Genomic DNA, 278,113 nt, shown 5'->3' with positions numbered 1-278,113 from the left:
CTCTCGGGGCGGGGGCGCGCGGGGCTGCGCTGGGCCGTGCGCGCCGCCTGCTCGCGGGGTGCGCGGCGCCCGGGCCGCAGGTGAGCGGGGCGCGCGGGGCCACGTGCGCGCAGGTGCCGGGACGCGCACCCCGGCGGCGGGCAGGGACGGGAGGAGGCCGGGAGCGCGTGCCGTCTGTGCGCGCCCCGCCCGCGTCGGCGCCAGTCTGAGGACCCCTGGGGCCAGGGCCTCGGTGGGCCTGCGGAGGCTGCGGTGCGGGAAAGGCCGGGACGCCCTGACTGGGCCGCTCCGGGTCCGGCCCCCTCCTCGCTGCCTCGTCCTCAGGCCAGGCCTCCACCACCTGGCTCTTGGACGCCTGCCCCACAGCCCCTTCCCCTCCAGCCAGCTCCCCACTTGGGCCCCAGAGGAGCCTGAACCTCTGTGCTCCGGAACCGACCATAGCTCCTCATTGCCCTCGGGATCTTGTCTAAAGGCGGCGCGTGTTCCTGGCTCTGCCGCATCCCCCTGCCTCCCATCCTCCCCCTCACTTCCCCAGGGAGGGCCCCGGGCTCTTCCTCCAGCGCGCGGTGCTGCCGTTGGCCTCAGGGCCTCTGCGTTTGCTATTCCCTCTGCCCGGGATGCCTTTGCCTTCATCCTTCCTTGGCCAGTTTGTAATCACTTGTGTTTGTTTGAGTAACTGGGCTTTCCCACCTTTGCGCCCTCAGCTGGTGGCAGCAAGCGGCGTGCTCGGTGACTGTTTGGGGGAAGAATGAGCCTTCTACTTTTACATACTGTGACTAGTTTGGGGACTTGTGGGTGTCCCTCTGCTTGGGAAGCTCAAGTTGGAAGGGGGGCCTCCTCATCTGAGAATCACGGAATGGCCCCGTTGCAGGGTCCCTACTTCTAAGCCCCAGGCTGGGAAACGGTGGTTCCTGCATGGAAGCTAGACAGGGCAGACATGGGACTAGGAGTGGGGTGTTCTAACCTCCAGGACAGGGCCTGCCCCGCACTGGCCAGGGGTGAGTATGGCCGCATTAAGGGGGCGCACACCGTGGAGTCTAGCAGGGCAGGTGGAGGTTACTACAGTTGGGGGCCACGGGGGCAGAGGACGGGGGTGGGGGCGCCCTCTCCCCCATCGTGCTAATAACACCAGTGCTCAGCTCCTTTTAAACACGGGCCCTTGGCTGCTTGCTGCACTCACGGCCCCACTCCCATTTCACAGATGAGCAAACTGAGGCTGGGAGATGACATTGTCCCCAGGGAGGGGCACGCGGAGGGCCCAGCTGCCTCAGCCCTGGCGTGTAACCCTGTACTCTCCCCCCCACCCGTCTTCCCTGCCCGCTGCATCTTCCTGGCTGCTTCGATGGCAGCTTGGCGTCCGCTCAGCCACCTGTGACTCAAGCAGGCTCTGTTCCCAGACTGTCGCATTGGCTGGAGGCCCAGAAACTGCATCTCAGGAGGCCGTAGGCCAGGCCCCCCACAGGCCGGGGGTGGGGGGCGGCTCCCTTCCTGGCCGCAGAGAGGTCCACAAGGATGATGTGGGCAGCCCTCCCTCATGGCTCCCCACCCCCGTGACCAGCCTAGAACACTGCACAGAGAAGTGGTCGCGACGGACCTGCTGTGTGACCTCGGGGTGGTCACTTCCCTTCTCTGAGCTTCTGTGTCTCCCTTTTGAAACCGGCCTCTCCTGATACCTGCTCCTCAGGGCCCTTGGAGGAAAGCATTATTGAGCATCTATTATGTACCAGGCCACGCGCTGGAGGGAGGAGACTCTCAGGGAAATGAGGGGGTTCACCACGGCTGGCGGGGGAAACAGAGTCATGAAATAATCATGAAGCGGGGTGGAGAGCTCAGCAGAGACACCCAGTGCCTAACTGGGCGGGGGGCAGGGACGCTTCCCCGAGGAGGGGCGCTGGAGGCGAGTCCCGCAGGCTGAGAGGCAGCCTGGAGCCATGGCCAGGGTTCAAATCCAGATGCTGCCACGGGTTCCTGGCTGTAGGGCCGCGGGACACTCCCTGCAGCCTCAGTTTACGCACCTGCAATGTGGGGGTCCGATTGCTGCCCATCTTCTGGGCCTGCACAGACTCCCAGTGACGGAGGGGACACCAGGGGACTGGCCGCTCTGCCCAGCTCGTGGTCGTGGCTCCACAGCCCGGCTGAAGGGCAGGGGGAGGCCTCGCACCCATGCAGCTCGGGACCTGTGCGGGCCTGCTCCCTCTGCCCACAACGCCCTTCCCCAGCCTTCCCCCGGCTCGCCTCCCTCCTGACTCCCGCCTCCACCCCTTCCCTCCTCCTGGTTGTCTCCCCAGTTGAGATACTCTGTAATTTACTGATTTATCTTCTTTATCATGTGCTCTTCCTTCTTTATTGCTCTGGCTCGGGGACGCATGCAGTGGGCGTCCAGTAGATCCTGCGTGAATGACTGAGCGACCCAGTGATGCTGAGGGCGGTGGTGTTTGCTCCCAGGGGTGGGGGTTCTGAGTGGAGAAGCAGTACCCTCATGTTCCTCTCGGCATCTGCCCCTCCCCGAAACCACTGCTTCTCCTCTTTCTGTCCTTGGCCAGCATCTTCCACTCCCTGTCTCACGGGAGCACCTGCAGGGAGCAGGGTCTCGCCTGTCCCACGTGCCGCCGTGTCCCCGGGGCACAGAGTGGGTGCTCAGCAGACGGCTGGAGTGTGCACCTCGGCGGCACTGCTCCTTTGCGTCCAGCAGGGTGAGGGAGGTGGGCCCAGCATCCCCAGCGGGGGGGGGGGGGGGCGCGGTGTGAGGGGATCGTGGAAAGGGGGTGCAGCTGGGTTGGGTCGAGCCTCCCTGGGTGGTGGGGCGGTAGTACCTGGTTGCCAAGGTTACGACCACCTGTGCTGGGGATGTTGCCATAGAGATGGACCACCCAGGAGGAGAGCACAGCTCCAGATGGGGAAGCCGCGGGAGGGGGTGGGGGCGGGGAGGTGGCCTCCTGCCCAGGGGGCTCCGGAGCCCTGGTGCGCCCCTCTGGGTGGGGCTGTCCTGGGTCACAGCTCTGCCGTCTTGCACCTGGGAAAGCCAGCAGGAGCCCTTAGGTGGCAGTAATCCTTTCTAAAATTAAAAGCCCGTCTCCTCTTGCCCTCTCTCCAGCGTGCCACGCGGTCGTGGCCAGCGGAGGGGGGCTGTGGGGGGTAGGTGGCCCGGTAGCCGCAGGTGTGGCCCCAAACGGCTGCGCTCTAGGGCCATCGGTTCCTGGGGGGCAAATGTGCAGTGATTGAGGCCTTGGGCTCCAGAGCCCTATGCCTGGGGTCCCTGCTGTGTGACCTTAAGCTGGTGACCTAACCTCTCTGGGCCCCAGGAGCCTTGTCTGCCCATGGGGATAATAACAGTGAGTCCCTCTAGACTCTGTCTGAGGGTGGAACGGGCAGGTCATAGCCGCACGGCAGCCGATCCACACTAAACAACCGTGAACGATCATCAGCCACGGTTTACTGGGTCCACATTTCCTCACCCCGTGTGCAGTGCACTTGGGATACTGAGTCCCCCACACACAGCCCCGTCGTCCGACTGGGGAGACAGAGGGGCCGAAAACCCAGGCTGCGAGGCAGGTGTCACGGGAGGGGTGTCCAGAGTTTAGCCAAGCTGCCCCGTGAGGCGTTGCTGCCTCGGTGTCCACCTCGTTTGGCCACGTGGCCTGTGGGGGCCTGGAACCGGCTCCGAGGAGCGCGCTCCCTGGACAACAGCATCTGGGGCACAGCAAGTGTAAGCGGGTACTATGACGCCCATGACAGCCCTGGGATCGGCCCTCTCCCCGCCTCGGGGGGCCTCCCCTTAGCTATGCCCCCCAAGGAGCTGACCAACCCTCCACCAAACACTCCACCCAGGGACCCTACTAAGGCCAGTGCCCGGTCCTGCTGCTCTCTGCCTGCACCCTGCCCGGCTCCCCCCGGGGCCCCTCAGGCATGCCCTGTGCCTCCTACAGGTCCTGTGAGTAACAAACTTCTCTGCTTCAATTCCTCTGGGGTCCTGGGGCTCTATGTAAGAATTGTTGATTTAGGGCACCTGGGTGGCTCAGTTGGTTGGGTGACTGCCTTCGGCTCGGGTCATGATCCTGGAGTCCCGGGATCGAGTCCCGCATCGGGCTCCCTGCTCGGCGGGGAGCCTGCTTCTCCCTCTAACCCTCCCCGCCATGTACTCTCTCTCTCTCTCTCTCTCTGTCTCTCTCATTCTCACTCTCTCAAAATAAATAAATAAATCTTAAAAAAAAAAGGAATTGTTGATTTCACAAAGTCACAACAAGGGGACAGTTTGACTGCAACAGAAGGTGAGCATGAAAAGGCACTCAGGGGTTGCCTGGCTGGCTCGGTCGGTTGTGCGATTCTTAATCTCAGGGTTGTGAGTTTGAGCCCCATGTTGGGTGTGGCGATTACTTAAATCAATAAAATCTTAAAAAAAAAAAAAGAGGCATTATAGAGGGTTCTAGGCGGGGAGTGTGAGGTTTGGCTTTGTGTGGCCACATGGGAGGAGTCTTTGTACAGAAGCCACGAGCTTTAAGAAATGTCCCCTGAACATGTGACACCCCCCCACAGAGCAAGTTCTTCTTTCAGAGTGGAATTCACCCCCCACCATTAAAAAAACACACTCTGCTCTGATACACATAGAAATTAAGAGCCCCACGCAGATCCCAAGAGAACTGCTTGTTTATGTTAACTTTTCGTTATGGAAATTTTATTTATTTTTTCTTGTTTAAGTAGGCTCTACACCCAGCGTGGGGCTCGAACTCACGACCCTGAGATCAAAAGTCGCACGTTCCACGGACTGAGCCAGCCCGGAAATTTTCAAACACAAGCCAAAGCTGAGAGCGTCATACAGCGAACTCCCACGGACCCATCACCCATGGGCCCTCGGGCTTCACGAGGACCTCTCAGCTCTGCCAGACAGACGTCGCCGCAGATCCCCGACATGTGCAATTCTGTCCATGTCTAAAATATAAGGACTTAAAAAAAACAAACCAAATCCAACAATTCCATTATCATCCTTTAAAAAATTAACAGTCATTCCTGAATATTCTCCAATGTCCAGCCAGTGCCCAATTGCCCTGATTGTCTTGTAAGACACTTTCACTTTGTTCAAGTTGGGGTCCAAATTCAGTCCATTTGTCGCCGTCGGTCGATGCGTCTCTTGTAAGGAACAGGGTCTCCCCGCGTCTGACCCCCTCTGCTTCTGTCTCCCCTCCAGCAACGTATTTGTTGAGACCAGTCCCTTCAGATTCTGCTGACCGTTTGTCCAGCTCTCGCTCTTGCCCTGGAGTACTTGGCATCTTACCCGGATCACAGCGTTCACTGAGACAGATGCAGTCCCTGCCTCGCAGAGCCTCCAGGTGAGTGGGACCAACTATGTAGGGGCCAACGGCGGCTGAGGATCAAGGGGGCTGTTTTGGAAGGACAGTCAGAGAGGCTCCCATGGAGCAACAGCCTGAAGGAAGTGGGGGATGAGGTTTGTGAGCATGTGGGAGGAAACATGCTCAGGAGCTCGAACAGCACGTGCAAAGGTCCCGGGGCAGGAGCGAGAACAATGCACTGGAGCAGAGAGGCCACGGTGGCTAGGGTGCAGTGGAGTGAACATGGCCGAGGGGAGACGGGGAGTGTTCCCTACTCCTCTGTTTTCTGGGCGCTGGGGTTGGTGGTGTTGGTTCCTGAAATGCCTCAGGATAGATTCTGAATGGAGGTTTGTCAGCACTTGCTGATGGATGGGATGTTCAGGGAGGGGGGCATCAAAGGTGACCCCGAGGTGTGCAGCCCGACCTGCGCAAGTGGGAGGGTTGTGGGGGTAGACCCTGGGGCCCGGACAGCTGGGCAGGTGGCAGGGGAGAAAGGAGCGGGAGCCCCAGCTTGGGGTGTGTGCATTTGGGAGGCCACGCGGACCCCCGAGTGGGTGCGGCCCTGGTGTCGGGGGGAAGGCAGGGGACTCAGCTTCTCAGCGACAGGGTGGGGGCCTCCCAGCACGCCAGGAATGCTTTCTGCCTCCGGCTCTACCTGCCCGGGTGAGTCCTGGTCCCTGCCCCCCGGGGTGGGCAGTGGCCAGCCCAGGGCGGGCGGGCATCAGCGGGTGGCGGAAGGGGCCCCAGAGGGCTGAGCCGGTCCTGGCAGCGGGGGCAGGCGGGCGGAGGCTCCGGCTGCACGGCATCCCTTTCCTGAGAGCCGGCGCCGACCCCCAGAGGCCTGCAGGCCTGCGGTCGGGAACGTCGGAGGCCTGATCCGGAAACACTCCGGAACGAGCGCGGGAGCCCGCAGACAAGCCCGCGCCGGCAGGCAGGGAAGGCCGGAGACCCCGACCACGTGAGGAAGAAAAGACACAGAAACCCCTGCCCCGGGAAGGGCTCCTCCTCCCCCTCGTCAACGACCGGCCGCGAGCCCCGAGCCCGGGCACCGCTCTCCCCTGAGCCCTCGGGCTGCACGTGGCCACATCCTCTCGCCTTAATAAGCTTTCCTGCCCTCAGGGCTCCTCCTCCGTGTGGCGTCCCACCTCGAACCCCTCCTCGCGACGAGACTCCGAGCCTCGGGTGACATCCTGGGTCGGGTCAGGCATGGTCGGTCGAGGGCTCAGGGCTGGGACCGCCCAGCCCCCCGGACAGCATGTGCGTGGCACGCAGGCTGATGTCACCGCGTGTGGAGACACCCCGTCATCGGTGGGTCCCCCCGCCGCCTCCCTGGAGAGCGCGCCTCCTTTGCCTGCTCGCTCTCTCCTCTACCCAGGGAACCGGCCGGTCCGGGAGCATTTACAAGAGACCCGTTTCCAGGCCCAAGGAAGAGGGGGACGCTCGCCCCCTCCCGCCGGAAAGCACTCAGGGGGCCGGGGCGTTTTGAGCTGTGTCTGTGAGGGTCACCGCAGGGCTCCCTAGCGAGGGACCCCGCCCAGCGAGATCTTTCCTGTGGGTTTGCCTCCACCACCTCCTGACTGAGCTCGGCCCCAACATTTCAGGGGTCCAGGAGAAAACGGGAGATGGGGGCTAATTCCATGCGGCCTGGCTGCAAGATAGAAGCTTGTCAGACAAGAACCACGTGACTGATCCTGGGGCACCCCCACCCCTGACCCGGGGGGCCACTGCCTGTCCCCGACTGGTGGGAGGCATCCTAGCGCGATCTTGGAGTCATGAGGACATCCACCCCGGGAGTCATCTGACGTCGTTCCTGCGGGGTCTGCAGGGAGGCCGGTGGTCCCGGGCGCCGGGATGAGGTGCGTGCCCGGGGACGCAGGGCCGGCCAGGGTGGCGCGCAGCATGCCAGTCCCCGCCGCGAAGGCGCGGTGGGGAAGCTCCCGGCACAGAGTCGGCCCTCCTGAGGGTAAAAGGGACCCTCAGTGATCTGGAAGCCGCTCCGCTGCGCAGAGCTAGCCTTTCCCTGAAGACCGTGGGAGGCTCCACGCCTATCCCCGAAGACTCGCCCCTGGGTCGTACCTGGAAACACAGCGGCCAGCTCCTGCTGGGCAGCTTAAAATGGAGGATGCGTATCCACGTTTGTAACCCCGCTTGGCCCAGTGTAAGCTGGAGGGTGGGGAGGTCCGGCCAGAAGAGGGTAGTCTTCCCTGTAAGCCCACACTGCATACAGAGACCCCCTACGTCCTGGCCTTCATGACCCCCCGGGGCAATCCCACAGATGCAAGTCTCCAGAGAGGGATTGCTGTCTCGCCCCCTCGGGAGCAACCCAAGACCGAGGCGATGCCCCACGCCTCCAGCCCCACTAGAGCCACGGGTCCCCTGCCCCACCAACTCCCTGTCCTCGTCACCGGAGCCGAGTCAGAAGGAGCCCCCTGCCTGCTTCCCGATGTGGCAACATGGCAATGTGGCGGGGGGGCCTCCAGGAAGAACCAGAGTACACCCCCTCTTCTGAGCCAGAACAATGCCCCGAGCGTCTGGGTTGTTTCTTTGAGGACCCGGGCACATTCACGGAGGACTTCACGGGCCTGACCCAGACGTCTGATCTCACCCGCAGGGACCCCTGGGTCGTTGCCCTCACCCTCTCCTGGAACCCGGGGGGCTTCTGCATCTGGGCAGGAGCACAGACCTGTGCAGGCGCCCTCCGTGCTGTCCCGCCCCACGTGCACCCGCTGGGGTCGGGGGTGGGACCTCAGACGGACCCCGGGCGGGGCCGTCAGCCTGGGCAGCAGGGCCTGGCCCTTGGGGAGGACACAGAGGCGCATGTCACCTGCGACGCAGGTGGGAAATCCTGCCCCCTTCCCTGACTTCCCGCTCTGGACCCCTAACTCCCGACCCGCTGCATCGTCAGGGGAGAGGCAGAGCCAGATTCGAAATATCTCGCCCATCCTCTGTCTTGTTGGTGGAGAAACCACCTCGCGGCTCCCAAACTTGGGGTCGGCGCCGGAACGTCCAGGCCTGGTCTTGGGAAGAGATATTCTGTCCACCCTGGGAGCCCCTCTTAGCCCCCTGGGGGCTCGGGGCCTCCTCCCGGCCAGCCTATGAGCCGAGGAGCTCGGGCTTGGGCGCTTTCCTCGCGGGGACGGGTTGCGGTTGATCCCGTGTGCAACGAGGACCCCAGGACGGGCTCTAACTTTGTAAGGCCGGCCGAAACTGCTTTAAAGGACAAGAGTGGCTACCCTGGCAAACGCCAGCACCCTATTAAGCCTGAACCCCGGCGAGGCCTCCGGCCCGTAACAGACACGTTCCTAAAGCACGGCCTCCTGGTCCAGAGCCGGTGTCCCTGCAGGACCCCCACCCTGCCTGTTCTGGAAGGGGGCGGAGAGTACCGGGTGGCCCAGGCCCCCCGGGCAGCCAGCGGGGCTACCATCCCCTCCACCCCATCATGCCTCATCCCTGCCCTGTCAGTCCAGACGCCTGGAGGCGCAGCTTGGCTCCCAGCCCTCCATCTCCGACGCGTTCTTCTTCACGGCCGCACACCCAGAATCTCCATCCGGCTGCCGCTGGCTCAGGCGCTCCGCGTGGCGGTGTAACTCGGCAGTGACCCTGCACAGTCCTGCCACAGGGCTCCAGCCCCGCCCGCCTGGCGATGCTTTTGCCAGAGAACTCGGGGAGCCCCCCCCCCCCGCCCGGCCCCCGCCCCGGCAGCCTGTGGATGACCTGCTCCTCTGTCGCCCCTCCCAGGGAGAACCAGGGCAGTGAGCTGCCCTGACACAGGCCCAGATTTCCCAACAAGGTCGCGCCTGGGCCACGTCCTGACCCTGGGAAGGCGGGCACTTTCTGTGGCGCACAAGGAAGCCGCATCGGGCCCAGGCCCGCCGCGGACAAAACACAGCTCAGGAGGTTTCTAGGGCGGGGAGGCTTCTGCGGGGTCTGGATTCCGGGGTCCGGCTCACTAGCCAAAGCCCCATAGGAGGTTTTAAGAGGCCCAGACACCGACCTGCTTGAACAGAAGGGCAAACAATGGAGAGCCTGCCCGCCACAGCCCTGTGCTGGGGACGCCTGACCTTGAGAAGCCCTTCGCCTTATTTGGGGCTGAAGGGCAAGGGGTGGCTCAAGGGTACTTACTCGAGGACGGGGGCGGCGTGTGGCCGGCCCACGGAAGCAGGTTTATAGAAGAAGGACCTCCGCTAGCGGCAGGCGCCCCACACCAGGCCCTCTGCGCCCGAGGCCGGGCTCCCTCCCCGGACCTGGGCCTTGGGACTAGGGAGGTGCCGGAGAGCGGACATGTCCCGGACTTGAAGCAGGGGCCTCCTTGTCCTCCGGCGCTGCCATCTGCAAGGAAAGGGGACTTTACAGCCAAGAGCTCCCCCTGCCCCACCCCCCGGAGACCACGATCTCCTGCGAGCAGAGCCAACAGAAGTAGGGGACACGTCATTGTCCCGGCGCTGCGCATGGAGGAGGTGGAGGGAGGCCTCCAGGCCCTTGGGGCGGCCGCTAAACCCAGGCCCGCCGCCTCCCCCTGGGGGCGCCCACCGTGTTCTCCTGGCTCCCAGGCCTTTCACGCTGCACCCTCTCCCTGGCCCCTTCCTGGCCACACCCCCTGTTCTGATGTCTGCACCCCGTATCCTCAGGTTCCTGACAAAACACACCTCCTCTCGCCTCAGCCAGGTAAACCTCTGGCTGGTGGTGGACGGCAACCCCGAAGGACACCCCGAAACACGGCCCACACCCACGACGTCTGCCGCTCGCCACTGTCCCTCCAGGGCTCCGAAAACCTGGATGGCGGGGACCTCCGGACCCGCAGGCAGGCCAGTGTCCCACCTCGGCCGGAGGTCGTCACGGAAGACGGACCGTCGCCCGGTCCTTGAGGGGGAGCGTCAGAGGAGGTGGCCAGGTAGTTTCTAAGAGGACGCCCGGAGGCCAGCCAAGGGTCCTGCCACAGGGCTGGACCGTCCTGACAGCACCCCACAAACAAAGCCACAGGAAGCCGGGTCAAACCAGACAAGCCCAAGACCGAGGAGGCCCTGACCCAGTAAGAGAGAAAAGATGCAAAACCTGCCCCCAAAAGTCCCCTCCCCGAGTCACAAATATCCCCGCCTCGTTCGCGGTTCGGTCATAGACCCACACCCCCACTCTCCCTGGAGACCCCCGCTCTCACGTCTGCGGAGCACGCTCGCTTTCCTAAACTCCCACGGGCTTGGCTCGAACACTGTGTTTGTCCTTGAATATTTCTCTCAAGGAGACCAGGAGCCTCCAGCGACACCTTTTGGACGGGCCAGGTCGAGGCCTCAGGACCCGGGGTCTCCGCAGTGCACTGGGCCACGGTTCCTAGTCTAACGGGGGAGGCGGTGGGGGGCTGCTCCTGCAGGCGGCGTGGCTCTGGGTGGGTTCGGTGCTGGTAGCATCCGGTCCGGGGGGCCGACCCCAAGCTCAAACCGCAACCCCGAGGATGCGAGGACCGGCCCCCTCCGCCTGCAAACTCGCCCCACGTGCAAAAGTCCCTTACATCCGGGTCCTCGACTGAGCCCTCTCCGGGTTCACGGGCCGGGAGACCTGGACACGCACAAAGCCACATCGGACGCCCGGGGGGCTCCAGGCTCTGTAGCAGACGGCCCCACGCTACTCGGCAGCATCCAGGTCCTTTTGCTGGTGCTTGGGGGTTGAAGGGAGGTCTTCCCTTGGCTCTTAGCAGCAGGAAGGCACCTGCAGCATGAGAATGAGGGGACCAGCTCCCTCCGCACTCCTGCGGCCAGGGCGGGCGGGGCAGGTGGTTACCTTCTTTCCCTGTGCGCCACCCGCCCCCCCGGCCCCCGACATGAGCGTCACCCATCCCGCTTTGGGCCTCCGTGACAGGCCTCGGCGGTGTTAGAGCACAGAACGGGTCGGGGAGAGGGTGCTGGAGGCCTCCCACCACCGGGGCCTCAGCGTCCTCATCTGGAAGCGGGGTAACGACAGGGTTTGGGGGAGGCCTGCGCCAACCAGGAGGCGTGCGTTGGCCCATCCGCTACCAGAGCTGTTGCACCAGGCAGCTGGGGCCGGGCTGACCGTGAGCAACGTCAGGATCCTGTCCACCCTCGGAAGCCTCCAGAATCTGCCCTGGGGCGGTGTCCTGGGGATCTCTGGCTGCTCCGGGCTCCCGCTGGGGCCTGGCCCTCCCTCCGCGTGGGCTGGGGACGCCAACACTGTCCCCCAGAGCGGGGCCTCGGCCGACAACACCCGAGGCCTCTCGGCCAGCACCTGGAGGCCGTGGGCCGTGGTGACCGTGTGCACATGGAGCAGGACCAGCCCCTGGTCCGGCGGCTGCAGCGCCTGCCCCGTGTGCCGAGGCCGGTGCAGGCTGCCGCGGCCAGGGAGCTCAAAGGGCGGGATCCGGGCAGGGGTGAGGGGGAAAGCTCCCTGGGGCATGACCGCCGGCTGGCTGGCTGGCTGGCAGGCTGGCCGGGCAGGCGGCTGGGGATTTGTACCCGGGCCAGGAGGGCGGGAGGATGGGATCCAGTGTCGCCTGCCAGGCTGTCTTGCCCTCATTCCGTCCCCCACCCCGCTCTGCCTCTGCTGTCTCCCCATGTCTCCCCCTGCGTCTCCCCGTTCCTGGCTTTCTCTTTCTCAGTCTCCTCATGAAATATTAAACTTTCAATATAATATTAAATATGCAATCTCTCCTTGAGACGTTAAAACATTAACAAGAGGCTAACACCCCCCTCAAGCACCATCTTTGCTTCCAGGTCAGCACGATCCTTCCAGACCTTTCTCTACACATTTAAAAGCACAGAGACACGAGGCCTTCTTAACCACTATCATCTTGAGTAAATGGGGTCAGAGCACAGGAATCGGTGTGCCCAGCTCTGGTCACCGTCAGCGAGTCTCAGAAGCCTGTGGCCGCGTCACCAACACCCCCGAGCTCAGCGGTATCCAACTACTTTTCCCCGTGACTCTGGGGTTGGCTGCAAGTTCTGCTGCTGCTGTCACCTGGGCTGACTCGGGGGGCCTCCCACCCCCTCAGGAGCGCCTGGGCCGAGAGGGTGAGACCCTCACAGGGCCGCGGCGGGCGGTGCTGGCCGTCGGTCTGCGGTCATGGGCCCAGCTGCCTTCCACTGTGGTGCACATCGTGGGGAGAAGGTGGACGCTGCGAGCCTCCTTCCACCATATCCTGATCCTCAAAGCAAGTGCCCGGTATCTGAGGGGTGTGGACTCCCCCTCTTGCTGGGGACAGCTGCGGAAAACGTGTGGCTCCATTTCATCGACCCCCGTGTGGAGAGAGCTTCCCCTCTGTACAAAGTCCCTTCCCACTTGGTCGGAGGAAACGGAGTTTGTGTTGCAGATCTCCTGGTAATGGGCAGCTAGGTTATTTCCAGTCTTTTACAAACCAGGTGAAACGGACTCTCTAGGGCAGATGCGGTTAAGTGGGATAGGCCCATTTTATCCCCCTTTCTGGGGAGTTCTGCCTGAGCCCCCAGGGCCGAGGTCTCCCTCTTTTGAGGGCCCCAGAGCATTCTGTTCTCATTTTCAGACGTGAACATGAAGCTCTGGGCTCTTCACCCACTCGCCACACGGCTGTGACCCAGCGCCTGGCCTCAGAGTCACTATGTGATGCTTTTTCTTGAACTCGAGAAGGAGTGGGACCTCGGAGAGGTGGGGACACGTCCTCTAAGCCACGCAGCCACAGAGAGAGGAGACTTGAGCCCTGCACGTCGTGGCTGCAGAGGGCAGCCTTTGCCCTCACCCGCTTGCTGAAGGGGCGGGGAGGGCGGGGAGCAGTCCGGAGCTCAGGGGCGTACAGCGGTGGGGCAGGGGGCTACCAGGGCCAAGCCTCACTTGGTCTGCGAGAGAAGCTAGGGGCTGGAAGCCAGGCTGCCCTATTCTGGGCCCTGGCTGCCCCCGGGGTTCTGATGAGGTCTCATTGGCCTCTAAGGTCTTGCTGCACCCCCCCACCCACCTTGGGGTCAAGGCTTCTGGGCCGACTCAGTAGTGACCCCAAGGTCTCGGCATCAGGCTTTGTGCCTCGGCCTCAGACCAGGCAGGCTCCGTGTGTGAGAGAACAGACGCCCCAGTGCCCGGGGGCTCGGCCCCTCCCCCACGTGGCCTCCTTGGCCGAGTCCGGGCCCCCGACTGTCAGATGGGCACCAGGGACTAGATGCTGATTCTAGGTCACAGCCTTCCCGGAGGGCTGCCGCCTGCAGCTAGCCCCGCGGCCGTCCCCCCCCCCCCCCCCCCCCCCCCCCCCCCCCGCCCAGCTGCTGAGGATTTGGCTCCGGGATGAGGTCTCTGATAAGGGAGCTGGTGGAGGCAGGGCCGGGCGGCAGGGCTTAGGAGTGAGGGGCAGGCATAGGGGTTGGCCACGTGGCGGATGACGAATTCCCAGCCCCAGCAGCAAACGTCGCCCACAGCCACGAACCGGGATCCCCCCGATCAGCTGGAAGCCAGCGGCTTCAGGTTCTTTGGTGGCAATGCCCAGGAGACAGCATGTGCGCCCACCTGGCCCCCGTTCTGAGCCCGGGTCCCGCCTGCTGCCAGCCTCTGGCACGTCCCCCACCGGCAGTGAAGGGGTTAGGGGCCACAGGTCCTCTCCGCCCTCCCGGGTGACAAATCAGGCAGATAAGCCTGCTCCCCTGGGGACAGTCCCGTGGGGGTCCTAACAAGTACGTGGAGTTTAGAGAACAAAGGTCAGGGAACACCTTTTCTGACCAGTGAGGACAGGACACAGACAGGCGCCCCGAGGATGGTCTGCAGACGGCCAGGGAGGGCGGGGGTCTGCAGGACCCTCAGGGGGCCGCTGGGGTGGGGCTGAGGGGAGGAGAGAAGCCGCAGAGCCCAGCCCAGATGAGGACCTGGCCGCTCTGCTCTTGTGTGGATCCAGGAGGCCCTGGTTTTAGGGGAGCCTGCTGGCTAGCGTCGGGGGGCACCGAAAGGACAAAGCAGAAGCAGGGACGGGCCACTGGGGCCTTCCCGCTGATGCATGTGGCCCGTCTACCCTCCTGGAATCACAGGCTGGCCCGGGGGGGCCACACCTGCCACGGCGCTCCAGCCTCACCCTCCCTGTCCCCTGGCGCAGACGGCCCGGGCCCCAGCACACGCCGTGGTTGGCCCTTGACAAACTCTGGCGGGCCAAACCCAGTCCCTGGGAGCAGGTTCTGCCAGAAAACCAAGACTAAAAGCAAGATTCTGGGGCTCTAGGACACTTGAGGTTTGCAGTTTTATTAAGAAAACAAAAACAACCTATATAAAAAGGAGAGTTCCGTTCCTGCGGTGGCACGTGATGCGGGGGAGGGCAGCTCCGAGTCCTCAGGCGGCCGAGGCCCGAGCCTCCACGCCGCTAGGCATCCTGCTGCTGGATGAAGGGGTTGGGGATGGCCTCCATGCCGTCCTGCGGGCAGATGAGCACCACAGAGGTGCCCCTGCACACCACCAGGCCCAGCTGACGGGTGTCCTCCGTGAGCTTGTACTGGTCGTCGGGGTCTGTGGAGCAAGAGGGAAGGGCGGGAGTGAGACGGCCCCCAGGTGGCGTCCAGACCCGAGGGGACACGGCACGCCAGGCGTGGTGGGCAGGGGATGTGGCTCTAAGGACCCAAACCAAAGGGAACCTGCCGGCTTGGGTGACAGGCCAAGGGCCTCGCCCTACTCCCAAAGCCCAGACATGCTGCCCTTGTCTCTGAGGTGACCCACGGACCACGAGGGCCAGGAGGAGCTCTGGTGACAACAGTCCACGCGTGCCCTCCTTCCACAAGGAAAACACGGCGTGGGGGACCCTGGCACCTGAGCCAGCAGAGGTCCTGAGACCACGTTAGGATGAGCAGCTGCAAGAAAAATCAGTCGGGGACTCCCAGCTCCTGCAAAAATCTCAAAGCCCTATGGGGCAGGTCCACTGGCGGTTAAGGGTGGGATGAGAGGCCCCCATGGAGGTGACAGAGGCTGAAAACCTTGATCACTTTTGCAGTATGTTGGGGGGAGACCAGGTCTGGGGCACCAGATCATGCAGGAGTAACCACCAGATCGTGCAGAGTAACCACTGTCCTGGGCCTGGCCCCTCCCGGAACCCACGAGGGGGGCTGCTCTGGGGCTGAGACAAGACGGCACAGACCCCACCACAGGTGAGGCCGCCCTGGGAGGAGCAGGCTCCCGGGGCCACGTGGCCTGGCGTGCCCTGAAACGCCCAGCTTGCTTCCACTTCTGGGGTTTTCCCTACAGGCCCATGTGGTGGAGCTGTCCTTTCACAAAGGAAGAAATCATCTGGCCAGGGGGGCTGGGCCGGGATCCCAGCATGGGGGGCCAAGCAGGGCGTGTGGGCAGACCCAGACCCAGGGAGGAGAGAAGAAACTGAGGGCAAAGCAAGAGGCCTGGCGGCACCGGCCATTCAGCCGTGACCATGCTCCCCCCACAAAGAGGCCTCTTTGGTGGCCCTGTGAATTCGTCACCAGAGTAACACAGAGTCCCCGAGGGCCAGGACCCTGCCTCCCTCCCAGGTCTGGATGTCCCCTGAATGCCTCAGACGGACTGAGCTGCAGACTGTGTCGGCAGATGGGCAGGTGCCGGTCTGACCAGTGTATGTTGCTGCACAGGCTCTGGGGACTTGGGGTGACAGGAACCAGGACCCCCGTTAGCAGCAGAGGGTCCACGCGGGGGTAGCAGGAGACGAGGGAGACCAGCCATCTGCTTCACAAGCACCGTGTCCATCACACAGCGGCAGCTCGGTGGCTTTGGGGCAGTAAAAAAGGCCCAGCAAAGAGTTTCCGAGTCCCACAGCTCTGCTCACCTCTCATGTACTCCACGGTGCCGTCAAGCACGAGATTGAGCAGTGGGTCGAACCCTTTCAGGATGCCGCTGGCTTGTAGGAACCACCGAGGAGAGAAACAGAAAGGCGTTAGATAAGCGGTCGTTCTGGGGACAGGTGCACAGAGACGGGCTCACCCCCAGAAGGTGCAGATGTGGGGAGCAGCCTCTGCAGGGACGGGAGAGAAGAGGCACCCGGGGGAAAGTGAGGGAGGGGCTCCAGGAGGGGAGCCATGAGGATGACCCCAAACCACCCCTACCACAACGTGGTGGCAAATGTCTCCTGCAAAGGGCCAGCTGGTGCACATTTCAACCGTGCGGGCCCCGTGGTCTCCACAGCAACCACTCCGCGCTGCCTTCCTGGGGCGAGGCAGCCAGAGCACACGGAGACACTCGCGTGAGGCTGTGCCACGATAAAACTTCACTCACGGATACAAAAACGTGCAATAATCGTCTCATTTTTTCAAATATTTAGAATTGTTAAAAACTGTTCCCAGCTCACGAGCCATGGCATACGGCCACACGGAAAGGAGCGGAGCACCAACCGGCGCTGCCGTGTGATGCAGCCTGAAAGCACCCCCCCCCCCACCTGCTCAGGCCCCCCCGTCCCAGGCACAGTTGGCGGAAGCGGGCGTCCCCCCGAGTCACTGCAGCTGTAGAGTCTGCACCGAGAACGGGGCTGGACGTGACCGGCAGCCCCGCTGGTGTAGGGTGGGGTCTGCAAACTATGGACCGTGGGCCAAGTCCAGCCGCGGTGCTTCTCTGAGTGGCTTGGCCAGCTCACAGCCGCGGTCACTTGCTGACGCGCGGTCTGTGGCTGTGTTCCTGCTCCAGGGGCAGACGTGACAGCTGCAACAGAGACGGTCTGGCCCTTTGGGAAAACGTCTGCCAGCCTGACTTGCTGGGTTGGAGCCCCTGGCTCTGTGGCTTCCTCTCTCCCTGCTTGTGTCCCCCGCCCGCCGCAAAACAAAGGTCACGAGGACACCCGATGGGGTTACAAGCAGTGGGCACTGCGCCTGCACCTGTGGGTCTGTCCTCCTCAGTGGGGTGCGAGCCAGTGTCCCCCACCCCAGTGACCACCTGTGGGAGGGCACCTGTGAATATGATGGGACGTCACTCCTGTAAGTGGGTTATAGGACAAGGAAGATGAAGGAATCTGCAGATGTGATTAAGGTCCCAGAACCAGTGCACTTTCAGCTCCCCTAAAGAGAGGCTATGCTTGGTGGGCCTGACCTGATCAGATAAGCTGTTAAGGGAATAGGAATTTTGTAAAAGAAGAAACCGGAAGCGTGGGAAGGATTTTCCTGCTGGCCCCGAGGGAGCAGACTGCCATGGTGGGGACAGAGTGCTGTGGCAAGGGCTGGCAGGCAGCCTCTAAGAGCCACGAGTCCCTGGACACCTGCAGCAAGACACGGGGACCCCAGTCCTACAGCCACAGGGAATTGAATTCTGCCAACAACCAGCAGGGCGGGACGAAGGCCCTGGGCCTGAGATAACAGGCTCCTAGACACTCCTTTACTGCAACCTGTGAGACCTGGCGCCCCAGGCACCCAGACTCCTTCCTGACAGCCGCCACGAGACAGTAAATTTGTGTTGTTCAAGCTGCTAAAGTGGTGGCAACTTGCTATGCGGCATAGAAAGCCCATACAAGCACCCTGAGAAACGAGAGCTGCGTCTTGTTCACATGTCCGACGGCCAGCACGGTGCAGACAGAGCAAACACTCGTTCAGGTTTGACTTCTCACTGCTGCCAGCTACCTACACTTGCAGGCACCACGCTCTTAACCACACCGGTGCCAATCACCTGCAGCTCGGGATCGCCGTCTCAGGAAACACACTGAAGATCAAAGAGGCAGCTGAAGAAATGAAATGTTGCTCAAGGGCTTGCTGGTGTCAGGAACCATGCTAAGCGTGCCTCCAACCCTGTAACCCTCATGGCCCGGTGAGGCAGGCAGAGTGAAGAAATGAAGAAACAGAGCCCTACGGAAGGTAAGCTGCCCAAAGTCCCACAGGCAGTGTGCCAAAGAGCTGGGGCTCTGACCCCAGAGGCTAGGCTGCAGGGCAGCCGCCATGCCCAGGCCACACTGCCTGTAAGCATGAGCAACACTGGGCCTCGTTCCTGCCCTCTCCTCACCATGTGTCAGGGGAAGATGCAGAGTTCAGTGTCCCGTTTACCTGCATAAAACGGGGAACCATGGCAGACAGTACTAGGAGCTTACACCAAAGGGGCGTGGCCCACGGTGGCGGGTCAGGGAAGGCTTCCCAGAGCAAGAACCTCGAGCTGAGAGCAGGAAAAGGACTCTGGAGTTAACCCGGAGTTAAAAAAGAGACAAGTGACCCCAAACGGAGTCAACTGTGCCAAGCCCATGCTACCAAACCAACACTTAATACCTAACCTAACTGCAGCTTCAGCTCTCCCAGAAACGCAATCTCAACCAACCAACGTGGAATTTCCGGGCAGGCACCAGCGAGCTAATCCTCCTGACACACCTCCACCATCCCCCAGGGAGGGTGACCATGCCTGAAACAATCCACTCTTGCCTGTTCCCGCGGCCTCCTGCCTACAAACACCTCCCATCCCGTATAGCTCCGGGAGCTCCCTTCTGTCTGTATGGGATGCTGTATGACTCAGGATTAGCCGGAAAAGCCAACAAGATCTGTAAAATTCACGCAGTTTTCTACTTCAACACCGGTAACAAGTTAGAGCTGGCAGGAGCACTGCAGCAGAGATACTTCACAGCCCTGCGGTAGTTGAGGGCTCCACGTGCTCCTCAGAGACACACAAGGCTGTCCTTTCCCCTCTAGCACTGCGGGGAGCCTGGAGGGGCTGAACCGCGCACGAGAAGAGTCCATTTGTGTTTAACAGGTCCGTCTGCTCCACACTTAAGAGACTGACTGTAGGGCCAGTGGTCTCAACCGAGGACAGACCCGGTTGGGTTGTCAAAACTCAGCGATGCTCCCGGCATCTAGGGGCATCCAGGGTTTGCTGCTCAGCAGCCCGGAGCGCCCCGGACAGCCCTCACAACCGAGAACAATCCGGCCGCAAAGTCACGAGTGCGGAGCCCAAGGAGCCCGGGCGCAGGGGCATCAGCGACCAGCTGGGACAGCTGTCCGGGAAGGACTCGGAGAGAGGAGCGCGCAGCAGGCAAGCCAGGCAAGTCGGGACTCCCAGTCCCGGCGGCACCAACGTGGCTCTGGGCTGTTCGGACCCCTTCCCGTGCCTCGGTTTCCCCGCGTGCGGAACGCGAGGCACAGCTCCAAACCCCTCGGCGGAGTTAGGAGGCTGGCTCGAGTTTCCCGAGCAAAGCGCTCAAGGCGGTGCCCAGGCATCCGCCACCATCCTCTCCTCCGCCGTCGCTCACCCTAAATCGTTTACGGGGTGCGGGCAGCGGGGTCTCACCTTCGCGGCCTCCCTGAAACTTCACCCGAATCGTCTTGTCGATGTACTTAGACAAGTCCAAGATGCTCTCTTTTTTCTTCTTCTCTTTGTCCTGCAGGGGAAGCAGAGCGCGTGAGGCGTAGAGCGCGGCCGGGTCCCACGCCGCCCGCCCTGCCGGCCCTGCCGCGCGCTCACCGCCATCTTGCCGCACCGCGCCGCTCTGCGCAGGCGCCGCCGCGCGCCCTTTGACCCTTCCTCCGCGCGCAGGCGCAGAGCTCACAGGGCGCAGGCGCGCCCGGGCGCGCCGGGGCGTTGCTGGGAAACATCTGGCGACGCCTGCGGCTCCGACCTGCCGACATGGCGGCGGCGGCGGCGGCGGCGGCGGCGGCGGCGGCGGCGGCGGCGTTGGCGCGGCTCGCGGCGGCCTTCCTCCTCCTCGCGGCCCAGGTGAGGCTGCGTCGGCCCCGCCGGCTCCGCCGGCTCTGCCGGCTGCGGCCCCCGGCCCCCTCTGCCCCGGGCCCCGCGTAAGCCCCGCCCGACCTGGCCCGGGGGCCAGCCTCGGGTCTGCGCGCCCCCCGCGCGGGTGGCCCGCGGGGCCGGGAGCCGGGCCGTGACCTTGCGGGCCTGTCCCCGGCCACTCTCTCTTCCCCGCCTTGTAGCCCTCCCCACCTGCAACGTCACTCAGTTGCGTCTGGGTCTGGAGTTTGGGAGCCCCCCTGCCTCCCCAGGCCCTGCTCCGTTCCGAGGTGCCCAACCGCCGCCGGCGACACCCCTGCCTGGCTGCGTGGTCTTGGCCAGGCGGCTGCCCATCTGCGAGCCTCGGTTTCCCCTTTCGCGCGATGTTAGCGCCCCCGTGCGTGGTTGCGGTAAGCCGTCCAGCACGGCACCCAGTGCCTGGCAGTCTCGGGGAGCGGCCAGGAGCCCATCCCTGGAAGTGGGGTCGAATCGCCGCCCCATATTCTCTCCGGTGACCTTGGGCAAGGGAGGTCCCCCCTTTGGGTGGCAGTTGCTCATCTGCAGAAGATAGAGTACAGTGAGGACTGAGCGAGGTGATGCACATGGGGTGGTTTATGTGCAGCGTGCCCCTTCTTGGGCACTTAAAGTTAAGGGTCTCCGGGGCTAGCGGGGGGGCTTGCCACCAGCCGGCTGATGTACCTACCTTATCGTGAGCGCGTTTTTTATTTGCAGGTCCTCCCTCCCTCCCTCTCCCCTGGGTCATGCAGCTCTGGGAACGGTGTCCCTAACGTTAAGCCCTGCGAACGCAGCCATTCACCTTGACCTGTCCACCCCAGCCCACCACCTCTCTACTGTAGCCTCAGGTGGCTGGTGCTCTCCCACATCCCCAGTCTATTCCTGACACAGCAGGAGTGATGTCTTTGAAAGTGTGTCAGGTCTTGTTGCATCCAGATGAGAGCCTTCCTGTGGCATCCAGTGCATGTGGCAGGCCTCTGTGGTTTGGCTGCTTGGGAAGCTTCCCCTCCTTTTCTAGTTTGCTGAAGGCATTCTGGTCTCTGGTCTTCCCCGTGTCCCTGGAATGCCCCTGGTCATCTCTCTGGTCTCAACTCAGTTTTTCCCTCCCCCACCCCTGGAGAAGTTCCCTGGGCTGCCCCTCCCCCAGCTCTTGGCTGAGCCCCCATACCTCCCCCAACCCTACTCCCTCATTTTCCTCAGCAGTCTAAGCAAGTCAAGGGTAGGGACATTTTGAATGAGAGCAAAATGACAAGTGGACACAGGGTAACGGGCGCACCATGGAGGGAGTGACCTAGTTTGCCTGGGAAGGCTTTGTGGAAGCAGGGGCACCTAAGGGGTGTTCTGAAGGATGAACAGGAGTTTGCCAGGTCTCGGAGGCAGAGGGAGGGTGTTGCAGGTGATGAGCAGCTTGAACAGGGGTGAAGGTGTGAGAGCTGATGACTTATTTTGAGCAGGTGAGGAGTCCACTCTGGCTGGTAATGCAGGGTGGTATAATGCTTACACCCTGAGAAAGAGGACACCCCAAAGGAGGCCCTCAGGTGCACTTGAAGGGAGCTGGGGTTGCCCCTTCAGCTGAAGGGAACAGGGAGGGGGCAGCAGGAGTGGCTCCTCGGAAGAGGGTAAAGGGCAGGCCAATCTGTGGCCTCCCTGGGCTGGGCTGGGCACATCAAAGGCAGATGGTGGAAGGCTCGTGGTGCTCCCGGGCAGGCTGAGGGTTTTGAACTTTGTCCTGTGTGCAAGCAGAGGACGGTGTCGGAGCATGTGATGAGAGCACTTCAGCTGGTTCTTCCCAGAACAGAGCCCGGGCCTGTGTGTTTGTCTGCCCTGAGATAGGACAGGCGGCATTGTGGTGGGTGGGTGTGGTTCTTTGCGGAAGTTTGGGTCCCAGTGCCTGAGATTAAGACTAGTTTTCCACTGCCTGGGACGCTGCTAGTGGGCAGCCCTGAACTCATTTGCTACCATTTTGTGACCCTGGGAGAGGGATTGCCCAAATATACAGGTCTCCCCAGTGGCCCCAAGATGTGCACATAAAGACAGTGGTGGAGGCTGTCACTCAGCAGATCTGAAGTCACGTTACTGCCCTCCCACCCCTTTCCTCCCTTCTCCACTCCGTCACCTGTCTCCTCTGCCCCTCCTCCACCCTCCCCCTCCTCCACCTGTCCCTGCCCCTCATCTGCCTCAACATCTCTTTCCAAGCTTCCTGGGTTCTTATTTCTCCACTCTCTTCTAGAACTTACCAAGTCTTAGAAAGACGGCTGCTTCCAGCCTAGACTCATTAGCTTTTCTTAAACCGCCTGATGTGGAATGCCTGTATGGTCTCCCCGAAGCATGGTTTCCCTAGAAGTTCCTGAACCCGCTTGGTGATTGTGATGTGTCAGAAGGTGGCCTGTCTGGTAGTCCCAGTGATTTCTGGCTCTCCAGATTGGGATGGGCCATGCTAGACTGAGTAGCCCTGGGTCCTTTTGAAGAACTTCTGATCCCTTTAACTCCATGGGGGAGGAAACCATACTCTGGCATTTGACATAAACACAGGCTGATTTCCTAATGGGAAGCTGGTCGTGCAGACTGTGGGGAGAGGGGTCTGTGAGGTGGGCTTCTGTGCTCCCAAATGACCTTTTTAAAGAGAAGCAGCTTCTGTGCATTCCCCTTTTACACAAACGACACTTTTCCCCCACAACCTGGATCCCACAGAACAGGGGTCAGCAGTGTCCTGAACAGAGCCAGACAGTGAGTATTTCTGGCTTTGTGGGCCACATGGTCTCTGTCGCAACCACGCAGCCCTGCAGGAGTCCTGAGAGCGGCCAGAGGCCCTGCATACAGGAATGGGGCAGCTGTGTTCCAATAAAACTTTATTTAGAAGCACAGAAAGTGGGCTGCATGAGGCCTGTGGGTTGAGAGATCCTCTCTTCCCCACCATGGCCCATGGTAAGGAGGCGCCAGGGGTTCTGAGCTTGGGGTGACCCTTTGGAAGGGGGGTACAGCCAGGTAGAGCACTTAGGGCCAGGTTGAGGGGTGCCCTGGGGGGGCAGTCTGGTGGAGAGAACGGAAGAGAGGACTCCTAATGCCTCTGGTGGAGGGAGTGAGGGGCACGTGAGGTGCCTGGAGGTTGGCCAGAGCAGGTGGAGGAAGGGCGCGGCCTTCGTGAGGTGCTCTAAGACCCCTGGTTGGCCGCGGGCAGCATCCGGCCTTGCCCTCACGAACCTGCGTTCTGGGAGCTCAGTGCACAAGCATGGCTTCCCCGCACACCCCCAGCAGTGCACGAGGCGTTCGATGCCTCCCTCGAGGCAATGGGCCACGGCGTCAGATCGGAGGTGCCCGCTGGAGGAGCGGTGGCCGGGGACCCTGGAGAGGACCAGGGCGCGCCCCCCCCCCCCCCCCCGCGCCCCTGCCCGCCTGCCTGCCGCGGGGTTGGGATGCCCTGGGGCCTCCATGCTGCCGCCACAGCAGCGCGACCAGGGTGGGGTGAGAAGCTCCTGGAGTGGCTGGGGCCTTGCTGAGCTTCCACCGATGGTCTGGCCGGAAGCCAGTCACTGCCCCAGGCCTGGTGTCGGGGGCCGCGGTCCATCAGGAGCCTCGGCCCAGTCAGCTGCACGCTCTGCCCCCACGGCGAGGCGTGCGTCTTGCGCCCGGATCCCATCAGGCATCTGTGTCAGGCAAGCGGCTCTAGGTGTTTGGCTCCTTGGCAGATTCTTGGGGTTCCAAGGAGGGGGTTTTCCATCTTAGTCTTGAGCGTTTGCAGCCTAAGGAGAGCACAGGCTACAGAAGCGTGGGCCCCAGGAGCCCAAGGTGCGCAGAGCAGGCTTCCGGGCCAGGTGTGCAGGGCTCCCTGGGGGAGTGGTGGCTGGACTGGCCCCCTCGGCTCCTAGCACCGGGCTTCTCTCCTGAGACACCCCCCTCCCTCAGCAGGCCCCCGGGAGCTACTCAGACTTGGGGTGAGCCTGCCTAGGGGCAGAGCCACCAAGACCTGGGCCCCAAATGCTGTGTGACCTGCTGTTGACGAAATCCAAGGATAGAGGCTGTGCTTGTGGGGGGGCCCTTTGCCCCAGCCCGAGCCCAGGGTAGGGGAGGAGGTGGGAGAGGGCCCCCTGCACTCCGGTCCGCCAGCCAGCCAGGCAGCAGCTCTAGGGAGGGGTGCAGTGGTTCAGGCAGGAGATGTGGGGGAGCAGGGACTGGGGACACCTTTGTGTGAAACAATGGCTTTTCATGGAGATGAAGCTGGTGTTCAGCAGAAAAGGTGAGAGTCAGCCCCTCTGCCCCAGGCCCCCAGCCACCCCACTGTCCTTGAGGGTCGTCCCGTGTTCCGAGAACTGTGGGTCCTGCCCCTGTGCCTCGCTTTGAAGTCAGACAGAGCTTGCTGGGTCCTCCTGACCCTCTGGGTGTGGCCCTTCCCGAGCAGCCAGCTGCCCTGTGGGGGACCATGACGCTCTAGCTGCCCCTTCCTCCTTCCGGGAAGCTGGGGCTCGGTGGGGAGACAGGCTTCGCTGACTCGGGGTTGTGGGGAGCGAGCTGTCCATGCCCTGTTGGTGTCTGCATGGCTCTTCCTCCGTTGCAAAGCCTCAGAGTTCCCAGCCCCAGAGCCGCCCGCCCTGCAGACTGCCTACTTCCTGCCACGCCTCCGAACCTGGCGGTCGGTGCCCCCTGGGATCCCACTGGTCTGTGCCTGGCAGGGGCCAGTCATGTGACCCAGGCGCCGAGGTTCCCCTGGAAAGTGAGGTGTGGCATGAGGGCCCGGAGCCGGCTGGCCTCAGCAGTTAGTGCCCGGTAGGTAGGCTTTCCAGGAGCCTGTGGGTCAGGGGCAAGGAAGTTTGCAGGCCTGGCAGGCCTTGCCCTGTGTTCCTGGCCTCCAGCCACCACCCAGTCCTCGGGGTGGATCTGCGGGCTCACCGTGTCCTCCTTGTGACAGAGCCATGGGGTTTTCATTCTCCCTGTGCCGTCAATCCTGCGAGGGCCCTGTGAGGTGGTGCTGTCCCAGCCGTGGGAGCCACAGGGAGGGGACCTCACGGGGTGCAGTCAGCACCCGGGTCTCCCTGGGGAAGCCCGTTCCCGTGCTGGCTGCCCTGCCTGGTTTTCTCCACCATAAGATGTCTGTGCTGGTGTCCCATCTGTCCTGTAGGAGGGAGGAAACCAGCCTAAACCCTGGGCGGGGGGTGTCCTCGTTTGGCTCAGACCCTGCTGCTTCTGCCGAGCTCTCTGACCACTGCCTTGTCACTCCAGGTGGCCTGTGAGTATGGCATGGTGCACGTGGTCTCCGAGACAGGGGGCCCCAAAGGCAAAGACTACTGCATTCTCTACAACCCACAGTGGGCCCACCTGCCACATGACCTTGGCAAAGCGGTGAGTGCCCGCTGGGGCCCTTCCTCATGAGGGTCTTCCCCCTGGGGTCTTTCCTTGTGGGCCTGGCAGGCCTGGAGGTGCTCTGGGGCGCCCCCTCTGGACTTGGGGTTGGGTCTGTCCTGCTGACTGCCACCCCTCCGCTCCCCAGCCTGGTCCCTGGAGGGGCGGCTAGACATCTCCTCTTGCAGGGAGCCTGCTGGAGGACAGAGGAAGGGCCTCAGCTGCGAAACCAATGTGGGGGTCGCACTCCAGGGGCTGCCAGGGTCTCAGATGGCTTCTCTGGGCCTTGGCTTCCTTGGTCAGAAACAAAAGATGTCCAGGTGTTGTGGAGGAATGGCCCCCACCAGGGGCACTTGCCAAGCCCCCACACCCTGGACCAGGGCTGGCTGGCAGAGTGGTCCTGAGGAGTGAGGACCGGCCGCATGTGGCATGGCGTGTGGGTGATTCTCACCCTGAGGCCACCGCTCCCATCCGCCGTGGAGGCAGGGAGGGTCTCCCAATGGGCCTCCTCTGAGCACTCACCCGCCTCTGTCCCTCCTATTTGCCTTGCACTTGGGGTGTGTGTACGTATATGCTCGTACATGTGTGCGTGTGCGGGTGCAGGGGCGTGTGAGTGTGTGCGTGCGGGTGCCCCTCCCCCCCGTTGACTTTTCTAGATCAGCTGGTGTAAGTGCCACGTTCCCCAGTCTCTCCTGCAGGTGCGGGACTGGACGGCCTCCGTGCTCTGCTCTCCACCCGACCTCCCTGCCAAAGGCTTCAGCAACCAGATCCCGCTGGTGGCGCGGGGAAACTGCACCTTCTATGAGAAAGTGCGGCTGGCGCAGGGCGGCGGGGCCCGCGGGCTGCTCATTGTCAGCAAGGAGACGCTGGTATGGCCCCAGGAGTTGGCTGACTGTGGCGACGCATCGTCTCGGAGGGGCCGTGTCCCAGAGCAGCCCTGGGGGCTCTGTAGGGTTGTCTCCTATAAGGCCTTGGGGCAGAGCTCTGGGGGTGCCTCCTGAGGGGCAGGTGGCATCCCAGGGTAGATTGGCACCTAAGCGACCTGACCCCAAGGCTTAAAAGTGAAGAGAGAGCTTCTCCTCCCCCAGTGGGGAGAGACAGACAGACACACGCCGCACACACACCCCATCTCTGCCCCCCCCCACAAGTGGGCTGGCCCTGCGGGCCCTGCGGTTGGGGGGCAGCCTGTCTCTCACCCCAGGTGGGCCTTGGTAAACCGTGCCATCATTCCCGCACCCCCTCCTCTTGGCCCCCAGGTGCCCCCAGGAGGCAACAAGACACAGTATGACGAGATCGGGATTCCCGTGGCCCTGCTCAGCCACAAAGACATGCTGGACATCTTCAAGGTAGGGCCTCCTGCCCCCTCCAGTCTGCACCTGGTCTGGCGCCGTAAGTACCAGGTGGGCAGGGACCCAGGAGTGAGGCTGCCCACGGGGGGCTGGTGGGTGGGTGGTTCCTGCCACACTCGTCACCAGCTCCCCGGGAAAGCCTGGTGGTGCCACAGAGCAGCGGAACAGAGAACCGGCCCCAGAGGTCACAGCGCCCAGGGCCTCTCTGCCACGCAGCCACTGGGCACTGGCTCCCCGGCCGGCCGACCCTGCCCACGTCTGGCCCTGTCTGACCAGAGGCCCGTGTTCACCCACGGTTTGGGGAGTCGATTCAGGAGCCGGCAAGCTTCCAGACACAAGCAGAACGGGAACGTTCGGTCTTTGTGGGAGCGTCTGCCCGTTTCCATCCTGACTGCAGCTTCCACAGCTCTCCCCAGCCAGCCAGACGCTTCCCAGGCGACGTGCCCTGTTCTGTGTGTGCACACGCGTGTCCAGGTTTAGGGCTTGTGTCTCCACACGTGCACGGGCCCCTCACCTGGCCTCGTGGGAAGCTTGTTCTGCCAGAGTTGATTTCCTTGGGGTGGGCGTGGTGGGTGAAGGCATGGGCTTCGGGGGTCCCCCCGAGACAGGCTCTCCCTGGGCCTTGGCTCTCCGGGGTGGGCTTGGGGACAGGGGACGGCGGCTCCAACCTTGAGCCCTGGTGCGTTTTCTGAGGCAGAGTTTTGGCCGAGCAGTGAGGGCAGCGCTCTACGCCCCCAGCGAGCCCATGCTAGACTACAACATGGTCATCATCTTCATCATGGCCGTTGGCACTGTCGCCCTCGGGGGCTACTGGGCCGGGAGCCGGGACGTGAGGAAGTGAGTGCCCAGGGAAGCCTGTGGCGGGGCCCGTGCTGGACGGGGTCGGTGGGCGGCCCCGGCGCTCTCCATCGAAGTGGCTGTGGCTCTCGGGGGCCGGGGGCCCGCCTTGCGACCCCTCACTGCCCAGTCTCGTGAGGTCCCTGGGGTCGGCCTGGTGCTCTTGTGGCTGACAGGGCAAGGACACGCAGTGGGCGTGGGGGGGTGCCCCTTGGCCCTGCCGCTGCCTGCGTCGTGCCGTCCCTGCCTGTCCCCACCCTGTCCCGGGGCCCCTGGGCGCCGTGCCAGCCGGCAGGGTGTCCCCCAGCCTCGCCTGTGCCTCCCAGAAGGTACGTGAAACACAAGCGGGACGACGGGCCCGAAAAGCAGGAGGACGAGGCCGTGGACGTGAGCCCCGTCATGATCTGTGTCTTCGTGGTCATGTGCTGCTCCATGCTGGTGCTGCTGTACTACTTCTACGACCAGCTCGGTGCGTCCCCGGGGTGCCCGGTCCCCAGTCCACCCGGAGAAGCTGCTTGGTTATGGGGTGAATGGGGGCCGCCGTCCCTGGCCCAGAGGAGGAGGCCTTTGGGCCGGGAGCCGTCCCTCCTGTTCACCGGGTGCTGGCCACCCTGCCCAGGCGCACAGCCCCGCGGAGCCCTTCCCGGGTGCGGGGTGGGCGGGGCACCCCCGGCGACCCCTGCCCCTCAATAACCCGCCCCGCTCCGCAGTCTATGTGATCATCGCCATCTTCTGCCTGTCCTCCTCCACGGGCCTGTACAGCTGTCTGTCACCATTGGTCCAGAGGCTGCCATTTGGCAGATGCAGGTAGGCCCCCGTGGGCGGCCCCCGCCCGGCCCGGCACCCACGGCTCTGCTCGCCCCAACTCCGTTGGCCTCCCATCTCCTGGTTCCTGAAGCTCCAAGCTCTGCTTGGACGGTGCCGAGAACGCCCTGCCTGTCCCGTGGCCCCGGTCTGGCACGGCGTGGGCAGGCATCCCACGCTCTCTCAGCGCTGCCCGGGGCTCCCGGCTTCAGGAGCAGGGCAGAGCAGGGCAGAGCAGGGAAGTGGGCGGTGGTTCTCCGGCCTCCCTCTCCCTGCTTCCCATCCCGTTCCAGCTCAGGCCCAGTGGGGACAGCGTGGGTGCTTGTCGGTCCCAGGCAGGGGTGGCAGGGCAGGGCCATGTGGGCGCAGGCGCTGCTGGTCCAGGCCTGGGCGGGGGCGGGGGGCTCACCTGCCAGGGGCCTGGTCTGGTTCTGAACAGGCCGGCGGCCCACCGCCGAAAAGTTTAGACGAAGACAGATGGGTGCTCAGAAAGCTCGGCTTGTGGGGTGAGGCCTTTTCAGGCTGCTGTCCAGGGTCAGAGGTCAAGGGACTGCAGCAGGCGGGCAGTGGGCTCCTGTGGGCAGGGCGCTAGCTGAGGTCTGCCCACGCCTGAGTGCTCACCCCGGCTCTGCTCTGGTCTGCCCTGGGGGACCTCCCTTCTGGAGACGCCATAAGGCGGGAAGATGGATGTTAATAGGGAACGTGGAGCGGAGGAGGGGGCAAGGCAGGGTGGTGGGGCAAGGGGTGAGGTGACCCCCGGGTGCTGGCGGCAGCGAGGAGCCGGCTGCCCCTGATGGCCGCCCCGCTCCCAGGGTCCCCGACAACAGCCTGCCCTACTTCCGCAAGCGCCCTCGGGTCAGCATGCTGCTCCTCGCACTGCTCTGCCTGGCCGTCAGCGTGGTGTGGGGAATCTTCCGGAACGAGGACCAGTGAGTGCCACCCCCTCTGCGGGCTGTCCTCAGACGCACCCTGGGCTTCGGCCCCCCCCCCCCCCGAGGCTGCGAATGTGGGCCGTGTGGTGGCCCGGTGCTGCTGCCCGCATCCGGTGTCACTGTGTTTGTCTGGCTGCCACATGAGCGGCGGCGATCGGGATCTGGATACGAGATGCCGCCAGCCCTCCTGGCCCCGGGTGCCCCGAGCACGTGTCCTCCAGGGCGCTTCAGCGGGGCCCGGTGCCCCAGTGCAGGGAGGCCTGGAGGCTGCAGGCCCCCCCCCCCGCCCGCCGCCACCCAGCCCCTCTGACACCATCTGGCGCTCCCTCTGAGCTTCTTGTGAGGCAGTCAGCCGTTCTTGGCTGCGCTGCCGCTTGGAGCCCCGACAGATTTAATTGGCAGAAGGAAAACGTGAAAATATTTTGAGTCCTTTGTACACAAAGAGAACGGGAGCTCTCACAGTTAGACTCAAGCCAGAAGGCTTGCTCTGTTCTGTAAAATTAGAACAGGCCCCGTTCCCACCGCGTCTGGGCGCCCACTGGCCGCCTGCGAACCTTCTCTTTGTTCTTCACGGCCGCCCCGCCCGGGAGAGGCTTTCATCCTGGTTCCACAAGGGTGACCTGGGTGTGGGTAGGGGCGAGACTGCACACGGCGAATGTGGCCCTGCGGTGGTGGCTCCCTGGTGGTTCTGGGGTCACACGTTTGCCTCTGCGTCCCCTCTGCCTGTCTGTCCCTGAGCCCCTGTCTCCCGGGCCGAGAGGTGGGGTGTGGAACCTGGCTGGGCAAGAGTTTGACTTTTCTAAATCGTGTAAAAAATAGTTTTAAAGAGAGATTTGAGTCCAGTAGCTGCACGACGCCCCCGTGCCCGCCCCATGATGTGTGTGTGGTGTCGGGGTCGGCAGTCGCTGCCCCACCTGTGCCCAGCGCAGTGAGGGGCCCTGCCCGCCCTCCTCGGGGCCCGCACCCGGGGTGTCACAGCATGACGGGTTCAGCTGGGCAGGGACAGCTCGGGAAACTCTGGCAGCTGAGGTGGCTGAGGAAGGAGTGACTGCTGGAGCCTCTGCCCCGGCGGGTGACCACCACTCTGCCTTCCAGGTGGGCCTGGATCCTTCAGGATGCGCTGGGCGTCGCCTTCTGCCTCTACATGTTGAAAACCATCCGCCTCCCCACTTTTAAGGTGAGCGCCCCGAGGACGTGGGGCCGTGGGCGGCGGCGTCCTGAGGGCCTCCTCCATGTCCGTCACATGCCTCAAGGGGCTCAGGCCTGCCCTCACCTGCTTGTGCTTGGGCATCCCTGGCCCTCCGTGGGCAGCATGGTCTTTGTGCCTCGGTCTCTCCCGCCGCCTCCCCAGTGACAGGGCTTAAGGAGCCGCTGAGATCTGCCTCTCAGCATGGCAGCCACGCCAGTGACCACCAGGCCGTGAGGAGGCCCGGAACCCTGCCCGGGGGCGGCCACTCTGCAGGGGTGGGGGGGGATGTTGTTCATATGGGCAGGCGGGTGCGGTCGGCGGCCCCCAGCCAAGGCCCCAGGCCGTCATCCCCAAGGAGGAGCACGCGGGGAGCCGTGACGGGCTCAGCACCCCACGTCCACAGCGACCGGTCACACAGCGTGTCGCCCGAGCCCCACGCCTCCCAGCTTTTCCATCCCCCAGAAACCTCGCGAGCCTGACCTCGTGGTGCTGGGGACGGGACTGGGTTTGCACAGATGTCCCCTCGTGGCTTTGTCCCAGCGGCACATCTGAGCCTTGTGAGGGGGCGGGAGGGTTGGGACGCGTGCTGGGGTCCGTGCGCCTGCCGGCGCCTCGCACGGCCATCAGGACCTCGCCTCCCCAGGCCTGCACGCTGCTGCTGCTGGTGCTGTTCGTCTACGACGTCTTCTTTGTGTTCATCACGCCCTTCCTGACCAAGGTGGGCGCCCCCACCCGTGCCCCGCTGCCCCAGCCCCAGCCCCACGCTCCCTCCTCTCTGACGCGGCCCCCCCTTTGTTAGAGCGGGAACAGCATCATGGTGGAGGTGGCGACCGGGCCCTCGGACTCGGCCACCCACGAGAAGGTATGTAGCGGGCCCGCGGCCGGGGCACTGCCGGTGGGGGCGGGGGTTGGGGCGGTCCTGGAGCCTGCTGCCCCCTCGCCACCCCCCCAGCTCCCCATGGTCCTGAAGGTGCCCAGACTGAACGCTTCGCCGCTCGCCCTATGTGACCGGCCCTTCTCCCTGCTGGGCTTCGGGGACATCCTGGTGCCAGGTACTGGAGCACGCCGCGCCGGGGTGGGTCCCCGGGGAGTGTCAGGCCCGGGCGGCCGGCGGGTGCAGACGGAACGCAGCAGGCGGGGGCGGGCGGGCCCCGGGCTCCCGTGCTGCTCGCGGCTGCCCTTGGGGCGGGTCCCTCCTCCGCACTGCGGGGTCTGCGCCTGGCCGCCGGCTCGGTGGGCCGGCCGTGTGCAGGAGCAGGGACGGCGCAGGCTCTCACCCGCGCCCGGCCCACGCCCCTTCCCCCCACAGGGCTGCTCGTGGCATACTGCCACAGGTTCGACATCCAGGTGCAGTCGTCCAGGGTCTACTTCGTGGCCTGCACCGTGGGTAAGCACCCTCGAGCTCGGCCCCGGAAGCGGGCTCGCCTCGCACCCTTCTTGCGTCCCCATGACTCTCGAGGTCGCGTGTCCTTCCTTGTGTTCTTTTGTCTTTCTTGTATCCTTGTTTCCCGCTCGTTTCTCTGGTTACCAAAGCCATTCACGTAGAAGTGACCTTTTCTGTGGAGCCCTGATTGCTTTTAACGTTTTGCAAACTGATTGGATTGCCTGCCTCTGGTCAGCCCTCCAGGAGGAGCCGTGAGCTCACCCGGTGGCGCTTGTCGGTGTGCACGTGTGCTCCCCCCCCAACCAGGCGGGAGGCACTCTGACCCCCTCGTGCGTGGGGCGGGGGGGCAGCATGCCTGGGCCCGGCAGCCAAGCCCGGCAAAGGGGAGGCCCCAGGACGACCCAGGCTGACCTTCCGGGTGCACTTCGGGGTCGTCACCATCTGCCCCTTCCCGCCCTGGCTCCTGCAGGCGCGGGCATGCCCCCTCGTTCCACTCGCCGTCCCTGAACCTCCCCTTGGGCCTTGCATCCTCGCGATGGTCCTTGAAGCGCCGCTGCGGGGTTCTGTGTGAGACCCTGTTTGTCAGGTGGTTTCTGTAGTTCCTTGTCATTGAGACTGCACACCTTTTATCGGCAGCAAACACCTTTATTCCTTCGTAGTTGGCCTCTGTTGAACCACTTCTTTAGGACGCGGGGTAAGTGTCAATAGCGCTCTGCCCCCGGAGCGCCAGGTGAGGACCAGACAGGAGCCACGGGCGGAAGTGGGTGCTAGAGACCAGCCGTGAAGGTTTGTTTTCTCGTAGCTCCTTCCTGAGGTACCCCAGGTCGCGATCAGGACGGGGAGCCGCTGTGTTGTGTGTGAGTGAGCACGCCGTGTTCGTGCCGGACAGAGAGCCGGCCCCCTCACCCCTCACCGCCTCCCCGGCTGTTTCACGAGAGCGGAAATGCCCTTCTGTACCACCACAGGCCACTTACCGAAGTTTGGATTTCCTGATTTTGTGCATACGTTGCTTGCGTTCAGAATTGTCTTTCTACTTGAAGGCCTAGAGACCGGGACAGTCAGGCGCGGTCACAGGCCTTTCTCTAGCGGCCTCTCTGGGTCCGGAGCCTGGGCCGCGCCGCTGCCCCACTGTCGCCCCCGCCAGCCTCATGCCCGTCCCAGCGCTGCAGGGCGGGAGCGTGCGTCCAGAGGAAGCCGGCCGGTCCGTGCGCGTGCAGCCCTCCCTGTGTGCCCCCTGTCCGGCGCTCCACCTCCCTGGTCCCGGGTGCTCCTCGGTCCTGCTCCGGCGTGCCCGCGGCGGGGGTGCGGGGCCGTCAGCCGAGGTGACACGCGGCCCGTCTCTCTCCGCAGCCTACGGCATCGGCCTCCTGGTGACGTTCATGGCGCTGGCCCTGATGCAGCGTGGCCAGCCTGCTCTCCTCTACCTGGTGCCCTGCACGCTGATGACAAGCTGCGCCCTGGCGCTCTGGCGCAGGGAGCTGGGCATGTTCTGGACGGGCAGCGGCTTTGCGGTGAATACCAGTTTGCTATGACTGTCTGCGAGCAGTAATAACCCAATAAGCTCTAACTAGAATTACAGTTGAGTAAAACCTCCCGGTTTCACGACTAAACCCCACAGCCTGTGTCCCGTGGTCAGTGTTTCCCTGTCCCCACAAGGTTTGCTTTGCTGTCATGTCCCTGTGGCTCTGACCCTCCGGGTGTGGCTTGAGCACGGTGCCAGTCCCAAGGGGCGGTAATACCCCATCGGATTGGACCTTGGCTTCCGGCTGTTCCCACCATCAGGGACGCAGTGCTGAGCTTGAGGCCCCGGAGCTCCTCTCCAGTGTGGGCTCACGGCGCTCATCTTGGTGCTGCTGGTTTTTGCACCAGAAGAGGAGGGGACTGGAGGCTTCTCTTACCGTAGCATCATGCCTTCGATGTGAAAGCACGAGGTCTCGTGTGTCCGCGCCCCAGGCGGTGCTGACCTTCTCCTGCTGCATGTCAGTGAATCATGGGAGCTCCGAAGGGCCCTAGGCATTTCCCGAGTGTGACCCGGGGCCCCCAGGGTGGAGCCTGTTGAGCTTGTTGTGGAAGTTGAAACACGCGTCATCTCCATCCCGGCCTAGAGACGCTGAACGGAGCAGGGCTCCAGGGCACCCCATTAATTAACCAGACGATGTAACCCGGTAATGGGAATTTTCGCCCTCCCCCGGACCCTCGGGGAAGCACCCCAGCTTCACTGCCTACCGTCCTCAAAGGGTCTCAGTCCCAGTGAGCGCTGGTTTTGCCACAGAGCAGGTAGCTTAGTTCTGGAGGGTTCAGGAGGTGGGGAACGAGCCAGACACGTCAGAGTCAGGGTTTCTGCTGCAGCTGGCCATCCCGTGGCCCGCCTGCTGGTGGTCGTAGGTGGTCCCAAGGGAAGGTGGCTCCTGGGCCTGGAGCTGGACCCTCCGGGGATGCTGACTCCTCCGCCCTCCCACCCCAGGCTGTCCCCCGGGCTTTGCTGACCAGTCCCACGCCTGACTGCAGCCTCTCTTACAGAAGGACCTACCTCAGTCTCCTTGGGCGCCATCTGCAGCCGAGGACCCGCAACCTCGGAAGGACTCCGCCACCGGCCTCCCCCAGCCGCCTCCAGGCGAAGGACTGGCCAAGTGCCCCCCGCCCATGGAGCAGCCCCCAGAAGTGTCTGCGCCCGAGGAGACCGGGGCCGGAGCACCCCCCCAGGAGCCCGTGAGCCCTGCAGGCCCCACCCCCGAGCCCACGAGCCTGGTAGGCGCCTCGGCCTAGGAGGTGGCGTAGACTCTCGGGCCCTCGCTGCTGCCCCACCACGCTGAGAGACCCCGAGACTGGACCTGCCCGGCCCCCCCAACTTGGTGCTCCGGTCTGGCCGATGCCCCTGCTCTTCCTCCTCCTCGAGCCGAGCCCAGCTGCAGCCCAGACCCTCTCCAGCTCCGCTCCCAGCTCACGTGGCTGCCGCGAGCCCCTGCCCCACTCTGGCCCACGAGGTCACCATCAGCGTCATGCGAGCGCCCAGCTCCACGGTCTTGCCTGTCAACTCGGTGTTTCCTTGGCAAGGGCAGGAAGCTCCCCCTCCGACCGCCCACGGCTGCAGATCGCCCACATTTGGTGCTTACCACGCTGCCGCTTCCCTCAGGTTGTTGCCCGCACCGCGCTGGGCCAGACACTGGTCGGCAGAGCCCCGTAGTGCAGCCCGGCTGGTGTGCGTGCCGCTGGCTGGCCGGGGCCAGACCTGCCTCGGGGTCGGCGGGGGCCGCGCAGGAGCCTCTTCCGTCCGTCTGGGCCGCCCGCATCTGTGCTCCAGCTTCGCCGCCTGTTAATAAACGGCCACGACTTGTTGAACTCGGGTGGTGTCGCCTCTTGGGTCTGAGTCTCTGGGACGGCCCTCGTCAGGGCAGCCGGGCGCCCCGTCCATGGGGCTGCGTCCTTCCCGTCGGCTCCGTTCTTTCAACTTAGAGGGATTGGGGGGGTGCCCCCACCCTCCTCATGACATCTGCACGCTCCCAGCCCCACCCCAGCCCGGCCTCTAGGGACAACACTGGCCAGGCGAGTGCAATTTTTGCGCTCCACCCGGGAGCTTCTGGAATGTGGAGAATATTCTGGAACTGGCATTTTGTCTTCTACCTCACTGACAGGGTTCTCCGAACGTCACGACGGAAATGCCGCAGTAGGACTGGCCGCGGGGCGGCGGCCCCCACACCGTGGCACGCGCCGGTCCACGCAGCCTCCAGACTCAAGCCCAGAAAGCTGTTTCCACCGACGTGACGTGAGGGCACAGATCCCCCAGCCACGCGGTCCCAGCTCTGTCCCCTGTCTGCTGCTCAGTTGCAGACAGCAGGCACGGGATCAACCATGATCCATTCCAAAAAATACCAGCGCCAGACAGACTCACACACAGCCTTTGTTAGCCATGCTGCTCTAAGAAGAAATGATGTTTATTCCAAAAAAAAACCAAAAACATCTCCCACCTGTTTGTGTGTCTCTTAAAACAACAGGTGACCCGGGAGGGAGACCAGCCGGCCCCAGAGAGCCGCCCGACGGGGAGGCCAGACCGGGGTGCAGGGTCTGAGCGGACCGCCCCCACACCGACCTGCACGTCCCTCTAAGCCATTTTGTACGTTTTGGTGTAGGAGCCAGAATCTCTCCGTTCTCCGTGTTTGACAAGCGTCGGGGGATCCGAAGGCGGATGTTCGTTCCTGACGTTTCTGTGTTCCGTCTCTGCTCGCTTCTGTTTGAATCTTAAAATTAAACGCAGCTTTTGAGAGCCGCCGCTCGGCCCTCATCTTCTCCGCGGTGTGGCCCCGGCCTGCAGGGTCGGCTGTGCTGAGGTGCCGGAGCGAGTCCACAGCGGCCGTGTGGGGCTGGGGTCCTGATTCGCGGCATGTGAGAGTCAAAGGAAGCCTGGCAGCCTGTCGCAGGCCCGTGGACTTGGTGTGAAGAGCTAGCTGGCCGGCGGCTGGGGTCTTCCGGCCACAACTCGTTGGCCCTGCTGCTGCAGCCACGTGACACAGCATGTGGCACACTGGCGCGGCCATGGCCAGGACGCTGCCGGACACGGAGATATGGAGTCCTACGTGCTTTTCCCAGGTCATGAAATAGCCTCCCCTGGATAGTTTTCACCTAGTCAAAAAGGTGCAGCCCTTAGTGAGCATCTGTGAAGGTCGCCCGCCCCCCCCCCCCCCCCCCGCAGCCCTGCCAGCCCCGGTGGTGGCCACCAAGCTCTTTGCGGGAGAGAAGGCGTGTCTCCACGGCCACTCCACTAGGCTGCGTGGGGCCAACTCCTCCAAGATCATCCCGAGACCAGGTGCTCAGCACTGAGCACCGAGGGTCCCCAGCCAGGCCGCAGAGCCTGGGGGGCTCTGGTGGGCGCACCCCTTGGCCCACCAGCCCTGCTCGCCCTGGACTGGTGCTGGGCCGTGCCTTCGCGAGGGTGGCGAACGCAGCGGGTGCCCAGGAGGGGTGCCCCACACGCTCGTTCTCACGGGGAGGGGTAGCGCAAGTTGGCGCCGGGGAGACTGAGTTCCTGCTCTGCGGTGGGGCACAGCTCTGCGTGGGCGTGGGACCACAGAGTTGGAACGGTGCTGTGAGGGCAGCGGTTTTCTTTTACTGGGTTGCAGAGCTTACGTAGTTCTCATTAACTGTTAACTGTTCCTTCCCTCCGTCTCTACTGAGCGCCTGCTGTGTGCCCCCGATTCCCCCTGGGGGTGCACGTGTGAGGCTCAGACCCGCTCTGCCCCGGGTGGCTGAACCTGGGGAGCTGGGGAGGGACAGGACACAGGTCCACTCGTGCCTCTGTCCTCGGGCGCAGGCAGGTGTCAGGGAAGGTACATGGGGCGGGCAGGTGGGGCCTCCGGTGGGGAGGTGAGCATGGCTGGTGGGAGGGCGGGGGTCGCTGGCCACATGCGGAAGGCATGGCCCATGTCACCAGCGGGTTGGGAGGCAAGAGTCCTGGAAAGAGCCCAGCGGTGGCTGCCCTGTGGGGAGAGGAGGGTTCCCCCCCCCCCACAGTGCCCCAGCTCGGGGACAGGTGCAGCAGTGGGAAGAGCCCACTGGCTCTGGAGTCCTGGCTGCATGCTGGAGCTGAGTGACCTTGGTCGTGTCACTACCCTCCCTCTGGGGCTGAGCTGCCTCTTTTGCCAAAAGGCACGAGAGATGCTTCTGCAGGGCCTGCCTCGGGAGATGGGGCTACACGGCAGGCAGCTGGGGCCCGGAGGGATTGCTCCCTCTCCAGCACCGTGCTTGGCTCCCCGTGGCTTCTAGTGCTTCCCACAAGAGGACGTCCCCGCCTAGGCCTGAAGATGTTGCCACCGTTGGTGGTAAGACTGCTGGTCCCTGAAGGCAGTTCAGAAAATATCCCCAAAGTGTCTTGAGCGAAGATGATGGTTCTAATGAAGGGGGTGTTCTCCTGGGCCAGCGCGGAGGCAGTCAGTGGGGGGTGGGGAAGGCTGGGCTGCCGCGTGGCGGTGGCAGGTGCATCAAAACCGAGGCCAAGCCACTGCCCCAGCCGGGCCGTGAGAAACACACCAAACCCCAATAGAAGGGCATCGTGCGGACCCCTACTGGCCCTTCCCCGACGGCCCACGGCATCAAGATCGAGGGGCCCGAGAAACCCTCCCACCGGAGGGGCCACGAACACAGAACAAGTGCTAGGGAAACCGGGAATCCGAATAAAGTGTGGATGTTGGCTCATAATGTGTCGGTATTGGTTCATGGGTTGTGACAATGTTACGGCGCGAACGTAAGGTAGGAAACGGTGCAGAGGACCATCTTCACACCTTGACTGTAAACCGAAAGCTGTTCCACAAGTTTATTTTTTAAAGAATCGTAGTTATATTCACACACACCCCATCCCCAAGCTGTCTCCCCAGGGTCGGGACCCGGTCCGGGCTCACCTGCCCCGCGGGCTTACCTGCCGGGGCCTTGCCCTCCCACCCCCCACCCCCCCCAGCGGGTGCCGAGGCCGCAGCGGCCCCGCCCCCGGCCCCGCCCCCCGCTCGCTGGCGGTGCGCGCGGCTCCGGCTCCGGCTCCGGCTCCGGCGGCGGCGGCGGCGGCGGCGGCGGAGCGCGGTGAGTCGGGGTCTCGGGGAAAGGGCCGGGGCGGCCCCTCTCCGCGCCGCAGCTCCCGGGTCGGGCAAAGCCGCGGTGTAGCCGGTTGGACGGGCGGAGCGGACGCCCCGGGGTGCGCGGATGAGGCCGGGCTGTCGCGTTCCCGGTGACCGGCAGGCGCTCCCATCCGCGAGCGCGGTTTCCCGCCCTGTGCCCGCTAAGCCGGGCGGAGCCGGGCCGGGTGCGGCAGGCCCCGGGGGTCAGAGCCGCTCTGCGTCCCCTGCCTGGCCCTCAGCATCCGCGGGCCCAGGGGGCATCCGTCTCAAGGGTGCTGGGGGCCACCCGGGGAGGGTGCGGTCAGAAGGCCTGACACTGGCGCAGGATGTGTGGCAGGAAAGCCAGCCTGGCACCCATGGCAGGCTGTCATCGGGGCTCTGCGGTCTTGCTTTGCCCAAGAACGGGCTGAGGATGGTTGGGCAGGGCCCTCTTCCTCCATCCCGCATCTCAGGGCCCAACGCCAGGCTCCTTGGACCCCACGGGCAGGGCGTGGTCTCTGGCGGTGGTCGGAGCTTTGGGGGCCCTGTGTTCACATCAAACACAAGCCCTCCAGCCCCGTTTAGTGTCCACTTACTGGGATTTGGAGGGAAAGCCTCTGGGCACCTGGCAGGTAAGTGGACTCGTGTTGTGTGCGTCTGCACCCAGGACATGGCCATGAGGGTGTGGGCCCCGTGGACCCAGGGCCTACACAGCCTGCCTGCCCGTGGCCCCGGCCAGGGTGGTGTGTGTGACCCCATGTGTGAGGTGGGGTGGCTGTGTGTGTCGCTGAGTGTGGGGCCGCGTGTGTGAGATCGTATGATTTTGCACGTGGTTGTCAGCGGTCGTGTGCCTGAACTCACTGGTCTCGTCTGGAACGTGGGGTTCGCCGTCACTCACGCGGATCTGATAGCTCGACAGCGGCAGTCGCCCGAGAGACGCTGCCGCACGCAGCCCTCTTGTCCCACCAAACCAGAACTCGAGACTTGGGTGCCAGGCCGATGGCGGTGCGTAGTCGAAGCCGTGAGCCCCCGCCCGTTCCGGCTCTGCGCCCCGTGCCTGACGGGTGTGTGCGTTGTGCAAAGTTCTCTCGTCTGCAGAATCGTGAGTGTTCAGGGTGTGCAGTGTAGAGCGTGAGGGGCTTTGGGCGGTGTGCTGGGCAGCCTTTGGCTCAGGCTGGGGGCTCCTCTTGGGAACAACCTGCGTCAAGTGGCCTGAAGAGAGAAAACCCTAGTACTCCCTCGGTCACTGCTGTCCGTGGACAGCTTGACGCGGTGGCCGAGCCGAGGCCCTGGGGGGGACCCGGGAAAGGCAGAGTGGACTGGCCGTGGCCAGGTGTGTCCCGCGCATGCCAGAGAAGGACAACAGAGGCAGGGGAAGCGGATGCGCCCGTCTGGGCTTCGCCCTCATCTGTGCAGGACCAGGAAGGAGAGGCAGGCAGGGTGCGCGTGGACGCGGCTGTGCCATTCTGACCGAGGCGCGGGGCTGTTGCCCCGGGAGCTGGGCCTGTAGAGCCCTTGGTGCCCCATCTCTGCAGCTCGCCTGCCTCGCCTGGACAGCAGCGGCCCATTTCGTGATCGAGAAGCCACCAGCCAAGTGGGGGAAACGTGCAAGTGTAAGAACGAACGGTGTGTGAGGAGCAGGGGAGGCGGAGACACAGACAGGGAGTCTCTCCAAGCCTCGGTTTCTTCAACTGGAAGATGGGGTGCTCGTGCCGCCCCCTCCCCCAGGGTCCCCGGGAGGGCTGAATTGCCTAACGGGAGGCTGCGAGCCCCACCCAGCGTCAGGCAGGACCTTTCTGCGCGTGGCGGCCCCTCTCGCCATAAGCCCACCTCGTCTGCAGAAGCGGGGACGGGGACACGGCTGTCCCCAGCCGTGCATTTTAACACAGTCCGGGGCGTTGGCTCACGCCTGCGTACAACTCTGTTTTTCCTACTTTACCCCTTTTCATTGAAAACAACAATTTTGGAATCACTTTAATTGCACAGATGGCACGGAGGGTCCCCGCACACCCCGCACCCAGCTTCCCCTGTGTGAAAGCCTTCCGGACCCACAGAACTAACGCTCTCGGAGGCCTCGTCCGGGTTCCCTGAGGGTTCCAAGCTCCAGTCTGAGACCCCGGATGCCATCTTAGGACCTGTATTAATTTTAAATTACACAAGTCGTTAAGTGGTTGGAGGTTTCTTTTTTTAATCTCCGAGTCTTTATCCGCTTTCCCAGGTACCACCCGTGTTTATCAGCTCCCCCGCCCGGCACACCGCGGGGTCCCCGACTCCCAGTGCCTCTGTGCGTGTTACTAAGGGAGTACACGATATCATCACTGCAAAGAGTTTTCTCACAAACACCTCTTCCCATGAAAACCTAACAAAAAGTCCACAGACAAAAAGGGAAAAAAAGAGCCCGAGCTTATTAAGTTTCCTGTAGGCTTGCTGAGTGATTTATTTCATGAAGAGGGGGCGGCAGGCGGGGGAGTTTCCTGGCGAGGCCCGAGCCCCAGCAGCAGGGCAGGAACAGGAGAGGTTGCAGGGCGGACAAGGGATGCCTGTTCCACGGGCCGAGTGGGATGCACGGGCCCGAGCGCCGCGGCGTCTCAGAGGGCTGGGGGGGGGGGGGGTCCAAGGTGAGGAGCCCCTTGGGGTTTGCTGAAGCGCACAGTTGACCCTGCTCGGAAGCAGTGGACCCCAGCGCTCTCCTGCCCCTTGGGGAGGCTGCACCAGTGCTTCAACCGGCTGGTGCAAGCAGCCGCTGGAAGATTCGCGGCGGGCCCTTGGCCGCTGCGGAAAGGATGAGGGGCCGAGGGGCATGAAGAGAAGGAAGCCGGAAGGGCCGCCAACAGCAACCTGTGGAGCCTGCGGGGAGAACGGAACGCCAGACAGGCCTGGCGCCTGCACAGTGCTGATCGGATGCAGCGTAGCCCGTTATTCCAGGAGTTAGCAGATTAAAGCACTTTTTAGGGACTCCTGGCTGGTAGAACGTGTGACTCCCGATCTCAGAGTCGTGGGTTCGAGCTCCACGCTGGGGGCAGGGTTTACTTAAAAAACAAACAGACAGACACACACGTCTGTCGTACCACGGTTTCTGTGGGTGATTCATCCAGGTGGTCGCGGCTCGGGGTCTCCCGAGAAGCTGCAGTGGGGATGTCAGGCCGGGTGGCCTCATGTAAAGCGTCCCCCACCCCCTGCCCACTGGAGCCGGAGGGGCCGCTTCTAGGCTCTGCACAGCGCCGTGTGAGCGTCCTCACGGCAAGCGGCCTCAGACAGCCTGGCGGCAGCCACCTAGCCCTCGTGGCTGCCCTCTGAAGCCTCGGCCCATCGCTCTGGTACACTCCCCGTTAGGAGCGAGTTGTGGGGGCCAGTTCACGGCCAGAGGGAGATGAATAGGCTCCACCACTGAACGGAGCGGCAAGTAACTGGGGACACGTGTTAGAGCTGCCACGTCCTGTGGCCCGGGGCCAGTTCCCCACTTCTTCCATCAAGGCACAGCCGGTCCCATCGGAAGGGGTAATAAATCAGTTGTTTAGTGCACTCCCTGCCATGTGGAAAATGCTGTTTACTTTCTCGTGGCATTTTTCCCAGCCGATTCTCACTCTCGCGAGGAGCTACATCCCAGCCGTTGCTGTGAAGCCAGAGCGTGGAGTGAGAGGACTGTTGTCTCGGGCAGGATGGAGTCAAAGAATGCGGAGAACGTGCCAGTTGTTCTTTCCCTGGCTTCCACTTCTCCCAGAGGGACACACGGACGTCCAGGCTCAGCACCTTGGTGGAAACCATCCTGCGGTATATTCCCATGGGCGCAGCTTGCACAATCCAGGAAAAAACAGATGAAGTGGGGACGTGGAAGCAGGAGTGGAGGCATCTGCCATGACGATCTAGATAAGCACGGCAGGCAGCAGGCACCGCAGATGCAAAGGCCCTGGGGCAGGATTGGGCCTTGCATGTTTGAGGAGCACAGAGGAGGCCCTGTGGCTTGAGCAAGGGAGGAAGGAGGAGGATCTGAGGACAGAGAGCAGAGGATGGGTGGGATCAGTTCTCGCAGGCATTTCGCCCTCAGTGAAAGCCATGGGCAGGATTGAGCAGAGGTGGGTCAGGGCCTGAGTCAGCTTTTAGCTGCTGAGGATGGAAGCAGCCAGCTCTGCGACAAGACCTGGGTGGTTTAACTCAGGGCAGGCATGGCAGAAGTGGGCCAATTCTAGACATATTCTGGGGGTGGGGCTGGCACCACTTCCAGGGAGACTGATGACAGCTGTGGGGAGGGGTCACGTGGACCCCAGGGGTTTTGGTCCGAGTGATCACAAACACAGAGGTGCTGCCTGAGGTGGGGAAGGCTGTGGGAGAAGCAGGTATGGAGGGGCTGAGAAAGCTATAGGGGTCAGTCTGATGTGCGTCAGATCTGAGCAGCTTGCCAGCCATTGGGTTGCGGTCACAAATCACTACAAATGTAGTGGCTTGAAACAGCTCACATTTAACACCTTCCAGTTTCTGTGGGTCTGGAGTCCAGGCATGGCTTAGCTGGGGCCCCATGCTCAGGGTCACACGAGGCCGCGATCAGAGTGCTGGCTGGGCTGTGTTCTCAACCGAAGGCCAGACTGGGGAACTACTTCCAAACTCATTCAGGTCACCGGCAGATGAGGGAGGGTCTGGTTTGGTGGCCTGTCAGCTGGTGACCACCCTCAGCTCCTACAGGCCACATGGGCTTCTCCTATATGGCCATGTACTTCATCAACCCGTGAGGGGGTTGTTAGCTCCAGAGTCTTACATCATGTGATAGAGTCATGACAGGGACATCCCATCACCTCTGTGGCATTCGAATGGGTAGAAGCAAGTCACACACACTCAGGGGGATGAGACCACCCCGGGCTGTGAACACCAGGAGGCGAGGGCCCATGGGGTCACCCTGAGTAACCCAGAAGGAGGTCCCAGTAACAAGCTGGACCTGAGTCTGCAATTCAGAAGATGAGTGTGGCTGGGAGCTGGTAGATGTCAGGGATGTTATTAAAACCGCAAGACTGGATGGCATCACAGAGGGGAGGGCACATACCTGCAGGTAGGCCAGGAAAATACTCATTAAATCTTCTTTAAATGGTCTATTTAAAATTAAAAAAAAAATTAAAATGTAGTCACTGCCACAAACAAATAGAAAACAAAAGGAGGTGAGCGACAATAAATAAATACATGCTGGGGAAGAAAACCAAACCCAGACTGAGGTGAGGCCAGAGGACACTCAGAGATTGCAGGAAATAACGTTGTAGTGCAATATCTTGGAAATATCTAGTGAATGCAGAGGAATTCCTGACAAGCAAAATATCAACGTTTTAACAAAGACAGCCCACGACAGGGCTGGGAATCATGTGGGGGGAGATGGTTGGGCATGTGTAAGGCCGGGTCCTGTCTTTGCATGCAATGTCGGTATCTGGTTGTTTGTGGATTTTTTTTTTTTTTTTTTGGTGTTGTTTATATTTTTAAAATGTTGTGTAAAAATAGTATTTATCTTGACTGAGGATATTTATCTTGACTGAGGTTTTAGGTGCCCCCCCCTTAACCTTTGCCCCTGAGGCCAGTGTCCCCATTGCTCCACCCTAGGCCCTGCCGCCCCCTCTTCATGAAATAAATCACACAGCAAACCCTCCTTTTGGAAACAGTCACTGGCGAGGGTTAGAGTGGCATTAAGGACACGTTGGCCCTGAGCCGAGACTCTCCATGGCATCATTGGGAGGCTGGAAATGATTGTTCCTGCCTTGTTCCCAGTATGGCTCAGCTCACAACATCTTCTTGCTCAGCACTCCCTTGGGAGGCCCCGAATGGCTCCAGACCCTTCCTGGCAGATGAAGACAGGGGGGGAGTAGGGTGACCAGATGTCCTGATTTCAGCTTATAACAGTCCCAGGTGACCTGAGATGACTGGTCACCCCAAACGGGAGTGACTTGCTCAGTGTCACCCCATCACTGCTGAGCTGGGAGGGCTGTCAGGCTTTTCGCCTCTGGCCCGGCTCAGAGAATGCCGGGACAGTGGCGTGTGTATTCCAAGCTGGAGGCCGGTCAAGTCCCAGGCTCAAGCTGGAGATGCCGGCGTTCACAACTCCCAATTCAGTTCTGCATGCTCTGGGCTTTTGTCCTATGTTCTAGAGACCCTTGCTCTTCCTTCCCTCTATCTTGGTGCACACTGCAGATCTTAGAGCCAGTGTCGGTTCTCCTTGAAGCTTCTACTGATCGTTCCTGTAGCTGGGGACAGAAAGTCTCTTGCCTGTTCACTTCTCTTATTTTATAACTGCACACTCATTCTTTAGATTTGTCTGGGGTGTTCTCATGTATCTCTTGAGCGTAGGTGGTAACTTATCCTCCTACGTTTCTTTCAAAAAAATAAGCTCTGCCTCATCCTGTCAAGGGGTTTCTCCTAGCTCAAGGTCACCGTGCGAGCCAGCAGTCGCCGTCTTGTGTTCTCTCTTATTTTCTCTTAATCGGCTATCTTCCCTCTTTGCACTGAGCTTTTGTCATCCATTTTCTCCCACCCCTGATCTTTGCAAAAAACAAAAAATAAAACAAATTCTAGAAGATATTTTGTAGTCTGAGATTCAGGGCATGAAGGATCTTCTGGAAGCTTCCATCCCTTTACTCTCCCTCTCTCTTAAGTAAACTGCCCATTTGTCTGAGACAGGTTGTCTCCATTATATCTGAGTGAAAAGGGAAAGACACATCTAAACAGGCAGATTTGTTTTTGGCTGATATATTTTTTTTAAAGATTTTATTTATTTATTTATTTGACAGAGAGAGACACAGCGAGAGAGGGAACACAAGCAGGGGGAGTGGGAGAGGGAGAAGCAGGCTTCCCGCCGAGCAGGGAGCCCGATGCGGGGCTCGATCCCAGGACCCTGGGACCACGACCTGAGCCGAAGGCAGACGCTTAACGACTGAGCCACCCAGGCGCCCCAGCTGACATTTTTTTTTTTTTTTAAGTCCTAAACGAACTTTATATCTTGGTTGGAAGTTTACTTCAATTTAGAAATATGGGTGTTTGGGGAAAGTTGGATTTTAAAGTGACTTGACCTAATGACTGGAGACTGATAATTAGCCCGTGATCAATCTGGCCTTCGGCTTTTGTTTCTCAACATTAAATGGAAGACAAAGCAATCCAGAGAGGCTGCTACATGGAGGTCTTCAGCCAGCTTTTTCCAAAGCGAATATAAGCACACTGACAATTTACTTGTTGGTAAAATCGTCAGCTTTTCACTCAAGCAACGAATGTCTTGTCTGTGTTGGCTGTTTGCAAAGACTTTACAGGGACGTGAGGACAAGGAAAAGGTGCGGAAAGTGCATGTCTGTCCTCGAGGAGTTGACAGGGGTCTAGAAGTTTCTCTAAGCCGGTGTGTCCATTTAGTACTTCATAATCGCTTCCCAGTCAGGGAGCCCGTTGCCTCTGTGGCTTTACTCTTTTATCCTCCAGGAGTTACTGTGCCAGCACCGAGCACCCCTCCTTCTGGAATACTCACACTCACGAGGAAGGCACAAACTCCTGCTCCATCCACTCTTTGCTGATTTCTCTCGACAATTTTTTTTATTGCAGTAAGGTACACACAACATCAAATTCACCATCTTAAGCACACAGCTCAGTGGTGTTAAGCACATTCACATTGTGCAGCCACCCCCACCCTCCGTCTCCAGAACGTTCCGTCTCCCCCCACGGAGACTCTGTCCCCACCCCCTGCCCCAGCCCCGGCTCCCACCCTCTCCTCTCTGTCTGTGTGGACGGGGCTCCTCTGGGGACCTCCTGGGAGTGGGGTCCTCCTGCGGGATGTGTCCTTCTGGGTCTGGCTCCTCTCACTGAGCCCGGTGTCCTCGGGGTCCCTCCACGTCGTGGCAGGTATCAGGATTCCTTTGGGAGCAGAATAAACATGGAATGGTTGGAAGTGGGAGCAAGGGGTAGTGAGTGATGAGTTGGGGAGGAGAGTCAGGGCCAAGATTTTGAACTTGGTGCTGAGGGTGGTAAGGAGCTACTGAAAGGCAGGGGAGTAGCGCCATCATATTTGTACAGAGCAACGTCTCTTCCCCTGAGCACTACGGACATTTGGGGGAGGTCACTCTCTGTGCGGGCATCTTGGGCACTGTGGGGGGTGGTGATGAGGTGAGCAGCATCTCTGACTCTCACCCCCTCAATGTCAAGAGCACCCTCAGTTGTAATAACCACAGATATCTCCAAACATCTGCCCAGTGTCCCCTGGAGGCAGAATCACCCCAGTGAGATCCCCTGGTCTAGGTAGATCTCTCTAGTTGCATGAAAGATGGGCAGTTTGGGGCAGGCCTGGAGCCTGCCACGAGCCCAGGGAAGGGGTAAAGGTACAGGAGCAGGAATGGGTGAGTGGGAACCCTGGAGAGGAGGAAGGAGGTGGAGTGGCCAGATTTGGAGGTGACCAGCAAGGAGGGGAAGGAAGATGACGTGATGGAAGATGGGGTGGGGTGGGGTGTTGTTCTAGAGCAGCTTTGAGAGCGGTGGTCCCCAGAACTCAGGGGAGGGAGGAGTGAGCAGCTTTGCTGGGATAAGACACATCCCCTGTGGGACATGCTGAGGTGTAGGCAAGGATATCCAGGTGTCTAGTCCCACCTGAAGCTCCAGAAGAGACATGAACTGGAAACTTCTCTGTGGGGGTTGCTTGTGGATAAATGATCATTGGTCCTGTGGACTCTCCAAGGGCCAGCACCAGAGAAAGGAGCCATGCAAAATGGGGTGGGAGAGGGCCTACAGATAGTGATGAGAAGGGGCTTTTGCATGGACTCTGGCATGGGTACAACAAATGGTTCCACACGCTTCGCTTTGTGGCTACTGACGTGGTCCCATCAAGATCTGACCAGCAAAGGAGCCAGTTAGTGAGAACACAAAGACCTCCCAGCAGGCCCCTCTATTACTCCTGCTGCCTCCAGGGATCCCCTAATCAGATTGGAAGAGGAGCTTAGAATGGAGTTTCCTCTCCTGACCACCAGTTGGTTGAGGCCACGTGTCCAGGAGTCTGCGAAGACCTTGGGGGAATGGGCATCCTGATGTGTGGGGAAGTGAAGACAGCTGGAACTTCAGTAATCCTGACATTGTGTTGACTCTAGTGTTTTTGTTGTTTTGTTTTACTCTACCGCAGCTGAAGAGGTAGGTGAAGAGCATTTTCTTTAGTGTCCTTATGGAAGTTACTGCTCTCTGTTTTGGTTCGTCCGTGAGCCATAAATCTTGATCTTATGAGGATGACAGCTCCATCCTGCAGGAGTTCAAGCCAAGATTGGCTCCCTTGCCAGGGCAATCCAGAAGGCCCGGCCTCTGGCAGACCTGGGTCCCTCTGTCTTGTCCCTTGAAAGTATTCCCTGGCTGTACCCCTCACGTCCACCTGGTCTCTTCCTTCAGGGCGTTGATCTCATCCTCCTTCCCGTGGGCAGTCAAGATGGTGGCCGATGGCCCCAAGCCTACCTACGGCAGTGTAGGAGCCCCATTGTAAAGAAGGATGCTTCTTCCGTACCTTTATTAGTTGAACGGTATGAAATTGATCACGTCCTGTTGTTTTTGGTGTAGAAAAAGGGCAATTTCACGAAGCTGAAACTCGGGGAAGAAACTTGGTTGGCTTGCTTCAGTCACGTACAACCCTTTGGGCCAGTTGCTGACAGGACTGAGGGGGTGGGCACCGTGACTGACAGGCATGGATTCAGTGTGGCCCCGGCACTGATGGGGGTGGGCATGAGAGCCATGACTGGCAGGTCCGGTGGCCAGGTGGGTGGGGCAACATGATTGGGGTGAATCTTCTCCAAAGAAAGGGATTTGGGAAAACAAAAATGATATTGCTGCCCCACCTGCCATTAGAACCGAGAACTAGAGGGGTAAAGGTGATCACTGGCCGTAACTAGGCCTGAAGAGGTTAACTACCTTCCTGGGCGTCACAAAACTAGCTGGGCTAAAGCTGGAGTGTGCATATTGGTCTTCTTTAAATTTTTTTTATTATGTTAATCACCATACATTACATCATTAGTTTTTGATGTGGTGATCCATGATTCATTGTTTGTGCATCGCACCCAGGGCTCCACGCAGAACGTGCCCTCTTTAATGCCCACCACCAGGCTAACCCATCCCCCCGCCCCCTCCCCTCTAGAACCTGCAGTTTGTTTCTCAGAGTCCATCGTCTCTCATGGTTCGTCTCCCCCTCGGATTTCCCCCCTTCATTCTTCCCCTCCTGCTATCTTCTTCTTCTTCTTTTTTCTTAACATATGTTGCAGTATTTGTTTCAGAAGTACAGATCTGTGATTCAACAGTCTTGCACAATTCACAGCGCTCGCCATAGCACATACCCTCCCCAATGTCCATCACCCAGCCACCCCATCCCTCCCGCCCCCCACCACTCCAGCAGCCCTCAGTTTGCTTCCTGAGATTAAGAATTCCTCATATCAGTGAGGTCATCTGATACATGTCTTTCTCTGATTGACTTGTTTCACTCGGCATAACACCCTCTGCATATTGGTCTTCTGATGACCAGCATTCTTTCCATCTGACTAGAGAGTACTCTGGGGTGGGGCAGGTCCTGATTTCAGGGTGTTTTCCTATAAAGATGCCCAATGTCCTCAATCAACACTCAACCCTCTCTCCTGGGTCAGCACTGCCCGCAAAAAGCCTGTGTTAGCTTCCTGCTGCCACTGTAACCGTGCAGGTATCCTAGTGCTAAACCCAGGTGTGGGCAGGGCTCAACCCCTGGGGCCCCAGGGAGACCCGTCTGCTGCCTTTTCTAGAGGCCCCACCTCCCTGGCCCGCGGCCCCCCTCCCTCCTCACCACCAGCAGGGCAGGGTCTGCCCGTCTCTGGGACTCTGACCCTCGGCCTCTCTCTCATGAGGATGCCAGCCCCTCCCCGCCGAAACCCAGGGCCATCCCCGCTTCAAGGGCCTTGACAAGGTCCCACCGGCAAGGTCCCTTTAATGAGCGAAGTGACATACCCAAGGTCCATGGGATAGGACATGGACATCTTTGGGGCCGTTACCCCACGTGCCACAAGGGTCTAAGCAAAATGCCATTTCTGTGGAAATGCCCAGAGACACTGTCAGACTGTTTGGACCCAACAGTCACTGCCTTTTCTGAGCCTTCCTTGGTTCAAAGGCAGATTTTGTAGCCTGATTTTTATCTGCCCTCCACCATGACTGCCAGCTGCGGGATGAGGTTTCTCTGCCCTTGGAGGAGGCTGCGTGGGGGTCGTGCCGGGGCGCGAACGCACTGAGGCGAGTCCAGCCCAGGGTTCATCAGGACGCAGAGGTGCAGCCAGCGGGCGGCTCAGCCTCTCCTGGGTTTCCTTGTTTGTTCGGAGGCTGGCTCCTGGCTCTCCATGTCCTGGGTGTTTCTGCGTTTCCCCGTGGTTCTTGCTTCCTCCCCACCTCCTCCAGTTTGTGACGTATGTAGCTCCTCTCTCTCCTGCCCCCTCCTGCCCTCCCTTCGTTCCTCCCCCCCCCATTTCTTCTTTTTTCCTTCCTTCCTTTCTTGTGGTAAAATACACACTGCATAGATTCCCCATCTTGGGGCGCCTGGGTGGCTGAGTCGTTAAGCGTCTGCCTTCGGCTCGGGTCATGATCCCGGGGTCCTGGATCCAGCCCCGCATCGGGCTCCCCGCTCGGCGGGAAGCCTGCTTCTCCCTCTCCCGCTCCCCCTGCTTGTGATTCCTCTCTCACTGTCTGTGAAAAAATAAAATCGTTAAAAAAATAAAAATAAAATAAAATTCACCATCTTAACCATTTCTAAGCGCACAGCTCCGCGGCACGAAGCCCACTCACACGGTCCTGCAGCCACCCCACCCTCCGTCTCCAGAACGTTCCGTCTCCCCCCACGGAGACTCTGTCCCCACCCCCTGCCCCAGCCCCGGCTCCCACCCTCTCCTCTCTGTCTGTGTGGACGGGACTCCTCTGGGGACCTCCTGGGAGTGGGGTCCTCCTGCGGGATGTGTCCTTCTGGGTCTGGCTCCTCTCACTGAGCCCGGTGTCCTCGGGGTCCCTCCGCGTCGTGGCAGGTGTCGGGGTCCCTTCCTTCCTGAGGCTGGAGCGTGTCCCCGCGTGGGGACGGACCGCGCCGTCTATCCTTCATCCACAGATGGACACTTGGGGTGTTTCTGCCTCTTGGCCATTGGGGATGCTGTTGCCGTGCACACGGGTGTGCAAGAGCCTCACATGCTTCCAGTTCCTTTGGGTGTGTACCTCGGAATGGAATTGCTGGTTCCTATGGTCACTCCATGTGATAATTCTATGATAATACTATCACGTGGTAATTGTATTTCATTGTTTGAGGAGCCACCAAACTGTTTTCCCCGGCGATCACCCCATTTTCCATTCCCACAAGACTTCTGATTTCACATCCTCATCAACTCTTGTTATTGTCTGTTTTTTGATAATAGCCATCCTAATGGGTGTGAAATCTCTCTAATTCTTCCTTTGTGAGGCGTGTACGACCAGCTATAAATTCAAAGGTTAAGACTGCCTCCACATCTGATGCCGTGTGCAAGTGCAGGGGTGTTGTGGAGTGAACTGTGTCCCCTCAAATTTCATGTTGAAGTCCAAACCCCCAATACCTCAGAATAATTATTTGGAAATAGAAGCTTTACAGAGGTGATCAAATTAAAATGAGGTCATGAGGGTGGGCCCTAGTCCTATATGACTGGTGTCCTTATAAAAAGGGACCCTTGGACAGACGTGCACACAGGGAAAACACCCTGTGAGGACAGAGGCAGAGTTCAGGTGACGCTTCCACAGGCCAAGGGTCACCACAATTGCTGTGACCAGCAGAATCTAGGAGAGCCTGGGGCACGTTCCCCTACATGACCCCAGAAAGAACCAGCCCTGCCGCCTCCTTGATTTTGGACTTCTGACCTCCAGAGCCGGGACAGAATCAATCTCTGCTGTTTGAGCTACTCAGTTTGTGGCGCCGTTACGGCATCCCCAGGAGACTCACACAGGGAGATCCCCCACACCACTCTTGGGTGTGACAATTCCCTAGAATGACTCAGAACTCACTAAAAGCTGTTACAGTTGCAGTTATGGTTCACAGGGACTGACGTGTCAGATTAAGATCAGCCAGAGAGAGGACCGCACGGCAGGGGCAGCTATCTTGGTTCGCTCAGGTGGCTCTAGCCGGACACCACTCACCCAGTGGCTGATGAACACCACATATTTATTTCTCAGGGTTCTGGAGGCTGGAAGTCCAAGCTCAAGGCGCCGGCAGCTTCCATGTCTGGTGAGAACCTGCTTCCTGCTTCACAGATGGCCATATTCTGTGTCCTCACACGGAGCAGGGGCCAGGGAACTCTCTGAGGCCTCTCTTATAAGGGCACTCATCCCATCCATGGGGGCTGCACCCTATGACCTAATCCCCTCCCACAGCCCCCACCTCCTAATACCATCATCTTGGGGAGTAGGGTTTCAGCGTATGGATTTGGGGGCACACAGACAGTAGTCTACAGCACCAGGAGGACACCAAGCATGGCACTCCCGTTGCCCTCCCCCCGTGCAGTAAGGGGGTGTTGTTCTCGGGGCACGTGTGATGACACACGTCAAGTATCACCAATGCGGGTGGCCCCACTAACTTCCAGTTTTGGGGTCCAGAGTTTTTACTGGGGCTCCACTGCACAGGCATGACCGACTGATTCACTGATTGTCCACATGGCTGATCTCAGCCTCCCAAGAGATCACCTCCCAGAAACTTGAGGGCAAAGTCTGGCCTTTCTTCTTGAGCAATCCTGAATTTTGCCTACACATCTTTTTAACGAGATCTCTTTATCCCCTTGAATTCCCACTCTGTTCTCTTCTGGCCAGATTGGCCTTCTCAGATGCTTCTTTAGGAAAAATTAAGAGAAAGAACTGGCCCCATGAGTACTCCGAGGGCCCCTGGTACATAAAAGGGGTTTTGCTTGAGACAGTAAAACCCAAAATGTGGCCTTCTCTTCCAAGGACACCAGGACTCCCGCAGCTGACCCTGGTGTGGTGGATGCTGTGTGTGGGCTGAGGCCAGCAATCCACGTTTTCCAGGCAGCATCAGTTGGACTCTGGTGACCACAGCGTTTTAGTCGGCGCCCGTCCAGCTGTGTGGCTTGATGTAACACTGACGGTGACCGCTAAGGACAGCTTTGGCTGCATCCAGTATTTTGACATGAAGCGTAGTCACTATTGTTCAGTTCTAAATATTTTATTTAGGGGCACCTGGGTGACTCAGTCAGTTAAGCGTCCGACTCTTGATCTCAGCTAAATATTTTATTTAATTAGCTATAATTTCTTCTTGGAATCATTAATTTGCTAGAAGTAATTTTAGATTTTCAATCACAATTTCATTAGTTCCAGTTATCTTAACTGCACTGCTGTGAGACATGTGGATTGAGTGTAGAATTTTTGGGTTTTGTTGATATTTGCTTTGTGGTTAAGTGTGTGGTTAATTTTTATAAGTATTTCATGTGTGCCTAAAAAAGTAAGTTTATCCCCTAAAATAGGGAATACAGATCCATTAAGTTAACCTGTCTAGTGTTGAGTTTTGGTACTGGGTACTAAGAGTTTAGAATTTTTCTCTTTTCCATTTTGTGTCTTTCGCCGTTTACAAGAGACCACTTAAAACACCTAGCTGGCTTAAGAAAAAAATCTAAGCTCAAAAATTCTTTTAAGTTTAGTAATTTGTATTTTTTCTTTCTCTGCTTTCCTTCCTTTCTCCTGCATTTTATATCTTTCTCACTCTACTTTTTGGAAGCTATCGATTTCTGTTCTATTATTGAAGTTGCTCTTAAACTTTTATCGTGCATGCTTCATTTAATGAAGGCTGAAATTAATCACCCATCTCTCCTTTTTCCTCCAAGCCTTAGTCTTTCAACTGTACTCATCCCTCCATCTTGTTGCTGGTTCAGCCTTGGTATCTGTGCACCCCGAGTTGGTCATTATTATTAATATTTTATAGACACAGTGCTTTTCAGATGTTTCTCCATGTTTGCCAATCTCTGTGCTCACAGTGCTTCTTGTGTTTCACCTCTTCCTTCCAAATCCGATTTTATTCTTCCTCAGTACACCCTTTAGTAGTGTTTTCAGGGCAGGTCTGTTAGTGCTGAATTTGTGTCTTCCTGCAAATGTCTGCATTTCGGTCTCTTCCTTGACCAGGTGGGTTTAGACGGGTGACTGCTGATGGACACCTATTTCCACCTAGCACTTTGAAGGTATTATTCCCTCACCTCTGGTTTCTGTTCTGATGAGACATCTGCTGGTGCTCTTAACCAGCATTCCTTTGTGGGTGGCCTGTCTTTACTTTCTAGTTACTTCTATAATCTTTTGTTTTTATTCTGTAGATTTACTCTGAGGATTTATCTGTCATGCTTGGCATTTTGCCTTTCAAGTCTGAGGATTCAGGTCTGTCACCAGTTCTGGAAAGTTCCCAGCTAATTTCTAAGATTGACTCCCATTTTTCTAGTCTCTCCTTCTCAAACTCCAGTGAGATATGCACCCTGCTATCCCCGTGCACATCTCAGACAGGCCCTCCTCGTGATTTCTGTGGTAGGCATAATTCTAAGAGGTTCCTAAGGTTTCTGCCCCCGGCACATATGCACTGTATAACCCCTTCCCCTGAGTGAGAAGAACCGCTGAATATGATGCCATGGTCGCTTCCTTGATTAGGTCACATTAGATGATCAAGGTATCAGGACGTGGCTCCCATTATTGCCTTATATTCTGCACAACTCCATCTTGGCACAATGCAGTGAGTTTCCTCCACTGGCCTTGACAAAGTGGCTGCTGTGTTTAGGGGCCTGTGAGCTAAGATCAGCCCCTGGCCAACAGACGGCAAGGAAGTGGGGGCCTCAGCCACCCAACTGCAAGGAGACAAATTCTGGCAACAATAGGGAGCTCAGAAGTGGATCCCTCCCCAGCTGAGCCTCTGGATGAGAATGCAGCCCAGTTAACACCGAGTTCGCAGCCTAGTGAGAACCTGAGCAGAGGACCCAGCGGAGACAGGCCAGAATCCTGACCACAGAAATAGCAAGAGAATGACTGTGTGTTGTTCTAAGCTGCTATGTCTGTGCTGATGTGCTGACCAGCAGCAGCTGACGGACACACTTCCCCTGCACTGGCCCTTACTTTTCCCTCCTCTTGCTACAGGGCTTTATGCATTTTGTCCTTGCCGTGTGAAAACCTGTTCCTTCCATGGGCACTTACTGAACTCCTGCTTATCCTTCAGAACTCAGATAACACATCCCACCCCCAGGAAGCCTTCCTGACCCCGTCTAGATCAAAGCTCCTTTTTACAGACTCAGAGCCCCATGGACACGTCTTTATTTTCAAGGCTTAATTGTAGCTGTAATTTTAATTTATTTTGGGTCTCTGCCACTAAGATTTAAGCTCTATGAGCTCAGAGAATCTCATCTACCCCATTCAGGGCTGGGTACTCAGCACAGAGCATCCAGGCCTGGCCCGTCATAAATATCAGATGGGTAGAAAGCCGAATGAATAGTGCTTCTATATTCGATGCTAAATAGCATCGGGCCCCTTCTGTGCCCTAATGACAGTGATGACAAGACAATTCGGAGAACACAGGAATCCTTAGAAAACCCACAGGCTTGGCGGGATGGGGGGGGTAGCAGGGGCAACTGGGGCTGAATGAATATAGTGTGTGTGTTTGGTCGGGGGAGTGTCAATGAGCTCATACACTAAACTTGAGTTTCCAGCCCTAATCACAGAGGTGAATCTTGGTGTCTTTGTCCCTAAAACATTTCATCAAGTGATGCTTAGGGATTCTCTGGCTCCTCAGAAGGCAATTCAGCTGAAGTGTAAGAATAAAGGGGTAAGTGTTATACAGCCTCACTCCCCACCACCCCCGCGCATCGCCCCTTCTCACCAGCTCCCGATGGTGCCAGTGGGGCATGCAGTGGCCATTCCCAACAGGGACGCACTCCCTTGAGGATGGAATATTTTGGCTGGGCCCCAGCATAGGATTCCGGGCTTAACGACGAACATATAGCACAGTCACGTAAATTTGGATTTCAAATAAACAGCAAATACTTTTTTTTAGTATAAGGATGTCCCAAATGTGGCACAAGACACGTGAAGGACTGTATTAGTGAGGTTCTCTAGAGAAACAAAACCAACAAGGAGGAGAGCGGTATTTTAAGGCTCACGCGACCAGGGGGGCTGGCAAGTCAGAAGTCCCCGCGCGACTGGATACACCCAGGACAGAGCTGACGCTCGGGCTCCAGGCCCCAGGGCCGTCTGGAGGCAGACATCTTCTCCTCTGAACGCCTTCAACCGACGGCATGTGGCCCGCCCACAACAAGGAGGCTCATCTGCTCTACTCAACCTCTACTAATCTGAAAGTGAATTACACCGGGGGGCGCTGGGTGGCTCAGTCGGCGAGGCGTCTGCCTTGGCCTCGGGTCATGACCTCCGGGGCCTGGGATCGAGGCCCGCGACCAGACTCCCTGCTCCGCGGGGAACCTGCTTCTCCTTCTCTCCCCTGCTTGTGCTCTCCGCCTTGCTCTCTCGCTTTCTCAAATCAACAAAATCAAAAAAAGAAGTTAATTACATCCAAAAACCAGCTTCAGGGCAACATCTAGAAAAACGTTTCACCAGAAAACCGGGCACCATAACCTGGCCAACTAGACACGTAAGACTAACCATTCCAGGGACAAATTTATGCCACAGAAGTATGCCTCCTCTGTCCGAAATTCGAGCGCACCCGGTGCTGCTTCCCGAGACCCCGGCCCGCCATTCGTGCCCGCAGGGCCCCCGAAGCGGCTCTGCGACCCCCGGGAGCCGTCGGCCGCCTCCGCGCACGACTCGGGGGGCTCCCCCGGGCTCCCTCTCTGCGGCGTCGCGGCGCCCACGGCCAGAGCCCGGCCCGCGCAGACAGGTGCGGGGGCGGGAGATGCGCGGCCTGGGGGTCGGGGAAGGGGCGGGTCCGGCTCGCCGCCGGCCTGCTTTCCCGGAACCGCGCGTCCCTGGACGGAGGTGGGCTGGCGGGGGCCGCCCTCCGCGCACCCGACAGGCGGAGGCCAGAGGCGGCGCCGTGAGGCCGCCGCTGCTCTTCATGCCCCGCGGCCTTCCAAGGAGACCGAAGGGTAGCAGGAACTGCGCCTGACGGACCCAGCCTCGACTCCGGGGCCGCGGGCTTTTGCCAGACGGCCTCGAGGGGCCTCTGCGGGGCGTCTCGCGGGACCGCGAGCAGCGCCCGGCCACATGGGAAACCCCCGGTCTCGGGTCTCGCGAGACTGCGATCAAGGCCCGGCAGGGTGAGGCCCCAGCTCGGGTCTCTCGCGAGACTGAGATCAAGGTCTGGCGTAGTGTGGCCTCGGCGGGGCCTCTCGCGGGACCGCGAGCAGCGCCCGGCCGCATGGGACACCCCCCCCCCGCCCCCGGTCTCGGGTCTCGCGAGACTGCGATCAAGGCCCGGCAGGGTGAGGCCCCAGCTCGGGTCTCTCGCGAGACTGAGATCAAGGTCTGGCCTCGTGGGACCCCAGCTCGGGTCTCTCGCGAGACTGAGATCAAGGCCCGGCCTCGTGGGACCCCCGGTCTCGGGTCTCTCGCGAGACTGCCACGAAGGGGCGCGCCGGACACGTGGACACGAGGAGCGCATGGCTGCTCCCGGTTCTCTAGGAGCTGAGGCCCTAGTGGGGATCAGTGCCCGGCGTACTGGCAGCGGAGGAGGGCAGCGGCCTGTGCCTCCGGCGGGGATGCTGGCGGCCGCAGGTGGTCACGTGGAGTCCAGGGCCGCGCAGGACCCCGTGGGCGCCCGAGCTAGCGCCGGAGCGGGCCCCATCTTGTTCGCTCTGTGTCCGCCTTTTCTGTGCGGTCAGGCCGAACGGCGGCCCGAGCCGTCCCCAGTCCTGGTCCCGGGACCTGGGACGTGTCCCCTCACGCGGCAGAGGCGACCTTGTCACGGCCCCGAGGAGGGGGTGACCCTGGGTTCCCGGGGGGGCCCCGGCGTCCTCACGAGGCCCTCCCGAGGGGGAGGCAGAGGGTGGGAGTCCCAGAGGTGGGCAGACCCCGCGCTGCTGGCGGCGAGGATGGAGGGGGGCCGCGGGCCAGGAAGAGGCCGGAGCCGGGTCTCCCGGGGGCCCCGGGGGGCGGGGGGCCCAGCCCTGCCCTGCCCTGCCCTGCCCGCGCTGGTGTTTTAGAACTTCTGAGCCCAGAACTAAGTAATAAATCTGGCCCGTGGTGATTTGTTACCAGCGTCGCAGGAAAGTCGTGCACCCCTCCTGGTGGTGGACCACAGCGGCCCACGGAGCCCACATGCACAGGCCCAGCCCGGTGTCCCACTGAGCCCATGTTTTTCTTGTTTTGCTTTGTTTTTTTAAGATTTTATTTATTTGTCAGACAGCACAAGCAAGGGAAGCGGCAGGTGCAGGGAGAAGCAGGCTTCCTGCTGAGCAGGATGCTGGGTTCTTGATCCCACCTGAGCTGAAGGCAGACGCTTAACTGAGTGAGCCACCCAGGCGTCCCTGAACTCGTGTTTTATCACTGAGACCGGCACCTGGAAGGCTGCCACATCTGCACAAGTGAAACCCGTGCCTAGGGGACAAGAAGCATTCTCCGGCTCTGACCTTGTTTTTCGGTCCTTTCTTGCTGGCGTTCAGGTGGCCTTCCCCGTGTCTAGGAGCCATGGATCCCACAGCGGGTGACTTACAGCTTGTGCCTGGGGCAACAAAGGAAGTCCCAGCGCCCGATGCCACGTGCTGCCGTGTGGCCCTCTCCGCTGTGGTGGCTACCAGCATTGTCATGGTCACCCTGGGAGTTCTCATGGGTAAGTGGCTGTCGGCTTGCACGGGTTCACACACCAGGCGACTTGCACAAAGATGCTTAGGAGTGGCTCGGTGTTATCCATGTTATGATCCCAGAATCAAAGGGCTGAGCATGCAGGCATGGAATTGAAGGCTGGCCCTCAGGCCACCAGGAGATAAGGCAGGCAGGCCAGGAGCCTGGGCCTGGTGTGCACTGGGTGGCCGTCTGGGGTGGGTGGGTGCATGGGTGGGCCAGGCACCGGGTATCCACGTTTCCCATGGACTGGGCTTTCCCAGGAAGTTTTCACTGTGCGGTGAAGAGACAAATAGGGACAGTGAAATGAATTATTTTAAATATTGAGAAATTTGAAAAGTACTTACACTTTTTGAAGTGTGAAAAATGAACAGTGGGGTGCCTGGGTGGCTCAGTGGGTAAGCGTCTGTCTCTTGATTTCTGCTCAGGTCATGATCTCAGGGTCATGAGATCGAGCCCCATGTCAGGCTCCACGCTGGGTGTGGAGTCTGCTTGAGATTCTCTGTCTCTCCCTCTGCCCTGCCCCCCCAAACGAACAGTGGTTTATGCTCCTACAGTTCACAGTAGATAATCGTACTCTTTAGGGTGAACCATACAAAGTTGGCCTCTCTATACAGTGTGGGCCTGCGGTTGTGAAAATAGAGGAAGCTCTCTTTTATCTCAGTAGAATGATCTAGAGATGCCTACGTTAGAAAAAGTAGAGAGAGGTGCCAAACAGCAAGAAAAGAAAACATGTCTGCCTGTGTGCATCAGTTGTTTTTCTGGAGGGAGCTTCAGAGCCTAAGTAACCGGTTACCTCTGGGGAGGACAGCATACGGTGGGTCACGGGGGGATTTGTCAGCAGATGCCCTTGGGTGGCTTCGGATTTTGAATCATGTGGATCCGTTATACTCATTCACAGTGTTATCTTGTTGTAAAGTATAAAACCGATCGCTGCAGAGGGCCATGGCCTCCCTCGGTTTTCCATGTGACGTCTCTGTGCTTTACAGCCCCGCAGGTCTCCACGCACGGACACGTTTCTGGAGATGATGTCTCATGCTGTCTTGTGAGAATTCGTGAGGTGACAGCAGGGCCTGCATACCCTTTGGGGACTTGCCCCTCTCCTTCTACCGCGAATCCTAGATTCCCCTGTGAGACCATGAGCCGTTTTCATTCTTAGCCACCACAAAGAGCAGCTCTTCCAGTGTTGTCTGCCTCCTTGCTGCTGGGGATGGTGGGCCTGAGCCCTGGGAGCTGGTTAGAGTTAAAGCAATTAACATTAAATGGTATTTACAAGTCAGTTCCTAGGGCTGCCTGGGTAGCTCAGTCAGTTGGGCATCAGACTCAGTCTCAGCTCAGGTCTTGAGCGCAGGGTCGTGAGTTACTCCGCGCCCAGCATGGAGCCTATTTTAAAAAAAAGTCAATTCCTCGTCCCCACCAGCCACCTTCATGGGCAGCTCGTGGACACCGTACTGGACAGTGCACATCTAGAACATTCTGTCATCACAGGAAGTTCTGGGCAGCACTGCTCTGGAACAGGACTATTCTGAGCTGATAAGCTTCTTACAGTTTTATTTGGGGATGTGAAGGTCACCTTTCATTCATGAAATAATGATAGTAAGTGGCAGTTTGAGAGAAGATGTTCTCCTGTGGCAAAACAGTAAGTTGGCAATTCTGCGTGGGTTTCTTTGATTTTTATACAGAGTGCGTATGTCTATTTGTTACGTATTTTTTAAAATTTTTATTTTATTCTGTTAGTCACCATACAATACATCATTAGTTTTTGATGTGGTGATCCACAATCCGTTGTTTTCGTGTAACACCCAGTGCTCCATGAGTACGTGCCCTCTTTATATACACACTTATGGAACATCTGGAGCATCTCGCAGCCTGGCGTGACTGACAGAGGCCCCCTGATGGCTGTGGGAGTCAAATGCAGGAAAGTTTGTGCTGTGGGTGTGCGCACATGCGAGTGAGCGCATGTGTGAGTGTGCACGCACACACGTGCGAATGTCCTCACCCTAGGGGGAGGCAGGGGCATCCTAGAAGCACGCACACATATTGAGAACAACATAAATACAATCCCCATCAGGACCCCTGAAACTAAGGAAGGCTTTAAGGAACATTTCCACAGTCTTAAAATTTTTGTTTAATTAAAATGTATCCCCTTTTCACATAGCTCAGAATTTTAGTTGGCGATGTTAACCTTGAGGGAAGCTGGGCATCAGGCACACAGGACCTCCCTGCTATTTCTGAGCTTCCTGTGGGTCTGTCATTATTTCAGAGGGAAAACAGGCTTAGTTGGGGGGAGCCCAGCTGGCTCAGTCCACGGAGCGAGCGATTCTTGATCTTGGGGTTGTGAGTTCAAGTCCCACGTTGGGTGTAGTGATTACTTAGCGGGGAGAAAAAGAAAGACTTAATTGGGAATACGGAGCATAGACACTTTGGTCTCCACAACAGGGTGCTCGTTTCTTTTTCTTTTTTTTTTTTTTAAAGATTTTATTTATTTATTTATTAGAATGAGAGAGAGAGAGCACATGAGAGGGGGGATGGTCAGAGAGAGAAGCAGACTCCCCGCCAAGCAGGGAGCCCGATGCAGGACTCGATCCCGGGACTCCAGGATCATGACCTGAGCCGAAGGCAGTCGCTTAACCAACTGAGCCACCCAGGCGCCCCCAGGGTGCTCGTTTCTATTGTGAGCTTCTCAAATGAGAAATCAAATATATTTAGAATTGGCTCCAAACGTGTATTCTACCATATTGAATAAACAAAGATCTAAATATCTACCTAGACGAATATTCATTCACGTTACATAGAATTGGGACCCAGCTTTTACGATTTACGTGGCCGCTACTTTCATTTTTTTTTTTAAAGATTTTATTTATTTATGTGACAGACACAGTGAGAGAGGGAACACAAGCAGGGGGAGTGGGAGAGGGAGAAGCAGGCTTCCCGCGGAGCAGGGAGCCCGACGCGGGGCTCGATCCCAGGACCCTGGGACCATGACCTGAGCCGAAGGCAGACGCTTAACGACTGAGTCACCCAGGCGCCCCTCTTTTTTTTTTAATACTGTAATTATGGTCATTTTTTTGTTAGCGTGTCATTTTGTGAGTTCTAACATATTTTCAACAGAAACCCACGTTTTCGGTGGTTGCTGTTGTATTCTTTATTTTAAAACTGTTTTTGATTCTTAGTCTTGGGTATCGTGTACTTTTTGTGACTGGAGTGGATTAGGCGTGGGTCACGACGTCAGCTGCAGGTGTGTGGCACGTGGTTGGACAAGTCCGCAGGTTGTGCTGGGCTCGCCCGCTGTCCGCGCCACACGGCCCTTCTGCAGGTTCCCTGCCGCACCCCCGCTGCTCTGCACCTGCTGTGCGCCTCCTCACCTGTGTTTATGGGTCTGAGTCTTTGCTGTTGCATACTTTGACACCGTGTTTCCAACAGTTGGAAACCCGTGTTCTTTCACAGGGTGGCATCATGAGACTGGCCCCCGGGGTTGTGGTTGTGATGAGGCCCCTGTGGCATCTGGTGGGAATTGCTCCAAATTGGAGGGAGGGTCTTCTGAGGCCATTTCAGCCACTTAGGGCTGAAGCCAGCTTCAGGCCCTGAGCCACGCACACCTGGTGAGACAGGGGTGAGCAGGAGCCAGTCCCGTCCTCAAAAAACCAGGGACATCAGGGCGCCTTGAGGTGGGTGATCAGTCTGCCATCGAACCCAGAACATGTGTGAGATGTGAAAGGGGTCACTGCTGATGATCATTCAGGGCCCCCCAGGAAGTCGGCCCACCAGCTGTTTGTTGGGGTGATGGCCCTGGGTGGCTGGGGGCCTTTGAGGCCGACTTAACTGCACCCTGACCCCGGAGTGGGGCTCTCTCACGGGGCTCTGGTCTTGTCCGCAGCGTCCCTCTCTACACAGGGTGTCGACGTGGAGCACACGGCTGCGCTGCAAGGGGTCCGTTACGCCTGCAGCTTGCGGCAGGAGACCTCAGAGTACTACCGCATGCTGACGCCCACTCTGGAAAGGCTGGTGAGGGCGGCCAGGGGCTGTGTCCGGGCGAGCAGAGCCGGGGGGGGCACCCAGGCAGGCACTGAGGCAGGGAAGAGGGCACGTGGGGCAACGCGGCTGCCGTGGCCGGCGCTGGTGGGCTCTGGAATGCAGGGCAGGGTGGCATCGGTGGGGGCTGACCCCTGCTGGGCTCGTAGGTACGTCAAAAGGTTATAAGTTGCAGTCCATTGGCGAGATCAGAACCCGCACACAGGGCTGGTGGGAACCTGAAAGAGGGTAGCTGCTGTGGAAGCAGGCAGGCAGTTGGTCAGGTCGAACGGGTTCCACAGGGTCCAGCAGTTCTGTGTGTAGGTGTCCACCCAAGAGAAATGAAAGTTCATGTCCACACAGAAAGCCCTCACATCCGCGTCCACAGCAGCAGGACTCATAAGAGCCAAAAGGTGGAAATACCCAAATGCCCACCGATGGGTGAATGGATAAAACGTGTCCCCCACGCGCGGGAGCGTCTCTCAGCCACGAGCACAGGCGCCCACACGCGCGGCCCCGCGGACGGACCCCGAGCCCACGACGCTCAGGGAGGGAGCCAGACGCAGAAGGCCACACGGGGTGTGAGTCCATGTGGGTGACACGTCCGGAACGGGCTCATCCGCGGACGGGAAGGGGGCGCGCGGGGTATGACTGTTAGGGGAGATGGGGTTTCTTTTGGGCTGATGGAATGTTCGGAAACTGGTCGCGGTAATGACTGCCCACCTCTGTGAACGCACTGAAACCCATCTGGTCTTACGCTCTTAAAAGGTAAGTTGTAAGTTAGGTGAATTACATCTCAACTTAAGAACATGTTCTGAATTTCATTCTCAGAGAAGCAGGAGGGTCACTAGGTGAGAAGTCACGGTTTGAAAGGAGCACTCTGCCTGTGGCCGGGAGGCTGTATGTTAAGACATGAGAAAAGCAGGGCAGCATTGCTGAGTCATAACTGTCCACACGGGGGTCAGCACACTTTTCCTCTAAGGCCAGACAGGCAAGATCTTTGGCATCTCGGGCCAGACACTCTCCGGCCCAACTACTCAGCTTGGCCTGAGGCATCTTGAGAGGTGCCACAGAGGACAGGTGAATGAGCGGGTGTGGCTCTGTGCCAATAAAACTTTATTTGTGGACAGGGTGTCTGGGTGCCTCAGTCGTTAGGTGTCTGCCTTCGGCTCAGGTCATGGTCCCAGGGTCCTGGGATCGAGCCCCGCATCGGGCTCCCTGCTCAGCGGGGAGTCTGCTTCTCCCTCTCCCACTCCCCCTGCTTGTGTTCCCTCTCTCGCTGTGTCTCTCTCTCTGTCAAATAAATGAATAAAATTAAATAAATTCTTCTAAAAAAAAAACCAGGTAAGTTTAATTTTAATAATGTATTTAACCCAGAACATCCAAAGTATTAACGTTTCATGTCATCGACATAAAGCAGGTATTGAAGAGACTTTTCATATTCTTCTTTTTCTGTTTTGCATTGAGTCTTCAAAACCCAGTGTGCATTTTGTACTCATATCTCAATATGGATGCTAAGTTTTTATCAGGAATACCTGATTGATACGTAGATTCCATAACATTTACATACGTAAGTTGCTCCAAATATACTTAAGAATTTTCTGGTAACTGGAGTATCTGTTTTAGAATTTAAGCATGAATTAACTAAAATGTAAAAACCAGTTCCTTTGTGGTACCAGCCGTGTTTCAGAAGCTCGGTAGCCGTGTGTGACAGTGGCTGGCATGTGGGGCAGGCAGGTGGAGAATACTTGCTGAAATTTGTGGACTGTTCTGTGGGCCAGCAGGTCTGAATGTGGGCAATAGGGACATGGACTTGGAGAGCAGAAATAAGAAAAACAGGTTGGAGGGAATTTTAGGAGGGAGAACTGTGTATTGTGAGCTTCAGAAGCAGGCACGGTGACAGAACACTGACCGTGAACAGGAACACCGTCCGTTAGTAACTCCACTGGGAGAGTAGGTAAATTGGGACATCTTTTCACCCTAGGCATAGGTCACATGAGGTGCCAGGGGGACTCGGCAACCCCCAGCCTTGGCGCTGCTGGGAACAGCACCTGGAATAACACCCATCCCAGTTCCCAGGACAGGAACCCTTCAGTACTAAACCTGAGACGGTCCTAAGAGAAGTGGACAGTAGTCACTTGAACACCACAAGGAGGATAAGCAAGTTCTAGTAGCATCTGTTTGCGCAAAGCAAGATTTTCTTAATGTAAAATTCATGTAAAATAACCATTTTTTAAAAAGTTTTATTAAGTGATCACCCAATGTGGGGCTCGAACTCACCACCCCAAAATCAAGAGTCAAATGCTCAGGGTGCCTGGGTGGCTCAGTCATTAAGCATCTGCCTTCGGCTCAGGTCATGATCCTAGGGTTCTGGGATCGAGCCCTGTGTTGGGCTCCTTGCTCAGCGGGGAGCCTGCTTCTTCCTTTGCTGCTCCTGCTTGTGCTTGCTTGCTCTCTCTCAAATCAATCTTTTTTTAAGAAGATGCTCTACCGGGGCGCCTGGGTGGCTCAGTTGGTTAAGCGACTGCCTTCGGCTCAGGTCATGATCCTGGAGTCCCGGGATCGAGTCCCGCATTGGGCTCCCTGCTCAGCAGGGAGTCTGCCTCTCCCTCTGACCCTCTTCCCTCTCGTGCTCTCTATCTCTCATTCTCTCCTTCTCAAATAAATAAATAAAATCTTTAAAAAAAAAAAAAAGCTCTACCAACTGAGCCAGCCAGGAGCCCCCAAATTAACCATTTTTAAAGCAAACAATTCTGGCATTTAGTGCATTCACAAAATTGTGCAACCATTACCTCTGTCTAGTTCCAGAACATTCCATCACTCCCAAAGCAACCCCATCCCCATTAGCCATCACTCCTCAGCCCCTGGCTCCATGAGCCCCCTTTCTGTCCGTGGATGAGCCTGTTCTGGACGTGTCACCCATGTGGACTCACACCCCGTGTGGCCTTCTGTGTCTGGTTCCCTCCCTGAGTGTTGTGGTCTCGGGGTCTTTCCCTGGGGCAGCGCGTGTGGGCACCTCGTTCCTATTCATGTGGATGGACCACATTTTATCCATCCATCTGCTGATAGGGCAATATTTTCATCCAAATAACTTCCAAGTGCCCTTTCCCTGTCATTTACACAGCTCTGACCGCTGTGTGTACAGAGTGTGAGAAGGGGTGCTTTTCCGTGTCCTCTAGCTCTGCATGTACACGGCAGGTCCCCGTGGGATGGGCGCCTAATCCGTGGCCTCAGCATGTACTGCTGTTGTTTCTGTTCCAGTTTGTAAGCAGCTTTCAGAACACAGAGTTGGAGGCCAGCTGTGTGGGTTGCACCGTGTTAGGTTACAGGTGAGTCAGGGCCTCCTCTGGGTGAAGGAACGCTGGTGGACACCCAAGAGATTCCAGAAGATTCTAGCAGGAGCTCTCCCTCTCCAAGGGCTTCTCTCCTACCTGCAGGGATGGGAACTCCAGTGTCTTCGTGCATTTCCGTCTACACTTCTTGCTGCAGGCCCTGCAGTCACTGAGCCTGGGCCTGGAGGAGGAGCTGTTGCAGCAGGGACTCAGAGCAAGGCTGCAGGGGCATGGTATCCCCCTGGCTGCCCATGGCACCATTGTGTCCGCTGAGCTCACAGGCAAGTAGGCAACAGATGCTGGAGGAATTGGGAGGCGGCTGTGGGAGAGGAGACAGTTGAAAGTTGCAGTAAACTTTAGGTTTTCCACAGTTGTCTCTGATAAAAAGTAAACACGTGCACAATACTTTACCCTCAGGGGTACAGAGCAGGTAACAGCAACCTGCCCACAGCCAGAGTGTAAATGCTTTTGTCTTTGCAGCCCATTGGGTCTCTGTTGGGACTACTCAACTCTGCTCTCATAACAGGAGGGTTAAAGACAGTACATAAACAAATGGGCACAGTTGTGTATTGATAAAACTTTATTTATAGAATTAAATGGTGGGCTGCATTTGGCCCACAGCCATTGTTTGCCAGCCTTCATGTAGGAATAAGAGTAAATGCTATACCCTAAAATCTGATGATGCAGATTCCCTATCATGTACCAAAAACTTCACATAAAACCTGATGATGTGGTGCATCATGATCTGAGAGCCAGGCGTGAGTTCAGTGTGTCATCAAGTTAAAAACTGATGGCCTTGACCCTGCCCTGCAGGACATTTATGGTCCTTCCCCACCTACCCTGACATGTTAGTTGACTCTAAGTAACCTCTTTATCAGTGCTAATTGAATTCTGTTTCCTGCCTGCATAGCCCAATAAGGTGACCACGAGCCCCATGTGGCTCTTGAGCACGTGTCATGCAGCCAGTGACTGAGCAAGAGATTGTTTCATCTGATTTCATCTTAAATTGATTTAAGTTAGAATTTAAGTGGCTCCCATGGTGGACAGTGCAGCTCTCAGCTTTGCAATCCGATGTTTTCAAAGAACTGCGGGACTCACTGAAGGAGCTTATATCTCTTGTCTGTTTCACCACAGGAAGTCAGAAAGGGCCACTGACAGAAAGAGACTTAAAATCAGGTACGTCTTACCCTCTCCCATGGAGCTCCCTGCCCTCTGCCGAGTTCCTCTGATTGCAGTCGTGTGGAGAGGTTTCCAAGACTTCTTTCCAGTACACAAAGGAATCCCTCGTATGCAGTAAATACTACTTTTGCACACCAGTCTCCTCCAGGGCCCAGGAGGGGATAGAGGCATAGTCCTGTGTGGGCAAAGGATTTAAAGATGAGACACTTGGAATTACACATGACCAAACATGAGTGAGGGAAAACATTAAGTTTTTTTTGAAAAGTGGTGGAAATCTGTTAAAAGACAAAAACAGTTTGGAAAAAAAATAAAAAAGAGTGAGTGCCACACAGAGTCCTCAACTAGGGGTGATCCAGGCCCCAGGGGACACTGGGTAGTGTCCGCGGACATCTGTGGTTGTAAGGAGTGGGGGCTCTTGGCAACGAGTGGGTAGGACCAGGAGTCCTGCTCAACCCCCACAGAGAACAGTCCAGCCCCAGATGTGAACTGTATACTTAAAATGGTTATAGCGTGGTAAACTTTAAGTTGTACATGTTTTACCACAACTTGAAAAGTTCAATTTCACCTGTATCTTACTTTAGAAAATTGTGCGTGCTGGAAAATGTGGGAGTACATGTGGTATGCCTGCATTTTTGTTGCATAGCCCTGGTCTTCGTGCTGACCGACATTCTTGGCTTATGTCTCCATATTAATTCTGAGAAAATTATTTCAGAAATGTTCAGTCCTAAAAAAGTAAAAAAGATGTTTTTCCATGCTCTTGAGGCTCTGACTAGGCAGTGGCATCTTGCTGCAGCCGGGAGAGATGGAGCGGGGATCAGGAACTTGGTTCTTTTTTGCCCTCAGGTCACTGTCCAGGGAACACCTTTTCCTGCCAGAACAGCCAGTGTGTGACCAAAGTGAACCCGGAGTGTGATGACCGAGTGGATTGCTCCGACGGATCTGATGAGGCTCGCTGTGGTCAGTCTCCTGTCTGGTGGTCTCTGGGCCATGTCCCTTTCCAGGGTCAGCTGCTGGCTCTGCTCTCTGGCCCACTGTGCACATCACGTATGGGCACCCAGGCCCGGTATTCACTGTAGCTGGGCTGAGAAAAGCCGGGGGTGGGGGGTGGGCGGGCACCCATGATATGGCTGAACAGACAGGTCCTCACCGAACTCTCGGAAGCCTCAAATGCCAGGAACTGGAGCTCTGTCCTATATGCAGTGGGATCTGGGCAAGGGAATCTTACAGTTAAAGTGCTGTAAGAGTAGCCAACGTTTTCTAGCAATGCTAGCCCACACACTAGGGTAAGAGCAGCAGTTTAAGTGTGGAAAGGAAGAGGGAAAACAATTCTAATTTGCAGTGGATGTGATTGTCTATATAAATGAATTTATAAATTGACTAACCAGCTGTTAGAAAATAAGACAGTTCAACACTGAGACGAGAGTAAGACGAACATCAGCAAAAGCTGTTGTGCTTTATACAAGTAAAAACAGATTAGAGGATAAAAGGCAAAAAATCCCAGTTGTGATCAAGAGCAGCAAAAAATAAACATGTCAAGCCTATAATGTTACAAAGAATTATAAAACTTCACTGAAGGACATAAAAGTGGACTAAATTGAGACATAGCATTTCACAAAAAGATGTACGTATGAGAATTTTGAAACTTGCAAAATACATGGTGAAGGAGACGTTTGTAGTGCGTGGCACCTGGATGTGAAGGACGATCTGTGGAGGCTGATTGAAATTGGTGGCTGTGGTCGGCGTCCACAAGGCCCCCATCAAGGTCAGTGATTCACTGGAAGGACTCGCAGAACTCGGGTTCTCTGCACGCTTACAGCTTCTTCCAGTGAAAAGGTCATCAAAGGAAAAGGCGCACAGGGCAGAGTGTGGGCAAGGCCGGGAGTGACCAAGTTTCCTGCTGCCCTCTCCCAGCCCTGAACTAACTGACCCAGCAGCAGCATGTCACAGCACACACAAAGTGTTTCCAGTGTAGGGCAGCCTTGGTGTCCAGGGTCTGTCCTGGGGGTCGGTCACATGGCCATGTAACACCGGCACAGCTCACTTTATGTAGGAGAGTCCCAGAGCTGCCAGAACAAAGTGCCGTAAACGGAGTGGCTGAAACAGTGGAAATGTCCCCTGTCACAGTGCACGGGGCTGGAGACCCGAGGTCAAGGTGTCCGAGGGTCTGGTTCCTCCTGAGCTGGTGGAGAATCTGTTTCCTGTTTCTCTCCCAGCTTCTGGGGTTTGTTGGATGCCTGGCATTCCTTGGCTTGTAGAAGTGTCATGCAGATCTCTGCTGTCATGTTCACATGGCCTTCTCCTTGCGTGCATGTCTGTGTCCAAGTTTCCCCTTTTCAGGAGGACACCAGTAATTGGATTTAGGGCCCTCACTCATGACTTCATCTTACTTGGATCATCTGTGAAGACCCTATTTTCAAATAAATCACATTCACAGGTACTGGGGGTTAAAACTTCAACATCTTTCCGGGGGTCGCAACTCAGCCCATAACGCTTAGTTTGCCGCCCCTCCAGAGGTCAAGCGGATCCCACGTGGCCCAAGACCATCAGTCACACTGTAGCATAAACTTTCTGGGCCACCTAATGCCTCAGGTAGACGAAGCTGCTTCTATCCTGCAGCGTTCCGGGGGCTTAGAGAGTTCCTCCCAGGAGGTGGTCGAGGGCTGACCTTCTTTGAAATGTGCACTGTTTAGACAGCCTGGGGCTGCTGAGTTCACTGTTTACTGAATGGCAGCGTGAGCTGCGGTGGAGACAACAGAAGGAGGGTCCCCTGCGGGGAGGAAAGGGAGGAAGATGCCCACCAGGCAGCTAGAAACACAGGAAAGCGAGGTGTTGGCCCCTTGGTTTACGAGGTAGCACAACCCCAAATCAAGTCAAAAGTGTGAAGTTCCTACCTGGACCTAGCCTTTGGCCGTGAACCATGTGACAGATGTAACACGGTTTCATGAAGTTTCATGAAGGCCACCCGGGCTTGAGGCAGAGAAACGGTTCCCGGTGGGAGGTGTTCTTGGCCACTCCCTGGTGCATGCGGTCGTTGGGTGTTTGACCTTTGTCGGGCAGCTGGAGATGGGGCGCGAGGGGACAAGGAGACCCCAAAGGAGTCAGCAAAGCCAAGTGCAAGGGATCTGGAGCATCTTCCGACAAGTGGGCCGGGGGGTGAGAGATTCCGCGTGGACGTGCTGGGAGCATGGTCACGGCCCTGCCTTCTGGGGCTCCTGGTTGGTGACCTCTGTCTTGCAGACTGCGGCCTACAGCCTGGCTGGAAGACGGCTGGCCGGATAGTGGGCGGCATGGAAGCGTCCCCTGGGGAGTTCCCATGGCAAGTCAGCCTTCGAGAAAACAACGAACACTTCTGTGGGGCTGCCATCGTCGGGGCCCGGTGGCTGGTGTCTGCAGCCCACTGCTTCAGCGAGTGAGCCCCGCACCCCTTGGCGCCGCCTTCCTTCCCACACTCTGGGGGCACCACCTTCCCTGGGTCCGCAGAGCCCTGTGGAGCTCTCTTCTTTTCTTTTCCTTCTTTCTTTTTTGTCGTTGAATCTGAATGTGTTCTTGTTATTTTTATTTTTAAAATCATGGTAAAATTTACATAACATGAATTTACTACTTTAACCCTTAGAATTCAGCGTCATGAAGCACCCTCACCCCGTCGTGCAGCCACCCCACCCGCCGTCTCCAGAACGTTCCGTCTCCCCCCACGGAGACTCTGTCCCCACCCCCTGCCCCAGCCCCCGGCTCCCACCCTCTCCTGTCTGTCTGTGGGGACGGGACTCCTCTGGGGACCTCCTGGGAGTGGGGTCCTCCTGCGGGATGTGTCCTTCTGGGTCCGGCTCCTCTCGCTGAGCCCGGTGTCCTCGGGGGTCCCTCCGCGTCGTGGCAGGCGTCGGGGTCCCTTCCTTTCTTCTTCAGGCTGAATAATGACGTTCGGTTACATGGATATTCCACGTGTATCTGCTCATCCGTTGCTAGGTATGGGCTGTTCCCACCTCTTGGCTACTGTGCATCCTGCTGCTGCGAACAGGGGTGTGCAAACATCTCTTCAGGACTCTTCTTTCAGTTCTTCTGGGTATAGACTCAGAAGTGGGGCTGCCGGGTCATCGGGTAATTCGTCCCTCCAGTCTCCCATGGGGGCTGCGCCGTTTCCCACCGCTGCCAGCCGTGTGGGGGGCTCCGGGTTCTCCACATCCTCGCCAACACTCGCTATTGTTGAGCTGTCTTAGTGGGGTCACACTGTGGTCATGATTTGCATCCCCTGATGACCAGTGATGTGGAGCGTCCATTTGTAGGTCGTCTTCAGAGAAACGTATGTTCATGTCCTTCGCCCATTTTTGAACCAGGTTGTTGCTTGTCCTTTTTGAGGATGGTCAGGGTGTTTAATGAACCAGAGTGGCTGATCCCAGAATGGAGCTGGTCAAAGGTGGGAGAAGGTTCTAGAAGCTCTTGCACCAGGCATTACTGTTTGGTTGCTGCGGTCTGCAGAGTCCTGGGGAGAGGGCAGGGCAGCAGCACCCTGGGCTCCTCAGAGAGACCACTGCCCACCGACTACCCTGTGGGTTGCTGGTGAGCCTGAGTGCAACCTGCTGTCTGCCTCGGGGTGACAGTCTGGGGGACAGATGTCAGAAACAGGGACAGCTCAGGACAGCAGGAGTTTGGAGTTTTCCACGTGAAGTTTTATTCCTCCCATATGTTATTAGGGCAGTATTTAAGCAGATAGAAGGGGTAGAAACAGTACACCTGTGTACCTGTTCCCTGATCTCGGCAAGTGATCATGGTTTGCCGTGTTAGGGCTGGTTCCTGCTGCCTGCCCCATATCTGGACCTTTACGTGCATCCGTGTGCGCACCTTTCTTTGCCAAACCGTTTGAGATCCCCTCTGACTCTGCTGCTCCTGTCTGCACAAATAAGGGAGGGTCCCCCGCACGCCCATGATGCCGTCGCATGCCCGCACCGCCGAGGGAAGGGTCGGCCACAGGCTGTCCGCCAGCTTGCCCCACTTGTCCCGAGGGCCTGTTACAGCTGCCTTTGCTTTTTTCTTTTTTACTCTGATATAATATAACGTAAAATTTACCATTTGAACCATTTTTAAGGCAGTAAGAGTTTTGGCCTTGAGCTGAGCAGAAGGGTTCATAAAGATACCGGCAGAGGGTGGGTGAAGGGGGGAGGGCTTTGTGAAACAGAACCCGGCCTTGTCCCGTGTTTTGCCGGGAAGTGTCCTGTTCGTTGACTGACTGTGGGGCCCACGAGGCACCTCGCAGGGCCGGGATTAGGGTGAGGAGAGCGAGGCACTCGCCGGGGGGTGGGGGGCGAAATGTAGGGGGTCGCCAGGAACAGACATCGTGACGAGTAATATCTTCATGTTGTGTTGCAAAAAAATCAAAATGAGTGCAAAGAAAAAAATCAACAATGAACGGAATATCCAGCTCTGAAATCGAGACCAGACCTGACAGGCCAGCGCTCGGGGAAGGGGGGGGAGGTGAGCGGAGCCGGCGCAGGCCGACCCCGTGCTTCCGTCGGTGCCCCTGCTTTGTTCACCGTGGGCCTTTCGCATTCATTGAGGTGTTTTGCTGCCTGGTCTGTGGTTTTTGACGCCCCCTTAACATTTCGTACCTAGATCTGTCTTTGGCTAGAGTGTTGTCCTCAGTGCAGGATGGATTTCTTTTGCATTTATGCTCACTTTTGACAGTGTTGCGTGGAAATATCAGTTGTGATGACTGGGTTTTGGGGCGCCCCCTTAATGCGTGCCCCCCTGGGAGAGTGCCTCCCTCGCCTCCCGCTGCTGCCTGTCCCATGGGTGGTCCTCTGAGCTGTGGTCTGTCTGTCCTGCAGGTTCCAAGATCCGAGAGAGTGGGTGGCCTTCGCAGGCACGACGTACCTTAGCGGGGCCGAGGCCAGCACGGTGCGGGCGCGCGTGGCCCGCATCCTCCCGCACCCGCTGTACAACCCAGACACGGCCGACTTCGACGTGGCGGTGCTGCAGCTGGACAGCCCCTTGCCCTTCGGCAGGCACGTCCAGCCCGTGTGCCTCCCTGCAGCCACGCACGTCTTCCCGCCCCGGAGGAAGTGCCTGATCTCCGGCTGGGGCTACCTCAGGGAGGGCTTCCGTAAGTGCCGTGCTTGGCAGCGGGGCCGCGAGCGTGGGGACATCCGAACACAGCCCACCTCCACTGTCCTGATTCTGTGTTCCGAGCGCACCTGCCCGGCGGGAGGTGTTCACAGCCCCAGATGGGCCCTCGGGGTGATCTTGTGGTCATGGGCGTGCACGTGAGGAGCGTGCTTGCCACCTTATCGTTTCAGCTCAGACCAGAAACCAATGTCCTTTTTGGCCTTTTTGTGCATTCTGAGGGTGATTTCTAAAAGGGCCCCGAGAGTACAGATGGGGTGCCAGCCGGTGTTCCTAAGTGCAGGAAGGCTGGGGTGTGTCTGTTGAACGTGTGTTAGATGCGCTGCCTTCGGGGTGAGTGACAGTGCCGTTTGCTTGCATTCAGGTGAAGGACTCAACGGTGTGCATTAACTATGGCGCGTTTAGACAGAAGCACGCATAACATGAGGTTGCGTATCTGTCGGTTCTCGAAAACGTTGGGACCAGAGGCTCGTAGAAACCTGTCCCGTGATCCTCCGGAAGCCATGCTTCCTACTTGCTAATTCGGGGTTCACGGTGACTTCACAAAATGGAACTGCCTCGGATGAGAGCTGTCATGTGATGGGATGTCGTGGGGAAACCGAAATGGGCTGGGGGACAGCTGTAGGGAAGGCCCCAGGACAGGGACGCCTCAGGTCCGACCTGCGGGAGGAGGCAGAGCCTCAGGGAACAGGAGGGCGTCCTGCAGCGAGAATTCCCAGCGTTGCGGAAAGTTCTATTGGATGATGCCGTCTAGAACGTTCTAGAGCAAACTGTCCAACACAGCTACTAGCCCCAGGCCAGCTCAGCGGCTGTGTGGGTTTTCATGGACAGTGCAGGGGGAGTGGGCAATGCCTTAGGGCCCGGGGCAGCTCTACCCTGCATAAAGGGTCTGGGGATCCAACGTGGCTGACCTCCCTCGCAGGGCCCACTGCCTGTGTTCTGGGGTTTTCCCAGGTCTCTTTTTACCTGACGTGAAAGAAAGAATGCTGGGTGATTTTTACATCTTCTGAAAAGGAAAGGTATTGGCCACATGGACCGAATTAGGAGGGAAGACGATCCAGACACATTCGAGCCTCCCCAGCTCACCGAGTGCTGGTCCAGGGGACTGGGCGCGAAGCAGAACAGTCTCCCCGCGTGGGGCTCAGGCCAGACCAGCACCATCCAAGAGCACTTTCCTTGGGACGGCCGTGCTTTACTAAGTCTGTGTCACCTGCTGCAAGAGCCACTAGCCCCCTGCAGCATGGCCTGTGTGGCTGAGAAACTGAATTGTGCGTTTTATTTCACTTGAACGCATTTAGATCTGCATTTAAGTAGCCACGTGTGGCCAGCAGCTACCGTTCTGGACAGCACAGCTCTAGAGGGAAGTAGGTCGTAAAGATGGCAGATGGGGATGGACACAGTGGAGGAAAGTAAGGTAGGGATGGGGTGGGGGCTGCAGCTTTAAATAGGTGGTCAGGAGGGGCTTCTTAAGAAAGGAGATGAGGGAGGAAGACCGGCAGATTCTGTAGAGACAACATTCCAGGCAGCCGGAATGGCACGTGCAAAGGCCCTGGGGTCAGTGGTCAGACTTGGACTTTTTCATTTGAGCAGGGGGTCGGGGGGAGATCACCCCAGAAGGTTGAGGAGAGGGACCACATAATCTGATGTCACGTAAATCAGCCGGTGTCGGGCTAAGGAGCACTTTCTGCAGAGGAGAACAAGAAGAGCAGCAGAGGGCTAGTGAGGAAGGCTCAGGCAGAGGGGTTTTCGGGGGGAGATGAGGTGTTAACTCGGGTGCCTCTGCTGTCCAGGCCAGAAGGTTACGGGTGGGCCCTTGTAGAGCGTGGCCTCTGCCAGGTTCTGAGCTGGGTGCTGAGCAAGCCCCTCCTGGCGGGGGATGCGGGGTCACAGCAGACATGTCCCGCAGCCTCCGGGCTCATCCTGCTGGTCTCTCCCTGTCCTGGGCAGTGGTGAAGCCAGAGACGCTGCAGAAAGCCACCGTGGAGCTGCTGGACCAGGGCCTGTGTGCCAGTCTGTACGGCCACGCACTCACCGACAGGATGGTGTGTGCCGGCTACCTGGATGGGAAGGTGGACTCCTGCCAGGTGAGCCCCGCAGCCCACAGCTGCCCCACCTGCCCCAGGCCCCAGGGTACGGGGTCCTCACAGCTCCCGGCCCACCACCAAGACGTCCCCTGCTCGACGCTCAGTGCGGCTGCGGATTTCCTTCCTTTTAGTTCATCCCCTTGGTCTTACCTCTAAAGCTGGATGGGGAGAAGGTGGGGAGAGAGCGCTGCAGGTGCTCAGGGAGCCATAGCCAGACTGGAGCCTGGAGAAGGCGTTGGGAAAGATGGCGGGGAGCGTGTGAGAACGTGAGCGTCCCGGTGAGCCGGGTGTGCAGAGAAGGGGAAGGACTGCAGAGCCGCACTCCGGGAGATGCCGGGGCCGTTCTGTCCGCCTAGGCGAGCGCAGACATGCCCACGGATCTCGTGGGCAGAGGGGAGGAGGGGCTGTTTATCTGGGGTGGGTCTTCAACTGCCCGTGGTGGAACTGGAAGCGATCTCAGACGTCGTGTTGAATTTTTACAGAAGAGAAAGCAGGTTCTGAGATGTGGACTGTTGGCCTGCCTCTGCTTCGTGAGCTCGTGGGCAGACAGGTCTCAGAAGTCCCGGGTGGGGCTCCTTCTCTGACTCTGCAGCTCTGGGATTGGGGCTGGCTGTGGCTGGAGCCCCGACGCCCTGGGCCTTTTGTCTCCTAGGGTGACTCAGGAGGTCCCCTGGTCTGTGAGGAGCCCTCCGGCAGGTTCTTCCTAGCCGGCATCGTGAGCTGGGGGATTGGCTGTGCGGAAGCCCGGCGTCCCGGGGTCTATGCCCGCGTGACCAGGCTGCGGGACTGGATCCTGGAGGCCATCACCATGGTGAGCAAGCCTCTGGCCCCCACCGTGGCTCCTGCCTCCGCCAGCCACAGCACTGCCTGGCCCGCCAGTCCCAAGAGCCCGGTGGTCCACACCCCCGCCAGACCCACACGGGGCCCCAGCACGGCACCTCCTGACTCAGTGACAGCCTCTAAGCCACAAGGTATTTGCTGGGGGCACAGGCGGGCATAGATGTCCACTCCCTGCAGGGTTGGATTGATCAGTACTGTGGAGCAGATGGGCGATCGGCTAGTGATCTCTGCTGTGAGCACCGGCGAAGGCAGACTGACATCCGTCAGACTGTGCGGCCGGGTCGGGCAGTGCATGGGCTCTACATGGAATGTCCTCACGGGTCAGCCGAGGGCTGGTGACTTTGAGCTGTCCCACTCAGGGGTCCTTCCAGACACACCCCCCACATAAATGTACACACACACACACACAGACGATTTATATCCGAGAACCCGCATTTCTTCTTTTTTTTGTTTTTCAAATTTTCCTGCACACACTTGCATGCTTCCTTTTCCATGAGATGAGCAAGATCAGCTTATCTGTTTTTTAATTTTTATTTTATTTTATTTTAAAAGATTTTATTTGACAGAGAGAGAGACACAGCGAGAGAGGGAACACAAGCAGGGGGAGTGGGAGAGGGAGAAGCAGGCTTCCCGAGGAGCAGGGAGCCCGACGCGGGGCTCGATCCCAGGACCCTGGGATCATGACTGGAGCCGAAGGCAGACGCTTAGCGACTGAACCACCCAGGCGCCCCGATTTTTATTTTATTTTTAATTCCTGTGTCAAACACATAAAATGGGTGGTCCTAAACTTTTCTTGCATGTCCAGGTCAGTAGTGTTGTGTTCACCTTGTGCGACGAGTCTCCAGAACTTTCCATCTCGTAAACCTGAGGCTCTGTACCCACCACACACCAGTTCACCGTGCCTCCCCCCAGCCCTCGGCCGCCTCCATGTCTGTGACCAGCTGTCCGCTCCCTCCCAGCAGCCGAGTCACGTGGGTCCTTTTGTGATGCGCTGCTTTCTCCTCTGTGTTCCTGGTTTTACACAATTAGAGTCACAGCCCGGCTTAGGGAGACTCTGTGTCTTCCCATCTCCACGATGTGGATCTTCCCGTGCGGGAGTGGGATGCGTCTCTCCGTCTTGTGCATCTCTTTATAGGGTGTTTGCTCGCGTGAGCTGGCCCGGTCCATGTGGACTCTGGCGGTGTCAGGGCAGACGGGAGATTTCTGTTGTATTCTCAACTAGTTTGCAGCCAGACGGCTCACAGAGTTGCCTCCCATGAGTTGTTCCATAAAGAGAGCAGACCTGGGCGAAGCCAGCGGTAAGGTTTGCTGGTCACCCCCTCCCCTGAGGATGCTCCGCGAGGCATCGCGGTGACCCCTCCTGCCTTCTCCCCCACTGCAAGCTCTTCTGTGAAATCTTCCAGCAGCATCCAGTGGCAGTCACACACGCACTCTTGCCCGGGGCACTTCCGTGTCTTTGGCCCCAGGAAGCTGCCTTAATTACAACCTGGGGCCGAGCCGCAGAGATGGGCTTTCTGGACACAGTGGTCTATGTCTGTCTGTCTGTCTTCTGTGGTCTCCAAGGACCCCGATCGGATGCCAGTCCTCCTTCATGGTCCCCCAGACCTGCGATGCTGAGCCTGTTGGAACCCTGCTTCATTTAAACGTCAGCTACCCCGCACCCCGTGCCCACGTCCCGTAGTGCCCCGGTTCCCACAGGCCCTCCTGTGTGCGCCCCCTCCCCGCAGAGAGCCTGTCTGCCTGCCCGCACGGGCCACGGGTCTGTGTCCGGCGGGCTCGGGCCAGTGGAGCCGGGGCACCCTAGGACTCCCATCTCCTTTTGAACCCCCCTGCCCCCGCTGCACCACATCCTTGCTGCGAGACCTTGGGCTGCCGTTCGGCCTCAGTTTCTTCATCCGAATAACGGGGATCGCGGTGCTCCCGCTCTGGGTGGGCTGCGATGCCAGGACGCTCCTCTCGCTCCTCACAGAGTGTGGGGCCAGGCCCGCCATGGAGAAGCCCGCGCGGATCGTGGGCGGTCTGGGAGCCGCCTCTGGGGAGGTGCCCTGGCAGGTCAGCCTGAAGGAAGGTTCCCGGCACTTCTGTGGCGCGACCCTGGTGGGTGACCGCTGGCTGCTGTCGGCTGCCCACTGCTTCAACCAGTAAGGCCCGCGCCCCCATCACCAGGTGTCCCCAGCAATCCCACTGCCGTGCGTGGGGGTGGCCCCTGGGCTTGAGGATGGGGGTCTGAATGTCCAGCCACAAACCAGGGAGGGAGCAGGCAGGAGAAGTAGCGGTCCTGGGGGCCCCGGCCTGGGCCGCAGCTCCTGGGGGGAGGAGCCTGCGGAACTGGCCTTTGGGGACAGAGAGGGCCTAACTAGAGGAGGGGACGAGGGCTCCTTCCCCTGGGCTCCAAGAGCGGCAGCATCGTGTTTGACGCCCCTAAAACACCAGGGCTGCTCACTCTTGTTACAGACGAAGGGAAGGAAGCCAAAAGGGCTCCCTGCCTTGCGCCGGCCCCCCAGCCTCGACTGCTATTGGGGGGCAGCCCTGTGGCCCCTCTGTCCTCCTGGCACCCCTCCCCAGAGCGGGGGGAGCCCCAACCGGCTTCCTGGGGGCTGCAGGGGTGCCGGCAGATGTCTGAGTGGCCCCTTGTCAGCAGCACGAAGGTGGAGCTGGTGCGGGCCCACCTGGGCACCGCGTCCCTCACGGGCGTTGGCGGAAACCCAGTGAAGATGGGGCTCAAGAGGCTGGTGCTGCACCCCCAGTACAACCCCGGCATCCTGGACTTTGATGTGGCTGTCCTGGAGCTGGCCAGGCCCCTGGGTTTCAACACGTTCATCCAACCCGTGTGCCTGCCCCTGGCCATCCAGAAGTTCCCTGTGGGCCGCAAGTGCATGATCTCTGGATGGGGTAACACGCAGGAGGGCAACGGTGAGCTCCCAGCCGGGGCCTCTGGCCCACCACCTGCAAACCACTCACCTCTCCGCTCCTCCAGGCTTGCAGACTCCTGCCCACGGGCCCAGCGTGGCTGTGTTTTCAAGTTTTACTGGCCTACGGCCCTGCCCATTCAGTTTACAGCCCGTTCCCGGGGCTTTCGTGCTGCAAGGGCATGTGCTCTGTGGCTCTTTGTAGAGCAAATTTGGAGACACTTGTGCCCTTCGGAGCCCCCAGAGTTCATGCTAGCCTTCGAGCCTCAGAGTGGCCTCCTGCAGGCCACCCACGGCTCTAGGGAGTCTGCGGGCGGACGGTGGTGGGAGTCTCAGGCTGAGTAGGGGCCTGGGGTCACCTCACTATGTGACTTGGTACGAATCCCTGCAACCCCGGTGGGACTCAGGTTCTTCGCCTGTGGGTTGGGGATGGTGCCTCCGTCTTGGGGTTGCTGCGCAGCTGAACCCATGTTGTGGGGGGGTCTCCTCACAGCCACCAAGCCCGACATTCTCCAGAGAGCGTCTGTGGGCATCATAGACCAGAAGGCCTGCAGCGCCCTCTACAACTTCTCCCTCACGGACCGGATGCTGTGCGCCGGCTTCCTGGAGGGCAAGGTCGACTCCTGCCAGGTGAGCGGCAGACCAGGTGCCCACGTCCTCCCACATGGCCGCTCCCCTCCTCCTCGTTCGGATCTAGGTTTCCTGAGTGCTCAGCGGGTGCGCAGAGACAGAAGGGGGAGAATCGTCAGTACGACACAGCGAACCGGGAAGCCTGGAGAGAGCCCAGGCGTCTTTAAATATTGGTTTAGAGAAATGTTCTCTCCAAGCAGAAGATGAGGGGGCAGCTCAGAAGTGTGTGGTGGACGCACACATAGCATAGACACACTGATTTAGAAAGACGTGCCCCTGTGTTCACTGGAGGACAAACTGGTCACAGGCTGTGGCGCCTGTGACGGCCCTCGTCCCGCAGGGCGGCTGGTTAGCACCTGAGCCGTGGGTCCATCTTAGGGGACACCTGGCTCCAGAGCCACGCTGTGAGAGCCGGAGAAATCCACGGGTGGAGAGATGTATAGACCAGTCTTACTTAGAAACATCGATGAAAAACCCTCCATAAATGTTGGCGGATTAACTCTAGGAATGTGTTAAAAGAAAAAAAAAAAAAAACCACAGTGGGTTGGTCTCCTAAGAAGGCTGGTCTGAAACAGGAGAACCTAGTACCACCAGTCATCACATCAGTGGATCGAAGGGGAGAAGGCATCATCTCCAAAACCACAGAAAAAGGCATTTGATCATTTTTTTAAGGTTTATTTATTTTAGCTGGGATGCAGAGGGACAATCTCAAGCAGACTCTGTGCTGAGATCCTGACCTGAGCCAAAACCAAGGGTCGGAGGTTCAACCGACTGAGCCACCCAGGTGCCTCGGCATTTGATGGTTTTTAACAACCATTTGTAATTACATTTTAAAAAATTGTAGCCCTATGAGAGCTAGATAACAGAAACCTACAGCAGACATCATGCTTGGTGGCGAAACAGAAGCTTTCCGTCAAACACAAGGCTTCCTGCTGTTGCCAAGCGTGTCTAGATTAATACAGAAAGTCAAGAAAAAAGAAAGGAGGTATGGGATTTGTAAAGTAGATAAAAATGTAATCTGCAGTAACATAACTGGTTACCAGAGAAGAAGAAAATAAACAAACTAGAAATGGAACCAAGGGAGAGACGAAGACCCCTAAGAGTACAACAGAGTGACTTGACATGAAAGACATGAAAGCGTCGTACAAGGTCAAGAACGTTTCTTTTTCCAGCCAAAGTCAACATCCTCGAGAAAGGGATCCCACTGACTGATGTCCAGAACTAAACTCTAAAAGGTGATCAAGGTTTTCATGGAGAAAATCATTAAACTCTGAAGAAAATAAAAAGGTCTGAATGAACGGGAAAATAGACTGTATTGTTTGGTGGGAGGGCTCAATGTTAACAAGATCCGTTTCTACCCATTTTTTTTCTATAAGTCGGTGCAATTGCAGGCAAAATTCCAGGAGCGTTTGCCATATGACTTGGCAAGCTGGTTTTAAAATTCATGCAAAAGAGCAAAGTAATGGCACATGACAAGGCAGGATAATTCTGATAAAGAAGAATCGGGGGGATGTGTATACTCCCAGGAACAAAATAAAAGAACCCAAAATAAAATAGAAAGTGTCAATAACTCCTATTTTTGCATAAACAATCAGCCCAAAGGTTAGTGACCTGAAACAGCAGTGGTGTATTGGGCTCGTGAGTCTGCACTTGTAAGGGCCCAGCAAGGACGGATTATCTGCTCTCCCAGCAGTAGCTCGGGGGCACAAGTGGGGCCTGGAGGATCCACCTTCCGGGTGGCGCACTCGCACGGTGGGGCTTCCTCACGACCTGGCACCGGCTTCCAAGCGCGACCGTCCCGAGAGAACGGGCGGAAGCTGGGTCCTGTGACCTCGCCTTGGAAGTCACATCCAGTGACACCTGCGAGGCCGCCAGCCTGCCCACATCCACGGGGAGGACCACCAGAGTCCCGTGAGCCGGGAGGTGGGCAGGCCGTGGCCTTGGGAAAATGCATTCTGTCCTGCAAAGCGATAAAACCAGCAGTAGGAGCAGAACCCAGACAACCAACAAGAAAGGAGACCAGGAAACAAGCAACATACGGAACCAAAGAAACTTCCTCCAAGTCTGCGGTTACCAAGCTCAGAGACGCGCGGAGTGCTGCGTCCACCAGAGGACGGGGACGCCGCAGGGGATTTTCCAGGGGTGGGAGGGGGAGCGCTCAGGAGCTGACGATGAAGTCTTCCAGACAGTAGAACAAAAACACGCACGGATGCCCAAGGACGAGACAAGAGCCCCCGCGGCGGAGTCGGGGACCTCGGCTTCCAGACAGAGGGCGCTCGCTCGGGTGGTGAAGGAGGGGGCAAGACAGCGGGAAGGGAGCGCCTGACGGGAGCCGCGAGGAAGACACGCGGTGCCCGCAGTGTCCCCAGTGAGTCAGCCACAGAAAGTGCCGGGGCCCCCGTGGCGGCCGACTTCAGTCGTAACCCCCCGAGACCCTGCTAATATCAGAATACCGATGACAGCGTGAGTGCGCATCCACGGGCAGCAGCGGGAAGAAGTGGGGTAAATAGCTGCCCCCAGCTCTGCGACCCCAGGCAGGCGACTCCGTGTCCCTGGGCCTCCGAGGCCTGTCTGTAAAATGGGCTCATAGTCATACCGCCCAGGGGGGCGGCAACCACAGTGCCCTGCGGAGGATCGTCTCTGTTTACTTTTATATCAAATAAGTTACATAATACAGATTTTATGTGTTATTCTGTAGATAACTGATAAATTTGTAATAAGTAATGTGGTATCTTGAAACTGTTGACCACAGAAAGTTGCAAAGGTTACATGTAACCTATTTCTATAAATTTTACAGATAACACTGCATACTTTCTAAAATTACAGATTCACATAAAAGCATAGCGGGACACACCCCAAACTCCTAAATTGTCCGCCCCTGGGGCGGTGGGGCACCGGGACCAGCGGCAGGGCTGTGTCAGTCCCTGTGGCCGCGTAACAGAACGCCCCAAAGCTTGGGGGCCTGAGACCGCCGTTTCACTGCCATCCCGGGTCCCGTGGGTTGGAAGCTGCCGTGGGCCCAGCGGGGCCGGTGTGTGTGTGTGTTCCACGCACGGTGGTGGCCTCAGCTGGGACGGTTCAGAGGCCGGTGTGCCAGAAGCATCTGAAGGCGTTTCTCCTTGCACGGCTGGCACCGGCTGTGGCCCGGGGTCTCAGCCGCACCCTCCACGTGGCCTCCCCACGGGGGCTCTGCCTGGGCTCATTTCGGCTCCCTCAAAACGTGGAGCAAACTGGAAGCAAATGGCACTTGCGTGACCTTGCTTTGGAAGTCACCTGGCATCATTGTCCCTGCAGTCTGCCCGGGTCCCAGGGCAGAGACAGAGCACCCCCCACCCTTGGGAGGAGGGCCAAGGTCTCGGTGTTCCAAGAGCAGGTGGGCCGAGAGAGAGATTCCTACCATCTTCGGGAAAAACAATCTGCTATGTGGCCTAAGCTTTGTTTTAAGATTCCAGATTCTTGAGGAAAAGCCCTGGGTCGCTGGTGTGATTCCTTTGAAACCTAAGGGAAAAGGTTGGGGGCTAACGAGCAGTGAGAATATCTGTGACGGTTATTGTTTTATTTAGAGTTTTCAGCATTTTTTTTTTTTTTTTACATCTTCAAAACAAAAGCAAGAACAACTGAAGCTCAGAGAAGTGACTCGGTCAAGGTCACACAAGGTCACACAGCCGGGCACGGGCCTGAAGCCAGGTCTGCTGAGGCCCCCGCTGCGCTGACGCGGGCACGCGGGAGCGCCTGGCAGGGCCCCGGGTGGAGAGGGCGCCCTCGAGGTCACAGCTAGCTCTTCTGTTGGTTTCCCCGTTGTACTGAGAACAACTGACATCCGTCCCCGTGTCCGCACCAGGGCAGCATGGCGGTGGTCTCACTCACATCCTCCTTCCTTCACTTGCAGGGCGACTCTGGGGGACCCCTGGCCTGCGAGGAGGCCCCCGGCGTGTTTTACCTGGCGGGGATCGTGAGCTGGGGGGTCGGCTGTGCTCAGGCCGGGAGGCCTGGCGTGTACACTCGCATCACCAGGCTGAAGGGCTGGATCCTGGACACCATGTCCCTGGGCCCCCTGCCCACCACGGGACCCCCGCCCGCCACCAGGCCTCCCTCCAGGACGGCGGCTGGCCCCACGGTCCCGGGGGTCCTGGCCAGCAGAGCCACCCTCCCGGCCACCCGCAGGGCGACCAGCCAAGCTGCCAGCACCATGAGCACCGCTGCGGGGGGACAGACACCGCTTCCAAGCGCCCCTGGCACCACCTCGGGCTTCCAGCCACCAGGTAGCAGGAGGGATGGAGGCACGCGTGGGTGGCAGGGGGTCCTGCATCCGCCGTGACAACAGCAGACATTTATTCGCTCCCAGTGCTGGAGGTCGGAAGTCTGCATACGCGCTGTCCTCTCCCCATGTCCTCATGGGTTCGTCTGTGTGTGTGTGTGTGTGTGTGTGTGCCCTCGTGTTCTAACTTCATCACCTCTTCAAAGACCTGTGTCCAAGTGACACATCCTGAGCTCCCGGAGAGGGCACGAGGCAGCCCACGATAGGTCCTGAAAGCCGGGGACACAGGCTCTGATCGGGCGGCCCTGACGGGAGGGTCCCCACTGCTCTGTCCACGCAGCCAGTGTTCAGCCTCCTGCGTGCAGGCCCGTGCTAAGCCTGGGGTGCAGTGGGGGACCAGACACAGTAAGACGGCAAGCAGGAGTGAGGAAACCAAGCCGACCCCGCAGGCTCCCGCGCGGGGCCCCGGGGGGCGCCCTGGCTAAGGCGCAGCCCAGCTCGGCAGAACAGGCTGCAGGACGCTGACGGGCACGGCCCCTGGGAGGTCTCTGAGCGCTTCTAAAGCGCTCGGTTACGTTTTATTAAGTATCAATCAGAACTGTATGAAACGTGTATTTGAGGGTCCGGAATAAAGCCCCATCAAATACATCCGGTTTCCTATAGGTCAGCCGGGGCTCTGAGGGGAGAAGCAGGCCTGGCTTCTGCCGCATGTGGGCTGTGGGGGCGGACCCCCGTCTTAGCGACCGGCCCACCCCTCCCAGCGGCCTTGGTTTTGAGGGGTGGGCCGGTCACCCGAGCAGAACTCAGAGGGAAGGAAGTGTTTTTGCCACAGACACAGGGCTCTCCAGAGAAAGGTGGGGTGGGGTGGGGACCAGGGGCTGGGGGGGCAGCGGGAAGGCACCAGTAGAAGCCCCTTGGCCCTGCTGCTCTGTGCACACAGCACCCCCCGCCGCCAGCAGACGTGACCTCTGCGCTCTCTCATCCAGATGCTGAGGGACAGCGTCTGGTCTGGCTTCATTCAGGTGGGGAGGCAGGTCAGCGGGGACCAAGCAAGCTTCTGGGGGCTTCCCCCAAAGGAGGCAGGCGCTCGGCACAAGGGGCTGCTGGTCTGTGTAGCTGCACCCCCCTTCCCTCTTACTGATGAGGGTCCCAGTCCCAGTCCCCGATGCTCTGAGTCCCCACCCCCAGCATCCTCACTGACTCGCCTCCAGAGATTCTGATCCAGGGACCTTTCCCCGCTTCCCTCCTCCGTCAGTGTCCCTCCCCTGGTCCCTGTGGTCTTGTGTTCAGGGTGTGTGTGGTCTAACCCTGTGACACAGAGGTCGGGGGAAAGTGCTCGTAATCCCCTGGCCTATCCCAACCTTTAGGACGTGTCCCCGGGGCTCTTCTTTCCCTCTGCCCTTGCACACGTGTGGATGGTGTCGGCCCCACGATCCTGAGTCGCCCGGGCACAGACCTGTCCCCACAAGGTCGGGCTTATGGGCCCTTGCCTCGAGGCAGCCTGCAAGCCACCAGAACCAAACAGAGGAAGAGGCGGGTCGCTATGGGGTCTGGGCGCATGGGGGGGTGTAGGGGACCTTGGAAGGAAGCGTCCCGATTGGCCAGGAGCAAAGCCGACCACAGGCCGAGGATCTGGGCACAGGTCTCGACTCTGAGGGGGACCCGGGTCCTGTTTCCTGGGGAACCACAAAGTCGAGACAGGCACGGAGCGTCCGGTCCAGAGCCCTGGAAGGCTAGTGTCCGAGAGACCGCTGTCCCTGGCCAAAGGGGCAGCTCCCCTTCGTGCCGCTGATTCCCGGCAGTAGCTGCTGCCGGTCTGGCCGTAGTGTTTCCGGCAGCGATGTGCGGAGAAGGGGAGTGTGTCTCCTTAAGTCTGCAGCTGGCTTCTCTGCGTCTGGCCTCCCACCCTGGGGACTTCCTAGTCTGATACCTACAGCCTGCAGGTTCTTAGCTTGGGGCGCAGAAGAGGTGAGCAAGGCCCGCGGCATGGCACGCTTTGCCGCGCTGTTCCGTGCGGGGCAACATTTCCAGACAGGAGCAGTTTCCATCCGATTCCCCAGGCCGCCTGGTCCGGGTCCTCGGGACTGAGAGGGAACGGGGAAGAAGGCCTCCCCCTTCTTCCTTTCCAGCTGAGGCTGGGACAGGAGGCTGGAGGGCAGGGAAGTCACCCGGGGGTGGGAAAGCAGGCTGGGGAAGGGGGGCCGTTCTGGAGGAGGAAGGGTTCCCTGTGGGAATGACCAGGCGGGTCCCCATGCGGTCCCATGGGTGGCGACGGGTTCCCGCGGCACCCGTTGAAACCACGGATTGTCCATCCTGCAGTTGTGTTCTGAGAGTGCATTTTGTTGTGGGGAGGGCGGGGCGGGGGGGTTGTCAGAGCTGGAGGAAGCATCCTGGGAAGGAGAACTGGGGAGGGCGTCCAGGAAGACCGGGAAGCGCTGGAGCTGCAGGGACAGGGCAAGGGCCTACTGGGCGGCAGCCTAGGGTGTGCAAAGGCCCTGGGGCAGCAGGGAACTTGGCTCCTAGTGCCCTGAGAGATGCCAGGGGCTGGACAGGGAGGTGAGAGGAGGTGCTGGCCTGACCTTCAGCCAGGAAGGGGTTCCAAATGTAATCTGAGAAGCGCCCAGAGAGGGCTCATTTGCAGAACCAAGCGCCAGGTCCAGTGTCTTTTCCAGGGGAGTTTACCGAGCCAGGTCCCCCAACCCACTGCGGGCTACTCCCACCCTAGGCACGCAGGCGGGGCTGCGAGGCGGGGTGCGTCCGCTGAGCCGCCCCCGACTCCCCCGCAGACTGCGGCCTGGCACCGGTGGCAGCGATGACCAGGATCGTGGGCGGCAGCGCCGCGGGCCGCGGGGAGTGGCCGTGGCAGGTGAGCCTGTGGCTGCGGCGCCGGGAGCACCGCTGCGGGGCCGTCCTGGTGGCCGAGAGGTGGCTGCTGTCGGCGGCGCACTGCTTCGATGTGTGAGTCCGGCCGCCCCAACGCGCCGGCCCGCGGGGTTCACTGGGCCGACTTCGCGGTCGAAAACTCAAGTTGCTCCTCCGTGTCTTGGCCACGAAGAACCCTTCCCCAGCCACCGGCACCCCCTGCCCCAGGCGGTCGCCTCCTTTATACAGCCCTCCCCCGCTCACCGACCACCGCCACCAAACCCTGGCCACAGCCGCTCCCGTCTCCGGGGCCCGGCCTGCGGCGGGGAGTCTCCGGGGAGCACTGGGGCCCTTCCTTTCCTGGCTCACGCCACTGGGACTCGGCGCCAGGCCCAAAGTGGCAGTCCCCTTCCTGGCAGGGTGCTCTGTAGGGTGGACCAGGCTAGGGGTCAGGGCCGGAGGGGGCGGGCCCTTACGGCCACCGGACACAGCGCGTGGGGTCACGTCAGTGCGTGGGAGCGGGCGGGACCCGGGCGGGACCCCCGCCCCCTCCCGCCGTCCTAGGAGGAAGGGACAGCAACCGGGCGGGCGCGGGGGCGGGGGCGCTCGGGCCGACGTCTGTCCCCGCGCGGCCCGCAGCTACGGGGACCCCAAGCAGTGGGCGGCCCTCCTGGGCACGCCGTTCCTGAGCGGCGCCGAGGGGCAGCTGGAGCGCGTGGCGCGCATCTACAAGCACCCCTTCTACAACCTCTACACGCTCGACTACGACGTGGCGCTGCTCGAGCTGGCTGGCTCCGTGCGCCGCAGCCGCCTGGTGCGGCCCATCTGCCTGCCCGAGCCCACGCCGCGGCCCCCCGACGGCGCGCGCTGCGTCATCACCGGCTGGGGCTCGGTGCGCGAGGGAGGTAGGCGCGGCCGCCGGCCCCCCCCCCCCCGCGCGCCCCGGGCGGCGTCGAGCGCGCCCCCGGCCCATCCGGCTCCGTCTCGCCCGTAGGCTCGATGGCGCGGCAGCTGCAGAAGGCGGCCGTGCGCCTCCTCAGCGAGCAGACGTGCCGCCGCTTCTACCCAGTACAGATCAGCGGCCGCATGCTGTGCGCCGGCTTCCCGCAGGGCGGCGTGGACAGCTGCTCGGTGAGCGCACTTTGCGGCGGAAGCGGGCGCTCCGCGGAGGGCGGGGGTCGCGGGGCGAAGTTCTCATCGCTGCGAGGCCTACCGGCCGGGTGCCACACACTCCGACGCCCACCTCTCCAGCCCGCCAAGTAGAGCACCGATCCCGGCCTCGAATTCTCACTCCACCACCGTTTATTGGGCATCCTGCCTCTGGGCCCTGCAGAGGAGGGATGGAGGCTGGGCAGCGAGCGGTCCCATTCTGGCCCGAGACCGATGCCCAGTGCCCATAAATGTCTGCCGGCCAAAGGAGCGGGTGATCCTAACACATCCCATCTCCCAGGAACTAGGAGGCTCAGGGGGAAGTGGCCCAGGCTCAAGGGCCTCTGTGGGGGGAGGGGGGTACTGGCCTGCTCCTAAGGCCTTTCCTTTCCTCCCCTCAGGGTGACGCTGGGGGACCCCTAGCCTGCAGGGAGCCCTCTGGCCGGTGGGTGCTAACTGGGGTCACCAGCTGGGGTTACGGCTGCGGACGGCCCCACTTCCCGGGTGTCTATACTCGCGTGGCTGCCGTGAGAGGCTGGATCGGGCAGAACATCCAGGAGTGACCGGCCCGTGGCTGCCCACGCCTGGGACAAGAGAGCGGAAGGCAGCAGGAAGCGGCTGGCCCCTCTGCCGGAGGAGGGGAGTCTGGGGCGCGGGGAACCGGGAGCAATCTTACTGCGTATTTTGTTGCAATAAACAGCCCCTGGTCCCTAGCCTGCCGGCTCAGCACCTCCGTGTCACAGCAAGGACCACTTGCCCGCCCCTCAGCCCGGCCTGGGGGTGGGAGGGTGCGGGGGAGAGGAAGCGAGGCCTCCTGGCGGCGAGGACCACCCTCCAAGGCTTCGGCGCAGCAGCGGGGGAGAGGGCTGGCCAGCCTCCTCTTCCAAGGTCCCCTTCGTGCAAGCAACCTGCTCCCGGCCATCGCGGACGCCCAGCCGCGCAGAGGGGAAGCGGGGAAGCGGGGAAGCGGGTCGGGGCGGGGAAGAGGCTCAGTCCGGGCGGGGCACCCAGGGACGCGCGCTGCCACCTCCCCCAGAGGCCCCCTGAAGGGAAGAGCGACGGCTTCTTTTCCGCCCCTCCCTCATTTATTTGCCCGCCCACCGTCAGGCGGTCACAGCTCGGGTGGGGCCTGACGGCTCCCCCAGGTCCAACCGCGGCTTCTCCGCCCGAGGCACGCGGGGAGCCTGTGCACACCGGGGGCCGTGCCGCCGCGCTGCCGGCACTGGGCGAAGTCTCGCCGCCCCCGCGATCCACGCCGCGCTCGCTGGCAGGCGGGAGGGGGGCAGCGTCCCGAGGGTCGCCGGTCTCCTCAGAAGCACGGGCAGGCAGGACGCACGAGCGGGCCCCCGCTTCGCAAAGAGCGTTTATGGAACTGAAATGGAGGGTGGGGGTCGGGCGCGGCGGGGTCACATGTTGGCTCGTTCCCGCTGCAGCCGCGAGTTGTAGGCGCGGGACACGGTGTTCCAGGCGTCCATGTAGCGGTCCATGCACATGGCGATGCACTTCTGCAGGCGGGGAGGGCGCGCGGCTCAGCTCCCGCCCCGGCCGGCGCCCCCACCCCGGGGCAGCCGGCCGCGCACGCGCAGGGGCCCCACCGCAACGCCCGCCGGGCCGCGCACGCGCAGGGGCCCCACCGCAACGCCCGCCGGGCCGCGCACGCGCAGGGGCCTCCCCGCGGCCCCGCCGGTCTCACCTGTTCCGAGTTGTCCAGGGAGCCCCCCGGCTTCCCGATGCACTTCCGGAAGCACTTGTCCGTCATCCTCTGTGGAGACACGCGAGCTCAGCCGCGACACTCGCCCCCACGGACCCCACCGCCCTCAGCGCCCGCCCCGGCCCGACCCCAGACCTGCAGCAGCTCCTGCGCGTTAGCCACGGCGATCTGCACCTTCACCTGCTCCATGATGAGCCCCGGGTCCAGCTTGCCGCCTCCGGAGCTCCCGAAATCCGAGCCGAAGCCACCCTCCATGGCTCCGCAAAGCCAAACGAACCGAAACCGCGTGCGCCGACCCGTACCCACGCCGGAAGTCGGCCTCCCGGGGCACCACGGGAAATAAAGTCCGAGCGTGCTGGGAGCGGAGCCAGGTCGGACTACAACTACCACAAGGCCGTGCGCCCCCTCCCCCCCCCCCACTCCCACTTTGCGCGCAAGCGCGGTCTGCAACCGGCTTCCGCGCCGGCCGCGGGTGTCTCCGACCTGGTGCCGGCGGGTGGGAGGCACGGGGGCTGCTGAGAAGACGTTCCCGGCTCGCCGTGCGGGTCGCGCATGCGCACGAGGCCTCCCCCGCCCGCGGCAGGCGCGTCACGTGACCGAGGGCGCAGGCTGGCACGGGAGGCCCGGTCAAACCCCTGGGGTCTCCGACGCCGGTCTGTTGCCGGACTGGGGCAGCTGTGTCAGAGCGGACTCGGGGGCAGCACTTAAAACCAAAATGTTTATTGGAGTGTTGTACAAAAAGTTTCCAGTCATAAAATGCATATTACAAATCACTGGAGAAAGAAAAAGACCACACGTTTGGCATGCAAGTTGGTGGACGCCGCCCCCGGCGCCCCCGCCCGGCGCTCGCTCGGGGCGGCCCCCCGGCAGGCTGTGCTGGTGCTTCGGCGGGGGCGCGCCCTGGGGCTGCGGGGTCAGACCGCACCCGGAGGGCCGCCGAGCCGCCGCTGGCCGGGGCGAGGGAACCGTCTCGCGTCCTTTAAAGCGGCTTAAAGCTAAGCGTGTTGGACAACCACGAACTGTTTCCCAGGCCGACGCTGACGCTGTAACACTGGACTCCACCCTGGACCTCCCAGCACTTCCCTACCAACGCCCGTCCCCCACTTGCTGGCACCCCTCCCCCGGGCCAGGGACGCCACCGGGCGGGCATAAGGCGGGGAACCGGCTTGAAGACGACAAGAATCACCTGCCGGACACGAGGGGGGCCCACTCCCTGCACATGAGACCCCCCCCAAGACACCTCGCAGGATGTGGCCGAGGCCAGGGCACACTGTCGGGAGGACCCCAGCCCCACCCTCCCAAAGCCTCAAGCCTCCGCACCCCAGGCCCGCACTGTGCGCGTGGTCCCCGAGGTGTGGGCGCGGGGTGGGGGGATGCGCAGCCGGCAGCCCTCCTGGGAAAGGTCATGTGTGGGGCGGGGCTGGCGCATCGCCAGGCTGAGCGAGCGCCCCGGGGCGCACCAGAAACGCGGGGAGGAGTGGTTAGACATTTCCGCCCACGAGGAGAACCGAGCGCACGGCCCGGGGACTCGGGTGGCCATGGAAAGAACTAGACCTAAAGCAAGGGGCTGCGGGCAGATTCTCGATGCAGCAGAAGCCTCCGACCCTCCGGCCACAAGCAGTTTCCAAGCGCAGTGAGACGGGGCGGGGTGGGGCGGGGTGGGGCGGGGTGGGGCGGGGGTAGGGCCCGAGGTGGGAGGCAGGCGTGCTGCTCCCGGCCTAGGGCGAGCTGGGAAGGGCTGGCTGCTTTGTAAACGGGCTGCCTTCTGGGGGCAGCGTGCCTCCATGGCTCAGTATGACGTCTTGAAGACTCGAGCTGCACTTTCTGAAGGAATTTGCCGTCTGGGGCCTCAGAGGTCACCGAGATAGCCTCCCTCAACTCCAGCCCCTTGGGGGGCTGTCCCAGTGACGCTGGCATGAGGCCTCAAGTGGAATCCGGCAATCTGAGTACTGACCAATGTAAAAAAATAAATATCCATTAAAAAAATAACTTCTGTGTATCTATGTGGGGGGGGGGTACAAATGGGAAGCAAATGCGGAGGGGGCCGGGCAGCCAGGAGCTGGACTGGGGGCCGTGGAGCCATCCTGCGGAATCAGCCAGCACCGGCATGTCGGAGACACAGCGTTTCAGCGAGGTCGCCACAGAAGCTAGGACAGCGGGACACGCACATACAGGGGTCGGCGGGCGTTGGGACTCGGCCCCAGGCACAAGGCACAGAGTGGGAAAACGCCGTGTGGGTGGTCCGGTGGCTCACCCTCAAGCTGCTCTCCTCACGGCGGGCAGGAACTGGCTGCTCCCCGTGGACAGTGGCTCTGAAACCAGGGGCACTTGCTTCCAAGGTGACCCCATTTCCCTTTCCACCTGTCCCCTGGCCATTTACCTAGTGACAAGTCTCCAAACGGAGCTGTCCCTGTTCCCCGGGTTTCCATCTCTCTCTCCCGCCCTGTTGGTCCTGCAAGCTTAGGAACTGGACTACAGAAAGCTCCAGAAACTCGAGGGCCAGACAGCCAGGAAGGGAAAAGGGGGCCCACTGCAGAGTGCCTCGATATGTGCTTAGAAACCTGGCCCGCGGCCACACACCATCACAAGGACTTACACCAGAGCCCCGGAGCCCAGGCCAGGCGGCCAAAACCCCACACTCCAGCACCTGCAGCCGGGCCACCAAAATTCCACAGGGGACGCGCCTGCCCCCCTGCCCCAGGTCAGAACCTGGATTCTGGATTTGGTTTTTAAGGAGCTTCATAAAACAACTGAACTCCTAGGCAGTGCTGCTCTCCACCCACTCGAGGCCCACGGGGCGGCTCCTGGACACAAGAGCCCCAGCCCTGGCAGCCCCTGGCCCGGCCTCCCAGCCTCCATGCCCAACCCCCGTCAGCCATTAGGTTCCTCGGCCTCGAATTCAACCAAATGGTGAAATGGGGCACCAAAGAGAACTCTGGCCAGGGGTGATGAAGGAAGGGTCCAAGGAAGCCCACCCATAGGAAAGATCACAGAGACCCGCCCCCACGTTCTGGCAGTATGCTTAAAAATTCTCTAGAAATGTATCAAGGACTAAAGACAGCCAATGATATAAAAATAGTTTTCGGTGGCTCTGGGGTAAAGACAGTTGATGAGGCGTGTTCCGTTCACATCACGCGGCAGCCTCTCGAGGTGGTCCTTGGGTCCCCCTAGAAAGAAAGCCCGGCAACCTAAGAGGCCTGCACGTGCCCACCTGGCCAGGCAGGTCCCCCAACCCCTGCCGGAGAGGGGCTGGCCCAGGGCCTGTGCCCCCTCCCCCCCCAGCAAGTCGATGGGGCCGCAGCTTCAGCCTCAACTGTCCCTGATCCAGAACCTTCGCCGTCTCCCTTCCTTCTGTTCCGAGCTACACAGGCCATCAGGACTTAAAGGTCAGACACGAGTCTTACCACGCAGAGGGGCTGCAGCTCAGCCCCAGAGCCTCAGGAACCCTTCGCCCGAACACCGTTACTTAAGCCCTGGTATCTCTGGCAGGAAGGAGCAGTGGCCTCAGAGCCCGTTCCCTGAGGACCCTCAAGGCTACACCGGCGCCACCCGGAGGTGCCCGGGGTTCAACACCCCACTCCTGGGGGCCCCGGGGCCAGAACCCTGAGGTCCACCCAAGGAGCAAGAGCCAGGAGACAAGGGTATTCCCCCGACAGGCCACCTCTGGCGGCGGTGGGCGCGCGGCCCTCCAGGCGGGGCGAGGCCTGGGCGGTGCCAAGAGCCAGCCACGGCCAGCCTCGCCCAGACGCGGCAGCCGGAGCAGCACCGCGGGAACCTGCCGGCGGCGTACGCATGCGCGTCCCAGTGGGCGTCCCCACGCGCCACCTGGGGGCCTCTACCTGTTGATGGAAAAGATCCTCCTCGCCAAACTCTGCTGCCTCCTCCTCTCCCTCCTCCCCGTTCTCCGTCTCCCGCACCACCGAGGACTGCTTCACGGTTCTCATGGCCACTTCCTGCGCAGGAGAAGGGCCACAGACACTTGACCCCTCGGGCAGCGGGGGCGCAGCCCGTCACGGTGGTGGTCAGGCCCGGGTGCTCCAGCCGAGCCTCAGCACACCGAGAGCCACGTTCCGAACCCAGGGTTGTGCTCCCTGGGCCTGTGGGGTGGTAAGGGTGAGACGGGGACCCCAGGAAGGACTCCAGAGCCAGGATGGGGGTGGCCCCCGGCAGGCCTTGGGCACCCACCTCCCCGTCGGCGTTGACCAGGACGGTCCGGAAGCTCTCGCCCACGCCCCAGCTGTTCTGGTTCTTCCACACGAGCGTCGAGGGGGGGCTGTGGGCCACTCCCGCACCAGCAGCCCACACCTGGGGACACAGGAGGGCCTCCCCATCAATGCTGGCTCCAGGCCCAGTACCACACGCCACCAGCCAGGGTAAAGGAGACACTGAGGTCTGGTGGCCACGGGCTCATGTCAGCAAATGCAGGCTGAGCGGAGACCGGAAGCCCATCAGCCCCCGGGGTCAGCGCCTGTGACTCGCGTCACCACGGGGCTCCAAAGGGCTCCAGGGAGGGTCCAAGGGCACACAGGTGACCCGCGACAGGACTCAGCTGTTCTCAGAGCCAAGTCACTCGACCACTGCCCCCCCGCCCCCTCAAGCCATTGCCTGCTTCTCAAGAACGCCCCACACCCCAGCCACCACTCACATCGGTCGCCCAGGGCCACTCTCCCCACCGCCCGGCCTTCCACGGCCACTTACCGTGACAGTCTGGCCGGCGCGCAGCACGTACTTGGGCGTGAACTTGTAGGCAATCTCCTCCCCTTCCATGACCTGCCTCTTGATTCGCCAGTTCCCCAGGGACTGGTCCTGGCACAGGGGACACGGCGCCTGACGCACAGCTCGGGGAGGCTGCCCCCCACCCCGCGCCCCGGGGTGCAGGCCCCTCACCTTGTCCGAGCTGTTCTTCAGCTGCACAAACCTGCCCTCCAGGTCGATGTCCTCGATGCCGATGCCGCCCGAGGCCGAGGCCCGCTGCGTCAGATGGAAGCTGGTGCTGCCGCTGCTGCTGCTGCCGGAGCCGATGCCGCTCGAGCCCGGGCCCGGCGACTCCTCCGCCTCCGGCCGCTTGCGCTTGCTGCGGCCCGGGCGCCCGGCCGTGGACACGCCGCCGCTGCTGCTGCTCGACGTGGCCCGCGAGACGGTGACGCGTGACGCCGGACTGGGGGTCAGCTTCAGCCTGTGGGGCGGGACCGAGGGCGGACCGGGGCTCCTGAGGGGCCCAAGCCTCTCGCTCGGCAGCCCCCCTGCAGCCCCGCCTCTCCCCGCCCCCCCCCCCGCCCCGGCTCCTCGCCCGGCCCCGCCCCCTGCACCCCTCTCCTCCTCGCGCCTTGTAGCCCCACCCCCTCCCTCCTGGCCTCGCCCCCTTGGCCTCCCTCTCCTGAGACCACCCCCACCTCTCCTCCTCGCCCTCCAGGAGCTTGCGGTAGGCGCTGATCTCCATGTCCAGGGCCAGCTTGACATCGAGCAGCTCCTGGTACTCGGCCAGCTGCTGCTGCATCACGTCCCGCATCTCGGTCATCTCCTGCTCCTTGGCGTCCAGCATCTTGCGGAACTTGTCCCGCTCCCCAGCCATGGTCTCCTCCAGCTCGCGAATCCGGTCCTCTGCGGCACTGGCCTGGCGGGCGGTGGGGGGAGTCCGGGCGGCCAGGTCAGGGCGGCCTCTGCGGGTCACGCAGAGAAGCCTACCGGGCTGCGTGTGCGCGCGGGCACCCACAGCGGGCAGGAGGCCCTGGAGGGCGGGGGGAGGCGTGGGCAGAGACCAGGCCCCGCAGCACGAGGGCTCTGGTGGTCGGTGGGCCCAACAGCCACCCCACTCCCCCGGCCAGGAGGGGAGGGGTGGTGCATCACCCACACTGCCGTTCGTGGCTCGTCTACACCCGAGACGCCAGAAGGAGGGTCCCGCAGCAGTGGCAGGGCCGAGGCGGGGGCAGGCCCTCGGGAGTCACCTGCTTCTGGAGGCCGGAGAGCTGGTAGCTGAGGGACTCGACACGCATGCGGGCTTCCTTCAGCTCCTCCCGGGCGGCACTGGCGGCCTTATCGTTCTGGTCAGAGCTCAGCTTGGCGCTGTCCAGCTGGAGGGACACGGACAGGTGTGTGAGGGGCGGGGCGCGGGCGGCGGGCAGGGAGCTCCCCCCCCGCCCTGCCCGCCGCCCGCCGCCCGCCAGCACCTTGGCCTGGTAGGTCTGCTCCAGCTCCAGTTTGTACAGCCGCACTTGCTCGTCGTGCTGGCCGCGCAGCTCCTCCAGCGCCTGCGCCATCCTGAAGTCGTACTCCTGCTGCCGGCTGCTGTCCACCTCCACCAGGCGGCGCTCATGCCGCCGCCGCGTCTCCCGCACCTCCTGCGCCAGAGCGCGGCGGTCAGCGCCCCCGCCCTGGGTCCCCAGCCTCGGGGTCACCAGTGTCCTCAACCCGAGCCCCAAGTCCACGTGAGCGCTCAAAACAACGAACCGCCGGAGAGTCACAGAGCGGACACGGCCCCGATAGCCCCCAGCTGACAAGCAGTAAATAAAACGTGTCCCCCACGCGCGGGAGCGTCCCTCGGCCACGAGCACAGGTGCCCACACGCGCGGCCCCGGGGACGGACCCCGAGCCCACGACGCTCAGGGAGGGAACCAGACACAGAAGGCCACACGGGGTGTGAGTCCACGTGGGTGACACGTCCGGAACAGGCTGATCCGCGGACGGGAAGGGGGCTCGCGGGGGCCGGACGGGGAGTAACCGCTGATGGGGACGGGGTTTCGTTTTGGGCCGACAGAATGTTCTAGAGTTAAATAGAGGTGAAGGTTGCACAACTCTGTAAATGTACTAAAACCAACCAACTTGTACACTTTAAAAGTTTTATGGTACAGGAATATTTTAATAAAGCTGTGGTTAAAAGAATTCCTGACGAGGGGCACCTGGGTGGCTCATTGGGTTGTGCCTCCAACTCTTGGTTTCAGTTCATGTCATGATCTCAGGGTAGCGGGACTGAGCCCCAAGTTGGGCTGTGCACTCAGTGGGAGTCAGCTTGTTGAGATTCTTTCCCCCTCCCTCTCCCTCTGCTCCTCTCCCTGCTTGCACACTCATGTTTTTTCTTTCTCGCTCTCAAATAAATAAAAAAAATCTTAAAAAAAAAAAAAAGACTTCCTGCCGAGCCCGTCTCAGGCACCTGGGGTCCGAGGCACAGAGACCTGGCCCTAAGGAGGCCGCCGCAACACTAAACAAACCAGTGGGAGGTCTGGGCCTAGCGCACAGCCCCCCAAACACAGGGTGGGCTCAGGTGCGGGCAGAGGGCGCTGTTCACCAGCCCGGGGCTACAAGGAAAGGCAAGTGCCTTTCCTCCAAGAAACTCACTCCAGCAGAGAGCAGTCGCTTACCACCCTGTGCCATCAGCTTGTAAAAACAATAGTGATGTTTCTCAAGTGAGCCAGCCCTGTTTACAAAGAAGCCATGAAGCTTGGGGAATCCAGGACCAGCACACCCACCTTCACGGGGCCCCCTATGGCCGCTCGCAAGGCTCGCTGCATGGCTCCGCGCCAGGAGCTCCTGGCCACTGGCCTCAGGGAGCCCCGCCAGGAGCCCTTCCAGGGTGTCCTTCGGGCTCCCCTCACAGGTCCCCGCATGGCTCTCTTCCCGGGATCCTTCCTCGTAAGTTCAGGGCCCCATACAGACCCCCTCGAAGGCTTCAGGGCTCTGGAGGATGCCTTCAGGGGTTCCCTCAGGGGCTCCTTCCTAGCTGCCCCGGCCCCGGCCAGGCCTGGCTGCAGCTGGAGGCCGCTCCTCAGTTGTACGGGCATGCTTCCTACCAGCAGCTCCCCCCGGGCACTGAGTGCATGAACCGGCTGGCCCCGGAGTTCCATTCTGGGCCGTGACAGGACAATGAGCTCTGTGACGATGAGCTGGGAGGGGCCCCACACCACATCCATTCCGAGAAGACACAGAAACCCCAGCTCTAACTGCCAGGACTGTCGTTCACTCCCAGGTGGGCCCGCCATACCCCCGAGCCCAGGCCCAGGGATTCAGAGCTTGGCAGGGGGGACCCAGGAAGCAACAGAAGCAGAGGGGCCCGCCGCTTCCCTTTCACAAAGAGGGTCTGCCGTGGGTTCAATGGTGGCGCCCCAAAAGATGGATCCAGGGCCACATTTTAAATAACCTATCTAAAATTATCTTAGTAGGCAGAGAAAGAGCATTTTGTAGTATTCAACATTCACAGTATGACAAATACACTTACTAATAATGAGAATACATGAGAACTCTCAAATCCTCTTGGAGGGCATCTCTAAAATGTGGTTTATGAAAGAATGCACACGTGTGTTTAGAGTCACCTGTTCAGTAGAATTCTATGCACATCATGAAAACCCAGCACTCTGGTCCCCTTCAGCAGGACTGTAGATCTCCCAGCCAGAACTAGGACATGTCAGTGTAAGAGTTACATTAAGAAAAAAGGAACTTGGGGCGCCTGGGTGGCTCAGTCGTTAAGCGTCTGCCTTCAGCTCACGTCATGATTCCAGGTCCTGGGATCGAGCCCCGCATCGGGCTCCCTGCTCGGCGGGGAGCCTGCTTCTCCCTCTGCCCCCCCCCCCCGCTTGTGTTCCCTCTCTCACTGTGTCTCTCTCTGTTAAATAAATAAAATCTTAAAAAAAAAAAAGATGTGTCCACGTTCTAATCCCCAGAAGTAGGAGTGTGACCTTATTTGGAAAAGGGGCTTTGCGGATGGGATTAATGAATCTCCAAATCAGATCCTTCTGGATCATCCGGGTGGAATGACAAGTGTCTTTCATAAGAGATAGAAGAGCAGAGACGGGGAGAGGCCACGTGAAGGCAGAAGCACAGAGGGAGGCACACGGCCACGAGCTTGGGGGACACCTAGAGCCCCCCACCCCGGGGCTGGGAGAGGCAGTAGGACCTTCCCCTGGAGCCTCCAGAGGGAGCATGGCCCCGGCCTACCCCGATCGTGGCTCTGCCCTCCGGGAAGTGGGAGACCACGAACTTTCCCGTGTGGGGGTACAGTCAGCCCTGAGACTCACCTCCTCAAAGACGTTCTTCCGGAAGTCGAGCTCCTCCTGCAGGCTCTGGCAACGGTTCTCCAGATCTACGCGCATCAGCGTCTCCTTCTCCAGCTGCTTTTTGGCCACCGCGTGACCGTCCTCTGCCTGGGAGACACGACAGCAGGCGAAGGTGACACTGTCTGCCGCACCATATGGCCTCTCGGGGCCCAGGGATCCCCTTAAACATACACACTCCAACAGACGGTGTCAGGACTTGGAAACTGGCCGCCCGCAGCGCTCACGCCGGCCCCCAGCATCCCCAGCTTCCCCGCCAGACTGGGGAAACCCGCCCGAAACCTGCCTTAGCCAGCTGGGCCCGCAGCTCAGCCACGTCGCTCTCCAGGCCGCGCTTGTCGCTGAGGGCGGCGGCCAGCTCTGCCTCGCTCCGGTGGAACAGCGACTCCAGATCCTTCACGCGGCCCTGGGCCACCGTGAGCTCACCCTCCCTCTTCTTGGAGCTGCAAGTCAAGAGCAGGCGTTAGGCAGGAGCACGAGGGGCAAGCTGGGTGTGGGGGGCTACAGGGGGCCCCTCAGGCAGCGCCAGGAAGCCCAGGGACCAGCTCACTCTGGCCTCTGAGCATCTGCTCTGGGGTAACGGGGCCCAGGCTGTCACCCAAAAAGCTGCCCCTTCTTCAGACCTGCTCTGCACATCAGGATTCCACCAGCTAACAAATACAAGTGCTCAAAAAAGCCTCAAGGAAAGAGCTTTAATGTAATTTTTTTGTGATTTTTCAACACAGGAGGGATCATTTAGGGGAGAACAATTTTTAAAAAAGTTAATGTATAATTTATTAAAGTTGCATATTAAAATCCTGGCCTTTGAAAAGTCGATCTTGTTTGTAAACTTAAGCTACTTTAAGCAGGCTCATCTGATATTCTAGGGACAATTTTCCCCAATATTAAAGAAGGCAAATAGATTCCTTAACGCCCAGCTATTACTAGCATGGGTCTGAGGCTCTTGAACATTTCTCAAAGGAATCCTCCGTCTTCTTGGAATTGAATGCATACCACCTCTCCACCCGGGAGCCGACAGAGCTGTCCCCAGCAAGAGTAGGGACACCCAGGGTCTCCCCCCAGCGCTGCTCACAAAGAGGGCGCTGTGGGGGCCGAATAGCGTCCTGGTGCACCCCCCCCCCCCGCCACCCAGTGAGAACCACTGGGGACGCAGCATCAGCTTGCACAAGGGGGGTGGTGCAGAGACCAGTCAGTTCGGCCGCCAAGCTGCTCGTGTCCTCCACAACAGCCCTGGGAACATGGAGCTCCACTGAGGCATTTTACCGCCCCCCTCCACGAGGGTCTCAGGGTCCCTGCGGTCCTCGTCCCTGAGCTTACGCCGCACGGTCCTGCTCTCCCACCCACATGGGGCTGGGGGCTGCACAACCTGAGCCCCTAGAGCAGGTTTTGCAGGGGTTTGGGGAAACGAATCATTCGTTTGACACCCATTACTGAGGGCCCACTTTGTGGAGAATGCCACTCTCGTGCCAGAGATACACCTGGGAACACCCTTGCTCTCCCGATGCAGAACTTTCTCGTGAGAGGAGATGACAGTGAGGCGTGCTGCCTGTCAGATGCGAATCTGCATTAGGAGGGCAGAGGAAGCGGGACGGGAGGTGAGGGATGAGCACAAGCCGGTGGGAACCACACTTTTAAGGCACACAAGCCCCGGTGGGGGTCACCCTTGAAATAGACTTGGATGAGGGGAGTGTAAGAATGAGCCAGATCCATTATTTCTGAGAGAAGAGTATTTGGGCACAGGAAGCAGAAGTGCAAAGGCCCTGGGGTGAGGTGTGCCTGGCAAGTTTGAGATCAGTGACAAAACCAGGGTAACAGGAACAGAGGCATCAGGTGATGTGTAAAATTTTTCTTTTTTTTAAAAGTTCATTTAAATAATCTCTACACCCAATGTAGGGCTTGACCTCACAACCCCAAGATTAAGCATCACATGTTCTTCCAACTGAGTCAGCCAGGCACCTCAATGTGGAAAATTTCTAAACAACTTTATCCAATATTTGGATTCTGCAGAACTACGCAGAATGGCCCAGAAAGCAGGGGCACTGGTGGCTCCCACTGGCTTATGTCTCACTGGCCACGTCTCACGAGCTTCAAGGTGCGAACGCGGCCTCCTCATCTGTGTAACAGTAAGTCCCGGAGGGTTAAGCGGGAGATGTGGCCTATCTGTCGGGTCCTCCCTCACACAGCCACAGCACCCCTGGTGAACCGGCCCCGGGCCCGGCAACATCCCGGCGGCCAGGACAGACTCCCGGCACAGAGGACATCTGATGACCCAGGGGGACGTTCATGAAAGGCTCGTGGCCTCCAAAGCCCCCCACCCCCACCCATTGTCTCCGGCGTCTGCCATGAGTTTACGGAGGCGCGTGCGGGCGCTCAGGCCAGCCATGGCAGCTCTGTCTGGGGAAAGCCTGCAAGGCTGCTGTAGACTTTTACTTTTCTCTTTAAACTATCTTGCATTTTCCACTTTCTCACCAGTGAGCACCTGTGACTGCTAAGCAGAAAAAAACAAGACTCCTGGGCCCAGACAAGGAGCCACACACAGGATCCCAGGCATCCGGAGGCTTCTGGAATCTGCACTGATCCCAGGCAGAGCAGCTGGGGTCTCAGGCAGTGCTGACTCTGGAATTTCCTCAATCTTCCCCAAGAAGCACAAATCACTTTTTAATTAAAAAACCTACTAAACTGATGGGATACAGGCTACCTGGCCGCTTAAAACTACAGATGGCCTTTGCCCCTTGGCCAAAGACCAGGTGCCTCGACTGTGGGGCCACCTCTGCGCTCTGTTCTGTTCCAGTGGACCTCCTCCACGGAGGCACCTCAGCAGCACAGCTCTGAGAAAGAGCAGCCGGGCTGAGAAGGCCACACACCGTGTGGTTCCAAGTCTAGGACGTTCTGGGCTGAATTATGTTGGGGACCAAAGGTGGTGGGAAGGGCCAGCTAGAGGGTCAGGCCACAGAGCACCCTCACTCCCCAGCGGCCAGCCCGCATGACCCCGCACCAAGGGTGTCTGGGTGTGGCTCAGGGCCGCCGGGGACGCACCACACCTCAGCTGCACACCTACCTCTTGTTCGCCTCCTCCAGCTCAGCCTTCAGTTTCCCCAGTTCGATCTGCAGCCGCGCCCGCTCCCGCGCGGTCTCGTCCAGCACCCTGCGGGCATCGGCCAGCTCCGACTCATACAGCGTCTTGATGCCGCTCACCTGAGGGGGTGCAGCAAGGCCCAGGTCATGGAGAAACCCCTTTCCACCGACAGCGGGCGCTCCCGGGCTGGACACGGCTCCTACTGATGCCAGAGGCCTCCCCACCCAGCTCAGCCCCCCTACCCCTGGGGTGACCCCAGCCGGCCTGACCTGCCCAGGTCCCCTGTCCCCCACCCCGGTCACCCACCAGATGGGCACACAGCTCATGCTTTTCGTGGCCTTGTTACCCCCAACCTTCCCCCATCCCCCCCATGTCTATGTGCAGAGGGCAGGCACAGGCGTTTACAAATACCTGGAACCAAACCAGGACGGTGAGAGAGTCCCTCAACCCCACTAGGACAGCCAGAGTCAAAAAGACAAAGGATAACAGACACTGGCAGCAACACAGAGAAATCGGGACCTCCACACACAGCCGGCGGGAGTGGAAAACGGGCCAGCCGCCGGGGTCGGGCAGCTGACCCTGTAGCCCTGTGACTCCACTGCTGGGACCTACCTACGCGGTAGAAGTAACACGTGCACGCACATGAACCTGTGTGCATGTTCATGGCACAGTTCACAGCAGCCGGAAGGTATCAATGACCCAAACGTCCATCAGTGGACCAGCAGATACATACAGTGTGTCCACACACCCACGGGCACGTCCCACGGCCGCGAGCAGGAGCAAGGCGCCCTCACGTGTTGCCCCGGGGACGGACCCGAGCCCACGACGCTCAGGGAGGGAACCAGACACGGAAGGCCACACGGGGTGTGAGTCCACGTGCGTGACACGTCCAGAAGAGGCTCATCCGCGGATGGAAAGGGGGCTCGTGGGGGCTGGGGGGGGTGACGGCTGATGGGGACAGGGCTTCTTTTGGGAAGATGGGAATGTTCCGGAATTGGACAGAGGCGATGGTTGCACACATCTAAACACGCTAAGACCACTGAGCTGTAGAGCATTGTTGGAAGAGCCATAGGGGCTGAGAATTCAAGCTCAATGAAGCTGCGGACAGAGAAGGTGGACGGAGGACAACAATCAGAACCACTCCCAGGGCAGCCAGCTTTGAAACCTACACCACCTCCCACGAAACTACAAGATACCAGCAGGTGTCTGGGCTGGGGGGTGCAGGGGCAGCCGGGACACCTCCCTTCCATGGGAAAGGCCCCAGAGCAGAGGCGGCTGCAGGGAGCTGCCAAGGACCTGCGACGTGGTCAGGTAACCACCATCCCCTGGCCAGGGACAGAGGAGCTTCTGGGAGGTGGGACTTTCCAGAAGAGTCGGGGTTTTAACAGACAGTCGAGACCCACCCCCCGAGAAATAAGGTTGAGTAAGTAAAAATACATCATATTGCTTGTCTCCACAACCGAGATTTTTGGCAACCCCTTGGATTCACCCGTCCTGACCCTGCTCTGCACCCGTGGCAACCCCTTGGATTCACCCGTGGCCTGACCCAGGCCACGGTCTCAGTCTCCTCAAATGTCTTGGTTAAAGTACCGAGTTCTGGGGCACCCGGCTGTCTGGGACGCATAATTCCTGATCTCAGGGTGGAAGTTCAAGCGCCATGGTTGTAGAGATTACTAAATAAAAGTACTAAGTCCACGCAGTGTTTCACGTCCGTGCGTGCACGCGCAGACATGCGGGCACATGTCCATCTGTCTTAATAAGGCACTTATCTACAGCCAGGTCTGCAAACTCAGGCCCACAAGCCAAATTCCATCCCAACGCCTGTGTTTGTCCAGCCTGCAAGCCCAGGACAGTTTTTACATCTTTAAATGGCGAAGGTGGGGGGGGAAGAAAAAGAAGTTTTGTGACACAGGCAAATTACAGGAATTTAGGTTTCCATGTGTATAAATAAAGTTTTATTGGCACGCAGCCTGGCCCGTTCCTTTACATAGTGTCCGTGACGGCTGAGTTGAGTAGCTGTGATGGAGACTTCCAGCCCACAGAGCTGAAAATGCTGACTCTAGCCCTGTTCAGAAAACATCTGCCAAACCCACTCTATGGCCCTGGGACAATGTAGAAAATGCTTGTAGAGGACAAGCACACAGCCTCTTTCAGATCACTAACAGGTGCTCTGCTGGCAGGACTTGCTTCCCTGCACCTGTGACAGTCCCTGCAGAAGCCTGGGCCACAGCAATGGGAGACCAATGGCTTGGGCCTTTTGTTTGGTCTTTAATGGCATTCTGCAACTGCCAAGAATGAACAAATGTGTTAGCATGTGTTGGCCAGGGAGGTGGAGCGTGGGGAGGGGGGTGTCCAGATAACCCGAGGTGGCCTTTTCCTGTTCCCGAGTCTCTGGGGGATGAAATCTTCCCAGCTAAGAACCACAGTTCTGCAGGTAATCCCCAGACACAGGCAGCCCCAAGTGCTACTTCCTCCCACCCAGCTCACCGCACCCTGCCCCTGCTCCCTGGGTCCACCTGAGGGAGCCCCCTACCTGCCCCCACCCCCCAGCAGCAACAGGACACCCTGGCAGGTAAGAGAAAAGAAACCGAAGGCTGGAGGAACTTAACACCCAAGTGGGGAGGCTCCTTGGAGAACTGCCTTCCCCTCCCGGGTCCCCTCCCTCCCGGCCAGCACACAAGACCTCTCTCAAACAGAAATCCGGCCCGGCCCCAGCCCTTCCAGAAACCCTCCAGTGACATGAGCACATGGCTCTTCAGGAGAGCACTGCCCACCCGACCAATACCCAGCGGGACCTGTAGGTAGGCACGTGTGAGAGTGTGCCCACGGGCAGAACAGCAAGGGCTTGGAAGCTTCAGTTTTACCTCAACTGTTTAGGTTTTACTACAAGCGTGTGGTATGCTTATAACATTTTAAAAGGCATCTTCAAAGGGTGCCTGAAGTAGCTTCTCCTAATGGCATTTGGGGCTGGAACATCCTCGGGGGTGGGGCCATCCTGAGCACCACTTGATGCCAGGAGCACCCCCAGCCTGACGACCACTAATGTCCCTGGGGGCAGCCTCCATGGTGGCAAGGAGCTGCTGTTCAGGTAAAGCGCACACATCCCTCCTACTGGAGCCACCTTCCCGGCCCCCTCTCTGCTTTTCTGCCCACCCACCTCTCCAGAGCCCGGCAAGCCTCCCCACCCTCCCCGCCCCCGCCCCTAGCCAAGGCCATTTCCAGGTCACTCCCTCTAGAGAGCCCACGGGACCACTCCCGCCCTCACTGCTCCAGCATCCCCTCCCTCCGTAGGTCACCAGCTCCCTCCACTGCCCAGTTCCGAGGGGCATTTATCACCTGGCCCCACGGGCAGGTAGAAGCTCCAGAACAAGCTGGTGGCAACTCCCCAGCTCCAGGTGGGAGCGCAGCCCTCACCCCGGGGTGACACCTAGAGCCCCCACACAGCCCCTGAGCTCACAGTGGGGCAGGTTTATCACCCACAGCAAGACTGCCTTTGTTCCCTTGAGCTCATCTGGTTTCCAGGAGGCCTCACCAGCTGAGAAGGGAATGATGCTGCTCCCCAGACAGCTGGCGGACCGGGTTCCCCATGCGCTCCCGCACGGGCTCTAGGTACAACACCCACCCAGCGCATGCTGGTCACTGCCACTGGGCCCAGCAGGCCCATCACCCCCAAAGGTCTGTTTGCCATTCACCCCACCTGCAGGTGGGACAAGCAAGGCCAGGGGAAAGACAAGAAACTCACATGGGTGGCGCACCAACCAACCCAGCAGGCAGGAACTGGGTCCACATCCTGAGGACATCAGGGGGCCACCTCGGGGGCAGACAATTCTAGCCCCATCGTATTAATGACAAAACCTGCCCAAGGTCACACTGACTAAAAGCAGTTTGCATCTGAGTTTGAATCCAATCCCGAGCAACATAGCACCACCTACCAGCGAAACTTCCTCCCCATCATCACCCAAGACACTTTCTGAGCCATTGCCTGTCCTGGCAACGATGAAACAGGGGCGACAGAACCCACGGAATACTTCCTCGGGGCGCCTGTCCTTTATTCTACAAAACACATATTAACACACACGCCCCACCAGCCAGCACAAAAGGGGGGCATTGTTATTTCCATTTTACAAAAGCACTGAGATCCAGAGAATTTAAGTGACTTGCCCTGAGTCACACAAAGGGCAAGTGGCTCCCTGAAATGACCCCCTAGCTGCTCTCCTCCAAATCTGTCACTTGGTCCACGGTCAGGATAGGGAAGCCTAGGGAAGCCTAGGCTCTAGAACATTCTGGCTTCAGGGCCTGGCTCTCCTACGGGCCCTCAGGGGGAACCACAGGGTGAGCACTCCCCCAGCCCCCCACCCTTATTCAGAGAAACCACACTTGGGTTTCAAGGGGCCAGCAGGGGCCAGCTAAGTAAGAAAAGAGCCTGGGGCCTGTGGGGACTGGGGGAGGGTTGGGTTGGAGCCACAGTACCCAACCAAGGAAAGGACCCACCCAGGACACCCAGCCCTCACTTGCCCTTGCAGGGTGGGGCTTACCCAGCCCCTCTCCCTCAGTCTGCAGTGAAGCCCTGAGACCCACGTGGAAACCAAAACTTCCCACTGGATCCCCAAGACCAGACGTCTCCCCATTCCCTACCAGGCTCCAGTCCATCAGCCAACGGGGGCCCCAAGGCCCACCTGAGGACCTCTCAAATTTCCCATGGGACCCCTGAGGCATCAGACCCCCTCCCCTCGGATGCCCACCCACCCCAGGTGCGGGTAGGAGACGGACCCTGCAGCCAAACCACCTCCCCAGTCCCTCAACTCCCCAGAACTCATCACAGGGCCTTTGCAGAGTTCCACAGAGAACACAGCACGTGACTCCCCCCAGAGACCCCCCCCCCGCGACCATGAGACCCTCCACACAGTATGAACTCCCGGTCTCCTCCGAGACCCGAGAACCCCACCAAATTTCCTCCCAGGACGCCAGAACATCCTAACGCATCCCCGAGACTCCCCACCTCGCTTAGGGGCGGGGCTTACTCTGGCTCATTCCCTCTCAGCCAGGGGATCCCCAGATCGCCTCTAACTACTCAGGGCTCGGCCCTGCCCCATCTCCACCACTCGCACAGGGGGCCCCGAGATCCTCTGGGGATCCCTCAGAGGAGGGGGGTACCCCAGACTGCACTCCTCACTCAGTGGATACACGAAATCCCCTGCGGGCCCCTCGGCGGGCGGGGCTTGTTCCAGTGTGCACCCCTCATTCACAGGTCCCCCGAAAAACCCTGGGGAACCTTCGGTGGGCGGGACCTGCTCCAGTGTGCACCCCTCTCTCACAGGTCGCCCGAAAAATCCCTCGGACTCCTCGGTGGGCGGGGCCTGCCCCAGTGTGCACCCCTCTCCTGGAGCCCCTCGAGACTCCCTGAGGATCCCCTAGGTGGGCAGGCCCGCCCGGCTTCCAAACCTCACCCACGGGAGGTCCCCGAAACCCCCCGGGTAGAGTCAGAGGCCGAGGCCCACCCCAGCGTGCGCCCCTAGGGCCCCCCGAACCCCGGGGACCCCCCCGGTGGGCGGGGCCTGCCCAGTGTCACCTCTCGCGCGCGGGAGCCCCCGGGGACCCTCAGAGGTCGAAGCCCCGGCTGCGCGCCCACCTCGCGCGTGGTCACCTCCTCCCTCTCGGAGATCTTGAGCAGGAGCCGGTCGTTCTCGAGCTCGAGCGCGCGGACACGGTCGATGTAGTGCGCCAGGCGGTCATTGAGCTCGCGCAGCTCCTCCTTCTCCTGCAGCCGCGACAGGCGCGTGGGCGACAGCGGCGTGGCGGGCCCGCCTGCGCGGCTGGGCAGCGGCGTGGCCATGGCGGCGGTGGTGGCGGCGGCGGCGACAGCGGCTCGGGGCCCGCGCGGCTCGGGACGGCGGCCGCGGCGCGGCGGGCTCATTCAATCCGCGCCGCCGACCAAGATGGCGCCCGGCGCCCGCCGCCGCGGGGCAGCCTGGGACTTGTAGTCTGTCCTGGCTGCGCGGGGCAAGCCGGGAGCTGTAGTTTCCTGTGCGGGCAAGGCTTTGCTCGCCTCCCGCTCAGGTTCTCGCTCTGTCGACACATTGCTGTTCCTGAAACGGCTAGCGTCCAGGGCCAAGCCTCCGGACCTGAAACTCCCAGCTCGCCACCGAGTGACACCGGGTTTCTTTCCAATGCCCACTTTCCCGACTTGTAGAACCTACCTACCTCTTTGGAGTCCTTTTAAAATTAAAGGTGAAGGAACCTCAAAAACATGCTCAGTGATGTCACTTACATGTACAATCAAAATGAAATAATAAGATAAGATAAGGTAAATAACTGAGCTCACAGCAGGCGCCTGGCTGGCTCAGTCGGAAGAGCGTACCACTCGACCATTGATCTCGGCATTGTGAGTTCAAGCCCCACCTTGGTTGAAGCGATTACTAAAAAAAATTAATTAACTTAAAAAAAAATAACTGAGCTCACAGATACAGAGAACAGGTTGTTGGTGGTTGCCGGTGGAGGGGTGGGAGGTGGGCAAAATAGGCGAAGCGGTCAAAAGGCACACACTCTTCCAGTTATAAAATAAAGAAGTCCTGGGGCTGTAATGCACAGCATGGTGACTATAGTTAATAACATTGTATTGTATATCTGAAAGTTGCAGAGAGAGTAGACCTTAAAAGTTCTCTTCACACACACAAAAAATTGTAACTATGTGTATTGATGGATGCCAACTACACCTACTGTGATCATTTCAACAAGGTACACAAATATCAAATCATGAGGTCATACACCTGAAACTTCTACAATGTTATATGTCAATGATACCTCAATTTAAAAAAAACAAAAAGAGAAACACCTCATTGAAAGAAGCCAGGCACAAAAGGCCACATACTATCCAATTCCACCATATATAAAACATCCAGCAGAGGCGAATCTATAGAGCAGTGTCTTGGCGCATGGCCATTGGGGCCCCGTTGTTTTCTGCGGTGGGGCAGGATGTGGAGGAGCATCTCTGGGCTCCCCACCCCTCCACGTGATGCCAGCAGCACCACAGCCCACTCCAGTCCCAACAACCAAAATGTCTAGACATTTCCACCTGTCCCCTGGAGGCAAAATTGCCCCCAGTTGAGAACCACTTCCTTCCCCTCACCCTGGAACTTGCCGGGAGAACCCCTCCTTCCCAGACATCCCACCTTGGGGAATTGGGCTGAAACAGCCTCCCTTAGGGACTCAAAAATGTCACACGGAGAACGTGATTGTCCTTCCAGCCTTCTGAGGAGGCGGGATACTCACCTGTCTTGAACGCCTGAAACTCACTATATATTCCCCTCTTACCAGAAGCAAAGCCCCCCCCCCCCTTAGAACCCAGGCCGGAACAATCCCCAGCTAGACCGTCACTGTGCTGTTTTCTCAAAAGCTACCCTGTGCTTTAAACCTGATATTGTTGCCTGTACCCTCATCAAACATAAAAGACAGTCGGTAGGATGCGAGGGCATTTAAAGCGAAGTATGAATCCGTGATACTCCGGGCGGCAGGGCCAGAGCGGAGGAAAGAGATTGAGGTTTGAGGGTGGCATGGGGTCACCTTGCCAACGCCCCACCCCCAGACCTAGCTGCAGCCCCCTCCCCGTCAGGGCTCCGCTGACCTCCACCGCCTAGAGCCCTGGCCGACCTGGGCCCCACTCAGGGCCCTGCAGGGTCCCACCCGCCGCTAAGCGCTCTCGCCCCTCTCCGCCTCCCGGTCTTTCCCCGGCCAGGATGCCGCCAGTCCCCTCCCGGTTGCGCGGGCCGCCCTGGGCCTCAGCCTTCCCGTCTGTGAAACGAGTCTGGCCCCGACTCCCGCTCCGACCCCTCAGCGCTGGGCGGGGCCCCCCGACGCGGGACCCCCGGGGGCTGGACTCCAAGTCCCAGAAAGCCCTGCGCTTCCCGTGGGTGGGGCCCGGGGCTCCCCCTCCCCGCGCGGTTTGGGAAGCGACCGTAATTTTCAAATTTTGGCGCTGGGCGGACGGGGCGGCTACCGCGGCTGCCAGGCCCCCGCCCCCGGCCCGCCCGCCCGCCGGCCCGCCGAGCAGGAGGTCTGGGCCCCCGCCCCGCGAAGCTGGGCCGCGCCCCTGCGCAGGCTGCCCCCGCCAGGCACGCGGCGGGACGCTCCCGGCCCTTGGCCGGCAGGCGAAACTAAGGCACGAGGCCCCCCAGCGGGGACGGGGCGCAGGCGGGATTCAAACGCAGGACCCGCTGGCCTCGGGGCACAGGAGAGTTGATGGCTGTCTGCTTTGGGGGCAGGGAGGGCGGGTAGGGGGTAGGAGGGTCCGCTCCCGGGACCGTCCAGCCCGCCAGCCCGGTCCCGACCGTTCCTTCCACGCCCCTCGCGCCGCCGCGCTCATCCCGCGCGGGGTTTGGCGCCAGATCTTTCAAAAAATCTCAGTCCAACGGCTGCCCCTGGCTCCGGGCCCGGCTCGAGAGCCTGGATCCTGAATTCCGGAGCCTGGATCTGGGGGGCCTGGATTCCGGAGCCTAGGGAAGGGCTGGATTCCGGACCCTGGATGGGGGGCGCCGCGTATTCCCGAGCCCGGAGGGGAGTGGAGATCCCGGACCCCTGATTCCAGAGCCTGTGGGCCAAGCGCTAGGAGCTGGGAGCAGAATTCGGGAACCTGGGGGGCTGGAACCTATAATCGCAAGTGGAATTTGGGAGGGAGGGGGGATGCTGAGGCTGACAGGCAGCGCTGGTGATGGCAGTGGAATGCACTAGAGACACGGACGAATATCGACTGAACTTCTCCCCCGAGCCAGGCACGGGAGCTGCGTCAGGGTGACCCCAACAAAGATCCCTGCTCTGAGGCAGATGGCATGGGAGGAGTTGGGAGACAGGACACAGACACACACCACAAATAAGCAAATGACATGGGGTGGGGGAAGGCAATGTGGTAAAAAAGGTGAAGGGGCTTGGGAGCGGGTGGGGCAGGGGGGTACATTTTTAAACAGGGTGGGTCCCTCTGCAAAAGGCTGGGCCTTGACTTGGAGAAGCTGACACTTGAGCAAGGACTCAAAGAGGAGGGGGGTCAACCTCGTGAACGGGTGGGGAGAGAGCCTCCCATGGAAAGGGACCAGCCAGCGCTGGTTCTAGGCCTGAAGGAAGCGGAAAGGAATGAGAACTTCCAGTGGGTGGAGATGTCCAAAATCGACCTTGGAGCTTCGGAGCCACAATAGTAACGCCAAGACAGAGTTTGGGATAAAGAGGAACAATAGCTTTATTGCGTTGCCCAGCAAAGGAGGCTTCAGAAACTGCAGGTCCTCCCCAAGGAAGGTGCTGGGGAGTTTTACAGGGAAATACAGGATCTAGCCCATTTCGGGGTTTTTTGTGTTTGTGCTGTCAGCTTTGTTCATCATGGCTTTAGGGTGGTACCAGGTTCCTGAGACAGAAGGATAGGAAGGGAGGAAGGGAGGTTTGCAGAAGAGAGGAAAAGCTTACTTTAAAATCAGGCTTTGCTGAAGCTTTAGTGAAGCCATTTTATTTTTGTTTACCTTTATGCTTTTAAGTGGTTTCAGAGACGGATATTAAAGAGGGAAACAAATATGTAATCAGACATTGGTGTATTAGTTATCTGTCGCTGTGTAACGAATAGCCCCAAATGAAGTGGCTTAAAGCAACTCATTTCTTATCTCCGTTTCCATGGCTCAGGAATCCGGGTGCGGCTTAGCTGGGTCCTCTGGCCGAGGCTTCAGAAAAATTTACTTCAAGCTCTCTTGATGGAAGGATTCAAGTCCTTGCAGGGTATAGGCCTGAGAGTGTCAGGTTCTTACAAGCTGTTGTCCAAAGGCTGTCTCAAGGCCTCATCACATAACAGAAGATCTGGGTTTTGAACCCTTACTGCTTGCTGCAATGGGGAAACAGAAAACAAAAACAACCCAAATATCCGTCAACGGACTCACACCTCCATGTACATTTACACGGTGGAATATCATACAGCGGTGAAGACGAATGCACCGAGGGGACGCCCATCCACAGCATGACCTCCGAGACATAAGATCCTGAAAGAAAGCAAAGTGCAGAAGAATACCATCACTATTCTACCACGTTTATGAAATTCCAAACCTGGCTAACCCAGCCGATCCATCACTTAGGGGGTACTACAAATGTGACAGAATTGAAAGGAAAAGCAGACACAGGATTACTCAGAAGTCGGCACAGTGGTTTTGTCTGGTGGCACATGAGGACAGGTAGACTGTGGGGGCTTCAATGTGGTGGTCACATTCGATTTTATAAGCCTACTGGTTGTGAAGTCTCTAGTCTATACGCTGGACATATAAGTTATAGATGCTTGTTCTGTGTTCGATATATTTCAAGTTTTAAAAATGAAAACAAAGCAAAACAAAAAAAACCCTCCTTGGGACTGCTGTATAGAACAATGTGGTCCCAATAGAAATAGAATATCCTACCACAAAAGAGAAATGGTAATCGGGGCGCCTGGGTGGCTCAGTGGTTCGTTAAGCGTCTGCCTTCGGCTCAGGTCATGATCCCGGGGTCCTGGGATCAAGCCCCGCATCGGGCTCCCTGCTCGGCGGGAAGCCTGCTTCTCCCTCTCCCACTCCCCCTGCTTGTGTTCCCTCTCTCGCTGTGTCTCTCTCTGTTAAATAAATAAAATCTTAAAAAAAAAAAAAAGGTAATCATGTGACTCATAGAGGTGTTAAGTAAGCTGCTGTGGTAATTATGTTGCAATATATAAATGTATCAAATCAATACACATTGTACATCTTATGATTACACAACACAATGTTATATGTCAATTATATCTCAATTAAAAAAAAAAAGAATAGTGGCTCTGGGTGGCTCAGTAGGTTAAGCATCTGCCTTCAGCTCTGGTCATGATCTCAGGGTCCTAGGATCGAGCCTCACATCAGTCACCAGGGGAAGCCTGCTTCTTCCTCTCCCTCTGCCCCTCCCCACCACTCGTGCTTACTCTCTCTCAAATAAATAAAAGCTTAAAAAAAAAAAAGAATATTGTAGGGGTGTGCCTGGGTGGCTCGCTCGGTTAAGCGTCATCGGACTCTGGATTTTGGCTCAGGTCATGATATCATTGGTCATGAGATAGAGCCCCGCATCAGGCTCCACACTTGAGTAGGGAGTCAGCTTGAGATTCTCTCCATCTGCTCCTCCCTTCCCCGCCTCAAGTAAATAAATAAATCGTTAAAAAAAAATTTTAGGGGCACCTGGGTGGCTCAGTCAGTGAGGTGTCTGCCTTCAGCTCAGGTCATGATCCCAGAGTCTTGGGATAGAGTCCCATGTCGGGCTCCCTGCTCAGCGGGGAGTCTGCCTCTCCCTCTCCCTCTGCCCCTCCCTTACTCTGTGCTCTCTGTCAAATAAATAAAATCTTAAAAAAATAATTTTTTAATTAAATCTTATTTAAAATGTGGTTTCCCTGGGGCTCCTGGGTGGCTCAGTTGGTTAAGCATCTGCCTTTGGCTGTGATCTCAGGGTCCTGGGATTGAGCCCTGTGTCAGGCTTCCCGCTCAGTGGGGAGCCTGCTTCTCCCTCTCCCTCTCCCCCTGTGCTCTCTCTCTCTCTCTCTCTCTCTCTCCCTCTCTCAAATAAATAAATAAAATCTTTTTTAAAAATAAATAAAATAAAATAAAATTTGGTTTCAGGATGGCTGGCTGGCCTCATGTGACTCTTGATCTCAGGGTCATGAGTTGGAGCCCCATGTTGGGTGCACAGATTACTTTAAAAACAAAAACAAAAACAAAAAAAAAATGTGATTTCTCAGTCATGCCAGCCATATTTTATTTTTTTTTATTTTTTAAGATTTTATTTATTTATTTGACAGGGAGAGAGACAGCAAAAGAGGGAACACAAGCAGGGGGAGTGGGAGAGGGAGAAGCAGGCTTCCCGCCGAGCAGGAAACCTGACGCGGGGCTCGATCCTAGGACCCTGGGACCATGACCTGAGCCTAAGGCAGACGCTTAACGACTGAGCCACCCAGGTGCCCCATGCCAGCCATATTTTAAAGGCTCAGTAGCTGCACACAGCTGTTCCACCAGCCAGAACAGGTGAAGAGGATGCTGGGAAAGTCACCCAGGTGAGGGCCTACAGTGGCCTGGGCGGGGGTTGGTGCTGCACTTAGACCTAGCCTGTCCCCCTTTCTGGACCTCTCCGTACACCTCCTTTTCTAGACTTGACCCCAATACCCAGGACTCAGAATCACCTGTTTCCAAACACCTGGGCAGATCTCACCCTCTGGAGCATCGTCCCAAAGGCACTCCATCACCCCGTGAGCACCCTCCCTGGACTCAGGTAGCAAAGGGCAGCTGGGTGGGTTTTTTTTTTTTTTTTTTGAGGGGGGAGGAGTGGATTTGTGAGCTGAGATGCCACCTGTGTGCAGGCAAGGACCCTTATCATAGAATACAAACCGCAGGGAGAGAGAAACAGGCAGGCAGTGTAGACCTAGGGCTGGCTCTCCCCACATGGCCACCTCCAGGGCAGAGCCGCCAGGAGTCCGAGAATTCTGACCAGGAAGCGGGCTTGCCAGGAAGGTTTGAAAGTGTGAGTCTCAGGTTACCTCCGTGTAACAGACTGCCCCCAAACTTTACTACTGCTCACAGATCTGTGAGCTGGGAATGTGGCTCAGCTGGGTGGTTCTTCTGTCCCATGTGGGGTGGACAGGGGTCACTGGTGGCGTCTAACTTGCAGGGGGGCTGGTGGGTCAGCCCCTCTCCCCTTCTGTGTGGTCGCACGTCCCCACGGCTGCAGCACAGTGAGACTTCTTAGGTGGGATCTCAGGACTCCCTGAGAGCGAGACAGGAGCTGCAGGCCTTTTGAAATTTAGGACTGCAGCAGGCAGGGTCCCTTCCCTTGCGCCGCATCAGTCAGCCAGTCACAGATGCAGCCCAGATGTGCTGAAGGAGAGGGGAAACTGGATCTGCCAACGGGAGGAATGTCCAGGAACTGCAGCTGTTTTTTTTTTTTTTTCTAACAACTTTATTGAGATATAATTCACATACCATACAATTCACACCCTACAGTGCACAGTTCGGTGGGTTTTTTTCTTTTTACTATATTCACAGCTTTGTGAATCCACCACCACAATCAACGTTCGAACATTCCATCCCCCCAAAAAGAAGCCCCGTTCCTTCCCCCCCCAGCCCCTGGGCCCCCGCGAGCCCCCTTTCCCGTCCGCGGATGAGCCTGTTCCGGACGTGTCACCCACGTGGACGCACACCCCGCGTGGCCTTCCGTGTCTGGCTCCCTCCCTGAGCGTCGTGGGCTCGGGGTCCATCCCCGGGGCCGTGCGTGGGGGCGCCTCGCTCCTGTCCGCAGGTGATTGAATTCTAGGGTGTGGACGAACTACAACGTTTTCATCCGTCATCAGCTGATGGACATTTGGGTTGATTCCCCGTTTTGGAAATTATAAACATTGCCGCTATTAACATTCGTGAGTAGGTTTTTGTGCGGACACGGCTCTCATCTCTCCGGGGTGGACCTGCCGGGTCAGACGGTAACTCCGTGTTCACCCTCTGCAGAAGCCGCCAGACCTTTCCACAGTGGCTGCGCTATTTTACGTTCCCCCCCAACCGCGTGTGAGGGTTCCAGGGTGTCCACATCCTCACCGGCGTTTGTTATCATCTGTGTTTCCGGTCCTAACCGCCCTCATGGGCGTGAGGCTTGCGGTCCGATGCGCGGGTCTCTAATCCCGCGGAGCATCTGTCCGGATGGGTGGATAGAACACGCTTGTGTAGCAGTTTGTTACTTGGTATGTAATTTTTTGAACCCTGAGATGTGGGTTTCGTGGCCCCCCTGAATTCTTGCTCTGGGTCCCGCGAACGTTAGAGGCGGGCTTGCGGGTGGTGCCCCAGAGGCTGGAGAGAAGGGATGGATTTGAGATCTGCTTTGGAACCAGAGCTGAGGAGTTAGACACTGTGGGGCAGGGAGGTGTGAGGGTGGGCCCTGCCCTGACCGGCCTGTCTGCGCATCTCCCCCTCCTCGGGCTTGGGAGCCCTGAATCTTCGCTGTCGGTTGGATCCAGTACTGACTCCCCACCGCAAATGCACGCCCACTTGGAACCTGTGAGTGGGACCTCGTTTGGGGAATAGGGTCTTCGCAGATGTAATTGGTTAAATTAGGAGGAGGTCGTGGGGATGCGAGTGGGCCCTGAGTCCAACTCCTGGGGTCCTTGTGAAGACACAGAGACACCCAGGGAGAAGTCCGGGTCTAGATGGAGGCAGAGATGGGAGCCAGGCATCTGTGAGCCAAGCGGCACCGTGCTGCCAGAGGGGCCAGGAATGAATTCTCGCTCGGAACTTCCAGAGGGAACCAGCACACCTTGACCTTGGACCTCTGCCCTCCAGAACGGGGAGAAAATAGATCCCTGTCATTTGAAGCTGCCCGGGGCGGGGGGGCGGTATTTACACTAGGAGTGTAAATCCAGCACTCTTCCGAGGCCCCCGAGGTTCTGGGGGGTCGCACCCCCCAACCCCCAGCTCACTGCTGGGGTCTGAGGTGAGGGCGGTCTCCAGGGACCTGTGACCTCTAGCCAAGCGATTGGCTAAGCGCCAGAGAAGTATAAACGTTCCAGTGAAGGATGCCAAGTTGAAGATGATCTCGGATCATCACACTTACTCCAGCACCTCGTTGCCTAGGAACGTGCGGTCCTTTGAGCTCTTTGCGCCAGGTGTGACATCTCACTGGTCCCTTCATTAGTTAGGGGACTCCTTCAGTCGTTCAACCAACACACCTTCATTGAGCACCTGCTGTGTGCTGGGAACACCGTGGGGAGACACGGAAACGCCTGCTCTGGTCAAGCCCACATTCTAGCAAATGGCGCGATAATAATTATGTTGGAAAAGGAAGACACACAGTGTGTCCGACGGTGCTAAACGCCAAGAAGGAGAGGGGGGCATGAAATGTGCGGGTGAGGGGTGTGTGTGAAACATCTCAGGAGGCCAGGGGAAGCCCTGCTGAGAGGGGGGCAGGGGCAAGATGACCCGGGGCAGGAACGGGGTTCCAGGGAGAGGAAAGGCCTGGGTACAGGATCATGCCCCGCACATTCAAGGGCAGCAGGGAGGGTTTCCTTGTGGTGTTTCGTTTGGGGAGGGTGAGCAGAGGCGTGACCCTCTGAGTGCAGCAGCAGGGGGCTGGGGAGCGTGGGGGTCCAGGGAGGGAGAGGGTGGCTGCCAGTGGATTGCCAGGTCCCAGGCAGGGGAGGGGTACAGGGAGCTCTTCCCAGGTGCCAAATACCTTCTAGGTCATCCTTTCTTGCAAGCCTTTCACTAGTCTGATCTTTCCCCGAAAAGAAGGAGTTAGAGAGAGATTAAGTCCTCAAGTCAAGGGCACACAGGGGTACAGGTGGGTTTTGAGCCAGGTGAGTGTGACCTCAGAGCAGAACCCCCTCAACCCTGGGGTGCCTGGGTGGCTCAGTCGGTTAAGCGACTGCCTTCGGCTCAGGTCATGATCCTGGAGTCCCGGGATCAAGTCCCACATCGGGCTCCCTGCTCAGCGGGGGGTCTGCTTCTCCCTCTGACCCTCTTCCCTCTCGTGCTCTCTATCTCTCATTCTCTCTCTCTCAAATAAATAAATAAAATCTTTAAATAAAAAAAAAGAACCCCCTCAACCCCTCGCTAGGATGTCGCAGTTGGCAGGCCTCCAGGCCACCTGCTACTCGCCACCCCCCCCCAGCAGTTCCCAAACTTGCCTGTCCTTCTCACCTCCAGGCCTCTGCCCTTGTCACCTCCACCACCTGCAGGATCATCCCCGCCTCCTCCCAGCCCATCCTGTCTTACCAACATCTCCAACTTCAGATGATGATTCACATCCACCCGGAAGCCTCTCCTTAGGGACAGGAATCACGTCTTGTTCATCTCTGCAAAAAAAAAAACACATGATGTCAGAGGCCAGCTTCTCCTTCTTCAAATTTGACAGCGGCTTCCTGGCACATCCAGAGTGACACCCAGACGCTCCCCCCGCCCCCCGCCGCAGCCCCCAAGGCCCACCTTTCTGATCTCATCTCCACCCCCCGCCGCCTCTCACTAACTCTGCTCCAGCCACCTGGGCCTCCTGGGGGCTCCTCAAACGTGCCAGGTGTGGTCCCACCTCAGGGCCTTTGCACGTGCTATGCTGGAAGCACTCTCGCTTCATGCTTCCCAAGCCTGGCTTCTTTATGTCACTCAGATCTCAGCTCAAGTGTCATCTCCCCTGACCACTCCACCCGAAGTGGAGTGTCCAACCCCAGCACCGTATCAGCATCCCTTGGGCCTCCAATCAATGCCTGAAAGTTAGAAAGCACCCCTATTTAGAGGCAGTTGCTGCACCCACAGAGTCCTCCTCTAAGTGTGGACCAGAAGGAACTCGTTCGGTGCTCAGAACAATCCTGGATGATGCTATTATACCCATTAGCAGAGAGGGAAACTGAGGCACGGGAGTGGAGCAGGGGAAAGGCGTGCCCAAGTTCACACAGCTGGCCGGGAAGAAAGCTGGGATGCAAAGCCAAGCAATCAGAAGTCTCCTTGGTCATCTCATCCCTTCCATGTGCCATTTGGGGGGGCTCTGTCTGCCCCCCATGCTCCTCACCCTGTCCCTCACACCCCCTCCTGCTGAGCTCAGGACGCCATAACAAGGCACCATAGACTGGGGGGCCTTGAGCCGTAATCCCTGACTCCTCAGCGTCCTGGAAGTTGGAAGTCGGGGACTGGGCTCCAGCAGGGTTGGCCTCTCCCCACTGCAGCCTCCACCTTCTCACTGTGCCCTCACATGGTGCAGAAAGGGCTGATCTATCTTTCTCTCCTTATAAGGGTGCTAATCCACCACGGGGCTCCACCCTCATGACCTCACCTAACCCGAATCACCTCCCAGAGGCCCCACCTCCAAGAACCACCCCAATGGAGGTCTGGGCCTCAGCTTACAGAACACAGACATCTGGTCCCTAACACCTCCTGTAATGAAGAGGGCCTCCAGGCAGCACCCTGTCCTCTCCCACATCCCCCCCAGGCCCGCCTCTCCTCCTGGGGCATTCCAGGCTCCATGCTGGATCCCCCCTCCTGGGCAGGCCGACCCTCCAACCTCCTTGCTTTCTTCCTTCATCCACTGAGAGCAACCCCCTGGCTCCCAGGTTTGTGCGGAGAGGGTGGAGGTGAGGGAGGCTTTAAAGGCAGGGTCCCAAGAAGCAGGGCCTGGACTTGGGTGAAGCAGAAACTCAGTCAGGATGAGAAATGCTATTTCGATGCGATGCTTTTAAGAAAGTAAAGCAAATGGGAAAAAAAAATCCACGGATATATTTTCAAAATTTTAAATCGGGGCAAATCAGTCATACTGATTTTTTCCTTTTGGCTGGGGCTCCGAGATGGCTTGGTGTGGCAGTTCTTGATCCTGTCTTGATGGGAGATTTTACTATTGCGTCCATCATGGACTTTGGGGGGCATTTGTTTGAGTTAAACTATCGCATTAAAACATTTACCTCATTCTGGACCAGTAGCCATGGTTGCACGAGCTTGTCACTACACAAAACCCACTGAACCAGACACTGTAAGAGGGTGAGTTTTATGGTATGTGAATTATGTCTCAATTTAAAAAATGAGAGAAAAAAAGATTAGCTATCTTGATGACTGAGTTTTTTGCTGATCCCTTAAATTTTGCACCCCAAGTGTTAATGCTCTCTGCCGCCTTAGCCAGAGCAAAGCAGAGCCTCAAAGAATCTGTGTCCAGACCTTTCCTGGGTATCAGCCTCCTCCTGAAAGGCCAGGCTGTGTCCTCTGCCTGGCATGCCTCCTCCCGTCTTCACCAGGAAGACACCCACTCATCCTTCTGCACTCATGCTGCTTTGTCTCCTCCCCAGTCTGGCTCCAAACATCCAGTCCTAACCCCTGGGGCCTTGGGATATCTGGAGTATCTGGGGATATCCTCAGGGAACTCTGAGCTCTGTGCCCTTGAACTAGTAATACTGTCTTCCCGAGTCTCTATTCCTTCCTCTGTGAATGTGGCACAGCCGCCAAGTGCCACTTTGTGGGCAGTGAACGTGCTGTGAACCCCCAGAAGAGAGACTGCTTACAAAATGCACAGCACGTAGTAAGCACCTGATAAAAGTTCAGTCTTATTCGTACCTTCAGTGCAATGCAACATGACAAAAAAATGTGGCTCCAGGGGATGTGGTTGGCTCAGTTGGTGGGGCATCTGCCTGGGACTCAGGTCATGATCCCGGAGTCCTGGGGCTCCTTGCTCAGCGGGGAGCCTGCTTCTCCCTCTGCCCCTTCCCCTGTTTGTTCTTGCTCTCTCTCTGACAAATAAATACATAAATAAGATGTGGTTCCATTTATCGATTCTTGAGGCAAAGGGTCTCATTTTTAAAAAAGGGTCTCATTTTTGAGGTGGGTATGGATATGCCCATTCCCTTGCTGGGGAAGTCCCTGACTCACATATTCTCCCATGGGGGGGGCTGTGGGTCTCACCCCCAGCAGATGCAATCACCCCTCCTTGGTGCAGATAGGGACATCCTCAAGGGCTGGGTTTAGGGTAAGGTGACTCAGGAACAAAATTTAAGGGGGCACCAAAAACTCAATCATCAAGATACATATTTAAAAAAAATCAAAATCAGTGCCAAAATATCTATGGTGAACGAAAGACGAAAATTGTAAATAAAGAAAGGGTCTGACCTTGTACCTACACAACTCACTTCCCTGCCCTACCCCCAGTTCTGGCCCTATTGAATTAAAATCTTGACATTTTGGGGTGCCTGGGTGGCTCAGCTGGTGAAGCGACTGCCTTCAGCTCAGGTCATGATCCCGGAGTCCTGGGATCGAGTCCCACATCGGGCTCCCGGCTCGGCGGGGAGTCTGCTTCTCCCTCTGACCTTGTCCCCTCTCATGCTGTTTCTCTCTCTCTCAAAGAAATAAATAAAATCTTTTAAAAAATAAAATAAAATCTTGACATTTTGTTTGCCGTAGGTGGGGTGTTTTATTTTGCATAAATTTTGATTTTTAAAGAATACTGCTTTAGAATATTGTTGATCTTGATGACTGAGTTTTGTGGCATTTCCTTAAAATTTGTGCCGGAGGCAAATGCCACAGCTCCTTACCCCGATCCCATGCCCTGGTTCCACTAAGATTTTACTGTTGAAAACAGGCATCCGCAACAGCCAAAAGGGGGAAGCAACCCAAGTGCCCATCGATGGAGTAATAGACAAGCAAATCATGGTCCATCCAAACACTGGATATTATTCAGCCTTAAGTGGTGCTGGGGTGGCTCAGTTGGTCAAGCAGCCAACTCTTGATTTTGGCTCAGGTCATGATCTCAGGGTCATTGGATCAAGCCCCGAGTGGGGGTCTCCCTGAGTGTGGGGTCTGCTTGTCCCTCTCCCTCTGCTCCTCGACCTGCTCATGCTCTCTGATAAATAAGTAAATAAATAAAATCTTAAAAAAAAGAAGGAAGGATATCCTGGGGCACCTGGCTGGTTCAGTCCGTACAGCATGTGACTCTTGATTTTGGGGTCATGAGATCAACCCCACCTTGCACTAGAGCTTACATTTAAAAGAAAAAAAAGAAGGAGAAGAAAAAAGGAAGGAAATCCTGACCCCTGCCACAACGTGGATGAACCTTGAGGACATTGTGCTCAGCGACATAAGCCAGACACAGAAGGACAAACACTGTCTGCTTCCAATAACAGGAGGTGTCTAAAACAGGCAAATCCACAGAGACAGAAAGTGGAACGGTGGGTCCCAGGGTCTGGGTTCCTGTTGAATGGGCACCGAGGTTATGTTGGAGAGGATGGATCCAGACAGTGGTGGATGGAGTTTTGCATCTAGATAGTGGGTGACGGTTTCACAGCACGGAGGATATATTTAATGCCGCTGAATGGTACGTTTGCAAATGATCAAAATGTATTTTACCGTAATATAAAAAGCAAACAAACCAGGTACACCCGGGCAGTAGGTTGTCTCTGATTTTTAAAAGACATGGCATCTATAAGGTTCTATGTCGCACATGTAAAATATTGTGTATATAAAATACTGCAACTGTCACCCCAGTCTCGGTCCTCCTCACCCTCCTCGCCTCACCGCCCCCCTCCGCCCCCGGCCCTCCCTTCCGGCGCTTCGGTCGCAGAGACCTCGTGTGGCCACCAGGTGGCACCGCCACGCCTCTCAGCGCCCGGGACATTTCGCGCCCCCACGGTGGGCGGCGCGGAGGCGGCGCGATGCGTCAGCGGGACCGGGGGCCCGGGAGCCAGGGGAACAGAAGCGCGGGGCTGAGGCCAGACCCCAGGCTGGCGGGGGAGGGGACGCAGCTGTGAGTCACCCGGGAGCCCCCGATCGACCGTGGGAGGCAATCCCACGCTGGCCTGCCCGCCAGGCTCGTGAACTGCCTTCCCGGGGAGACGGTGAGGCTGGCGGCAGTCCCTTGAGTGCGGCCGTGCCTGTCGCACACGTGTGGCTCCAACACCAACTGGCCGGTGGCTTGCGGGAGTCGTGGCCTCCCTAAGCCTCAGTTTCCCCTTTTGTCTAATGCAGATAAGTATGGACCCTGCTTCTTGGGTCTTTGAAAATTCAATGAACCATGATACCGGGAGCCTGGTACACCGTAGGCGCTCCATGCATATCAGCGTCCACTCCGGAAGGAGGAATAAAAGTGGCCACTGTCACTGCCAGCGCACCCGAAGCGGCCCGGTGCAGCGCAAGCGAGAACCATCCCGCCCTGGCTTCCTCCGCCGCCAACAGCTCTGCGCCGCCAGGTGCGGAGGTGCGGTCAGATGCTGAAGCGCGGGGCGCCGCCAGGGGGCGCCGGGCCGGCCGGGCCCAGCCACCTGCGCCTCCCACGCGCGCGCCCCACCCTGAAACTCGCGGGGGGTGACGAGGGGGCGACCGGGCTCGTCCCTAGAGTGCCTGCGGCTGTGCAGCCCTTACTTCTGGGGACCTCGAGGCGGCTAGCCGTTGCCACCGGGTGACACTTATTGAACGCTTACTGTGTACCCCTTGTTTTATTTGATGCTTCCTGCAACTCCATGAGGCTGGTGTGCATTCTCAGGGGGCAGGTGGCGACACAGAGGCCGCCTCCGCAGCTTGCAATTTTAGGGGCCTCCCGGCGGCCTCACGCAACCACCGCCGTCTATTGAACACTTACTATGTACCCTCTATTTTATTTAACGCTCCCTCCAAACCAATGCGGCCGCCGTTGCATGGCCATTAGACAGGTGGGGACACAGGGCCCCAGATAAGTTAAGTCACCCAGGGTCTGGGGTCCCCGCCGCCAATCCCACCCCCCGCACACCCACCACCTGGGGGGGAGGAGGAATCAGGCTGCAAACTGGGCCCCCTCCTCGTGCAGCCCTCAGCAGAACTTGGGAAAGGCGCGGGCCGGGGACTCTCCCGGGACCAGAAGGGGATTCCAGGCCCCCCCGCTCCGAAAGTCCGAGCCGGCCTTGCGCGCTGGAAATCCCGCGCGCGCCCCGAAACGCGGTGCAGCTGCCGGGAAATCAGGAGGAAAACTTCTGCTTTTTTTTTCTTTTCTGGCACTCACGCTCCCCGCCCCCCCACCCCCCCCCCGCGCCCTCCTCCCGGCTCTCGCCCCCACGTGGGCGCCCCCGCGCGCGCTCCGCCCGCTCCCCGACGTCGGCCAACCGTAGCGCGCCTTTCTCTCGCCTTTGTTGGCTCGCCAATAGGAGGGGCGGGACGCGCCACCGAGGCCACGCCTCTGGTTACGAGTCTATAAGTGCGTGCGCCGGCGGCCGCAGGCTCAGATCGCTGAAGTCGTGGACGCGATCGTTTTCTCTGCAGCCGTGCGGATTATTCTTGCTGAGGCTTTTGCCATTTTTCTTTTTTTCCTTTTTTGGGGGAGGATTTCGCTGCCTTCCGAAGGTCTTGAACGAGCGCTCGGGCTCCGTGGGAAGGTTTTGGGCTTTCCGGCCTCGGATTTTGCATTTTCTCGCTTGGGACTGTCGTGGGGCTGCTTTCCACTGTGGATTATAACTGCAACATGACCCTGGAAGAGCTCGTGGCGTGCGACAACGCGGCGCAGAAGTAAGTAGCCGGGGCTGTGGCCGCCTGAGGGCAGCCCGGCCGGGCGGGGACCTGAGCGACCGGTGCCCGTCCGGGCGGAGCGCTGACCCTCCCTCCTTCTCTCCTGACCCCAGGATGCAGACCGTGAGCGCCGCTGTAGAGGAGCTCCTGGTGGCCGCGCAGCGCCAGGACCGCCTCACCGTGGGGGTGTACGAGTCAGCCAAGTTGATGAATGTGTGAGTCACACCCCGTCCCCGGACTGGGCGCGGGTGGGGACCCCCTCCGCTCTGCACACTCCCTGCGGCACCTCTGTCTCGCACAGGGCTAGGATTTCCCCAAGCGTCCCCAGTGTGGATGGAGGGCCTCTAGGCTTGCTTTCGGCGGGGGGGGGGGGGGGGGGGGGGGAAGGTTGCAGTATCCTGACGTTGCTGCGTTTGTTTGCAAGTGCCCACCACCATATTTGCTCCCGCCTTCCCCACCCCCAAATATTCTGAAGCATGCATTCCGCCCCCCCCCCAGCTGCATGCACCCTCAATCCCTTCCGCGCCTTTGGTTTCTCTTTGCTTTTCGAAACTCCCCTGTGTACAGCGGCCTTTCCTCAGCCCCCAGCTGACCCGTCTCCTCCCTGCGGCTCCCTTAGGGACCCTGACAGCGTGGTCCTGTGCCTTCTGGCCATTGACGAAGACGAGGAGGATGACATCGCCCTGCAGATCCACTTCACACTCATCCAGTCTTTTTGCTGTGACAACGACATTAATATCGTCCGGGTGTCAGGCATGCAGCGCCTGGCCCAGCTGCTGGGTGAGCCAGCGGAGACCCAGGGCACCACTGAGCCCCGAGACCTGCACTGCCTCCTGGTCACGGTGAGTTGGGCCTGGGACTTGCCCCACCCTCTGCCCGGGCACCTGGGCCCGTGTTTGTCAACAAAGTCGAGCTGGCCGCTCTCGTACCAGCTCAGCGCTCAGCCATGATCGGCATGTCCCGTGGGCAGCACGGCGGGGCCTCCTTCCCGGGGGGGCTATTTTGAGCTGGCCTGTTTTCCCCAGAGGGGCCCTGGGAGGGGGAGGCTCCCACTGAACCCCATCTTCCCCCCCACCACAGAACCCTCACACGGACGCCTGGAAAAGCCCCGGCCTGGTGGAGGTGGCCAGTTACTGCGAAGAGAGCCGAGGGAACAACCAGTGGGTCCCCTACGTCCCCCTCCAGGAGCGTTGACACTCTTCCCAGCATCAGAGCCTGCTGGGTTGCCACGAAAAAAAAAAATAAAATAAATATTTGACCCCTCCCCCCCAGCACAACCCCCCCAAACGACCCAACCCGTGAGACCGTGGGGGCAGAACCACTGGAGAAGAGGGGAGCGTGCGGCTGCCCCCAGGGCGGTGAGCCTGGAGCAGCGCCCCGCTGCGGCCCCCTGGGAGAGGAGAAGAGGGGGCCCCGGGCCAGCAGGAGAGGGGAACCTGGAGCTCAGGCTCTGCAACAGAGCAGCTGGAGTTGGGGAGCTGCGGCCTCCCCCACAGTGGAGGGCCTGGACTCCACACTCAGGGTGGAGCGAGACCTACTGTGTCCCCCCACCCTGCTCGAGACCGGCGCTGACGTCTGCATGGGCCTCGCTTGAGCGGGGTTCTGCACCCTTGCCAGGACTAGACTCTGGGACTTGGGAGCTGGGGCTCGTGTTGCTCTCTGTACCCAGGAACTCCCAGTTTGCAGAGGGAATAGACTATCTATTTTGTTACTTGCACTTGTTACTTGAACCACTGAGAGAGATGGGGAAGCTTACAGATACGTATATTTTTACTTCTACGATGACCTTGTAATAAACTTCTAAAGCTTTTGGGTTCTTGTGTCTTTGCCACCCCGGAGAGGGGCCAGGACCTCTGCCCCCCTCCCCACACCCCAGCGGCACTGCCCCCCAAACCTCCTCCTGCAGGCTCACCAGGAAGTGTTACTTAAGTCCCTGTTAGCAGCTCCAGGCTCCTTTGCAAAAACAGTGCCTCTTCTCTCTGCAGCCGGCGCCAACCAAGCCCAACAAACCTTTGCCTCTTTTTTTTTTTTTTTACCCTCCCTCCTCCTGCCCCATAGCAATTAAAAGACCGGTTTATTACGAAACCTGGCCGCTGTACCACCCCTGTTACTGGCTATGCTGGAGCCAACTCCAAGCTCCGGGCATAGAGAGACGCACCCCTGGGGAGCTGGCTGCAGCCCCTGCCTGCCCCGCTGCCACCAACCCAAGGTCCAGAGGGGTCAAGGGGGGCACCTGGACCCCGGGGTGCTCAGGGCTCAGAGTTGCCCTAGCAGGGCTGGCCTTGCAGGAAGAGCGCCTCTGGGCAACCCCCAGGGAGGGGCCTTCCACCGCACCCAAGCCTTCTCCCTCCCAGGATAGGCTTCTTCATTGCACTAGAAAAAGATTTTTTTCTTTCCCCAAACTAAGATCAACGAGCAAAGAACACCCAAGGAAGTCCTGCTCTCAGCCCAGCTGGGCTTGGCACGGTGCTGCGCTTTGCCTCTAAACCGAAACTGTAAGGCCTGGCCGGCCACCTCCCGGTTCTCCCGAAGCTGCAGGCGCGGGGGCTCCCCGGCCGCCGGCTGGGAGCCCGAGCCCCGCCTCAGTCTTCCCGCCCCAGGTCTGCGGGGTGGGCTCCCGGCGCCTGGGCAGCAGCGTGTCCCTGCGCCCCGCGGGGAGGGGGATGGAGGGGCGGGCCCCGCCGCAGGCCGCGACCTTTCCACGGAGCCCTACGTGGGCGCGGGAGGAAAACCCCAGCGGTCCCGCGGGAGTCACGGGGCTGGGGGGAGCCCCGGCGGGGAGGATGGGAGGGAGGGAAAGATGGAGGGGGAAGTCCCAGAGGGAGAGGAGAGGGAGGGGCGGGGATTCCTCCTGGGGGTGGGAGGAAGGAGAGAGCCGAAGTGGGGAGATGGGATCCCTGAGGGGGGGAAGGAGGCCCCGAGATGGAGCCCTCAGTGGGGACCCCCGTGGGGGGAGCGGCGGAAGGAATCTTCAGAGGTTAGGGGGAGGCGAGATGCAAAGTGGAGGGAGGGGCCAGAGCCCTGAGGGATGGAGGGGGGAGTCTGGAGAGGAGAGGGTTCGGTGTTGAGGGGGAGGTGTGGAGGGACCTGGGGGATTGGGGGGGGCTCAGAAAGGACCCCTGTACCGGGTGGGAGAGGGGAGTGGGGAGGCCTAAGCCCCGAGGAGGGGGAAGGGGGCAGATGAAGGGAGCCCCAGGGGGAAGGTGAGAAGGGAAGAGGGGGACTCCAAGGAGGGGGGGGGAATGGGGAGGGCGAATTCCTGAGATAGAGCCCAGAGGGGAGGGAACCTGGGAAGGGGAGCAGAGGCTGAAGGATCCCCCCCCCACCTCAGGGGGAGGGGGCTTGATGGGGAAGGACTAGTGGGGACAAGGGGCAGCTCTTGGTGTTGCAAGCTCATCCCCACCGGGCAGCCTCCCTGTTCTCATCTTGATTCCGACCACCCAGAGGGGCTGTGACCTCTGACCCTCTCATCCCTAGGTCCTCTGTCCAGCAGGGCAAGGCCCCAGGCTTCCAGGTCCCAAGGACATACAAGGCATGGGTGGGACTCCAGCTGTGTGATCCTCAGCTGGTACCCTAACCTCTCTGTGCCTCAGCCCCACTGCCCGAAAATCGGGATAATAATGCTGTCTACCTCATAGATTGTTGACAAGCTTAATATTTTTTAGATTAGGGCTTCCCACATAGAAAGTAGAAGAAGGATTGGCCATTAGTACTGCTACCCCAGCACTATTATTATGCCCAGTGCATTTCTAGAATCATCTCCTTACTCCACCCTGTGAGTTAGCAGAGCCGAGATTAGGGTGAGCCTTCCATGCAAAATTTAAGAAAGCGGGTGCCCCAAACTCAGCAAACTGAAGACTATTTTCAAGCAATATTTTAGAAACTCAAATGCAAGGAAAGGGCAGGACACTTTTGCTCGTGAACAGGATCGTAGATTACGGTAGGTTTGGCGTGGCTGATTTTTCCTTCTGTCTCAGGCTCCAGAGCCTCTCCTTTCCTCACCCTGGGTTTCATTTAAACTTCGGATATTTGGTTCCTTCACTTTGCGGGTGAAGATCGAAGGCTGGGGAGGGGTGTGGCCTCCCAGATCAGAGAGAGGAACCCAAGGCTTGGGATTCAAACCCCAGCTCTCTGGGCATTCCCCTGCACAAACGCAGAGGGTTGCGGCTCTTAGTTTCCAGCAGTGGTTCTCCGGATACTGTCTCCGTTGCTTCTTCGGTGGTGGTGGTGGTGGTGCATTAACGAGGAGTAGGAAGTCCATTTTCCAGAAGAGGAGATGAGGCCCAACATGAAGGAGGCACAGACTGGCCAAGATCTTGAATTGTCACCAAGGGGCTAGGCAGCCCCTGGGGAAAATGCAGGCTGGGGGCGAGGGGACACAGATGGCACGGTCCCCAGGACACCGCTCCTGCACAGTCCACGCCAGAGAGGGCCAGAGAGAAGCCGCCCCAGGTCACCTCTGCAGGTGACTCCTCCGGGCTTCCATTGCTGGGGGCTGGGGGCTGGGGGCCAGGAGACTGCAACATCAGCAGGAGGGTGCAGGCAGACCCGTGTGGTGGGGTGCAGGTTCACCTCAGGTACCCAAGCTCGCCTCTGTCCATGCCTACACCCGTGGCCCTGAGGCAGGCACGCACGCAGGTGCATACCCCCCCCCCCAATGCGGCTACACGTGCACGCAGCTCCCCAGGCCCCAGACACACTGTCACCCACTCGGGCCCACCCAGGCGCTCCTGGGCAGAGGGCTGGAAGTCCGGCTTCATCCCACCCCCTTGGGCAAGTCGCTTAGCTTCTCTGAGCTCCCTGTCCACGCTGGTCCAGTAGACACATAGCCTCCCTTGAGCGTCTGTCTGCGTGTGTACACACACCCGCCCAAATGGACGTGGGCACAGGGTTACGTGCATGTTGATAAGTATGTAAATACAGATGTCATCTCTGCCCCCAGGTCTTAACAGTGTGTAGGATTTAAGCTAGTTCCTGAATGCTCTGTGCCCAGAGAAGCGGGCTGGCCTTGGGAGCATGTCCTGAAACACGTAACATAGCCCCGGACTTGAGGACAAGCAGGGGCCTAGGAGGAAGATGGCCAAACATGGCAGCCAGGCAGAGATCAGTGTTAGAACAGCCGACGTTGCCTGGGGCAGCTTCTGCCCTGTTATCTCCCTCCAGCCTCAAAACAACTCCACGAGGTAGCTCCTGTCATTATCTGCTTTTCACAGAAAGGGAGCACAAGGGCTCAGAGAGTGCAGTAACTTGCCCAAGGTCACACAACGGGACGGTGGTACGATCAGGGACCAAGCCAAGGCCTGTGTGATGCAGAGCTAGGTTTTTATATCTGTTTATATTTTTATTTTTATGTAATTGAGATATAATTTACAAACCATAAAATGTACCCCTTTACAGGGTTATTTAGGGGTTTTTAGCGTACTACACAGATTTGTGCAGTTACCACCCCTGTCTAGTTCCAGAACATTCCATCACCCCAGAAGAAGCCCTGTCCTTGTTAGCAGTCACTCCCCAGCCCCTCCCCCAGCTCCTGGCACCCATGAATCCATTGCCCATCTCTGTGGCTTTGCCTCGTTTGGCACATCTCACAGAAATGGGATCACAGCCCCGATGGCTTCTGATCCTTGCATGATATTTGGAGGTTCATCCATGCTGTGTGTGTGTCACTGTCAAACTTGGATAGCCTGCCCCGCGTCTGTTGTCCCATGTGTGCATGCGAGCATCCTTCCGTGTAGACAAGGACACACGGGAGGGCACTCCATGTCGCACGCGGCTGACATCAGCAAGCACCCCGGTGGGGCTTTGCACCACACCTCACGCCCAGACCCTGCTTGTACACCTGCCGTCCAAGCTCTGCCTTGGGCACACGTGGACCGCTCTGCTCTGAACCCCTCATACGATCCCTCCCCAAGCGAACTGCGGCTCAGCTTTCTTTGTTCTCGTGTCAGACGCGCCCCTCTTTGGGGAAGGTCTCCACACAGGACCTCCGAAAGCCTGTCTCCTGTCTCCAACTCCGCCCTTCCAGGTTCCCAGCACCTGCTTGTGTGTAAGGACACTTTTTTTTTTTTTAAGATTTTGTTTATTTATTTGACAGAGAGAGACACAGCTAGAGAGGGAACACAAGCAGGGGGAGAGGGAGAAGCAGGCTTCCCACGGAGCAGGAAGCCTGATGCGGGGCTCAATCCCAGGACCCCGGGATCATGACCTGAGCTGAAGGCAGACGCTTAACGACTGAGCCACCCAGGCGCCCTGTAAGGACACATTTTATCCTGCCTGTGACCCCCTGACACTTTGGAAATGCTTGGGCACAGAGACTTCTGAGTTGTGTACAGAGATTGACCCACTGATGATGACCTCCTTCTCCAGGACAGACTGTTTTGTCCCTGAGGGACGCACGCTGGCCTGCCAGGTGCTGGGTCCTGACCAGATTGAGTGACACCACCCATGGCAGGGAAGCTGGAACCCGGCCCTGTGGGGGCGGCCGGCTGTGTGCCCTAAGGCAAGTTGCTTCACCTCTGTGGGCTCAGTTTCTTTATCTGTGCAATGGGGATACTAATCAGGAGTGCCCATCTCTTGGGGTTGTTGTGAGCATTAGTTGGTCGAAATATGTAAGGCATTTAGAACAGCAGGGAGCCTTCCAGAAGACTTAGCTATTATTACACGAGTCGGTGGTATGTGACTATTTACAGGAGTCTTTCTACCTGAACGAGGTGTCTGTCCATCTACCTGTGAGTCGTGGGCACCCAGAACCCCTAACCAACTGGGGTCTCACGGTTATACCTAGACCCCTCCCACCTCCCCACAGCGGGGAGCTGCTGATTCTGCAACATGGTGGAGCCTCCGCCTGAGAAGGTGGCTGTGGGTGTAAGTTCTGGGGGGGCAGCAGATGTGGCTGGTGGCCGGAGGGCTGTGCTCAGCTGTAGCCGTGGATGGCCGCAGGTACGTGCACACGCACACCTGTGTGCTTATGCATGGGAATAGCATACACTCAGATCCTCAGACTTGCAAATGGGCGTGGCCACACACACACGCGCACACACACACACACACGCACACACACTGTTCTTAACCTCGTGCTGTGCCCGCTGTAGGAGTGTCCGGGAGATCCTGTAACAAAGTGACGGGGCGGGGGGGTGCTCCACAGCAGAAATGGCCTGGCCTCTGGTTCTGGTGGCCACGAATGTGAGCTGAAAGTGTCCCTCTGTGGCTCGGAGGGAGGATCTTTCCAGGCCTCTCTCCTTCTGGTGGGATTTGGGTGTGGTCCCTCTGAGTCCTCCCATCGGCTTCCATGCATGTGCATCTCTGTGTCCAAAGGACGCCTTCTTGGGCGGACACCAGCTGTATGGGGTTAGGCCCGCCTTCATGGACCCGTCTCTACGGTCTGCGAACAGCCTCCCTGCAGATAAAGTCCCATCCAAGCATACCAGGGACCAGGGCTTCAACCTCCTGTGCGCGGACACAGTTCACCCCGTCACCCCCCCCCACAGAAATACCCAAACACATCCTCCCAGTCACACATGTAGACACGTGAGAGCCGGCCTCCCATTCAACAGATGTGTGCACACACGCAGACGCACCAACACACACCCCTCTTTAGCTGGTTCTCTGGGCTTTCCCAGCCGGGGCTCAATGACCAGGAAATGAATAAGGACACCCATCCGGGGGGGCCCCCAGGTCTTCACACCAGAACCAGGGAGGGGAGGGGGAGAGTTATTTCTTTATCCACCAAATGTGTCCCAGAGTCCTTCCTGCCTCCCCTGAGGGCGTCCTGCAGCGGTCCTGCCCTATGGCAAGGCTGGGGGCTGCTGAGAATCACTGCAGGTGACCGCTGTGGGGTGCTCAGGGGCACTCGGGTAGCATCCCTGCCGGGTTCTCCCACAGCAAGTTGCGCGGGCAACTGCTGGGCCCAGCTCACCTCTGGCTCCTTCCAGTAGGTAAGCCGGCTCCGGGAGGGGTGGGGGCGTGTTTTTCCGGAAATGATGTGCCCTCTTCTAGGAAAGCAGCAGAAGGAAGCCATTCCGAAATACTTCTCTCCTCCTTCCTCCCAGGGGTCAGGGCCGGACTCCGGCCTGTCCCACCCCCGCCTTCACCTTTTCCCTTCCTTCTGGAACCACCGCAAGCATTCCCCAAACCCCACAGTCCTCACCAGCCTGGGGTGTCCTGCCTGGTGCCTCAGCCTTCCTGTTCTCTCCTGACCCTGATCCCCAGGCAGGGGGCGTGGGTTTCTGCCAGATTTTCACGGTACCGGTGGTGCCCAACTCGTGGCTGGGCACACGTGAAGGTGGGGAGGCGATCCAAGAGCGTGGCTTTATCTGTTGGAAGGGGACAGTCTGGGAATGACAGACAGCCCTGGAGCTGTAGGACGAGGGAGAGAGCTGCGTGCCGCCAGCCCGGGCTGGCGAAGGTCATGTGTGCCAGGGACCCACGGTGGCCGGCGACCGCCTCCGGAGACCCAGAACCACCCAGCTTGACGCACAGCCCGAATGCCACCCCCTCCCCCAAGGACGCACGGCAGACACACTTACAGACACACAGAAGCTCCATCTGGAGAAGCCCCTCCCTGCCCTTTCCCTGCATTGTTCGTGCCTCCTCTTTCCCACCCTACCCCCCTCCTCCCGGGCGCGGGCGCCGGAGGTTCCCAGGCTCTGGGGCTGGGGTGGGGTGGGATGAGGGGCGTCTCCGGGCGGCCGAGGCCCAGCCGAAGACCCTCGTGCACACGGGGCTGCTCTCGCCCCATGCGTGAGCACACACATGTCGGAGCGGGAGCGTGCGATCACGTGCGTGCGCGCGTGGGGCGACGATTGTGCCGCGGCGTCCACAGCAGGCGCGCCATAAATTCCTCGGGTGGCTGCAAGGGGGAAGGAGGAGAGGGGCAGCCGCCCAGCTTTGGATTCGAGTCGGCTCTCGGCGGCTTACCAGCTACCCGCGCGCGGCGCGCAGCGAGCGTGACTCAGTTTCCCCCTCCATAAAAGGGAAAGTCTAATCGCCCTCCCACGTGGCGAGGTGAAACCATTTAATGCACGGAAGCGCTTTGCAAAACGCTCGGCCTTGAGAACCCTGACCACGCCTTCCCTCCACCCCATCCTCCCGCCAGACACTCTGGGGGTGGAGAGGGGCGCTGAACCTGGCCCCAGACGCCCCTCCCGACCCAGCAGGCAGGAGTCCCGAATTCCTCGGTACTTAAAATTGGATAATTGGAGACAGAGGCGGGTGTGCGAGAGCCAGAGAAATCCCCGAGTGGGCGAAGTGCAGGGGCCTGTCCCTCTAGTTTCCCCACGTCAGGGGCCCCGACCCTCTCCAGAGCCCCCTCGTGTGCGCCCTGGGCGCGCTGCCGTGCGCGCGGGAGCCCCCGCGCTTGCTGCCGACCCCCTCCCGCGCCCGGCGGTGCCAGCCTCCCGCTGGTGCCCGCCAGGCGCGGTGTCTGCGGCCGCCCCGGGGGTGGGGTGGGGGGGGGTCTGCGCCGGCGGCCGTCCCGGCGGCGTCTCCCTCCCCCAGCCCCTGGCGGCGGGCGGCCCGGCCGAGGGCGGGGCGTCTGCACAGACCCTCCTTTTGTGAGCGGCGCCTTCCCCGGGCGGCCTGGCGCGCAGGGCCCGGGCACCGCGCCAGCGCCCGGAATAGCCTCCCTGCCCCGCTGGCCGCCCCACGCCCCGCCGGAGCCGCCTGACCTGCCTGGCCGGGCGCGGGCGTGGGCAGGCCGGGCAGTGGCGGCGCAGGGATCGGGTGCGTGCTCAGCGGCACGGGCTGCACCGCCACCGACCCTCGTGCAGCAAGGCCTACTGTGTGCAGCCCCCTGACTGTGTGGGGGGCCGACTGTGTGCAGAACACTGTCTGAATGCAAAGCCTACCGTGTGCAGACCCGCACCTACATGCAAACGCCCATGTGCAGACTTCTGCCACGTGCAGGACCTACTGTGTGCAAGACCCTGTGTACAGTCCCTCTCCTATGTGAAAATTCCCGTGTGGGCAGACCCCCATCTGCATACAAACACCCACGGCGAACAGATGTCCTCACGCGTGCAAATACCTACTGTGTGTGGCACCGGGGTGTGTGCATGAACCCACTGTGCACGGGCATAGACATGCTCACAAATGTCCATTTGTGGAGAAATCCCCTATTTTCAACTACTCTCATCTGTGCAGGTATCCACATGTGAGTGAAAATCCTAATGCATGCACACCTGCGGCCGGATGCACCCTGTGTGGTCATCAGGAGAGCGCAACGTGTTCCAAGTTCAAATGCTCTCTCTGCAGACCGCCTACACCAGTGGATTTAGGGGGAGCAGCATTCGGGGCGGCCACGGAGAGCTGAGACCCTCTCCAGTTGTCCTTCGTGTATGCTTCAGTTTACCCCATCCGGAGAGACTTTGCTGTTTGATTCTCTTCTGGCTCCGGTTGTGAGGGGCTCTGACTGTGCGGGAGGAAGTGGGTTGGACTCCTCCCCCCCCCCCCCCCCCCCGTGCATTGTGTGGGTCTGCGCAGAGGACTCACTCATGCAGGGTTGGAGGCAGGGCCTCCTGGGACCTTCCTGGAAGCCCAGGGGGCAGGTGCAAGGGCAGGCGGGCTCTGTGGCAGGATGCCAGCCGGTGGCTTCCCTGAAACTGGGCACAGCAGCTGGGAGAGGTTTCCGGCCCACCCGGCCCCACCTGGCCCCGGGCACTCTCGGCAGATGGGCGGGGCAGGCAGGTAATGCCAAGGAGAAGCCCGGCCCCAGACTGCACATGCCCGCACAGAGCCACCAGAGGACCTGTGCACACACACCTGCCTGCGTGGGCCATGCCCGTGCTAATCCTGCACCCTGTATGCAAACGTGTGTGGTTGTGCACGCTCACAGGCTTGCACTTGTGGGCTGCACCAGAGCCACAGAACACAGCAATGGCTCTGGGGATCCATATTCACCCTTAGGCTCCACAGGACAGAGATGCTTGTCAGATTTGCTCACTGCTCTGCTCTAGCACCTGACAGTTGGTTGGCGCTCTGTAAATATTTGTGGAGTGAGCAAATGGATAAAGGGACGCATCACTTTGCAACTATGTACCGAGTGTCTAGCTGCACTGGGCGCTTGTACGTCCAGGAGCAACAAAAAGATCCTTAGACATTCTAGGCCCATAGTTAGGGATGAGAATAAGCTCACACTTGCCCGAAACTGTGGACACCATGCGCCTCGATCAGGAAACATTGAGTCCGCTTTAATTCATTCACCGCAGAAACCAGAGCCAGGTGTACACACACAGCCCTCGTGGATATGCATTTTTGAGCACATGATTATCCCTCTTCTCTCCCTACAATCTGCCTGCGCTAACCGTCCCAGCTGCCCAGGTTCCTGACCTCCCCTCGTGAGGCCACTGGGTGTCCACCGCTTGGTTTCGAGAGATTCCTCGGGGCACAGTGAGCCTCGAACACCACTCCCCAAACATCTCTGTTATCAGGTGGCCCCAGGGCTTGGAGTTTCCACCATCTGGGCTTCTCCTAAGGGCTTCGGCTGTTGTCTGCAGAAGGCTCCAGAAAACATGCAGCCAGAGTTGGCAAGGGCAGAGCCATGCAGGTTGGGGGACTTGGCAGTGTGGCTCCTGGATATTCCCAAAAACCATCCTTCCATTTTACAGCCAGGGAAACTGAGGCCCAGAGAAGGGGGGGGTGTTCCTGTGGAGTTGGAGAGGGGAGGGGCAGACTATGAGAAGCAGATGCTCTGCGGGGTAGGGGGGGCACTTTCCTTCTCATTCTTTTGCAGCCCAAACCAGTAGATTCCCACGGCTGCCTGCTGGGGTGGGGACAGGAAGGAGGGGGACTGCACTGGGAGGAGGAGGCCTTCGAGGGGGGGCTGTCTGCGTCCTGGAGACAGACAGAGAGGCAGGAGGCCCTGAAACACACACACAGCTACAGAGGCCCGATCCGGTGCGCGCAGAAGCAAGCTGGCTCTTTCCCGTCGCGGATGCCCTCTTCCCAGCCTTCAGGTGGGGTTCCTGGGGTCACTGCCCTGCCTGCAAGAGAGTGAGTGACTGTGTGCAAGCCCGTGCCCATGTGTGTTCGGAGTGCATGCACGTGTGCGTAGGCGACCTGCCTGTGTGCACGTGCATATATTTCTGTGTGTATCGAGGTGGATGTGTGTGTTCTGTGTGCACGGACATGTTGTTGTGTATGTGTGCACATACGCGGGTGTTTGCACGTATATATAAGTGTGTGCATGTGCTGTGTGAATGCTGTATGTGTATGGGCACACGTGTGTTTCTATGCATGTGTATTTTGTATGTATGTACACATGTGTGCTTGGGTGCCTTGTGTGTTTGCACTCTGGGTGTGCTCACACACGCTTGTGGGTATGCATGTGCATATTTTTGGAGCGTCTGTCTGTGTGTGTGTTGGGTGCTGTAGGTGTCCCAGCGTCCAAGCTCCAAATCCAGGCATCTTCACTTTCATGGGATCCGGGGCCACTCCTATACACTCAGCCACAAAGGTAACAACAAGCTGTGGTCTATTGTCTCTCTACCATAGAGCATGTGTTTTTTCTAAACACCTCATATTTATGTTTTTAAAGCCAGGTTCTATTGAGGTATAATTCACAAAGAGTAAATTCATGCATTTTAAAGGTGTACAATCCCGTAAGTCCTGACAAACAGATACCATTCTGAGTCCTTGCATGATCAAGATTTAAAGTAGGTCCATCCTCCCGGAAGCCCCCTGCTGCCCCTGGTCAGCCTGCTCTCCCCATTACCAGCCCCTGCAACTGAGGGGCTGCTCTGGGCTCCCAGTTCGGCCTTTTCTAGGAAGTCGTAAAAATAAGATCACCCAACCTGCAGCCGTCCGAGTCTGCTCCGTAAACTCAGCATGCTGCATTTGACAGGTCTCCGTGGTGTTGCATATATAAGTAGTTTGTATCACTTCAAAAAGAAACTTAGTCTCCATCAGCTGTGGCTCCCTACCTCCTCCCCTAACCCTAACCCCGGAGCCCCCTTCCCCGCTGCAGATGTGCCTGCTCTGGAAGGTTCATGCAGGTGGACTCACTGAACGCTTGGCCTTCTGTTTCTGGTCCCGCCCTCCCTCTAGGCTTGTCAAGGTCAGTTCGTCCCTGTGTATTGCTGATTCCTGCTCCAACGTAGGGATGGTGGCCCTCAGTTTACCCATTCACCAGGGATGGATAGCTGGGCAGTTCGCAGGGTTGGGTAATTAGGAATCAGGATGCTCTGAACATTCACCTGTGGGGTGTGGTGTGGACCTAAGTTTTTATTTCTCTAGGATAACACCGAGGGGTGGGATTCCTGGGCCCCATGATGAGTACACACCTTAGTTCATTAACTCATTTACTCCTCATAATCTAGGAGGTAAGTACTATGATTAGATCCATTTTATGTGTAAGGAGAGCAGACGCTCCCACAGACCTCTCTGTCTGTCTCTCTCTCTCTCTCTCACACACACCCCCAGCAGACAGGATGGATGCTGCGTCCATCACCCAGCCGAGGCCCTGCAGCACCCAAGCAAATGCCCAAGGCTCCCCAGTGCATGCATAGCAGCGTGCTTGCCGTGCCCCACACCCCGGGACCAGACGCTGGTGGGGCCTGCAGACCCAGACGTGCTGCAGACACACTGCGATTTGTTCATCTTTCCAGCCAACCCGTCTCGTCCTGACAGTAATTAGCTCCCAGACTGGCGGGGAGACAGGGAACCCGCTCCGAGTCATCGCTGCGGCGCCACGCCCACAGGCCAGGGGTGTGTGTGTGTGTCCGTCCAGGCTGGGGGCCCCGCTCCTCGCCTCCACCCCAGACGTTACAGACCGGCCCTGCAGAGTCTGGCCTGGGTTCCCACCCTCTCCCTCGAGCCAGCCAGGGCTGTGCACGCGCGTACGCCCACCGGGGGTCCCAGAGCACGCACGCGCTTGCCCCCAAACCCGTGCCCGCCTTCACAGCCCAGGCACGCGAGCGCGTCCGTGCCCCGCGGGGAGCCGCCGTCCCCGCGCGCCGGTGGAGCGTGCGCGCGCCCCCGGGCCGCGCGGGGGTGGGTCCCGGGAGCGGGAGGCCCCGCCCCGCGCCGGCCCCGCCCCGCCCCGCGCCTGCCCCGGGCGCCGCCGGAAGAGGTGCGGCGGCGGCGCTGGCGTCACGGGTTTCCACGGGGGCCCCGCGCGGGGGCCGGGATTCCCTGGCGCAGGAACGCCCGTGACGGCGGCGCCGGGAGGCCGGACTGGTCTGGGGATGACGTCAGCCCCTGTGTTTCTGGAGCCGCGCCGGCGGGAGAGGGACCGGGGGAGAGGGAGTCCGGCCCCCGCTTCACGGATGCGGACACTGAGGCCCGCGGGCTGTCATCCCTGACGCTTCCGTCAAGCGCTCAGCGCGTGCCCGCTGTTGGGTCGCCCTCTCGGGGCTGCGGGAGCCCCGGCGCCCGCTCCCCACGCAGGGACAGGGCCCAGCGCCTTCAGGGCTCCGGACCCCGTGCTGGCGCGCCCGCCTCGCTCTTCGGCAGCGAGAGGGCTCACGGAGGGCCCGCGGGGGGCCTGGCGCCGCCCGGCCGGGCGGGCGCTCGAGCCAGCTCTGTCCACACCGTGGGTCTCTCCCCAGCTCCGGCCGCTGCGGTGGCCAGAGGCGGTGCCCGCGTCCGAGCCAGGGCGCCCGGGCCGCCCGGCGGGGTGTGCCCACCGCTGGCTGCCGTCGTGCTGAGGCCTGGGCGAAGGGACTAAAAATAGCTTGGGCGGGGAGGAGAGCTATTTTTAGCCTGAGTGGCGGGCCCTCCCAGTTCCCGGGTCAGCGGCCCTTGGGCCAGGGCGGGAGTGGGGGGTTGGGGGCGGGAGGATCCACTTTGCGGGGTCCCCAGCCGTCCTGGGCGTCCCCACCTTCCAGACCCCGGGGTCAGCGCACAGCCAGCCCTGGGGAGGACAGTTTGGGGAGAAAGAGCCTGAGGGGACTAGCTAGCCTTGGGGGTGGGGGAGTGGTTGCCCGAGGCCACCTTTCCTCAACACAACCCCCACCCCCAGCTGCCCGGGGCCTTTTGTTGGGCGGGGAGGCTGCTTTCTATTTTGGGAAGGTGTTGGAATAATTTGCCTGGCTATTTTTAGCCGGTTTGGGGATTCCTCCGCCCAGGGTGGCCACCCGCCTCTCCTCCTTCCTACTGACCCCAAGGCCTGCCTCAACCATAAACGGCACACAAGGACACACAGCCCCCCGCCCCCCGAGACGGGCATCTCCTTGGGGCAGACCTGGAGCAGGGAGACCCCCCCCCACCCATATTTCCTGGCTGGGGAAGGAAGGGGAGCTCTCAAGGGCGTTCCCACCGTCCAGGTGAGCCAGACATTCTGGCCTCCAGGAATCCATGACATCCCACAGCTGAATTCGATCTCCAGGGCAGGGCCGGCTCCCCAGTCTCTGACCTTTCACCTCCTTTCAGTGTGTGACGGGTCTGTCCCGCTGAGAACAAATCTTGACCCCCCACACCCCTTGGCTGGGGGCTCCCGTGTCCCCCAGAGGAAGATGTGCTTGGTGAGGGTAAACTGAGGCACAGAGAGGACACAGGAGTGGGCCATATCTTAGGCCACTCCCTGATGTTTTCATCTCTGTTCACACTTGACCGCTTAACAGCTGGGTAACCTTGGGATAGTGACTTCCCCTCTCTGTGCCTCAGCTGCCACCCTCAGGAAAATGGGGTGATAATGGAAATGGAGTTATTGTAAACATGCGAGTGAATATATGAAGGCTGTTAGAGGACGATCCTGGCAGGAGATGGAGCAGGTGGCTTCAGAAAGGACAGTGAGTTGAGTCTGGCTGGAGATGAGAGGGACGTTTTGGGTTCTAGCTGGCTCCACACCTTGAGACCACACTCCAGCCGTCTGACTCCTCACGGTCCTTGAGGCTGGCAGGAGGGACCCCATGCTACAGATGGGGAAACCAAGGCTCTGGCATGATTTCATGGCCAAGGGTCTCATGCCGGGTGGCACACGGGAGGCCAGTGTGGTCTCCTGACCCTCCTGGCTCGACCCACAGCATATTCCACAGCTGCCTTCTGCATACTTTCAGACGTTCTTTTGCTCATTCAGCAAATATTTGTTGGGCATTGAATGAATTTCCTATGGCTGCTGCAGTGAGTCACCACAAATGTAGTGGCTTAAAGCAACACAGATTTCTTCTCTTTCAGTTCTGGGGGTCAGAAGTCAGAAACCAGTCTTCCTGGACACCAGGTTTCTGCAAGGCTGTGATCCTTCTGGAGGCTCCAGGGGAGAATCCGTATCCCTAGAGGTACCCTGTCATCTCTTGGTTCATGGTCCTGCATCACGTGGACTTTCTCGGGGCTCCCAGCTTCACATCACCTTCTCTCTCTGACTCCGACCCTCCTGCCTCCCTCTCATAAGGAACCCTGTGATGCCCCCCCCCATCCAGGTTATTCTCCCCATCCAAAGATCTTTAATCCCATCCGCAAAGTCTGGAAAACACGCACAGGGGCTGGGCATTAGGATGTGGGTACCTTTGGGGGAACCATGCAGGCAGCTCCTTTGGTCAGACCCTGCTTGGCACGGACAGCCAAGGACAAAAGCTGACCCGTGCCTGCCCTGCTGGAACTCACAGTCTGGGGTCCATGGCCATAGAGATCAGGTGGTCACAATGATGACGAAAAAATTATAAATAAGGTTGCTAGATGAAATACAAGATGCCCAGTTAAATTTGAATTTTATTTTATTTTTTTTAAAGATTTGATTTATTTATTTGACAGAGAGCATGAGCAGGGGGAGGAGCAGAGGGAGAGGGAGAGGGAGAAGCAGACTCCCCGCTGAGCACGGAGCCCGATGCGGGGCTCGATCCCAGGACCCTGGGATCATGACCTGAGCGGAAGGCAGATGCTTAACGACTGAGCCACCCAGGTGTCCCTAAAAAAATAATTTTAAAAAGCTGTCTAGGATTTGTGTATGTGACTAGGCCACAAGTTATAATTTATCATGGAAGGATTAATCAGAGGTGACAAATAAGCTGCAATGTGTGTTAAGATCACTCAGGCTCGGCGCCTGGGTGGCTCAGTCGTTAAGCGTCTGCCTTCGGCTCAGGTCATGATCCCAGGGTCCCGGTATCGAGTCCCCCATCGGGCTCCCTGCTCCTTGGGAGCCTGCTTCTCTTTCTGTGTGTGTCTCTCATGAATAAATAAATAAAATCTAAAAAAAAAAAAAAGATCACTCAGGCTGTGGTGTGGAGAATGGAGCCTAGCTAGGTACAGGACGCTCTGCACCCAGGTGCCCACCTGCGGCTTTTACCTGGGTTTTACAGCCTTGGGGGTGGGCGGGCCCCATGCGGGAAGCTCCGCCCCCTGGGCCTGCACATGCGCATCCTGCCCTCGCCGAGAGAAGTTCGGCCAACCGGAGGCCGCGCCGTTGCGGGCCCGCCTCCCCGTGGCGCCTTCCGCGCAGCCTCGGGGAGAGGGGCCTAGAGCCGCGCGACGCGCGGAGGGTGGGCTCCCGCTCCCGCCGGGGTGCTTCACAGGAGCGGCCCCGGGGCGGCCCCGGCAGCAGGGCGGCAGGCGGCGGTGCCTCTTCGGAGAAGGGGGCCCGTCCTCCTCCCGGCGCCTCGCGGGTTCGCAGACCTGAGGCAGGACTGGCCGCGCCGGCCCAGGGGAAGGCAGCCCCGCTTGCTAGCTGGCTCCCGAGGCCTGGCCGGCGCCCCGGGGACAACGCCTCGCTCACCCCTCCCCCGGGGGCGCGCTCCCCTCCCCGGGACACGGGGTCCCCCTGAGACAGCGCCCCCTCTCCCCCCGGGACACGGGGTTCCCCGGACACCGCACCCCACAACACTGCCCCCATAAGGTTCCCCTAGGACACCCCCATACTACACCCACATACCCACTTCCTCTTCCCCTGACACCACCCCCCAGGATAGAGGTCCCCCAGGACACCAGGCCTCCCCAACCCCCCCCAACAAACGCACACAGGTCCCCCCAGGACACTGGCCCTTCTGGGACACCGTCGCCATCCCCCAGCACCCCCCCCAGGGACGTGGGTCCCCCTGGACACCAGCTCACACGCTGGACCCCCTACCCCCCCAGCTGCGCTCTCTGGGGTCCGTGGTGGTCGCACCCCTCAGTCTCCCCAGCCCCACTGTGCAGGGACCGGCCTTCAGGGAGCCCATATTCCCTTTGCATTGCCTCCAGTCACAGCACCCATGACAACGGACAGTGCTGTCTTTACATTTATTTTTCATTTTTTCCAACGTGCCAGTTTATTTTTGTGAGCCAACTGCGTCTGTCCAAGACTGGACAGTCGGCCTGGGGAGGTAAGGCCAGGACTCAGAGTAAATGCTGGCCCGGCTCCGGAGAGACCATTGTCACTTACTTGTACCGTGTGCCCGTTGGAAGTTGAGACCATTACAGCATCTCGAGACTGTCGTCGGCCGGTTTTACTTGTGGAATGCTGATGATGTCCTTTACGCCCATTACGTATCTTCACAACAACCTTGGTACCACTAATTGTGCTCCTTGTACCCAGGAGGAGGCTGGGATGCAGAGCCTTGCGTTGCTGGACGTCTCTCTCTCTGCTAAGTTGCAGGCAGAACCTGCCCTGCTTGCTCCTTTTCCATTCCACCTGGTTGCCCCTCGTCGGAATGCTTTCGGAGCCCCTCCCGAAACACGGGAAGACGGTGGGTTCCACAACCCCGGGCCCCAGTCCACTGCGGCCCTCCCGATCCGGGGAGGTGTCTCCTGAAAACAGAGCCTCCGAGAACCCACGGAGAGCGTGCTCCCAAGTGTGCTGGCCAGGAGACAGACCAGACATGAAGGGCATTTCCTCCGTCCCTCCGCTCCAAAGATGGCCAGGACGGGGCTGGCGGGGTGACAGGACAGCGGGGGTGTGGGGCGCGCTTCCTCCCGGGGGGAGAGGTGTCGCCGGTGGAGCAGGTCCATGACCTGAGGGTCGCGTTTGGCTTCGCCCCTAAGCCAGCACGTCCCCCCCCCCACCCCGTCCCAGCAGATGGGCCATGTGAGCTCTGACCCCATGCTCCAGCCCAGATTGTGCGGGTCTGAGAGTCCCCCCTTTTCAGACCTGGAGGACGGGGGCGTGAGTGTTGGCCAAACTCGGAACCTCCCTAGAGTCTGCCGATACTTAGGAAGCGGGTTGGAGGGAGCTAAACCGGGGCTTTTCTGGGGTGTTCTCTAGAGTAGGAACCCACCTTCTCCTGCCTAAAGCCGATCTCTTACCTGGGACGGGAGCCTGGAGAGGGGGGCATGTCCCCGCTACTTGCTCCAGAATCCGCATGCTGCTTCGGCGGGGACTACCCACTTTCCTGCTCACAGAAGAGTGGAGGAAGGACACATCGTGGGAGACCTGCTGTGGGAACCGTGGGTGCAGGAGGGATGGGGGGGGCTGGCGGGGCCCCCGACACCTGCTAGCTGGCCCCGGCTCCTCCTCACCCGCCCTGTCCTGCTTCCGTGTGGGCCGACGGACTGTGTTCTGACCGGAGGAAAAATGTCTTTCTCAACCGTGGGCTTGGAGTTCTTCCCAGAGGGATGGATACATGCTGGCCAGAAAGGGTGCGGCATTCCTAGAGCGGCCGGCTAGCGAGGCCTTGGGCATCCCCCCCCCCCACCGCGAGCCCCCCCACGAGCCCCGAGCTGGCTTCTGCCCGGCAGGGGCAGGAGCGCGGGGCCTGACCTGGCCACCCAGGGGGAGCCCAGCCGGAGCCCTCGCTGCTGCGTCCCAGGCCCCTCCTGCCGGGTTCCCCCAAATCTCTTTGGATCTCTGGGGGAAGGGGAGGCTGCGTCCTGGCCCCCGCCCCCGATGAACCTCATGGGGGCGGGAGGGTGGGCAGGCTGGCGGGTCAGGGCTAGGGTGGTCACAACCCCAGCTCCACCCTTTCTTCAGGACGGAAACAAAGGTCTGATGGTTAGGAACAAGATGTGTGCAGTGGGAAGCCCGCGTGGTGCTCGTCCCCCTCTCCTGGGAGTTTCCGGACGTTTCTGTTGGTGGCAAAGGTGTACCCGGGGAAGGGGTTAAATAGGACGAGGGGAGATGGACCGGGCTGCTGGGTGTGGAGCCACCGGTCCACAGCCCAGGCCGGAGTCCAGGGCATGTTGGCAGGGACCGCCGCCGCCCCCAGGCCGCCAGCCCTGCTCACAGCCGCCCCGCCCACGGTCACGGCAGTCCCCAGGCCGCCTAGGGCCACGGCAGGTCCCGATGGAGATGGGGACCCGACCAGTGACGGTTCTGAGAGGCTGGGGCAGCGCGAGGCCCCCCCCTGACGCTCCGATCTCCAGAAAAGCTCCCGAGCACAGTGCAGTCCACTTCCCAGTGACCCAGCCTGGGGTCCGCAGGGGCGACTGCGCCGGTGCATTTGCGTCCCACGCTGCCTTTTGCAGAGCAAGGAACTGGAAGTCACAGAAATGAAGGAACGTTCCGGAACCGCTTCAGGGCCCTCACGGCTCCTGCAGTTCTCACTTCCGATATTTTGATGTGACGTCACTGGTGTGAGAGCTTTGTCTTCCAGGGGCGTGGAGCCTTTGGCGATTACAAAGAACCTCCCTGAAGGTCTCATATGATGCTTTTGGCCTTGCTTTCAACTCTGAAATTAAGTGCTGGTTGTTAGAGTGACTTACTAAAGGTCACAGGGAGGCTGGGGTGTTTCCTCTTGTTGAAGTTTTTAAAAAATATATTTAAAAGAAGAAGAAGGGGGGTGCAACTCTGGATCTCGGGGTCATGAGTTCGAGCCCACACTGGGCATAGAGATGACTTAAAGTCAATAAATAAAATTTAAAAGAAGAAGAGGAGGAAATACCGAAACAGGATAAAGGAATCGTAGACGAAACCATACAGTCGCTATTTGCAAAGTGACGGTGGTCTTTCAACCCTGTCCGTCTGTGCCTCCCCCTTACACCTGATTTTGGGGAAAGCATCAAAGCCCAGAAGAAGCTCTGAGGTCAGTTTCGGAGATGCACACAGACATCCTCAAAATGTGATCCCGAGTTCAAGATTAGCCTCTTAATTTCATAAATAAAATGCAGTCCGTTGGATTTGAAAGGGACATAGGATTTTTTTTTTTTCTCTTGAGCAGAGGTTTTGTGAAGTAGAATCAAGGCCACTGAGTATTTTTTGCACTGCATTTCTCCAGAAGTTGGTTGCGGATGCAGGGAGGGTTCGAGGCTCCCTTGTTCTGGACGAAGGCTCTTCGGAGCTCCGGGGCTGGGAGGGGGGCTGGCCATGCCCGGGGGCTGCACCCTCCCTGGGGCCCGAGCTGGGGAGCGCTGGTGCGTGGTCCAATGCTCTACTGTTACCATCTTGAAATTCTTTATTTTGAACAAGGGGCCCTGAAAATTATGCAGCTGGTCCCACTGAGAGGCTTCGTGACTCAGAATTTGCCATGTCTTCCGTCATGGGCTGGAAATGGTACCGGTGTGTGTGTGGTGACCCCACTGAGCATCGTTGTGAATTTGTTTGCTGCCTCTGTGGACGGCACTGGTTTTCTGGCTCTGACTCTGTCCAGCTCCAGCCACTCCCGCTGGTCTCCATGCGGCTCGGGACACACCCTCCTTTCTGTTGCACGGACCCCAGTCATTGGATGTAGGGCCCACTCCAACCCAGTGCCGGCTCACCTGCGAATTCCCTATTTCCAAATAAGGGCGCATTCACAGGTGGGGGGGGCGTGGGGGGTGGGACTTGAACATAGATTTTGGCGGGGGGACACAATTCAACCCACTACACTAGCCTAGCTGGAGCTCCTCTCCCAAGCCTTTCCGGACCTGCTGCCCCGCCCCCCGCTGGAGGCCCGCCCCTCCTTTGTGGGGTGATGACCATTGGGTCTGTCGGCCTCCTCTATGCCCCGGGCCGCGCCGAGGTTTGATGGGCCTGCGGTAAGTGAATCAGTGAAGTGTGTTTGGTGGGAGCGCACGGAGTTGTCTCCACAGCCAAATGCAATCATCTGGAAGAAATCTGTTGCACTGGGTTGACCCGTGTACCCTCCCCAAATTCTCGTCCACCTGGAACCTTGCAATGTGACGGTCCTTGGAGATGGGGTCTTTGCAGATGATGTTCGTTAGGATGAGGTCATGCTGGGGGGGAGCTGCATCCAGGGGCTGGGGTCCCTACAGGAAGAGCACGGGCACTGGGAGACACAGAGGGGCCTGGTGGCAACGAGGCAGAGACATGAGACGATGCTCCCAGCCAAGGGGCGCCGAGGACCCCCGGGAGCCACCGGAGCTGCAGGAGGCGGGGAGGGTCCTCCCCCGGAGCCTCCCGAGGGCGACAGCATAAATCCTGTGGCTGCGAGCCACGCGGTTCCTGGTCCTTCGCCCCAGCAGCCCCCCAAAGCTGCGGCACCCACTCTCTCTGGGAACCAGGGGCCCCTGGGTGGGAGTGTGCAAGCCTGAGGCCCGGGAAACGGGAAGGGGCCTGGGGTGCCCGTGCTGGCGGGTGCAGGGGACCCCTCCGGTGCCCGCGCCGGGGAGCCGCCCACCCTCCCAGCGCTTGCGGGTCAGAATGCGTGGCTTCTTCTTCAAGAACTGCCTTACTCTCCCCTACCCGCCCCACCGAGACCTAGGGGTGTTTGCGGGCCCGCAGGGTGGGGTGGGGCCGCCCGCCTCCTTGAAGACCAGGCGCCCGTGGCATGGGGCCTGCGCCCTCGGTGGGGGCTCAGGTGTGGTGTCTGTCCCACCTTCCACCTTTTTGGGGGCGCAATGCCCGCTGGGCCTCTGGACTGGGGAGACAAAGTGTGCCTGACTTGGGGGCACCCCTGCCTCCCCGCTATGCCAGCTCTGCGTGGGGCGCAGCCCCCGCTTCGCGCCCCGCTTGGCTTTGGGGGCGAGCATGGTGTGGGTTTGGCAAATGTATCCTGTCGTGTATCCACCAGGACCGCATCCTGCGGGACCGCGGTCACTGCCCTAAAGTCTCCGTGTGCCCAGCCCCTCGTCCTTCCGCCCTTCCCCAGCCCCTGATCTGTTCGCGGTCTCCTGGGGGTGCCTCTTCCAGAACCCCAGGCCTGGGATCCCCGCGCAGCCTTCTCCCACTGGCCTCTGCCACCTAATTCCTGCCCCTCGCGGCTTCAGGGGCGTGGCTCTTGAGGGCTTGTGAGGCCGCTGTACCCCCGGGGAGTCCAGCCGCCCCCCATCTGCAGGTATTTAACTCTGCGCCCCTGCGAGATTCCTGACTCCACGGGAGGTGATGCAGCCACAGGCTCTGGGGAGGAGGGTGTGGACGTCCTTGGGGGTCACGCTCTTGACCTCACAGCCTGTACCCAGACCTGCCCGCTGGATGACGTCGTGTCCGGGGAAGCAAGCCGCCAGCCCCTTGGGTACTTGGGGCTCCTGGAGAGTCCGCCAGGTCACTGCACTGGGGGGGGGGTGCAGCAGAGCCCTCACCTGCTGAGCGGGATTCCTGCTCGAATGGATCCCGTGTGCTTATCCATCCACCTGTTGGTGAGCACCTGGGATGCTTCCAGGTTTGGGGCATTATGAGAAAAGCTGCTCTGAACATTCCTCCCGAGAGCTTTTGTGGACGCGGGTTTGATTCCTCTCGGGTGAAGGAGCAGAGCCGCCAGGCCTCTCCCCGGGGTGGCCCTAGCCTGTCATGGTCAGCAGCCGCTCGGAGGGGCCAGGCCACTCTGCATCCTCGGCAACGCCTGCCTCACCTTTCAGCCGCTCGGGTGTGTGTGTTTTTCTTTTTGTGCTAAAATGCACAATGCACAATTCATAAAATGCACACAAAATTCACCATCGTAACTGTCTCTAAGTGCACAGCTCAGTGGCGTGAAGCACACTCACCCGGTCCTGCAGCCAGCCCCACCCTCCGTCTCCAGAACGTTCCATCTTCCCACACGGAGACTCTGTCCCCACGAAGCACGGACTCCCCACCCCCTGCCCCAGCCCCGGCTCCCACCCTCTCCTCTCTGTCTCTGTGGACGGGACTCCTCTGCGGACCTCCTGGGAGCGGGGTCCTCCTGCGGGATGTGTCCTTCTGGGTCTGGCTCCTCTCTCTGAGCCCGGTGTCCTCGGGGGTCCCTCCGAGTCGTGGCTGGTGTCGGGGTCCCTTCCTTCCTGAGGCTGGAGCGTGTTCCCGCGTGGGGACGGACCGCGCCGTGTATCCCTCATCTGCTAATGGACCCTTCTGGGTGTTGTGAATCGTGCAGCCATGTGCACATGCGGGTGTGTTCCAGCCCCTGCTTTCTGCTCTGCTGTGTGCACACCCAGACGCGGGGTTGCTGCTGCATCAGGTGGTAATTCTATGTTTGGGTTTTTGAATTGACTTCTGACCTTATGCTTTTTGATAAAAAGAGGATACTTTTTATGTAGCTGAATCTATAAATGTTTTACACAAAGTTCTCTGCTGGGAGGTCAGAATCTCTCATGGACAGATTTGTTATTAAAGTTGAACTCTCTCCACAGTCTGGTCTGAGTCGGGACCATGACTCACTGGGCATCTCCCCTGGGGTCTCTGGTGGCCCCTGGATGACTGGACGGCAGGGGGTACCAGGCCCCAGGCGCTCTAAGCCCTGAGAGCTGGGCACTTTCCCGTGGGCTGTGCCAGACGGAGGCAATCCTGAACCGTGGGGCACGGGGCTCAGGCGCGCTGACCCTCACACAGCGCAGCCCAAAGTTTTCTTTTTGAATTTATTTGAGAGAGCAAGCGAGCACAAGCAGGGGGAGAGGCAGAGGCAGAGAGAGAAGCAGGCTCCCCACTGAGCAAGGAGGTGACTCGGGGCTCGATCCCAGGACCCCGGAATCATGACCTGAGCCGAAGGCAGACGCTTCACCAATTGAGCCACCCAGGCGTCCCTCCCGGAGGTTTTCTAACTGCAAACTGGAAAGCCCGCAGAAGCTGAGGGCCGCTGTGTGGGGCTGCCTGAAGCCACGTTCCGTCTGTGGAGCCCCCTCCCAGCAGCAAGGGGCGCGTGCACATGCGTGGGGGGCAGCCCGTCAACCCCGGCGCCCAGCCCACCTTCCCGCCCAACCCCACCCCCTGCAGGCGGTGGGCACAGAGAGAGGACCAGGGAGCCTTTGTGCGGGGATTAGTCACTCTGTATTAACAATTCCACACAATATTAAAACACTGCAAGAAAGTGGGTGTGGCACACCTGGATTTTTTTTTTTTTTTTTTTTTAAAAACAGAAATAAAAGCCACTGAACATCCAAACGGAGATGGGGTAGAACCTGCTAGGACCACGGCTGGCTTCTGCGAACCGGAGCGGGTCTTTGCAATGTTTGGCAATGGTTTCCACGGACAGAGAAGGAAGAGGGCGGAGTGTCCGACCTATGGCTTTTCTGGAGGCTCCGTGGCAGGCTGGCTTTTTGTAAGTGTTCTTGGAGGACCAGAGCGACCTTTGGTGGCCTCACCTTGGCCCGGAAACTGGCCCCTGGTCCCTTGCCCTCGGGGCGGGTGGACAGCCTTTCCTGCCCCGGGAGCTCGGTGGGGCCCTGGCCGTGCAGAGATGGATGAGTTGCCTGGAGGCCCAGCGCCCGGACACGGTGGCCGGAGTCACAGGAAGAAGGGCAGCACCTTCCGCCGCCCGCGGTTCACATCCACCAGGCCAGAGGTCACCCCCCAGTCACTTTATTCTTGGCCTGGGGGTCACCTGAGGGGAGGGGTGCACATTCTAGCTCCTTCCTGGAGTGGGGGAGGGGAGGGGAGGCGCCCCGGCTGCCAGCCCCCTGGGGACACCCAGACTCTGTGTTTTGGGGGCGGTGCCCTTCATGTTCCCCCGCCACGAGGTGGCCGAGAGACGCGGGTTTCCCCCAGGCCCGCACTGCCGCCTCCATCAGCTCCTGCACACGCCGTGCACACAAGGTTTTCATGCGGGATGCGCACAGGGAAAGCACGGGTGCTCGGGGTCTACACTACGGACACGGACACTTACTCTAGAAGGAAAAAAGGAGCGTTTCTTCCTCAGCTAGAAAGACACCCACGGTGGGGCTTCTGCTGACGGCCGCCTCCCGGGGTCGAGGGCCCTGGCGGCCCCTAGGGGAGGCAGCGGGCAGGTGTGGCTTTGGGGTGGAGGCGCGCCCATCCTCACCCTCTCTAAGCCTAGTTTACCCACACCCCTCGGCCCCCGGGACTCTGACTTGAGTTCGAGTTCACTTCAGGGCTTGGGGGGGGGGCGCCGCCGGCTGGGCCCAGAGCGGGCCACGGGGCTGCCCGACTCCGTTGAACCGCACTGCCCTGAGCTGGGCTCTTGGGGGGTGGGGGTGGGGACACGTGGTGGGGCTGGGCGTGGCACAGCCGGCAGGGCAGGGGGGGACCGGGACCAGGGCCCCCCCGTCCTCGCTGGGGACCTGCGGCCCGAGGACCAGCCCGGGGGGGGGGTTGCAGGGGGAAGGATGGGCTCCAGGGATTAAGGCTTCTTCACAGAAGTGGCCCGGACCGGCTTTGCTCTGCCGACAGCCTCCCGAGTCTCAGGGCGGATCCCGCCGTGCCCTGGCCTCCCCCCTGCAAACAGCTTTTGTTCTGTCTTGCTGTCGGCTGGGGACAGTGAGAGGCTGGTTCCCGCCCAGTGAAAGGTGGCCAGGACATTGGGCCCTCGTGGCTCCCCCGTCCAACGGCAGGTTTGGAGAAGCTGGGCTCCCCAAAGCCCCTGGTGCTCCCGGACCGGCCGGAGAGAGCTGGGAGCCGGGGAGCAAGGCTGGACCCTACAGCCTGCGCCCTGGGGGAGCCAGCCACACGGGGACGTCACCTGCCGCATGGGGACGCATCCCCCCCCATCCCCAAACCTTAGCGCTGGTGCGATCTGGGCCTTGGCACTCGCAGGGGCTCGGGGCCGGGGGGGGGGGTTTGGCACGAGGTCCCGGCCCCTGGCTGTAAGATGGGGGATTGGCACGAGGCCCCGGCCCCTCCTCCTGGTGGAGGACGCAGGGGCGCGGGGCAGGGGTGGGGCGGGTGGGGGACAGGTGTGCGGGCCCTCCCTCTACCTCCTGCTCGTTTAGCTGTGCAGGTCGTCACAGGGGCCAAGCGATTAAAGAAAAGCCACGGGAGGGAAGTGCGAGTGGGTTAGGCCTCTCACCCGCGGAGGCCCTGCAGCTGCTTCCGGGAACTTGACGCCTTCTGACCCGCGAGGCAGGGGCCTCGGCAGGCCGCACTCCTGCTTGCAAAATGGCCACGGCGATGCGCAAAAGTGGAAAACAAAACAAGACTCAACACAACCGCCCAGAAGAGCCCAGTACAACCACAGCGCCGAACCGCCCACACGGCCGCTCGTGCTCACGACAGGCCGGCACCCAGCTGGCCGTGCCCGCGGGCAGGGCAGGCTGCGGGGAATCCGCCTCCGTCAGGGGTGGGCTCCCAGGGAAGGGCAGGGGGCTGTGGCGTGCCTGCTGGGTGACGCGTGGCCATGCGGGCCGCGCTGCCCAGGCAGAGCCCCCCTCCCGGCCCCTAACCTCCGTGGGTGCATTCCACACGACGTGCAGCTGTGGGCTCAGCCACCGAGCTCTGGGCTCCGCCGTGTGGAGTAACAGCGGCTTAAGCAAGGAGGAGACATGTTTCCGAAACGGTCCGCTGGACCCTCCCCGCACCCCCCAATTCTAGTCGGCTCAGGAGAGAAGAGACAGTAAACGCACGGCAGCATGGGCCCGGCCCCAGTCTTTCCACAGACGGCCAATGGTGTGAGGCTTGCCACCCGCCCGGACGCCCGGGGCAGCGGCCACGTCACCCGCCTCCTTCCGGCAGCAGGCCCGGCCCGGCCAGCTCTGGCCCACTACCCCGACGGCAGCCGAGAGCTTCCGGAAGCCGTGAGCGCATCACTTGGGCATTGCTGCTACTCCTGATGGGAAGCGGCCCGGCACCCCCCGGTGTCTTCCGGCCGGGCCCGGAGGGGACGCCGCTGTTGGGCTCGAAAATCCACCTAAACCTGGAGGACACACTTTACCCCATCCATGGTGGTGGCTGTTCGCCTTTCTTTGGGAACTGAACGTTTTGGGACTTGAGATGTTCTGCTTGACTGCGTAGTGGGTGATGCCCTAGCTGGGGGAGACAGAGCGGGGGACGCACAGAAAACACGGCTACAGAATGATACAAGGCTTCTTGTCCTTAAAGGGGTTCTCAGAGGCGGGGACTCCCACCAGCAGGGGGTCGTTCCGGGCGTGCTGCTCACAGTAGCTCATGAGTTCTGACGAGGCTTTGGACACCTGCGTGCGGGCACAAGGACGAGAGAGGAGAGATCAGACGGGCTGCCACGCGCACGTCCCCTGCAGCCAAGGCGGGAGCAACCCCGTGTGCACCCACCGGGATGGAGACACCAGACGTGTCCCCCGCGCATGGGAATGTGATCGGCCGTGAGCAGGAGAGGCACCCACACGCGCAGCCCCGGGGACGGACCCCGAGCCCACGACGCTCAGGGAGGGAACCAGACACAGAAGGCCACACGGGGTGTGCGTCCACGTGGGTGACACGTCCAGAACGGGCTCATCCGCGGACGGGAAGGGGGCTCGTGGGGGCCGGGGCTGGGGGGGAGGGGGAGGTGACTGCTGATGGGTCAGGCTCCTTTCGGGCTGATGGAATGTTTCGGAACCAGATAGAGGCAGTGGTTGCACAACACCAAGGTGCTATCATGCTGCTAAGTTTTATGTTAGGTGTGTTTTACCACCATTTAAAGAAGGTTAAAGAAGGGACTGAGTCTCCTTCAGCAGGAGTTACCCAGATTTTAGACAAAAGGGAGAGATGGAGCCCTCTTTAGGATTCAGACCAAGACTCCATTCCCACCCCAAGACAGGAGGGCACAGGAAGAACCGTCCGAACGTCGGAGGGGCCCCACACAAGCTCCCGTGCATTTCTTCGCTGGGCCCCTGAGCCGGCCGGGGCCAGTGACGTGGGCGAGGGGGCAGACACCTGGGGCTACCTGCATCAGGGTCCCCAGGAGAGGAGGGGGAGATGCAGGGAGGAGCCACTCAGCCCCTGGGAAAGCTCACGGGGGGGGGGAGAGGGGGCGCTTCATCACAGCAGGGGTATGGCCCAGCCCTGCACCCCACCCTCCAGGGTGCGCATCTGGGGGTGTGGTGGGCACCATGTCACTCCACTTCCCCAGGGCCGGGCTGAGGGCTGGGCGCTTGGGTTCAGGGGTCCTGGGCCTGGGTTCAGGGGCCCCTGGGTCTCCTCCCTGCGGCGGGAACTGTCAGAGGAGCTCGGCCCCCTGCTTCCCCACCTGTGAGGTGACGAGAGGAGCGGCCGAGTGGGCGCGAGAGGGTAGGACAGGCAGGGCTGCGAATTCCCCTGGGCTCTGTGGTCTGCAGCCCTGCACCCCTGACAGCCAAGGCCGCCTGACCTTGTCCCCAGTGCTGCCCAGTCTGCAGGCTGGCCTCTGGGTTCATCCTGGGGACACTCCTACCCACAGACACTGACAATTGCCACTGTCCTGAGCACTTGGCCGCTCCCAGGGCCGCACTGGCTGGGCCCGTTGGTTTCTAGAGTTGTATTTGGAAAGCAACCCTCCAAAACGACAAAAATAGCCTCCGGACCCTGGAAATAACTGACGCGGTGGCTCGGGCATGTGGTCCCCCGCTCATGCCCCCCGCATCAACAGGAGGGCTCCGCCCAGAGGCCGGGCCCCCCCATGCCCGCCTTGCTGCTGCTTGCCAGGCCCTGGCCCTGCTGGCTTTTCAGATGTGCCGATGTTTGTGGTTCTGGTCGTCGTCTTCGGCTTGGGGACAAAAAGCCTCAGGCGGGACTGGAGTGGGGAGGGTGGGTCCCGTCCCGCTCCCCTCCTCCCTACGACGTTCAAAGGGGTGGCGGGACTCCTCCAGCACATCAAACGGGGGCCGGGATGAATCATGCTCTCCGCCGGGGCTGGGGCCAAACCGGCTCCCTAAAGTCAAACCACGTCAACTGAGGCCTTCAAGCCTTTCTCTTTCTTCAGCCCGAAGGAATGCTTTGAATGCTCGGGGTTCTGGAACATTCAGACACCTCGCGGGAGCCGCCCCCCCGCCCACCTGGGGGGCTGCAGGAGCCCTCCTACCCGCCCGCTGGGCTGGAGACACACTGCTTCCCACTCTGTCCACTGCAGGGCTGTCAGTCAGGTGTCAGTCTGTCCGGGCGCTGGGCCGCCCCTGCTGGTGAATTCCCGCACCCAGCAGGGACCGTGGAGTGGCAGGTGCTCAGAAGATCAGTCTGAACAACTCCACAAGGTGGGTGTTTGATTTTATATGTCCACTTGGCCAGGTCATGGTGCCCAAATATTTGGCCAAACACCAGTCTAGATGTCACTGGGAAGGTCATTCTTATATGAGATTAACATTTAAATGGGTTGATGTGGAGCAGAGAGCCGACCCTCTAAATGTGGGTAGGCCACATGCCATCAGTTGAAGGCCTTCAGAGGAGAGGAAGTCTGCCTCCAGGGGGCCTTGGGGACTCAGCGTCAACCCTGGCCTGGGTCTCCAGTCTGCCCTGTGGATTTCGGACTTGTCAGCCCCCATGGTCTGTGAGCCAGTTCCTTAAAATACCTCTGGCTCTCTCTACACACGTCCTCCCGGCTCTGCTTTTCTGCAGAGCCCTGACTGGTCCCAGGGGCAGCTGGAGCGGGGCCAGGGCAGACGTGGAAACCCCCCGGGTCTTCTCTAGGGAGACCCCTGGCCGCCGGCTGGCTGGGGCCCGTGGCGGGAGACCACTGGCTGGAGGTGCCTCGACGTCCTTCGCCAGGAGGACACGGGTGTGATGACAAGGTGTTCGTACCTTCCTCACAAGGGAGCCACAGCTGGGCCACTGGCCCTTTTCAGGAAGACCAAGTCTGTAGAGCTGATGGCCCAGCCAGGCACTAGCTTTGTTTTGGGTCTCTGGTCCCTGATGGGTTAAGTGTCTGTGAGCAGGAACGGCTTGTCCTTTTTCTTTTTTTAGCATAAAAAGCAAACACACTTATTTCAAAAAATCCAAACAATGCAGAAGTGAAGAAAGTAGCCGGCAGGGAGCCCTGGGTCCTCCCTTCTCTGGACCACATCTCTAACTTCTGTCTGCATCTGTCTGGGGGCCAGACGGAGCCCCGCTGAGCAGCGGGAGGACCCCGAGGGCTGGGGGTGGGCTCGGCCCTCCTCTGTTCCCATCGCAGTGACAAAGCTGGGGCACACGGGTGGTCACAATAGCCCACGACAGGTTTTGTATCAGCTGGGTCTCTCCGTTGAGGCAACGGAGGCTCAGAGAGGTTAGGGAGTGGCCCAAGGTCGCACAGCAAGGGGCACAGCTGGAATGCAGCCCCTGCTATGGGGCAGGCCTCCCGTGCAAGGGGTCTCCTCCCTACTCGGCCGGCCCGCACAGCTCACCTTGATGCGCTCTATGCCGGCTTCGATGCGGAGCTGCTCCACCAGCTTCCGGGCCTGGGCTATGTTGTTAGTGGCTGACATTGTCTGCCATCAGCTCTGGGCCCCTGTTGTCCAGAGAGCTGTGGGGGGAAGCAGAAGGGTGTGAGCTGGCTCGTGAAGCCCCGGCCCTGCGGCCGGAGGACGCCCCTCCCAGAAGCCTCCACCTGAGCCCCGGCACTCATGTGCCCGGGGTCGAGGTGGGGGCGGTGGGAGGCCCAGCCGAGCCGCCTCCCACGGTCCCCCCGGTGCTGGTGGGGGGTAAGTGCTCCCCAGATGTGACCACCAAGCCTTTCAGGACAGTTCACCAAACCACAGCACCGACGCAGGGATGACTCAGAACGAGGCACTCATGGGGCACTTTCTCTGATCCCTGCCCTGCTCCGTGCCCCCCAGCACCACTGACCCTGGGCAGGCTCCCTGTCTGGGGGCGTCCTGGGCACATCCCTGGCCTCCACTCTTCGATGCCAGGATGTCCCAGTTGTGACGGCCACAGATGTGTCCAGACATGGCCCGAGTCCCCTGGGGCAGAGTTGTCTGGGTTAGACCCTGGCTCTGGACCACGGCAGGCCACCCGGGAGGCACTGTGTGCTGTGGGTCCTGGGTCTGGCCTCCCTTCCTTCATCCGTGTGCTCATTTGCCCTGGAGGATGGCCCACCACGTGCCGGGTGCTGCCCTGAGAACACCCCGCTAAACGCGGCTGAGCGCAGGGGGAAGCCCCTGGTTCCTGTCCGTGGGGGTGCCTGCCTCCGACTTCCCACCCCAGGCCCGGCTGTGACCTGGGCCCCCACAGCAGGCTGCCCGGGCAGCGGTGCTGGCTCTTACTTCTGGCACGGGAGAGGCTTCTGGGGATGGGGGGGGGATTTATGTCACCAGTTGGAAAAAGGAGCCCGCTTGGTTTTGCAGGGTTTTCCAGAGCTTTCTGATGTGCTGGAGCGGTCGGGACAAATGACCACAGACCCGGGTGCTGAACACAGCAGGAATTTGTTGTCCCACATTCTGGAGGTCAGAGGTCTGAGATCCAGGGGTGCGCAGGGCCGGGCTCCCCCTGTGACGGCCCAGGGAGGGTCCTTCCTCCCTCCTCCAGCAGCTGGTGTGGCCACATCACTCGATCTCTGCCTGGTCCTCACAGGGCCTTCTTATAAGGACACCCTCATCCATGACCACCGCTCTTCCTAACTACTTGCATCTGTAAAGACCCTATTTGCAGTTAAGGTCCCATTCTGAGGTTCTGGTGGACATGAATTTGGGGGGGACACTATTCACCCCGCTACGCTTTCCTTGAGTGTGGGTGGAGTGCTCCGAGCAACCCACTCAGGGCAGGTAATGATTGCAGATAAACCCTCTTCCTGAACCCCGAGTAGCCCTTCCACGAATTCTCCGAGGACTGCTGCTCAGTGTGTGTGTGGGGGGGTACTTGCTGCTTCAGTGACCAGATAGCACCCAGCGGTCTGCTCGCGCCCCCCACACCTTCAGGAAGTGGGTGTCACGCCTTAGCGGTTCAGGGCGGGTCAGAGGGCCTCCCCACCTGCTCGCCCAGCGAGAAGACCAATCCTTTACCGCACCAATGATCCCAGCTTTGCTAGTGTTTGAGGGTGACCTATTTTCTTTCCCACATATTTTTATTGATTTGTTTTTTAAAAACTTTAAATTTTTGAGATGCCTGTTGATTCCCATGCAGTTGTAGGAAATGACAGAGCCTGTGAGGCCCTTGCCCGCTTTCCCCCATGAAGACGTCTTGCAGAACCGCAGTCGGCATCACAGCTGGGAGGTCCCCGACAGGCACAGAGGACATGGGGTGTCTCTCCTGCCCCAACCCGCCCTCAGCCCCGGCGACCCCCGATGTGGTTTCCTTCTCCAAACTTCCGTCATTTCAGGACCGGTGTGTAAGTGGAACTGTGCGGCTGTACGGTTGCGGGCTGGCTTCCCCCCGCGGGGCCCGGTCCTCTGGAGACGCACCCAGGCTGCCGCGCACATGGCTAGCTCCCTGCGGAGCGGCGGTCCCCTGCGGAAGGTGAATCTGGCCGGATTCCCGTTTTTGGCCGTCACGGTCACCGCCGCCACAAATCGTGTGCAGACTCTTGTGCAAAGCAAACACAAGGCTTTATTTCTCCGAGATAAACGCCGAAGATGTAACTGCGTGTTCAATTCTCAGAGAAGATGCCAAGCTGCTTTCCAGAGCGGCGGCACCACTTACATTCACACCAGCGGTGTATGAGTGCTGTTAATGTGTTTTTACAATTCAGCTGTGCACAGATCTTCCTGTTCCTGAAGGCCGTGAAAATCCTACTTTCCCCACAGCCTTTGTTTAGGGAGCATAGCGCTGCTAACGGCTGCTCGCGCCCCCCAAGGACGCAGGGCCATGTCTGGGACGTCTGTGGTCACCACGACCAGGGGAGCTCCCGGTACCGAGGGGTGCGGGCCAGGGTGCTGCTCAGCCCCCACCGTGCCCGGGACCCCCCAGAGGACGACCTGCCCGGGTGTCTTCAGCGTCCAGGCTGAGGAAGCTCCCAGGAGGACCCGCTCGGGCGTCCGTGCCGACACAGAGCCCAAGGTCAGGAGTCTGGGAAGATGCTTAGCCGGGTGACGAGCAGCACCCTGTGCTCTGTCACGATGCAGTGGGCACTGTCCGCTCGGGGGTCACCAGACCCAGGAGCTGCACAAAAGTAAAGGTTTCAGCCTGCCTGCCTCCCTCCCTCCCTTCCCTCCTTCCTGCCTCCTTCCCTCCCTCCCTTCTTTCCTTCCTTCCTTTCAGTTTTAATTATTTACTTAAGTGATCTCTACACCCAGTGTGGGGTTCGAACTCATGACCCCGAGATCAAGGGTCACATGCTCTTCCGACTGAGCCAGCCAGGCGCCCCAGATTTCAGATTTTCAAAACATTTTCTACTTAGCAATAATAATAATAATAAAAATGGGCCATTGATACACACACCACCTTGGGTGCATCTCCAGGCAGTTATGTTGAGTGAAAAAAGCCAATCCCCAAAGGTTACGAGACGTGCATTTCCATTTATAGAACATTTCTGAGATGAGAGGATTGTCGGGGTGGAGGATAGATTCCCTGTTCTGGGGGTGGAGGCGGGTAGGCCTGGGCAGGAGGGGGCTCCTTGTGGCGCTGGAAACATGGACTACCTTGGGGGGGCAGTGGGTTCACGCCCCTGCACGTGCGATAACCTTGCACTGAATCACACACACACACACGCACACGCACACACGCGAGACCACAGCAACAGAACAAGGTAGGTGGGCGGTACCCGCATTGACACCCTGCTTGTGATAGTGGCCATACTTCCACAAAATGCTACCGTGGCGGACACAGAGCGAATGATACATGGACTTTCTCTCTGATTTATTTTAACTGCATGTGAATCTAAAGTGACCTCCATAAAAGTCTCAGAAAAAAGATCATTCCACACGGCCTGGCTCCCTGTCCCTTCCGGCAGACATCCAGCCCCCTTTTGGGTCAGAAAAGGCCTGAGTGTGTCTGTTCTGGGAGCACAGAGCCCACGTGTGGGTTTCCAGAGGGCTCTGATTCAGCAGAGTGCTTCAAAGCAGCCACAAAACATCCAACTCAGGGAAAACTGCCCTTGGTTGGGCTTACAAATACCTAAATTACTCAGCGCTAAATATAGATGCGTACGGAGAACAAACGGGCTGGCCCCATGGCCTGTTTTCCTTGGAAGGCCAGGGAGTCCTGCCTGGCATCCACACTCAGAAGTGTCCACCGGGACCCTAGGACCCCTGCCCCCCTGGGGCCACCCCCAACTGTGGCCTCCCTCCGAAGCACGAAGCCCCTAAGTGTGGCTGGCTTCCTGTTCCAGGCACAATGTCCCCAAAGGCTCCCTCTGGGCCGGGTTATCACCCCAGCCCCAGAGGACGGCCAGGGATGGCTGCGTGGGGGGTGTGTGTGCATGCACATGAGTGTGTGTGTACTTATGTGCATGTGTGTGAACATGTGTGTGTGACTGTGGGTATGTGAGTGTGCGGGTGAGCGGGTGCACACGTGCGTGTCTGTGTACAGACGTGTGCATTACACCTGCATACGTGTGCACGGACGTGTGAACGGACGTGCGTGTGAGTGAGCGTGCTGAGACGCTGGGACCAGACACCGGTTGCGTCACCGCAGTGCATGCAGCAGACTCAAGCCCCATGCCGGTGGGTGCCATAGCCAGTCACTGACTCATGACCCAGCCGTGGCCCGGGATTAGGCCAGCTCCAGCAGAACAGGCAGGGGCGCTGAGTCAGCCTAGGGAACATTCCTCACTGGTTGCTGCTCCACAAGAAGCATGTGATGGCGCCAGGCGCCCGACCTGGCCAGACCTGCCGGGCCCGGCAGAGCCTCACCGGCCCCAGGAGCCCGGCACAGCCTTGGCAAGCTGGGGGACAGGAGGGAGCGGGCGGGGGCAGTCTGTCCCGGCCCTGACTCCAGGTCCTGCTGCTGCCGAGGCACCAAGGGGCACGGCTCGGGGGACATCACCCGCCTCCGCCTGGCCTCCGGGTAAAGGGCCAGGAAGCCATGCCGAGCACAAGGGGCTCCTGCACGAGATCCTCACGTGGGTGTGTGTGACAGGCAAGGACAATGGAGGTCCCCCGCCCTGTGGTACATTGTGAGGCTGTGGTCATCATTAAGAGAGGGCAGTCACCCCCAGATGGAACAGGTCTGCCCTCACACACGAGGCTCCAGCACACACAGGGTCAAACACACCACGGGGAGGGGAAGGACGTCTTCCACGGTGGGCTGTGGACGCGGCAACACGGGGAAACGGTCAGAATGGGGTCTCTCCCGCCCGGCACTGCTGACACAGGGCTGGCTCGTTCTCTGGGGGGCGCTGTGGGGGCTGAGCGGCGTCCCTGGCCCACCCCTCCGTGCCAGGAGCACCCCCAGTCCTCATGGCCACAGACGTCCAGACATCGCCCGGCGTCCCTGGGGGGCAGAGCTGCCCTGCGTGAGAACCACTGGATTAGATCAGACCTTTATTCCACACCCGAAGAGATTCCATATAAAGAGCCACAGAATAAGGAAGAAAATAGAAATAAATCAGTAAAGATGTATAGAACACTTAATCACGGAGAAGTTATGATGTTCCAGCAACTGAAGCAACAGAATGAATGGGGAAGATCGGCAGCTCTGATCTTCTGTAAAGGTGTCGAACTTCACGACAAACGCTAATTAGCCTGGAAACCAAGACCACCGAGCCAGGAAAGGCCACGGCAACACAGAAGCTGACGGACGACCCCTGGACATGTCAGCAACATTTCGGCTGGGCCCAACGGAGAGGCCGCGCAGGACTCACTGAAGCTATTCAGGTAAGAAGTACTTTAACTGGTAAAAAATAAAGTGAGCAGAATAGCCTCACGAGCAACGGAGGGCAGCAAGTGGGAAGACAGCACCACGAGCTGTCCCTTCACTTACCCACGGTGCCGGGAAGGCGAGCGGAAGAGCACCACCTGACACACTCGCTCCACACTCCCTGGTCCTGTAACCCTGCCTCAGCCTCCTAAACCGGACACCAAGGACTCCAAGGGCGTCCTTTCCAATCTTCTGCTTGGGCATTCATCCCAAGGGGGGGAAATCAAAGGAAATAAGAAACCGTGTACGGAGAGGCGTTTACAACTGCGTTATTTGTCACAGCGAGAGCTCAGAACCAAACCACAGGTCTTGTTCTGCGACGGGGGACCGGCAAATTCAGCGGGACATTTCCCAGGTGGAACATTACGCAGCAGTTATAAATGGTTCATAAAAAGGCGGAGCACCAAGGGGGCACGTGTGAGAAGAGAGGCCAACAAAGCTCCAAAGTTCGAACGTTCGGTCATCTACCACTGTGTTAAAATATACATATAAAGGCAGACAGGAACCTCAAAGTGACAATTTTAAGTAGGCCCTACGCCCAACGTGGAGCTCGAACTCATGGCCCTGAGATCAAGAGTCACATGCTTCACCCACCAAACCAGCCAGGCGCCCCTCAAAGTGACAGTTTTGTTAGGGATGGTTTTTATAACTTCCTTCAATGAAATGTTTCCCATTAAGGTATAATTTGCATGCAGTGAAATTTGTCCTTTTGGGCACACAGTCAATGAGGTTGTACAAACACATCCTGTCATGCAGCTGACACCACCCTCCAGATCCAGACTCCACCCCCCTAAGCCACGGCCCGTGTTGTTGCTTCTGTAGCCAGCCCTGGCAGCTCCGATCTGGGAGGTCTGCACACAGAGTCACGCCGTGCGGGCCTGGCTTTGTTCCCTCAGCACGAGGCCCTGTTGTGGGGCCCACCGGCACGCCGCTCCTTTTCGGGGCTGTGTAGTATTCCACCCAGGGACACAGTGTGGTATGTTGGCCCATTCGCCAACTGGGCAACAGCAGGGTCACTGGTGATTGTGAAGAATGCCCCTATGCGTGCTTGCACACAGGATCTGTGGGAGCCCACGTTCCCAATCCTCCTGGGTGAACGCTGGGCATGGGATTTCCAGCTACTCAGGCAGGTGTATGTTTAACTTTACAAGTTAAATAGTTTCCAAATTCACAGCACTAGTCTGTACTTGGCAATAATCATAGACACGGAGTTACAAACATAGTACAGAGTCCCCGCGTACGCTTCCCCCGACGGTGACCTCCTACGTGACTGTGGGGCATCATGAAGCCGAGATGGGGAGGCTGGCCCATGCCATGCTCAGGTGTCACCAGCCCTCCCATGACTCATTTCTGTGCAGAATGGATTTCTGTCCCTACCCGTCCCTCCAGGAGGGTCTGGTGGCCATCCCTGACCGAGTGCCGAGCCCCTTCCTCCAGAGCTCCTCATGGAGCTGGGCCGCCTGCCTGCAGGCCTGCCCCACACTGCCGTGAGACCCACGGGGCGGATGAGGTTTGGCATAAATGCTTGCTGAGCAGATGGATGGGCAGATGCAGGTGAAAAAGTGTGATCAGAATTGGAGGCAGCATTGGCCGGGAAGTCTGGGCTCCCATCTGCAAAGCTATGAGGTGGCTGAACCCTTGTGTTTATCAAATCCTAAACATGCTCGGTCAACAGTGGGGAGGCCAGGGTCTCTTCCCGCTCTGCACCTTGGACACCGGGGCCAGACTGTTCTCTGTGATCATTGCCCCGCCCCACCCCCTCAGTGCCAGGAGCACCCCCGTCATGACAACCACAGAGGTCCCCAGACACTGCCCCATGTCCCCTGGGGGCAGAATCTAAGTCCTTTATCAGAAGAAACTGTGGCTTAGAGAGGCTCATGTGGGCAAAACATAAAGTTCTTTTGGAACTGAAATGGTAATAAATGAAAATAGAAGCTTGTTTCAAAAAGGGTTTAATTTTCTTAGCATCCAGCGACCTTCCGTGACTGGAAGTCACACAGGCGAGCTGCCCCTTGAACTCAACCAATCACACTTTCGAAGCGGATGAGGCTGCAGGTGCTAGAGAGGGGAGAAGTGGAAGGGGGAGCCGAGTGGAAGGTGGCAGGCCTAAATTCTGCACAGACCTCGAAGCTGTGTGGCTTCGGGAAAGTTACTTCCCCTCTCTGAGCTCCAGAGAACTCTGCAGTGCTCAGAGCGACATGCACTCCCTGGGCCAGGCCTGGCAAACCTCCAGATCCCCAAGTTCCAGTGCCAAGGAACGGGGGTGCCCAGAGGCCGGCAGCCACGGAGGAGGCCCTCTTTGAGGCACCTGTGGCAACTGCTAACCATAAACACAGCTGCTGGAGATACGGAACCAGAGACAGGGTGCCCTGCACACCCTGTGCCCAGCGAGGGTGGAAGGGCCGGTTTGCTGGAAGCTATTGAGAAATCGCGCTCCCCACGTAGCTGCTGCGCTGTGGTGGCCACTCCCCTCAGATGCCCAGGGGCCGGGTGGGACAGGTGTGAGCGTGATCAGAGGCACTCCGGCCTCTGCGGACCCTCAGCTGCAGGGTCTGCAGAGCCCCCAGAGCTTCAGGTCTCAGGGAGAAATGGATCGATTTCAGGGCACCTCGTTCCAAGGGACAAAGGTGGCCGCTGGCTCCTGAAGGTGCACCTGGCATGGCTGGAAGTGGGTTCATGTCCCAGCTCTGCCCTGACCTGGGTCTCAGCTTCCTCCACTGGAAAATAAGAGGGCTGTTCTAAAAGCTGAGAAGGGTTCCCAGTTTGTCACCGGGTGGTTCTAAGATCCAGATGATCCACGTTAGCGGCTTCCGCCGACTAAGTCCCTCGGACTTTGAATAAAGACCTCTATCTGCCGATTTTGGCTTACACCACAGTGGGCCCGCTAACATGGACAGGCTCTCCTGCTGAGGGCAACCAGAAGAGCTGGACAGAACACAGGCATATCTGCTGGAGGGCACTGGAGGATTATTAGCGAAGAATTTACAGCTAACATCTGGGGGAGGACAGAAGCCCAGGAGTCTGGCTTTTGGGGTAAGTTTTTCCCAGGACGGAAGGTTTGCTAAGAGGCCGAGTGGTGCTTCCATCAGCCTCACGAGGCTGGCGATACGGAGACTGAGATCCAGGGCCCTCCAAAGGGAGAGTGCTGGGCAAAGTCCCCCTTGGTACAAACGGGGAGAACAAAGCACTGCAGTCCAAGCATAAGAAAAACTCAGATGTGGTGGCGTGGTATCAACACAGGCAGGCACTGTGTGTGTTTTTCTTGGGCATTTGAGTGAATGGCAATTTCTGATTAGACTGTATTTTTTAAAAAAGATTTTATTTATTTATTTGACAGAGAGACACAGCGAGAGAGGGAACACAAGCAGGGGGAGTGGGAGAGGGAGAAGCAGGCTTCCCGCCGAGCAGGGAGCCGGACGCGGGGCTCGATCCCAGGACCCCGGGACCATGACCTGAGCCGAAGGCAGACGCCCAACCGAATGAGCCACCCAGGCGCCCCTAGACTGTATTTTAGATGGAATTTAATTTTACTGTCACTTTTACCGTAGGTGACATTACCTGAGAGAATTTTCCCAAATAATCATACAAAATTATGTGGTCCCTGCATTTATTACACACACAAAAGGATAGGGGTAAACCGGATACAGGTAAACCCTTAAAGCGACTGCCGTAGAGTGCCGAATAAACCCAGTCCCTGGTACTGGACTGAGGTAACCCTAGATTGTGGGCAGCCCTAAATGCCAGGCACAATTTCACCCTCTCTGGTGAAAAACAACATCATCTTAGGACTCAATTATTCCCACAGACAGGTCGGCAAGCACAGTATCGAGCACACAACCAGCAATAACCAGGCAGACAAGGAGATAAGGCCCCACAAACAAAAACCAGCAGGAATAACGGGCAAGATGAACAGAGTCACAGGGGTTCCCGACACTGGAGTTGACAGACACTTTAAAATAATCGTGTTGATTACGTTCAAGGAGACACGCAGGTGAGACTGGGGTTTTCGCAGCATGGGACACTACAGAAGAAAGGGCCAGTGGACATGTGCGTAACACCCACGTCTAAAATGTGGGAACTCCGCGGAGAGAATGGTATTATTAAAGACGACTAAGGGGAAAGTTGGTGAACTGGAGGACAGTTCAGGGAAAACATCCAGAACAAGGCACGGAGACGCAGAGGGGAAGGAGAGACGGAACAGAAGGTGAGAGACAGAAGGAAGCAGTAAAGGAGTAACGCCCGTGTGACCGGAGATCTGGGAGGAGAAGAGGGGGGATGGAACAGAAGCGTCTCTGAAGTGATAACAACAGATAGTTTCCCACAAACTGAGGATGAAACAAAATACTACTTTCAGCCACAGATTCACCTAGAACCTCAGGCAGGATAAGCATCTTAGACACTGACAGAGAACTAGTCATAAGCCCAGGAAAAGGTGCTCCCTGATTAGTTGTCAGGGAGATACAAACGGAAAACTGTAATGGGAGGCTCCTTCGTGAGCACTATGGGCGCGAGAATGAAAAAGACTGGCAACTGTAAATACTGAGGATGGCGTCAAAATGCTGGAAGTTTCACGCGTTTCTGAAGGGAGCATAAAACAGTACAACCACTCTGGAAAACAGGTTGGCAGTTTCTTAAAAGGCTGAACACGTACCTAACCTATGACCCAGCAGTTCTGCTCTTAGGGACCTGCCCAAGATAAACAAAAACATACTTCCAGGAAAGGACTTGTACGAGACGTTCATACGTCTTTATTTATAACAGCAAAAGCCGGAAGCAACCCAAATGCCCGCCAACAGGAGAACGAATAAGCAAACTATGCCAGTTCATGCCATGAGATATGGTGGCACAATGACAAGAACAGCCTACCGAGGAGAGGAGCCACACGTGTGAATCTCAAAAATATTTTGTCCAGCAAAAGAAGTCAGACAGCAGAAACGTTTTATGTCCTGACGGAGGTGTTGGGTGTTCACAGGTGTATGTTTGTCAAAACTCATCCAGCTGTATAGTTAAGATCTGTTCATTTCACTGACGTGAATCACACCCTAATAAAATCGGTTAATTACAAAGCAAGCAAACATAAGCTGCTGGAGGGAAAAGCACCCACCATCAGGCGGACTCAGTGAAAACTCTAGACCTGGTGAAAACGGACTTCCAGATTTAAGGTGAAATACAGACATTTCCAGACAAACAGGAACAGACAGCCTCTTCAGCAGACCCGCCTTGTTAAGGTAGAATAAGAGGGTATTAGAGAAACTTGAGCCCAGACGGAAGGGAGGAAATGTGTGAAGGAGTGAAAAACCCGGGCCAGAACTTGATAAAATCACTCAAGAGTTCTCATGGTAAACGCAACAGGGAGTGGAAGCCCCCGGAAGCGCCTCAGCACCCCAGTCACCAGTCACCAGCTCGCTGTTCACCTCCAACCAGTTTTTCAACAGCTGCTCTGGGCGCCCGCCTTAAACATTTTAGGATGCTCCCTTTTGTTACGCTGTTTTGGTAATTGCACCCCAGCGACTGCAGCCCTGGGTGCTGCTCCAGGAGGCTGCTAGTGACATCTCTGGATTGTGTGGCTTCACACGCAGGAGAAGCGAAGTCAGCACCTGAAAGCTACATATGCACCTGCATCTGGCCCAGGGCCAGAACGAGAGACCCACGGCCGGCTGTCCGCAGAGACTTCTCTGCCCGCCGGGCCCCCGCACCCCCGGCACTGCCTGCGGCCTGAGCAGCCCCCTGTGCTCCCTCCATCCCTCCTTCGGACAGCTGGAGCCTGACCCTCCCTTATGCAGAAACCGCGAGGGGGCCCTGCTCCCTCACAGAATCAGGTGCAAAGTCCGAGCTTGTCACGCACTGTCCTCTGCTGGGAATTCTCCCGCCAGCATCTCTCCTGCTGCTGTGGCCTGAATGTGTCCCCCCAAATTCATGTAGAGATCCCAAGTCCCAAAGGGACAGCGTCAGGAGGTGGGAACCTCCTGAATGGGAGCAGTGCCCCTAGAAGGGGCTAAAGAGACTTGAGTTCTCTTCTTCCGCCATCTGACCCCACTCTCTGGGTGTGGGTGCTCCCCAGGGAATGCAGCGGGCCATCCTGGGCCTCTCTGCACGGGTTCCCACCGTGCGTGCCCAGGGGATCAGTACTCCTGGACGCCTGCCTCTTCCAAGGGCTGCCAGTGCCTTGGGCATGGGGTCCACGTCTTTCTCCAAAATATTTTCTGCCGTGGCCCCCTGAATCACCTTTCTAGGAGAAATCTCACCATATGACTTCTCTGCTTAAAACCACCCCCAAGCGAAATTTTAGAGAAATAGGACATGTGACCCACGTGGACGCACACCCCGCGTGGCCTTCTGTGTCTGGTTCCCTCCCTGAGCGTCGTGGGCTTGGGGTCAGTCCCCGGGCCCGCGCGTGTGGGCGCCTTGCCCCTGTTCGTGGCTGAGTGATATTCCATCATGTGTGTGGAGTAACGTTTTTAAGCAAACGCTTTTTACAAGAAAAGGAAGAAAAAGAAATACCTCATCTTGCCGCTGTTGAAACCCAAGCCAGTGCTGTTTTCCCAATAAGAACTAAAACCAATGAACGGCTTGCCAGACTTAGAGCATGACGTGGAAGATTCGTGTTTCTGGTGGGTGGGCAGGAACACGGAGGGCTAGTCTGCGTGTGGTGCTGGGTGATGGCGTGCAGACCCAGTCCTGGGCACGTGCCCTGGCTCTCTGAGCCCCGGCTTTCTCATCTGTAAAACATGGAGCTGGAGAAGTATCTGGTTTGTTATATAGGTAATGTAAAGATGGGGGGTGTCTGGGGGGCACAGTTGGTTAAGTGTTTGACTCTCAGTTTTGGCTCAGGTCATGATGTCAGGGTCATGAGATCGAGCCCCGCGGGCTCTGTGCTCAGCGGGGAGTCTGCTTGGGATTCTCTCTCTCTCTCCCCCTCTGCCCCTATACCTCCCCAAAATATATAAATAAATCTTAAAAAAATAAAAAAGATGGTGCAGCAGCTTCATCCTGTGCAAGCCACGCACACAGGAAGCTCAGTCGGACGACTTTATGCATGCCTGTGAAACCATCGCCATCCCAAGATCATGGGCGTATCCCTCACCTCCCAAGGCTCTGAGTTCCCCAGCTTCTCTTGCTGCTCAGAAGCCGAGCGCTTTCTGGTCATTCTGACCTCACCTTGTGGATGAGGCATCAGAGGCCTGGAGACAGGCAGAGGTTTGTTCAAAGTCACCCCCCAGCAACTTGCAGAAACGGCAGTAAAGAGTACCAGCAGTCCCTACCATTCGTCAGGACCATGATGTCCGGCACCACGAAGGACTTACTGTGCCCATTTTCACGTTTGCGAACTGAGGCTCAAAGATGTTTGCATGTTAATAACCTTCCTGAGACCACGTGGCTGGTGGAGGTTGGACCAGGGTTCGAATGTAATTCCCAAACCAGGACTCATGGGGAGATGAGCCCTGGGGGCCGCCTGGCCACATCCCGCCGCATTGCCCTGTCCCCCTCCGTGCCAATTCCCTGTGGACAGAGGCAAGCTTCGAGGTCAGGGCTGGCGTGGACTCTGTATCCCCCACGGCCCGTGTACTTGGCGGAGGGCTTAGGGAGTGCGGCCTACGGCGCTTCTGGGTCTGAGGGTCTACGGTTCCAGGGTTCTCAACACCCACACTGGTCCCAGGAGCCTCAGGACCACTTCTTCCGTTGGGAAAGGCCTGGCTGCTGTGTGTGCTGTGGAGCGCTGCAGACATCGGGGGCCCTGGGGCACTGGGGGCTCCGAGAGAACCCCGAGTGAGCGTTAGTGCCAAAATGTCTTAGCTGTGTGCTTCCTGTCCAGCAGCGTGTAGGCGAAGCCGGGACTCCGAGTCCTGGGAATGTTTTCCCACGGACGAGAGCACACTTCCCTGCCACCTTCCCGCAGCACGGCCTGTGTGAGTCCGAGAAACTGGTGCGTTCCCTGGAAGGCATGTCGCCTCGGCACCCCGTGGAGGACCCCCTGGGAGGGCTTCCCAGGATCATATTTCTGTCTCCTTAGCCCTCCTGATGGGTCTCAGTGAGTCGGACGGAGTAACGGGCGCTCAGGCTCAGCTCAGGCCCAGACGTAGCGGGCTCTGAGAGGTCACAGACACTGCATCGCGCCAGGGTGCTTAGCATGACAGCATCTGGACCGCCCACAGGGGGATGTACAGCAAGCAGACACCCGAGACCCCCCTGGGGGTGCGCAGGCCCAACCTTGGCATGGTGGCATGCAAAGCCAAGGTGCAGACGGGGCCCTGCAGGGATCCCAGGGCTAAAGCAGGTCTGTTCCCTGCCTTCCCAGCACATGCCCCGGGCTGCTGTCCACCCCCCCACCCCATAGCTGATGCAGCCTCTCTGTTCCACCCCCCGGGGTGCCGACTCCACCCCCAGAGGTGTTTTCCAGCTTCACAGGAAGCAATGACAGCCAGACAAAAATGCCCGCGATCCCTCCGAATTCCACACATAGCTCTCATAGCTGGGGAGGGCGCCACTCCCGGCCCGCTCCAGGAGCCCGCACCCCAGCGGCCTGGGCCGGCTCCTTACCAGAAGAGGAAGAGTGCCATGCCAGTGGAGGCTTCTGAAAGTTGGCGGGCTGGGATGCGTAGCAGGAAAAGAATGTGAAAAATGCGCCTGGCGGGGCAGCGGCCAGGAGGGAAGGGCCTTCGAGGAGCGGCTTGCGGGCCCTGGGTTCTGGTGGCCTGAAGGCGGTGCAGCTGAGGACCCCTCCTGGCAGTGCCCCCCACCCCACTGTTTAAAAGGAGGGAGGTCAAGGATGAGGTCTGGGCTGTGGGGAACTGTGTTTCTGCACCCAGGGGGCTCGGGCTTCTGAGAGCCAGTGGGAGGCCGACATGGGGCACAAGGAGCTGGCCGGCCGGTGGGAGGCAGCTGGGGGGGGGTCTCGTGTGGGCAATTCCAGGCTCTGAATGTTCCCTGACAGCCCTGGGGCCCCTTGGGGAGGCCCGCTCACATCTCTTCTGCAAGGTGCAAACTCGCCAGGCCCAGGGTTGCAGAGGCGGGCCCGAGGCTAACTCCCATGCTGGGGAAGCAAGGCCAGGTGCTGATGGCACCTGAAACAAGGTGAGCGGGGCTTAGGAGTCGGTCCTTCCAGGAACCCACCGCTCAACCATCCCGTGTCTCCCACACAGAAATGTCTTCCCGAAGCGGCAGGAGCATCAACGAGCCCCAGCCTCCGGCTCCAGGAGCCCCAGGGCAGCACTCCTCAGAGCCAGGGGCCGTGTGCCTGCTGGAGATGAAAGACGTGTGGGGGGCTTCCCTCTACGATGACTCCCAGTGACTGCGTACGATCCCTTGGCCTTGAGTGTGGGTGGGACCCGAGTAGAGGACCCAATCTCGCTCCAGGGAAAGGCTCTGCCATGTGGTAGCAGCGCCTTTAAGAAGGGGAGATTGCCCTTGGTGGGCCTGATCGAATCAGGGGAGCCCTTAAAAGGGAGGAGAAACTATCTGAAGCTTGAAAGGGATTTGGTGCAGAGAGATCCCTGCTGCCGGCTCTGAAGATGGGGGGGTGGGGGGCTGGGGCACGGAATGGGGGCGGCCGCTAGGGACAGCCAGCAAGGGAGTGGGGACCCCCGTCCTGCAGTTGCAAGGGGCTGAATTCCGGAGCAATCTGAACAGGCACAGAGGCCTCAAGCTCCAGAGGAGACATTCTGACTTCGGCCTAGTGGGACCCCGAGCCGGGAAACCAGCCACGCCATGTCCGACCTCTGACCTCCTGACCTGGGAGCCAACTCCTTTGGGACAGTTTGTCACACAGAGCAGAGCTGGCCCACAGGCCAAGGCGAGGCCGGAACAGGGTCCCCGGACGGTGGGGCCAGCTTCACTCTGGCACTCTCTGTGCAGGACGTGGGTCCACAGCCCGGGATGGTCCCAGCTAGCCTTCGCTCTCACTGTTGAGCGTGGACACTAAGCTCAGCGTGCTGTGTTCGTGACCCCTGCCATTCTCCTTCACTGCCCAGAGATGCGGGCACAGCATCCGAACCAGAGTGGGCCCCCGCAGTGCTCCGTTAGCGGCCACAGCCAGCCCCGCGGCTCCGGGAGGCTGCGGCGCGAGGGCACGTGCAGTTCACCTCCGGCTACACGGCCTCATGACGCCCAGCTCGGACAGCCCGGCTGCTCCTCTCCAGCCCCCTCACGGGGCCGCCGGGCTCGTGGGGCCGGGGTGGGGGGAGTCAGAGCCCCTGGAAGTCTGGCTGGAAGGGGGTGGGGGCCTTTCGCGCTGCAGAGGCTGGGAGGGCAGGGGGCAGGCTCACAGGGATCCCTCGATCCCTCGTCTTCAGGGAGAACAGAGACAGCTTTCAGTTTGCTTTAAAACTTCCAGAACCAGCGACTGTGCAGCTCACAGAGCTTCTGAATCTGTCTCTCCCGGGGACAGACAGGGAGACGCCCGCCCCTGCCAACCATTAAATGGGAAGAAAAAAACCCAAACCCAAGAAACACTAAGCTGCAGCCAGATTCTAGGGGGGTTGGGGGGGAATGCAGCCCCCCACCCCCCCTCTGCCGGGAAGGACTGTTCCTGGGTACACGGCGTGCAGGAGAGACAGGGTGTTGATGTCGACAGAGGAAAAAAATCCCAAACCAAACAGAGGGAGACAGAAGAGGGGCGAAGAGGCTCTGAGGTACCCGCACAACAAGCCACCCCTCACAAGGTCTGTGGACGGCAGCGGCAGTCACCTTGATCAACGCCCGCGCTGAGCGTGAGGCCGTGGCCCTGCACATCTCCAGGGGTAGCCCCTGCGCTCTAGTACCTGTTGTGAGACCCCCCCCAGAACAGGGACCCTCACCCAGGGGGACCGTGCCCCCAGGGGACGTCTGTGGTCCTCACAACTGGGGGTGCTCCTGGCACCGAGGGGGTGGGGCTGGGACCCTGCTGACCCTCCCACAGCGCCAGGGATGCCCTCCTGCGGAGAGTGACCTGCCCAGATTGTCAGCAGCGCTGGGGGCAGGCGGGGGAGACCCTGTGCCAGACTCTAGAGAAACGTGCATGCGGCGAGGACAGCACAGTCTGGACATCAGGCCAGAAGGTCAGAGGGAGGGGCACGTGCCTCCATGTGTCCCCAGAAGCTGGGCTGGGACCACGCCACAGTGGGGACCTCCGAAGAGCCCCGGGAGTTGTGCTGGCATTTGAACTTCAATGCTAGGCAGACACAAAACCTCTTTAACCCCCCAGCCCTGGCCTCTGCCACCCACCTCTGAAGCCCGTCCGAGGCTCCAAGCACTGGGTCTCCCCACCCCCTGCCTGCAGCTTCTCCGGGGTCATGGTCACCCTGGCCTGGTGTGGGGCGGGCCGGCCACGTGAGGGCCTCCTCTGAGCCTTTGTGCATCTGTGACCTTTTGGTGGGGTGGGGGGCAGGGAAGCTCCAGTTGGGATTTTGCCAGGTAGATGTTTCCCAAGAGAAGCCATGGACCCCTTGGAAAACAGCGTCTCGTGACTCTCCCTGTCAGCCTGGTCCTTTTGTGCGTGGGCTAAATCGGTCCCCTGGGCGGCTATATTTAGAAAGGGCTGGGGACTCGGGAATGAATGAGGTGCCCACAAGTGAGGGAAAAACAGCGCTGCAGGGCACACGGGTGCTGCCGGGGGCTGAAAGCGTGGCGCCCAAGAATGAGCCGGCTTGTGGGCGCGGGCGGTGACCAAGGGTGACGATGTGGCTGATGCGGGAGCAGAAGAGAAGGCTCCTTCTGTCACCGGGGCGATGACTGCAGTCATGTGAGGGTTTGCAAGCCCGGATGGCTGGGCCGGGACACTGAGCACTCCTGCTCTTGGCTTCCAAGCACTGAGGAAATGCCGTCACCCAGGCCCCGTGAGGGGCAGGAAGGCGGGGGGTGAGGGGAGGGCAGACCCAGCCTTCCCACCTTGGTTCAGGCAGGTCCTTTCCCCTCCCTGCGCACGGACAAACTCCTACGTCCCCAACAAAGCCCTGGGAACATCATCCCCTCTGAGAAGGTGCCCAGAGAGTCCGTGCAAGACCCCTTCTCGGGGTGTCCTCAGCTCCGTGGACGCTCCCTGGGCCCTTTATGCATTCCCTGTGGTCACTGTCACAAATGACCACCAACTTGGTGGCTTCAAACCACACACATATATTCTCTGACCATTTTGGAGGTCAGAAATCTGACATGAGCCTCCCGGGGCTAAAACCCCGGCGTGGGCAGGGCTAGTCCCCCCGGGGTCCCCAGGGAGACCGGGCTCCAGCCTCTTCCTGGCCCGCGCCCCCCCCCCCCATCCTCACCGCCAGCAGCGCGGGGTCTGCCCATCTCTGGGACTCCCACCCTCTGCCTCCCCGTCGTGAGGGCCTCGTGAGGACGCTGGGGTCCCCGGGAACCCAGGGTCACCCCCTCCTCAGGGGCCGTGACTTGCCCGCCCCTGCAAGTTGCCCTGTGCACGGCAGGCATCATATTCACAGGTTCCAGGGACCAAGATGGGGGCTCCTGGGCACCTCAACTCCCCTCTGCTCTGCAGAAAGGGGCAGTCTGCCCAGGCACATGCCGATGAGGACGGGCCTCAGACCTGGGCCATCAGCGGCAGCTCCTTGCTCTCGGACGCTGGGTCGCTGGCCAACACCCAGCTCCTGAAGGCTGCACACTGTGTCACAGAGCATCTGTGAAGTCCCCAGGGATGTCCCACTCCACCTCTGCTGTGGCTGGAAAGTCCGGGGACAAAGCCGACCCAGAGGGGCTCTTTCCGAAGGGCTAGCTGTCACTAGGGGCAATTTGCATGTTAAAAAGGAAGAACAACAGAAACAAACAGCCAGTAGTGGGACGGGCTGAATAGTTTCAGACTCTCCTGGTGTGGGGGACACAGAGTCTACAGTGGGGTCTTGCTGGGGTGACTCTGTGGTCATCACAAGTGGGGGCTCCTGGCATTGAGCGGTGGGGCCAGGGATGCTGCTCAGCCCCCACAGTGCCCGGAATGCCCCGCAGGGAGGGCCCCAGCCCAGGGTCCGCAGTGCCGGAGAGGAGACCTAGTCTAGGGATATCCAACCCCACAGGGCAGCTTTCCCATGAAATCTGTGTTCGGTGTTGGTCCCACTGGGGTCAAAGGAGAAGCCCAGCTCCCGGTACCTGCTCCTGGTGCACACCACGAATCCTTGGTGTCCAGGCAGGTCAGAACTCCTGAGGGGCCCCAGATGCCCCTGCAGTGCAGACAGGAGGGTCTGGCGGGGGTGGGGGGCTCTCTCTGCACTACAGCAAAGCATCAGGATGCCTGCATGGAAGCCCCCACTTGGGTGCTAACCCATGTGGGTCTGGATGGACGTGTGACCCCCTAAACAGAGTAAAGGGACAGAGAAGTGAGAGACCCAGCCGGGAGGCCAGCTCCAGCCAGCGTAGGCAGAGGGCAGGGCTTGGTAAGGTCTCAGCCATGGGGCTGCTGGGTCGCACGCTCATCGGGGGCGTGGACAGGGAGCAAAGGAGCTGCGTCAGCCACGTGGTGCTAAGAGTGGGGTTTTGCTGTCTCTCATGGAACCTTCCAGAGAAGGACACCACCACAGGAGCCTTGGGCCCCAGCGACTGGGAGGGAGGCATCTCAGTGCCCGGGTGCCCACGGGTGGCCACGGCTGGCCGTGGGGTGCTGGTTGCCAGCGCTGGGTTTGTGGGAAACCTCTTCTGGGGGTGAGTTCATCTCCACTCCAGTGGCCTCTGCCCCAAGATGAGGTTTCGATGACCCGCACGGAATTTCTAACAATGAGATCGAGTGTCTGGTTCTGCTCACACTGACATCCCCTTTCTCAACCGTCCAAATTCCATTACGCCTTTTCTTGTTACTGCAGGAAGGCAGCCAAGCCCAGGGCTGCCCAGGGAGTGCCGAGTCTCCTGTGACTCTGGCTGGGAGGGGGACCGTGGCTGCTGGCGGCCTCGGTGCGCCAGCCCTCCAAGTCTCCGCAGGACCCCGGACACACAGGAAGTGGAGAACGCACAGAACGCATGAGCGTGATCTTGCGGGATCCGCACGGGGCTTCCACAGACGGCAGAGACTCCTGCATTTCTGTCCCCACCCGTGAGATCTTCCTTGCTGGCGTGGCCGGGGACGGCTGTGTTTAGGAAGCCCACGTGGCAAGGCGCGGGGGGTAAGCCCCAGGAGGTGACAGCCGCCCCAGTGACCGGCAGCAGGCACCCCGGTGTACAGCCCCGCAGGGGCAAGGAAGTGAGCTCTGCTAGCACCCCGCGGGAGCTCAGGGGCAGGGGCTCCCCCGTCTCCAGGTGAAGCTGCAGGCTGACTGACACCGGGACGGTGGCCCTGTGGGACCCTGGGCGGAGGACCCAGTCGGGCTGCGCCCAGATTACTGACCGCGGAGACTGTGGGAGAACACATGCGTGGAGTTCATGGTCATTTGTTATGCAGCATCACTAAAGTGCCGAGGGGTGTGACTAGAGATACTACAGCAGGAACCCAGGCCTGGAGGAGGTGGTGGGGGCAGCCCGATGTGGCCACCAGGACGTCCCCCCACTTCATCCTACGATGTCACACCAACTGGGCCTTCTGCTCCTAAATGAATCTGACTATAAAAATGGTCTATACAGAATACAAAAATAGTGCAAAATCATAATAAGGTCTCCCTCCTGACCCTGAAGATCCCTGACGAAAATCACTGGTCTCGGAGGAAACAGCTCTGTGTCCTGTTTCGGGGCGCAAGCCCATGGCCACACAGAGCCGGGAGGGAGCCCCGGTGTGTCCGAGAAGGAACCAAGCCAGCGAATATGGAGATCGCTGGGCAATCAATTCCAGGCCAAAGAGCCATCTGCAACAAAACGCTCCTCACTGGGCCGGGCTCTTGGCTGCATTCTAGAACAAACTGCCGGGTACGCCAGAGGACCTCTCTGTGACCAGCGCAGTGGCCAATGGCCAACCCAGCCCAATGGCCCGGGACTCCCCGCCTCACCAGACAGCTCGCCGGCCACACTCCTGCCTCCTCCCCTGCTGCACCCGAGCGTGGGGGCCCCGCCTGCGCCCACATGGGTCCCACGCCTGCACCGGGAGGGACACGGTCCCTTTCACGCCCACCACGCCAAGGCAGAGACCGGGCAGGGGCCGGGATCCCACTCCGTGTCTGAGCGCTCACACCTGCTGTTTCAGGCATTTGGGAAGGCCTGTCCGCCATGCCCTTGGCATAGGCACGCGATGCCGGAGCGCAAGAAAGCCCTGGCCGTGATTCTAGCACCGCGACCCCTCCACAGCATGCTGGGTCTTCCTCCTCTCTTCCCTACACTTCTTTTTAGCAGCTTTAGAGACATCAGCTCAGAAACCACACCATTCACCATTTAAAATATACAATTCGACATTTTTTGGTATATTACATTGTCAGCTTTTTTAAGGTGCATACATACGGTAAGATGTATGTATAACAGCACACTTGTTTTAACCATTTTTTTTTTTTTTGTCAAGGAGGCGCCACACCCACTGTGGGGCTCGAACTCATGACCCTGAGATCAAGAGTTGCAGGCTCCACTGACCGAGCCGGCCAGGCACCCCTCGTTTTAACCATTTTCAAGTGTGCAGTTCAGTGGCATTAAGTATATTCACAGTGTTGTGCAACCACAACCACCACACTCCCTCTAGTTCCAGAACATTCCATCACCACAAAAGCGACCCCGTCCCCATCCCCAGGCCCGGCCCCCACGAGCCCCTTCCCGTCCGCGGATGAGCCTGTTCCGGACGTGTCACCCACGTGGACGCACACCCCGCGTGGCCTTCTGTGTCTGGCTCCCTCCCTGAGCGTCGTGGGCTCGGGGTCTGTCCCCGGGGCCGCACGTGGGGGTGCCTCGCTCCTGTCCGTGGCCATGGGACATGGCATGTTTGGTTCATCCGTTCATCGGTTGACGGCACTTGGGTTGTTTGCACCCTCTGGGTGCTGTGACGGCGTGTGCACACGTATCTGCAGGAGCACCCAGCTGCCCCCTTGGCTCTCCTCACCGAGCCCCCAGCGACCACCCCGTCCTGCCCCTCCCAGGGCCGTGCGGCGGGGCAAGTGGCTGTGCAGCCTCGGAGACCAGGGGCTGGTGAGCTTTCCACGTCTGCTTGGCCGGGCCGTGGATGCCCAGGTGTGTGGTCAAGCATTATTCCGGAGGTTTCCATGGGGCTGTTTCTGGATGAGACTGACATGTAAACCAGGGGGCTTTGTGAAGACAGGAGGAAGAGCTCTCAGGTCCACGACCCGACTTCACACGTGGAGGAAACACAAGAGAAACCCGAAGCTGGTAGGAGGAAGGAAGTGACAAACACAGAGCGGAGATAAACGAAGTAGAGACCAGAAACACGGAGCAAGCGTCCATGAGACCCCAAGCTGGCTCTCTGAAGGGACGGACAGCGCTGTGATCCGTCCGCTGGACTGATCGGGAACAGCAGGGAGGAGGCACACATCACAGGAGGGGGAACGAGGGTGACGTCACCACCAGCCGTCTGGAGCTGGACGGGTTTCGGGCGGGGGGGGGGCACCGACAACGGCCAACACCAGCACAGGCAGCAGCCGAGCCGGCCGGACGCACTTCCCGGACGCACACATGTGGGGCGCACCCCGCCCCGGCTCCAGCGCCCAGGGTTGTGCGTGTTAGATCTAGGGCCTCGCTTCATCTCTGCAACATTCTTGGGAAGCTGGGGATGTTATTTCCGTGGCAGAGATGAAAGGAATCCTCCGAACGCGACAGAGCCAGGGAGAGGCGGGCCTGGGGTCTGCACGTGGGTTTCCTGGCCGCGAGCCCCGAGCTCTTTCCACGGTGACACAATGCCCCGCGTGTCATGTGCACACCAAGCACTGTGGTTTGCTTGTTCCTTTTTTCTAAAAAACAACAGATTCCAAACTCATGAAGTAAGATAGAATGCTACATACCTTTTCCAGTTTTTCCAAAGAGCACCGCTTTCCCCCAAATGAGAAGGGAGAGACAGAGAGACAGAGAGAGAGAGAGAGAGAGAGGAGAGCGGTTCAATAGCTTTGCCATAACCATCTCCCGCTTTTCTCAGGGATATACTTCGCTGTCGCCAAAAATGTGGCGTGTGAACTGGAACCGGCTGCGTCCTCCAGAGAAATTGGGGGGTCTGGAGAGTCTGCTTTACTCTCTACAACCGACCCTGTGTGGACAGACACCCGTGTTTCCCGGGGGGGCAGGGGGGTTCGAGTGTTCCTCTGAAACTTGCACTATCCCATTCCGGAGCACGACAGGCCGGTCCATCCGACACACCAGTATCAGAAAAACAAAACACTCAGAGACCGAGCCTTGAAACGTAACGCTCAGTGTTTTTCCATGCCTGGTTTTCTACTTTGCTGGAAGCCACGTGCCGCGACCGAAGAGGGAGCGGTGGAAAATGCAGACTTGGGGCAAAGCAATTAACCTCGAGTGGAGGAGGTGACAGGTATATGGGCGCAGGAAGGCACGGGATCTGAGGCTGGCCGCTGAGGGCCAGGGGGTCCACAGGAAGGCCAGGAAGTCCCGAGATCACATGGGGGTGGGCCCCAGGCTGTTGGAGCTGTTTGGAGCTGTTGTTTTCCAGGGAACGGGACCCCTGCTCCAGGTGGAACCCTGGACAGAGCTGAATCTCTCTCTGATACAGGACACCCCTGGCAGGACAGACCCTGGGGGCCACTGTGTCCAGCTGTCGGGTGACCCTGAGACTGAGTACAAGCCTACACCCCGTGCTGCCCCAGCTGCCATGAGAATGCACCATGGGGGGGGCACCCCTTCCCTGCTTCCCAGCACAGCCACGAGGGAGAGGCGAGTGGTCCGTCCAGCTGCATCGCTGTGGCCAGCACCGGCCTATGTGTGTCTGAGGAAGCTCCAGGCTACGGAGGCCAGGCAGACGCCTTGGTCCGGGCCCCCAAGGGGGCCCCTGCAGCCGCTGAGGACCCACCACACTTTGAAAAGCCGGCAGCCAGACCCTCAAGTTTGGGGTGGGGGGAGTGGCACTGGTCCTTGGGGCTGATTCTGCTGTGGGCTTGCCCTGCGGAGGGGGGGGTGTTCAACAGAAGCCCCTGCCCCTGGGCCAACGCAGGCCAGGCTGTTTCCGTCTGGCTCCCAAGATCTCCCATGCTCTTGAGAGCCGGCCCCGCTTCCTTTGCAAAATTACTAGCTTTTTCCACAAACCAATAGGGTTTTTTCCACTTACATAAAGGGTCTCGCCTCTGCTCCCACTCCTGGGCCACACGAGCCTTTCTCAGCCGCCCTGGGCCCTGGGGGCTAGCATCACAGGCCCGGGCGTGGCGGGCTGATATTGGGGTGGAAACCTCCTGCACCACAGCCCAGGCGGGAAGGTCCAGTCAAAGCTCTGGGAGGCTCCAGCGTCTCAGACACAGGAAGGAGGCGGCTGGGTGGTTTTCTCTAAAGCAGGTTTCTCCCACGGCACTGGGGACCCCGGGGTGGACCATTCTCTGCTGGGAGTCCTGAGCACCATGGGGTACTGGGCAGCATCCCCGGCCCCCACCCACTCCACGCCAGGAGCACTCGCTGGAGTTGAAACAACCAAAAATGTCCCTAGACGTCACCAATGTCCCCTGGGGAGCAGAATCTCCCCCAGGTGAGACCCCTGGGTCAGGGGGTTCCACTGACCCCCAGGAGACTGCGTTCTGTAACCAGCTGACTCCTGAGCTCCCAGGATGCTGCACACACTTCACTACACACACTGAGTGGGGGTGACTCACAGACCCTGGGGTCGCCCTGGTTTGTCCCCTCTGACGCCTGGGGGTTTACTCTGGTGTCCAGCGTGAGCAGGGGTCAGACTCCATTGCTTTTTCAAATAATGCAGGGTCTCCCTCATGGCCTAAACATTTGGAGCCGGGTCATTCTCTGTGGGGGCGTCCTGGGCACAGTGGGGGCTGAACAGCATCCCCGGCCCTCACCCACTCAATGCCAAGAACACCCCCCTTTGTAACGACCACAGATGTCCCCAGATATGGCCCCGTGCCCCTCGGGGGCAGAACCAGCCCTGGTGAGATCCCTGTTTTAAGGGAGGGCTGAGAGAGCCATAGTGGGGGACAGAGACTCTGCCAGCTGGGCCGGAGCAGGGTGAAGGTGGGAGGTGGCTTGGGGTGGGCCCCTCCCTGAGGGCTGGGCCTCGGGCAAGTCTGCACTGAGCTCCCGTGCTGAGCACCGCACTATCTGCAGCTTCCTCCTTCTCAAATTTGCCTAATTGCTAAAATTCATGTGTAACCACAGTCGATTCTCCGGCGGGGCTTGGGGGGATTTCTGTCATCCTCGGACACGTGCAGAGCAATGACAAATCTGTCGCTGACCCCGTTCCCAGATGTGTGGGATGAGGTGCTCAGCTTGGGCCAGGACCCCTGAGGGTCCCTCAGTCCCGGGTGCCACAGTGTTTGCCGTTTGTGCTGCCGGTGGCCGTCTACGTCGGTCCAAGTGCAGCGCGGCGGGGCCGGCTGCTGTTCCCCAGCACGGAAGGCTACCACGCAACTCCCGGAGGAAGGACGCATGTTAGACACGCCGAGTTCAGCGGCACTCATGGCGCTGTTGGCTGTGAGCGCAGCGTTAACGAGCTGACCCTATGTTAAGTAAGGTGTCTTTAAACAGAAGCTCGAGTAGCACAAGGTCAAGGTCACGTACGTACTGGCTGACGGAGACGTGACCAGAAGCTCACGGGAGCCGAACCCGGGCATGGCCCCAGGAGCCGCCCTTCATGCCCGCTAATGCAGCGTCCACGGCGACTTCACGGGACAAAACCACCTCTGCTGACAAGAATCCACTGCAGACATGCATATAAATACAGAAACATGAATATATTACATAGACCTGCCCACTACTGGATGCTTAGGTTGCTCCCGATCGTTTTCTCTTCTTAAATAAATTTACCATGAAAATCTATGCACATAAAACGGATATCCACGCACGTGGAGTCTGTGTATGCCTCTCCTTTTCCCCTGAAGACAAATCCTGGTGTATATCCTGAGTTCAAAGGTACAGGGGGCTTTACCCAACTCCCCCTTCAAAAAAGCTGCGAGAAGGTCCCATCAGAGCCGCGGGAACTCTGAGCCATCACCCCGCCAACATGGCCAGGAAGCCACGGGGGGTGGGGTCGGCCACCTTGTGTTTTCCCACTCTCTTGCTGAGTGCACGTCAAGTGTGGTACCCGTGCCGCTGGCCCCTGCCTCGGCATCCCCACCGCCCCGGGAGGCATCCCAGCGCCTCCTCCCAGAGTGCATCACTACCCTCTTTTCCGTTATTTTTACAATTTTCATTATCACTAGCCCGGCTCTCGCTCCTCAAGTAACAGAAAAGAGGGTAGATTCTGACTGCCGGATGAGATGTTTAAATAAGAAGGAAGAACTGCCTAGAAGATTCTGGAAGGTTCTAGAAGATAGCCAGCCAGCATCCGTTCGGAGGCTTTGAGAGGTCAGTCTGTCTGGCCTGAGGGGCAGTGAGGGGGGCTTGAGCACATCCCGGCTCTGGACACCTGCCCGCTCACTCTGTGAGCCTTGAAGGCCTGTCTGAGACACGGGAGCCCCGTGGCATCGCTCTCAGGCTGCTGTGAGGACAGCACCAGGCAAACGCAGGGCACTTAACCCACAGCAATAGTGAAAAGAATCATATAACGCATATATTATAGAGAGCCGCATGGAAGTAAATCCAAACTGCTGGAAGTGGGAGTGGGGGCTCCCAGGGTCGGGGCTGACTCGCCTGGGTCAAGTTGAAAGGTTACAGGGCTGCAGCCGGCTGCCGCTGAGGGGCTGTGCGGGGTCACGCCTCTCCAGGGCTCACAAAGAGTTATAAGATGATTTTCTCTTCTTTCTTCTACCCTCCTGGGAAAGGTGTCAGGGCTGCTTTTGCAGAACGGGCGGGGCAGGGCCCCTGATGCCCCTGGAGACACGTTGCCTGTGGCTTGCCTGCTAGATGGGAGGGAGGAACATTCCAGAATGCCTGGCTAATTGTGCTTTAACATAAGCAAGGCCCTTCTTTATATGCAGGAGTGGGCAGAGGCTTCCACACCTCAGCATGTGTGCACACGTGTGTGTGTGTGTGTGTGTGTGTGTGCGGGTGTGTGCATGTGTGGAGGGGGTCGTGGTTCGGGGGGGTCTCACCTGGGGTGATCCTGCCCTCAGGCACACCGGGCCGTGTCTGGGGACGTCTGTGTCTGTCATGAGTGGGAAGTCTGGGCACAGAGCATGTGGGGCCCTGGGATGCTGCGCAGCCCCCACAGTGCCCGGGATGCCCCTCCCCAGAGAATGACCTGGCCTGTGTGGGGTACACCGGTCTAGGTCACTTTGCAGCCGTGGATGCAAGCGGACGCTGCTGCCCTCCGTGACCACATGGACCCCAGCCCCTGGTCTGCGGCTTCACCTCCAGGTGCCGCTGCCTCAGCCCCCGAGGCCAGCGCCTCTCCTAGAAGGACTACAAACAGGTTGTCTTCTACCCTTCTCCTTGGTAGATCTCGGAAATGCTGAGCAAATCGCCCAGCACAGGAAGCTGCCCCGGGCAGCGAAACGAACGGGAAGTGCTTCTTCTTGATTGTGCCCAGCTCTTCTGGGGAGCCGGCGGGCAATCCCCTGCCTGGGCACCTCTCAGAAGTGTCTCTGTGTTCTATTTCTCCGAACGAAACCGGGCTCATGGCTACCATTCACGGCCCCGCCCACTCAGGGCCTGGCAATAAAATCCAGCAGGTTCGGAGGGTTCAGATCAAAGCCTGACCATCAGGCACCAAACACCCCAGAGCAGCTACTCTCCTGCCCTGGGCTCTTGGTCTGTTCTCGGTCCAAAAGCAGGGTCCCAACCTGTCACAGCTGCAGGGAGGTCCACTCACTGCTCATTGTTTTCTTTCTTTGTGACCAATAAATAAGCATTATTTATGTTCAGTTGGAAGCGAGCCTTACTTTCAGTATCTACAACGGCGTCTTCCCCACCCCCGCACTACTGACATCAGTGGACTCACTCTCTGGGGGGGTGTCCCGGGCGCTAGGGGGCTGCTGAGCAGCATCCCTGGCCCCACCCCCTCCACACCAGGAGCACCAAGTCATGACAATCACAGATGTTCCCAGACATGGCTCCGTGTCCCCGGGGGGGCAGGGCCCCCCCACCCCTTTCCACTGAGAACCACCACTCTAGGATTATGGAGTGTATGTCTCTGAATCACTTCACTGTCTTCATTTTAAGGAGGAATTTTTAATGTAACTGTCTACTTATTTTTTAAATTTTTATTTGCATTGAGATAATGGACATACAGCACCCCGTATTCGGCAACACCATCACCAAGGTAACCGTCAGCTGATCTGAACATTTCTACCCACGCTCCCCCCTTCCCTGGTCTGAGAAGGATGAGAGGCATTTACACAAGTGCATCCAACACACATGCACATACACACAAGTGCACGATGTGCATACAGATGCACATACATGCACGTGCACATGCACACGCGGATGCACATACGTGTACGCGCGCACACGCGCATGTACACAAGTGCACACGGATGCACACACATGCACGTGCACACAGACGCGCACACACACGGATGTACATACGTGCACGCGCGCACACAGCGTGCGCACCTGCATGTACACACACGCACATACACACAAGCGCACACAGGTGTGCACACGGGTGCACATACATGCATGTGCACACGCACGTACATACACACACATACACGGATGCACATACGCGCATGCACACACGCGCACATACACACAAGTGCACACGGACGCACATACATGCACGTGCACACACGCATGCACACAGCGCAGCACCAGTCACGGAGGAATGCAGGCAGGCGGTGCTGGTGTGGGGGGTGGCAGGATGAAACCACAGGTCACAGAGTGGGGAGGGCGGTTCTGTGCAGGGGCTGTTCTGCGCTCATCTTAAGGATGGGTAGTTCTCAGCAAGACGAAAATAATGTCTGTTGGTTGTAATGGGGCGGAGATTGTCCCCCAAATTCACGTTCTCCTGGAAGCTCACCACATGGTCTTATTTGGAAAAAGGGTCTTTGCCAATCCTTTGCCAATCCACGTCATCCAGGGCGGGCCTCAAATCCCACAACCGGTGTCTTTCTCAGAGAGTGCAGGCGGGTCTGATTCTCAGACACAGGGAGAGGCCATGGGGCCATGGAGGCCTACCCTGTGGGGGTGCTTAGAGCCCTGAGGAGCTGGAGGAGGCAGGACGGACCCTCTAAAGGGAGCAAGGCTCTACAATACCTTGATTTGGGACTTCTAGCTTTTCGAACATGAGAGCATAATTTCTGTTCTAAGCCACCAAGTTTGGGTCATTTGTTACAGCTGCCCCAGGAAAAGAATACCTTGGTCATTAAAAAAAAAAAAAGAAAAGAAAAGAAAAGAAAAAGAATTGGCTGTAGGTGTTTTGTCTCTCTGAAGCTGTGACATTTCAGGACCCCAAGTGAGAAGGGAACCCCTCTCCCTGTTGGACCGACAGACTCAGGGCACTTGCGGAAATGCAGAAAATGTATGCCTCACCCCCCTGCCCCAGCACAAGTCCCCTACCTCTGGGTGGTTTGCACGGGAGGAAGGGTCTACCAGTTCCTTCCATCAGGACAAAATCCATGAAAAGTACAGACATCTAGGATTAGGAACCAGGAATGCAGGGATCCCAAACCTCGGCATCACCTGGGGGCTTCACGATACACGGATGCCGCATCCTGCCCCAGAGAACGTGATGCAGTTGGCCTGGATGTACCCCGCGGCCTCCAGTCCTAGCTGACTCCCCAGCGAGGCCGACAGCGGGACCCCTGAGTGAGACCAGTGCTACAACCCACAGGAAAGTGAGGCCTGGAGGTCCGGGAGGTCCGATGTGTTCGGTGCTCCTGGATGATGAGGGTGGGGAATACGTGCAAATGTTTAATGATAGTAAGAAACAGAAATAAACAAAAAAATCAGATTCCTGCCCTAAGGGAACTTTGTGTGTGTGTGTGTGAGGGGGGGGATTTTAAAGATACACAAACAGGGCGCCTGGGTGGCTCAGTTGGTTAAGCGACTGCCTTCGGCTCGGGTCATGGTCCTGGAGTCCCGGGATCGAGTCCCGCATCGGGCTCCCTGCTCGGCAGGGAGTCTGCTTCTCCCTCTGACCCTCCCCCCTCTCATGTGCTCTCTCTCTCAAATAAATAAATAAAATCTTTAGAAAAAAGATACACAAACAGCTGAATAAAGTGTGTGAATAAAGTGCTAAGTTATAAATACACTTTTTTTCTGTAAAAGGCCAGATAGTAAATATTTTTGGTTTTGTGTGACACATGGTCTCTGTTGCAACGACTCAACCCAGTTGCCTCGGTAAATAACATCTAATGGGCGTGCTGTGTGCTAATAAAACTTTATTTGCAATGACCGGCAGAGGGCCAGATTTGGTTTCCCGGCTGCAATTTGCAGAACCCTGACCTACAGGGATGAACAGATTCTGAAGTTAAGGAATGGCAGCTCCTCATAAGGTTAAAATGGAGTTTCTATCTCACCCAGAAATTCTATTCCTAGGTATCTATCCCAAAGAAATTAAAACATGCATCCAAACAAAAACGTGTGCCCTTAATGTTCACAGGAGCATTCTCCATAATAGGCAAAGCACAGAAGCAACCTAAATGTCCATCAGCCAGTGAATGGATAAATAAAACACGCACACATATACATACATGCATACAATGGAATGTCACTTGGCCACGAACAGGAGCGAGGCGCCCACATGTGTGGCCCCGGGGATGGACCCAGAGCCCACGATGCTCAGGGAGGGAGCCAGACACAGAAGGGCACACCGGGTGTGAGTCCACGTGGGTGACACCTCCAGAACAGACTCATCTGTGGACGGGAAGGGGCTCGTTGGGGCCGGGGGCTGGGGGAGGGAGGAATGGGGTATAGGGTTATTTTAGGGATGATGAAAGTATTCTGGAATCAAATAATGGTGATATAATTGCACAACCTTGTGAATGGATCAAAAACACTGAACTGGATACTTTAAATGGGTGAATTTCTGGCAGGTGAATGATATCTCAATTTTCTTAATGAAAGGAATTAAGTAGGGAGGCCTCCTAGAGTAGACAGCATCCATGCACAGAGTGCAAGGGTGGAGTGTTGGAGAGCCATGGGAGGCCCAGGCGGGGCTGGTGCCTGGAGTTCGGGCCGGGACGTGGGGACGTGGGTGGTCAGAGTGAGGAGATGGGGGGCGGTGGCTGTGTGGAGAGTCTGGGCCTCTTACTGGGGCACGGAAGGAAGCTTCCACACCGGCAGTGGTGTGTCCTGGGTGGAAGGGACTAGACCAGGGCCTCATTTTGACTCTGGAGGTCCCTCCCCATGAAAAAATACTAAACATACTTTATGACCACACTGGTGTAAAGATAAATATGATCCAGTCTGGAGTATTCCATTCACAATTTCTTCTGATTTAAAAGGAAATTGAAGCACCCTTGGGCTTCACGGACAGGCAGAGCTGCAGACCAGGTGGGACAAGGGGGTTCAATGCCCCAAGAAGATGCCCCAAGGGGCGTGGACCTCAGCTGTGACGGGCGGGAGAGGGATGTGAGTGGCTGAGAGCATGGGGGAGGGACTGAGGATGATGGAGGTCCAGAGGGGCCCCTCTGCTCCCAAACCAAAGAGCAGGGTTGGGGGGGAGGGAAAAGCAGGACCTGAGATCAGGTAACCGGGGGATGTCTGCTCTCTCAAGCAGCAGCAAGGCCAAGGCCAGACACATCCTTCTGTCTATGCAGTCACTGCGGCTGGAGAAGCAAAGCCTGGCCTGCAAGCGCACAGGCGCCTTCACCCCTTGCGGCCTCTGGTGCTTGGAGTCCAGCTTCCGAGAGCACGCAGGAGCCTCAGCCAGAACCAGCCCTGCCCACACCCTGATCTTGGACTTCTGGCCTCAAGTGCAGGGAACCCCGTGTGGTGCTTTGTTGCAGCCACCTGAGGACACTCAGACACCCCTGGGTGCAGGCTTGGTCTGATTTTGTGGGGAAGGGTCAGTGACAAGGGGGCCAGAATTTGGGCCACGGTGACCCCTGCCCCAGCTGCTTGCTCCCCGCCCCACGGCTGAGGCCTGAATAGAAGCTACAAAGCAGGGTTGGCACATTTTTCCTGTAAAGTGGTTGGCAGCCGAGTCACGTCACAGCCACTCACTCAGCCCCTGTAGCAGGCAGGTGGCTGCGAGCCATGTGAAGATGAGTGGATATGGCCGTGTGCCAATAAAACTTTATTAACAAAACACACTGTGTGGGCCACAGTTTGCAACCCTGGTCTGCAGTTGTGACAGAGAATGTCTGGCACACAGTTGAACATACTCACTCTCTGGCCCTTTCCAAGAAAGGTCTGCCTGCCCCTGTCTAGGATGGAGTCCTTTGAGCTCCAGCAGAAGGAGCAGGTGGCCCAGAAGGAGAAAAAATGAGCACTCCTCGGCAGTACTGGCCGTGGGCGGAGTGGAACAGTGTGTGCCGCGTGATGGGGGCGCTCCCTGAATGCGTCAGCGGGATGCTGCTCAGATGTGCAGAAGTGAAGGAAGGGCATTCTCAGCTTACGAGGACTCAGGAAGCGAGCATTTACAAAGCCTTTCTGGAAAATGTCCTTCACAGTGCAATCCAGGCATCCGAAGATGAATTTACACACATGGACACCCACACAAATACACAGGTACATAGTGTGTGGACACGTGCATATGTACGTGTATACTTACACACATGTAATTACAGACACACGCAAATAGACACACGTGAACACAGATACACAGTGTGCACACACATGCATATTTACGCGTATACTTACCTATTTACACACATACATACAGCTAATCACACACAAAACCACAACTTATCAATGGGAGAACCATGGTATGAAAAGCCTAGTGGAATCCAGTAACCAGAATTAAGTCTAACTAAGGTGGGGGTAATAAGGGCTCATAATTGTCTTAATTCTTGAATGAAACATACGTAAAATGACATATCTGTTGATGTAGAACACCGCTGACATTTGGGGCGTCCTGGGCACTGTGGGGGCACAGCATCCCTGGCCCCCCCCATGCCCACAGCCCCCTCAGGGTGACAAGCACAGCCGTCCCAGACACCGTGCACTGTCCCTGGGGTCAGACCACCCCCTGTTGAGAACCCACACTAGAACAACCACCCTAGGAACTTAAGGCAGTGTCCACGGGGGCCACGCAGAGCCTGACGGGGCCTCAGGTCGGGACGGAAGTTTGCCTCCGGAGCCACCCTTGGTTGGGCCAGCGTGTGCCCGGGAAAGCCACACCTCGGAGCCTCAGCTTTTCTATCTGCATGATGGGTTTCTCGGCACCTGTCAGAACTTAGGGGCAGCAAAGGAGAGGCTCACACCATGAAGACTCGGAGCCACACGGGCCCTGCAGGGAGCCATGGACAGAATGGCCCCTGAGACAAGTCTCAGTGGCATGTGGAATGTACTAGAAGGTTTTCTAGGAATAAACGACCCCCGACCCCAGTAGGAAAATGGCCAAGGATGTGAACAAGCAATTCACACACTAAACGGCACACATCTAAAGAGATGTTCAGCTTTAACAAACAAGAGGGCAATGGTACATGACTGAAGCCACGTCTGGCCTCACTGCTGAGGGTCTAAGGCCACCGGCATCTGTACCTGTGGGCCCGCCGCGTGGGGACCTCTCCTGGGCCGGGAGCCCAGTGCCATCAGCCCGCCTTCTGGAAGGAAACCCGCACACGGCAGAGCCCTCTCGAACCTGCCAGCAGACGCTTGGTTAGACCCGGCTTCGTCCACAGCACAGTATAACCGACCGGGTCCGCCAAGTGGAAGGGTGGGCTGGAGGCGCGCCACTGACTTCCTGCTCCCAGGGCAAGGCCCCCGACTCCCTGGAGCCACGGGGGGTTTCCCTGGTCCAGGTGACATCACGGCCAGAGCCCTCTGTCCTGCTCAGCTGCCGGGCCAGTGGGGGGGGTCCCCTTCTGTGCGCTGCCGGGGCGGCCCCCACCCAGGACCACAGGCCGGGCTTCTGAGAGCAGACGCTCCCTCCCACGGTCCCGGATGGCGGGCTCCGGACCAAGTCCTCCCTGGCACGTGGAGGTCGGGCCGTGTCGGCACTGTCTGCACGTTCTCTGCTCCTTTGTCAGAGGTCAGTGGACACTACGTATGGGCTCTGTTTCTGGACTGTCTGTCCTTTGCCAAAAGAAGGGAGCTGCATGCAAGGCCCTCCGCCTGGGCTACCTCCCGTCACGCTCCGCGGCCAGCCTGCCTCTTCCTCCCTCCCGAGGCTCCAGGGAGGGTCCTTCCTGCCTCCTCCGGGTGCCCCCTGGTCTTCCCTCCCCTGGGTGTCTGTCTGTCCAAACTGACCACTTCTTACAAGAACGCCCTGCCCCAGGATAAGCTCATCCCCATCCTTCCCTCACTCACATCTGCAAAGACCCTGTTTTCAAACAAGGCCACAGTTGGAGGGTCCCGGTGGACAGGAATTTTGTGGGGACACTATTCGACCCACTCTGTGCCTGTCGTTTGTGGGGAGGGTGACCCCTCCCTGAGCTCCGGGGTCAGAGGGCAGATGTGGGGTAGTCCTCAGGGGCCGACCTGCAGCAGCCTTGTTGCCTGCTCCCTGCAAACTTCTGGTGAGAGGGGGCCCCGGGGGTGGGTGCTCGCAGCTCACCAAACGGGCGGGAAGCCGGATCGCCGCCCCCACGTGACCCTTGCTTCCTTCCTGCCCACCCTCGGGCGAGCGCAGCAGCCGCTCAGAAAGTCCTCTTGCATATCTCTGGCGCTGGGGAGCTCACTGCCCTCCTCAACAACTGCTCAAGCCCTCACAACGCGTTGGCAAGGACGGAGACCAGGCGCTTACCTCTGCTGCGGGCTGGGGTTTCGAAACGGCTTCACTGAGATGCAATTCACACACCTCACGCTTGACCTGTCTGAAGTGTCCTCCCAACCATCGCCACGCTTCATTTCATAGCATTTCCGTCACCCCACAAAGAAACCCCGTACCCTTAGCTGTCACCCCCAACTGCCTTCCTCCCCCAGCCCCTGACGACCACTAGTCCCCTTTCTGGGGCTTTCCGCAGGCGGGGCTGTAAGCCAATTAGCTATCAATTAGCTCGGCAACAGCAATCAGACACAATCCCTCAAGGACTCCAACACCGGCTCTGCTCTTCTGAGCAGCAGGGTACCCCGCTGCTGTGCACAATGAGCCGGACCCCCGTGGACTGGTGTGAAGGTGCCCAGAAGGGCGCAGGTGGGTCGCAAGGGACGGGCTCCCCGAATTTCATGGGCCCCTTTGGGATCAGGGCCCCCAGCACCTGGCTCCCACCAGATGTCTGCACTGATGCAGGAGGCCGGGCTGATTGGGGGGAAGCAACGGAAGACGCAGCCCTGTCCCTCACGTCTGTGTGTCCTGGGCTGGGCTGCTTCTCTGTTCTGCACAGAGAAGCATCTCAACGCGAAATTGATACTCACCTCCTGTGGTTCTGGGTCTGGAGATGATGAGACAGGCTGCCGGGGCCACGGCTCGATCTCGGCAGCCCCAGGGAGCCAGAAGCACCCCCAGATGGTGGGGGCTTCCTGTGCACCCAGGGGCCTGGAGGCCAGCTGGGAGCCGTCCCCTGCGCTGGGCGCAGTCCAGGTAAAACCCCCCTGGCTTCTCCCATCGCCCCTCTGAGAATCCCGGCTGTCCCTGCGCCCATCCACTGCCCTGCCTGATGCCAGACCGCACGCCGGCCACGTACAGCGTCGGTAGGTGCTGAGCCGCAGCCTGAGCAAGACTTTCTCTCCCGGAAGTCCACATTTTAAATTTAAAAAATTAAAATTGTGGTAAAATGCACATAACATAAAATTTACCACTTTAACCATATTAAGTGCACAGCTCAGCGGCGTGAAGCACACTCACCCGGTCCTGCAGCCACCCCACCCTCTGTCTCCAGAACGTTCCGTCTCCCCACATGGAGACTCTGTCCCCACCCCCTGCCCCAGCCCCGGCTCCCACCCTCTCCTCTCTGTCTGTGGGGACGGGGCTCCTCTGGGGACCTCCTGGGAGCGGGGTCCTCCTGCGGGATGTGTCCTTCTGGGTCTGGCTCCTCTCACTGAGCCCGGTGTCCTCGGGGTCCCTCCACGTCGTGGCAGGTGTCGGGGTCCCTTCCTTCCTAAGGCTAAACAATAGTCCAGTGTGTGGATGGACCACGTTTATTCATTCCACTGTCGATGGACATACTTTTCAGCTACTGTGAATCCTGCTGCTGTGAACAGGGGTGTGCAAACATCTCTTTGAGGCCCTGGTTCTGTTCTTCTGGGTACAGACCCAGAAGTGGAGTTGCTGGATCATACAGTAAGTCTATTTTTAATTGCTTGAAGAAGATCCATACACCCACCAGACGGTTTTCCACAGCAGCTGCCCCATTTTACAATCCACCAGCCATGCACAGGGGTTTCAACTTCTCCATATCGTTACCTGCTCAAAGCCCCATTCTAATCTGAACCACACAACGTGCTCATGGTTTTTCCACAGGCCTGCCGGGAGGCCCCCTGAAAGACAGCGTCTGTGTCGGGCTTTGTTTTGCTCACGGGGGGAAGGATGTCCCTGGATTGTTGGGAACCAGGGAAGAGATCCTATTTGGATTTTGGTGTGTGTGTGTGTGTGTGTGTGTGTGTGTGCGCGCGCGCGTGTGTGTGCATGTGCACGTGTGTGTGTGTTAGGGCCATCCTCAAGGACTGCTCTGGAAAGCCGCTAGGAGATGAACTAACCAGGAGGAGGGCCACCCTCTTGCACGCACACACACACGCACATGCAGACACACAGATGCACGTTGCATGCATACATATTCCCAGAACAGGGGTCGCAGGGCTGGTGGCCCCCAAGGCTGAGTCTCCCACCCCGAGGCCAGGCCGCGCCGGGTGACGTGCAGGCATGCAGCCCAGGCGGGCCGGGAGGCCAGCAGCAAAAACAAACAGGCCAGGTCAGTTCCAGCAGCGCGCTCCGACCGGCCCGCACGTGGGGCGCTGGACGTCTGCACGGGGTGGGGTCTGCTCCTTTCTGCAGGGCAGGCGTGGATCCCAGGCACATGCAGAGCCCCCAGAGGATGGGGCTGCCAGCACAGGAGGGAGCCAGGCTAAAAGCGACTGCCGGCCATCCTCACCCACCTGGCATTGCATTTGTACTGAGTTCATGGACTCCAGCCATCGGGGCCCTGCAGGGTGCAAGGCTCTGGAGCCCTGGAGGCTCCTGCTGGTGGGTGCGCAGGCTGGGGCCCTGGTCAGCAGGTGTGTTTTCCACCACACACACTGTGGCTTCAGACACCACCTATTTAGTGTCTGCGTTCGGGGGGTCCCTGCCCCAAGGTCCCCAAGTGCCAGCTGGGGCGGCCGTCTCAGCAGAAGCCCGATGGAGGATGGCCTGTCCCTGCCCGGGCAGGTTGCTGGTACGGTCTGCTGCCCTGTGGCTGCAGGAGTGGGGTTGCCGCCTTACGCTGGCTCAGTGCCCAGAGGCCGCCCTGGGGTCCTAGCCACATGGCCCCTCCAGGACCCCCTCCTGACGTGGCAGCTTGCTCCCTCATGGCCAGCAGGGGAGACTGTGACTAAGGGGCTGCTGAAGGGGTCTTACGTGACATAACGTGCTCACGGTGCTCTACGTCATCATGTAGAACCCGCGTACGCAGATATGATATACGTTGTGCACCTGTAGTTAGGGATAAATCTGGAAAGGAAGGCAGTACATTCCTATAGGAAGCGCCAGGGGGTCCGCACGCAGCATGGTGACACCGCGGCAAGAGGTGAGTTTTCGACGTGAGGCTCAGAGATTTGCCAGGACGCGCTGGAGGCTGAGCCGGGCCCTCGGAGAGGCAGCCCCCCGCACTTGCCCCAGACTCGGCTTTATAAAGTGATATGTGCTTTTCCTATTGGACTGAATCTCTTCCTGACTCTACTTCAATCTCCGAGAAAGGAGGCAGAATCTGATGCACAGCTGTGCTGGGGCACATGCACCCAGCCAGTCGTCTTGCAGGGCTGAGGGGCTGGCAAGCTGCCCCAGGGCGCAGCCCACTGCTGGTGGCCCCAGGCCCCCTTACTGCGGAACCCAGAGCACCTGGCAGAGAAGAACACGCTTGCTGTCCCTACAGAGCGCCTCAGCATGGCTGACATCAGGCCAGCCCGGGCACAGTGGGGTGTGGAGCAGCATCCTGGGCCCCAGAATCAGTGTCAGGTGCAGAAACACTGCTGGGAAGGATTTCTAAGTCACATGGCTGGCAAGGGGTGGAGCGGGGCTGGAACCCGTGTCTCCCGCTTCCCAGGTTGTGGGGTGCGGATCCCAGACTTACCCCCACCCCCCGCATGGAAAACAACCAGCCCTGGCCAGGGGCCAGCGCCACTGGTCTGCGAGGGGCCAGGAAACGGCCGGAGAGAGGCTAAAAGGGAAAACATCCTGAGAATGCAAACCGCCCCTCCCCAGCCCTGGCCCTCACCCGCCCACCCCGGCCGACACCGGGTTCCTGCTCCTGCCTGCACAGGTCTGGGTGCAGAGGCCTGGGTGGTGGCCGCCCAGACAACCTGACACGTGTCGTGTGACTCCAGGTCGTTCTGAAACTTCAGGGCATCAGTGACAGCGCACTGGCCACCATCCCCGGCCGCGGGTCACCCTGTCTTGCACAGCGGCTGGCTGGGGCGGGCCCCCAGAGCTCTGGCCAGCGCTTACCCAGGACCCCATGGGGCCCCAGCCCCCCATGCTGGCCATCGGGCAGGAGCCGGGCGGGCAGGGAGAGAAGAGACAGTGGGAAAGTCAGACAGTGGATGTGGGGAAGGCAGGCGGGGGGACCGGGCGACTCTTGGGCCTCTGAGACCTGAGCACAGAGTGGCTTCAGCTGGGAAGTGCTGGGAGCATTTGCCTCAAGTCTGGAAGTGTTCAGGGTAACCAGGTGGGCAGACAGGCGGTTCTGCCTCCGGTCACCTCCTCGGGACCCAGGAGAACAGGCCACCCACCAGAACGAGGCAGGAGGGCAAAGGTACTTTTCTAGGCATCACAGAGACAAACCACAGGGGTGTAAATCCCTACCCTCAGTAACTGTCATAATAAAACACCCGTTCAGTGGCTTAATTCCACACCAAGTTGTTCCTGACCATTCTGGAGGTCAGGAACCCAAAATGGGCCTCCCAGGGCTAAACTCCAGCGTGGGCAGGGCTGGTCCCCCCGGGGCCCCGGGGAGACCTGGTTGCAGCCTTTTCCTGGCCCGCGGCCCCTCCTCCATCCTCGCCGCCAGCAGCGCGGGGTCTGCCCATCTCTGGGACTCCCACCCTCTGCCTCCCTCTCGTGAGGGCCTCGTGAGGACGCCGGGCCCCCCAGAAACCCAGGGTCACCCTCACCTCGGGGCCACGACAAGGTCCCCTCTGCCGCGTGAGGGGACACGTCCACAGGTCTTCCCAGGACAGGGATGTCTTTGGGGATCAGAGTGGACACACAGACAGACAGACACACACACACACACACACACACACACACACACACACACACTAAGAAGGATCTTTTAAAATGACTGCCTGTGTTTAGGGGCGCCTGGGCGGCTCAGTCGTTAAGCGTATACCTTCGGCTCAGGTCATGGTCCCAGGGTCCTGGGATCGAGCCCCGCGTCGGGCTCCCTGCTCCGCGGGAAGCCTGCTTCTCCCTCTCCCACTCCCCCTGCTTGTGTTCCCTCTCTCACTGTGTCTCTCTCTGTCAAATACATAAATAAAATCTTTAAAAAAATAAGAATAAAATGACTGCCTGTGTTTAAAATCAGGATGTTATAACAACTCGTATGACCCACGCCGCAGGTTTGGGTAACTCCTCATATTCTTGGATCCCCCACCCTGCCCCAAGCCCATCCACCAGCCTGCTGACAGCCTCCAGGCTGCGTTTCTTTTCAAACTCAGTTCAGCCACTGCCTCCTCCAGGAAGCCTTCCTGGCCTTGCTTTTCCCTGGGCAGGCTGCCTCAGTGCCATTTCCTCCTTGGCCACTCCAACTAGGCTATATCAGGGCCCTAAGCAATCTTTGCAGCCCAGTGCCCACCCTGAGCAGACACTCAATAAATAAGGAGCCACAAAGGGTTCGTGGTGGGGGGTATGTGTGGAGGAGATCAGGGCCCATCATCCCCGCCCCACCCCCCCCAGCCTCCGGTCCTGTGCCCATGACCCCTTGGGCCCCTCGTCGGACAGAGGGACGAGGCAGGACACATCCCTGAGTCTCTTGGGGCTCACCTGTCTTCTCGCCCCTCTGGCCCTATCTGGCCACAGGGAAGAACCGACACGGGCCGTATAGGACAGTCTCCGCGGCCCGGCCCCCACAGCCGGTGCTGTCTTGGCAATCCCAGCCTGACAAGTCGTTAATCTGCGGTTTGGCCTCAGCCTGCCCCCAACAGAGGTTTTCTGAAGGACAGAAAGTCCCCAGTAAGGAGACAAGAGGAAAAACAACAAAAGGACAGGTGTCAATGTCCTCACTTGCAAATCACCCCGGGTGGCTGGGGGCTGGTCTGAGTTCTCCAACCAGGGAGGTGAGAGCACCCCGCTGCTGTGGGGTGGGGGTGGGGGGCCTCCTCACCCACCCCCCAGGTTCCCCAAACACTACAGCCAGACTCCCCAGCCGCATGCGTGGCTTTGTGCCCCACCCTGTGCAGACGAGGTTTCCTGCTCTGCGCTCCCGGGGGCACCTGCCTTTGAGGGTGGAAACCATGAGACATGCCCCCCACCCCCACGTGCCTGGCAGAGTCCCACTCACTCCTTGCCACTCAACAGATGTTGGGTCAGAGTGAAGCACGATTTGGTACAGGGCGCAGCTCTGCCCACGGCTGGCACAACTCTGTGGGGTGAAATACCTAGGTTTTCACAAGGCGCCATGTGGCCGCTTACACAGCCTGTGCTGGGGAATAGTGGACGTGTGGGAGCGGGTGGGAAGCTGTGTGTGGGAGCAGTTTGGGGAGGGCCCTGTAGGTGGCTGGTGCCCTGCTGGGTGCCTGATGTTGGTTCTGTGACTCTCTACTTAACACAGGACAGCAGTATCGTCTGGACCCGTCTACGATCTCCTGTGGGGATTAGAACTTTGGTCTACGGGATTCCTGATTTACCATAACAAATGAGAAATGCTTCACCACAGGAACAAATGACAAAGTGTTGAGGTCCTTAATATATAAAGGTCTCCAATAAATCAGTAAGAGGTCCACACACCACTTAACGAACGTGAGATCCTGAATAGTGTGGGCAACAGAGAAAGCTCACTGGTGGAATAACTGGTGACATTTGCGTCAGTTCTAGGCTTTGGTCAACGGTATCGCAGGAGGGTTGACTTCTGACAAATGTTTGGTGGTTATGGCAGATGTTGACCAAGAGGAAGCTGAGTGAAAGGCATATGGGAATTCTTTGCATTGTTTCTGCACTTAAAAAAAAAACTTTTATAGATTTTATTTATTTATTTGACAGAGAGAGACACAGTGAGAGAGGGAGCACAAGCAGGGGGAGCGGGGGAGGGAGAAGCAGGCTTCCCGCGGAGCAGGGAGCCCGACGCGGGGCTCGATCCCAGGACCCCGGGATCATGACCCGAGCCGAAGGCAGATGCTTAACCGACTGAGCCACCCTGGCGCCCTTGTTTCTGCACTTCCTTTGTAAGTAGAAAAGCATCTCAAGATTTTAAAAAATGAATGGTTCACAACGGACGACAGCAATCCACAAAAAGCATGACAAATGACCATGAATGAAAAATGCGCCACTCTGCAGTAATCCAAACATTATCGATGACTTGAGGAGATGGTCTTTTCAGCCTCCGATCCAAGGAGACCAACAAGCCAGGCCCCTGGACGCGATGAGAGGCCCTGGATGGGGCATGCCCGGGAAAGTGGTGGGGCAAGCGACAGAATTCAGACACGGACCTTGGAGATGGAGTTGACGTGGAGCTTCCCGATTCCACTAACGGTCCTGCAGTTATGTAGGAGAGTGCCCTTGTTCTCAGTAAATTCCCATCGGAAGACTTAGGGGTGAGGGCACCGGTGTCTCCACGTTAATCTCCAACAGCTCAGAAAAAATTAACATACACACACATTCAACTACACACACGCGTGACTATACGTGTACAGATGACTACGTTCCTATGTCTGCTGCAAACATCACTCCGCACATGTATGTACACACCCCGCGCACACACATGCACACGTACACACACGTGCACACACACACAGGGGGAGGGAGAATGAGCAAACAGGGCAGCTGGAAGCACCAGCAGCCTGGTGTGCAAAGGGCACGTGGGGTTCCTTGTACTCCTCTTGCAACTTTCCGGTAAGTTTGCAACCAGAGCAAACACAGGAGTCGGTCTGGGAGGGATTCCAGCGGGCTATGTCCAGGTGAACTTTCCTCATTTTTACAAAATGGGAATAGTGGTCATACGCCACAAAGTTCATCCTCTTAAAGTGAACAGTGCAGTGCACCCTTTCTTTAAAGCCTATGTGTTTCCTGAAAAAACAATTTGAAGACGAGTATGTGTCACTTTTATAAATAGGAGGCAAGAGCTATTTTTGAAAGGCCCTGACCTTTTGCCCTCTCTACAGACTGTGGGCAGGGGTGGGGGGCTGGCCAGGGTCCAGAGGGCTGGGGAATGGCCGGAGCCTGAGCAGTGCTTGGCCCACGCTGCGGCGGCCGGCCCCTTGTTGGTGCAGGTGCCGGGGCGGCTGGCATTTCCCACCTTCTAGAGTGCCTTGTTGCTCTCTGATGACTTTCCCATCTGCTCTGCAGGTCCATAAATTCAAAGCAAGGGCCGCACACGGGAGCCGCCTGGGGCAGCGTATCTGGCCTGGGAAGCCGCGAGCCAGGGTGTGCGAGGAGGAGCCATGAGCCCAGCAGAGGCCAAGGGACGGGGCACGGCGGGAAGGAGCCAGGCCGGCCCAGGCACGCATCAGAGTCCGGACATCCGCCGGCCAAGGGCCTTGGTCTCTGAGACTCAATTTCCTCAAATGGCAAAAGGACACAGAAGGGATGCACACACCCCTCAGCGGGAACTCAAGACTAAAGACTATATTTGGATCCAAAGAATATGACCTCAAAGTCATCTTGGCCTGGGCACAAGGTCAACCACGGGGACGGCATGACCCCTGACATGACGTCAGGAGAAGGGCACTTCAATCAGGGGTCTTCCTCCCCGAAACCCGTCACCCCAGTCTGACCGCGACAAAAACACCAGACAAACCCCAGCGGGGGAGACTTTCTACAAAATTCTTGGCCAGTCCTCCCCCAAACAGTCTGGGTCACGAAAGCAAGGAAAGTCAGAACTTGTCACAACCAAGACAAACAGTCCGGGTCACAAAAGCAAGGAAAGTCAGAACTTGTCACAACCAAGTCACAACATCCCACGTGGTGCAGAAGTGAACGTCAGGCGGGACCGGGCGCAGGAGGCGGACGTGATGGCGGGGCTGGCGACATGGGAATAAACCGCAGAGGCCGATGCACCAACGCGGTCACGTCTAGGCCAACGCCAGGGGAGGCTGCCGGGCGGCGGATGGCACTCTCAGCTGGCTTTGCGACTGCTCAGTAAACCTAAAACCATCTAAAACGAGAGGGTTCACTCTAAAGATAACCAGAGTTGGCCAAGTGCTTCCTGAGGGCTCTGTGCAGCGTGCCCCCCAGCACCACCTGCTTCCTGCGGGGAAGGAGGTCTGAAAGCCGCGCGCGTCCAGTGGGCCGTTCTGGGCAGGCGGTCCCGGCTTGCGCCCCGTGCCCCCTGCTGCGGGACGGCCCTGCGCGGGAGGACGCTGCATCTTCCTACAGGCCCATCCCCTCTGGGCACTGATAGGTCCTCATCGTTAGGGTAGATGTCCTGTGCTCTGAAACGTTCCCCTGGTGGTGTCAGCATCTGCAGTGGGTGGAATCAGGCCCCCGAGCCTGTGACGCGACCTTACCTGGAAAGAGGGTTGTTGCAGATGTAATCAAGTTAGCAAGAGGCTAACTAGTTCGAGTAGGGGCGCCCAATCCGATACGACGGTGTCCTTGTAAGAGGGGAATTTGGACACGGAGACACACGGAGGACAGGACCACGGGAGCATGGAGACAGACTGCAGTGATGCTCTCACAAGCCGAGGCACCGACCCTCTGCTGCAGCCTCGGGAGGGAGCGCGGCCCTGGGTGTCGGATGGCTGGCCTCCAGAGCCAAGGGAGGACAGATCTGTGTGGCTTTCGCCCGCCCCATGCATGGCGACTCTGCCACGGAGCGGCCCGGGGATGCTGACACAGCAGGCGGTGGGGAGCCTTTCTGTGGTTATCCGCTGTCCTCTACACAGGAGCACCCCCACCCTCTCTGTGCCACGGGCAGAGTAACGCATCCAGAGACGGGGACATTGCACGAGGCGAGAACGGGGCCAAGGAGATGAGCGCGTGCGGCGCTGCATCCTGCCGGGCTCTGGGTCGGGAGCACACCTGGCGGCCCGCTCTGAAAGCACAGCCGAGGGCCAGTGCGGCAGCTGTGGATTCGCACTGGGCGTGAGATGACACGAGGGCCCCGGTGTTGGGCGGACGGGCGGCAGTGTCCCTGTTCTCACACAGAGGGGCAGGGGCGCGACGCCTGTGGGTCACTTGCGGACGTAAGGTGCGTGTGCAGAGGTGAGTGGGCAGGTGGCGGGCAGGGTGACGGGGAGAGGACGTGTCCACACGTGACCCAGATGACTGGCAGGCGACAGACCGACCGACAGGGATGGGTGGGCGACTGAGAGAGCACACGCATGCACACGCCCCCCCCCCCCCCGCCCCGGATACTGCCTGGAACACTCCTGATCCCAAGTTCTCCAACGCAGTCCCCCCAAGCCTCCCTCCCGCGTGCCCCTGGCCCACCCTACTGGCCCTGCTCCCCGCTCCCCACCACCCTGCTCGCCAGGCACTGTCCCTGCCACTCGTTCTCTGTTCTCGGAGGGGTCCTGCCTCGGGCCTCCCCACAAGCCGCCCTGAGCCTGGCCCACATGTCCCTGCTGTAGTCCCGCCGCCCCCAGCACCGCGGACATGGGGCTGGGTTGGTCTCTGGGGGCGTCCCGGGCGCTGTGGGGGTGAAGCAGCATCCCTGGCCCCCACCCCTTGATGCCGCGAGCTCCCCCAGTCCCGACAACCACGGGGTCCCCAGGTGTGGCCCGGTGCCCCGGGGGGCTAAGGGACGGCCAGTCCTCGCCCCCAAAGAGGGTCACTGTTGGGATGAACCATGTCGGGGTCAGGGGCTGATGCCGGGCTCTCCACCCAGGCTCTGGGCTTGGAGGGAACCGAGGTCATGGAGACTTGGAGTCAGGGAGGGGCAGGCTGCTGACGGGCTCCAGCGGCTGGCTGGCCTCTGGGGAGCTGTTTGCTTCGTTTTCCCTCCCAGAGAGCTCAAGAGTGCAGATCCCACCCCCCAAATAAGGACAGGGACCCTTACTACAGAGTCATGTGGAAGGGAAGCTGGTTACCCTCGTCCCTCCCCCCAGTGATGCCCCACCTTCCACAGTGTGAACCCTGCAGCTGCCCCCGGGCCAGCACACACTTACCAATGGCCCCCTCGTCTCTTCTGCAACTCCGTTCACTGAGTGTACGTTTAAGGGAAGACACGTCCAGGCAACAGCTCCCAATTTTTGAATCCTGGCACAGGGCCAGGTTGGTGCCCCCCACCCAGCAGTGAAGGGGGCAGAGGGGCCGGGCGTGGGTGTCGTGCGGCAAATAGAGTAAGTAGCCGGGCGTATTCGGAGGCCTGTTTCTGCGGCCGGGGACCGCACTTGTGCACGCAAGGAGGGCAGGCAGACACCCACTGGGAGGGGCCAGGCTGCGGGTGGGGACTCTGTGCGCACGCTGGGCAGCTTTCTCAGCGGGAGGCAGACAGACAGGTACACGCGTGACACATGCGCACATGCACGGAAGACCCAGAGCTGAGACGTGAGACAGAACGAGCAGGCAGTAGTCTTGGGCGCATGCACACACACCGTGGTGCACACGTACCAGTCCACATGGGGCCTCCCCGGCTCTGCCCACGGAGGGCTCCTGGAAGCCGTGACACCCCCACATCGATGAGCCCTGACAAAGGAGTCGATGGCTGTCATGAGATTTATCTCATTTCACACCACAGGCCCTAACGCCATGTCTGCAGTTGGCAAACAACACATCTGCGATTCTCTAACACCTGCTGAATGGTCCCCGAGCACGTGCCCGCCATCCTGAGCTTATGGAAGCAGCCCATCCTGCTGCTTGTTCACCAACACTTGGCAAAAGGAGCAACTCGGACGATTCTCATCAAAGTGCTCGTTCCCAGGACCAGACAAGGCCAGCTACTACACATTCAACTGAGGTCGGCAAAGTGCATGGGCCCAATCTGGCCCACTGCTTGCTTTTTGTCAATAAAGTTTTATTTATCGGAACACAGCCATGCACATCCATTTACAAATAACCACAGAGGCCACGTGGCTGAGCTGAATCACTGCAACAGAGACCTGATCCCCAAAGCTGGAAATATTTGCTGTCTGCGGGGCCCTTCGCAGGAAGTCCGCCCACCTCTGGATGAAGCGGACTCCAGGGTGGGCTCTTTGTGTAAAGACCTCTGGCACTTCCCAGGCACTCTTTCAGGGGGGACCACCGGGCTCCCTGCCGCCTCTGGCCTTTGAGCGGCCGTGTCCTCTGCAACTCCCTCCTCTCTTAAAGTGGCGCCTTCACCCTTCTGACCCGAGAGACCTCCTCAGCCTGTCCCGCGCCAGCCCATTCTCCTTTAAACAAGAGATGGTCCACCGGGAGGATTTCTTTGCCGTGGGTCCGTGATTCTCAACTGGGGGTAATTCCTTCCTCCCCCAGGGGACACCGGGCGATGTCTGGGGGCGTCAGTGGTCACCACGACTGGGGCACTCCTGGCACGGAGAAGTGGTGGTCGGGGACGCTGTTCAGCCCTCCCCCCAGCACCCAGGATGCCAGCAGAGAATGACCCGGTCCGGTGTTAGCAGTGCAGGGGTGGGTGGGTGGTGGGGGCGACCCTGCCTTAAGCCTCAAGCAGCAACATCCAGGATGTCTGGGCGGCGAGGCTTGGACCCGAGCTAAGGCGTCCACCCGGCTGGGGGAGGCCAGCCACACCCTGCTTCAGGGAATCAGGATCCAGGTCCTCAGCAGCTTCTGCTTCCCTGCACTCTGAAGCAAGAGACCACAGGGGACAGGGACCGCCAGACACCTGGTGAAGGGGACGCTGGCAAGGCCTCACCCCACAGACACGTTCACAGAGCTGTGGCATGCACGGGGCACGAGGAACAGAGCTGCCCCTTCCTCGTGAAGCTCACAGTCCCGGAAGGAAGCGTGTGATCCCGCCAACACAGAATCAGAAACCAGGACGACAGGTTTCAATGAAAAGCGCAGAAAGTCATGAATGCACATATGGGGGTCCTGATTTCCCTCGGGGAGGGTCAGGAGGTGACTTTTAAAAGGAGAAGAGTGCTTAGGAGGTGTAGGGGTGAGGAAGGGAGGGATGCATTAACCCACAAACCCGCCGATGCATTTTCACTTTCTGGATTTGCGTGGAGAAGTTTGGGGGGGGGGTCTGCGGCCCAGCTGGGGGTGGAGGGCAGCTCTCCAGGGCTCTGGACGTCATGAAGCAGCGACCCACCCGCTGGTAAGTGATCAGACATGACGCAGGATCATTGGCACGATCATCATCTCTCCAGTTCCGCAGGGGCCCAGAGAAAGGAGGCTCTGGGGCTCTGCCCCTCAATACCTCCAACCAACAGTGTCCACGGCGTCTGGCACCAGGCCCAGGGCCTGCCACGGGGAGGTCTGCCTTCCGCCTCGCCAGGGCCACCCACGGGGTCTGCTCAGATTGCCTGGGGTTGGCCGGACTCTTCCACTCAGCTCCCCAGCGTCCTTTTGGCTTTTAATTTCTATTTAAAAAAATTTTTTTTACATTTTTTAAATCATTATCGATTCCTAAGAGGTCGCAAAAAAACGTATATTGGAGCCCTCGCCCAGCCTACCCCGTTGGTGATGACTTGTGTATAGCTAACAACATCACTGAACAAATGTTCAGAAAAACGACGTTGGTACGATGCACAGAGCTCCTTCAACAATCTGCGTGTGTCCCTCCAGGCGACTTGAGCACACGCGTGGGTTTGCGCCCAGCACCACCGTCAGGACGCCCTCCGGCCGACCAGCAGTGCCCCCCCCCCCACTAGCCCTTCTCCACCGCACTGACCCTGCGTCCATGCGCCTCAACAAGACACAGCAAGCCAGGGCCATCGGCGCCTGCGGGGGGCGGGGTCCAGGGCCACCTGAGGTATGTCCCGGGAGCGCACACTGGTTTAACACGTGCGGTGGGTCAACATGCCACATCGCATCACGTCAGCAGGACAAAGGACAAAGCCTACAGATGGATGCAGCAAAGACTTCACAAATCGCTACACGCCCCCGTCATAAAAACACTCCTCAAACTGAGATCAGAAGGGAACTTCGGCAACCTGATGGAGGGCCTCCACGGAAGCACAGCCACGCACGTACCCACGACGAAAGCCTGCAGAGCTGGGGAGGGCAGGGGCACCCGCCGCGCAGCATCATGCCGGACGTCCTGGCCTGGGCGGCTGGGCCAGGAGGGGACATAAAAGGCATCCAGATGGGAGAGGAGGCCAGAGAACCACGTGTGCACTGCACATGACACCATCTGGTGCAGCACGGCACGCAACAGGCTGCCTGGGAACCTAGCAGGTGTGCAGGGCCACCAGCCTTTCCCCCAGCATGGCAGGGGCGAGGGAGGGCTGCCGGGTGACGGGAGTCCGGCTGAGCCACGACTGGCCTTTGCGTCCCCATCAGCCAGAAGGGCATCAGACCGCCCGGTCGCACGGAGATCATGCCACGCGGGCTCTCTGCACAGGGACAGGTAGTAGGCAGACCTCAGAAAGCACGTCAAGAGTTGTTGTTTTTCGCCTTTTTCTTTCCTTTTTTTTTTTTTTTTTTTAAAGTCAACAGCTGCCCAGGGCGGTCAAAGGGCCTGTTCCTCCACTGGGAACAGGGTGGGGACAGAGGGCGGCTGCAGCTGGACGCCAGCCCTGCGGGAACGCTGTCCCGTCTGGGGCTGTATTTCTTCTCCATCGTCCTCCGACCTGCGTTCCAAACTGCCGGCTGACGTATCCGTCCTCAGCCCGTGTCGTGGGAACCCCAGACTCAGGGTGTAGTGCTCTGGGAAGCGGGCAGCCCCTGCAGACCGGGCGGCCGGTCAGCCCCGACTGCTCCAGTGGGCGTCTTTCCCCCCAGGCTCCCCCTGGCTTTGCAGTACCATTGTTCTGCCCGGTGGCTGTGCTGTGACACTGGGGACCCCATGCTGTCCCCGGGGGCCAGCCGGCTCCCAGGTCCCCTCCTTGCAGCTCCTCACAGTCTCGGGCCTGCTCTCGACCTTCCCGCACTGTCCCCACCTCTACTTCTCGAATTGCTCCCTCCTCCGGGGCCAGGCCATGGATCTGGCGCCCCTGGGCCCTGTGCCATGGCTGTATGATGTTTGTGTCATTTAAAACGTCACTGCCCACGCGCGGCCCCGGGGACGGACCCCGAGCCCACGACGCTCAGGGAGGGAACCAGACACCGGAGGCCACGCGGGGTGTGCGTCCACGTGGTGACACGTCTGGAACGCGCTCATCCGCGGACGGGAAGGGGGCTCGCGGGGGCCGGGGGCCGGGGCGGGGTATGGGGGGATGACGGCTGATGGGGACGGGGTGCCCTCTGGGGTGATGGAATGTTCTGGAACTAGATAGGGCTCACGGTTGTGAATTCTGCAAATATACTAAAAACTGTTGAATTCTACACTGAAAATGGGTGAAGTTTATAATTTGTAAATTTTGTCTCAATAAGGTGTTAGAAAATAAAGGACAGGCAACAAGTTTACCAAGAGGTTGGGCCCTTTATCTAAATGGACTTTTCTAGTGCGTTGGTTTTTAAATGCATCGGTAAAATAGAAAGATCAGAGTTGATATAGAACAAACAGACCAGGGGAAGTAGAAGAGGTCAGTGTTCAGTTTCACTCTGTCAAGCACATCGTCGTTTTAACGTATTTTATAGATGAGAAAACAGGCTTAGTAATGGTGTTTATGTGAATCACCTGCCGGTAGACCGTCCCGTCTGCATCTGTCCCTCCGTCCTGTCTGGATCCTTCCATCTGCCCGTCCCGTCTGCCTAGATCTGTCCATCCATCCGCCCGTCCCGTCTGTCTGCATCTGTCCATCCACCCTTCCACTCCGCACCCCCCCCCCCCATTCCACAGACACACAATCAGTGGAAAGGCAAGTAGAATCCAGGGCTTGCAAACCACGGTCCAACACTATTCTTATCCTCTGTGAATGTCAATACCTATTTATGTTTGCAAAGTTGAATGCAACGATAAGCATATGGCTCCTCGGCTTCCTGATGCTCCGGGTAACCTAGCAACCCTCATCTCTCCGAGAACGCGGGACCATCCCGCACACCATGTCTGCCTCACACACAAGCGCTCCAAGCTCAGAGAGCTTGTGGGAACCGATGATGCACAAGTTAGAAATAATCAAAGCCTCCCTGTCATTTCTTACTGGATTTGTAAGGAATACTCCTACGGGCCTCCACTATTTGCCAGCATGCCTCCTCCCCGCCTCCACTCTGCCCTGCTTTCTTTCCTGGGAGCTGCGCACGCGGGGTGTGGCGGGGGCGCTCTGCACGCCCCGGGGCACATTCAGGAGCCAGGCTGCCGCCCAGTGCTCCACCACCACCCCGCCTGCACGGCTTCAGGGCAAACCCCGCTCTGCTGAAGCCCAGGCCCAAGAGCGGTGCTGGCATTTAAGAGAAAAACATGATCTCTGCTGTTTTCTTTAACATTTTGGGTTTTTCTAGAACTCACCACCCCGAGATTGGGAGCTGCACAGCAACCCCTCACCCCCGACTGAGCCAGCCCAGAGCCCCAGGACCCTGTTGTCCTCACGGCCTCTCTCTTCCATTTGTGCCTGAGTACTGAAGGCAAATCCAAACAGCACACGACTCCATGTGCGAGCGTCTCACAGTGCTTCTCTGGTCGCTGAAATCTTTTTAGCCCCCACGTGTAACTATAACTCCTCTCTTATACCCAAAATTCACAAGAGTATCATCATCTACTCTCCAGTCCCCTGATCTTCAGAAATGTCTTCTTCCGGCTCGTTTGTTCAAATCAGGAGCCAGCGAGGCCTGTATGCTGCATTTGCTTGGCGTGTCTCTTCGCTCTCCCTTTCTGTCAATTATTAGTTAAAAAAAAGTAAGTTCTGGTTTCCAAATCCTTTTAGGTTTGCAGAAAATGGTGACGCTAGTGCAGAGTTTCCACATACCCAGCCCTCACTGTTCCTGGTATTATTGGGGTACATGTGTCCCAATTACTGAGCCGACACTGACACATTATTATTAACTAAAATCCACACTTTATCCGGATGTCCTTCATATTTCCCCAATGTCCCTTTCTCCTGTAGGATCCCACACAGGACTCCGCTTTGCATGCACGTGTGGCAACAGTTAGCTGTGCGTGTCCGCCTGAGTGGCGTGTCTGTGAGGGACCCACCTGAGTCCAGGGCCCGAGGAACGCAGGCCGCCCTCCCCCGCGAGGGTGGGCCTCTGGAACTCACCAAGGCCCTGAACACGGCAAGAGGCAGAGTCCGTGAGAACGTGCTCTCTGTCCGACTGTCCAGCTGACATTAGCCTTGTCCTGCAATTCCGACTTGGACTCAGACTGGGACTCACTCCATCAGCCCTGAGGGGTCTCCAGCTGGTCAAGTGCAGTTCTTGGACCTTCTCAGCCTCCCTATCAGCTTGGGCCCAATTCCTTATAAAAGCTCTATTTATCTATATATCATGTTGGTTCTGTTTCTCTGGAGAACCCAGATCATACAGCTGTCGTGCCTCCTTAGGTCCCTCAGGGCTGAGACAGTGTCTCAGATTTTCCTTGTTTTTCATGATCTGGACAGTTTTGAGGAGGACTGGCTAGGAATTCTGTAGGCAGTCCCTCAATTAAAAAGTTTTGTGCATCAGAGGACATTTTTAATACAGCAAAAGGCAGCCCAAAGAATGAGAGAAAATGTTTGGAAATCATATATCCAGTAAGGGATTAGTATATGGAATACATAAAGAACTCCTACAATTAAATGAGCAACAATTTGATTAAAAATGAGGATAGACATTTCTCCAAGGAAGACCTACAAATGGCCAGGAAGCACATGAAAAGACACTCAACATCATTAATAATTAGAGAATGCAAGTCAAAGCCACAGTGAAATACTTCACACCCATTAGGATGCCTATCATAAAAACAAAAAAGCAATAACAGAAATAGCAAGATTGGTGAAGACGTGGAGAACCTGGAACCCTTGCGCACGGCTGGCGAGAACAGAAAATGGTACAGCCACTGCAGAAAACAGTATGAAGCTTCCTCAAAAAAACTAAAGATAAAATTACCATAGGGTCCAGAAATTCCACTTCTGGGTAGGTATATACCTAAAAAAACAGAAAGCAGGGACTTGAACATATCCTTGCACACCCATGTTCACAGCAGCATCCTCCACAGCAGCCAAAAGGTGGAAGCAACACAAGTGTCCATTGACGAACGAAGGATGCACACAGTGTGGTCTATCCACAGGCTGGAACACGCTCCAGCCTCAGGAAGGAAGGGACCCTGACACCTGCCATGATGTGCACGGACCCCGAGGCCACTGTGCTCAGCGAGAGGAGCCAGACCCAGAAGGACACATCCTGCAGGACCCCACTCCCAGGAGGTCCCCAGAGGAGTCCCGTGCACACAGACAGAGAGGAGAGGGTGGGAGCCGGGGCTGGGGCAGGGGGTGGGGAGTCCGTGCTTCGTGGGGACAGAGTCTCCGTGTGGGGAGATGGAACGTTCTGGAGACGGAGGGTGGGGGTGGCTGCAGGATGGTGTGAGTGTGCTTCATGCCGCGGAGCTGTGCGCTTAGAGACGGTTACAATGGTGAACACTATGTTGTATGTATTTTACAATGAAAAGAAGCTACATATATTGTTTAAAAAGCCAGGACTCTCTTAGGGCTTCATCATCAGGGAAAGACTCAGGTACCACCCAGCTGTGCAGAGGCGTAGAAACACCTCGGGTCTGCCTCCGTCTGGGTCTCCAGGGCTTCTGAGCATGGTAGCCATAGCCCTGTTCTCACCCTAAGTGGCTTAGAAGCCGGAGCTAAGGAACCAACGTAAAACGCGGTCCCACACAACTGGGGAACCTGCCAGAAGCCGAAGCCGCTGTGAAGAGCCATGCTCTCAAGCCAGGCCACCCGGGGCCACCTAGCTAAAGCTCAGGATGGCAGGTGTGCAATGCACGGGGAGTTGGTGCACACCCACCTCTGTGTGGCGGTGCGTGCCTGGGAAAAGCCCGCAAGAAAGTCTCAGGGGGAAAACAGGAGCGGTGAGGACAACAGGAAGCCCGGCCTGTTCGAAGCACAGACTCTCGCCGGGCCTTCAGTACAGTTCTGTAAGTTCTCTAACGCTCACGACTGCCCTGTGCCACTGATGGGTCTTAGCCCTCCGCCCAAACACGCCCATCACCCCTTTGCATGAACGGGGAAGCTGAGATGCAGGAAAATCAAAAAATGAGCCTAAGACTCCTCACGACAATTTGTGGCCAGTGTTGGACTGGACGGCCACCCACCCGCTCACAGCCTCCGCGCAGGTTAAATCTGGGGAGCAGGGTTTGCGGTGGGAGATTTCCGTTTCCTCATGCCCGTATTGCTACATGTATTTATAAATACATCCACGGTGGGGGCGCAATTCGACTCTCGGGGAGGCAACAACGGTCTTGCTCTCCTAGCCCAGCAAGCGCAGCAGGTATGGGCACCACATACGGGCACCGCGTGAACAGACACGTGGACTCCCCGTGCCCTTCGCCCCCCAGGGGTCTCCCGCACACAGCATCTTTTCCTTGGCTTTGATTTCTGGGATCTCACTTCTCCCCAGTCAAGAGCAGCCCCCAGTGGTCTACAACTGAGTTGTTAGAAGTGCTGCATGAACTCGGGGCCTCTAGAGACATGATGCATTTTCACCCGCTGCCGGCTGTGTGTTTTCTGATGAGTGCTCAGGAAAAGAAAGTCCCCGAGGGGGGTGGTCATGAGAAAGAGAAACAAGGCTGAGAATGCACGGCCAGTATCACTTCTGTATTCTTTCCTTATAGTGAAGGGGAAAAAAACTGAAGCTGAACTAAAAGGTCACATCACTTCAAGCTGGAAAGAAGTCTAGTTTCTAGAAACATCTCCCAAAATGGGATGCTGGGTTTCCAGCGTAGTTTCCACTGGGTGCGGGTGAGGAAGGGGCTGCAGGCAGGGAGGGGGCACAGCAGGAAGTGGGGCGCCCTGCTTGGCCGGGAAGACTGGGGCCGCGGGGCTGTGCCGTTGGCTGGCTGTGCAGGCAGCATGCCTTTCAGGCGTACTTCCGGTGCAGAAACACCGCGTGGTGCCTCGCTGGCTGGACGCTGGCCTGCCCGCTGTCCCGGGCTGACCTCGGGGAGTGCTGCACTTTCCCTTGCTGACCTGGGGCATGTCTGTCCTTGTGAACATTCCCGCTGAGATCTGAGGTTTTGATTCTACGAAAATAAATACAGCAGTGGCCCACCCTCTCCGCGGTGGATCCAAATGGAGCAGGCTGGCTTCTGGGGGCATTTCAAGGGTTTCCAGGGCAGAAACCGTGGCCCTGCCAGCCTCCAGGATGCAGACGGTGGGAGCTGAGTGGAGGGCCCCTGAGGCAGCCCTGCGTGCAGCTGGTCCAGCTCCCCGGGGAGCCCCAAAGTCTGGGAAGCTTGGGCACCTCTCTGAACTTGGGGGTGGTCCCTAACACGTCAGGCTAAGAAGGCAACGAGGACACCCTGGCACGAAGGGTCTGCCTCCAAAGAAGGAGGCTCCCAGGAGCCCCAAACAACAAGAAACTCCTTGCCTGAAAGACCCAGGATGCAAGGACCCCCAGGGCTGAGAGGAAGTGGGACCACCAGGCCTCCCCTGCAGATCTCAGACCCCAGGGGGCAGGAACTTTCTAGAATGGGCTTCTCCCCTGGGCACTGTGGGCATTTGGTGCTGGGTCATTCTTTGGGGTGGGGCATCCCAGGTGATGTGGGGGTTGGCGGCATTCCTGGCCCCACCCCCTCGATGCCAGGAGCACCCCAGTCGTGATGACCACAGACGACCCCAGACACCACCCGTGTCCCCTGGGGGAGAGCCCTGGTCTGGAACTCACGACACCTGAGCAAGCCACTGTCCTTTGTCTCAATCCGAGGAGCATACATTGCATCTCCTGGAAGATCGACCGGGGGCTCCTCTTCCCCAGCTTCGCGCCCCGGGCGGGTCAGAGCCCCACGCTGTGACTGCCCCCAGGGAGGCCCCGGCTGCAGCCACGCTGGGCGAGGGATGAACGAGCAAAAATGAGACATGGTTTTGCAGGGAAGTCCAGCTAAGGCTCACATGCACAATAAACAGTCCGTGTCCCCCTTGAGAAAGGCCCCTGCCTGGAAAAACGTCGGCAAGAACCAGAGGAACAGGAGGGAGGCCAGGACTGAGCTGAACACAGCACTTGCTCTTTGGGGTTCCAGGCCTTCCAAAGCCGTATTCTGTGCTCGCGAGCCTGCGGGTGGGGTTCACCCCTTAAGGAATGTTCCCAATTGGCAGAAACTCAGGGGGCTGCCACCAGGGGTGGCCTGTCGCATCCTGGGGGAGTTGAGATGAGTCTCATTGTTGGCACATGCGGCGTCACAGAATCAGAGAACATGAGCTGGGTTAAAAATAAAACATGAGGGGCGCCTGGGTGGCTCCGTCGGTGAAGCGTCTGCCTTCGGCTCCGGTCATGATCCTGGGGTCCTGGGATCGAGCCCCGAGTCAGCTCCTTGCTCAGCGGGGAGCCTGCTTCTCCCTCTGCCTCTGCTGCTCCCCCCACCTGTGTGCACATGCTCTCTCTCTCTCATTAATAAATAAAATCTTTTTAAAAAACCCAAACATGAGACAAGCTTTGTACACGGAGCAGGGTCTGACTCCCACCCACCATCCTGCGACTGCAGGGGCAGGGTCTGCGCCCAGAGCCAGACGGGCAGCGTGGACCGCTGCTCCCCCATCCAGCCCCGATGCAGAGCCCCTGGCGGTGAAAAGCCTTGCAGGGTGGCTAGTGTGCCCGCTCTTACCACCTGTAATGACATGGTCTTCTATGCCAGCCATCTGCTTCCGTGTGCAGGTGAAGGAAGAGTGGACTGTCCCCTCCCGGGAGGGAAAGCTGGCAGCGGTGGACTCAAGAGCGAGGGCGGCCCGACCGTAGCCCACCCACCACAGCCACAGCGTTCTGCCTTATCTCAACGTTCATCTTTTAAAGGCCTTAATTAGAGGAGCGCTCTCCCAGCAGTTGGGGGGCTGGCAGGTCGGGTCGCTCGGTCCCGGCTGCTCACGGGCTGTGGGATCTGGGCAAACCGAATCCGAATGGATTTCCTGGCTCCTCACCTGTAGGACGAGGTGAGCAACGGCAAGAGCTCCTGGATCCGTTATTCCAGGGATTTGTAAACGTTTGGTCCCAGGACCCGTTTCTACCCTTAAAAACAACTGAGGCTACGTGTGTGATCGGAGCACACCAGCCGCAGACACATGCGCATGGGCGCCTGGCCCGTCTGCCGCCCCGGGCTCAGCTGCCAACTCCCTGGGGCGGGGACTGGGGGCTTCTTCCTCGCCGCGTCCCCAGGGCTGGGCAGCAGACAGCCGCAGCCGGGCGGCCGACGGCACCAAGCCAGTGCAAGATTCTGTCCAGGAACAGAACGGGCGCCGGGAACCCCATGGCTCTCACGCTCCCTCCAGGAGCTGCAGGAAGCTTTCGGAGACCTGCCTGCTAAGGAAGCCTGCTGGGCCCGAGACGCGACCCGCAACACGCTTCTGACCAAGGCTTAAACGTCCCACGCCCTGGCTTCGCTCCACCTGCCCCCTATACTCCCTTCTGCAGGGGAGAAGCTGCCAGCAGAAAAGAACAATCCGCAAGGGCTCAGGCTCCGCCGGCCCCCAGAGCCGGCAGAATGAGAGAGCGGGCAGGCGTGGGGACACCTGGGCCGGCCCGGAGTAGCTGAGCAGGAACCACTACGCAACCGTAACAGCATGTGCTGCCTCCGATGGTGTCCGGGAATCTAAATTAATCCCAGACACCGGGCTGGAGGCAGAAGCAGCAGCTGATCTCGTCCGGGCAGCAGGCCACCCGAGTCCTCCCTTTTCCTCGATCAGAACTGCCTTTTAGAGCAGCTTGATGTAGAACTGGGAGGGGTCAAGGGCAAGAGAAGCCAGAGCTACGGGGGCAGGGCACGCAGGGAGCGACCGAATCAAGGCTGGAACCCAGGCCCTGGGCTCTGGGGCGGGCGCTGGGCATAGCAGAGCCGAGAGGTCCAGGGCCCAGGGCGTCTGCAGGGGTGAAGGCGCAGGGCCTTGGGGCGCGTCCTGCCGCGCGCTCTGGGAGGGTCGGTGCACTGCCCGCCTTCCTCGCTTCCGAAGGGGGAGGGGCCGGGCACCAAGGGGCAGAGCTGAGGTTCCAACGCACACCTGTGTTCTTCCCACTCCGCGGGGCTGCAGGGGGACGGTGGTGGCTCTGTGGGCTGGACACTCCCGGGCTCAGAAACACAAGCTCGGGGCCGTGTTTCTGGAGCCCGGAGCGGAGACAACAAAACCGGGCAGGGTTCAGGCTTGCGGGTGATGGTGGAATGCGGAGCCCAGCTAACTGGGGAACGTGAGCGGGCGACGCGGTCAGGTGCAGCCCCAGGGTTTGGGAGGATGATGTTAAGTTTGCTCGTCTTCACTGTGCACAGAGGTTTTAGTTCTTCGCAGGGCGCCAGGCTGGGAGGGAATTCAGTTTGTCTCGCCTGATCCATTTCACACGGGCAGGAACTGAACACAACAGTCAGGGGCCCCTCTGTGTGGAGCGGCTGCAAGTTTTCGGCCCCGCGCCTCCGAGCCATGGCGCGGACGCCTTCCCCCACCCCCCACATCGCACCCGAGGGGTACCACACATTCAGGGACGAAGTGTGGCCTGTCAGGATGCTTTTCCCGGAGAGACACAGGACAACGGGGAGAGAGCACCATCCGCGGTGGGTCCCTGTCCCCCAGAAGCAGCAGGCCACAGGGTCCAGGAGAGCAGCTGAATTCTGGGGGTGAATGAGGTACAGAAATGCAGACCCTTTGCACAGCCCGGACTCGTTCCCGCAGCTACTATAACAAATCCCACCGATCTGGTGGCTTAAACAGCAGACCTTTATTTCTGCTGAAGGCCAGAGTCCAACCAGTGTCACCGGGCTGAGGTCAAGGTGAGGCGGGGCCGTGCTCCCACCTTCCTGTGTCTTCCAGCTCCTGGGGGCCCAGGCGCCCCGTGGCTTGTGGCCACGTCCCCGGTCTCTGCCTGTGATCGCATGACCTCCCCCGTGTGTCAAATCTCCTTCTGCCTCCGTCTCATAAGGACACTCTATGATAGCGTTTAGGGCGCATCGGGAAAATCCCTCCATCTCAAATCCTTAGTTTAGTCACACCTGCAAAACCGTGGTCCTATCAAGTGCCACATTCCCAGGTTCCAGGGATTTAGGACCTGCTATCGCTGCGGGTCTTTCTTCCCCAAGCACCAAGTCTTTCCAGGGCCCACATGCGAGCGCACAGGAAGAGGTCCCGTGCCCGGCAGCCGGGCGCACCTGTGTGGGGAACCAGGCAGGCAGCTGAGGATGCCCGGGGCAAAGAGGGGAAGGCGCCGTCCGGCCGGTGCGAAAGCCCAGTGCACGACAGCACCGTGACAGGGGTCGCTGCCCCACACTCTCAGTGTGCTGAGGACCCGCGTGTCCTCTGTGTTAAAAACAGTCAAACTGTAGCAGTATTTTTTAAAATGAAGTTGGGAAATAAAATCCGCCTGGAGTCAGGGCCCTGTGGGGGCTCGGCCTGGCCCCGGGGAGCCCCCCCCGGCAGCGCCCCCTTCTGGTCGCACCGAAATGGCAGTGCCGTGGACAGCTGCAGGGGAGCTGGCCTGGCGCTGTGAGTGACCAGCAAACGCACACGACCGGCTTTCTGGGGAGCGGCCCCGGCAACAAAACAACACGGAGCCGCGGCCGACAGCAGCGCAACCGGCTCCCTCCGGGCCGGCAGCCAGAGAGCAGCCAGAAGGCTGGCGGGGGTCCGCGACACTGCCTGGAGGGGGCTCACAGCTCGGATGGCATTTGAGGGAAAAGGTCAGGCAGAGCCTGCCGGCGGCCCCTCCATGACACACAGCAAACCGCACGGAGTCAGAACAATCTGCAGGTGGCGGGTGGGTGGGGCTGAGGAGGGTGTGAGGAGGAGGAAAACCGAAACAAGAGAGTACTATGATTCAGCAGAGGCCCTGCCCACACACGATCTGCCCTGTGAGAAACAGAAACCCGGACGCCATGCAAGGCGAGGCTCGAGGGCTGGGATGGCGGACCGGGCCGGGCAGGCCTTCTGCACGCGCACGCGTGCACGCACACGGGCGCGTTTGGGTCCCCACGGAGGGGCCACAGCACATCTCGGTTTGTAATCCGAGGCAGGCAGCTGGCTCGGGTGTTCCTGGAGGCGGGCACACCTGTGGTATCTTGCACAAGGTCCCAGAGTCCCCGGACAGAGACCCTGGCAGAGCGCCCCTCACTTCCATCCGCCGACCTGGCCAGGGTGCTCCAGGCCTCCTCCAGCTTCTTCTTCTCCTGCACAGAGCCGCGAGGGAGAGCCCCACGCTCCCTCCTGGGGTGAGCAAAAGTGCAGCACAGGTGGCCCTGGCCGCCCAGGTCTGCGATTTGCTGGCACCCTCTTGGCCGGCACCAAGGCCGCCGTCAGATGCCTGCAGGCCTGTGAACATGGCGAAATCCACGTGCCTGATCTGAAGCCACACTTCCTTCTGCCTACTTAAAAAAAAATTTTTTATTTTAATTTTGTTTTAAGTAGGCTCCACACCCAGTGTGGAGCTCAAACTCACAACCCCAAGATCAAGAGCCGAGCTGAGATCAAGAGTCAAATGTTTAACAGACTGAGTCACCTAAGAGCCCCTGCCTACTTTTTTTAAAAATTCAATGAGAGTTGCACAAAATAAAACGAACCATTTTAAGGGGAACATCTCAGTGGCAATAAGCGCATTCACAGAGCTGAGGAACCACCTCTACCAATTCTGGAACATTCCATCACCCCAAAAGAAGCCCCTTTCCCACCCGCATCCCCCATCCCAGCCCCCCAAGCCCCCTTCCCGTCCGCGGATGAGCCCGTTCCGGACGTGTCACCCATGTGGACTCACACCCTGTGTGGCCTTCGGTGTCTGGTTCCCTCCCTGAGCGTCGTGGGCTCGGTCCGTCCCGGGGCCGTGCGTGTGGGCGCCTGGCTCCTGCTCACAGCTGAGGGTCACATATGTCTGCACGTGGTGGCACCTTGATTGTCTCCACCTCCTGGCTCCTGTGAATTGTGCTGCTGGGAACACTCGTGTGTGTGTCCTTCTCTGAGATTCTCTGCAGCTCTTCTGGGGACTTTGCTAGGCCTGGAGCTTTGGGGCCAGCAGGCTCCGTCTGCAGCTCTGCCATCCTTCCAGGGCCCAGAGCCGGCCTCGAGTCCTGCCCCACGCGCACCTGGTATCCCTGCAGCGCAACCCCTCGGCGTGCAGGCGCGCGTGCGCCTGATGGGCATCTGCACGCCCTCAGGTGACGGGCAGTGGGGATCCTGCAGGACGGCGATAAGACTCGGGCACGAAACCAGAGGGACGCCCGAGAGCCAGCCGTTGAGGGAAGTCATGTTTTAATGCTCTCTTGCAAAAAATCAAAATGAACGCAGAAAATCCATGATGAACGAAATGCTGACATTTAAAATCACGACAGGATTGGTAACCATGCGTGAGAACCACGCTGGAGTCTGAGCTACGAGGAAAAACCAGGGTGCCCGATCCTGTCCACACTTCATTCACATTTTGAAATTCGGTTCATTGTGCATTTTCTCATTGACTTAGGATTATTAACGGAAATAACAAATAGTGTTCTGTTAAAATGTTTACTTTCACGTAAAATCAAATTCGAACAAATTGGAACGAGTAAGTTAACGTTAACACGAATTTTTTCTTTTGCATTGAATTGCTGTTTTTCTTGATCCCTGAGGTTCTCGGTGCGTTGTGCACCCGGGGTGAGTGCGCACTGGCCGCACCCGGCCCCAGCCCAGGACCAGGAAGGGGCCGGCACAACCTGGAAGGCCCTACAGGAAATGAGGTGTTGTCTGTTGGTTCCGAGGTAGAGGGAGTGGGGGGCTGCCAGCACGTTATTCTTCTCAGCCCCCATTTCCCTGTCGACGACACAGGGGTCCTGACAAAGCCTCTGCTGCTGGTGGGGCAGGTTTTCAATGAATGCCTGTCTCTGTCTCAGCCTTAGAGCCCTTAGGACCAACTTCCCAAAGAAGTGGGCTCAGGGCAGGTGGCCCGCCAAACATGTGTTGCAAGAGGCGCCGTGCCGGTGAGGGTTAGTGTCTCTCTGGACATGTGTGGGAGCAGTCCTGGTGTGTGTGGAGGGGAGGGGAGGAGGCCACTGGCCTGTCCACAACTCAGCAGGGCCCCCTTGGGGAGCTTTTGCCTACACCGCCTCTGGTGAGGCTTCAAGGGAGCAGGTCAGCGCTTTTTTTCTTATAAAATGATTTGTTCTGCAGTTGGCACCAGCAGGCACGTCCCTCAGCCCCACCTGGCCCGGGGCCGAGCCCAGTCAGCACAGCCAACCAGGTCTGCATCCGCTCCCATGCCCTGCCCTCTCCCCCTCCTCGGCCCAGGTGGGCTTCCGACCCCTGGACAGCAAGCGGGAGGTGCCCCCGGTGCTCCTTCCCAGCCCGGGGCCCCACAGGAGTGTTATGGGTTAAATTGTGTCCCCACCCCAAATTCACGTGTTGACATCCTAGCACCCAGCAGGTCAGAACGGGAAATTATTCGGAAATGGGGCGGTCGCAAGGGTACTTAGTTAAGGTGAGTAGGGTGGGCCCTAAAGCAATGGCAGGTGTCCTTACAAAAAGGGGATGTGTGGACCCAGACAGGCAGGGAGAAGCCCTGTGGAGACGGGGCCGAGACAGGGGGTGATGCTTCTACAGGCCAAGGCATGCCGAGATGACTGGTGGACCCCTGCCCCCCCCCCCCCGAAGCTGGGGAGCCTGGGACAGGTTCTCCCTCAGCAGGAACCAGCCCTGCACCACCTTGATCTTGGACTTCTGGCTCCGGAGCAGGGAGAGGATACGTTTCCATTGTTTCCGCATCAGCATTGGTACGGCCACCCCGGGAGACCAAGACACGGGGCTAATATACCCTAGAAGGTCCAATGGGAGCCGGCGGTGCTCGGGTCCCCACTCCAAACCCTCGGACACCCCCGTTCAGATCAAGAGGACGACACCTCAGGAAAAGCACCTGGCAAGGGGCTCAGCCCCAGGAGTGGCTCAGGTGGCCTAAGAAACACGGCAAAGACCAGCCTTAACTTTTGCAAGATGCTGACCCATCTCAGGAGGGACCGAGGCGTGTCGGGGGCATGTTTCTCCCAGGTCAGCTGGCTGTCCAGGGGCCCAGGGTGTGCACACCTGTCTCCTGAGCGCTCAGAGACTCTCGTTCCCAAAAGACAACAGAGGGCAGACACTAAAAGCTGGAGCCAGGCGGGCGGCTGGCCCGACATCCCTGGCCCTGGTGGCACCTCATGCTGGTGTGAAAGCCACGCAGGGCGGGTTCCCTTTCCCCGCCGGCCCCCCCTGCTGCTGAGCCCCGGCCACCCCCGCCCAGACCCAGAGGAAGCCACCCGTCCAGTGATCTGGCTCCTGGCGAGAGCCTCAACAATGCAGTGGGAGATGACTGGGAATCGGGATCACGCACGTCTCTGCACAGACTGACTCAAGGGGACAGGAATTCCGCCGGCGGGTGTCTAGACTGCGGTGTTTCTGGGATGCAGGAACCCAGAGCCAGAAGTAAGGCCCGTGGGGTGGGCTGTGCTGCCACCTGGTGGCCACGGCTGCCTGGACCCTGCAGTGCGTCCAGTGCCGCGGGCGCGGGGGTCCAGGCCCTCGTCGGGGTCCGGAGGGGCAGGCCGTGCAAAGCCTGCATTTATCTGCGGCAGGATGAGACCCCTGGGTCAGGGATTCCACTGACCCCCAGAAGACTGCGCTCTGTGACCCCTGGCCTCCTGAGGTCCCGGATGCTGCACACACTTCACTACACACACTCAGTGCAGTGACTCACAGACGCTGGTTTATACGGTGTGACTCCTTGGGGTTGATTCTGTGTCTAGTGTGAGCACGGACTTATTTTCCCAAAATAAGGAATGCAGGGTTTCCCCATCCTGGCCCTGCTGACACTGGGGGGGGGGGGCGGTTACTCTCTTTGGGGGGCATCCTGGGCACTGTAAGCAGCTGAGCAACCCTGGCCCACAACCCCTGGACGCCAGGAGCACCCCAGTCGTGACGACCACAGACGCCTCCACACGTGGCCCCATGGCCCCTGGGCACAGTCATCCTGGGTCAGAAACTCTGCATAGGGGATTATTCTTTTTTTTTATTGGAACCAATTGTCCCTCTTGGAGCAGAAACTACCCAGGCAGCCCCTGTCCCCCCACCTGTGAGGGGCCCCTGTCAGGCCTGGGGCTGTTGGGGGAGCGCGGGGGTGAGGGCTGGAGGAAAGCCCACCTGCTCCCCCACGGGCACAGTGCGGCCCGGGCAGAGGCCGCTGTGCCTGGGACAGGCACTCAGGCATTTGCTGGGTCCATGGGGCCAGGGCGAGGAGGCGGGTCTGTCCCAGGAGGGACAACCCACCAGGAGGCCTCACCCATTGCCCCAAAACTCTGCCTCTGGATTTCGTTTTAAAGTCCGTAGGATCCTCCCCCTCCTGGCTGCGCCTGGAGGCGGGAGCACGTGCCCCACCCCCGACACAGGGGTAGGGAAGATCATGTTCTAGAACTGCGTCTGTGTAAAGGTGAGCACAAACCAGACTGGGTTTGTTATTAAATACTAATACGCTAAGTCACCTTTCGTTCACTGATTTTATTATTTTTTAAAGATTTAATTTATTTGAGAGCGAGAGAGAGTATGTGTGGGGGTGGGGAAGAGGGAGAAGCAGGCTTCCCGCGGAGCAGGGAGCCCGACGCGGGGCTCGATCCCAGGACCCCGGGATCACGACCTGAGCCGAAGGCAGACGCTTAACCAGCTGAGCCACCCAGGCGCCCCTTGTTCATTGATTTTAAAAGAAGTTAAAATCGGGGTGCCTGGGTGGCTCAGTCGTTAAGCGTCTGCCTTCACCTGAGGTCATGGTCCCGGGGTCCCGGGATCGAGCCCCGCATCGGGCTCCCTGCTCCGCGGAGAGCCTGCTCCTCTGTCTCTGTCAAATAAATAAATAAAACCTTAAAAAAAAAAAAGTTAAAATCAACACGTTTTGGTGGGCTGCGGACTGCCTCTGTGGTCCCTGGGTGCAGGGCCTCCCCTCCTGCCCAGGCTGGGTCTGGACGTGTCAGCTCCCGGGTGTCCTCTTCGAAGCCTGGGCCCAGCCTGGGGCACTCCTGCCCCTAGGGGACGTGGGGCGATGTCTGTGGACATCTGTGGCTGTCCCTGGCCTTGAGGGGGTGGGGCCAGGGATGCTGTAGAACCCCCACAGTGCCCAGGATGCCCCCCAGAGAGTGAATGAGGTGCCCTGTAGTGCTGAGACCCTGGGCTATGCCAATTAACTCAGACCGCACAGCCGGGGTGTATGTGTGTGTGTGTGTGTGTGTGTGTGTGTGTCCTGCTGCTGAACTAAGACTCCCATCAAGGTGACTGAGGAGCGGGCAGAAGGCTGCGGTCACAGTGACTTCTAAAGCAGTGGCACAAAAGGCCACCTGCGGAGCCATGTCCCCGGGCACACCCCCAGGGCTCCATGAGAGGTGAGGGAACCAGGCCTGGGAGACTGGGAGCCAGCCCAGAGCTCGGGAGACCCAAGGAGGTGGGAAAGAGGTCTGTACCGCACACAAGCCAGGTCACAGGGCACCAGGTGGAGTGCCAGGGGCCCCTGCACAAGGTTCTGTGTGTCTGTGTTAAAATGCATGTAACATAAAAGCTAGCATTTTACGCTGTTCAATTCAGTGGCATCTGTGCAGTTCCAGAACATTCCATCTCCCCAAAAGTAACCCCGCCCCCATCAGCAGTCCCTCCCCTTCCCCCCCCAGTCCCGGCCCCCACGAGCCCCCTTCCCGTCTGTGGATGAGCCTCTTCTGGGCGTGTCACCCACGTGGACTCACACCCCGTGTGGCCTTCTGTGTCTGGTTCCCTCCCTGAGCGTCATGGGCTTGGGGTCCGTTCCCGGGGCCGCGCGTGTGGGCACCTCACTCCTGCTCATGGCCGAGGCCATGTGCCCGTGTGTGGGGGACACTGGGGTCACTGTGCACACATGTGTGCAGGCTTCTGTTTGTGCACCCGTTTTCCATTCCTTTGGGTGTGGACCCAGGACTGGAACTGCTGGGTCACCCAGTAACCCCGTGTTTACCCGCAAACTGTCCTCCACAGTGGCCGCCCCTCTTCCGTGGTGCATTAGCACGCTGCCCACGTGCACCACCTTGCTTTACAGCGGCACGAGGATCAGCACCTGCCACGGGCCTGGCCTCGCAGAGACTCTTGAGAAAAGGGTGCCTCCTGTCCCCCCACATCCTTACAGGGCACCCCAGAATGTGGCTGTGCCAGGCCAGGCAGCAGCAAGCCCGCCATGTGTCCCGGGCAGACGTGGCAGGGCCACCACGTCCATTCCCCGTGGGTCCCTGTCCCCCAACACTGGCAGGGCCCTGCGGACGTCTTAGCTAGGGGGCCGCCGGCACAGCTCAGGGGCTGACCTGAGTGGACACAACATGACAGGAGTGTTCTTGGGGCGAAGACCCATGAGCAGACCCCCACGCTGAGGAAGGGTGCTGGAGAGAGCGCAGGGTAGGGGGCTGCCGGCCTGGCTCAGCCTGTTTCTCCCGCTGTTGTCACAGGATAAGCCCAGCGTGCCCTGCTGGCCGTGAGGGGCCTCGTAAGAGAACACGGAAGGTACCAGCAGGTGAGATCCTCTCACAGCTGGGCCAGCCAACATGCGAGCACTGTGGAAAGCACCACATGCGACAACCCAACATGCATGAAGGCAGGGCTCCCCCCAGCCAGCACCGCTGATGTGGGGGCCAGTTACATCCCGGGCACTGGGAGGTGCTGAGCAGCCTCCCTGGCCCCCACTCCGTCAATGGCCCCAGCCGTGACAACCACACACATCACCAGACAGGGCCCCGGGGGATCGCCTCTACGTTAAGGGATCCCATCGACCCCCAAAGGACTTTACGTTCCATAATCATCTGACACAAATTCTAAAGTTTGAAAGTTTGCCTAGAACACGACTCGGCGTGCCCATGTGCTGGGATCACGACGGGTCCCTGCAGGAAACCCTTTGACACAGAGGTAGGCAAACCATGGCGGGGGTGGGGGGGCGCCTGTCCTTGTAAATAAAGTTTTATTGGCACACAGCCCGTTCATTTCCGAGGGCACAACTGAGTAGTCTTGACAGAGGCAGTCTGGCCCACAAAGCTGAGAATATTCACTATCTGGCCCTTTATGGGGAAAGTTTGCAACCCCTGGTCTAGGCAAAGCTGAATGGACCTGACGTTCTAGACAGGGCGGATACACACGCACACAAATCACCACGGAAAATAGAGAGTTTCACTTGGCGGCACTGGGGGAGAAGTAGGGCAGAGTTCAGAAGGACCGGGTGCGGTGGGGAGAGGGCGGTGGGCTTCCAAGATGGGCCGGAGAAAAGAGGTCTGGCTGCAAAGGGACCCTGGAGCAAAGTCCCTAAAGAGGAGGGGCAGGGGTGCAGATATTTGGAGGGAGGGTGGCCCCCGGGGCAGCTCTTGCAAATGTCTGGGAGGGGGAGGGGTGTGGTGAGGCCAAAGAGGCTGACAGGCCAAGTGGCCACTGTGAGGCGTCTGGCTCTGGCCCTCAGGAGATCGGGAGGGGGGCACACTGCCAGGGAAGTCACGTGACCTGACGAAGCTTCTGGGGCTGCCTCTGTCTGCTGCTGAGCTGGCCGTTCCTTCCTCCACGTGACACAGCCCTGACTCAGCTGGCCTAGCTGGTGACCGGGAAGTGGGACCCACTGCTCCTCTGGATGCTGGGACAGATTCGCAGAAGCTGACCCCGCCGCCTGTCCCCGGCCCCGCCCAGAGCTTGCTGGAAAGGGCGCCCTCCCCCCAGGCTCCCTCCCGGGCGTAGAGGAGCTTCCTGGAAGCCCCAGGCACACAGCCACAGCGGCCACGGCCACGGCACAGCCTGCTGACATCCTGCCAGGCTGCTGCCGGCAGGACCCTCGGCGGCCGTGGAAGGGCCCCGAGGAAGCATCACAGGTGTGAGCACCATGCCCCTGCCACTGCTCCTGCAAAGGAGAGCTGCTCCCCGCTTGCCCGGGCACCCCCCACTCACCCAGGCACCCCCCTGCTCTCCCGGGCACCCCCCAACTCATCCAGGTAACCCCCCGCTCATGCAGGCTCCCTGCTCACCTGGGCACCCCCCCGCTCACACAGGTACCCCCCACTCACACAGGCCCCCCGCTCACCCGGGCACCCCCTGCTCACCCGGGCACCCCCCTGCTCACCCGGACACCCCCTCCCACTCACACAGGCCCCCCGCTCACCCGGGCACCCCCCACTCACCCGGGCACCCCCTGCTCACCCGGGCACCCCCCTGCTCACCCGGACACCCCCTCCCACTCACGCAGGCCCCCCGCTCACCTGGGCACAGCCCCGGCTCACGCAGGCCCCCCACTCACCCGGGCAGCCCCCGCTCACCCGGACCCCCCACTCACCCGGGCACCCCCCGGCTCACGCAGGCCCCCCCATTCACACAGGCGGTGCAGGAGCTCTGGCCTGCACTAGAACGGAAGGCATTCCTGCGGACAGCAAGTGAACCCATGTCCCCGTGGCCCCCATCCACCAGAGAGCGGAGGGGGCCCCTGCCAACATCCTGGCATCATCCCGTGACATCTGAGACCAGAGTCATAAACTCTCGGGGCTGGCGGGAGGCCAGACACAGCACTGGGCTGGAGCGTTCTCTGGGGGTGTCCTGGTGCTGTGGGGGCTGAGTGGCACCCCTGGCCCCACCCCTCGATGCCAGGAGCTCCCCCAGTTGTGATGGCCACAGACGGCCCTATGTCGCCCCGTGTCCTGGAGGCAGAACCACCCCCACTAGACCCCTGCCTCAGCCCCACAGCAGACGCGACTTTGGAAGCAGCCAGTCAGATCCGCCTTCAGGGCCCTGGGTCGGCCTGGGACGTGTTTGAGGAGCACGGTGAGGGGCCGGTGGAGGTCCCGGTTCCTGGGCTGGAGTGTGCGAAGCTCTCAACACAGACACTATTTCTGGTTGCCCAATCCCTGGAAAGCACAGTTCCCAGCCCTTCTGCTTCCCGGCCAAGAACCAGCAGAGGATCCCGGGTCCAGCAGCCTTCCTGGCATTGCTGCTGATGGCTCCGTGGGTCCCCAGGCCTGTTCCCAGCAGGCGCTGGGAGAGCGACCCAGCTGTACCCTGAGGGCGGGGCACCCTGCCTCCCCTTGTCAAAGAGCCTGGATGAGGGGTGGCTCTCACCTGGGCTGACTGTCCCCAGGGGACATCTGTGGTTGTCACACGAGGGGTGCTCCTGGCATCGAGGGGGTGGGGTTGGAGACACCACTCAGCCCCCACAGTGTCCAGGATGGCCCTGAACGTCCACAGTGCTGAGAGGGAGACGCCCTGCATTAAGTATCGGGGAAAAATTGAGTCTGGTCCCTGCTTACTCTAGACACCAGAGCCAACCCCCAAAGGTCAGAGGGTACAAACCAGGGTGAGCCCGGCGTCTCTCCCCCCAGCTCAGGTCATGTACTCCATCTGCACATCAGAAACATCCTGGCTGGGAAGGGGAGAGAAGGTGCAAGCCTCTGGTGGCCAGGCAGAGGCTCCTGGGGGGCAGGGCCTACCCAGGGGACAGGGCTTGGCTGACGCTGACCCTGGGTCTCTGTCACAGGCGGTGGGGTGAAGCCCAGTTCCAGAGTCCTGGCCTGTGACAGGACAGTATTCCCAACCTTCTTCTGGTCAGCCCAGGAAGGTACACACACAGAAGCCCGAGAGGTAAAGGTGGACAGGCGCCAAGACCAGCAACGTGGCCTTGCCCCAGGAGAGGACCCGAGGCGGGGCTCACAGATGGCCCGGGGTCGGGGGCCCACCGCTCTCCTGACCACCACCACAGGGCTGACCTGGCTGGCCCTGACCTGGTGGGCCCTGACCTCTGAGCACAGGGCCCACGTTGTCCAATAGTCTGCGTTCACTGTCTCCAGTCTCCCCGTGCTTTTGGAACAAGGGGCCCACAGGGTCTGTAAGGGGTCACATGGCTGATAGATAAAGGAGTTTCTGGGGTGCTCCCAGGACACTCAGAATGCTGGTTGGGGCAGATGGGCACCCAGATTTCCCAGCAGAGAGCGACTTGGAGTCCCACCTGAGCCCAAGCCCAGCTCCACACCTGTCCAGGGTGAGCAGGGACTGGACTCAAGTTTTTTTTCTAAATAATTAACACAGGGTCTGCCCCCAGCACCGCTGACATCGGAGTGGGCTGTTCTCTGTGGGGGCGTCCCAGGCACTGTGGGGGTAGATCACGTCCCCAGCCCCAGCCCCTTGATGCCAGGAGCCCCCCACTTGTGACAACCACAGACGTCCCCAGACCCTGCCCAGTGTCCCCCGGGCACACCTGCCTTTCGCTGAGAACCGCTGGTCTAGACCGGGAACTGGGCTCCTCCAGGGAGGCTGAGCTGACCCACCATGCGGCGCCCCGACCCTGTCTTGAGGGCTGAGAGCCTCGCCCCCGTCAGCCTGTCAAAAGCATGGGACCAGCCCTGACGGAGGGCCAGCCCTAAAGCACCGGGCCGTGAGCCTCATGACCGTCCCCGCCCTGCAAGATCCGGCTCATCCCCCCTTCTGCCTCCAGTGCTCCTCCCCGTCCCTCGGGGGTCTACGCGGACGTCCCCTCCTCAGAGACCTCCCTGGATCCCCGGCCCCCCGGCCCAGGTCCGGCAGTGATGACTGACTGTCTCGGGTACGTCACTGGATTGGGTCAGGGCTGGCTAACTTGCGTGGCCTCTGGGTCCCTCTTCCACCCCCAGCTCCTCCTGTGGGGACGCCCGGTCCAGGGCGGACGTCCCCCACCCTCCCCTGACCACGGCCACTGCCCTCAACCCCGCTTCCCTTCGTTCTGTTGCTCATGTTTGGTTGTTTTTGCCCCATGTTTTTAAACGAAGTTTTCATCTGGAATAATTTGGGGTTTACAGAAAAGTTGCAAAGACAGTAGAGAGAGTTCGGTCTACCCTCGACCCAGTGCCCCTCACGGGAGCGTCTTCCCTCTCAGGGCGCGTCTGTGGCAGCTGGAAAGGTGACACAGCCACGCCTGACACGGGTGCCCCTGGATTTCCCCCGGACGCCCTTTCCCGCCGCAGGACCCCAAACCAGGCGTGGCCGTCCTGCTCTGTGGCCTCCTCGGTCTGGCCCAGGCTCTGGGGCGCCCCCTGCCACTTTTGCACCAAATCTGCTTGTTTTTTGAAAACACGGTTACTTTTTGTTTAAAAAATAAGTCACTTAGCATTTATTACTCTTATTTCTAAGTGAAGTAATAAATATTTAAATCGCAATTTTAATTTCAAGTCAGTGACTTTGATAAATAAAACCTGCATAAAAAGCTCTTCGGAATCCTCAGGACCAGAGAGTTTGAGAACCTCTGTCCTGAAGCCCGGACAGAGAACCATGTGCTGACCCGGGGACAGACCCCGAGCCCACGACACTCAGGGAGGGAACCAGACACAGAAGGATGTCCAGAACAGGCTCATCCGCGGACGGGAAGGGGGCTCGTGGGGGCGGGGGCTGGGGGGGGGACCCTGCTGATGGGGGCAGGATTTCCCTTTGGAGTGACGGAATGTTCTGCAATTAGATAACAAAATGGTTGCACAACCATGCAAATGTACTAAAACTCACTGAATCGTATACTTTAAAAAGGCGAACCGTATGGCGAGGGGATTTTATCTCAACAAAGCTGTTATAAAAACATTTTTTTAAAAAACTGGTAGAATTAAGAAAACAGAGCTAACAGGCCTGTACTTTGGCTCCCGGACGCCGCCCGGTTTCATCTGCACAGGCCCGGTCTCGCCCTCGCTGCCCCGCCCTGCGATCCGGCCACAGACACAGTTACGGCCCTCCCCGCACTGGCCCCCGACCCCGACCCCCCAGAGCAGGGTCCACCCCAAAGGGCCGTTCAGCCTCAAGATCAACATGATACACAGAAGGGAAAAAATCCAAATCATTTCCCATCCAAGCAAATTAGAGAGATCTCAGGCAAGAATGCAACACTTTCAAGCCATTAAAAGCAAAAGAAAAGGGACGCCTGGCTGGCTTGGTCGGGAGAGCATGTGAATCTTGATCTCGGGGTTGTGAGTTCGAGCCCCATGTTGGGTGTAGAGGTTGCTGAAAAATAAAAATCTTTTTTAAAAAAGTAAATGAAAGCAAAAGCAAAGATTTTGGGGGGACGTCCCAGGGGTCAGAGGGCTCCCAGACCCTTGGTGCCAGCCACATCGGGGGCCCTGGGGGCTTCCTCGTGCCGTTGGCAACCCTGGCTGGGAAGCCGGCGCCGGGCACAGAACCCACCTGCAGGGTGGAGGTCGTGGGCGGCGCTCAGGCTGTTCTGTGACCCTGGGCAACCTCTCTCAGCCGTTTCCACCCTCATTTATAAAAGGGGTGAAGGATGGGGGTGAGGGCTCCCCTCCTGGCAGGGCGCCCCGAAGGTCAGGCCACAGCTCGGCTAAGTGACTCGCACACAGAGGTCCATCTGTGCCGCTCCGACGAGCCCCGGGGCCTCCTCCTGGGGAGACCCGTGCCCCCTTCCCTCCTGCACAGCCCCCCCGATGGAGGACTGAGTTCACCCCCCACCCCCCTGGTGGGCTGGATAGCGCGTCCCCTCATTCATGTCCCTGGGAGCCTCAGAAGGTGACTGACAGGAACTGAATCGTGTCCCCCAGATTCCTATGTTGAAGCCCGAACCCCCAGTGGGACCGTACTTGGAGACAAGGCCTTCAACGAGGTGATTAATTTAAATGAGGTCACAAGAGTGGCCCTAGTCCAGTATGACCGTGTCCTTGCAGGAAGAGCAGGTGGGACCCAGACATGCACAGAGGGACGACCCCGTGAGGACATGGGGAGGGGATGGTGTCTGCACGCCCAGGAGAGCCGCCTCAGCCGACACCCTGATCTCGGACCTCCCGCCTCCAGGACCCTGAGAACACAGTCGTTGTTAACACCGCCCCGTCTGAGGCGCTTTGTTTAAGCAGCTGGAGCAGGCTCTGCAGTGACCTTACTGGAAGAGAGGGAGGGTCTCTGCGGGGGTAACCGGTTATGTTAAAATGAGGGACCGTGCACGATTAGGGTGGGCCCTGACCCAGGCACTGGCGTCCTTATCAGAAGAGGAGAGACACAGGGAGAGGCCGACGCTGCAGGGATGCGGCCACAAGCCCCAGGGCGCTGGGCCCCCGGAGCTGGAGGGGGCAGGAAGAACCCTCCCCTGGAGACTGCGGAGCAAGCGTGGCCCTGCCTCACCTCGACCTCAGACTTTTGACCCCAGAATGTGGGAGAAAGAAATCCTGTGGTTCTTGTTGCAGTGACCCCAGGCCACTGGCACGTGCCTCTCTGGTCTCCCCTCCCCACACCCTTACTGTTCACAGAGGAGCCAGCTCAATCCACCCTGTGTGCGGAAACCGCTCTGAGGACCTGAAGGGGCCCTCAGCCCTCGGGTGACTGCCGTGTGGTGCCTTTCGCAGACTGCTTTTCTTTCCCTTTTTCTTTTCTTTTTAAAAATATTTTGATGGGCTGTATTAGTGCATTCTGGCTGCTATCACAGAACAGCGCACACAGGGCGCCCTAAACTGGTCATTGCTTCTCATGGTTCAGGAGGCAGGAAGTCTGAGATCACGGGGCCGCAGGGTCGGTCCCTGGTGGGGAGGCACTTCCTCGCTGACGGCCCCCTCCTCACTGGGTCTGGGACAGAGCGCCCTGGCCTCTCTCTCGTCTTCGCCTCCCCAGGACGCTGATCCCACCATGGGGGCCCCACCATCATGACCTCGCCTAACACCGATCGCCTCCCAAACCAGCCGGCTGGTAAGGGCTTCCACGTAGGAATTTGGGGGACACAGACAACGGCCCCTAACATGGAGGCACGTTATCGTTGTTCAACAGCTGCTATGGTGAGGCCGGGCCTGGGCCCCGATGGGCGGGCCCTCTGCGGTTCCAAACGCCGAGGTGAGCGTCCCTGGAGCCTTGCGACACAGGCCTGGCCACCTGACAGGCCCTCCTCCCCTCCCTTTGAGCCACGCCTTTTAGTGGCTTCACGTTTGTGCTTCTGAGGGGTGCACGACTTCACCCTGCAAGAATTAAGGGTCAGAAATGGTGCCTGGAGGCGGAGCATGTCCAGGGAAAGACCCAGAAACCGGTAATGGCTGCTTCCAGGCAGGGAGGCCCAGGGCACAGGGGGCAGGGAGAGTTCATTCTCGTCCTACACCATCTGCACCTTGGGAACCTGCATCCCATGGCATCTGTATTTATGTCAAAAGTCTATTTGTCTTCCTAGGGGTGTGTGGGTCCAAGCGAGGGTGGGGGAGGGAGAAGCCATATCTTGGATTCTGCAGCTCAGACCGGGCTCCCCTGTGTCCTGAAGGGCAGGCAGGTGACCTGCAGGCTGGGGTGAGGTGTTAAACCAGGATAAAAGTATTTTATCCCCAAAAGAAGTGAAAGCAGGGACTCCAACAGGCACCCGGAGCCCCGCGTTCACAGCAGCTTGAGTCACAGCCGCCAAAAAGAAGGTGGAAACAGCTCAGGCGCCCACTGACGGATGAATGAACATAATATGGTTTGTCCCCACGCGGGAACACGCTCCAGCCTCAGGAAGGAAGGGACCCCGACACCTGCCATGACTCGGAGGGACCCCGAGGACACCGGGCTCAGTGAGAGGAGCCAGACCCAGAAGGACACATCCCGCAGGAGGACCCCACTCCCAGGAGGTCCCCAGAGGAGTCCCGTCCCCACAGACAGAGAGGAGAGGGTGGGAGCCGGGGCTGGGGCAGGGGGTGGGGAGTCTGTGCTTCGTGTGGGGAGATGGAAAGTTCTGGAGACAGAGGGTGAGGGTGGCTGCAGGACCGTGTGAGTGTGCTTCATGCCGCGGAGCTGTGCGCTTAGAGACAGTTATGACGGTGAATTTTATGTGTATTTTACCACCAAAGAAAGAAAGAAAGAAAGAAAGTGCTCCAAACGCTCACGTGTGGTGCAACATGGCCGGTGCATAAACATGGTGGCCCTGGTGGCCTCGTGGTGCAGGTGACTGTCCCCAGCTGCCATCTCCGCTGGGCTCCCTCCAGGGCACGGCAAAGCAAGCTGGTCCTCTGGGAAGGATGCAGAGACCAGCTCTGCCAACCTTCCCTGTAGGTGCCAGGAAGGGGAGCACAGGCAGTGGACCAGGAAGCCCAGCCCCCCCACCCCCACATACCCCGCCGTGTCCCAGGTGTTCACTGGACGTGGAGAGGTCCGCTCTGTGGGCCGGGCCGTTCCTGCCCCGAGAACCAGGAAAACAAGGTCAGCTCAGGACACGGACCACCACCCAGCTGCGGTCCTTCCTGGTGGATGCAGGCCGGGCCCGGAGAGGTGGGCTCTCGGCCAGGGGGCATGCTCTGTCCACGCGGTTCTGCCCCTTCTTTCTCATCCCCCGTCAGAGGGGAAAGTACCGGGATAGGAGCAGGGGTCCAGCTTCGCCACCCACCTGCCGAAGGGCCTGGGACCTCTCCCTCAGTCCTGGTGTTTCCTCGGATACCAGAGAAGCCAGGTGAACTTGGCAGTCTTTGGAAAGGAGGGAGGCAGAGTCCAAAGAGGAAGGTCCCTGGGGAGGGTGGCCTCCACTGACCACAGGCTAAGGGACATGCTGCCTGTTCATCCGGAGCCCTGGCCTGGGGAGCTGCTTACCTCGTCGACTCCCTGCAATGACCCTGGGCATCAGGGTGGTTGTCACCCCAGTTGCACCAAAGGGAAACTGAGGGTGGGGGCAGGTGCCTGCCTGACGGAGGGTCTCAGAGCTGGGAGGGGCTGAGCTTCCTGGGCCTTGCTCCAGCACCTACGCCCACCCCACTCCCCGAGCTGGCCTGAGGCCCCCGGGGACCTGTGCCCACCACCGCTGGAGGGGACTAGGCACCCTCACCTTCTCTGGTTTCCTAATCTGGAAAACAAGGTCAGTTTGTCGTTGCCACGGGTGGGCCTGGAACCCTCGGATAAGGCACAGCTTCTGCCCTTGGCCTCCTTGCTTCCTCTCCCTCAGCTTACACCCTCGGTCCTGGCACCAGCATCCACCGCTGTGCACCTGGAAGGTCCCCCTGCCCCCAGCCAGCTCCAGGGCATCATCAACCTGAACTCAGACATCACTTCCTCTAGGAAGGCCTCCCTGAACGCCTGCTCTCACTCTCCAGCAGGACTGTCACCGTCCGTTTGCTCAGCTGGGGTCTCACTCAGGGCAGTCCTGCCCCAGGGGACCCTGAGTGACACAGAGACGTCTGTGGCTGTCACGACTGGGTCGGGGGGGAGCTCCTGGCATTGAGTGGGTGGGGACGGGATCCTGCTTGACCCCCGCCCCCAGTGCCCAAGACGCGGCCCAGTGTCCACGGTGCCCGGGGAGCCAGCTGGCTCTACCCCACGGCCCCGGCACACAGAAGGCCTGGTTAATGGTTTGCCAGGAGGACCAGTGGGTGTGACCCCAGCCTGCATCCCGGGCGCTGCCCACGTACTCCGTGTGCCTGTCCCCACGCCCACAGTTGGCAGCCCAGTGCCAGAAACACCCACCGCCCACCGGGAGTGCTGCCGGACCCTGCTTTCTGTCCCTCCGGCTGCTCCTGGCTTCGTGAGCCTCACGTGGGTGCCCGGCTCCCCTAGGAGCAGAGGTCTGGATGAGCAGGAACATGAGTCAGGGAGCCAGGGAACAGCGTGTCACATTCCAGGAGGCTAATGAGCTCAGAGCTCGGCTCCAGGGATGACTCCGCCGAGGAAGCTGCATGCGATCCTTCTCCCGGGCTCTGTCCCTGGTCCCTGACATGTCACCGGGCCCGGTCACAGACTCCCCTCTCGGGGCAGGTCAGGTGAAGACCAGGCCGGAGCCCTCTCTCCGTTCCCTCACGCGCTAAGCACCCGCGAGTGGTCAGACAAAATCCCTGACCCCGAGGAGCTTCCAGTCTGGCCCCCGGGACGGACGCCGCTGATCTGAACGTCGCAAAACACTGCCCGCGTGGCCCCGGGGCAAGTCACTCAGGCCCTGTGCCGCCGTTTTCTTATCTGTGACACGGACACAATGGGGCCCTCCACTCAGTTCTCGCCGGCCTGACCTCAAGGGGCTGGGGGTGCTGGGCTCTCCTCTACAGCTGCCGGACGGAGGCCCCCCCACTTCCGGGCTGGCTCCTGGACGGGGGGCGCTGCTCTGACCATTCACGACGCGGCCACTGGCTTTCGCCAAGGCTGCAGAATGTCTGCTGAGCTCCTGCTCTCTCCGTCTCCGTCTCTTTATTTTGGTAAAAAAACACAACCATCTCACCCGTTTTGTGTGTACGGTTCATTAGTATTAAAACATCCGTGTTGATGTGCAATGGACGTGTACAACTTTTTCACCTTACAGACCCGAACCCCTGGTCAGCACTAACTCCCCGTCCGCGTTCCTCAGCCCCCCGCACCCACGAACCTGAGTACTCAGGACGTGCTTCCGGTCTCTTGCAAGAGCTGGTCTGATTAGGTCAGGCCCACCCGGCACCGTCTCTTCTGATGAACCCAGAGTCGACTGATTAGGGGTCTTCCTGGATCTGCAAAATCCCTTTTGCCATTTCACATTAGCCTAACCTCGGGAGTGGCATCCGTCCATTCACAGGTTCCCCGCACCCGAAGAGCAGGGACTAGACAGGGCGTGACACCAGAGGGAGCCCTCCTGGGGCGCCGTCTTGGAAGACGCAGCTGCACGGCTACTGTCTGCCCCCACCATGGGGAACACCTCCTATGTGTCAGACTCTGCGCCTGGATTTGAACCTGAGCCTTCTGGTGCTGGCGCTCCCGCCACGTGGGCTTCTCCCCATCCCCTGGAAGGGCCGGCTGCCTGAAGAGGGGGCAGGCGAGGCCCCCCCAGAGTTGTGGGGGGAGGGGGGCACAGGCCGGAGCAGGGGGCGTGGCCCATGGTGCCATCGAGGCAGACACCTCGTGTCTGTTTCCCGCTTCCTGACCCCGTGGGCGCCGCGCACGCACGTAACGAGTTCTGTCCACTTGACGGGCATGTGACGGGCCTGCACACGCCTCAACGGGGCGAAGCCGAGTGTGCGCGTGTGGCAAACGGCAGGGAACTGCGCACACACGGTCCCCACGCCGATTGCCTGGTTTTGCACTATAGTGACGAGAGATACCACCACCAGGGGCAGCTGGGCGGAGGGGGCATGGGGCCGTGCTGTGGGAGAGCGTGCAACTTCCCAGAAATCTGTAATTATTTCAAAATACAGGCTTTTAAAAAATGAGGTGAAGCCATGGGTACGTTTAGGTGTACCTGGGACAAGATACACCTTCTCCAGACACCCCCTCTCTCCCCCCAGTCCTGACCCCCCCAGAGTCCTGGCAATACTCCCGGCAAGAAGGGGCTGGAAGTCGGACAAGGAGGAGGAAGACACCTCCTGCGCAGCCCTGGCTGAGGCTCAGGCCTGGCTATGTCTCGAGTGACTCTGCTCCCTTCTTCCCCTTTGTAGCCGCCAGGATTCTAAGAGCCCCCAGATCCCTGCTCCCTGCTGAGCGCACTGTGTGGACTAACCCTGAGTGTGGACGGGGCCTGGCAGTGTGATAAATGCCATCCGCTGCTTAGACGATTTGTACGGAAGAAGGGGTTTGAACGATGGAACTACGCCTCCAAATCGGTCGGCTGAGTTAATTAAAAAGGGAATGCACCTGGGTGGGCCCGGCCTCAGCAAGTGAGCCCTTCAAAGGGTCAGGGACCTTCCTGAAGCGAGAGGCTGGGAACGTGAGGAGGCCAGTGGAGGAGACCATGTGGCTTGGCAGGACCCGAGAGTGGCCTCTGAGAGCTCAGGGTGGTCCCTTGCTGGCCACTAGCAAGACAAGCTGAATCCTGCCGACGGCCAAAGTGAACGTGGGGGTGGCTTCTTTCTCCACCGCGCCTCGATGGGCACTCAGCTCTGGCAGAGCCTGGTGAGGCCCTGAGAATAGCAGCAACCGCGCTGTCCTGCAGAACCGGGAGCCGACAGACACGGTGCTGCTGGGTGTGTGGTTACCTGTTACGCTAACACACTCTATGAGACGGCCCTGGGGTTTTCTGGTCCCTGTCAGGGTCGGTCAGATACAGGGGATGCTCCTCTTGCTCAGACATTCCGAAGTCTGGGGAGCGGTGAGCCAGGTAACATGCATGAAGACCCAAGATACGTCCTTACTAGAAACCACACTATCACCCCTCTGAAGGCCTCACCTCCAGTTACCACCGCACACAGGTGGCACCAAGGACAATTAGAGACCACCGGTGATTCCGTCTGTGGCCATGAGAGGCAAGCCCCCAACCACCCACGGACCTGCATTTGGTGCCCCTGCTCAGGCCTCTGCCAGGCTGCAGTTGGTATAGGAGCTCTTGGGCCCCCCGAGTCCCTCTCCCTGTCTCCCGCTGCTGAGCACGTCCCAGCAGGCCCTCCCCAGGCCGTGCCTGAGCCCTCTGTCTTGTGTACCCCCTCTGTCCCGTGGACCCCGTGTCCTGTGTCCTCCGCCAGGGGCTTCTGCAGGCAGCTATGAGCAGTTCAGCCCAGCGGGGCCCCGGCACACAGACATGGGAGGAAAGGAAATGAGGAGCCACCAATCTATGGGCTCCAAGGGAATCAGGCTGAGAATGGGCCCTGGGAAGATGCAGTGACCCCGCTGCCCCCCACAGGGCTCCCATCTCCCCTGCCCCCACCTTCCTGTCACATGTGACTGTCACCCTGTGTGTGTTTTGAGTCAAGAGGCTGCAGCTGGATGACAAAGGGCACGTGTGCGCCATGCCCTGCCCCAAGGGAGGCTGACTGTGCGAGCGGTTGTCCAGCAACGTCCCTGTGCCCACGGAGGCGTGGTCTCCACCCCTGTGTGGCTACCAGGCTGCTCTAGTTCTCGCAGCCCCGGTTCCAGCAATGCCCCATGTGAACACGCCGGGGTCCCGTGTCAACTCGGTAAAAGCAGGTGGTGACGGCACCAGCCAGCCAGTGAGATAACCTTCTGGCACACTTTGGCCCACACGGTCTGGAGTCAGTGTGGGTGGAAACCAGGCAGTGGCGCACGTGGACAAGAAGGTGTGATCTTGACTCCCCCTTGGAGGCGAGGGTCCCGTGCAGCGGGGATTTCTCCCCTCACCACGGTGGACATCGGGGCAGGTCACTCTCTGGGGGCATCCTGGGCGCTGTGGGGGGCTGAGCAGCATCCCCGGCCCCACCCACCCAGTCTGATGGCCACAGACCTCCCACCACGAGGCCACGTGGCCCCTGGGGCACAACAGCCCAGGGCAAGCGCCTGCAGGGGAGGGTCACGCTCCTGTGTGAGCCGCCCCTACTGCCTTGGGAAGCACCAGGTGTCCCAGTCTGCCCGATCAGAGCCTGCGGGCTGCAGGGAGAAGGTCTGGACACCGTGGGCCCCCTAATCATGTATGTTCTGTATGTGTTTTCTGTTCAGAAGGCGGCGGCAGCCCCATGAGCTTTTGCGAGCAGAATGTTTTAAGGTTTTGACTGTCGACCTTGGCAGTTCTTGCAGGAGAACAGCTTGTCCGCAGAAAAAACTGATAATAGCACGCATTTCCACACGCCTGGGACAGACCTGGAGCGGGTAACCACGCAGGGGGAGAGCAGGGCGCTCTGACGAGCAGGCTGGGGCTGGAGTTCGCTCCTCACAAGGGCCACCCTGGAGACAAAAGGCTGCAGCCGTGCTTTCAGCAGGAATGTTTTCAAAAGCTCTCAGGAGAACGAGCAGCAATCAGAACAACACACTCTGCTGTGTGAAGGTCACGGAATTCTTTTGTACTCTCTGCCGTGAGCAAGAAGGCTGGAAAATGCCTCGTCCAGAGTGTTCTCCCCCTCCCCCGGCACCGTGGACATGGGGGGGGCGGGCCACACTGTGGGGGTGCCCTGAGCACAGTGGGGGCTGAGCAGCATCCCTGGCCCCACGCAGTCAGTGCTACACCCCCAGTATGATGACCACAGATGTCCCCGGACACGGCCCAGTGTCCCCTGGGGGCAAGATCGCCCTCAATTAGGAATCACAGATTTAACCTAATATATGCAAAATATCATTTCCCCGGTGGCCCCATTGCGGGTGCTCGGAGCTGCCGGTAGTTTATGCCTACCATGCTGGAAATCGCGGCTCTGGACACGAGATTCAGCTCCAAGACAATGTCTTATCCAAAGGAAAGCTAGCACCATGAGGGCCCAGAACACCGAGCCCAGGTGACTGCCCAGGTGAAAGTCTAGTGCCCTCAGGGGACGGGGGGTCAGAGCTATCCCCCACAGCTGCCAGGCTGACCGAACACTGGCTTGCCGCTCCAGGAGGCGAGCATCAGCTCCCAGCCCCCAGAGCTTCCCAGGCATCGGGAAGACCCACCCAGTGGCCAGGATCCCCATTAAAGACACAGTGTGAGAGAAACCAGGACCCTGCCCCCAGGAGACCTGGGCCATGTCTGCGGACATCCGTGGTTGTTTCCACCGTGGAAGGAGGAGCTCCTGGTGTCCAGTGGGTAGGGCCAGGGAGACTGCCCCGCGTCCCCATAGCGCCTGGGACACGCCCCAGAGAGTGACCTGCCTGATGTCAGCAGAGCTGAGGTGGGGAACCTGCAGTGGGTCCCCAGGTCCTGCTAGGACGTCAGCTCTGCGGGACCCTGTTCCGGGCACTGCCACTTCCCCAGAGCCTGGCCCAGGCACGCAGAAACCCCTGCTGAGGGAAGGGACGAAGTCTGTGGCAGGGCCACCCTGTGCCCAGGCAGTGAGCACCCAGGAGACTGCACTAGAAGGTGTGACGCGGGCCAGAGGCCACGCCCCGGAGGCCCACGGGAGCCCCAGAGGAAGGGCTGTGTGGGGCTGGAGCCACCAGCCACTGCTCCAGAAGAGGGAGGGGGGAACGTTCCAGAAGCGCGACGCAGTCTCTGAGGTGGGAGTGCAGGCCGCCCACCCCCAATCTTGTGCCTTTGCTCCTGTACCACAGCCTCCGCTCTGGCCACTGGGCCGTGCCGGGTCCAGGGTGGACTTGGGGCTGCAGGTGCCCTGCGCCCCCGAGGTCGCGAGGTCAGCGCTTCCCTCCCCCTGAGGGGAAGGGGCCAGCTGCAGATGCTGGTCCCAGGCAGGGGAGGCTGGGGATCTGCAAGGCGGGGGGCGAGGCGCCTGGGACAGGGTGACCAGGGACTCTCGGTGCGGGGATGTCCTGGAGCATGGGTCAGGGTGGTCATGGAGCTCCAAGAGGGGTGAGCGGAGGGTCGGAAATACCTGCGCCGCCGGCCCCACCTCCACCCACAGCCGGCTCAAGGCCCAGGCCGCGGGCCTTCTCTGCCCCCTCGTGGCCGCCAGCGGGAACTGCCGCGCTCTGGCCTGGACCCCCAGCCCCACACCCCAGGAGCCAACAGCCCAAACTCCTGCTCATCATTTAGCTCTGGCATCTGCTGGAGGACAGGTGGCGGGGGCCTTCGCTCAGCGACACCCGGCTGCTCAGAGATGGTAAACCCTGGCCGGGCTCTAGCATGGCTGGACGCCCACAGACACCTCACACAGCGCCTGACAAACAGGATGTGCTCCGCGAGTGGCTGTGTAGTTAAAACCGAACCAGGAAAAGCCTGGCATGCACCCTTGCGAGGAGCTCCTACAGGCGAGCCCCTGCCAGGTCTGCCCACGGCTTGCCAGCTCACGGAGTCATCCTGCGCCCCTCCACCAGCGCCCCTCCCCCCGCCACGCTGCCCGGTGCCCCCCACCCCAGCCCGCACGGCGGGGGTCAGACCCGTCAGAGAATCTGTGTCGAAGATTTAAGCATAAAAGATGCAACCCGAATAAAACGCAGGTGACTTGCTTTCTAGCATCTTGAAATCTGGGGGGATGCCAAAGGAGACAGACACAAAGGCCAGTGTACTCAATCGGTAGGAGAAAGCCCACGGTGAGGACAGTGGCACACGACCCGCTCAGAGCAACAGTCACAGCGGGGGTGACGGACACCAGCCAGCGTCCACGCAGAGAAAGACGGGAAGCTCAAACACGGCGTATGAAGAGCTCAAGAACATCGCCAACGAGGGGGACAGACCCCCACCAGGGAGGTCAGCGAGGGCGCTCACAGAAGGCACAGCTGGGGGAAACGCAGAAATCCCCAGCAGCCTGCCCCCGCAGCACTGAAACTGGCCGGGCAGATGGCCTCGCAGACGGCGAGCGGCTGTGGGTAGAGGAAGCCAGCACAGCCTGATTCTCTCCCTCTCTCTCACACGCACGGCAAACCTACGTATGGGAGTTCAGCCCCGATGACAACCGGCCAGGGACGCACAACGTTTGCACGAACACATTCATCACAGAATATAGAAAAGAGAGAGAAAAGAAAAACAGGAAAACAAACACCCCCACAGACCAATTAAATCAACTGTAAAATTATTTTAAAAGGAGTGACTAACAATTTGCCTGTGATGGGGAATGCTAAGTGGGCGTCAAGAAAGATGAGGGAAACGCAGGTTTACTGACAAGGAAAGCAGCCCATCGAGCAGGAGGAGCACATTAAAGAGTAAATCCTATTTATCCAGAATCACGCGTGTGGATGGAACTCATGGAGGGACAGGGGCAGAACGCTCACCAAGACGTCAGCACGCAGTCACGGGGCTGGCACGCCGTCACCAGGCGGGGGCTTTAGTGGCCTTGCTTCTCCTTTGTCTGCACTGTCCTTTCTGCAGGACGCCAGTCCACCTCTACCCGGCCGCTGTGGGTGGTCTCCGAACGCCCCCCTGGCTGGCAACTCTGGGACATGGACGCCACACGGGAGATCACCTGTGTGGGACCCGCTGGGCACCCACATGTCACACCTGGCCCAGGGCTCCTATCGAGGCTCCTGGCCTCTGTCCTCAGACATGGTCTCTCTCCCGAGCCGAACCCAACCATGTCTCCTGTAGCCTTACTGAGGTGCACGTTATGGGCCCTAAAACTCGCCCGTCGGAAGCACACAAGGTGAGAAGTCTCTGGTGAGGGCACCAGCTCGCCCGACCACCCCCCACAGCGAGTCCCCATTCCCACCCCAGCCCCTGGCGGCCACCAAGCACCTTCCCGTCCCTGCAGACGGGCCTTTTCTAGAAACTTCATGGAGACAGACCCACGGGATGTGCGTCTTCAGGATCTGCCTCCTCTTCTAACATTTTTTCATTTAAACACGCGCACACAGAGCTTGGGAATATCCAACGTTATAAAGACATCCAATGTCCCTCAGATGTACTGACAAATGAAACACAACCCTAATCAAAGTTCCATCAGAATCTCCTCCGGAAACCGAGGTTGACTCTAAAGACCACAGGACAGAGAACACCACGAGACAGCAGAGCCCTTCATGGGCGGGTGGAAGGGGTGACTGGGGGCCGCCGCAGGATGAAAGCCACTCAACACCCTTTGGGAATGAGACCAACAGATGAGACGGACGGAGAGAGTTCAGAGAGCAGGATCCGAGCTCAGAGTCCTCCTGAGGCTGCACAGTGCCTCAGTCGCCAGGATGGGCACCAGGTTTGAGAGATCTGCCATGTCCAGAGACTTGGCTCTGCTCCGGGCAGTGGCTTGGGACGGGCTACCCTCCACACCAAGCCAAGCTCCTCCCTCTCTCCCCTGCCCAGAACGGACAACTGAACCCCACGTTCGCTTCGACAGCGGAGGCAGGAAACATCACAACACTGACCTGTGCACGAAGCCGAGCTGCCTTCAGCGCCGAGGTTCAGGAACCACACGTCCGCTCCCTGGAAGGAAAACGGAACACTTCAATGGGGCATCATTTGGTCAGAAACGTGTCCATCAGTGGCGGCAGCGAAGAAGGGTCTCGCGCTCTCAGTCAGACCGCCATAAAGACCATTCTAGGGGTCCTGCCTTTCGGCTGCCCTGCCAGCCTCAGGGACAGGCCTCCCGGTGCAGAGGTGGGACTTAAGAAGGCAATTTGCCAGAACGGTCTGTGAGAAGTTTGCAAGATCATCCCTGCTAAATTTTCCAAAGGCTCCCAAACTCAATGGATGAAAGGGTAGGACAATCATGTGAACTTTCATGCTTTGTAAAGATGTTCGCCCACATCACTTGACCCTCACAGTCATTCTGTGAAGAAGAGGTGGAAACCGAGTCAAGCCCCTGCCCCAGCGTACCCACCAACTCACCGGGGTCGGCCTAAGGAGGTGCCGACCTTGGTCCATGAGGACCAAATGCCAGGTGGGGTCCTGGATGGGGTCCCGGGGCAGGAAAAGGACATTAGGAGCAAACCGCTGAAATCTGAACAGAGTGGGGTTGGGTTCACGGAAGTGCATGGTCGCCACAAACACACCATGGGTCCAGAAGGCGTGGCCATATGGGGGAGACTGGGCGATGAGCAGACAGGAACTCTCTTTGAAACTCTCCCGAAAATCTATAATTATTTTTAAATTAAAAGGTTATTTAAAAATAACTCAATTCTGGGGCGCCTGGGTGACTCAGTCGGTGAAGTGTCCGACTCTTGGTTTCAGATCAGGTCATGATCTTGGGGTCATGGGATTGAGCCCCGTGTCAGGCTCTGCGCTCAGTGAGGAGTTGACTTGGAATTCTCTCTCCCTCTGCCCCTCCCTATGCACTCTCTCCCTCTCTCAAATAAATAAATCTTTTTTTAAAAAAATAATTCAATTCAAAGATTTAAATGCTGGTTCCCTTTCTGGGCGTTCGGGCCACTTTGTAGTCAACCAGGGGCTGGGACGGAGAGCTGAAATCCCCACCGTCATCTGCAGGTGGCGCCACGGGCTCAGAAACGCGTCAGACAGGCTGGCAGAGCTGCAGGAACCCTAAGCTGGTGGGGCGGAGAGCTGCTGCGGCCCGGAGGCCAGGCCAGAGGGCGCCTGGGACGCAGGACCGACCCGCAGGGATGAGAGACGAATGGCCGGAGCGATATGCCCCTGACCCTGGAGGCCAAGACCCGTCTATGCACATGATCCTTCAAGTTTTTATTTCTGAATCAAGACTCACAAGAAGCTGCAAAACTAGTGCAGAGGGGTCCTGGACACCCTGCATCCATGGTAGCTCCTTACATAGCTGGGGGACGCTGTCAAAACCGGCCAAGTGACTGATAACCAGGCATCGTTTTCTAGACCATCTCAGTGAGACAGAGTTCTCATGCCACACAGGAAGTACACAATAAAGGGTTTTTTCGTATTTTCAGAGTTGTGCAACTATCACAACTAGCAACTTTAGGGCTTTTTCATCTTCCTTAAAGAAACCCCGCCCCCATCAACGGTCACTCCCCACCTTCCCCCCAGCCCCCGGCTCCCACGCGCCCCCTTCCCGTCTGCGGATGAGCCTGTTCTGGACGTGTCACCCACGTGGACTCACACCCCGTGTGGCCTTCTGTGTCTGGTTCCCTCCCTGAGCGTCGTGGGCTCGGGGTCTGTCTCTGAGGCCGTGCGTGTGGGCGCCTCACTCCTGCTCACGGCTGAGGGACGCTCCCGCACATGGGGGACACGCTGTGTGTATCCCTTCACTACTGATGGGACACTTGGGTGTTTCACCTCCATCATGAACATGGTGTCATGAATCCTTTCAAAGATGGTTTCTCACTCTTTGCCTTCATGTGTACCAACTGCAAATCTCCCTGCCCCCAGCCTGGAAACACCAGCCTGCACTTGAACTTGAGCACCTCGGCGACCACCACAGACGCCCCCACCTTGGCTGTGCTCAGCCCAGGCCCGCTTGAGCAACGCAGCCCTGCAGCTCTGTCCCGGGGCCCACGAGACCGCAGGCTGCCAGTTGCACCAGCCGGCTCCCGGCTGTCCCTGTGACCTTCACCAGGCAAAAACGCTGGGCTTTCACTTTCCCCGTCAGAGGGAACCACAAGCCCTCCTGAAGGGCCAGCAGCGGCACAAGGAGCTGGACCCGGCAGCAGGACCTGCTTCAGAATTTGCAGAGCTGGCAGCCAAACGAATCTGGGATCCCTCGTTCAAAAATTACGCCGAACTTGAGAACTACGGCAGAGCCTGCAGACCCCACGCAGACCCTGGCCCGAGGCGCTGCCGGGGAGGCAGGCAGACCTCAGACACACACAAAGAAAGCTCTGGAGGAAAGTGCCCGGTGCCGAGGGAGAGATAAATCACACCTGGAAACGGACAGTTTCCAACGGTGGCCATCGGGGCGCCCGCGTCAGAAGGACCACCACCATTTGTCCTGGGCAGCGCTTCTTACGACCTGGGACCTTCCTCTTGTTCACACACTTCCTTTCTCTCCCTTTCCTTTACACTGAGATCAAATTCACCGACCATGACATTCACCCTTTCAAGTGTCCAATTCGGTGGCTTTTAGGATATCTGCCAGGTGGTGCAGCCCCTGCACTAACTCCTGGACGCGGTCCTCAGCTCCCGAGGGGCCCCCGGGCCCATGCCGGGGTCCAGTCCAGCGTCCCGGGAGGGGCAAGACCCAGCCGTGCAGGGGCCGCACCCCACGCACACAGCACACAGCCATGACCCTGGGGTTTCCTGACCCCCAGTCGGTGCTAAGGGAAGGCCTGCGGAGACCAGGTCGCCCCCACAGAGCTGGGTGGCAAAGGCCAGGTCCCCCCGGAGGCTTGGCTGTGACTCGGGAAGGGCTGGAACCCCGCTGCAGCGTGTGGGACAGGTACAGGGGCTCAGTGAGCGCAGGCATGGCTGCGGTGAGCCTGGTCATGCAGGCCCCCGGTGTTGGCCATCAGCGGCATCGTTTGTCCATGGGAAAGGGGAAGACAAAACACACGAATCACAAGCCAAGGCTCCAGGGGCTTCCACCAGTAATTTCCCGGTGGTTTCTACTTCCCTCGTTATTCTGAAGCCTGATGTCTCCGAATGGTGAGTGGGGGACACGGGGAGCGGGACTCTTAGCTCCCAACCCTGGAGATTTGAAACTCCCAAAAGCAGGGCTGTGAACCCGGATGTTAGGGGAGATGACAGGCCAACCTCTGATGAAGGAATCACGCTGGGCTGCGCCTCTTAGAGCCTACGGTCGGCATCTCTGGATTAAGGAACTGAGGAGCCAGCCCCAACTGACACAGGACGTCTCATCTGGGAGGAAGGCGCATCGCAACCCACTTTGCTCAATCAGAGCCTCCGGGATTTTTCCAGAGGGTTAGCACAGTCCTGCTGTGTGCAAACACTACTGTCCCTCCCTCTAGAATTCAGGGTCCCCCCACGTCCCGGCACTGCGGGTCATTCTCTGTGGGGGTGGGGGCATCCTGGGCACTGGGGGTACCAAGCAGCATCCCCCAGGCACTCGATGCCACGACAACCCCAGTCATGATGATGACCACGGAGTCCCTGCAGGGAAGAGGGGGAGCCCTGCTCGACAGCCTGCCCAACAGCTTCCTGAAGCTTCTATTTGAGGTTCTGTGCCCAACTGGACACACTAGCCACGAGCTGCTGCCACCTCTGAGTGCCCTGTCCCCTCCTGGGGGTTAAATCCCTTTTCGGGTAGCACCCTGTTACCAATCTCCCGGGCCGGGGGAGGGGTGGGGCAAAGACTGAACCTGAATGTCAACTGGGACTTCGGTTAACGGTCACATATCAATACTGGTTCATCGATGACGACAAATGTGCAGCACTAGAGCAAGATGGTAACGACGGGGAAACGTGGAGGGGGCGGGGGCTATGCGGGAACTCTATTTTCTGCTCAATTTTTCCATAAACCTAATGCTACTCTAAAAAGCAGTCTATTAAGAGAGGGTCTTGAAGAGACAAATTAGAATTCCGATTTTAGAAAGGAGGAAGGGAGCCGGGAGGGGAGAGGGAGCCGGGAGGGGAGAGGGAGCCCGTCTTAGGCCAGATGATCACTAAGTGCTCACATTTCACCAGTGATTCCTTCAACGAGCTGTTACGAACCAGACCCAGAGAGAAGTTGGGTCAGTCCTGGCCAAATGCATTTCCTACTTTTTCCCCCAAAGCTCTTGTGAGTATTGTTAACAACATAGTTCAGCGAGGATCAGCCTCTCCTGAACGCTCAGGCCTGGATTAACCTACACCAGAGCCATCCCCCAGGCCCAGGGACCCGAGTGGACCAGAGCCCTAATAGAATCAGTCCCAAACCTCTGCCCTCGATTACTCCCAAATCCCATTTGGCCAACGGAAAGCCTATTGTGGCCGGTGATGAGCTGATTTCTGCAAGATGGCACCAGGCAGACATCACTGTCCAAGACACCCACGGGAGCCGGACACCAACAGGGTCTAATACCGGGGCCCTGACACCAGGGCCGTGACACTGACGGGGCCTGGATCAGCGGAGAGCTGATACACCTGCCGTCAGCATGGACTCACCTGACGTCCTCACCTAGACGTCTGGTCAACCATCACAGGTGTCTAATGGTAAGCACTGAGCAGCGCTGGGTTTTTCATTTTCTTGTTTTCCCAACATCTATTGGCCTGATAATGTGGGGAGACACAAGAGCCCAGTAGGACATGAGAAATTCAACGAGGGGAGAGCAGCCTAACAACAGGGGTGAGAAAATGAAATCTTTGTGATTTCACGAATTATCACAACATAAATGCCAGCACCAAATTTCTGAAACTGAACGAGGCCCCTGCCTTTACCTCCTTCCCTCTGAAGCGGGATCTCTCCCTCCCCCCGCCCCCAGCACTGCTGACTCTCCGTGGGGCCGCCCGGGCGCTGTGGGGGGGAGAGCAGCACCCCACGGCCCCGCTCGCCCAAGGCCAAGACCACCTCAGTTGTGAGGAGGCCAATCTCCCCAGGCACCCCCGACCGCCCCAGGGGGGCAGGACACCCCCAGTTGAGATGGGTCGCCCCGACCTGGCAGAGGGCAGAGGGCAGAGGGCAGATCTCCCCTGCCCAGGCTACAGTCCACTTCTCCAGGAAATGAGTGGCTGGGACGGGGGCGTCTGAGCCCCCTCGACTTCTCATGCTGACGTGCCCCCCGCTGCCGCGTGCTGACACCCCCCGGCATGGGGCAGGAGTGCTCGCCTGCTTGCCTGCTAGGAGGCTCGATATAGCAATGCAGCCCTGTCCTTTAGGCACTGCAGCGATCAACCCAGCCTTCCCTCGTCACCACAGCAACCATCTAAATCTGTCACCCTGACTGAGGCTCTGATTGCAAATGGAGGGGGAGGAGAAGCCTGGGGGCCGGGACCGTGGGGAGGCGCCCAGGGGGGAGGTGACATGGCTGACCCCGGGCTCTGCCAGGACAGTCCCAGGGCAGGTGCCATCACACCCCGGTCAGACAGGACACAAGGGTACGGGCTGCTTGACCCCAGGGTTAAAGGCCTCCGGGAGCCACGTATCAGAAGGCGGAGTCTCTGGGAGCGGAGGGAGTGCGGCTGCCCTGTGATCTCGGGTCCATGGCCACTCGGAGGCCCTCCCAGCCCTCCCCCACACAGCCCGGGGGGGGTCACCTGGCTCCCACCAGGACCATCGGGGTTTATTCTGCCCTTGCCTGTGGGCAGGGATCTGACTCAATTCTTCCCCCAAAATCTGGCACTGCTGACACGGCCGGGTCATTCTCCGCGGGGGCGTCCTGGGTGCAGTGGGGGCCAAGAAGCATCCCTGACCCCACCCCCTCGATGCCAGGAGCCCCCGGCTGTGATGACCACAGACGTCCCCAGACACGCCTGTGTCCTAGGGGGCAGGACCGCTCCCCTGTGCGAGGTCATCAAACCCCCACCACCTGGAATTGTAACGTATGTAGGGACAGGCAGTTGATTTGGGAGAGGACCAATGTCTGACCAAAAAAGGGAGACAGAGAAAGAAAAGACAGTATGTAGAAACAGATTTCTTTTTCCACTCAGAATTAAAATGGTGACACAGTCCCACGGAAGGGGGTGGGTGGGGACACGTATTCTTATATCCGAGAGGCAGCGCTGCGGCGCGCTGTGTGTCCCGACTTCCCGGCTCGCGGCCTCCTCTGTGCCTCAGTTTCCGAATCTGTAACACAGACGACGGGAGCACCTACCCGACGAGTGCTTTCCAGATTAAACAGCTGAAAATCTGGGGGCGCCTGTGAATCAGTCGTTAAGCGTCTGCCTTCGGCTTAGGTCATGATCCCAGGATCCTGGGATCCAGCACCACATCAGCCTCCCTGTTCCGCGGGAAGCCTGCTTCTCCCTCTCCCACTCCCCCTGCTTGTGTTCCTGCTCTCGCTGTCTCTCTCTCTGTCAAATAAATAAATAAAATCCTTGAAAAGAATAGAGAGCCGGACATCTGTAAGATGTCACAATCAGTGCCTGACATTGTTAACAGAGCACAACTGCTTCATCATCGGAGCTTCTGCGTTATATAAGACGTGTCACAGAGTTAAGTCACACACCACAACTTCTTCATCCCTTAGAACTTGAGTTACCAGCTTTGTTGACAAAAACACCAGGGCCCAGCAAAGTGTTCCCGCGAAGGGCCGGATGGTCAATACTTTCGGCTGTGTGAGGCAGGTGTTCTCTGTGGTTACTACGTGACCTGGCTATAGTAGAAAAACAGGTGTGGCCATGTGCCAATAAAACTTTATTTACAAAAGCAGGAGGCCTGGGGCCGGCCCATAGGCTGCAGCTTGCAACCCCCGGAGCAGAAGATGGTGTGTTAAAACATGGCACTATTTTAGCCGCAGATGCTCATAGCATCCCTGCAGAGAGAGCATTCCGATCTCATCCCGAAACTAGACCGTGCGTGGGTCACGTGGAAAAGCTCACTGCCCCAGACCGTCACCCAGCGAAATGATCTCAGACCTTCCCGCAACACAGAACACTCACAACCCCAGAGGTGCCACTTTTAAATTCCTAAGAGGGTGGCTGCTTTCCCATCACCTTGAAAAAATCCATCCCCCAACTTGGTCGTAAATACCTCATCTTTATCCACTGGCTAGCAAGCCTTGGCTGCAAAGGGCACCCAGAATGTCTAGACCTGGTGAGCAAAATCGCCACGGGTAACAGACCGTGGGACCCACCCCCCGAGCAGGACATGGTTCATGCGCATGGAAGGTCTGAGAAACCGCCGCAGCCCAGCAGGGCCTGAGATGTAAGAAGTGAATGTCACATGGGGTCCTCGATGAGGTTCTGGGGCAGGAAAAGAGAATTAGGGGAAAAGTAGAGAAATCTGAGGTATGGATAACAACATGCCGATATTGGTCTATTATCTGTGACAAATGTACCACACCCGAGGGAAGATGGGGACCGCAGGGGACCTGGGCGTGGGCTCCGTGGGAACTCTGTGCCGCCTTCCCCATTTCTCTGGGGATCTCAAATTATTCTAAAATGAGTTTACTGAAAAAGAGAAAAGACAGTGACAACGGGCAATTAGCTGCTGATGCCACGGAACGCTCCGGAGTGTGACTGAGGGAGCATTAAGTCCCTGTGACAGCGCCTAATAATGACATGATTATATAAAACCTAGAAGAGAAAGATGCTAAAAACAGGATATGCTAATCAACAGGGGAAGTTTGCTCTTATGACAGGGATGGCGGGGGGTGGGGTAGGGGGTGGGGGGGGGACAGGTGGCTGAGCAGTACCCCCGGGCAGCCACGGTGGACCCACCACGGGGTCCTGCTGGAGCAAGCCTCTGTGACACCTCAGGCCGACCTGGGCACCGTGGCACATTCACTGGGGAGGCCTGCTGAGTGTGCAGCCAGCGCCTGGGCCTGGAGGACAGCAAAGGTTTTATGGATGGAGAATTCTGGAAAATAAGAGGGAAGCTGTGGGCCAAAGAAAGAAAGAACTAATAGAACATGGCATCCCGGTCTTTGCAAGTTACCTTATTAGACACTTTCATCTACACCAGGGTCTCTCCCCCTTGGGCCCGCAGGCCCACCTTCAGGGCTGGTTCATTCTCTGCAGGGGTGTCCCGGGCACTGTGGGGGCGGAGGAGCATCCCTGACCCCACCCCCTCCACGTCAGGAGCACCCCCGTTCGTGACAACCACAGATGTCCCCAGACATCACCCAGTGTTCCCTGTGGGCAGAATCCCCCCAGATGAGAACTACCATCCTATAATACCTAACAATCTACACATAGCCCATAGGAGTATAATTATCCCCACTCTACAGATGGGGAAACTGAGGCTCAGAGAGGAGATGAAACCAGCCTGAGAAGAAAGGGATAGTTGTGTGTCAAATATCACTTTAGTAAGGAGAGGCCTCTGAATTGGGAAGGAGGCAATGCTGATCTATCAGGGAATGGAGGGCAAATCTGGCCCACTACTTGCTTTGTAAATAAAGTTTTATTCAAACACAGCCATGCCTATTCACTTATACACCATCTATGGCACATCTGTACCTATAAAGGCAGAACCTGGCAACTGCAACAAAGACAGCTGGCCTGCAAAGCTGAAAATACCTACCCTGTGGGCCTTTACAGAAAGTCTGTGGACTCCTCACGGGGAGATCCTGCATCACCACTTCAAGGCCCTGCAGGGTTTCCTTTTCAGACTCTCAGTCTAAGTGTGCAATGACTATGCTGTTGAAGGAATGCACACAACACAGGCAGCCTCCCTGGAAGTAAGTAAAATCTGGCCTGCTTCTTCTTGGTTCTGGCCCAGGAGGCCTGCCCCGTGCTCCCCCACCCCAAGGCCAGAAGAGGGCCTGCCCCCGCCATCCGCCTTCCAGGGAGCGTGTGTTGTCGTAGGTGTGCGGGGACTGTCGGTGAGTGGCAGCTGGTGGCACGCCAGCCCATCAGCCTTCGGGGCCCCGGTGTGGAGGCTGTGCTGTCACCCCGACCCTGCTCTCACGTGGGATGCAGTGGAGGCTTCTGCTCTGGGCTCTGGGGCTCGCCTGACTCTGCAGGTCAGCCCTGCGGCCTCCCAAGGGCAAAACGTGCTGAGCGAGCATAAGCTCATCCTCCCGGAGCTCCAGCTGCCTCGGCACCACTCTGGGTCCCGGTGCTGAGACCCACTGGATGTTCTGGAATCTGAAGGTCACCTTGCTCCACGTTTTCTCCCCCCAGGACTGTGGGCACTGGGGGCAGGTCACTCTCTGGGGGGGGGGGGGTGGGCGATCTGGAGGGCTGAGCGCCATCCCTGGCCCCACCCACTCGACGCCAGGACCACTCCAGCCATGACCGTGAAAAATGTCCCCAGATTCTGGGCAGTGGCAAATAGGGAAACTGCTTGCTCTCTAAAAGTAACTCCTGGATGGACCCACAAGATCTGACTCCACCCAACACTTGGAGGCTGAACCAGGGGGGTTTAGTGGTGCCAGAAAACCAGAACTCCAGTGCAGCAACCCTGAGACCTCGAGACAGGCCACGCCCAGCAAGTCCCACACACACGGCCCGTCTGTTTCCTGAAGCTTGTGTCCTTCCTGATCTGAGCCTCACTAACCGTATGCGTTTCCCAGGGTGGCCGTAACAAGTGACCACAGGCCGGGCAGCTTATAACCACAGGGACTTCTTCTCTCCCACCTCTGGAGCTGGAAGGCTGAGACCCAGGCGTAGTCGACAATGATGACAGTGTGGAGGAAGGAGGCCCGAGGCCACCTCTCCATCTGCCCCAGATGCCGGTGGCCCTGAGCCCCACATGGCCAGCAGCGGCCAGCCATGTCCCTCACACTGACCACAAAGTGCTCCCAGGTAACTTTCCCTCCCCTGTATTCCAACACACTTTTCTGACTTACAGTCACCTCCTTGGGGGGCTGTGTGTGGGAATGAGCTGCCACAGGGACATTCCCCTACAAGGGTGGAGGGCCATGGTGGGGTTGGGGGGTGGAGTGTGCCATGCTCCAGTGGGCCCGTCCTGGGGTCACAAGTGTAAGATGGGCCCAGGGCAGGCAGGTGGTGACAATGTGGGGTCCTGGAGAGAGGACACCTGGCTCGCTCTGTCACCACATGGGAAGTGGCCTGATGTCGTCAGCTCTTCCAAGCATCCTGGGGAGCTGGGAGGTCTTTCATTATAAAATTACCTGATTTTTAAATGTTGGCAGTAATTCAAAGTTTAAAAACCCTGGGTTCTGGCTCAGCCAGGGGATCAGGGTCAACATCAGCTGTGGACGGCATGAGCCCCTCTGTGTGTTCCTACCCAAAACCACAACCCTAGTCGGGATGCGAGAAAATACCAGAAAAACCCATATCTGGGATGCTCTGCAAAGCTCCTGACCTGTCCTCTGTATGACTGGCCAGGCATGAAAGACAAGGAAAGTCAGAGAAACCATCTCAGCCCAGAGGGGCTTAAGGAGACATGACAATTAATGTCATGTGTGGTCCTGGGTGGGGTCCTGGGGCAGAAAAGGGACATCTTCTGGGAGATGGGAAAGAATAAGGAAATCTAAGTATAGACTTTAGTTAATCATAATGTATTAATATTGGTTCAATAGTTGTGACAAATGTACCACACTGATGTAAGATGCTAATACCAGGGGACACTGGGTGTAGGCTATATGGGAATTCTCTGTACTGGCTTTGCAACTTTTCTGTAAATTCAAAACTACATAAGGGAAGTTTATTTTAAAGAAAGGTTTGCAAAGTGCAAACTAGGTGTATTGCTATAACACATTGCAGGATGTTCACGATTGCCTTGTAACTTGCTGTTAAAGGCTCAATGTGTCTTCCAAACTCAACGGGCTTGTCCACTCAGAAGTGACCATCAAATAAATATAAAATATATAGCTATGATAATTTTTTTAGAAATTAAAAAAAAAAACTGCTGGGATGGTCAAGCATCCAGGCGTGAGGACAGGGTTTATTTAGTCTATGAACCAGCAGACCCAAGTAGGAGAGCAATGGCAAAAATGGTTAGAAGGTGGGGAGCCCCTTGGGGGACATAAGCCTAGCCCTTCATGGTGGCAGAGGGGCACAGAGGTCCCTGGCCCCCAGCAGCCTCCCAGCCAAGAAGGGCCTTGAAACCACATCAGTGGGCACCACTCCCAAGCAATAACAGTGACCACAGCTGCCCTCTGAGCTGGGGCCCTGAGGATCTTGATGCCACTTCACCCTCACATCAATATGGCTGCAAGGTCAGGAACCACTCCTTTTCTAGTTCGTTAAGGAAAAAAGCTGTTTGATTGGGGTTTTTCTTTTAAGCTAAACAAAACACAAAATATTGCCCAAAGCCAGTAAGAGGAAAAGGAAGAATTCAAACTCAGGTTTAACTCTAAAGTTCATGAAGGGAGAGATCTGGTGTAAGCCAGTGAATCCCCCCACTGGAGACACTCAATGTCTGGAGACACTGTGAGTGCTCCTGGCATGGAAGGGGTAGGGCCAGGGATGCTGCTCAACCTCCACAGTGCCCAGGACGGCCCACAAACAATGACTCAGCCCCAGTGTCCACAGTGCTGAAGGGGTGAGCCCCTGATGGACAGGGAAGGAGTAATAGCTTATCATACACCCAGACCTATAAGTGCTAACTCTGTAAGAGACCCAAGACATTGGTAAGTACCAAGAACTGCAAACCGGTACATCAACCAGCACAAGCTAGCTGAATTACAACATTTTCTTGAAAAGATACATTTGTACATGTACTTGCATATGCCAAGGGAAAAATATTCTAGAAAAAAAGCAGAACTGTTAACAGTTACAATGGTGAGTAGGACTGAGGAATGGGAGGTTTATTCTTTGTTTTATACCCTTACATATAATTTTTAATTTTATTTACCATGAGCACAATTGATAATTCAAAAATTACTTCTACTAACTGGGGATTTGATTATATTAATTATCTAGCCCAAAATGCCAAGAGTGCCTAGGCTGAGAAACCCAGATGCATGGAAAATATAATTTAGAGACATGACCACTGAAGAAGTAATATGTTAAAGATTACTTCCCCAGAGAAAGGAGGCAGAGAAATGGGAAACCTGAGAAAGCTTCATGATTAGGAGGGAAAAACAAACGCAACCATCAATGCAGACCAATATGTAAGACAGAAAGAACTACAGTTTGGGGATAGGAGATGGCATCCAAGTTATGAAATCAAACAAAGTGGCAGCTATGGACTCCCCCACAGGAAACATGAGGACAGATTTCAATTCAAGCGCACAGCCCAACCCGTGCTTTAAAGTCTGTTCCAGCGGCACCTGGGCAGCTCAGTCAGTTAAGCATCTGCCTTCAGCTCAGGTCATGATCCCAGGGTCCTGGGATCGAGCCCCACATCAGGCTCCTTGCTCAGCAGGGAGTCTGCTTCTCCTTCCCCCTCCCCCCTGCTTCTGCACACTCTCGATCTCCCTCTCTCAAATAAGTAAAATCTTAAATAAAATAAAATAAAATAAAATAAAAAGTCTGTTCCACGGAGGTCTCTGGGTGGCTCAGTCAGTAGAGCATGAGACTCTTGATCTCAGGGTCATGAATTCAAGCCCCACGGTGGGTGTAGAGATGACTTAAAAATAAAATCTTAAAACAAAACAAAACAAAAGTCTGTTCCATGGAAATTGAGACCATCTGGAGATCAAGTTCTTGTGGAGCTCAGCTCCAGGAACCTGCTTCCCAGTAGGCAGTGGGACAATCACATGCAGTCAATGAGCAGGCAGGCCCACCTGCTACCATACAAAGAAGGAGCCTAGTACTCCCACAAAAAGCAGGCACCATACAGAACACCTCGACACATAACTTACTAGGTGTTGGCCACAAACTTTCTAGAAAAGTAAACTTGAAGCTTTTAGCTCTGAGCTTTTGGCTTCAGTAAGTAGCTTCTTAATTATAAGGGAAAAACTAGGTATTTTTTCTCTGCAATTTTATTTAACATTCTATCATTGGCATTTTCTTTTTTTTTTTTTACTTTTTTAAAAAGATTTTATTTATTTGAGAGAGAGAGAGAAAGCGAGAGAGAGAGAGAGCAGGAATGGGGAGGAGGGGCAGAGGGAGAGAGAGAAGCAGGCTCTCCCTGCTGAGCAGAGAGCCCGACATGGGGCTTGATCCGAGGACGCTGAGACCGTGACCTGAGCCGAAGTCGGACACCTGACTGACTGAGCCACCCACACACCCCAGTCATTCGCATTTTCTAAGTATTCTTTGAAAACAGAATATATGAAAACAAATATATGGCTGCCCATATATTTACATCGAGTTAATATACCATAATTGATGAACCATCTTCCTTACTATCAGTATTTAGACTGTTCCCAATTTCTGCTTTACAAGTAATGCTAAAGTGAACATCATTATGCCCACCTCTAATTACTTTCTTAGTCTACATTTTTAAAGATGGCATTACGGGATCAGAGAGCATTAAATATTTTTAAGGTTTTTGAAAACATACTACTAAGTTATTATTGAGAAAGATTACTCCATTTTATACTATCCCCCTGTCCACACCCTCATCAACACTGGTATTATTTTTTATTACTCCTCACCTATCGTAAAGGTGAAAAATAGAATCTTCTCTATTTTTCGATAAACTTTTTTACTTTGGAATATGTTTAGATTTGCAGAAGAGTTGTAAAGATAATACAGACAGTTCCTACATCCTTCACCCAGCTTCCCTTAATGTTAACAACTCATATAACCAAGGTACATTTGTTACAACCAAGACAACAACATTGCTACATTACTATTAACCAAATCAAATTCAGATTTCACCAGTTTTTCCACTATTTAATGGCCCTTTTCTGTTCTAGGATCCCATCTAGGATACCACATTGCATTTATCACACTTTGTTGTGATAATGTTGTCCCTAATCCTTAGAACAACCTTATAACCTAAGGTCTAACATCTCCATTTTGCTGATGAGGGTTCAGAGAGGTTAAGTGACTTGCCAAAGTCACATAGCTGGTGAGCAGCATGGCCCAGATGCAGGCCACAGCTAAAAGACTCCAGATCCAGGAATATTGGGAGCATGATTCCTTCTCTCATTCCATCCTCACTTCCTCCAAAAGTGCAGAGGCTGGTCTCTAATTCCCCACTAACAAACGAGGTGATCCAAGCAAGGTGATACAAGTTGGGTAATTAACCCACAAGACAGAATTAAGTCATTAATTCTTCCCTTCAAATAGCCACCCTGGGGAACTCTTTCAAAGCAATATGCCATCTCATAATGTTTCTGGATGCACCTTGGGCATCACCTTTGGAGAGAGTAAAAATCTTATACCTGTGACATATGGTCCCACAACTTAGCAATAACATCTCCCACTCAACCCAAATCGGCCCGCTCCTGTTGACCTCTGGCTGGCTGGAAGGCACTCAGATGGTCCCCCCGTGATCCCCAACTCCTGGTTCTCATGTCTTGTGTCGGCACCTGCCCCTCAATGTGGGCAGGACCTGCGGCTTGCTTCTAACCTCTAGAATATGGCAGGGGTGATGGGATGTCACTTCCATGATTATCTGGCGTGACAAAGTAACTCCCATCGTGCTGACAGACTGTCCCCTTTGCTGCTGTGACGAAGCAGGTTGCCTACCGACCAGCAGCCAAAAAACTGAGAGTGGCCTCCAGGTGACAGCCCATTAGAAACTTAGCCATGCCAGCAGCCACGTGAGAGGGCTCCGAGCTGGATCCTTTCCCAGCTGACACAAGTCGACAGCCCAGGCTGACAGTCTGCAGCCTGACAGACCCTGAACAGAAGACCCAGCTAAGCTGCACCCGGATCCCTGACCCACAGAAACAGGGAGACGATAAACACGTCTCCAGCCACTAAGTTTGTAGTGATCTGTTATGTAGCTTAGCACATAAATACAGGCTGTTTCCCAAAATCAAATCTACCCTCAAAAGATAAAAATGAAGGGGCGCCTGGGTGGCTCCGTCAGTTGGGTGTCCAACCCGTGATTCTGGCTCAGGTCATGATCTCATGGGTTGTGGGACTGAGCTCAGAGTCATGCTCCATGCTCAGCGGGGAGTCTGCTTGGGGTTCTCTCTCCCTCTGCACCTTCCCCCCACTCATATGCACTCACTCTCTCTCTCTCTCTCTCTCTGAAATAAAATCTTTGGGAAAAAAGGATAAAAATCTGCAATTTACTTGAAACCTACATATTTGTATATCTGCAAATACGAGAGCAGCACAGCCCACTCTTGGAGGCACCCACAAGTGCGGCATGTTAGAACTACAAATTCTCCCAAGGTGATTGGTAATGCGGAGGACACCTGCATCGATGTGAAATCTGGGGGGCGGGGGGGGAAGAAAACACAGACTTCCTCAGCTGATGTTCATAACTCAGATTCTTGCGCTCAACAGCACATACTCCATCAGGCAGTTGTTGTACAGCACGGAGTTTGAAAGCTATTCTGTTGTATACCACCAAAAAGAAAAACTGATTCAGGAAATAACACTATACATTATATATATATCGTACTATTTTTCTTAAAACGGAACTGCTATAACGCCTCCCCCTCTGGCTGAGACTAGAATAGATAAAATCCAGATTTTTACATACTTGGGATTGGTAATGTTTTAACACATGGAAAATGCTATGGGGTTGCAAACTGCTTTGTATTCTTCAAACATATTTCCAACCGTGCCAACCACCCTAACAGTTGGATGTGTTCGTAAATGAACCAAAACAGATTACATTCTTGGGGACAGATGCACCGTGGAAACTAAAGGGTCTCTCTGCTGCGGTGGGGGGGAGGGGGCTAATTAAACCCCTGAACCATCACAGAAAACGGGAGTGTGGGCTTCGTGAAACACCAGGGCTCAGGGAACCTGAGGAAGGGTGAGGACTATGGCCACGTTCAGTGTTACCCAATGAAAACCGGTAACCGCAAAGACCAGGAAATGCTGGCCAGCAAGAAGGAGAGGTTGCTCAGAGGTAAAGAAGCAGGGACCATCACTTCCCAGACTAGGCTGGTTAGACACCAGAAATACCGGCGTGCATGGCCCCTCTCCTGAGGACAGCTGTGGAGGACAGCCGTGACCTAAACTGGTTCCTGTGCAAGTCTCGATGTGTACAGAACTGCTAGGAAAGCACTTCCCCAGGGCCCTATAGGGCACAAAGACAAACACATGAAAAACACATATTCCTTGCACAGAGTTCTCAACGGGGGAAGTGGGACAATTCTGCCCCCAGGGGGCATTAGGCCATGTCACGGTGAGATGCTCCTGGCATCGAGGGGGTGGGGCCGGGGATGCTGCTCAGCTCCCCCAGCGCCTGGGACGCCTCACAGAGAGTGACCTGCCTCGATGTCAGCAGTGCAGGGACGGGGATGGGGGTGACCCTGCTCAGTCTGGCCCTCAGATCTAAAGGGACTCCTTCATCTTTATTACAGAGACAAATCTGTGTCATCGCCACAAAGGGAAAAACGGCCGCTTAATTACATTTCCATATATGCTTTGGAGAGCTCCCCTGGGGAAGATGGCCGGGAACATCACCTGGAGACAGGACTCCGCTGTGCGTCTCCCGAGCAGTCTAAGCCAGCTGTGAGCCCCGAGTGTCCCTCTGGTAACTGGATATCCCAGAGCACCCCAAAATTTCAAACATGTTTTCTTTGGCTTTGATCCCTTTACAAACAACAAGGGGCAGTCCTGCCCCCAGGAGACACTGTGCCATGTCCGAGGATAGCTGGGGTGTTCACGCCCGGGGGCAGGGGGCTACTGGCATTGAGTGGGTGGGCGTTAGGGATGCTGTTTAACCCCCACAATGCCTGAGAACCCCGCAATGTCAACAGTGCCAAGGGGAGACCCTGGCTCCCAGGCAGCGCGTCTGGAGGAGAAGCACCAGGCGGAGGGTCAGAGTGCTCAGTGGCAATTGCACCTGCAAGACAAAGCCACCGAAACCCCGCAGAGCAGATGGTACACCCACGGCGCTTGCAACGATCTCAGCTCGTCACCACCATGACTCTGAGCTACGTGTTCTCACTTCCCCATTTACAGGTGAGGAAGCACGGAGGGAGAGCCCCCAGGAAGCTGGCGAGGGCTTCAGACTTGGTTGGGTTCTTCTTCAACACTGTGGTCCCTGTGTACTCATCCTATGACCTGGGGCAGGCTTTACAACTGCTCGGCTTTCCGACCCGGAGCGCTGGGAACAAGGGCACGCGCCTGAAACGTGGGAGGCAGGGTCTCTCGCCCCCAGCACTGTGGACACTCGGAGCCAGATCATTCTTTGGGGTGGGGCCGTCCCGGTTTAAGGGTTAGATCAACAACGTCGGTGGCCAGGAGGGAGTTTGGCATGGAGGGAGTACTCAAGGAAGGCTTCAGCTCCTTTTAATTTTTCTGGGGGCTGGGGGTGTAGGGGAGCCAGGCCCAGCGTGGTGCACTGCTGACCGGAGGGTCAGCCCTGCGCCCTCTGAAGCCTCCGTGGTGAGGCACCAGCATTCCCCTTACTTCCCGCCCGAGCGGAGACAGGACGCCGCCCTCCCCAGAACCCAGTGTGGCCTGCGTGCTGCCACGCCCCCACAAACCGTCACTGGGACGCCACGAGCCTTCTTGTCCCAGCCAGAAATTCCTAATCCTCGGCCACCAGCATCTGACCACCAGGGCCTCCGTATGGGTGTTGGTGGCAGGGTCAGCACCCTTTGGAAAACGGCGTGCCTGGGGTCCAGTCCCTTGTGTGAGGCTCTGAGTGGAAAGGGGGTGGGTGGCTGCAGCTGATGCCAACATGGCCGCAGCAGAACGCATGCGCCAGGCGGATGTGCGGCACCAGAGGCCCCTGGCCCTGAGGTAGGGGCCCCTGTGGCCACTCGTGTCTCAGGGCACACAGCATCCACTGCTGGGCTTGGGCACGGAGGCACAACAGCATAATGGAGAAACCACGGAACGCAACCACCCGGGGACGGCACGGTTACCACCCGGCGGGTTGTCCGTCGGGGTTCCCTGGCAACCTGGCCACGCTCAGCATACCTGTCGTGGGGAAATGAGACCAAGTCTTTACTCTGCTCCCACAAGGGCCCTGACCTGGGACGGGGGGATGAAATGCGTGGGCCTGTTTCCCCTTCTGCAACACAGACAGGGGTCCAGACTGGTGGGGCCACGGCAGCAGGCAGCTCCCTCCGCACTTCACCTCCGACCCCATCGGTTTCGTGGTGGCCCACCGCTAGGAGCCTCAGCTCCCGGAGGAGCCTCTGGTGTCAGGTCCACACCCACCACCACGGAATCCCACCCCCACCTGCGGCCCGGGGCCACCCAGCCTCTGCCACGCCATCTTCAACAACCAGGGATCAATGGCTTCCCAAGACAGTCTGTCTGGCTCCCCAGTGAGTCCAGCCACTGTGGTTCTGCCCCCACGCCGCCAGGAACGGGTCTGATGCCTGTGGTGGCGGCTGTTAATATTAAACACTCGTAATAACAGTGCAAACAGAACAGCGACCACCACACCCTCCCAACCCTTCGGACGATCCGGGGGTGACTCCTGTTCCTTTGTGCCCACGGGGAAACAGAAACAGAGAGATTCAAATCACACAGGGAGAATGTCACCCAGGGCTGAGCAGCAATTCCAACCCCGAAGCCTCACTATGCCACAATGCCCTCCACGTTCCAGAAGGTTCCAGAAAGGCCCATAATTCCCGACCTTTCACCTCTTCTGTACCTTACTCCCCGGGGCCCTCTTCCTCGGCAGTGCCACACCTTAACCTTCCTCACCAGTTTCCCCCAGAGACCCCGGAGCACCTCCCTGCCCTCCCAACCTGCTGCACGCGTGGCTGCTGAAGGCCCAGGGCTGGCAAGACCACAGTCAAGGGTGTGGCTGCTGAGCAGCCCCAGACGCAGAGGAATTCACGTCCCTGTGCCATACTCACAAGGACGGGTCATAAATGACAACGTGCCTGTGATCACAGCTCCACGGGGCTTGACCTAAGGTGGAGGGAGGGGAGGGGCTCTTGGGAAGAAGACAGAGCCATTCTCCATCGCCCTTAACCCCCTTAACATGCAAGGGTCGCATGCTCTGAAATAGGACCACTTAGACCCAGAGGTGTTTGGGGGCGGGGCGTTGATAGAGTACACAAAATAGAAAATTTATAATGTTAACCAAAGTATACATTTCAATGGCACCTAGTATATTCATGGAGTTGTGCAACCATCACCTCTAACTACTTCCAGAACATTCCATCTCCCCAAAAGGAAACCCCGCCCCATCATTTGTCACCCCCCCTTACCCCCTTCCCCAGCCCCCGGCCCCCACAAGCCCCTTTCCCGTCCGCGGATGAGCCTGTTCTGGACGTGTCACCCACGTGGACTCACACCCCGCGTGGCCTTCTGTGTCTGGTTCCCTCCCTGAGCGTCGTGGGCTCGGGTCCGTCCCCGGAGCAGTGTGTGTGGGCGCCTCGCTCCTGCTGGCGGCCGAGGGACACTCCCGTGCGCGGTGGACACGCTGTGTGTGTCCCTTTATCTGTCGATGGACACTTGGGCTGTTTCCACTTGGAGGCTGTTGTGAATCCTGCTGCTGCGAACATGGTGGGCAGGTTTTTGTGTGGACACGGGTTCTTGTTTCTCTTGGGTGGACACCGAGGAGTGGAATCTCTGGGCCAGACGGACACCCCACGTTTTAAGTCTTTTGAGGAACCGCCCGACCGCCTTCCAGAGCGGCCGCCCCCTTGCGCTCCCCCCACCCTGGGGGGGCTTCTAGATCCCCCCATCCTTGACAATACTTGCTAGTGCCCCTTTGTTGGATTCTGGCCGTCCTGGTGCGGTGATGCGCTGTCTCACTGTGGTTTTGATTTGCATTTTCCCTGAGAGCTAAAGGACACTGAGCATCTTTTCATGTGAGACCAATAATTTTTTAATTTTTAAAAAATTTTCATTTGAAGTAGACTCCATGCCCAGCGTGGGGCTTGAACTCAAGATCCTGAGATCAAGGGGCGCCTGGGTGGCTCAGTCATCAAGCGTCTGCCTTCGGCTCAGGTCATGATCCCAGGGTCCTGGGATCGAGCCCCACGTCAGGCTCCCTGCTCCGCGGGAGGCCTGCTTCTCCCCCTCCTACTCCCCCTGCTTGTGTTCCTTCTCTCGCTTTGTCTCTGTCAAATAAATAAATAAAATCTTTAAAAAAAAAAAGATCCTGAGGTCAAGAGTCTGTCGCATCCTTCACCGACTGAGTTGGCCAGACACCCTGAGACCCATTATTTTTAAATACTAGGAACCAGGTACCCAGGAACCGGCTCCACATTCTCAATTCCACGGCTTGGAGAAGTGTGGCAGTCCATCCCCGAGACACAAAAATCCTATGCAAAATGCAGGCTGTGCAATCAGGAGGAGCTACGAAGTGGGGGAGCCCCAGGGCTGGGGTCCTTCCTGGCACACTCCCCCATTCTGAACCTCAGTGTACTCCTCTGAAGACAGGACCCCAGACGGGCACCTCAGGGAGCTGCTCTGGGGGTCAGTGCAGCCCTGGGTGGGAATCACTGCACACAACGGGAAGTGAGACAGGAGTGGCCAGCAAGTCACCTTGCCCTGGAGCAGGAGAAGGGGGGAGGGAGGGAGCGAGACACCAACAAATAAAAATGGAAGCTCAGTGTAAAGAAAACTGGGCCAGGCCCCCTGGCGACTGCAGGCAGAGGTGGCCGGGAGTCCAGCAGGTGCAGAGCATCGGGTGCTGGAGAACGGTGGGTGTGGGGGGCAGATGAGAGCGGTGGGGGCGGGGGCAGAGAGGCGGCCCCACAAGGGGCAGGCTGACAGTGAGCAAGCGGAGTGTGCGAGTGTGCCCAGAGCAGAGGGCATTCCAGGCCAGGGAAACAGGGGCGAAACCCTGGGGGCACCAGGGAGAAAATTCAGCTGCGCTGAGAAAGTTGTCCCGGGCGGGCGGGCACAGGGACCCGCCAACCTAGGCTCCAAGGCAGAAACGAGGATGGGGGGCGGAGCCGATGAATGGAATCAGCCAGAGGAACTCAAATCCTTCCAGAGCCCCCAGGGCTGAGTAGTGAAAGGAGCAGCAAATGGACCAAAGTCCCACCAGGCACAGAAGCACGGTCGATAAGTTTAATAATAGGTGATGGGCCCCACGATGCCGCTCCCGCGTATCCACCAGCCCTGAAAGCATCTGTCCACACAGAAGCCTCAACACACGTGTTCACTGCATCACATTCACAATAACCACAAGGCCGAATCAGGCCAAGTACCCAGCAATGGCTGCAGGGATAAAGACAGTAACGATGTATTCGTACAACAGAATACTATTCGGCCAGAAAATATGAACGTGGATGGACCCCGAGCCCACGACGCTCGGGGAGGGAACCAGACACAGAAGGCCACACGGGGTGTGAGTCCACGTGGGTGACACGTCCGGAACGGGCTCATCCGCGGACGGGAAGGGGGAAGGGGGTTCGTGGGTGCTAGGGGCCTGGGGAAGGGCACGGGGAGTCTGTGCTTCAAGGGGACAGAGTCTCAGTTTGGGGAGATGGAAAGTTCTGGAGACGGACGGTGGGGGTGGTTGTGCTTCATGCCACTGAGCTGTGCACTTAGAGACGTTAAGGGGCGCCTGGCTGGCTCAGTCGGTCAAGTGTCCGGCTCTTGCTTTCAGCTCAGGTGGGGATCTCAGGGGTGTGGGATCGAGCCCTGCGTCGGGCTCCCAGGGGGCGTCTGCTTGAGTTTCTCTCCCTCCGCCCCTCCCCCCGCCCCCGGCTTGTGTGCTTTCTCTCTCTCTAAAATAAATTAATATTTTTAAAAAGAAAGAAAGAAAGAGTTAAGATGGTGAATCTGATGTTACGGGTAATTTGGGTGGCAATGGGTGTGGAGAGCAGGGTGGGACACTGGAGCTGCACTGAGCAGAGACGGAGGGAGAAGTAAATGGGGACGATGTCTGGCACGGGACAGACGCTCGATCTGCGCTGACGGTCACAGCTGACAGGTCCCCTCCCCCTGGAGGCAGGGGGCACGGCAGAGGATGGCTGCACCCCCAGCACCTGGCATCGTCCCGTGGTTGGTGGCAGAGCATCATGAGGCCGCTGAGGCCAGGCGGCTCACTGCCCCGGGCGGCTGGACGGGTGGCTGGAGGCAATCCCGTCCTTCCTGCAGGGTGCTCCCCCCCGCTGCCTAGCTCCACTTTCAAAGGACACCCAAACACCTCCCCACAAGACAGCCTGCTTTCCAGCAATCCTTGGCTTTCCCCAGACGCCGCATTGACATGTGAACGAAGACTCACGGTGCTCCCTTGGGCCACAGGCGGGCTGGTCGGGAAGGTAGGAACACGGGCACCGTGAGGCGGTTTCCAGCCTTGGGCAGCACAGGTCCCAACTCTGCCCCTAGAGCTAAAGCTCCCCCTCCTTTTCTTAAAACGTAGCACCTACGCGGAGCTGTGACAAACGCTCAGAGCCGGCTTATGCTTATCTCAGTCACCGGCAGTGGGACCCGTTCATGCCGCTCACCAATGCATGGGTTTGGGACAGTGGGACCCACGTGTCTCAAATCAGAAGGGAGAGGGTTCTCCCTAGCACCCTGCAGTGTCCATGGCCACAGCATGTGAGACAATGATTTCCCAACTCCCCCAAATGATCTCCAGCCCAGCCTGCATTGGCTATGGCGGAGCCAGGAGAGAGTTTACATCAGGCCGTGCAGACAGACCGCAGAGCTGACAGGACAGAGGATGGGGAATCCAGCATGGGAGAGCGAGGGGTCCCGGGCCCGGGGTTCCCTCAGCACAAGGAAGGAAGGGTGGAGGGACACGCATCCAGGCCTCTGAGCACCTGGCAGGTGGGCAAACACGACCTGTGGCTGGTGCCCAAGGTCAACACCATCAGTGACATCATGTGGGTGTCAGGGACCCCTGGTGTGATGTGCCAAGAGGGGTCCTCACCACGGTGTGTTCTGCCCCCAAACCCATAACCCTGGTCTGATCACAAGGAAACATCAAGCAAACCCAGATTGGGAGTCGTTGTGCAAAATTCCTAACCGGGCGTCCTCAAGACTGTCCAGGCATAAAAGACAAGGAAGGTCAGAGAGGCTGTCTCAGCCCAGAGGGCGTAGTGCCGCGTGGGGTCCTGGGGCAGAGAAGCACATTAGAGGGAAAGTGGTGAAACCCAGACAAAGCGCGGGCTTGGGCTAACAGCAGTGCGCACAGGTTAGCTCCTGAGGGCAGCAAGAGCTCCAGGGGCAATACCGGCGTTAGCTAGCACGGCAGTCACGAGGGGTACACGGGAACTCTCCACACTGCCTTCGAGACTTTTCTTACACCTAAAATCAGCCCAGAGGTAAAATGTTATTGAAGAAAAAAACAAGTCTCAGAACTCAGTGCACTGTCTTTCTCAGAGGCCCCCTGGGACACTTACCTTACCCCGGGCCCCACTTCTCAGCTAGGGGACTGGAAGCTGCGAGGGGAGAGGCCTGGGCCAACGTGGGAATGAGAGGCAGAGGCAAGGCTGGCACCAAGGTCCCCTGTCCTCCTGAGCCCCAAACACCCACACACAGGAGTCCGAGGCTTGTGAATGCTGTGGGCATGCTTTTGTTTCCTTTACATAGAGCTGAGGGGCTCCTGGAACTCTTCAGTGAGACACAGAGACAGAGGGAGAGAGAAGAAAGACGGGGCGCCAATCTGTTCCTTAAACAACAAGGAATGTCCGGCCCACCCACAAAGCCCCCCAGCCCCGTTTCCTCCCATCGGCCTCTTGCTGCCAATTGAAACAACCGTGCATTCCCAAAGCCGCAGTCTGCCAAGAGACAAAAGGAAAAACAAAACAAAACAAACCTTCCATTTCTCACCCTGGCCCCAAATACTTAAAATTCAGCCTACCTGAAGAATGAATGCTTGTCAGTGCTCAGTCTAAAGACAGAGGCGTTTCTAAGTTCAGCAGGTGTGGAACAGAGACTGCCCTTGGCTCCAGACGACGAAATTCACCGTGACCCGGCTGGGTTTTCAAGCCTGGCTCTGGACAAACTGTCACTCCCGGACATCATTCTAAAAAAGCCGCCCATCGGCTGACGTCAAAATTGTCCATCTGACTATGTGTTTGGAAGACCACTGCTTCATTGTGGGCTGTTTTATTTTTATTTACTCGATATCCTTTCTCGGTTTATAGCTAAAAGCCAGGAACATGAGACATTTACCCGCAGTTTTATGTTCGTGCGTCTTTAAGTAACGTGATAATAAACATAACTGGCATTTTAAAATGGGATCTATTTGGAGCCATGGTTCATCAAATCTAAGATGCCATTATTTCTAAGATTGGCTGTTACGTCTTGTGACACTAAAGAAAATAAATAATCAGTCTCACTAAGTATGGCATGCCGTTATGGGGAAAAAAATCATCCTACGCGTCTGTCCCCAAATCCTTAACCTCTGCTCAACCAGGAGGCCACGGGGGTTATGAGCTCCCAGCAAAACAGCATCAGAGACCACTCTCTGGAGTGAAGCGTCACTTGCTCTCCCAAGACCGGTGCTTAAATGAATGGATAAAGCTGAACTATGAGATCCCAAGTTCAAGTCCCAGCACTGCCACGAACCCATGAAACCAGGCCTGTCTCCTCATCTGTAAATCCCGCCAGTTAGACTAGCAGCGTTGACAAATTTTTTCTGTAGGAGCCAGAGAACTGGTATTTTTGGCTTTGAGAGCTACATGGTCTCCTGTGTCGTAGCCTGAAGACCAGTGTAGGCAACACGTCAACATGCATGGCTCTGTGACAATAAAACTTTATTGGTGGACAGTGAAACTTGAATTCTATATAATTTTCATATGTCATGATATATTACGCTTCCTTTGATTTTTTTTTTTTTTGAAACCACTTCAAATGTACAAACCATTTTCAGCCCAAGGGCCACATAAAAACAGATGATGAGCTGGATTTGGCCCGAGGGCCATGGTTTCCCATCCCCTGGACTAGACAGTCTAGGGGCCTCTTCTGAAACTGACTTTCTAAGACTTTCAATCCACATTCTCAACCAGCAGATACTTGAGTAGCTCTAAAAACCACCCACAACATGTCCAAATGCTAAGCAACACTCATATACCTTTAGAGGTCTTATTTTCTCCTAAAATTTCCCCTAGTCACTTCCTACACCTGTGATGTCCAGTATGTGGCACTGAGCACCTGAAACGGGGCTCATCCTGAGACGTCAAAATCTGTAGGTGCAAAATACATAGCAGATTTTGAAGACTTCGTACAAAAGAAAGGAAGATAGCTCATTCATACCTTCTTCACATTGATGACATGTTGAAATGTCAGTATTTTGGATATAAGGGGTTATGTAAAGTGTCCCATTAAAATTAGTTTCACCTATTTTGCTTTTCTGAATGTGGCCGGTCGAATGTCTACAATTACATAAGAGGTTCAAATCCTGTTTCTATTCAACAATACAGTTGCTTAGAGTGGAGAACATGGAAGAATAATTCATAGAAAACTCCATAGCCTACAGTTACATCTTTCCCAAAAGGCACTCAAGGTTACTAAGCTATTCTTATCACTTCGCCCATGAAGGCAAAATAGTGGAGTTGGGGGGGGATGATGAATCGGCGGAGAACAGAGGATTTTTTAGGGCAGTGAAACTACTCTGTGTGATACCATAATAGTGGATGCGTGACTTTATCCATTTGCCCAAACCCACGGTACAACACCAACGGTGAGTCTGAATGTTACCTATGGACCCTGGGTGATCATGACGTGTCTGTGTAGGTTCACTGACTCTAACAAATGTCCCACTCTCATGGGGACACTGATAATGTGGGAACCTGGGCAGGGGGGACAGGGTGGTATATGGGAAATCCCTCTGCTCAATTTTGTTATGAACCTAAAACTGTTCTAAAAAATAGTCTATTAAAAAAACCCCAAACATACGTTTTTACTTTAATGCAATCACGGATTCATAAAATCTTATTAGAAATAGTTCAGCCCAGGGTTTCCCAACCAGAGGTGATTCTGCCCCCAGGGGACACTGGGCGGTGTCTGCGGACACCTGTGTTTGTCATGACTGGGGGTGCTCCTGGTATTGAGGGGGTGGGGTCAGGGATGCTGCTCAGCCCCCAACAGTGCCCAGGACAGCCCCATGGGGAAGGCACCTGACCCAAATGTCAGCAGTGCCGAGGGGGAGACCCTGAGTGAAATGACGTGGAAGATTCGGCCCTGCCTCAGGGCTCGCACAAGGGGTGCTGCGCAGCCCCGCCTGTCCCCTGGTAAACCTGTCAGTGTGAAGCTCGTCTCTGGCCTGTCCTACACACAGGACCCCAGCCTCTCGACCCGCGGAAGGCTTCCTTCCTTGCAGCACCTGTGGAGCTAATAGGGTACACAGGCCTGGGCAGGTCTCCACCATCCCAGGGACCCCCACTCAGAGAGCCAGGTCGGGGACAGAATGGCCCTGGGTCCCCCATCTCCACGCCTCCCCACGCATGCACACAAGCATCTCATTCACGTGGTACTCCCGGCGCCTGGCACCCGCTCTGATGCTTAAAATAGGCACACAAGCAGCCTTTGTTGGGGAGAGGCAGGAAGGAAGGCAGGCAGGCAGGCTTCAGACAAAGGGGAGAGCAAACCGCACCATCCCGGAAAGGGGGCCGGTGCTGAGCGGGTGGCAGGGAGGGGCAGGAGGGGCGGGTTTCTGCAGGCAAAGTGAAGGTCACTGTGGAAAGGTGAGGTAGGGCCAACGTCCATGGTGCCACCAAGGCTCCATGAGGCATCTCGATCTTGTGAAGTGGGTGATGAGTTGGTAGAGGTGGCGGGGAAATGACGGTACATCTGTGCCTTAGAGAGCAGATTCTGGCCGTGCGGAGCCGCCCACCTAAGCGGGCCACAAGGCCAACCCACCAGCCAGGATGCGTGGCGCCAGAGACCGAGAAGCACTTAAGTGGAAAAGAGAGACGCAGAACCTGGAGGGCTGACCCTGGGCCACCCCCAAGCTTTGGTTCAACAGGCCACCAAGTGTCAGGAAAAAGCCACTTAAATAGCAGCTTGATTGTTCACTGCCAAAACACGGGGGCAACCCAGATGTCCACAGTCAGGTGAAGGGAGAAACAAAGCGTGTCCGTCCACAGGGTGGAATATTACTCACCCACAAACAGGAGCGAGGTGCCGACGCGCGGCCCCCGGGGATGGACCCCGAGCCCACGACGCGCAGGGAGGGAACCAGACACAGAAGGCCACGCGGGGTGTGAGTCCACGTGGGTGACACGTCCGGAACCGGCTCATCCGTGGGCGGGAAGGGGGCTCGCGGGGGCCGGGGGGGGACAGGGAGTGATGGTTAATGGTTATAGGGATCTTATACGAGTGATGAAAGGCTCTAAAGGTTTATGGGGATGGTTGCACAGCTCCATAAACTTCCCCCAAAACTAAACTCTATCCTTAAAATGTCTGAGTTTTATGACATGGAAATTGTACCTCAATTGAAAACATGAAAAGCAGTAAGATCTTCCCCTTGGCAAAGTTCTCAAGGAAAACAACAGCCGTTTCTGGAAGAGTCTCAGAGCTGCCCGAAGCCCCCCGCGTGCCAGCTGGCAGGGTGGACGAGGAGGAGGGCAGAGGCCATCCCCCCCCCGCCCCCCGGGGACAAGCCACTCCCCCTTTTCAGCGCCCCCAGCTGGTCTCCAAGGTGTGCGGGGCGGCATATGCCATGCCTTTCCTCTAGACCCTGAAGAGAAAGAGGCCAGGCCGAAGGGTAGCATGAGGAAGAAGCAAGGAAAAGCCAGGTCCGGAACTGTGGAAAAAACAGCAGGAAGCGGAGGGAGGTTCCTTGGAGGGCAGAGGCCAGCCTTAAAGGACCCGGCGTGCGGCGGACGCGAGAGAACCTTCCCCGAACAGAGATCCAGGCGGGCAGTCGCCTGCCGGCTGCTACTGTGGGGGGGCCACAAAGCAGGGCGGTGGGGGGGCGGGTAACTCTATATCAACACCCAGCAACTGTGCAACTAACCTAGTAACCATCCTCTCTAGAAAGCTCCAGAAACTTCCAGAGTCATGGAGGCCACACACAACGGCCTTTTTGTAGGAAACTACAAAGGGCTTCAGGAACAGGACTGACCCAGTAAACGCCATTTTAAAGACTGTTCTTTAAAAATGCAAATGAGAAAATTTGTAACAACACCTTGAACGGAAGAAGCAGCTTCTTACTCTACTACATGGTGTACAAAAATATCGCATCCATTCAGGAAACACGAAGCTGAGTCTGTGTGTTAGGTAATTCATATCGCATCGTCCTTCCCTTCAAACCATAGGGCCCCGCGCTTTATGAAGCACCAAACAAGAGCAGAAAACAATGGCATCAGTCACAGGATACTTTCAAAGTGAGACCAAGAATCACCCATAGAACTCCAGCATCTCTGCAAGCCTCACGTGCTAGGTTAAAAACAGAGAAACAAATCCAAAACTTTGGCATCTTCCAATGCTTGCGACTTAGCAATTCATCCGTGGGTGAGATCCCTGTAATGCATGTTCAGAAGCCACACAGAAGACTAACCGAGAAAGAAGCCAGCACTGCTAAAATCCTCTAAATGTGTTTTTCCTCTCAAAATGAGAGCACTAGATGACTTACAAAGCAACCCCAAATCTGAATGGCCGAATTTCCTAAGGATCAAAGGTGAGATATGGTCTTCAAAGGGGAAAATAACCTCGTTTTGCCTAGAACAGGGGCGTCTCCACTGGGGTGACTCTGCACCGAGGGGGCAGGGGGCAGTGTCTGCGGACGGCTCTGGCCGTCACAACTTAGGGTTGGCACCCCACAGACAGGGACCCGCCCCGATGTCAGCAGTGCCAAGTGGAGAGACCCGGGTCCATCATATGAGCTCCAGTTGTCGAGTTCATGTATTTAAAGAGCATATAATTGCAGTCCAGTGGTCCCCTTTGGGGTACACATTGGAATGGCTCCTGGGGGGGGTACACGTAGATCAGAATGACCCATGCAACCTTCTCTTAAGCAGACGTGCCTGCTTCTGGACAAACCTTCAGAATCTCCTGGTCACGGACCCTTCTTCCTTTTTTGTTTTTTTCCCTCACTTTTAATGATACGGACCTTTTCTCCCGCCAGAGATTCTTTTTTAAAGCTCCGGGGGTGATCTCATGTGCCACCCCAAGGCTAAAGGACTGGAGTCAAGCTCCAGCTGATTCCTTCCCTCCGCTCCCCTCCCCCTGTGACAACCCAGTAATTCTACCCACCCACCTTCCCCCCTCCCAAAAAAAACCTTAATTTAGAACATTATTATCAACGTCTCACGTCCCCTCGCCATGTGCCAGGAGCATGCGAGGTGCGTGCATTCCCTCATCTGACCCCCCAGCAGTCCTGTGAGGTACCTGCTACAGCTTTCTTATGCCTGTTTCGCGGAGAAGCAAAGTAAACTCCCAGAGGCCCCGCGGCCCCGCCAGCAGCTGGAGCCCAGAGGGGGACACAGGCCCGCTGTCCAGAGCCCATTTCCGCAAGACCTCAGCATCCGAATGAACAAGTTTGTGAACTTGGCGTCGCTGCATCCCGGACACCTAGCAACAATCGAAGCCTCTGAGCTGCTGTTCATCACGCCTGTCTTCAACCGCCCACCTTCCAGCCCCTAGCAACCCCCGCTCCCCAGGAAAAACAAAGTGCCACCCACATCCCTCAATACCATCGTCCCCAAAACTCCCACCCTGGTTCCTCGTTCCTGAGCCCAAAAATTCCTGAAAAATTCAGTCACCACCATGAAACCTTTCTGCTTATACCCTACATCCTAGAAGCTGACCCCAAAGTAGGCTGGACTCCCATCTCTCCTCCAGCTCACGGTCACCCAGGGGTTTCTGCCTACCCCCCTCGTACACCAAATGATTAGCCCCCCCAAAAGTAGGGGGCCAGTGGCCTCCACAATCCTTGTAACTGACTTCTAACCAAGACCCCCCATTTCCTCCTGACCAGTGTCCTCCCCCAAAACACACCAGCACCAGGTTTCACAGCCCTCCACCACTGGGCCCCCAGGGCCCTTAGACCCCTGCTGAAAGTGGCCTGGCCCTCCCCTCACTGCGCCCCCTTTCTCTGCTCGCCCACCTGCCCGGGAGACTCCTCAGTCACTCCTCCCTCGGGCCCCAGCTGCACTCCTCTGTCCCCTCCCTCCTGCCTGCGACCCCCAACTCCCAATGCAGCCCCCTCCCCAGCTAACCTCCACTTTCAACTCCACCCCCAGCCCCTCCTCAAATAACCTCCACCTTCAACTCAAGCACAATTCCCTCTCCCCTGTCAACTCCCAACTCAACCCCCACCCTTCCCCTGCCGCCCTCCACCCCAGTTTGAGCCCGGACCCTCAACTACAGCCCCAGCCCCTTCTTCACTGACTTCGACCCCCAACTCCAGTCGGGATCCCCGGCCCTGGCCCCTTCCTCACTGACCACGACCCCCAACTCCGGCGGCTCCCCCCACCTCGCCCCCTCCCCTCCCTCATTGACCGTGACCCCCAACTCTGGACCGACTCCCGGCCCTAGCCCCTTCCTCGCTGACCGCGACCCCCAACTGCGTCCCGGACCCTTCCTCGCTGACCGCGACCCCCAACTCTGGACCGGACCCTTCCTCGCTGACCGCGACCCCCAACTGCCTCCCGGACCCTTCCTCGCTGACCGCGACCCCCAACTCTGGACCGGACCCTTCCTCGCTGACCGCGACCCCCAACTGCCTCCCGGACCCTTCCTCGCTGACCGCGACCCCCAACTCTGGACCGGACCCTTCCTCGCTGACCGCGACCCCCAACTGCCTCCCGGACCCTTCCTCGCTGACCGCGACCCCCAACTCTGGACCGGACCCTTCCTCGCTGACCGCGACCCCCAACTGCCTCCCGGACCCTTCCTCGCTGACCGCGACCCCCAACTCTGGACCGGACCCTTCCTCGCTGACCGCGACCCCCAACTCCCGCCCGGACCCCCGGACCCAGCCCCTTCCTCACTGACCGCGACCCCCAACTCCGGGGGACCCCCCGGCCCCAGCCCCTTCCTCACTGACCGCGACTCCCAACTCCCGCCCGGACCCCCGGACCCAGCCCCTTCCTCCCTGACTCCGACCCCCAACTCGGTCCGCAGCCAAATCGGAGCCCTCCCAGGGCGCCTTCCCCGGGCCGCCCCGGCCTGCCCTCCGCCCGGGCCGCGCCCCTACCCCCCGGGCCCGAAGTGGGGGCGGCGGACCCCGGCCCGGCCCCCTGCGGCACGCGCCCTTACCTGCGCTCCGGCCGCCGCGGCCGCCTCAGCCCCGCCGCGCAGCCGAACCCGCCGCCTAGCCGGCGAGCGCCCGCTCCCTCCGCGGGGCGGGGCCGGAACGCGGGGGACGGGCACTGGCAGCCAGCGCGGCCAATCGGGAGCCCCGGCGGCGGGAGGCCCCGGCCGGGGCGGGGCATGGGGCAGGCAGCGGGGTAGGCTGCACCCAGGCGAGGGGGCGGGGCTCGCGGCGCGGGCGGGGCCAGGAGGCGGAGCGCTGAGTGGCACCGCCGCTGGCCACCCGCGAGCGGGGACCGCGTGGGGAGGCGGGCTATGCTGATATGCAAATAGGCCCGCTGTGGTACACTCCACCGCCCGCGGCGAGCGGATTTCCAGAGGTGACTTGGTGACGTCAGTGGGGTGCAAGGCCCTTTGCGAATTCGAATCTAAAAGCCTAGCTCCTGGGCCTCACTTGCAGGAGAAGTATATCCCTTCCTCATAGATTATTTGACCTGCGGGGCAATAATAACTGCCCCCTTATTTTGAACCTTCTGCATAAGGCTAAGAGATGAAATTACATTGTCCCCATTTTACAGAGGTGGTAACTGAGTCTCAGAGAGGGGAAACCCTGGGTCCTTTGCCCAAGCCTGTCTCATAATTTCTAGGGTTTCTCAATTTCCTAACTCCTGGACCTGGATCTAAAGAAGCAGGTTTAGGGGCCCCTATGTGGCTCAGATGGTTAAGCATCTGCCTTCAGCTGAGGTCATGATCCCGGGGTCCTGGGGTCGAGCCCCACAGCGAGCTCCCTGCTCAGCGGGGAGTCTGCTTCTCTCTCTCTCTCTCTCTGCCTCTTCCCTCTTCTCGTGCTCTCTCTCTCTCAAATGAATAAATAAAATCTTTAAAAACTAATTTTGAGGGGCACCTGGGTGGCTCAGTTGGTTGGGCGACTGCCTTCGGCTCAGGTCATGATCCTGGAGTCCAGGGATCGAGTCCCACATGGGGCTCCCTGCTCAGCAGGGAGTCTGCTTCTCCCTCTGACCCTCCCCCATCTCATGCTCTCTCTCTCATTCTCTCCCTCTCAAATGAATAAATAAAATCTTTAATAATAATAATATAATAATAATAATGTTGAAAAATGAAAAAGCAGGTTCCTCGGCCCCCACCAGATTGAATGATCCAGAATCCTGTGGGCACTGGACCCCTGGAATGTGTATTTTTAATAAGCTCCCCTGGTGATGTCGGAAAATGTGTGGTGTGTCTCCAAAACATCGACAGGGAGAATTTCTTACATGGGAAGATGGAGCCACCAGATTCCGGGACTCCTGGAACTTTGTGTGATATACTGATATTCTGTGATCTGAACCTCTGGCCTCCCAACTGAGCGCCCCCAGGGCTCCTGTCATCCCTGCAAGAACCTCCCCACTCATCTCCTGCAGTGCACAGAGAGAGAACCAGGAGCCTGGGGGCCAGCATCTCACTGCCCAACGCACATCTCCACAAAGGAATTGTTACTTAAACAAGTGTCACAAACTGGTGGTCCCCAAGTGGGATGTGGCCCCCAAATCCTTTAAAAGTGTAAGTTCAGGGGCGCCTGAGTGGCTCAGTTGGTTGGGCGACTGCCTTCGGCTCAGGTCATGATCCTGGAGTCCCGGGATCGAGTCCCACATCGGGCTCCCTGCTCGGCGGGGAGTCTGCTTCTCCCTCTGACCCTTCCCCCTCTCATGTGCTCTCTCTCTCTCTCTCTCTCTCTCTCTCTCATTCTCTCTCTCTCGAATAAATAAATAAATAAAAAATAAAAGTGTAAGTTCATTGCTAACATTTAAAAATAAGGACATTTCACAAAAAAAGAACCTAGATTTCTAGGCCCTCTTGAAAAATCAGAAGGTCTGGCCATTCCTGGGCTGGTTGGGCGAAGTGGCTGAGCATACTCCACCCAAGGACATCATCGTGTAGCCCCAAAGACAGAGCAGGACCAGAACTATGGGTGAGGCACTTTTCTCAAATCCCAAACCTAAAGGGGCACCGATAAAAAACAAAACAAAACAAAACCAGAAAACCTTGCTATCAAGATAAATACTATGTTAATGCAATATTTAAAAAATGCAAAAGAAATGCAGAAATAATCCGGGATGAACAAAATACCAAAATGTGACAGAAAGACAAGATCCGATGCTGCCCTTGTGCCAACCATCTCCCTTGCTTCTCCCAGGACCTGTCAGATCCTGTCTTTATTTAAAATATTGGTATTTTGGGGCACCTGAGTGGCTCAGTAGGTTAAATGTCTGCCTTCGGCTCAGGTCATGATCCCGGGGTTCAGGAATCCGGTCCCGCATCAGGCTCCCTGCCCAGTGGAGAGTCTGCTTCTCCCTCTCCCTCTGCCATTCCTTCTGTGATCTCTCTCTCTCTCTCAAATAAATAAATAAAATCTTCTAAATATATATATATACATATGTAGGTATTTTTTTCACCATGGTTTCCTTTGCACTCAATATTGCTTTATTTTTTTTTAAAGATTTTTATTTATTTATTTGAGAGAGAGAATGAGAGATAGAGAGCACGAGAGGGAAGAGGGTCAGAGGGAGAAGCAGACTCCCCACTGAGCAGGGAGCCCAATGCGGGACTCGATCCCGGGACTCCAGGATCATGACCTGAGCCGAAGGCAGTCGCTTCACCAACTGAGCTACCCAGGCGCCCCTCAATATTGCTTTAAAATATGTGTCTTGATGGCTGAGGTTTTGGTGTCCCGCACTTAAGTTTTATGCTCCTGGTGAGTGCCTCTCTCTCTCCCTCCTCCTATCCCCTGCTTTTAAGTTTGCAAACTCTGCCCCAAGCCAACATTTAGCAGATGGGGAAGCTGAGGCCTGTAAAAGGAGGGTCAGAACACCTGCTCATTCCTCGCATCTGGCTGCAGTAAGTATGGGCTCCAGCAGGGCCCGCGAAGTCTCTTGTGGGGGGGCCACCTGGAGGAGTGAACTGTCTTTGTCACAAATGTTCACCCCCAAACCCTCACCCCATCCCTCACCTCCTCCCCACCCCTCACCCCATCCCTCACCCCCCTCCCTCACCTCCTCCCCACCCCTCACCCCTATCCCTCACCCGCAAACCCTCACCTCCCTATCCTTCATGTTTATCTTTTGCAGGTGGTGGGCTGCCCTCCCTGACCCCAAAGAAAGGGCACCAATGGGGGATGCAGGATCCACTTCTTTATTGCAGGAAGACTATTTCTAGAGCAAATGCTACACAGACCCCACAATGGGGGGCAGGGGGCACCCACATGCGGGGGGAGAAGGGGCAGGGGTGAAATCACAGCGAGCATGGCCTGGCATGGTCCCCAGAACCAGGGATGCCCAGGCAGGGTGGGCCAGCAGCTGGGGCAGCCTCAGGCCCCTCCTGCTGCAGAACCCCTTTCCCCCCCAGGGGACCATGGCCTGGGGAGGGGATAGGCCTGGAGGTGGGTGGGGCCCCAGGGAGATTGTGCTATCAGGGTGTGTCCCTGAGAAAGGGCTGCAGACCCCTGCCCAGCAAGGCCCAGGAAATGGCTCCCGGGGTGGGGAAGGGAGGAACACCAGTGGCTGGTGGGCCCTGGACCCACCACAGGGTAAAGGGGCTCAGCTGTGCTCGGGCAGGATGCTACCCGTGTTTCCATGGGCCCGTCCATGTGCCAGGCGGTGACACACACACTTGCACACACACACTCCCTCCCTCTCTGCACAGTGTGCCCAGGAAATGTTTGTGGAGTCACACGGACACAGGACCAAACACCCGGCTACCAGGATGGACACAGACAGTCCCCAGGCGGTCACACGACCGCAACACGGCCTTTCTCACACGCGCGCCTGCACGCACAGGCCAGTCCCGACGCACATACGGACATGCAAGCACACACAGCTCCGTCACGCCCAGGACGCCCGACGCTGCGAGCCGCCCCAGGGAGACACCCACATGGCAAGGAGCTGCTGGTGCCGTTCGCTGACGTCTGGCGAGCAACGGAGCCCCTCGGGCCTGTAACTGCAGAAAACCGAATGCCGCTGACAGCTGTGTGAGCTTGGGGGCAGATCAGTCCCCAGTCAGGCCTTCCGATGAGGCGGCAGCCAGCCCACGCTGTGATTGCAGCCTCGAGAGATCCCAAGTAGAAGTCTCGGGTAAGCCATGCCCGGGCTCCTGACCCACAGGAACGGAGATGACCAGCGCATCCAGTTTCCGGTGGCTGGCTTTGTGGTCATTTGTCAGGCACCAACCATGGACTGATACAGAGTTTGAGCCGAGAGCCACCTCACTACAAACTCAAACGGGCTTGGCGTTCCTCAGAACAAACAGGTTTACAGGTGCGGTCCTATAAATCACGTCACCCACTCCCCAAAATACGACCACTTACGATCACACTTAATGCTGGTACAGAGGTTCCCATCGACACAAATAGCCAGTCCTATCGACAACCACACTGCCCACCCCTACGCACCCCCTACACCATTATGACATAGAGACCGTGACACAGACTTCCACCCGAATGACAGCCACACACGCGCGTGCATGCACTGACACATGCTTAGACACAGGCTGTCTGCACAGATACATCCCGCGGTCACCTCCCCACCCCAGGCCTACAGCTCCCCTTCATGCTTGTCAGACACAGCCCCGCAGGGTCCCATGAGTGTAGAGTTATCTGGACACTCTCAGAAAGCACTCAGAATCTCATGGACACACACCTTCCTGGGCAGAGCCCCCCTCTCTGGGGCACAGTTGGCGGGAGGCAGTGGGCTGGGCAGATCTCTGCCTTGATTCCCCTCAGATCCTGTTGGTGCTGGGGCCAGCTGCCTGCCCCTGGATGGGCCCCCAGGAACCCCCTCCCCAGCACCCCAGGTGCCCCTGCCTGAAGCTCGGTGGTGACAAGCTGTGCCAATCTGTGCAGGCCGAGTCTGGGAAGGCCCCCCATGTTCATGCCGGACGGTCCCCTTGAGTTGTGATGTGGCCATGGGCCAGTCCCAGGCCTCCCCTGCCTGCACCCCAGGCCTCATCCCCAGGCAGGGCGAGGAGTGGCATTCCAGGCTGGCGGGGTGCTGCTGCAGGTTCTGTGGTTATTGCCTGGTGGCCTGAGACCCATCCCGCAAGCTCCCCCACCGCAAGGCTGTGGGGACAGGGGTGAGGACTGATCTGGGACCTGGGGTGGGGGCACAGGCCAGAGGTCATGAAGGAGGGAGCAGGGGCAGCGTGTGTTAAACACCAAAAAGGGGAAAACAAACTCTGAGGTCCATGTGCACTTCCGCTCCCCCTCCCCAGCAAGGTCACAGTGATCTGATGGGGGAGACACGCAGGTCTGGCTGAGGGCACCCAAGGGAAAGAGACAGAGACAGGCAGAGACAGGGAAGGCCCCGCATCCTCGGTCCCGGCGGGGACAGGCAGCTTCCCCAATTTCTCATGTGCGGATCCAGGGGGCCACCTCCAGCACGTGGCTTTGGGGGGTGCGGACAGGCCTGGGGGGGGCGGGGGCGGGGAGGCAGAGCCGTGCGGCAGAGCCAGGTTGGAGCCCCAGACCTGCCGCGGGCTCACCGGGGCCTCGGTTTCCCCCGCAGAGGTGTTGGGTGAGGGAAGAGAAGTGGAAGGGATGAGATGGAGACAGAAGGTGGGGAGGAGAGCTGGGAGCGGAGGCCCGGAGGAGGAGGAGGGGAGTTGGGAGAGGCATGGGCCGGCTGGTGGCGGGCGTTCTGGGCTCACATGAGGACGCATTTGCCCTTGACGCGGTCTGTCCTCTTCTGTTTGCTGGAGCGCTTGCCGTCGATGTTCAGGCTCATGTTCCGGCGTGTCTCCAGCGTGAGCAGCTCCTGGAAAAGCTCCTTGACGTTGTAGTTCATCTTGGCCGATGTCTCCATGAAGGCGCACTTCCACTCCTGGGCCACGGCCTGGGCCTCGCGGGTGTCCACCTCCCGCTGCGTCTCGTCACACTTGTTGCCCACCAGCATGACCGGGATGTCCTCAACACTGCCCTTGATCTGCACGATGAGCTTGTAGATGGGCCCCAGCTCCTCCAGCGACTGCTTGCTGGTGATGGAGTAGACCAGGATGAAGGCGTGGCCCTTGGAGATGGATAGCCGCTGCATGGCCGGAAACTGGTGGCTGCCCGTGGTGTCGGTGATCTGCAGCGTGCACACGCTCTTGTCGCAGCTGATCACCTGCCGGTAGGTGTCCTCAATGGTGGGGATGTAGGTGTCCCGGAACGTGCCCTTCACGAAGCGCAGCACAAGTGAGCTCTTGCCCACGCCACCCGCCCCGAACACCACCACTCGGTAGTCGTTGCTCTGCTCAGGCATCTTCCACGCGGTGGCTGGCGGTCAGGGCCGGGAGGGCTCGTCCAGCTGCTAGAACCCCAGACCGACCCTGTACAGAGAGGAGTGTCAGGCACACAAGGCCACAGGCAGGAGGGGACAGCTCTGGGCCCCTGGGGGGTGAGGCGATGGTTCGGGGGGCAGCTTCTCAGAGGAGAAGGCATCTCTCCTGCATCCTGGGAAGGCCCTCTGGTTGATTTGGCTGACTTGGCAACTCTGCCTTGCATGCAGGCTTAGAGCCAGCCCCCTTTGCCTGCTTCCCCGCCCTGACAGAGTCTGGGATCCAAGCTCGTTCCCAGGGGACTCTGGGCTGGGAAGGGTGCAGAGATGCCGTTGTGCAGGGCACTAACTCTTCCTCACCTGTGTGTCCACCCCACCCCACCCCCCGCAGGCTGCACTGGCTTCTCCTTCTCTTCCCACTGTGGCCGTGGGCTCTTGGAAGCCAGCAGGCCTGGCTCTGTGATCTGGGCAAGTCTGTGCATTGCCACCCTGAGCCTCGGTTTCCTCCTCTGTGAGATGGTGCCTCTCTCCAGGAACCCCAGGCTTCCTGTTCTCCCCTCAGCCCAGAGGTTCTTGAACCTCACGGGGGCCATGTGGTGGGGCGTCTTAGGCATGCTTGTCCTCTTGGGCCCAGAAGGGACAAACCTGGTGGCCCCGGGCCACGGCCCTGGGCGCGGGCACCACACAACTCCTCCCCTCTCTCACCCCGTAAGTGTGATCCTGATGCCAGAGATCCAAGAGCCACAATTTGCAAATCATGGCACTGATTCCTGAGAGCATCCCAGGTCAGAGGTGAGAACACGAAAACTAGGCCCAATGAGAAAGGTCCCCACTTCCTGCACTCTGCCCCCAGACGAGTCTGGCCTGCCATGGCCTCTGGTTCGAGGTCTGCTGTATCTGGAGGAACAGATCTCCCTAAAGGGCGTCCTCCTAGCCTCTCTCTCAGCACCTGTACTCAACTCAGAGAGGTCCAGTGGCCTCCTGAGGTCACACAGCGCAGCAATTCCCGAAATGCTGCCGGCAGAGGGGGGGAGCCCTGGGCTGGGGGTGGGACGGCAGAAGGCCTGTCTCCAGCATCTGCGTCCTGACTTAGGGAAAGCAGGACACCCTTGCCCTTCTTCCTCCCGGCGGTCTCTATGGAGGTAGGTCCACAGTGGGAGGGAGGAGACACAAGGTTGTGCCTGGACCAATTTACCTCCCTCGGGTGTGTGTGGGGGGTATAAGGCTCGGTGGTGTGAAGCTGGCAGGGAGACCCGGGGCAGGTCGGTCGGGGTCCCCGAGCCTTGGTTTTGTCACAGTGCCTTGCTGCACAAGTTGCTGGGACAAGCACTGGAGAAGCTGGATAAAGCCTGGAGCCTGGCGCCCGGGGGCCCTCAGTAAAGATGGACAATCATAACTATCAGTCACGAGGGCTCAGGGTGTAAAGCACTTGGCTGGCAGTGGGCTGTGAAGGCGGATTCTGAAGGATCCAAAGTACCAGGTGTGCCAGAGACAGGACGATCAAAGTAACAGCAGACACACAGCCCACTTCCGTGCCAGGCACACTTGTGCACGCTTACCAGTACTAACTCCTCGGAGACCACTAGGCATGTTGGCGACATGCATGGCAGTCCTCAGCATCGGGAGGAAGCTGGGGGTGGGGGGGTGGCGAGGGGTGCCCAGCTCCACAGGCACTGCCCTTCCCTGGGTGGGCACCCTGAGAGGGGGGCACGTGAGTGTGCAGCCAGGCACCACCATGGCTGGTTGGGGACCCAGACCACCCTTGCCCTGCTCTGGATGCAGACCCCCTGGCAAGACTCCAGGTCCATCAGCAGCAGGACGTCCTCCAGGAGCGGCCCTGCTGGGGCCTGAGTCCCTGGAGTAGGAACCCCCGTTCACTAACCCCCAAGTCCCTGCCAGGCACCTACCTGGTGCTGTTTGAATCCCACCCTCACCTCCTGTGGGGTGGGGGTAGGGGGTCGCGGGCACCGAGGCTCAGATGGGGGAGGCCCTGGCTCAAGGTCACAGAGCAGGAAGGTGGCAGAGCAGAGTAGGATTTGAATTGGGCCCTGGTTGGCTACACGGCCCAGGGTCCTCCTCCCATGCAAGGTAGCCCTCCCTGACACCCCCGGGGGGCCAGGAGAACAGGCCTCGGACCCAGGGGAGGGCACCGGACGAGCGCGCACGCACGCGCGCGCGCGCGCGCGCGCACACACACACACACACACACACACACACACACTCAAACACCGCTTAACTGAATGGGGGAGGGGTCTGACCTAGGGACTACCTGACTAATGAGGGGTTGGATGACAGGGGGCCTGAGGGAGGGGAGGCACGCTCAGGGGACCAGCCCACGGGCTCCCCTTGGCCAGCGGAGGATGTCGGTGGTGGGGGAAGGGCCCGACCAAGGGAGGGGCTCCTGGGTGAGGGGCTTGGCTCGCCCTGAGGGGCAGGAGGCTGAGCGGGTGCTCCGCGGGAAGACGAGCCCAGGGCCCCTCATGGAGGGGCCCCTCACGGAGGGGGCTCTGCCTGAGCAGCACCGACCCACCCAGCGAGGGGGCTGCGGCGGGCCTGGGGGGAGGGGCTGGCTTGGCGGAGGGGCGCGCGGCAAGTACCGCGGGGGCCGGAGGGCGCCCAGGGGGAGCTGTCCAAGGTGGGCGCGCCGAGGGCTGCGCGGCCGGGGCTCCACGGACTGCGGAGGGGGTCCGGGCGCGGGGGCGGGGGTGGGGGGGGCGCCGGGAGCAGGAGGGCCGAGCCCCGCGGCCGCGAGGGTGGGGCTCGGACAAAGGAGGGGCGCGCGGGGAGAGGGCCCCGCGGGCCTCGCGGGTGGGGTGCGGCAGGGCCCGGCCCCCCGCCCCGGCCGCCTACCTGGGCGCTCGTCCTGCGGCGCCGCCGCGGCTGCTTGCTGGCCGGCTCGTGTCCGCTCGGGCGCCGCCGCCCCCCGCGCGCCCGCCGCCCGCCCGCCCGCCCGCCCGAGCCGCCGCCGCCGCCGCCGCCGCCGCCGCCGCGCCCGCGCCCGTCCCCGCCCGTCCCCGCCCGTCCCCGCCCGCCGGGCGCCGCGCTCCGCCCCTCCCCGGGGACCCGCGCCCGGCCAAGGTCACCGCCGCCCCGACCCCCTGCC

At 58.7% G+C, this 278,113-nt stretch overlaps 8 protein-coding genes across 9 annotated transcripts; 3 read left to right on the top strand and 5 right to left on the bottom strand.

Annotated features, from left to right (window-relative positions):
- Positions 1 to 14,497: 14,497 nt before the first annotated feature.
- On the bottom strand, positions 14,498 to 19,723 carry LSM7 (LSM7 homolog, U6 small nuclear RNA and mRNA degradation associated). The gene is made up of 4 exons (XM_028126175.2): positions 19,659 to 19,723; positions 19,485 to 19,575; positions 16,069 to 16,140; positions 14,498 to 14,774 (listed from the first exon to the last, which is right to left on the bottom strand). Exons 1-4 carry the CDS (start codon positions 19,662 to 19,664, stop codon positions 14,632 to 14,634), a joined length of 312 nt encoding a protein of 103 aa, XP_027981976.1. The 5' UTR covers positions 19,665 to 19,723; the 3' UTR covers positions 14,498 to 14,631.
- A 97-nt stretch (positions 19,724 to 19,820) lies between these two features.
- SPPL2B (signal peptide peptidase like 2B) lies at positions 19,821 to 35,102 on the top strand. Its single transcript, XM_088023552.1, has 15 exons — positions 19,821 to 19,910; positions 25,149 to 25,268; positions 25,967 to 26,137; positions 26,525 to 26,614; positions 27,315 to 27,454; positions 27,781 to 27,923; positions 28,165 to 28,261; positions 29,071 to 29,187; positions 30,286 to 30,367; positions 31,023 to 31,097; positions 31,179 to 31,241; positions 31,332 to 31,431; positions 31,689 to 31,766; positions 33,114 to 33,274; positions 34,284 to 35,102. Exons 1-15 carry the CDS (start codon positions 19,821 to 19,823, stop codon positions 34,527 to 34,529), a joined length of 1,773 nt encoding a protein of 590 aa, XP_087879678.1. The 3' UTR covers positions 34,530 to 35,102.
- Positions 35,103 to 57,665: 22,563 nt separating this feature from the next.
- On the top strand, positions 57,666 to 88,117 carry TMPRSS9 (transmembrane serine protease 9). Its single transcript, XM_088018734.1, has 18 exons — positions 57,666 to 58,079; positions 61,968 to 62,095; positions 65,363 to 65,430; positions 65,539 to 65,718; positions 66,572 to 66,609; positions 67,456 to 67,569; positions 69,850 to 70,021; positions 72,432 to 72,706; positions 74,674 to 74,810; positions 75,463 to 75,781; positions 77,620 to 77,791; positions 78,292 to 78,563; positions 79,053 to 79,189; positions 83,079 to 83,451; positions 86,234 to 86,405; positions 86,949 to 87,214; positions 87,304 to 87,440; positions 87,860 to 88,117. Exons 1-18 carry the CDS (start codon positions 57,938 to 57,940, stop codon positions 88,019 to 88,021), a joined length of 3,264 nt encoding a protein of 1,087 aa, XP_087874860.1. The 5' UTR covers positions 57,666 to 57,937; the 3' UTR covers positions 88,022 to 88,117.
- Positions 87,594 to 89,508, bottom strand: TIMM13 (translocase of inner mitochondrial membrane 13). The gene is made up of 3 exons (XM_028126176.2): positions 89,305 to 89,508; positions 89,152 to 89,220; positions 87,594 to 88,963 (listed from the first exon to the last, which is right to left on the bottom strand). The coding sequence occupies exons 1-3, from the start codon at positions 89,422 to 89,424 to the stop codon at positions 88,865 to 88,867; spliced, it is 288 nt and encodes a 95-aa protein (XP_027981977.1). The 5' UTR covers positions 89,425 to 89,508; the 3' UTR covers positions 87,594 to 88,864.
- A 365-nt stretch (positions 89,509 to 89,873) lies between these two features.
- Positions 89,874 to 107,203, bottom strand: LMNB2 (lamin B2). Its single transcript, XM_028126108.2, has 12 exons — positions 106,916 to 107,203; positions 101,269 to 101,405; positions 98,493 to 98,653; positions 98,175 to 98,296; positions 95,337 to 95,507; positions 95,115 to 95,240; positions 94,563 to 94,783; positions 94,057 to 94,345; positions 93,868 to 93,975; positions 93,355 to 93,474; positions 93,009 to 93,122; positions 89,874 to 92,336 (listed from the first exon to the last, which is right to left on the bottom strand). The coding sequence occupies exons 1-12, from the start codon at positions 107,198 to 107,200 to the stop codon at positions 92,295 to 92,297; spliced, it is 1,896 nt and encodes a 631-aa protein (XP_027981909.1). The 5' UTR covers positions 107,201 to 107,203; the 3' UTR covers positions 89,874 to 92,294.
- A 15,778-nt stretch (positions 107,204 to 122,981) lies between these two features.
- On the top strand, positions 122,982 to 125,061 carry GADD45B (growth arrest and DNA damage inducible beta). Its single transcript, XM_028126170.2, has 4 exons — positions 122,982 to 123,251; positions 123,365 to 123,466; positions 123,871 to 124,093; positions 124,332 to 125,061. The coding sequence occupies exons 1-4, from the start codon at positions 123,208 to 123,210 to the stop codon at positions 124,443 to 124,445; spliced, it is 483 nt and encodes a 160-aa protein (XP_027981971.1). The 5' UTR covers positions 122,982 to 123,207; the 3' UTR covers positions 124,446 to 125,061.
- A 23,132-nt stretch (positions 125,062 to 148,193) lies between these two features.
- GNG7 (G protein subunit gamma 7) lies at positions 148,194 to 268,801 on the bottom strand. 2 transcript variants are annotated; one of them, XM_028126178.2, is made up of 5 exons: positions 268,715 to 268,767; positions 266,843 to 267,025; positions 237,598 to 237,655; positions 154,416 to 154,534; positions 148,194 to 151,298 (listed from the first exon to the last, which is right to left on the bottom strand). In XM_028126178.2, exons 4-5 carry the CDS (start codon positions 154,494 to 154,496, stop codon positions 151,173 to 151,175), a joined length of 207 nt encoding a protein of 68 aa, XP_027981979.1. In that variant the 5' UTR covers positions 154,497 to 154,534; positions 237,598 to 237,655; positions 266,843 to 267,025; positions 268,715 to 268,767; the 3' UTR covers positions 148,194 to 151,172. The 2 variants fall into 2 exon arrangements, with proteins under 2 accessions (XP_027981979.1, XP_027981978.1); XM_028126177.2 differs by lacking the exon at positions 266,843 to 267,025 and having other exon boundaries at positions 268,715 to 268,801.
- Positions 268,802 to 274,398: 5,597 nt separating this feature from the next.
- On the bottom strand, positions 274,399 to 274,995 carry DIRAS1 (DIRAS family GTPase 1). Its single transcript, XM_028126165.1, has one exon. The coding sequence runs from the start codon at positions 274,993 to 274,995 to the stop codon at positions 274,399 to 274,401; it is 597 nt and encodes a 198-aa protein (XP_027981966.1).
- Positions 274,996 to 278,113: the final 3,118 nt, after the last annotated feature.

This window comes from Eumetopias jubatus, unplaced genomic scaffold, assembly GCF_037043125.1.
Source record: "Eumetopias jubatus isolate StellerSeaLion01/CBP00866 unplaced genomic scaffold, mEumJub1_p1.0 scaffold_1, whole genome shotgun sequence".
NCBI lineage: Eukaryota > Metazoa > Chordata > Mammalia > Carnivora > Otariidae > Eumetopias > Eumetopias jubatus.
This window is presented reverse-complemented; position numbering and strand designations above follow the sequence as displayed.

Excerpts from the sequence above, each read along its gene's own strand:
- LSM7 (XM_028126175.2), bottom strand. Across the intron at positions 16,141-19,484 it reads GTTTCAGGGAGGCCGCGAAG|CCAGCGGCATCCTGAAAGGG; the intron begins GTGAGACCCCGC and ends GGTTCCTACAAG. Across the intron at positions 14,775-16,068 it reads CACCGTGGAGTACATGAGAG|ACCCCGACGACCAGTACAAG; the intron begins GTGAGCAGAGCT and ends CTTGCTCCACAG.
- SPPL2B (XM_088023552.1), top strand. The coding sequence starts at position 19,821 with ATGGCGGCGGCGGCGGCGGCGGCGGCGGCGGCGGCGGCGGCGGCGGCG. Across the intron at positions 19,911-25,148 it reads TCCTCCTCCTCGCGGCCCAG|GTGGCCTGTGAGTATGGCAT; the intron begins GTGAGGCTGCGT and ends TTGTCACTCCAG. Across the intron at positions 26,138-26,524 it reads TTGTCAGCAAGGAGACGCTG|GTGCCCCCAGGAGGCAACAA; the intron begins GTATGGCCCCAG and ends CTTGGCCCCCAG.
- TMPRSS9 (XM_088018734.1), top strand. The coding sequence starts at position 57,938 with ATGGATCCCACAGCGGGTGACTTACAGCTTGTGCCTGGGGCAACAAAG. Across the intron at positions 66,610-67,455 it reads AGAAAGAGACTTAAAATCAG|GTCACTGTCCAGGGAACACC; the intron begins GTACGTCTTACC and ends TTTTGCCCTCAG. Across the intron at positions 77,792-78,291 it reads GCTGCCCACTGCTTCAACCA|CACGAAGGTGGAGCTGGTGC; the intron begins GTAAGGCCCGCG and ends CCTTGTCAGCAG.
- TIMM13 (XM_028126176.2), bottom strand. The coding sequence starts at position 89,424 with ATGGAGGGTGGCTTCGGCTCGGATTTCGGGAGCTCCGGAGGCGGCAAG. Across the intron at positions 89,221-89,304 it reads ACGCGCAGGAGCTGCTGCAG|AGGATGACGGACAAGTGCTT; the intron begins GTCTGGGGTCGG and ends GTGTCTCCACAG. Across the intron at positions 88,964-89,151 it reads CCCTGGACAACTCGGAACAG|AAGTGCATCGCCATGTGCAT; the intron begins GTGAGACCGGCG and ends CCCCGCCTGCAG.
- LMNB2 (XM_028126108.2), bottom strand. The coding sequence starts at position 107,200 with ATGAGCCCGCCGCGCCGCGGCCGCCGTCCCGAGCCGCGCGGGCCCCGA. Across the intron at positions 98,654-101,268 it reads CTGGAGGAGGCGAACAAGAG|CTCCAAGAAGAGGGAGGGTG; the intron begins GTAGGTGTGCAG and ends CTTGACTTGCAG. Across the intron at positions 93,976-94,056 it reads TGAAGAACAGCTCGGACAAG|GACCAGTCCCTGGGGAACTG; the intron begins GTGAGGGGCCTG and ends CCCCTGTGCCAG.
- GADD45B (XM_028126170.2), top strand. The coding sequence starts at position 123,208 with ATGACCCTGGAAGAGCTCGTGGCGTGCGACAACGCGGCGCAGAA. Across the intron at positions 123,467-123,870 it reads TCAGCCAAGTTGATGAATGT|GGACCCTGACAGCGTGGTCC; the intron begins GTGAGTCACACC and ends CGGCTCCCTTAG. Across the intron at positions 124,094-124,331 it reads TGCACTGCCTCCTGGTCACG|AACCCTCACACGGACGCCTG; the intron begins GTGAGTTGGGCC and ends CCCCCACCACAG.
- GNG7 (XM_028126177.2), bottom strand. The coding sequence starts at position 154,496 with ATGTCAGCCACTAACAACATAGCCCAGGCCCGGAAGCTGGTGGAGCAG. Across the intron at positions 151,299-154,415 it reads CCGGCATAGAGCGCATCAAG|GTGTCCAAAGCCTCGTCAGA; the intron begins GTGAGCTGTGCG and ends GCCCGCACGCAG.
- DIRAS1 (XM_028126165.1), bottom strand. The coding sequence starts at position 274,995 with ATGCCTGAGCAGAGCAACGACTACCGAGTGGTGGTGTTCGGGGCGGGT.